At 48.6% G+C, this 242,279-nt stretch overlaps 3 protein-coding genes and 4 long non-coding RNA genes across 23 annotated transcripts; 4 read left to right on the forward strand and 3 right to left on the reverse strand.

Annotated features, from left to right (window-relative positions):
- Nucleotides 1-5,209: 5,209 nt before the first annotated feature.
- On the forward strand, nucleotides 5,210-18,103 carry LOC109492706. Its single transcript, XR_006587330.1, has 4 exons — nucleotides 5,210-5,680; nucleotides 14,707-14,762; nucleotides 17,503-17,577; nucleotides 17,974-18,103. It is a non-coding gene; the product is annotated as an uncharacterized LOC109492706 (long non-coding RNA).
- Nucleotides 18,104-18,358: 255 nt separating this feature from the next.
- On the reverse strand, nucleotides 18,359-31,945 carry LOC123380918. Its single transcript, XR_006587331.1, has 4 exons — nucleotides 31,853-31,945; nucleotides 23,261-23,413; nucleotides 22,983-23,103; nucleotides 18,359-18,493 (listed from the first exon to the last, which is right to left on the reverse strand). It is a non-coding gene; the product is annotated as an uncharacterized LOC123380918 (long non-coding RNA).
- A 1,104-nt stretch (nucleotides 31,946-33,049) lies between these two features.
- Nucleotides 33,050-52,446, reverse strand: LOC109492707. Its single transcript, XR_002146666.3, has 3 exons — nucleotides 52,074-52,446; nucleotides 50,688-50,837; nucleotides 33,050-33,329 (listed from the first exon to the last, which is right to left on the reverse strand). It is a non-coding gene; the product is annotated as an uncharacterized LOC109492707 (long non-coding RNA).
- Nucleotides 52,447-68,274: 15,828 nt separating this feature from the next.
- LOC109492880 lies at nucleotides 68,275-76,352 on the forward strand. 3 transcript variants are annotated; one of them, XR_006587333.1, is made up of 6 exons: nucleotides 68,275-68,520; nucleotides 69,111-69,301; nucleotides 70,495-70,698; nucleotides 71,371-73,762; nucleotides 75,046-75,173; nucleotides 75,576-76,351. It is a non-coding gene; the product is annotated as an uncharacterized LOC109492880 (long non-coding RNA). The 3 variants fall into 3 exon arrangements; XR_002146841.3 differs by having other exon boundaries at nucleotides 71,371-71,655; nucleotides 73,447-75,173; nucleotides 75,576-76,350; XR_006587332.1 differs by having other exon boundaries at nucleotides 71,371-75,173; nucleotides 75,576-76,352.
- A 21,482-nt stretch (nucleotides 76,353-97,834) lies between these two features.
- HABP2 (hyaluronan binding protein 2) lies at nucleotides 97,835-131,855 on the forward strand. Of its 2 annotated transcripts, XM_006938184.5 has the most exons (13): nucleotides 97,836-97,992; nucleotides 110,300-110,336; nucleotides 117,466-117,576; nucleotides 119,006-119,113; nucleotides 120,321-120,437; nucleotides 121,647-121,766; nucleotides 122,244-122,415; nucleotides 123,598-123,695; nucleotides 124,809-125,058; nucleotides 126,093-126,235; nucleotides 126,994-127,128; nucleotides 128,751-128,896; nucleotides 130,500-131,855. In XM_006938184.5, the coding sequence occupies exons 1-13, from the start codon at nucleotides 97,924-97,926 to the stop codon at nucleotides 130,662-130,664; spliced, it is 1,671 nt and encodes a 556-aa protein (XP_006938246.3). In that variant the 5' UTR covers nucleotides 97,836-97,923; the 3' UTR covers nucleotides 130,665-131,855. The 2 variants fall into 2 exon arrangements, with proteins under 2 accessions (XP_044896630.1, XP_006938246.3); XM_045040695.1 differs by lacking the exon at nucleotides 119,006-119,113 and having other exon boundaries at nucleotides 97,835-97,992.
- NRAP (nebulin related anchoring protein) lies at nucleotides 130,961-201,943 on the reverse strand. 11 transcript variants are annotated; one of them, XM_011287564.3, is made up of 42 exons: nucleotides 201,501-201,820; nucleotides 201,085-201,179; nucleotides 200,419-200,506; nucleotides 195,339-195,455; nucleotides 193,067-193,171; nucleotides 191,862-191,969; nucleotides 191,042-191,146; nucleotides 190,174-190,281; nucleotides 189,748-189,852; nucleotides 186,279-186,386; nucleotides 185,202-185,318; nucleotides 182,621-182,725; nucleotides 180,820-180,927; nucleotides 179,744-179,848; nucleotides 174,584-174,682; nucleotides 173,198-173,302; nucleotides 171,933-172,040; nucleotides 171,585-171,686; nucleotides 169,590-169,787; nucleotides 168,918-169,022; nucleotides 166,518-166,616; nucleotides 165,284-165,388; nucleotides 164,028-164,135; nucleotides 162,358-162,669; nucleotides 161,162-161,266; nucleotides 158,246-158,344; nucleotides 156,531-156,635; nucleotides 155,689-155,796; nucleotides 155,032-155,145; nucleotides 152,900-153,097; nucleotides 151,101-151,205; nucleotides 149,731-149,829; nucleotides 147,665-147,769; nucleotides 147,201-147,308; nucleotides 146,021-146,332; nucleotides 140,220-140,324; nucleotides 139,286-139,384; nucleotides 137,865-137,969; nucleotides 134,440-134,547; nucleotides 132,205-132,516; nucleotides 131,923-132,054; nucleotides 130,961-131,340 (listed from the first exon to the last, which is right to left on the reverse strand). In XM_011287564.3, the coding sequence occupies exons 1-42, from the start codon at nucleotides 201,570-201,572 to the stop codon at nucleotides 131,236-131,238; spliced, it is 5,211 nt and encodes a 1,736-aa protein (XP_011285866.2). In that variant the 5' UTR covers nucleotides 201,573-201,820; the 3' UTR covers nucleotides 130,961-131,235. The 11 variants fall into 11 exon arrangements, with proteins under 11 accessions (XP_011285866.2, XP_006938247.2, XP_011285868.2 ...); XM_006938185.4 differs by having other exon boundaries at nucleotides 195,351-195,455; nucleotides 201,501-201,819; XM_011287566.3 differs by having other exon boundaries at nucleotides 191,862-191,966; nucleotides 201,501-201,818.
- Nucleotides 201,944-208,029: 6,086 nt separating this feature from the next.
- On the forward strand, nucleotides 208,030-238,971 carry CASP7 (caspase 7). 4 transcript variants are annotated; one of them, XM_045040697.1, is made up of 7 exons: nucleotides 208,030-208,372; nucleotides 213,562-213,671; nucleotides 231,241-231,377; nucleotides 232,062-232,190; nucleotides 233,185-233,360; nucleotides 233,717-233,846; nucleotides 237,338-238,971. In XM_045040697.1, the coding sequence occupies exons 2-7, from the start codon at nucleotides 213,562-213,564 to the stop codon at nucleotides 237,559-237,561; spliced, it is 906 nt and encodes a 301-aa protein (XP_044896632.1). In that variant the 5' UTR covers nucleotides 208,030-208,372; the 3' UTR covers nucleotides 237,562-238,971. The 4 variants fall into 4 exon arrangements, with proteins under 4 accessions (XP_044896632.1, XP_006938255.1, XP_044896633.1 ...); XM_006938193.5 differs by lacking the exon at nucleotides 208,030-208,372 and adding an exon at nucleotides 208,944-209,063; XM_045040698.1 differs by lacking the exon at nucleotides 208,030-208,372 and adding an exon at nucleotides 209,081-209,099.
- The last annotated feature ends 3,308 nt before the right edge of the window (nucleotides 238,972-242,279 follow it).

Here is a 242,279-nt window from a genome sequence, read left to right on the forward strand (position 1 = left end):
CCAGGGCCTCGTGTTACCGTTGAGCTGCCCACAACTGGCTTTCCTCACTCTAAGTACCTTGGCAACAGTGTCTTTTCCAGCTGTACGTCTCTTACTTAATGGGGAGCCCGTCCAGAGCTCTGGAGCAAAGGCCATGAGATTCAAATCCCATTCCAAGCAAGTGAGTGACAAGCAACTAATTTCCAAAGCTGTGCAGCGGATATTTTTTCTTCCTTCAACCCTCTGGGAGAGAGAATGATGCAAATGAAATACCCCAAGGGGGAGTAGCTTGTTGTAACTTATGATTAATCTTGAAAAACCACATGAGTTAAGCATTCCAGTCCTGGAGCTAACCCGAAAACCAGGAACATGATACCAGTCCCTCCTCGCACGCCGGCTCGTTCCCTCACTCCCCCGGTCCCAGAAATCTTAGGTGCATTCCTACAATGCAGCCTTCTTGCCACTCAAGCCAGCGGAGGGGTCCTTTGTCGCGACCAGCTCGGAGAAAGCAACTGTGGGTCTGTCCTGGGGACAGCTCCTTTAATCAGAATAACAGCCCGGTGCATTTTTAAAGCATTTTTCTCTTTCAAATACTTGATTTTGTTGTTCTTCATGAAAGCCCAATGTTAGGAGGCATTTCCTCCTCTCCTCAGTCCAATAAAGATGCTTCTGGAAGCATGCTGGGCCATGTCTGACCATAGAAAAAAATGGTGATGGTAAATAGAGTCTGGGACAAAACTTGGGCATCCCACCTCCTCAAATTCGGGCATCCAGGCGCCCCCAAAGGGCTCCCTGCCAGAAGCCCGCCTCTGACTGTGAGCAAATCATTTTACCCCTCAGGCTTCATGTCAAAAATCAGACTAACATGCCCTACCTCTGAGATTGCTTGGGGAAACAAAGTCACTATGTTATCCGTTTGTGCCTTGGCTTCCTCTCTTGGGCTTTTTAAGAAAACTAAATGAGCTCATGCATGTAACATGCTTAAGATCATGCCTGGCACAGAGTATGGAGTAAATGTTGGCCATCGTTTTCACTGGCTTTGAATAAAGTCACACTAAAGATGGCGGAAAGGAGAAAGTGTGTCACCAGCAAAAGCATGAATTACTTCCCTATGAGCACAGCTGTCACGCTGTTTCCCTGAGCGATCCATCGGGCAGGAGGTTCTCTATCCCAGCTTCAACTGGCTGCTGCCCCGACTCTTCTCATTTGCCCCAACAGCAAAGCAGGACCTTTGGACAAGGCCGTTGTGAGTCAAGGGACATTTCAATATGGCCCTTTTGATGCTGAGCCATCATAATGCAAAGAAGACTCAGAAAAATTAAGAAGTAGTGAGGACAAGTGGCCTTGAGTCTTGAACCTCCCTCCTTCCCTGAGTCCAATTTTGTCCTTGAAACGAACCCTACTGGAATCGAAGAGGAAGTGTTGCTATTTCCACAATTCTTGTTAATGTGTTTTGTTTTTTTTCTTTCTGTTTCTTTAATGGAAAGATGAAGCATTTGTTTTCCACGCCGCATCCCAATTATCCTGGGTCCAAGTGCTGATGTCAGATGTCTGTCTTCTCCCACAGACCACCCAGTCTTCTCAGACAATGCTCCTCTCCTGGCGCTTGCTGTGGGTCGCTGGCTTAGGAGGCTCTGTGGTCGGGAAGTAACTCATAGGCAGAGTTGGGCCAGTTTTATCCTAGGGAGGAAGAGGCAGCGTCATTGGCCACCAGCTTGGGAAAGCCTGGCTTGGGGGTACTGGGGTGTCCAGGCTGGCAAGGCATTTCATTAACTGGCCACCATTTATGCCTTCGTTCCCAGCTTATTTTAATGAGCTGCTTCCGGATTTAATCTCCCCAATGTTCTGCCTCCGTCCTTGTTTAATCCTGCGGTCTGATGGGCCCTTATTTATGCACATCAATACTGTTTACAAACATGAAAGCCGCCCAGCGGTGTTTGAACTTTAGGCTCTGCCATTGGTTATCGATAAGGAAAGACAGGCCCGTAGGTGGTGCGTCAATACCGCCAGGTCAATATTGCATGCACAGGCAAGATCCGGGCCTTTCTGCATGGTCTGGGGGAGGCAGAAACCCATCCCACTGGTCTTAGCCCTCGAGTGTCACCATCTTCTTTCCCATTCCGAGTCACCGATCGCCTCTGGGGCTGGGTGGGTTGTTGAAGAAGCTCGCTGTTGCAGCAAGAGAAGAAACCCACCATTTGGGGAGAATATCTTTTTTTTTCCCCAATGGACCCAGAGGGTCATGGTTCTCCTGGGGGTGCCGGAATCGGAGTCAGTTTTCCGCCAGGCTCCCACGCTTTGGGACAAGTCAGAAGCTCTGTTGGCTTCCCTTTTTAAGCCTAGAAAATACGTCTCAATGGTTGAATGTGGTAACACGCACAAAAGTGTTTTTTGTAACACGATGCCGGATCACGTGGGTTGTGCAATGGTTTACGGAGCCAGGGAGACATGGGTTCAAACTTCCGTTCTGCAACTCACTGTCTGGGTGTCCTCCAGTGCTTTCCACAATGTCTCTAATTCTCAATTTAGCCATATGTTAAATGGGCTTAAGAGTGGTACCACTCTGAAAGACTGTTTTAGGACAAGATGAGGTTAAATATAAAGAGTGTATGTAGCCTAGTACCTAAGACCTAAGAAATGCTGTTGCTCTATTATGATGGCTATTTGATTAAATTATTATCATTATTATCATTATTGCTATTATTATTTCAATTCCCAGGTCAGCCGCTCCTTAGCTGAGTGAACTCAGAAAACTTACTTTTTGCCCGAGCCCTGGTTTCTTCAGTTATCGAATAGGAATCATGACGCCAACCTCTCAAGATTCTCTGCGACTTAAGTGAGAATATTGTGTAACCCACGGTGTATTTGACTGGTGCATTTGAGTTCTCTCAATGCGTCATCCCCTAATTGTTATCTTCCCTCTTTCCTTCTGTGAGGAGATGTCAACCTCCTTTCTCTTTGCAGCAATCTTTGCAAATCTGAGGGAAGCGTGCTTAGCCATTTTGTTTCGAGCCAGGGCGAGGAAGGGCAAGGTTTCTAGGTGCTGGCATCGGGACATGACAACAATGTTGGCTTCCCTCAGGTGGTGACTCGGGTACGGAATGCCCACACGGCCTCTGGATTTTATGGTTTTTGTCTTTTGTCACTTAACCACTTCCTCCTCCTCTCTGCATAATGCAATCTGTGGGTGGTTAATTCAGGACTTCGTTTTGACAAGTTCCTACATGGGACTCCAACTTCCAAGGGGATGAGCCCCCACGGCCCATGTGCTGTGTGACTGAGAAATCACGTGTTTCTATGACTTTTGTCATCAGAGCTGCCCAAGCCACATAGACATATTTAGCATCAGATGACGCTCTGAGAGGCCCCGATTTTTACTGAGTTTATTAACTGACTGGGGTCTTTGGGATTGGCACCTCCCCCAACTGCAATGACTCTCCAAACAAACTATTTAAATAGCGGCCTTCCAGGAGGATGGCCAACTCATCCTAATTTGCCTGGATTTTCCTCCCCTGAGTACTGAAAGATCCATGTCCCAAGAAGCCACTCCACCCTGGGCACCCTACCACATTTGTCACCCTACCTCTCCAGGTGGTCAAATTATCTGCCCTCTAAGCTAACGATGAAACCAAAAATCTTGGGACCAATTGTGGGGTATCTCCAGCAGAAAGGAATGGGGACACCCAAAGAAACCTGGGCTCCGAGGACTGAGACTTCAGTGTCTCCTCTTCCCGCAGAGAGCATACGAGGCAGGTCTTTCCTAGAAGAGGTTCTGTGGAAAGGACTAGATGGTATGGATGATGGGACACACCATTTACTTCCTATGAAACATGACCATCCGTTTTCTCTACTCTCTACCTCTCCTCTGAGCCTTATGTAAGACCCCTGGGGGTAAAGCAATGCCCAAACTAAATCTGAAGAAAATATTGGTATTTCTCCGGGTTGAAAGGTCATAAAAACTCTATTCTCTTCAAGAAAGAGCAGCAGAAGCCACACTACCAGACAGGTCAAAGAAACTTGAGAATTCATTTAAGCATAAGCAAAACAAACCAGGCTAACGATACTGTTACATTCCTGGTATAGCCGATGTTCCTGTGGACTTCAGATTTTAAAGAAAGGAAGTTAAGAGAGGAAAGCAAATATAGGAACGAATGTTTCCTGGGAATGTGCTACATGCCAAGCACTGTGCTGTTTACATGCCTTGTCTCATCTATTTCCAGAAGCCAGCCTAGAAGACAGATGCTATTATTATTTGCATTTTGGAGTTGAAAGCATGAGTTTCAAAGATGTTGAAGTAACTGGTCTAAGTTTGCACAGCTAGGAAGGGTCAAGGCCAGGATTTGGACTTTGGTCTTCAGGGCACAGAGCGATGATCTTGACTAGTGAGCTCCACTGGCTACCACTGTTTTGTCTTCCCCATATATTCAACCTCGCCATTGTCCCCGTAGATTTTTAACGTTTCCTGACAACTCTTCAGAGATGCTCTGCTCAAGATGAACCCAAGTAGTCCATGCTATTTTAATGCTGGCGGGCTCATGCAGGCACTCACACACACATGCACACCTGCCGGTAAAAATACAGAGACGCAAATGGAATCGTTGAAAAACACGCAGCTTTCCTTTTAACGTTGAGCTTTCCATGCGTGTGTCTCAGGGACTGTCAGCCAGGCATCAGGTGTAACAATCTAAATTCTCAGGGATAAGAAGGGGGTGGGGGCGGGAGAGGAAAATGCCGGAGCAGTGGAGGGAGAGCTACTGGAACGTAGAAGGCTCTTTGTAGCCCATGACCCTGCCCTCTCAAGTCTTCAAAAAAGTTAAAACTTTTATGATTGGGAGCCTTGGAAGCAGCAAGGGACCAAAATCTAGCTTGTGGCCAACCTGAGGCATCACCCCCAGGAACACGTGCACAGGAATTCATGGAGGGCGAGGGAGGCTGGGACCTGGAAGAAACGGGGAGGAGGCCTTAGTGGCTGAGCTGGGAGGCAGACTGGAATCGGGAATGTGAGCCAAGTTCACCTGATCTGCCCGGGCAAGATGGCTCCAAGCGGTATCTGGGCCACACACATTCTTCAAGTCCCCAAACTTCTGGCCACATGTTTTCAAAATCCCAGACTCTTGCTAGCCCAAGACTCTGCGAGTAAGGAAGTGCTGTCCTGGGCAGCTTACCCCTATCCAATTATGTCTGCCAGAACTTTAGGGGCTGGAAAAATCTGATTCTGCCACAAAGTTCCTTTGAGTGCCTCTTCTTTCTCTCCTCTCTACCTCGGGTTCCTTCCCCACCAACCAAAGAATGTCACCCGTGTTATCAGTTACTTTGGGTCTGCCAGCTCCCGGAAGCAGGGTGAACGGGAGGTATGAATCTGGAGTGTCCAGCTGCCTTCATTGTTGTCCCTTACTTGGAAGCAAAAACCAAAGACAACACTGGGAACACGCGGTTGACAGTTGGGAGATACTTCCCCGGAGACACCTTTAGCGCTAAATTCCTAGAGCCCTCCGTGCCCTGGAAGTTATTTAACTTACCTTTGAGAAAGGTTATTCCTCAACGGACGCTGTCGAGGGTCTGTGCCTGGGACCTGTCCTAGGAAACTCTGGAAAAGTTTTGTTTAACATCAACAAGTCACTACTGGGTCTCCTAGACTGTTAATGCGTCTTTACCCAAACGAGAGACAATGTGTAGCATTTGAAAACACCATCTTCACAAGGTAAGGCATTAAGCAGTAAATCTGGACTTTTTTCTCCCCCTTCCCGGTCTACCTTTTTTTCTTGCTAATTGGCAGAAAATTAATGAACGAGGCACTGATTGAACAGATGCTCCTCATGGAAAAAGGCAGAATTGGAGTTTTTCTTGCCCTCTTTTTTTGAACACATCAAGGAGGTAGTAACATGTGGCAGGTCAAAAATTAAGAGAAGGTAACAGTACAGATTGTAAAGAACACAAAGGGGTTGGAGTATGTATGTGTGTGTGTGTGCGTATGTGTGCGCGTGTGTGTATTTTCTCTTTTGTTTTAACTTCCTTGCATCTTTTTTTTCTTTTCTTTTCTTTCTTTTTTTTTTTTTTTTTAAAGCTCCTATTCGGCTGTAGCTCGTAATTAGCAGCTAGGCCTCTGGGACCCAATTAACCAATTCAATTAACAAAAAAAGCACACAAGTCACCCTGACATTTGTCAGCCATTAGGAAGGATGTCAGACTGGCAGTTTCAGCCGAAACATTAATGGTGATTAGCTCATTTGCGACTCACTTTACTCCACTATCCTCCTGGAGAGGCAGCCTCTAAGCCACACTGTCCAGAGCTATGGGCCAGTAGCTTGACTTTCAAAGGTCAAGGGAAGACTCCCTCCTAGCTCTTTCACTGGGTCAAGGGGCCCCATCCCAACCTCGGCTAAGGCATGCCTACACTTTTCCCAAGTTCCCACTAAGTCCTTTTGGATAAACCTAAATACCCTTGGCTATTTCTCCAGGGCATGAGAATTCAGCAAAGGTTTCTTTATTAAGGATGAAGTTTAAAAAATCTCATTGCTGTTACTTTTGGCCTCTTGCTTCCCATGTTTACTTCCTGCCCTCAGCAGGCTTGCCGTGGCCAGCTCCAGGAGGCGGTTTGTTCATTTGGGCACTGCCTCTGTTCTTGGAGTTGATTAACTCCAGCATCTTATATGATGCAGACAGGTGTTTATGTAGTAGCCACGGCTATCTTTGCCTCTGATCTCCCTTAATTTCACTCTACTTCCCTGGAAGCCTCGATTTAATAACAAGCAAGGAAGCCTCTGTAAATAAAAAGCTCAGGTGCATGGGTTGACAGACAAAGGGGAGGTCCTGAAATATCAGAGCCTAGGTGGTTTTTCTCCCAGTGTATTCCTCTTCCTTACTTTAGCCAGTCTTGGGGGAAGTTCCCAAGGCTCTTTGCAGCAGCCTGAAGAAATAATACTCAGAAGGTATCAGAGATCGCGCTTGGACACATATAAGAGAAAGCTCAAGTAACCATGACTTAAATGCATGGGGATTTATAGTTCTTGCCTGTCAAGAGGCCTGAGGGAGGCACTCAGGGACTGGTACGGCCACTCCACAGCTCCATGAACCTTCCCCCATCCTCTACCCTTTTGTCCCACTCTCTCAGCTTATGTCCTCATGGTTGCAAGATGGCGGCTCCCATGCTTCCGGGCATCGGAACTGCGTTCCAGGAAGGAAGAGAGGAGGGCCGGGAAAAAGGCTAAAGCCTTGCAAAGTCTGTTGTTACCGTTATTGTTTTTTAAATCAAGAAAACCACCGTTTTCCAGGCAGCTCTATCCAGCAGACGTTCCCTTTTGATTGACCAGAACTATGTCATAGGGACACCTCAACTATAAGGGACCCTGAGATATCAGGATTTTCGTGGCTGGATACATTGCTGCCCTGAACAAAACTGAGATTCTGTTGGTAAGGAAGGAAGGAAGGATAGATATTGGTAAACTCGCAGCATTTGCTACAACCATGTATCGGATCCCTATTGGGGGGGCATGTTTTCTGTGCAAGATCCCCGTTTGTTGGTGATGCTCTCCCTGTTTGACGGATCAAAGGACGCTCAGAGAGGTTAGGTAGTTTGCCTCAGATCACACCGCTGGTAAATGACAGTGCAACAACCGAGATTTAGATGTGTTGGGTCCAAAGCCCGCCATTAACCGCCAGGCACCAGCCACGGGTTCTCAAAGACTCAATCACAGCCGCACGGCAAAAACCCCTGCTGATGAAGATTTTGCCCAGTTGGAAAACTGGGACTGGAAAACTCAGAAGGTGCTCTCGGCCTTGCAGCTTGCCTCTGTTGTTTGCCTGGTTCCGAGCCACATGCTAATAACCGCACATATGGGTTTCATTTCCCCCAGAGCTGGCCCAAGTAAGCCCCCAAAGCCACCTTGCTTGTCACCCTCTGCCCCTTCCCGCCAGCCCTCAACCCCGGCTCACACACAAAGTTGACCCATTCAAACTGGAGACACCCCAGGCTGTGCAATTAGGCCGGAGAAGAAAACAGACCCTGTTTCAAAAGGTGACTCCCTACCATTTTGAAATAAGGCTTCATTAATTGCAGGCCCCTATTGATTCATTACCATGAAACAGCCTGGACTGCTTGCCTGTAGCATAACCTTTCTCAACAGAGGGAGCTGGACATTCTTTGCAGGTAATCTACAGGGCCCAACAGCAAATATCTAGAATCAGAACTATTCATGCATGAACAATATAGCGGCTCCTTATTGTTACGCCCATTGTTCCCACACAAAGAGCAGCGGGCAGGTTAAATCTATTTTAGCTGGGAAGGCTCTACAGAAACCCTTGCTGCCAAGCATTTGATACTGATCACAGAGTCACATCAGGGAACAGCGGCTGAAAGGAGGAAGTCATTTTTATTGCTGAACGTGAGAGGTGACAACCTCTCCTCTGCTCTGGCTCCCCAGGACTTGGGCCTCTAAGTGGGAGCGAAGGTTTTGTTTTGTTTTGTTTTTAATGCCACTCAATGAGAGGGGGTTTTGAAAGGGGGAGACGGTACGGATAGTCAGGGGGAGAAAAGGTATTACACAATGTCGCATTCAGGCAACATATGTGAACTCTGGATTCATTCAATTTTAAAAACACGTTCCCAGGGGAATCAAGTGTACGCGTGTGAATTAGAACAAAGGGTGTGGCAGCTCAAGAGTTGGCGTTGCCTAAGTGGCACCATTTGGAACCACGAACCCGGTGTAGGAAAAGACGGACTTGATTGCACCCTGGATTTGCCTCTCTTTGGCCAGGCAGGGCAAATGCCCCTGGTTCAATGAACCCTCCTTCTGTAAAGGTTGAGCCCATCGGGGGTGGTCCTTTGGAGATTTTTATCATGACCAACGCATGTGAGGGCCGGAAGCCAATGGGGAGAAGATTCAGCTGGATAAGATACAGAAGGGACTTAAAATACTATTGAGCCCTGTCCTCATATTACAGCAGCAGAGATAGGACCATGAAGGGAATGTGGCTTTCTCTGCTTGCTAGTTCTGGGATTAGAAGCCAACCTACAACTTTTTATCCTCCACGGTAGTTTCGAGGAAGGAAGGCGGTGCTGAATGGGGGCAAGGGCGTAGAGCCAACCGAATGGACACCAGCCATAAACAAGCACTCATGCCTTCCCAGTGCGTCTTAGAGCTGACCGTCAGGCCTGCTCTAGACCCCAGGAAACTGTCATGGCGCACGCCAGGGGTGGAGTCAGTGGAGGGACCTCCGGCTGCACGGCTGCGAGGAGAGAGCAGCGGACAGGCATCTCTTGGCCAGCTGGGGCTGCAGGAGACAGAATTAGGGAAGAGGGTGATGCCGTTGGTTGCTCGGAATCACCTATCCCACAAATATCTAGAAAGGTGTGTGGAAATAAAATGAAAAAGGCAAAGGCTACGTAATCAGAGCTTTTGCCATAGCAAGGAAGTCAGCCCCCATCACTTGTGTTTTGAGAGAGACTCAAAGGCAGGCAGGAGAGGGGAAGCTTTAGAGTGAAAAAGGGAAGCTTCAGGTGTGGCCTGACTGGAGGCTGTTGGCCCGGGGAAGCTACGTAGAAGTGGAGCGGCCTGAGTGGTTGGTTAGGGGTCCAGGGGACATACGTGGCTCTCTCTGGTTGGTCCTAAGTGAGAAGCAGGGACGACAACCAGGGAGCCCGTCAGTTATTAATCGAGTCCTGGCTGTTTGGGGCTGACTGTCACAGACGTGACGGTTCAGCCTCCTGGATTGTCACTAGAGACAGCGGCCTGGCCTCCTGGGCTGGGCATTGCAGATGAGGCGCTCCGGCCTCTGGGTCCAAGTCCTGGTTTTACAAGTGGCCAGGCCACAGTGCCTCTGCATTTTCAGTCCCTCAAGCGGATGAGGCCCAAAGTTGAGGCTAGACTTCGTAGGCCTTCAGGTTGCTTCCAGCTTGGTTCAGTCGTTTCTTTCCCACCACGCTTCTCCTTGGGAAAAATAGAAGGAATTGCACCGATGTGCTTAGAGGTGCCTCCCTTACAACCACAACCCGCTCCTCACAGATTGCGGGTGGAGTGCTCCCCCACCAGAAATGCTGCTACAACCGAAAGGTGAAACTGGCTGCTTCCTGGGGAAACACCATGCTGCTTTGTGAGCTCCGTCCCTAAGTAAGAGCCACCTCTGGGAGTCTCACGCCCACCTTCTTCCGCCCCAGCTCCCACACAATCAAGCAGATTCACAGTCAAGTCCAGGGAAGATGCCATTCTGTTTTTGGATGTGTGTTGTGCTTCTCACGGTCTTGGGTCTAATGCCGCGTGCTAATATCGCCCGCCATGGGGCACCATGCGTGTGCACACATACATACGCACATGTGTATATTTCACCATCATGATTTATAGAACTTATATTGACATATGAGACGTCCTGTGAACCCTAAGCGTAAGAACAAAGTGTGTGTGATGAAAAAGTGCCCAGGGGTGCCTGGGCGGCTTAACTGGCTAAGCATCCCGCTCTTGGTCTCGGGTCGGGTCACGATCTCGCAGTTCGCGGGTTGGAGCCCAGCGTCTGGCTCCGTGCTGGCAGTGCAGAGCCTGCTCGGGATTCTCTCTCTCCTTTTCGCTCTGCCCCCCCCCTCTCAAAATAAATAAATAACCCCCCCAAAAAAAAGTGCCCCAGAGACTTTCACAAGAGCAAACATAGCAGTGTCTTTAGAAGATGACATAAAAGGTAGCAGAAGTTGTTTGGTTTGTGATAGTAAATGTTTAAATTAAACAGCTAATACAGAGACATTTCCTGTATCCTTTACCCCTGCCCAGCTTTATGGAGGAATAACTGACAAATAGAACTGTATCCATTTGAAGTGTACAACATGAGGATTTGATATGCATATACGTTGTGGAATGATTACGGAGATCAAGATAATTAACACATTTATCACCTCACAGAGTTTAACTCTTTTTTCTTTTTGGCGGTGAGAACACTTGAGATCTCCTCAGCAAATTTCAAGTATTCAATATCATATTATTAACTATCTCGTTACTGTGCTGCACATCAGATCCTCAGAACTTCCTCATCTTATAACTGAAAGTTGGTCCACTTTGACCTACATCTCCCCATTTCCCCCTCTGCCCGGCCCCTGGCAATCACCGTTCTAGTCCCTGTGTCTATGAAATTGATCTCCCCCCCCCCCCCCCCCGCCAGGTTCCACATGTAAGTGATAAATACAGTCTTCTTCTCTGTCTGGCTAATTTCACGTAGCATAATGCCCTCCAGGTTCATTCATGTTGTTGTAAATGTCAGAATTTCCTTCTTCTACATTCCGTTGCATAGGTATATATAGATATATGTAGAGAGATATGTAGATATACATTATCTCACGTTGTCTTTATCCACTCATCTGTCAAAGAATATTTAGGTTCTTTCTAGATCCTGGCTATTGTGAATAATGCTACAATGAACACGGGGGTGCAGGTATCTCCTTGTGATACTGCTTTTGTTTCCTTTGGATACGTGCCCAGGAGTGGGGTTGCTGAATCACCTGACGGTTCTATTTTTGACTTTTTGAGGAACAACAACTTACGTTCTCGCCGACAGTGTATAAGTGTCCCCTTTTTTCCATGTCCTTGCCAACTTTTGTCATCTCTTGCCTTTTTGATGATAGGGATGAGGTGACAGCTCATTGTGATTTTGATTTGCATTTGGTCACACCTGGTTAGTGACGTTAAGCATCTTTTCATGTACCCATGGGTCACTTGTCTTCTTTAGCAAAATGTCTGTTCGGGTTCTTTGTTCAGTTCTAAGTTTTGGGTCTTTTTGTCTTTTAGTTTTGGGGGGTTTTTTTGTTTTGTTTTTTTACTATTTGAGTTTTTACTATTGAGGTGTGTAGGCTCCTTATATATTTTGGAAATTATGCATTTTGGATATATTATTAGATAAGTGGTTTGCAAATATTTTGTTTCCCATTCTGTAGCTTGCTTTTTCAATTCACTGATTGTTTCCTTTGCTGTGTAGTTTTTTGTTTTTTGTGGGTTTTTTTTGGTTTGAAATAGTTCCACTTGCTTCTTTTAACTTTTGTTGCCTATCCTTTCAACGTCTTATCCAAAAAGTCATTGCCAAGACCAACATCAAGGAGATTTTTCCCACTGTTTTCTTCCAGGAGTTGTTTTTTTTTTTTTTTTAATTTTAATTTTAATTTGTCTTCTAGGAATTGTATAATTTCAGGTCTTACATTTGAGTCTTTAGTCATTTTGAATTAACTTTTTTAATGTTTATTTATTTTTGAGAGAGAGAGACAGAGAGAGGGAGACAGAGCACAAGCAGGAGAGGGACAGAGAGAGACAGAGACACAGGATCTGAAGCAGGCTCCAGGTTCTGAGCTGTTAGCACAAAGCCTGATGTGGGGCTTGAACTCACAGACCACGAGAGCATGACCTGAGCCGAAGTTGAACGCTTAACCGACTGAACCACCCAGGCACCCCTGAATTAACTTTTGTGAGTAGTATATGATAGAGGTCCAGTTCACTTTTTTGCAAGTGGATACCTAATTTTCCAGCACCATTTACTAAGGAGACAATTCTTTCCCTGCTGTGTGCTCCTGGCTCCCTTATCAAAGATTACTGGATTATGCAGGCCTGGGTTTATTTCTGGGCTTTCTGTGTTCTGTTCCATTGGTCTTCATGCTTGTTTTTATGCCCAGTACCATACTGTTTTGATGACTACAGCTTAGTAATATAGTTTGAAATCGGGAAGTGTAATGCCTCCAGCTTTGTTCTTCCTCAAGATCTGACTATTTCAGGTGCTTTTTGATTCCATGTGAATTTTAGGATAGTTTTTCTACTTCTGTAAAAAATGCCACTGGAATTTTGATGTGGATTGCACTGAATCTGTAGATCACTTGGGATTGTGTGGACATTTTAATAACATTAATTCTCCGGGACCAAGAATATAAGATATGTCTTTCCAAAGAGGCTTGAGAGTCAAGTAAGGGCCAAGTCCTGTAGCAGGCCTTGTCTACCATGCTTGGAGATCGCCCTTAACTGAGTAGACACTTGGGAGTTCTGACTCTCAAGAGTCAAATGATGTGGTCCGATTTGAGGTCGAGGCAGATTGTTCTGGTAGTTGGGTGGAGGATGGATTCGTAGGGGACAGACATGCTGCCAGTTAGGAGTCTGCTTTGGTGTTCTGGGAGGAGACGATGAGGTCTGACGAATAAGCAGTACACGAGTGGGGGTAAGAGCAGAGAAACTGCCACTCAGTATGTTCCAAACTCAACCAAAATCTTGAGAAAATACTCCCAAACTGGCTTGAAAGCCCGTCAACGGAGAGCTTCGTGTCACTGAAAGCAACAAAGACCCACGAGAAGTAGCAGCAGGGCAATGACGTCACGACAGAGGGGGAAGGGACAGAGAAGCCGGGACCTCATGTCCTTCTTCTTTGCTTCTCATTACATTGCAGGTTTTTGACACAAATCAGGGACTCGATGAGCGTTCTTTGAATAAATGAACAGTTTCGCTTTTCAAGGTTGTCTACCACCTTGAACGAGTTTATCACTAACCAAGATGCCCTTGGTTAGTTGAACTTTTACCCCAAGGTCTTATTAAGTCCCAAGCGAAGATTATCTGTTCATTTGTTAAAGACAGCGCGAGTTAGGGGGTCTGAGCCTTTGGGGTTGTGCACACTGTGCAGCAAATGGCCTCGGTGTTAAGGAGCAGAGGGGAAGTTTCAAGTCAGATCCCAGACTCTCCAGCCCTCTCTCCCGCAGCCCATATTATCCCAGAGCATTTGTCCTTAATGGTCAATCTTGAGTGTATTTCAGGGGAAATTTAATCCATGTGGTTTTGATTCATTTACACTTAACTCATCAAAACACTTACTTTTTCCTGGGAGAGTTTGTTGCCATTCGGGAAGCATTTTCAGATGTGATAAAAGCCTTTAAAATGATCAGGGAAGAGGCTGGAAGTCGGCCATTGATTTGACATGTGAGAAGGCTGAGGTCCAGTCTTGGGCTTTCTTTGCTGTGGGTCAGAGACGGCCAATTTCGGCCACATTTTTCTTCCTTGATCTTAGAAACAGACGAGGGTAGAGAAATGTGGAAAACTGGAGAGAAGCCCCAAACTGCAAGCCGTGTAGAGCACGGGGGATGCAGCCCTGGACCCACGGCTTCAGACTGACTGGCAGGGAGATGGGGTCTCTAATCCAGCCACCTTGCCCCAAACTCCTTGCCAAGTCCAGTTCATGTGGCCTCAGTCTCCTTGGTTGTTGAATGGCTCCAAACCCCGGACCAGTAGATGGTTACAATGGGTGCCGAACAATCTCGATCCTCTTGATGTACAGACGAGAAACCAAAGATCAGAGAAGCAAGTGACTTGCCTAAGGTCACACGTCACGTTCGTGACAGAGGAAAGTCAAAACCAGGCCTCCTAAATCCCACCCCCGCATCCCCCTATTATCGCATACATGGCCCTGCCCTGAAATGTAACGAGTTGGTTAACACACCCCTTGCTCTGTGTTCTCCTGAACGTCTGTTGGTACCAGACCCCACGGTAAGCACTTTGTGTACAATATTATGAGGTGCAAACTTGGGCGAGTTTTTCAACCTCTTTCGGGTTCAAGAGATGGTAAACATGGTGCTCAGGAGTGGAAGCCCTGAGCCACGTTACCCAGGTTCAAATCCCAGCTCTGCCAGCGACGAGTTAGCTGACCTTGAACAAGTTACTTAGCCTTTCTTTCCTTAAGTTCCTATCTCATAGTACTATTCCGTTATAAGGCTGGATGTTCTTATTATTTCAGACAATCCTTTCTGATGTCCCAGTGATGTAGCTACTCTAGTTACCACCGAACTGCAGGTGAGTAAACTGAGGCCCATTACAGTTGTGACAGTCGTCCAAGGTAACTGGGAGGGCTAGAGTTCAAACTCAGATCTTTCTGACTCCCGAGAAGCAGGTCTCTGGGATTTACTGGATAATAGGATGAAGTATATTTGTTTATTTTTGTTTATGTTTTCCATGATACGGGCATCGCACAATTTCTCTTACAACTTTAATATCTACAACGCAAAAACAATTAGGATTGATGCTGAGTACCAAATAACATTTCAAAGGAAATTTCCGTTGTATTTTCAGCCCCCAGTTTACTGATGTATTTTGAGAACGTTTCTATATTAGGATGCTCTCAGGACTAAGAGTAACTGTACTCAAATTTGCACACACATCGAACGAAATATATTAACTCGCGTGACTAGGAAAATTCACAGTTGAACCCAGCCACTCAAAAGATGCCACCAGAAATCTCAGCATCTCCTTTCTCCTCTTTTCTGTGGTCTGTCCTCAGTCTCACGTAGGGGCAAACACAGCCACTGGCAACTCCAGGCCAATGGGCTTCCAGCTTAGCGACCCCTTCAGAAAGAGGGTGGTGGTGTCCCCAGATCCCAGCAATACCTCAGGACTGACTCTCTTTCGGTTTGGCTGAGGATTCATACCCACCTCTGAAATAATCCTGCCTCCAGAGCGCGAAGATTGGCCAGAGCCGGTCAGGTGCCCATCCCCAGAGCAAGTAAAGAAGGTCAGCCCCATTCAAACCAGAAGACCAGGAGTGGGGAAGGGGAGCCCTCGCACAGGAACCCCCAGGATGCTGGTATAAGAAGAAAGGGAATTGATGCCAGCCAGTGGAAACCTCCTCAGATGTCCACTCCCACTTGCCAAACACGCATTGAGAAAAAACCCCCAAAACGCTAATCCTCCAACTTTCTGGTAACAACATTTTTTTCTTTATCTGAGAAACGCTTTAATCTGCCCAGATTAAAGACACGTTTGTCCACACGTGGAGCCAATAGATAGCCTGGTTAGGACAGAATTGGTCCAATGGACCAATCCAACAAGCATTTACGTGCCTCTTTAGGCCTGCGGACAAGCCACGTGTAACATTCTAGTCAATTCCATCACACCTCTCAAGACAGCCTTCAGGGTTTGGAGTCTGACCGACCCGCGTTCACACCTAGCTTCAGCAAGTGTTTTCTGAGTGACCTTTGGCCTCCACTTCCGAATCTGTAAGGACGCTCACGCAGGGCCTATGGCACAGGGCTGCCCTCAGGGTGACATGGGATAACAAATACGTGGTCCGGTAGCTGCCACTGTGGGAGTCACTCCGCAAAGGGAGAGGCCTTCCCTTTTCCCTTCCTCAGCCGACTCTTTGCCGACCCGATTGACCAGATGTTAGATCTTCTTCGGGTCCCCTAAAGATGGGCACTGACCTGATCTTGAAAGCTCAGACACGCCCCCTTCAGGTGGTAGGAAGAGGAAGCAGTTGGTAGCTGAAAATAGGCCATTAATTAGCCAAACACACACCTTAATGGTCACCTGGGGCTTTACCTACGGCTCCAAAATGCAGATTTAAGCCTTTATATTGAGCTTTGATATCATGGCTTCGAGTTCTAATAATAACAGACAGCAGGCATGGAGCTGGAGCCTAACACTCTTTCCATATCTCATTTGATGCTCACAACAGTCCCATGATATCACTATTATTACTCTGTTTACAGATAAGGAAACTGAGTCTCGGAACAGTGCAAAGCTGCCACGATCAGTTGCACGTGTGGTCTGTGTGCATATCGCCCCTCCCGGGGTTGTGAGGTGCCTAACAGTATTAGAGGTTGCAAGCAGCATTTGTTTGCATTTACCATACATCAGACACGGTTACACCTGTTTAATTCGTTAGTCCTCACGGCCGTCCCGTGCAAAATCGAAGAAACCATACGCAGTGCCCCTAGCTAAGTAACTTGCCCAAGATATCAGCTAATAAATGGCAGAGGCTTCCAGAATCCCTGTCACAACATCCTGCACTTTTCCTGCATAGTAGGAATATAATTTTATAATTACAATTAAACAAAAATTTTTATGTTTATTTATTTTTGAGAGAGAGAGAGAGAGAGAGAGCATGAGCGGAGGAGGGGCAGAAAGAGTGGGGGAGACACAGAATCCGAAGCAGGCTCCAGGCTCTGAGCTGTCAGCACAGAACTCGATGCAGGGCTCGAACCCAAGAACCTTGAGATCATGACCTGAGCTGAAGTCGGATGCTTAATTGAGCCACCCAGGCGCCCCTTACGATTATAAATAATTCAGTCTCCCCTCCATCCCCCAGCTAGATGCAACTTCCAGGATGGCAGAACGGTCATTCTTGTATCCCCGGGACACCACGGGACTCCTGGCTCAGAGTAGGTGCATCGAAGAACGAATCAATGAGTGAACAGAGCATATAAAACGGCAGGAAGAGTTTTAATAGCAACAACTGTCCACTATTTCACACCGGATGACCAGTGTGGGCATCCAGGGTGGTGGTAGGGGGGGCTGGGAACCCGAATGCAGGTGCTGGTGCCAGGCTCTGCCAGGGGTGCAAAGTCCCCCAGCGCATCCAAACCGAGGTTAGCTGGCGGGGACGTACTCTCTAAAGCACCACAAAGTTCCTTGGCCCCCACACATCTGGCCAAACAAGCCTTCTGTTTCTCAGACGAACTAAGACAACCCAGCCCAACGTCCAAAGTGGCCACTAGCCAACAGGCACTTGGGTTCAACGCTGATTTTGTTTAAACAGCTGAACGTGCACCGGAGAGATCCAGCCTTTCGGCCCTGGCCCTCTTCTCTCTGGCTGAGGACAAGAGCATCTCAGGTCGGGACTCTTAATCCTTCTAAACATGAAGGAGGATGTGCTCCTGACTGGACGCCAAGGCGCCCCAGCGCCCAGAGAGGCAGCCTTTTGGGGGCGGGGGGGGGGGGGGGGGGGGGGGCTAGAACTTTCAGAAATGCTGCCATCTTGTGGTGCTTTCGGGCCAGAGCAAGGTACTCGAGCCAACGTCTCCAACAAACCAGCGCCTGGAGGGCTCCTCCCCAATTCACATTTCCCTTTTCCTCATCTTTTTCCACCTTGCCAATACCCTCCCCCCTCCCCCCCCCACCCCGCCCTGCTCCAGAGTGGCAACAAATTCCTGTTTGGATATCGTTGGGGAATTTGGAATTTTTCTTTCTGAAAAGAGCACCACTTTCGAATGCACTTTTAAATTCTTAGGAGCTGTTTGGAATTCTTTCTTCGGAGAGAGCACTTCTTCGGGAGTCCATGAGGAGAGCCCCCAGAGGGTGCGGCATCCTCCCTGCTTAGCGCACAGGCCATGAAGGCTAGACATGTTGGCTCCACCTGCGTGGACCAGAGCGTCTCCTGCTGGCCGCAGAAACCCTGTGGTCGACGTGAGTTTTACCCTCAGCTTCCGAAAGCTCCTTTGCAAACTCTATGGTGTTCCACTGAAAGATTCGGCCTGAGTTAAAGAATCTGTTGATCAGGGACACCAGCAAAAGACCCCCCCCCCACACACACACACACAAGAGCTCCTGGGAGAAAAGCTATTTGCCGATTGCAAGGCGAGGGCACCAGCAAAAGACCCCCCCCCGCCAACACACACACACAAGGGCGCCTGGGAGAAAAGCCACTTGCCGATTCCAGGGCGAGGGCACCGAGTCAGCAGAAATGTTCGCAGTCTCTCGTCCCTCCCAGAATCCTGCCGCGTCCTGGGCTCCTCATCTGAGGATCTCCTCTGAAATGAAGAAGCAGAGCCTGGACCAGGTGCTTAGAGGCTGATTGCTAGAAGACAGCGCTCCAAGTAGGCCACGCAGACGGTGCACGTTTGCATCACAAAGCCCCGAACCGCCAGCACCAGCAACCTGCTTCTGCCCAGGGTGGATTATCTGCCCCGGGGCCAGCCTTCGGCAAAACTGTCAAGGGGAAAATAATGATCTTTTGCACCTCCCAGCTCTCCTGGAACTTATCAGATCCACAGAGGGCAAGCCCCTGAGGGAAGGGGATAGGATGCAGGACCGGCACGTTTTGATAGAAAAGGGAGCTGGATCTAGGAGGCTCCCCAGAAGGAGTGGGGGGCCCTAACGGAGCCTGCTGAGCCCTGGGCTGAGTGGTTAATGGGGGAAATAATAGTTATGGCCACAAAGCGTTTTTGACGGATTAAATAATTTTAAGTCACTCAAATAGTGCTGCTGATTTATAACTGGTAAACAAAAATGAAATAAAACGTCACGGGTCTTTGGAAGCAGCATCAATTTTTCCCATGCCGAGGCCCTGCGCTGGGTGTCAGAGGTGCAGGGACGAAGCACCCGTCCTGGCGTGTACGAAACGCCGAAGGACCAGAGTTGAAGGCACCCCGAAGTTTTGGTCACATAGAACTTTCGGGAATACGCTTTATGGGACGAGGAAAGGTTTGGTAGAGGAGGCAGCATGGAGGGGACCGGGGTGGAAAAACATGGGCGTGATGGGCAAGTAGTGCTGTTGGCCAAGCGTTTCCAGCTCCTGCCCCGCGGGGAAACCTGATGGGTTTGCCTTTCCTTTCACTCGTGGCCCCATGTAGTGGGTGGAGCCACGTGACTAGTTCCTACCAACGAGTGTGAACAGAAGCGCCGCGTGTCACTTCAGGCCAGAGTGCTAGACCTTCCAGAGCTCTCTCTCGTTCCTTCTGGCACAGTGACACATGGGATTTGAAACGACGGGGGCGCCTGGGTGGCGCAGTCGGTTAAGCGTCCGACTTCAGCCAGGTCACGATCTCACAGTCTGTGAGTTCGAGCCCCGCGTCGGGCTCTGGGCTGACGGCTCAGAGCCTGGAGCCTGTTTCCGATTCTGTGTCTCCCTCTCTCTCTGCCCCTCCCCCGTTCATGCTCTGTCTCTCTCTGTCCCAAAAATAAATAAACGTTGAAAAAAAAAATTTTTTTAAAAGAAACGACGGCCGCTCCATCAGCCTAGGTCCCTCCACGATTCCAACAGTCAGAACCCCTGCCGCCCCATGATGGACTTGTAGAATGAAGGGCAGATAAAGCTTGTTATTTGCGGGGTTGTTTGCCACGGTAGCACACCCAGCCTCTCCTCACTGGTTGAGTGGGCTTGACTTAGATCGATGACTCGTTATCAGGGAAGAAGGTGTGACTTTGAACCAGTCACTTGCCTTTTCTGAGCTTCAGTTTCCCCTTTTACATCTTTGCTCCTTCAGGCAGAAGGGGAGGGAGAGAGAAATCCCAAGCAGGCTCCACAGTGTGTCCGTATGGAGCCCCACGTGGGGCTCGATCTCACAAACCCTGAGATCATGCCCTGAGCTGCAATCAGGAGTCAGACGCTTAACCGACTGAGCCACGCAGGCGCCCCAGAGGCTTCATGTTTCTCTCAACGCGACGACATCGTCTCAGAAGTCTGGCTGCTAAGGTCCATGCTCCAGAAGGGAGAATCTTTTAGTCGCGAGTAGCACTAAGCCGTTTAGAGAATGGTCCAAACAGACCATCCTGTCGCTTCTCCCACTAACCTAAGGAGGTAGGCAGAGCAGGTACTTTGTGTCCGTGTTGAAGATGGGGGAGGTTGGGTTGTCTGCCTTTCTGGTTTCCCCCACACCTCCGCTCCCCCTCCCCCTCCCCCCCCCCCCCCCCATGCTTGCACAGTGACCTCCATGTATTCAGGCCCTGGTTTCCGTCTCTGGTGTCATCAGAATGTCTGGCGGAGCCGCTTTTATTTTAACTTCTCTAAGAATTACAACAATTTATTTGTATGTTTTGAAACAAGTTCTGGACTATGCCACGGCCTGGGTTTCGGTCCACCCCAGGGGCTCCAATCTACAATGACGCTCCTGTGCAGAGAAAATGGATGCTTGCCACAACAGCCCCGAGATGGGATACAATCCTAAGGTGTCTTCAGGAGATGAAAGGAAGATACCGTTGTGCGTGAGAGACCCTCAGTTGTGGAAGGAGGCTTAGGGATCGCGAGTCCAGCATTGTCAGGTGATACAATGAGAAAAATGAGATCCAGGAAGATCAAACGACTGGCCCCGGATGATAGAGGAACGATAGAATTATTGGAAGAAGACAGACCCAATCCTCAGTCTCCCAAGTTTCCTCGTGTTCTTTTGCAAAGTGACAATTTGCACGGCCTCACGGGGATTCTGGGCAGTCCGTCGGGGGTGGGGCGTGGGATCCTGTGGTTTTAAAGGGCCCTGGGGCGGGGGTTGGGGGGGGGTGGTCCAAGAGGCAGCCGGGGTTGGGCCCCATGGAAGCAGGCCTGCGTAGGGACTGTGAAATTGACAGCGGGATCCTTTCGGTGGGGCCACAGCGGGGCCTGGCAAGGAAGCTCCGGGAAGCTTGCTGGAGCTCAGGGAGGCTTGTCCTCTAGGGGGCTGCCTGGAGGAGGCTCTCCAGGTGCCCACACACTCAGCACGTATGGGGCCGAGCCTCACAGTTTTATGTTATTGTCGAACTGACTTCAGACTGGGACTGGCCAGGCCTGGAGTGTTTGGGATTCTAAGAAGTGACTATGGCTCTGCCTTACTGATCAAGACACAGAGGCTCGCAGAGAGCTCTTGGCATGGCTGAAGCATGAGGAAAAGGAGGATCTGGGGCCAGGCTGCATTCGTTTGCTGTAAGAAATGACACTAATGTAGTGGCTTAAAACAACACACCCTTGGGGCGCCTGGGTGGCTCAGTCAGTTAAGCATCCGACTTCGGCTCAGGCCCTGATCTCGAGGTTCACGAGTTCCAGCTCTGTGCTGACAGCTCGGAGCCTGGGGCCTGCTTCCTATTCTGTCTCCCTCTCTCTCTGCCCCTCCCCCGCTCACACTCTGTCTCTCTCTCTCTTTCTCAAAAATAATCAACATAAAAAAAATTAAAAGACAAAAAAACACACCCTTAGTATCTTAAGGAGTCAGACACAGGTCTCACTGGCTAAAAATCCTTCTGGAGGCTCCAGGGGAGAATTCATTTCCTTGCCCTTTCCAGCTTCCAGAAGCCCTGGCATTCCTTGGCTGGTGGCTCCTTCCTCCATCCTCAAAGTCCCTACCAGGGCATCTCCCCGCCCCTTCGGCCAACACCCCTCCCCCTATATAGGGTTAGGGAAGTTTCTCTGCTTTTGAGGACTCACGGGATTACTTTGTACCCACATGGATCATGTCCCGGTGTCCACTGAGCTTTAATCACATCTGCAAAAGTCCCTTCTGACATCGTCGGGTAACATATTCACAGGTTCCAGGAGATTAGAGTGTGGGCATCTTTGGGGACCATTACTCTGCCCACCACGCGGCCTACACTCTTTTGCCTCCTCATGCGGAGCGCCAGGCCTACACCCGAAGGTGCGTCCGCCCTTTTCCCTCCCACCCCTTCCGGCCTCCCCTCCACACCGGGAGTGACAACACCTCGGGCTACATCTGCTTGCAAACCGCTCGCGTGGTTCTTACCCAAAGCCACCATTTGGTTCAGAAATTACATGCAGGACTAATTGTTGCTTGAGGCTACTTGTGAAGTGGGGATAGTTTGCAACCAAAAAATCCCAGCACAAGGATTCAAGGTAGGAAATGAATTGCTCTGGGAGTGGGGACAGGAAGTGCACACACACACACACACACACACACACACCATTTGAGCCCAATGCTGCACCTCCTTCTCAGAACCCACAGAGGCTTCTACAGGTCAGGGGATGGTGACGACACATTTTTCAAAAAGTGTTGTTCAACCCACACTGCAATGGACGCAGAAAGGCACAGCGAAGCTAGCTGTGGACTCCGTCTGAAACGGTACTGGTTCTGTGTTCATTAGAGAGACCTCGAGGGGCGCCTGGCGGGCTCGGTCCGTTAAGCCTCTGACTTCAGCTCAGGTCATGATCCCGTGGTTTGGGGGTTTGAGCCCCGGGTTGGGCTCTGTGCTGACAGCTCAGAGCCCGGAGCCTGCTTCGGATTCTGTGTCTCCCTCGCTCCCTGCCCCTCCTCCACTTGCACTCTGTCTCTGTCTCAAAAATAAACATACATTTTTAAAAATTAACAAAAAAACCAAGAAAGACCTTGAGCAAGTTATCCCCTCCCTCTGGACGTCAGCTTCCACGGCTAGCAGACGAGAAGGGGAGGAGCTTACCCTTGGGCTCCTCCCACCCCTACTCCCAGGGCTCCCGGAGAGCTCAGAGCAGGAGTGAGTGAAAAGTCCTAGGCACCTGGTCTGGCACTAGGACGCACGCATCAGCCAACACGGCTCCCGTCGTGATGTGATGTTGTAACTCACCTTATCCTCCTTTATCTCTGGCGGTGTGATGTGATGTCGTCATCTTATTTCGTTCTCACAACAAACCCAGGAGGGGGGAGCGCTAGGCTTATTCGGATTTTCCAAATGAGGAAGTTGACGCCTAGAGGTTGGACAACAGGTGTAGTAGGGTCAGACGGCGTTAAATATCTTTGGTAGGGTCACCTAGCTTTGCCGAGGCCGAACGGGGACAGGAAGCTGGGGACACAGGGCCCAGAGTCTCCACGTGTACCCGCAACATGCTCCTCCGGGGCGCTAACCTCCTTGTCTTGTGGCTCTTGGTCCCCTTCCAGCATCACAGACCCTCAAGGTTCCCTCAAGGAGCAGTCATTGTCAGCCGAAAGCAGATGCAAAGAGAACATCAGGGAATATTCTTTCACTTGTCAAGTGGGTTTGAAGGGAAAATTGTCGAGCTAAAAGAAAAGAGGAGGGGTTGAACCAAACTGGTTAGAGATGGCCTTTGACAAAGAGGAATTTAAAAATTAGAAATGTTTGGGGCGCCTGGGTGGCACAGTCGGTTAAGCGTCCGACTTCAGCCAGGTCACGATCTCGCGGTCCGTGAGTTCGAGCCCCGCTTCGGGCCCTGGGCTGATGGCTCAGAGCCTGGAGCCTGTTTCCGATTCTGTGTCTCCCTTTCTTTCTGCCCCTCCCCCGTTCATGCTCTGTCTCTCTCTGTCCCAAAAATAAATAAACGTTGAAAAAAAAATTTTTTTAAAAATTAGAAATGTTTGAGCAAAATTCGTCGTATGTGGACTTTAAGATACAAAACAGGTGAACATAAGGGAAGGGAAGCAAAGATAATATAAAAACAGGGAGGGAGACAAAACAGAAGAGACTCTTAAATATGGAGAACAAACAGAGGGTCGCTGGAGGGGTTGTGGGAGGGGGGATGGGCTAAACGGGTCAGGGGCATTAAGGAATCTACTCCTGAAATCATTGATGCACTATATGCTAATTTGGATGTAAATTAAAAAAACAAAACTAATAATAATAATAATAAATGCTTGAGGTGCCTGGGTGGATCAACAAGGTGAGCGTCGGACTTCAGCTCAGGTCATGATCTCGTGGTTCATGGGTTCGAGCCCCACGTCGGGCTCGCTGCTGTCAGCACAGAGCCTGCTTCAGATGCTCTGTCCCCCTCTCTCTCTGCCCTTTCCCGCTTGCACCCTCTCCCTTCCCACCCCTCTCTCTCTCTCTCTTTCCCAAAAATAAATCTTTAAAATGAGAAATGTTTGATGTTGATTTTCCAAGTAAACACATTCAGTGATAACCCCCAATTGAAGGGGGCCTGGTGCCTCTCAGTTTACCTTAGCTGCCAGGAAAAGTTGGGGCTGAAATCCAACAGTGTTTTCCTGAAAGAATTCTCCTACCTCCCCATGCATGTGCATGTGACTTGGAGTCTCTCAAACTTTATTTGCATGTGTTTTTGTTTCTAACTTTACATGTTCCTTCTTTATTATGAGCCACCTCGAAGAGTTTCGGTCAGCTTAGGATACACATAGCACAGTGGAGGTAGGGGCAGGATCGTAGCTCAAGTCTGAACTGCCATCCGCCAAAGAGGCAGGCACGTGGGGTCCGGTCTGAAGGACCAGGGGCCCACCCAGCAAGAGTCTACCTACCTGAGAGATGGGGGAGCCTCTTGGGATAGGACTCATCCTAGGGGAAGGGAGAATGGATAGTGCTGGAAAAGATGGGGGGGGGGGGTTGGTCCTCCAGGTGTAGGCAGTCAGTCAGGTTAACCTCCCATCCACCCACCAGAGCTGGGCCCGAGTCTTCGGAGAAGGGTCCACAACATTAGATGGTGAGTAGAAATTGAAAGGGTAGGATGAGGGGTACGTGGGTGGCTCAGTCGGTTGAGCTCCCAACTCTTTTTTCCAGCTTATTTATTTTAAGAGAGAGAGTGGGGGAAGGGCAGAGAGAGAGAGAGAGAGAGAGAGAGAATCCCAAGCAGGCTCCCTATGGTCAGCACAGAGCCCCACCTGGGGCTCGATCTCATGAACCATGAAATCATGACCTCAGCGGAAATCAAGAGGTGGATGCTTAACTGACTGAGCCACCCTGGGCATCCCTGAACATCCAAGCCAGTTTCTGCTCAGGTCATGATTCTAGGATCGCAGGATCGAGCCCTGGGTCGGGCTCTGTGCTCAGTGCAGAGCCTGCTTAAGATTCTCTCTGTCTCTCTCTCTCTCTGTCTCCTTCTGCCCCTTTCCCCAACTCGTTCTCTCTAAAAACTAATAAACAAACAAACAAATAAATAAATAAGAAAGGGTAGGATGAGATGGCAAGCTGGCAGAGGTCGCTGCTCCCTTCCCTGACCCCAGCCCTGCAGATGCCCTAGAGGCCAGGGCAAGGTGGATGGAACACACAAAGTGAGGGTGCACGTGGTGTGGAACTCCGAAGGAGGCGGAAGATGACGGCGTCTTCCGGTTGGGGAGTGGGAGCACCCCTGGTGCAAGAGGGTCGGTTCCCAGGGCATGGGAGCGTTTTTAACGTTTGCTCTTTTCTCTTTCTCACGTTGCCAGGGCAGATCGCTGATCACTTTATCTCCCGTGGGACGCACAGCAGTGCCTGGCCAGTGGCTCCTGGGGGCGGCAGAGAAGCATCAGGGCGAGCCCCAGCCTCCGGGTGGAAGCATCATGTAACTCAGTCCCCCCCCCGCCCCCCCCCTCCCGCCCTGTTCTGCATCCCGGATCCTCCCTCTCCTGAGGCCCCTCCTCTAATACATCACTTGGACAAGACTTCCTGTCTTAGGCTCTACTTCTAGAGAACTTGACCTAGGCCAGTAAGGTAAATGGAAATACATGAATAAGGTGACAGAAATGAGTCCGAAATATATTAGTAATTGTAAATAAGAAAAATTCAGGATTCAAAAATAAACAGATTTCAGATTGGATCAAAAGTAAAAACCAAACACATGAATAAAAACGAAGCTATCGAAATATACATAGTAAACTCAAATTCTGTGTTTACAGAACAACGCGTTTAACACAGACAATACATCATGTTTTGAGCACACACAGAACCTAAACAAAAACTGGTCTAGACTTAGGCACAAAAGAAGCCCCAATAAATTCAAAAGAAAGAAGCCAGACAATGTTTTCTCATTGTGTTTGGAAAATAGGAAAGCAATATCTAATTATTAGTTAAAAAAAAAAAACAACTACATCTGTTAGGTAACTAAAAAGTGGGCTGTTTAATTACTCTTGAGTCAGAGAGAAAATCATAAAGGAAGTTCTAAAATACTTAAAGCTGAAAGCAAATGAAAACACTATATGTAAAATTTGTGCAACAGATAAAAGAGGGGACATATGGCATTAAATCCATTTGTCAAAAAAGAAAAAAAAGACCCTGAAAATAAATCTAAGCTTTGATATTTAAGCTTTTACACTTTTTAAGTAGCAAAAAAGAAATCTCAGGAAGGCATGATGGGAAGAAAAAATAAATACAAGAGCGAAATTAATGAAACAGAGGACAGAAAAAAAAAAAAAACCAGATAAGACTAACAAGACTGAAAGGTAGCATTAAAAAAAATTTTTTTTTAAATGTTGATTTACTTTTGAGAGACAGAGAGATAGAGAAGCAGGGGAGGGTCCGAGAGAAGGAGACACAGACTCTGAAGCAGGCTCCAGGTTCTGAGCTGTCAGCACAGAGCCCGACCTGGGACTCGAACTCACGAACCGGTGATCATGACCTGAGCTGAAGTTGGACGCTTAACCAACTGAGCCACCCAGGTGCCCCCCAAAGCTAGCATTTTGCAAAGGTTAACAAGGAGAGACAAACATCTGGCAAAATTGATTTTTTTTCACTGAAATTTTGGTTGAGAGAATTGTGGATTTACACGCAATCAGAAGAAATGACGTAGAAAGAGTCTCACGTCTGCTTTCCTCAGTTTCTCCCAAAGGTAACATTTTGCAAAACCATAGCGCAAAGCACAACCAGGATCTTGACACGAATACAGTATACTGATTTTATTTAGAATTTCTCAGTTTTACATCTACACATTTGTGTGTGTGCATGTGTGTGTACTTAGTTCCGTGTAATTTTGTCACACTTAGACTCATGTGTCCACTACCCTGGTCAAGACACTGACCAGTTCCTTCACCATAAAGACCTCTCATGAAAAATCTAGTTTTAAAAAAGGGAGCGAAGATATAAATACCTGATACATGAGGAAAGCAGATAAATACTTATAGATGCAGGAGAGAGTCATAAAAGAGTATTATGAACAACTCTGTACCAAAAACTCAGAAAACTTAAGCAAAATAGAAAAATCACCAGAAAAATATGAAAGCCAAAACACTGGGGTAAGAAAAAATAGAAGTCATGAATAGAAATAACTAATAAAGTAATGTTAAACCCCCGTATCAAAAAATTTTGGAAGTTCTATTAAATTGTCAAATTAAGAGATAATCCCTACTTTATACAAATTGTTTCAGAAATCAGAAGGAGAGAAAGTTGTCACACATTATTTTGTGGAGGGCTGAGGCCTCTTCTGAACACTTAGATAAGACAGTAAAAAGATAATAGCTCGGGAAAGATTAGCCAACCAAATTCAACACTGTAGCTAAAATAAATAGGAAAGTGAGCTGTATTTCAGCGTGGAAAGATAGTTTCACTTCAGAGAATCTAGTAATGTTGTTCACCGTATTAATGTACTAAAAAGAAAAATCACATGGTTATCTCAATATATCCAGGAGATGATTTCAAGGACGTCCAACATCTAATTGTGATTTTTTAACTCAGAAAAAAAGGTAAGGTTACTTTTTAAAAACATATAATATACATAATAAATTTATGTACTATATATACATATACGCTAAAGTTAGAAGATAGTCCATTCAATGCAACAACAGAAGGAAAAGAAACGAAACATGGAAATTGTAACAATTAAAGAAAAACTGTCTTTCTTTACAAATGCCAATGATCGGGGGCACCTGGGTAGCCCAGACGGTTAAGCATCCAACTTCGGCTCAGGTCACGATCTCATGGTTCGTGGGTTTGAGCCCCGCATTGGGCTCTGTGCTGACAGCTCAGAGCCTGGAGCCTGCTTCGGATTCTGTGTCTCCCTCTCTCCCTGCCTCTCCCCTGCTCACACTCGGTGTCTCTCTCTCAAAACTAAACGTTAAAAAGAATTTTTTTTTAAATGGTAATGATCAATGGAAAAACTTAATGCTCAGAAGTGTTCACAAGATGGCCAGACGCAGGAGTAATTTATGTCAATGAAAAAGTCATCTCTGACTTCTACCTAGTGGTCCTGTTGAAGTTACTGGACTAGGACTTCCCATCCTACCATAAACAACTAGAAAACAGAATAAAATACAGGAAGCAGCTGTTTTTAGGCATCGAACAACTGGCAGCAGGCAGCACAGGACTGTGGTCTCTGAGAACAGGCAAACAAATGAGGTAAACCCTACGATCCCTGCCCTTCTTCCTGGAGGAACATTCTAGAATACAATCCACACGCAGGAGAGTCTCAAGCAGTTCATAGCTGCCCCACTGAATTGAGGAGAAAGAGAACAGAGGCTTTGGAGAGGCTGAGGAGACTGGATCCTGTGGGCAGAGAACCAGAGGGGAAGAAGGTCATTTGAGCACATGTCAAGTGAAAATCCATGAGACCAGGACAAGAATTTTCCTGTAAGTTTCTACTGTGAGGCAAACAATTTTCAGAGTTCACCCAAGGCTGGGAGACACTTGAACTGACCAACTAAAGGATAGTCCTTGAACATTTGGGATTTTCAGCAGAGTCACTGAAAAAGTCACACCGTAGTGGGGCACCTGGCTGGCTCAGTCGGTTGAGCGGCCGACACGGCTCAGGTCATGATCTCGAAGTTCACGGGTACGAGCCCTGCGTCTGTGCAGGCAGCTCAGAGCCCAGAGCCTGCTTCGGATTCTGTGTCTCCCTCTCTCTCTGCCCCTCCCCTGCTCACAGTATGTCTCTCTCTGTCTCTCAAAAAGTGAATAAAAACATTAAAAAAAAAAAAAGTCACACCATAGTAGTAAGACTAAAGCAACCCAGAGTAAAACTTTAACACTTAAAAAAAAGCATAAAAACAAGACATTCTACTATGGCATGTTAATAAAAATAGTGGGGTATTAGTGCAGAAATAGACAAATAGACAAATGGAATGAAGAAAAAAAGCTTAAAAAGAGACCCATGATACATGATTTTTAACAGGGGGCCCTGGGATTCAGTGGAGGGGGAAAAAGTGAATTATTTAGTATATTTTATTGGGGTAACTGGCTCACTGGATGAATAAAATCGTGGCTCTAATTCAAACCACATTCAAAAATGAACTCAAAAAGGCCAAAATTTGAAGCAAAAATGCTACGTCTTCAATAGAAGACTATGTAAAAGAATGTCTTTTTGACATTAGAGTGGTAAGGATTTCTTCAATTAGACACCAAGACATAAACCACCTGGCAAAGATTGGTGACCTCGACTGTATCGAAATTAAAAAGAGCTGTTCAAACATGGCCACTGGAACCACGGCTAACTGATAGGAGGCCGATGGGGAGGAGATAAGGAACATTGCCGAAAACCACAAGATGCATCGGAGCGCCTGGGTGGCTCAGTCGGTTAAGCATCCGACTTCAGCTCAGGTCACGATCTCACGGTCCGTGAGTTCAAGCCTCGTGTCAGGCTCGGTGCCGACAGCTCAGAGCCTGGACCGGCTTTGGATGCTGTGTCTCCCTCTGTCTCTGCCCCTCGCCTGCTCATGCTCTGTCTCTCTCTGTCTCAAAAATAAAAATTAAAAAAAAAAAAATTAAAAATAAATAAATAAAACCAAAAGAGGAATAGACCCTAGAATGCAAGGTACTGCAAGTGAACGAGAGGAAACCAGGAAATCCGATGGAAAGACGAGCACCATTCCTAGAAGAGGAAGCTAACTGGCCAGTACATTTATGGAGAACTGTTTAACCTCATCGGTAATGAGAAATATGTAATTTAAGATAGCAGTGAGAGACCCCTGAGTGGCTCTGTGGGTTGAGTGTCCGACTCTGGCACAGGTCATGATCTTACGGCTCCTGGGTTCGAGCCCCGCGTCGGGCTCTGTGCGGACAGCTCAGAGCCTGGAGCCTGCTTCAGATGCTGTGTCTCCCTCTCTCTCTGTCCCTCCCCTGCTTGCCATCTGTCTGTCTCTCTCAAAAATAAACATTAAAAAATCAAAAATAAAACAAAATAAAATAGCAACGAGACACTCACTGGCAAGAGTTTGAAAAGTCAGAAAGAAAAGACAAAATGAGGAAATGACCATCCACTCAGCTTTGGTGCCGGCAGTCGGCACAGAGCATCGTTCTCCAGAAATACAGGCACCCAGTGTCCACAGTGAGCTCTGGGCTGCTAGCTGGGTGCTTGGGCAGGAATGGCCTAGAGCCATTTCAGGTGTCGCAAGGTGGGGCTGTTAATGAGCTCCCAGGGCTGCCCGAATGCGGGCCAACGGGAGAGAACATGTCCAGACACTTGTCCAGATCGGATCGGAAAATTCAGGAAGTGGGGTGGGAGGGCTACAGAATGCAATTTCTTTCCACTCAGGAAAGCCCAAAGACAAGGTGGGAGAAATAGAGGCCCGTCACGGGGCATTGGAACACTAACACCGGCCCCTCGTCTCTCATTCTTCCCAGGAGGGAAAGAAGGTGTTGGACGTGGGTGAGGTCCTCAGGCTTGGCTCCCCTGGTCCTTCTGGCATGCTCTGAGACCCTGCACAGGGGCCCTCTGTGCCTCAGAACCCTCATCCACGCTGAGGGAAGGGGTCCTGGCCCCAGCCTACCTCTCGGGCCAGGTTACGTAAATATGAAGGCCTATAATTCCCAAAACGCAAGTGGTGGGCTGGACCATTAAGGAGTGTTTGCTTGGCCGCTTTGAGGTCTGACCTATTTATTTTTCTCCAGGAGTTTTTTTGGAAATTCTCTTTATTAAGGTTTTTCCTTCCTTCCTCCTTTCTTCCCTCTGACTTTGACGTCAGCACAAAAGCCGGCGTGGGCAGAATTTGGGTGTTTAAGGACACTGCAGAACAGTCCATTCCTGGCCCTTCCTCCCTCCCAGGCCCTGGGCTCCGCAAGAGTTCCACTGAACCCCAAGGACAAGGCTTCTCATCCCCTGTCCCCCAGAGGTCCACCTGCTGGTCCCTCTGTTGAGCAGCCCAGGAGGGGTCCCAAGGAGAAGCCTCCGGACCCAAGGTTAATCCCGGGCCTCCTAGGCCCAAGGCTTTGTCACACGTCCCACATCTATCACTCCAAAAAGGAACTTTGGGTCTGCAAACTGTATCCCTCAGAGAACAGTCAGGAAGCAGGACAGACTTGATTATGGGATGCGACTCTGGCCACCAGCTTCACATCCCCTAAAAATTTCCCTACCTGGCTGACAAACGTCTCAGAATTTGCCATTGGAACTAAAACTGAACAAGGAGAACTTGAGCCCAGCCAGAAGTATCCCACTGAGGCTTATTAGTCATTTCTGCCTCGGTGTGAATGAGATACTCCGAGCCTTTCCTGAGGGTCGAGTGTGAGAAAATTCTAGAAGCTTCCAGAAGACTGCCCGTCATAGGAGAACTTCTAAGGGGGGGGGGGGCACAGGCAAGATAGGAGAGGGTGCCAAAGACAAACCCCACCCACTCCTGACTGACCCTGGTTGGGACTGGCCTGCCCAAAGACTTCCCCACCCCCATCCCCTGGGGCCTGTCACCCAGGCTGGACCCCCTGCCCCTGCCTCCCACACCCTCCCTGCCTTACTGTCTCTCTCTAAGGCTCTCCTCCCATCCCTTTTCCTCTTCTCTTTTCACTTGCCATGTTACTATCATTTTTTCCTTTTCCTTTCTTATATGATTCGGCTTTCACGTTCTCTCACATCTTACCTCACTTGATTCCTTTTACCTTCTCTTTCGGGGTCTCTTTCGCTTTTTCTCCTTCTCTTGCACTTCACTTGCACTTTCTCCCCTTGACCTTCCTCTGCAGCGCTCAGCCTCCCTTCCCCTCAGCCAGCCCTCCCTCCCCGAGTCCTTCTGGACACCCTTTAGTCGAGGTATCTGTTACTGTAAATGCTACGCGTCCAGGAGTATATACTCTTTTTTTTTCCCTCTTTTCCCATTTCCTTTTCTTCCCCCCTCTCCGGTCTATGCCTCCTCTCCCCTTTTCTGCTCCTTCTCTCCCCCATCCCCTTCCCTCCCGCTGCGTGAACATCTCAATTGTACCCTGTCGGCAGATCCTTGCTGGCCTGACATTTGCTCCTAGGTGCGTCTGCTTTAACTATCCCCACTGAAAAATTAAACCCATCTGCCCCAAACTGAAAACAGCCTCTCCCCCACCGGGGACAATAAATATTGATCACTTGAGGCATGATTGGCTTTATGATGTTTGATGACAACCGGTATCAGTTACAGAACTTACATCATTTAATAAAAAAAAATAAAAAAATAAAACTAAATGAAAAGCCCTAGCAGGGATGTTACCTGTCAACAGACATTATTAAATGTCAAAAGAAATACGTTTTCTTCAAGAGCCTGAAATCCAAACAACGTGAGGGTGCTGGGGAGGGGTTGGGCGGGGGCGGGGGGGAGTTTGGACAGCTCTTACTTGAAGTTAGGAATATTGTTTCTTTTTGCGATCGCCCTGATTTGCTCCGGTTGTGTTTTCCTAGAGGGCTACTGTAGCCACCAACACAGAGCCTCTCTCCCCAAATCCTCTTCCCTTTCATTATCTGAAAAGCTGAGCCCATTTGACATCTCCCTCCTTTCCCCACGGGAGACCTCTCAGATGCTCCGGTGGGAGAAAACTGGATATACTGAAGGGCTCCCTAGCTGAAAGCCGCAGCGGAGGCGAGAACGCTTACTTGTGTCTCTCTTTTCACTGTCACTAGGAACTCAGGACTGTCTGGCTCTGAAGTTGAAAGCAAATAACCCAAGACCTGCTCTGTGAACCTACCCGTGCTTCCATTTATATGCTGATAAGTTCAATATAAATAGTGGTATGAAAGGGGTGACCGCCAACATTTCTATTTGGAGCGCACTCATTAAAAAAAAAAAAAAAAAAAATAGAAGGGTGGAAACAGTTACTGCTATTTAAAATGTATTTATGTGTTTTACAGAGCTGGGTTCTGACTACCTGAGATACTTCCGGAGGCTCATTGGGTATATTTAGAAGGATCATAAATGCTTGTGGTCTTCAGCCTGGTTTCGTGAATCAAGTCCCTGCAGGCATTTTGTAATTGAAAAGGTTAACATGGCTTCTTCAAATTCCTCACTTGACCTTCCTCCCCCTCCCGGGAGCTTAGGCTCTGGGAGAATCAGGCTCCTTTTTAATCACTGCAGTTGTTGTGGTCTTTCAAAGAAGGTTCTGGAACAAAAAAAAAAAAAAAAGGAGAGAGAGCAGACCTACAGTAGGAATACAGGGATTTATGCTACTCGGTCGGTCGTGCGTTTGTCAAACAGGGTCATTATTAATCTCCGCCCGACGGGGGTCCCTGCGGAGGTCCCAGAAATGTTATCTGAGGGAGTGGTTTGAAAATGGAGAAGGACTGAAAGGTGTCTCTTCTGGAGGAAGGGGGTGCCACTGGGAGGTCTCCGAACTTTGGACACTTGGCAGCTGGGGGCTTTGGGCAAGTCATGTACCCTCTCTGGGCCTCGGATTTATCGCCTGTGAAATGAAAATGCTAATACCTACCTCTTAGGCCTGTAGTGGAAATTCGATGCCAAGTGTCTGAAGCTATTTGGTAAACAAGGGAGGGCGGCCTCTTTCACTCAGAAATACTTTGGACCACTGACCGGGAGCCAGGGCAGCTGCTGGGAGCTGAGGAGGGAGACAGAAGGTGCCAGGGGAGCAGTTCTGGGCCTGATGGTGCCACCCTGAAACTCTGGCCTGGGAACCTGGAGGCACTTGGAGCCTGGGGCGGGGGGAATTTCAGGGAAGGTAAGGGATGTGGGAGGACGTTAAAAAGGCCCGGTGAAAGGGCAGCTGGGTCTCACCCGTCCAGGAGATGGAGGGTGGGCAGTGGGGGCACTGGGGGTGGGGGGAGTTGTCCAAGGCCGACAGAACCACAGGGTGGGGCTCAAAGAAAAGAACGATGCTGAATTTGGACAAAGGAGGCACATGGAGGCTGGAGCATTGCGTTGCATGTCCCTGGATGCACAGGACGGCGAGCAGAATGCAAGGTTCGTTAGGAATTTGGGGGCTATTGCCATCATGTTCACGCTCCCAGGATATGCCCCGTTTTCTCTTCGTGTGGTTAAGGCTGGAACGAAACTGGAATGCTTGGAAGGTCCCATGTCCAGGTTCAGACAGGTCCTGTCAGACTCAGCCCGTTACCTGACAATCTTAGTCACCTGAGTGCGGGGGGGGGGGGGGGGGGCGGTGGCGGGGAATTGGCAGGATTCTCTCAGAAATGACTTTCTTGTGATTTGTCCGGCAATTTCTTCCTTCAGCCAAACCAGAAAAACCACTGAATCTGAGGTATTTGGCGTGGGTGGATGGTGTTCTGGATCCTTTAAGGGCAAATGGCCGTAAAATGAAAATGGCTCCCTTAAAAGCACACGCTTGAAGTGTGCGTCTGTGTGTGTATGTAGGGGAGGAGGTCCCTCATTTTTTCCAAATGAACTTTTTCCAAATGAACTTCCCCGACTTAATTAAGAGCAAGTGCTAACAGATGGGGAGGGTGTATTTCATAATAGAAATGGCTTCTACACCACTGACCACCATGGAAAAAAAAAAAAAAAGCACTGCCCCCCCCACCCACCCCCCCCACCCCCCCCACTTTTGGAAGTTGCCCCTTTAAGTGAGGTAGGAAAGTTGGAACTGTTTTCCTCCAAGGAATTTAAGGGAATCAACATGTTTCCCTTTCCTGGTTGCATCTGTGGTTGGATTCCTTAAAATATTTCACTTCTTAAAGTAACCTCAGTTTGTTACGCCAGATTTTTTTGTGTCTTGTTTTGTTTCTTTCCCCCCCTTGTTTGTGTTTTGTTTTGTTTTGAGGTAGCGAAGACCAGCTCCAGGGGAAAAAAAAAAAAAAAAACAACCAAAAAAAAAAAAAAACCCAACAACCCAGAAACTTCTAGTTGTCAGAATCGGAATGCATATCAGTTATGCTGGAGACAATGAAAACATCAAAAAGCACATACAAGCCATAAAAAATTCAGGTCCTCTGAAGCAACGTGGGACATGCTTGGTTGCGTTCCTTATTTGCATGTCAGTACCCACAATGCTCTGCAAGTTCCCAGATCTTTCCACGCAGCCCCAGTGTCTGAGCTCTAGGGAACAAAGTGAAAGGTTCGCATGTGTGCTTGTGGGGGAGAGAGGTACTTTGGTATCCGCAGGAGAAGCAAGGCGGGTGTGGGGCGAGAACTGCTCCCACCAGGGTGATTATCAGCCAGCCCCTTAGGGCTTAATCTCAGGCTTGGGAGCTCTACCTTGCCTTTTGTCTTTTGTTTTTTTGGATTTTTTTGTTTGTTTGTTTTTGCCTTCCTCTTCTTCCCTTTGCCCAGATCTGCCGAGATGGTGAAGCCACGCTGTGCGAGGGAGAGGAGAGCGCCAACCTTTAGAAGCCCTGACGGATGGGGGGTGGCTACAGCACTTGCCTGGAATTTGAGATTTTTGTGCCGCGTGTGTTTTTCGATGCCGGACCTCACTCCGAGGCATGCTGTCCCCTGGTGCATTGGGGCTCCCACTCACAGCCCTTGCTTGGTCAGTGTGAAAACTCAGAGGTGCCACCGTGATCTGCTGCTGGGGACCAACACGGTGTCCTCTGACTTCAAGCTTCCCTCCCACGCATGCACGCACGCACGCAGGATGCTTTTCTCTGCAAACCTTGCTGCCCAGGGAGCCCCACGGAGCCATTGTCTGGATGCTCCAAATTCCAGGGGGCAGATTGGGATTACAGGCCCCAGACTAAAAGCTGGTGGGGGGGGGAGGGTGGACATAAATTTGACCTCGGACTGGGCATCCTCAGCCTCCTGGGTGGTCTTGGGTGTGTCACTGGTCCCCCCTCCGTTTCTCCTTTTCTGCCCAAGCCTGTGCTGTCCTGGGAGCATCTACTGAGCATCAGTGACTATTATTACACCTGTGAGTTTAACATGACCAACCATTCTGGGACATGACAGAATACCCAAAAAAAATAAAAGTAAAGCTCAATCTTTGAGGCTTCTACCTGGAAGGTTTTTGTCTGGGTTTGTACTTTGATTTTTGAGCTTCCCTTTTCTCAAAGCTGCAAAGGAGTTCTTGGGCTAGATTAATTTAGCGTCAGGAAGATTCGGGCAGAGGCGTGAACGTGGATGCACGCAGGCTCTGAACCCACCCCTGACACCCCCGAGCGTCCGAGGTAAGATCGAAGTCAGCCCCCACCTGGAATTTCAGAAGCTGCCCGGGAACGCTGGAGCCAGCAGAATGGTTAGTTTGCTTCAGCCTCTACACAGTGATGTACAGTCTGCTCCAGCAGTTGCCAACATTTGAAAATCAGGAGCTTTTACAGCAATTTTTAAAACCTCTGAAGATGGGGCCATAGCAGGCCTCCGTTGCTAACTAGGAGCCGGGAGACCGCGCCCCCTTAGGGGTGTCGGAGGCTCTCGGGTCCTGCCGCAGACCGCCCTCTCTGGCCCACACAGGTCCCCCAAACCCACCCACTCTACGTATGGATGCTCCTGTCTGGCTTTTGCAGCCTCAGCCTTGGCCAGTCTCCTGCTCTGAAACCCAGAGTTTTCCTACTTTGTTACCAGTCACATCAGCGTGAGGATAACCCCACCCCCGCTGAGCTCTGACCCCTTTTCCTGGTGGCCGTCCAGGAGAAGCAGGACCGAGGGCCTTGACTTACAAACACCCCCACCTTTTCATCCCCATCCCCAAACATGCTCTGCTTTGGCAAATGTGTTTGTCACCTGCTACAGCCCCAAGGAGTCTGCTCGGGCCTCCCGCCTCCTCTTGGCTTGCACGTTTCCCTTCGCTGCCGAGGCCGAAAGGAGTCTGGGGTGAGGGGTGGGTTGCAAGGTTTGGATTCTTAAAAATTCTCTCCCAGATTTGTTGTGTCTAATTTGGGCTGCAAATGGCTTTTGTTGTCAACGGCTAACCACTGTTTGGTCTGCACAGTCATCTCTGTTGAATTTAGATGGTGGTGAAAGCCCAGTTTGCCCAAATACAGCCTAAATACATTTACACATTTATTCCCACATGTGTCTTTATGTTTCTGACTGTCTCACCACACCTCAGACGTGGCCGTGGGTGGGAGCGTCCTGCGAAGAGTCCTGGGAAGAACACGGGCAGGTAACTTGACCCTCTGCTGTAAACTTCACCAAAAAAAAAAAAAAAAAAAACCAAAAAACCCTGCAAGTTGACCCAATCAGACGGTGAGCGATAAAGATGCTTCAGTGCAAAGGTGTTAGAAGGAGGGCTTTGAGCAGAATTTGGTGGTTTCTTTACAACTGAAAAGACAAGTAATATCACCAGAAAGAAGGAGGGGAAATAAAGTAGAGAGATGAGAAAAATAAGTAAAGTCACTTTTCATCCGTAAATAAATAAGCATTTTCAAAAAGGTGGAACACCTTTTAAACACCTTTAAAAAAGGTGGCTCAGGGGGTTAAGCATCCGACGATTGATTTTGGCTCAGGTCATGATCTCACGGTCGGTGAGAGAGAGCCCTGGGTTGGGCTCTGTGCTGATAGCACAGAGGCTGCTCGGGGTTCTCTCTCTCTCCCTCTCTCTCTCTCTCTCTGCCCCTCCTCCACTTGTGCACGCTCTCTCTCTCTTGCAAAATAAATAAATAAAAATGTGTTTAAAAAGAAAAAAGAGGGGCGCCTGGGTGGCGCAGTCGGTTAAGCGTTCGACTTCAGCCAGGTCACGATCTCGCGGTCAGTGAGTTTGAGCCCCATGTCGGGCTCTGGGCTGATGGCTCAGAGCCTGGAGCCTGTTTCTGATTCTGTGTCTCTCTCTCTGCCCCTCCCCTGTTCATGCTCTGTCTCTCTCTGTCCCAGAAATAAATAAAAAACGTTGAGAAAAAAAATTAAAAAAAAAAAAAGAAAAAAGAAAGACCACCTCCCACCCCACATTTAACTGGGCTTCTTTATCAACATCAGAGCCTTAAACGTGCTTCATTGTCCACCAAGTGACAAAAGAGTTAAAACGACAGGTGAGGCCAGGTGTTAATAATACTGACAGTGACAGTTAACATTCACTGAGGGCTCACGATGGTCTAAAAACAGGGCTGAGGGTTAGTACACACTTATTCCTTTAATCCTTATAATAACTCAGTAAGGTCCATATGTTATCCCCATTTTGCAGGCAAGAAAACTGTGGTTAAGTAATTTGCCCAGAGGCCCAGAGGTGCAGAGGGACAGAGCTGGTGCTCGAACCGTGCTGCTCTCCAGCATAACGTGGGCCTGGACAGCAAGACTGATGCCCCCCTCACCAGCTGGCCAGAGTAAAGGATCTGCCAGGTGGCCGGCCTCAGTCATGAGTGGCTTGGGAGCTGGCACCTGGGTGAGGCCAAGAAGGCTGGAGAGAGACAAATGGTGTATTTGGCCCACAATTCCTTTGCTAAAAATGACCCCCAGGGATGTACCACGGGAGGCCCCTCTCTGGTGAAAACCTTGATCTTCAGAGATTATCCCACTCTGGAAAAATTGACAGAATGGGCCACTTCCTGGCAGATTCCATGGTTTCCTCACCCGGCATATGTTCTGGAGGATGCAAAGTGTGTTCGTTGTCTCGGGGTAACCGGTTGTCCCGATGAGGCGATGCCTGAAGCAAGGACAGAAGGGAGAGGCAGAGTCGAAACTGGGAGAAAGTTCCATCTTCCTCTGCGTCGTATCTGAAGACAGTGTTGAGGATGGGATGGGAGCCTGAGCTTCGAAGCACGTGGCTAGAAAAGCGACCAAGGATCATCAGTGAACCCAGAGTCCAAAGTGGGTAACTCTTCATGTGATGATTTTCAGATCTGGGCAGATGCTTCAACAGGCTGGTCTGGGCTGAGAACTCAGCTTTCACGTGCCCCTGCCCAGAGACCTTGAGCACCTGAGGCAGAGGCATTGGGACTGTGGGTGATATTAAGAAGAACAAGGGAGATTCTCTGCCTTCTAGCAGCTTAAATAATTCCTCTGTTGCAAGGCAGCTCTAGCAGAGATTCAAAGCTCAGTGGAACAGAGGAACTCATTCCAACGGGGAAATGGGAAAGTGTGGGACGGGGCAGAGAGCCCGCCTACTCACCCTTCCATTGCCCAGTGTGGACCCAAAAGTTGGGCATTAAGCAAATGTCTGTTGATGAGTGACTGCTTCAATCAACGATTGAATTTTTCTAGGGCTCTCGGAAATATTTGTGGAAAAGGTAGAAAGTGACTGTGAGGTGTATCTGTCAAAATTAGACTCGCTGATACTTGAATTAACAGTTGTGGTGAAAATTCGAGGTTTAGTTTTCTTTCATGTGACGTGACGTGTAGAGGTTGATAGTCCCATGGCAGTATGGCAGCTTCACAGCCACCAGGGACTCAGCATCCTTCAATCGTTCTGTTCTTCCATCATAAGTTCATGAATTCCACCCGGAAGATGGCCTCGTGGTACCAACATGGCTGCCGGAACTCCATTTATCACGGCCATGTTTCAGGCTGAAGAAGGAGGAAGGAGAGAAGGGCAGCCTTCTCAGAAGCCTCAGTTGACACTGACATTTCGTTGGCCACTTACAATGGCAAAGGAGGCCAGGAAATATGTTCTTTTTTTATCTGGGCACGTTGTCAATCTGAGTAAAATATTGCTTCTGTTGGTAAAGAAGAAGGGAAGAGTGGATAGCGGGTAGATGATGACTGTGGACTCGGCCTTGAGAGAGTCAGCCTTCTTTATGGAGAGCAAGCAAGAAAGGAATTCACCAAGGTAACTCCGGTCTCCCTCCTGTCCTGTGAGATGCACAGCTTCGAGACATTCTTTACGGCTGCCTGACGATGTGGCAAATACAATATGTGGGTGCCTGGGGCACATAATTAGTTCCTTCACGATTCAAATCCTACTGTTAAGGGCTTAGTTAATTGCATTGACTTCTCCTTCATTATTTTCAGCTGTGTAAAGTGCCTCTCAGACTGCTCAGGCTCTATTTCCTAACGAAGGTTCTGGTGAAAAATGGAATCTGACAGGTATGTGGACAGAAATGCCCTGCAGTGGCTGACAGAGCTGGGCATGTTAGCCAGGGAGGTAGATGGACAGATAGGCAGATAAAGTCTTTAGTAAATACCAACTATTACTTAATAGCAAGCTTACTGCCTCTCACTGACTTGTACAGGCTCTTACAGGATATTTAATGACTTCTGCTAAACAGAATACTAGAGTTTCTCACTTTTTTTAAGGCTACAAAAATTAAAGCTACTGTATAAGACGAGTGCCAACTTTCCACTCGTGTGTTTGTTCAGCTTTCTTAGCTTTCCCCCCAAATGAAAGCCAAATAGAAGCTCTTGGTTTTCCCAAGATGGCAACCCAACGGCCAACCATGTGTTCTCAGGTAAGGGCTCCCTTGATACAGAGAGCATAATGGGACTGGATGTTTTCCAGGTTTTTTTTAGCCCAGGGCTTGGGAAACTGGATTAGGGTTTTTGAAGAGGGAGGCAAGAATGTGGAATGGAAGCTTTTGGAGTTCTGCCCATTGTTAGCCTTGGAGGATCGCTGAAGGGATGGACCACCTCGTGGTGAAACCGTCCGCGTCTTGGAGTCATGGTAGAAATTGCCAGTCCTTGAAGGAGCTTGAGATTATCCAAAATCCCACATCTCACCCATATGCCAATATTTGAAAAAGGGCTCATCGAAAAGAGGAAATAAATTCTTCATATCGTTCATACTGGTAATTACTTACAAACATCTTCCTTTCTAGTCTCACTGCCAACTCCATAAAACAGGGAATAAGTCTTTCTTGTTCTCTATTCGCTTTTTTCCCCAGGACATAAATAGTGCTCAATAAATTGAGACTTGGCTTCTCCAATCCCCTTGGTTGCCAGGCTTTTGACACGTTTTCTCCTGGACGTTTTCTTTGTATGTTTTAAGTTTTTTTTTTTTTAATTCTTTAAAAAATGTTTATTTATGTTTGAGAGAGAGAGAAAGCGAGAGACAGAGTATGAGCAGGGGAGGTGCAGAGAGAGAGAGGGAGACACAGAATCAGAAGCAGCCTCTGGGTTCTGAGCTGTCAGCACAGAGCGCAATGCAGGGCTCGAACCCACAAACCGTGAGATCATGACCTGAGCCAAAGTCAGACACTTAACCGACTGAGCCACCCAGGCGTCCCTGTATGTTTTCAGTGATTGAGATTAGGTTGCACATATACATAACTGTGCATAATGTAATATACGATGTGATGTAATCGAACGGGAAATGTAATTGTGTACAATGCTTTCTCAAGTAACATGAGCGCATAAACATGTTCCTACATGTGTTCATATAGGTTGAGCTGCTGTAATAAAGAGACCCCAAAATACAGAGGCTAAAATAAAATAGAATTTATTTATCTCTCATGTAATGGTCTAAAGATAAGCTGGGGCAGGTGGACAGCTCTGATCCAACAGGCAATCCGGGGAACAGGCTGGGGGAACACTCTCTCTAATACGTGTTCTCCTTATCTTGACCCCAAGTGGCTCTTCGGGTTTTCATCACTTCTAAGCCAGAGAGCAGAGGGAAAGGGAGAGGGAAGGACAGACAGCTTCCTCATAGAAACCTAATCCAGGAGGTTCAGGCTTCATGTGAGCTTACATCTTATTGGCCAAAACCTAGAACATGGCTGCAGCTAGCTGCAAGGGAGGCTGGAAATTGTAGTCTCCAGCTGGACAATCATGGCACGTTAGTGCTTCCCAATGGATATTAATCTTCGGTGTTTATAAATGAGAAGTCGGAATTCCTGGGAATTCTTGGAACTTCCTAAATTAGTCTTAAAAGAATTCCCACACTTTTCATACTCTTTTCTCATTCTATGGATATCTAACAATATTGGTTCAATAAATAAGACGTACTAAGTTTAGTGAATTTACTACAATGACAGCTTGTAGTAAATAATCAAATATTAGAAAATACCAGTGAACAGTATCAGGTAATATTCAGATAATGTAACATTTAGATCTAGCAAAGTTAAAGCGCTATACAGAATTACATGTCAAAATCGCCAATTTAAGGACTTACTTTGCTCCCCAAACTTGTTATTTCTGAGACGATCATTTACAGGGTATATACAAAGTACACATGCATATAAATGTAATGATATTTGTTTTATTTGCAAAAATGACTTTCCATTCAAAGCAGTCAGGGTCATGAACACATAGTTGGTTTTTGTTTGTCTAATTTTTTTAAATGTTTATTTATTTTTGAAAGAGAGAGAGAGCAAGTGCAGGAGGGGAAGAAAGAGAGGGAGACACAGAAACCGAAGCAAGCTCCAGGCTCTGAACTGTCGGCACAGAGCCCGATGGCGGGGCTTGAACTCATAGACTGTGAGATCATGACCTGAGCTGAAGTCGGACGCACAACCAACTGAGCCACCCAGACACCCCTAAGAACACATACTTGCAACAAGCTAAGAGCTGCAAACAAGACCGACTGAGTAGGGGTACCTGGGTAGTTCAGTCAGTTAAGTGTCTGACTTTAGCTCAGGTCATGATCTCACAGTTTGTGGGTTCAAGCCCCATGTCGGGCTCTGTGCTGACAGTTCAGTGCCTGGAGCCTGCTTTGGATTCTGTGTCTCTATCTCTCTTCCCTTCCCCTGCTCATACTCTATCTCTTTCTCTCAAAAATAAATAAACATTAAAAAAATTAAAAAAAAAAAAAAAAAGACTGGCTGAGTAGATCATGACCACTCCACTTCCCATGTGCTCCCATCCTGGTTCCTGAAAATGTCAGTCTTAACCTGCCCATGTTTCCCGCTCTTGCTCTTCAGTTGACATTGATGGATTCAAACCAGTAATGTCTCTGTATTAATTATTAAGCTTTGATTCTTTAAAAAAAATTTTTTTTTACATTTATTCGTTTTTTGAGAGAAAGAGAGAGACAGAGCACAAGCGGGGGAGGGGCAGAGAGAGAGGGAGACACAGAATCCGAAGCAGGCTCCAGGCTCTGAGCTGTCAGCACAGAGCCCAACGTGGGGCTCGAACTCACAAACCGCGAGATCATGAGCTGAGCCCAAGTCGGACGCTTAACCGACTGAGCCAGCCGGGTGCCCCTATTAAGCTTTGATTCTTGCAGGAAAATTACATTACTCTTTTTCCCGGTCCCAGTTTCTTCACGAATTTTTCTTTCAGGATTTGGAAAAACATAAAAACTTCCCAAGAAGTACTAGAAAGGAATCCTCACATGGAAACCTTAGTCAGGGTGAGAGTATGGGAGAGTTGGAGGTGGGGGGTAATTCTATTACTAAAAGACAGGAGAGAATGAATTCTGGAAGGTATCTTTGCTCAGGACCAGCTACATAATTTCTGGACTCAGTGCAAAATGAAGGTGTTGAGTCCCCTTGTTCAAAAATTATTAAGAATTTCTGGATAGTAGCTATAGAGATTATCAAAAATTATTAAGAATTTCTGGATAGTAGCTATAGAGATTAAACCCCGTGTGGGCACCAAAGACAGGACCCTGTTTAATTGTGCAGGTACCACACCCATGAAGCTGGCCCTGTTTCTGCTCTATCACATTATTTACATTTTTTTAAACATTTATTCATTTTTGAAAGGCAGAGAGAGAGAGAGACAGCGTGAATGGGGGAGGGGCAGAGAGAGAGCGAGACACAGAAACAGAAGCAGGCTCTAGGCTCCGAGCTGTCAGCACGGAGCCCGACGCGGGGCTCGAACCCACGGACCTCGAGATCATGACCCGAGCCGAAGTCGGCCGGCCACTTAACCGACTGAGCCACCCAGGCGCCCCTCTATCACATTATTTAAAAATCTTTGTTAATCTCATTTTAAGTGGCTGCGTAGTGCTCCACTGCGTGGACTCATCAAAATTTATATAATTATTCCTGTATTCTTGGAAATTTCGGTGGTTTTTACTCAGCAGTCCCTTCCATCAGTTTTACTGATCTTGGGGTTGGTTTGGTCTTAGGATATGCATGGAAACTTAGGATGTACTGCCCAAGATGTGGAGCCTGAGTTTAGACACTCCTTAGGGCTGCAGACCCCAGTTGTGGCCCGTTACCCACAGGGTTTAAGTCTGAGCCAAAGCCAACCAGACAGAAGTAAGTGGTAAGCAGTATCGACAGGCAGATCAAGCTAAGGCTGGATGGAAAGCCATCGGTAAGGGCAGAACAGCAGGCCAGGCAAAGGGGCCTGTCCTCAGAGATAGGACTAGAGATAAGCCCCATGGGGGGTGTGGTTCAGCCAAGAGCAGCTGCCCTTGAGCTTGGAGCTATCTGGCCCTTCTCTGGTTCTTTCCTAGTCTGTGTATCCCTACAGTAAAGGGTAGGAGAAACGCAGGACTAGTTATCTCTGGGAGCCAAAGGCATCTCTGACCCTGTCGTTCAAAACCGAAATGATCTCAAGTAACACACAGCCATTCTGTGCCTCTGTTTCCCCATCTGTAAAGTGGGACCCATGGGGGTCCTACAGTTCTAGGGATCAACACACTCTTTCTGTCAAGGGTCACATAGTTTAGACTTGGCAGAGCAGAGGGTTTTGTTTGGTTTTGTTATTATGAGTTTTTGGTTTTAATAACATTTCCAACCTCCTCTCGTTGAAACTTTAAAGTATTTAACACAGTGTCGTTAACTATAGTCGCCGCGCTTTCCCTAATAGTCACAGAATATATTCATCTTATAACTGGAAGTCTGTACCCTTTAACTAGCAGTTCCCCACTTACCCCAATCCTTGGCCCCTGGCAAATACCATTCTACCCTCTGCTTCTGAGTTCAGCCTCTTCAGAGTCCACACCTTGGTGAAATCATACAGTCTTCGTCTTTCTCGGTGAGCTTGCTTCGTTTAGCCTAATGCCCTCAAGGTCTATCCATGTTGTCACAACTGGTAGGATTTCCTTCTTATTTATGGCCTAATTTCTTTTCTTTTTTGAATTGCGTTACGTTTGTCAGATAACATTGTGTGAGCTTCAAGTGTAGAGTATGTTGATCGTGCGGAGGTGATGCGTTTATATATTATAATAGGCTTTCATCACAGTCCATCACTTCACATAATTATCCTTTCATGTTTGTGGCAGGAATAATTAAGATCTGGTCTCTCAGCAAACCTGGTTATTACAATAGGACATTGTTGTCTATATTCCCTATGCTGTGCGTCAGATCTCCAGGGTTATTTGTCCACCGGCTGCAAGTTCGTACCCTTAAGCGTTTCCCCTAGTCCCCCCCCCCCCCACCAAGCCTCTGGGAATCACCTCTTCATTGTTCATTTTCATGGCTTTGGCTCTCGTAGATTTCACACAAAAGTAATATCATACAGTATTTGTCTTTTTTTTTTTTTGTCTGATTTGTCTCACTGAGCATAATGTCCTCAAGGTCCATACGTGCTGCTCTGAACGTCAAGTTTTCCTTCTCTATCTCATGCCTAAATACTATTCCATTGTGTGTGTATATCTACCCCATTTTCCTTATCCATGTATCTGATGACGGGCACTTGGGTTGTTTCCGTATCTTGGCTATTGTGACTAACGCTGCAGGGAACGTGGGTGTGCAGATCTCTGCGATACAGGGCGTAGGGTTTTCGTCACAACCGCCCCACTCTGCTGTTGTGGAGTAGAAGCAGTCACAGATGATGCGGATGTGGACGGCAGTGGCTCTGTTCTAATAATACCGTCTTTGCAAAAATACAAATACAGTCCCATTTCATAGGACCGTTACGAGAATGAAGTGAGCCTAGTGCGTGCAAAGGACTTGTCACAGGCCCCTCCGTGATGACGGCCACTCCCCTGTGCAGCAGGGAGGGCCGGCGAGAGCAGCTGGGAGACGGCTTCACAGCTTCTCAGCTTTGAGATCTGGCCCCTCATTCCTTAGCAAGACACTGAAAGGATTGTCTTCATCAACTTTTTCTTCCTGAGAGCCGAAGTGCTGAAAGGAGGCATCTTGACATTCTTCTAAACAGACATCATGGCATACTTCTCCCCTGCATTAGTCACTCTTTGTGATCATTTTTGAAGATGAATGCTCTCTAAGATGTCCTTAGAGACACGCAGCTGTCGCCGTGAGAAGAGTCTTTGAGACCTTTCCAGCTCTTCCTTTCCATATTGCACGTTCTTAAAAGCACATCCCTCCTCGTCAGTGTCGTCAGCTTGGTCCTCCAAGGAGAGCACTTGGAGAGGAGTTCTCTGGAGCCTGAGACCCCTGGGTGGGCTGCAAAAGGGTGGACGTAGCTCGGAAAGATGGCATCTCCAGGACCGAAACAGAACCGATTCCTGCACTTTCTTCCATCACGGAAATCTCCAAAAGAGGATGATGCGAGGGAGGTTCCGAGTCTCCTCGAGGGTGGGACCGAGGAATCTGTCATTGACGCATCCCGTTAATGAGGATCATGATAATACTTTCAATAAAAGGTCCCCCGGTGAGTCTGCTGCTCAGCTGAGTATCTTAGCTCTTGGTCATTCTCCCGGCTGTGGTTAATTCCCCCTCGATGTTCCAAAACCCCACTCTCCCAAACCCCGAGCCCTACAGCTGCCTGATTTCCTCTTTTCTCTGTGCTCTCGCTAAGTTAGCCAAAAGGCAGAGGGCTCCGCGGGCACGTTAATACCTGCAGCCGTGGCTCCGCGCTCCAGGAAGGAAACGATTTCACACTGGACTGGCCAGGAGGGAGGGCTGGAGCCTGTGCGCTCGGCCCGTGGACTCAGGAGAGCTGGGGGCCGGGCGGACTTGAGCGTTTCCAAGTCAACGCCGAAGGCTCATAAACGCTGGTGGGTGGCAACGTCATTGATTTTTCTTGCGATAATAGCTCAAGTGTATTTGCTCAGTGTCTTTCAGAACCAAAGGCTTGTCTGATTTTATTTTTTGTTTTGTTTTGTTTTGTTTTTGTTGGCTTGTTCTGAGAAGAAAAAGCTTGAGCAACTGAAGGGAAATCTTGGTGCATTGTTCACTGGTTCCTGGGCCGAGTGGGTCGCATTCCTCTATCAAATGCATTGACGCATCAACAGATATGTAATGAGCATCCGCTGCGGGGCGCGGTGGGCACTGAGAGGCTTTGGGAGCAGCCTGCGGCCCGGAGGTTTCTGAGATGGTTGTCCCGCTCCTGGTGTCCACAGTTCTCACCCTGAGGGGCTTCTCGGTCCCAATCCCAGCTCTGCCAAGAAACTGATCCCAGACGAAAGTATTTTAAGGGAACGTGGACCCGCGGCTCAGGAAATCAGACTTATTGTGTGGTCTTGATGGCCCGCCTCCCGTATCCGATCCTTGTCTTATTCCCAGTAAGCAGGTTCTCTTCCTCCTATGTTATGACTGCCTGCCGTGTAGTGGTGCAAAGTGTTTGACACCTGCTGTCTGGTTTGCACTTCCCAAAACTCCGGCAGGCAAAGACCATGATGCTCATCTGACAGATGAGGAAGCTGAGGCTCAAGAGAGATTATTTTGCCCGGGCTTTGACGGCAGCTTGTCTGACACCAAAGCCACCGCTCCTCAGCCCTGTCCCCGATGAGCTCCTGCCTCACACGGCAGCTTCTGTGACTGCATTCAGGTGCGTTTCCAGAGAGATCTCATCTGCACCTTTAGACATCCAACCCTGGTCTTTCAAACCCAGTATCTCTTCACTATCATGCGTTTCGTGGGGGAAGTGGGACCTTCATATCTCAAAGGACTAGCTATACTAGAAAACCCCTCCTGTTCCTCCAGGTTGTGGTGGATTCCCGGGAATCGCTCAATCAATATCTCTAAACCAGTAGCTCGCAAAATACGGTCCCTGCACGAGTAGCCACGGCATCACCTAGGAACCCAGAAATGCATGGTCTCGGGCCCCACCTTGGCCTCCCGAATCAGAACCTCTCAGGACAGGCTCAGGAGTCACGTTTTAACAGGTTCTCCGGGCAACTCTGACGCCGTTTTCTTAAACGGCCATTCCTGAATTAATTTTTTTTTAACATATTTTAATTTTTTTATTTATTTTTTTTATTTATTTTTTTTAACGTTTATTTATTTTTGAGACAGAGAGAGACAGAGCATGAACAGGGGAGGGGCAGAGAGAGAGGGAGACACAGAATCTGAAACAGGCTCCAGGCTCTGAGCGGTCAGCACAGAGCCCGACGTGGGGCTCGAACTCACGGACCGTGAGATCATGACCTGAGCCGAAGTCGGACGCCCAACCGACCGAGCCACCCAGGTGCCCCAACATATTTTTATTTTTAAGTCATCTCTACACCCAGCGGGGGCTTGAACTCACAACCCTGAGATCACGAATCACACGCTCCACCGACTGAGCCAGCCAGGCGCCCCTTTTCTTAAATTCATTTTAATTTAAAGCATGGAGCTTGTCTTTTGCAAAATACCTGTTGATATCCTGAGGAACTAGTCATGAATAATACACTTTGGGAAGAGTTGATTCTCATGATCCCAAACTGTATATAGGACGCCCACTTTGAGCATGTTTATCAGAATGAAGCATCCCAAAGCCCTATCAGAAATTCAGGAACATCAAGAAGAATTGTTTTGAAAACCAACTTTGGGTCCACATACAGACACTATGTTGCAAAACTCCAGGGGACAGCTAGGCGAGCGAGGGGGGGTGGGTCCCCTGGCCTTGTGCAAGGTGCAGCCTGGACCCTAGCCAAATAGTGAATTAACAAAAGTCTTAGAGGACTACAATGTTTCCATCTACCAGAAATCACTTAGAACTGAGGTGTTTGGAGGAGTCTAGGAAAAGGATTTTAAAGATATTTAACTCTCAAACTGCATGAAAACATTTCAGGATGAACTTTGCCCAGTATAAGTCTCCTGGCAGATGAAATGGCATTGAATACGGTCCTATTTCTGCTCCTTTAAGCCTAGGTTGCCGTACATTTTCAAAGCATTTGACAAGAATACTTTGTATTTACGTAACGTCTTTCATCCCCAAGCTTCAAGAATCTACTAGAGACAGAACTGGCAAGAAAATTCCCAACGTGGAGGTCCCCTCCCCCTGGTGGGATGGTAACTTGCCAACAGAAGTAGGAAATTTGCAGACAGGAGGTCCCTGGCTAACTACCAGCATGCTGTCTGATATTAAGACAGTATCAGAGCTTATCAGCCCACAGAGAAACCAGGCTGGGCAACATGACCGTGGGCTTCACATTTCTGTGAATTAACGTGAGAAAAATAAACAGCATAGAAATTTCTTGTCCTCTTTGTGGTGCCCTAAGAACTTCACATTTAATCAGGACATGCTTGCCCCCTCCAAGCCCCAGCGATGCCTGAGAAGTGCCCCAAATTACTTCGCATTAGATGCTGGCTGAAGATTCAGCAGGGAACCAGAAATGTGAGACGCAGATAAAAGTTCAGCACGGGGAGATGGTGAGAAGGGCCAGTTTTGAGTGCCCCTCTGCTTGGCAGGTGACGCCGTTGTCTCTTATTTTCAAGTAAAGCTTACCATTTTCTCCCTTATACATTCTTATCATAGACAATTTGGTGAAAATAGAAACGTAAGAAGCAAAGAAACTCCCGTTTTCCCGAGAATCACTATTAGCAATTTGGCATACTTCCCTCCCGTCCTTTTTCTATGCATTTTTGAAAACGGAATTAAGATGATGAAATATACACAGTCCTGATTCTGGGGTATTATAGTACAATCTAGGCATATGCCTATGTGGTGTGTGTGTGTGTGTGTGTGTGTGTGTGTGTGTGTTTAATCCTGCAAAAGCAAATGAGACCATACACTCTTGGAGGGCAAGGACTGGGTCTGTCTTTTCTATCGTAGTCATTCTGGGAGCTAGCACAGAGCCCGGCAACAGTAACGGTATTGAAAAAAATTACAATGGGCAATATTTCATTGAGTAGCTACACCAGAACACGTGTAAGCCTCCCTCTAATGTGGACATTAAAATTGCTTCCAATTTTTCACTGTTACAGGTAGTGCTGACATTCTGTTAGGCTTTTTTTTTTTTTAATTATCTACAGCAGATACTGTCAACATCCATCCACCCCTAGGCCTTTCCCAGGGGTGCCTGAAGACTGTCTCTGGATGGTCTCTTGGTTCCCTATGCCACCTGCCTGGACGTGTTCCCTGGCCATGGAAACGGCCTCGGACTACAGGCATGGGCCAGCACTACTGTCTCTGAGCGAACCTCAACCAATTGAGGATGGGAACTCCAGCTTCCCTGCTCTGCAGGATGACAAATGACACAACTGACAGGGTGCGTTCTCCACACTGTCAGACGCCAGACGGTCCTCACCAGATTGAGCTCCAGCTACCTACCTTGTCTGACTCATTGGTGTTATCTATCGTATTGGCTCTTCTCTCATTCCTGTTCCCCACATTCACCCGCTCCCTCATCACGCTTCCTGGAGTCACCTCCCAAAGAAACTGCTCACCTGCACCAAATCCTGGTCTCAGGCTCTGCTTCTGGGAGACTCCAAACTAAGTCATTAACTTTGGGTGGAGTTTTGGAAGCAAAACTATTGAGCCAAATCAAAGGACTTCTTTAAAGATTCAGGATAGTATAGGTGCTGCCGAAGCGAGCCCTAAAGATTCGGGATACATACTGGTAGGCAAGTCATTTCCATAGAGGGGTTTTAGGGCTCTTCTGTCAACCCTTGATTTCATTCTAAGAATTTGGACCAAGAGCTGGACGTTTAAGGAGAAGAGGAAAAGAAGTCAACACACTCACCTGCTGGGGCTGTAGCATAAGACTGTTAAGCCATTTAATGCATCTGAGTTTGCTCTTTTGCTGTTCACATTTCTCTGTTGTTTGTCTTGCTTCATTTTCTTCCAGGTTCCTGGGTGGAGGCCAATGGTTACAGAGTTTTCTCTTTTGTCTCTACAAATGGAAAGAGAGGGAGAATAGAAGGAAGGCAGCAGAGAAAAGAACCCGGGAGAAAGGACAAGTGAGGCACTGCTTTGCAGTATTTCAGCCTTGGTCCTCTGTTACAACCAGGGTTTGGTATTTTCAGGGGAAATGAAAAGAAACAGACGTTGCTAGAAGCAGGTCCATGAGGAGCGTGTTCTGTTGTGCTCCAAAATAAAGCTACATATTTGGGGATTGTCATAGTGAGCCGGAAAGCATGGTTTCCCCAGGGAAACAGGAGTGGGGTTTCCCACCAGCTTTACTGAGGCCATGAGTGCAGAGGAAGAGAAAACTGGGGCCGTTAATCCTGAAAATGGCGGACAAATCACTCTCAAGACTGACTGGATATTCCAAGAAGGCAAAGTCAACCTTGGGTGGATGGACATTGGGGATAGAAATGCGAGGAGATGTAACGTTCATCTTGTTGTGTGTTGGTGAGGAATCCCTTTCCGTCTGGGGTTTGCACATCGCCTGTGCCGTTTTGCGTTTTATGGAATAAAGAGACGGGTGCTTTGGTCAATGTCACTTCAAGGGCAGTCATTAAACTGGACGTGTCTTCCCTCCAGCCAGAAAATGTCAAATGCCTCCCAATTGTCTAGGTCCATACAGCCTTTTCAAAAGTACCCCCCAAAGAGCTCTTTTCCCCTCTGGAGGATTCTAGGTTGCTCCTAAATCCATTGTGTGGGGGGATAGGGAGTCACAAGGCACCTGCAGACTTGATGTCCGGTCGCCTGTAGGGGCAACACTAGCAAAGTCCCACGTTTGGCTGACACGGGAGGACCAGTGGTTGTTGCGGACGGCCCCGCATGGGAGACACTGCTTTATGCTACTGAACCACACTTCCTTTTCCTTTGGGACACACAGCTAGACAAGGCATCCCAGCCTCCCTGGTGGTCAGGTGGCAGGGTGATATTTACACACGTCCTCGCCTGGCTCCTGGCTTTCGTGCCCTTCTCCACACCCCATCATTCTGCCATTCTCTCAACTGAATGTGCAGGCCTCCCAGGCCCCAGAGGCTGGTGGGGAATGACAGGACTGTGGAAGCCAGGTCCCCGAAATTCCGGGCTTGGAGGGGTGACCTGCCCAGGAGAAATGCTGAGCAGGGGCAACACAACGGGACATCCCGCGAGTGAGAAACCCTCTTTCGCTACGTTAAGGCACCGACGTGTGGTAGCTGCGTGTTAAGGCCTTGGCACGACCTAGGAGTACCTGCTGTTTCCTGGCACGTGGGTGCCTGAATGGCAGGGCCACCCGTGCTGCTCGTCCTGCCAAACGCCACCAAGGTTCGTCACGGGGAGGAACGCTCCGTCACAAAGCAGTTGCAGGTGAACGACGCCCTTTCCGCACGCCGGGACCACCCAAGTGGGACGCGTCCAGGTCAGCCGAGGGGGGCGTGTGGCGAGAAAAGAGTAGAGACTCGCCGTCCTCGGGACACCAAGCAGCCCCGGCCCGGCTCTGCCCGGCAGCGCACGGAGGCGGGCGTCAGTCCGCCTCCGAAGGCAACTCAGGAGCTGTTCATACCCACACGGCCTCCCCTTAAGAAACCGCCTCCGGGCGCCTGGGTGGCTCAGTCGGTTAAGCGTCTGACTTCAGCTCAGGTCACGATCTCGCGGTCCGTGAGTTCGAGCCCCGCGTGGGGCTCTGGGCTGATGGCTCAGAGCCTGGAGCCTGTTTCCGATTCTGTGTCTCCCTCTCTCTCGGCCCCTCCCCCGTTCATGCTCTGTGTCTCTCTGTCTCAAAAATAAATAAAACGTTAAAAAAAATTAAAAAAAAAAAAAAAAGAAACCGCCTCGTAATCCAAAGCCACACTTGCTGACATTCTTCTTTCCCCCGTGTCTCTGTGATATGGCCCGCGCGTGCACAGTCGCTGCTCCCCCCGTCTCTCTCCACCCCAAACTCATCCCCCAAGCCCTCCTTCTAACCCATCCCGCCTCACCCTCCCTTTCCAGAGCGACTCTCTTCTCTGGCTTTGTAAACCGAGCCAGAATTTCTGCCGTCCCTGCCTCCACGTTTCCTGTTACGGCTCATTGGCCCAAGGGATGCCTTGGTCATCAACCCAGAAAGTCCTCCTGAACGAAAACAGTGTTCTCAGGGGTGGCCTTGGGGCAGTGCCTGGGAATATACATGAATTATTATTATTATTATTATTACAAACAAATTGATTTTCAGCTCCACTCCTTAAGAGTCAAGTGACCTTGAGTAAATTCTTTTTTTTTTTAAGTTTATTTTATTTTTTTTTTTTTTGAGACAGAGAGAAAGAGAGAAAGCGTTGAGTCGGGGAGGGCCGAGAGAGAGGGAGAGAGAGAGATTCCCAGGCAGGCTCCACCCGGTCAGCGCGGAGCCCGAGGCGGGACTCGAACCCACGAACCGTGAGCTCATGACTCTAGCGGAAGTCGCACGCTTAACCGATTGAGCCGCGCAGGAGCCCCCTTGAGCAAATTCTTTACAGCCTTTAGCCTCAATTTCCCCCCCTGTAAGATGGGGTCGATGGAACCTCACTGGCTTCCCATCGGAAGGGGATGAGGTGGGGTGTGTGTGAGAGCAGTTAGCGCACAGCGGGCAGAGAGCGAGGTTGTTCTCGCCCTTTCTGAACTTGACTCTTTTGCTCTACGGGAGGAGAATCAGGGTGGGGATCCAGCCGCAACAGCACAAAGGAGGGTAAACTGAGGCCCCAGCAATCAGCAGCACCCCGCCTTGCTGCCAGCTGCTCCAGAGCTCACTCCTGAGTTTCCTGGTCAACTTTCAAGTGACCTTGAAGGAAGAGCCGCTTTTCCGCATGCCTCCAGCTGGGCGTTTCCACCACGGGGGAAACATGCCCACCCTTTGTCCCCCAGGGTGGGTTGTGAAGGTTAATGAATTGCTATTTGTGAAGTGCTTTGAGATCCGTGGATGAAAGGCCCTATGAAGTCAAAAGCATTCGGATGATGATTAAATTGCCTTGCCTGAGGTCAGACAGCGCAGGACTAGGGGAGCCGGAAAGGGAAGACACATTCCCTTTCTTCCGTTCCCTTGCTAGAACAGCTAAGACCGTCACCTGTTCTTGTGACGATGGGCCTGTCCCTCTGCGGGTGGATGTCCTCGGGCCTTCTCATCCTGGCTCCTTTATTCCCAGCACCCTGGTTAGGGCCAGATTCAGACTCCTCACCCACCGCGCTCATCGGAATGCTGAACAGCTCCCAGCTCTTGGGGAGAGCGGGCTTGCAGGGTTTTTAAAAGCCTGGGGAAGCTGTTGTGTGAGGGAAGAAGATTCACACTTGACCCCGAGACCCTTCTCGAGAAAGCAAGGACGGTCTTGCCTCTGCCGACTGGGCACCCAAACTAAGGAAGTCCGATGCCCTGGCTGAATTTGGGGGGGGGCGGGTGTTGGACACCCCCAGAATCTCCTGCACCCCGCTTTCTTGTCTCTTTCTTTTCCTTTTCCATTCAACCAACCTCGCCGTGGCAGAATTTGTTTTACAAACATGCCTCCACACCTTTGTCTTTTCCTGCCCCCACGTAGGCGGTTGTAGAGACACCTCATTGCAATTCAGACACCTGTCACTTTCGGATGTCAACGTGTCTGTTGCCACACTGATTAGTTAAGATGAAGAAAAAAAAAATACGGTGCCGTATAAATAAAAAATTAGAGACTGTCACGTTGTGTAAAAAGGGCCCACCTTCCAAGCCCAGATCTCGGCCAGGCAACATTCCTTCCGATTCCCGGGTATCCCAGCGAAGGGGAATGCTTATAATGTCTTGTTTTTAGTGATTAAGTGGTTAATGATTTAATGAACTAAAAAAAAAATCTCATTTGTTGCTTCCCTTGGACTTGGAAAAAACCTCAAAGAGCTGATTTTCTGTGTACCTCAGTCCAATATTGCTACCTGCTGGGATACGAACACAGTCTCTAAATAAATTGCTAGTGGCCTTAGGCGGGTGGAAGGGTTTCCCTTTGATCCTGCTAGAGCAGATGAAGTCAAATGTTCAATCAATCAATCACATTCATAACTTGCAGCTACAATCGGGCTGACAAGAGCCTATTATTTATTTTTAAAATCATATATTTCATTATTGCAAAACACACAGGCTCTCACGAGGGGGAAGAGACTAAATTATTGATAAGCCATATAGATGACGGAGTTTGTTGTTTCTGACATGCTTGTCGCTAACTATTGTCAGGAAGAATTTACTAAGATGCAGAGCCAGGAAAGTTGGCCAGAAATGTATGTCGTGCCAAAGCAGAGATGGGAAGAGGAAACTCTAATGGCCTCTCTCTCTTATTGAATTCTTGTAGGTAAAAGGCAGCTGAAGGCAGAACAGGTTTCTATTGTAAAGCAAGACTTGAAAAGCCCCCAGTTTGATTGCTACAGAGCAGGAGATTTGGTTCTCAAAATAGCCATGCGTCTGGGAAATGAATTTTTGCTGGTGTCTGTGCATTCCTGGAAATAACAATCGTAACTCTCCAGAATTCCCACATGGACCAGGGCCAGGCATATTTATTCAGTATTGTGTGTCAGGGGCTGGGGGGGGGGGGAGGCGATGCGTGAACGCAGCCTGAAGTGGAAGGCAGTGAGGAGGCTCGCTCTGGACCCTAACAGTGGGAGAAAAGGGGGCGCTCTCCCCGTACCTCGCCCCTCCTACCCCCTGAGCTGCCAGGGTGCCCTCACTGGAGGCAGCCTCCTTACGGATGTGCAAGTGAAATTCTCCAATGGACTTAGGAGGCAGAAGACCAGTCAGGAAAATGCTGACCTCTCATTTCTGCGTGTGCCTTTCTTTTCTGTTTCCTGGGGCACTAGCCGAGAAGGCCACGGCTAACCGTGAGCCCTGATGATGCTTACAGTCACCGTTGACCGCCTTGTCTGAACGCTGAGGGGTCGGACAGGAAGATCGCTCAGCATCGTCACCTGGCTGTCACCTCCACGTTAAAGAGGACGCTCCTGGGTTTGCTGGGAAAAAGAGCACCCTGGACTGAGGGAAGGGAAGATGTTTTATTAAGGGAACGTAAATGTTCACTCATACGGATCAAATTCTATTAGAACAAATACTATTATATTTGAACAAAAACAGCTGTGGAACTAAAGACCTTCTCATACCCACTTCCCACCCCCGCCCCCTTTTGATTCTCCCTGGATCCCAAGTACAATGTAAGTAAAATGCAAACTCCTTTGGAGGTCCAGTTGAGATTTGACTCGTACTCCTGAATTATTTGCTAATTCCAAGATGGTCCCCCAGGGGTTGGGATGGGGGAGAGAGTGCTATGGATGTGCCCTAGAATCAAAGTTTTCTCAAGGCAGAAGGGCCCTTCCAGATCAATCTGCCCACTGCCTCCATACCTCCTCTCTTTATTTCACAGACGAGAAAACAGGGTCAGAAGCTGGAATCAGACAGCCGGTTGGTGGCAGATGGGGAACCAGATCCTGGCCTCCAACCCCTCTTCCCTAAGGTAACCCAAGGAACTATTAACAGAACTGAAGTCAGAAAAGAGGTGTCTCAGCTGCCGGTCGAGTGTTTGACCTACTTATTACATGATGCTGCTTTCTGGTGTAACATTCCAATCTGTGTTTGCTTGGTTTTCAGACCGGAAATTCCATTTAGAACCCAAACCACCAGAAAGCTCACCTAATCGCACATGGTTTCACAACGCTGACCCCAGACAATAAACCGACAAGGTTATATAGGAATAGGATTTGGAAGTCACTTTTGGACCCATTGGAAGATGCTGCATCAACCTTCCAGGAGCCAGGAGCCCTTCCTGCTTGGATGGCCACTTCCTTCGTGTGTCACTCTTGGCTGACATGTCCCCTCTCTGGGGCACAGGTTTTTTTTTTTTTTAATTTTTTTTCAACGTTTATTTATTTTTGGGACAGAGAGAGACAGAGCATGAACGGGGAAGGGGCAGAGAGAGAGGGAGACACAGAATCGGAAACAGGCTCCAGTCTCTGAGCCATCAGCCCAGAGCCCGACGCGGGGCTCGAACTCCCGGACCGCGAGATCGTGACCTGGCTGAAGTCGGACGCTCAACCGACTGCGCCACCCAGGCGCCCCTGGGGCACAGGTTTCTGTCCATGATGTAAGGAGTGGTCTCTGTGTGCTGCAAGTCAATGTCTGGCTCCAAAATTCCACATCAAATCCTCTCCAGTGACATTTTCCTTTTATTGTTTGAACATTTTGCAGGCTAAGTTAGCACACGTGGAAACTGAGCCAACCAAGGAAATTAACGCACCAGAAGGAGCCATACCTTCTCGTCTTCGCGGCACAGGGAAGACAACTCTTCACTGGGAAAATGAGGAAACCTGCTGGCGAGTCCTGGCTTTGCTGCACGTAGGCGAGTCGTGGAACCCAGCGCGTCCCAGTCTTCTCATCTGTAAAATGGGAATCTTTTATTCCTTTCCTGTCCACTCAGCTGGGACAGATTGCTGTGCAGATCTGAATCCATCACATAAGTGAGAAGAGGGGAAAAAAAAGAAGCTTCCAGTGTACCGGAGCAGTGAAGCAGTAGCATCTCTTGGTGGTGGGAATTGACTACAGACGAGAGAGCTGGCTGCAACTAGGAGATTACATTTTTAATTACCTTCAGATGCTGACCTATATATATAAATAAGCATGTTTCACTTCTTCGGGAGGGAACAGGAGAAAGGGATAGGGCGGGACTCATTAACTTCCTGGCCATGCTTTTTTGCCGCAGTTTTCAAGGAAAATCTTCCGGAGGAGGAGAGCCGGCTGCCTTTCTACAGTGGGAAAGAGATGGCCGAAGAGACTGTCCCTTCTCCCGCTGCCATTCTTTTCTCTTTTCTGGGCTGCGAGGTGCATTTGTGCGCTAACGGCACACTGGCAGCTCCCCTCTGACAACGTTCTTGAACATTCCAGTCATTTCCTCTGTGTGGCTTTTTTCCCTTTTAAAGTCCGTGTGCCGCACTCTTTGGTGAGAGTTGCTACCTCAAGAAGGCCTGGAGTACCCAAATGGGGTTGGGTTGCAGGATGCCAGACAGATGGCTTTTTTCCCTGGCAAGATAAGACTATATTAAGTATGGTTTTGTGACTAGTCTGTCTCCCAGCGCTGGTCCCCTTGGGAGCCTCCGGCCTGATTGGTCAGTTGTATGATTACAATGGGCACTAATTATACCCAGAAGCGAAGGAATAGTAGGCGTAACTTACAAAGCCCTTGGTGATAAGGGTCTGGATAAACACAATGAGATAAAAAACGACTTCATCCTTCCAAAAGGACAAAGGAATTACTTCTTGAAAAAATGGGCGAGGCAGGAAAACATTTAAACAGAGAATACAAAACAGAAATGCATCCAGCTTTTTATTTTCGTTTATTTAGGGGAGCACAGGCAAATTGGGGTTAACCCTGTGTGGACCACGGGAGAGTCAGCAAAGCACAGCCATCGACTCATCCCGCCTGGATCCCGGGAACGCTGGGATTTCACCGTGAGTCCTCCGTGAAGGGGATCCTCAAGGGTGAAAGCCAAATGTGTACATTTAAGATCCCAAAGATGTGCACGTAAGCCAAGGAACAGCCCCAAACCACACCCCGATACAGACGCCCTTTAGCCTACCTCTTTTTCTTCCAAATGACTCCGCAGCAGCCGTGCCCCAGACTATGACCTCGATTTCTGCCTGTGACTCTTCCTCTAAGATTGGTCATCCAAGAGGGTTCAACGGAGTCAGGATGGCTGTATAATCACATGCACGAGAAGCAGCTTGTGCACACAGCGGCCACGAAGGCCACACAAACCCTGGAAGGAACTTCCTGGAAAGAGGCTGGTGGAGAACTGGAGGAAGGCACACAGAGAAGAATCACTATTTCCTCAGGCTGGCTGGCCCTGGGAGCTGGTGCACACGACTAGACTTTTCACTTATTTCCTCCCTAAGGACTGGCTTGCTTCCCCATGATTTCAGAGTGACTGGGGAACCAGGTGGAGCAGTGATAGCCAACCTGCTGCACTGTTCTTTCCCTTTAGAGCCTCTAGCCACACGGGTCAGGACACATCCAGCCCTAGTCTAGAATAATAGACCCTTATCACACCCAGATCCTGGGTGGATTTCACGCCCTGGGGGCAGATGGTTTTGTGGCAGACAAACTTACTTGGTTTGATCGAGCCAGGGAGTCTGGAGCCCACGTTCCACGTTCTTAGACTTGTCCACAAGGCCCCGTGTGGTCTGACCCCTGCTGCTTCCGCTGGCCTCATCTCCTACCATTCTCCCGCTTGTTCACGCTGATCCAACCACGTGGCCTTCTTGCTGTTCTTGAAACAGGCCTCACCCTTGCCCTAAGACCTCCCCACTTGGCCTTGCCTCTGCTGCGGCAGTCTCCCCCTAGATATCTTCATGGCTCCCGCTCACTTCCGTCAGGTCGGTGCTCAAAGACACCTTCCTGGTCAGGCCATTCCCGAACCGTCTGCATAAAATAACAACAACCTCCCCGCCCCGGGCCTCACTCCATTCCCCTGGGAGAGTTTTCTATGAAGCGTTTACCACCGCGTGATGCCCGTTGTATTCACCTATTTGTTTATTGCCTCTCTTCCTCACTAAATGAAGCTTCCTGAGCAACGGGACTTGGCTTCATTCATGCTGCAATCCCAGAACTTAGCACAGCTCGATAGGGCTATGGAATAGCTGGTAGAACATTATTTCCGTGTGTGTCTGTGAGGGTGTTGCTGGAAGAGATAGGCATTTGGATCAGTAGACTAAGAAGATGGCCCTCCCCAGTGTAGGTGGACACCACCCAATGCGGCCAAAAAGGCAAAGGAAGCATGAATTTGCTGTCTCTGCTTGAGCTGCGGCATCCGTCCTCTCCTGCCCTCTGACATTGGCATTCCTGGTTCTCCAGCTTTGGGACTCAGACGGTACCCACGCCATCAGCCCCCAATTCTCAGGCCTTCAGACTTGCACTGAATGATACCGCTAGCTGTTTGTTTTTCAAGCCTGCAGACGGCAGACCGTGGGACCTCGTGGTCTCCATGATCACATGAGTCAGTTCCCGTCATAAAGCTCCCCGTATACACCATATATCTCTTATTGGCTCTGTTGTCCCACAGAGCCCTGACTGATACAATAAGTGTGTCACGTGTGGAACCTCACTCAAGCCTTGTATTACTCATGAGAGAACAGATGCGGTGATATTAAACTACCCAAGACCACACAGATGGTGAGTGGGGAGCTAGACTCAGACCCAGGCGGTTTGCCTCTGAGTTGGCACTCTGAACCACTGGGCTCCAAAAGGTGCCCTCTGAGTTCTTGATCAAGAGCACAATTTCCAGCTTCCAGCTCCTCACCAGCTACCAAAGCCCAGCCGAGCACGTGAAGGATGCATGGTCCCTTTATTCTTCCACATCCCCCATGCTCTGGGTCTGGATAAAGGACACATCTCGATCATTAGAGAAACATGGGTCTTGACCCTTCGTGATTAGTTTACTGAACTGCACATGGAGGGTGTTACACGATATGGCTGTACAATGGCCCTCCTTATCCACAGTTTTCACTCTCCGTAGTTTCAGTTACCCACAGTCAACCGAGGTCTGGAAGCGGGTGATTGCCTTGTGACGTATGGTCAGAAGGTCAGTAGTAGCTTAACGCTACGTCACATGCCTACGTCATTCGCCCCACTTTATCTCATCACGTAGGCCTTTTACCATCTCATGTCATGGTAAGAGGAAAGGTGACTCCCGTCCCATAAGGCATTTTGAGAAAGAGAGAAATCATATTCCCATGACTTTGATGAGAGTATATTGTAACTGTCCTATTTTGTTCTTGGTTATGTGGTTAATCACTCACTGTAACTAATTTATAAATTGAACTTTATTTCAGGTATGCACCTATAGGAAAAAACACAGTATGTACAGGGTTCACTATCACATGCAGTTTCAGGCGCTCACGGAGGGCCTTGGGAGGCATCTCCGGCAGATAAGGGAGAATTACTGTGTTGCTTTGTCATTTGTTACAGTAAAAATGTCACGAGGGGCATTGATCTTGGTATAAGTGACCTGTGAGCGCTCCATGGGGATTCACGGGGGAAGGTTCTCAGGTCTAGTATCTAAGCAACAAATAGGCGTGCGTCGAGTAACCGGTGGTCTTTCCCACTCCACGTCGCCTCCTAGGAACTTAGAGACAAATATCTGGTCCCACCTCTAGCAAATGGAGAGATTTTCCCGGCCCCCAATTTGTGAGTTAGCCTCCCTCGCTGGGCACAAGATGACTCTTCTAGTCTTGGTTTCCTTTCCCTTTTCTTCAGCTGTTTTTAACTGGTCTTGCCCTAGTCTATGTCAGCGAGTGTGTGTGTGTGGGGGGGGTGTGTACACATTTGTGTAGTTTGTGTGTTTCTTCAGCTTAGGAAACAAATACGGTCACAGTGCCTGCAATTTTCCAGTTCATTGCATAAGCACCATCTGCCCTCTGTTAGCAGAATGTCTGTCGTGAAGGCTCCCCCAGCCTCCCACCCATGTTGGTCTTTAACTGAAGTCTTTAAATGAAGAAGTGAAAGTTTCAGTCCTGACTCCAATTTCCGGATTCACAGAGAGAAATAACTGAGCCGTGTGCTGGGTGGTTGATGTAGCCACGTGGTGTCTTGGTCCTTTGCAATCCACCCCTGTGTTCGAGATCCTTGCCGTGGTCCTGGGCACTCCACCATGGACCTCTCGTTTGCCCTTTCAATTCACCGTCATGGAAGCCATTTATTCTTGAAACACATCAGCCACGGTGCCAGGCGTACCTCCCAAGCTGGGCCACCTGCCGACCCCCCAACAAAACTCCTGGGCTCTTGGGATGTACTTCTTGCCATTAGTCCAGGCAAAACCTCCCTTTTATGCTCTCCATGGTTCTTCTAGGGAATCCTAGAAGATTCTTACTAGAGGGCTTCAGCCAGAGTCATCCTATCAGATTTCTCTAACTTTTAATCCAAGAAGCAGTGTTTAGGGTCCTAATCCCAGTAGGTCCTGAGCTTTCATTTTTTTATTATTTAAAAAAAATTTTTAATGTTTATTTATTTTTGAGAGAAAGAGAGAGACAGAATGTGAGAAGGGGAGGGGCAGAGAGAGAGGGAGACACAGAATCCAAAGCAGGTTCCAGGCTCCGAGCTGTCAGCATAGAGCCCGACGCGGGGCTCGAACTCACAAACGGTGAGATCATGACCTGAGCCGAAGTCACATGCCCAACCGAGCCACCCAGGTGCCCTGGGTCCTGAGCTTTTAATGCAAATGAGTCCACACCCTCCCCAGGGCTGGGCATCCCCCAGGGCCCTTGCTGCCCTCCCAGGTCAGTGTCCAGCTTACCTACTCTCTATTTTGTTTATCTCTGCTCTGCTCTAAGCTTTATTATTTCCTCTCTTCTGCTTGCTCTGGATTTAGTTTTCCCTTTTTCTGGTTTCTTAAGGTGAAAGGTTATATCATTGATTTGAAATCTTTCTTCTTTTTATACCCACGTATTTAGAACTGTAAATTTCTCTCTGAGTACTGTTCTCGCTGCCTTTCATGAATTTCAGTATGTCATACGTTTATTTTCATTCATCTCCAAGTATTTTCCAATTTCCAAATCCTACCAGTTTTTATTTCTTCTTTGACCCATTGGTTATTTAAACGTGTATTGTTTAATTTCCACATATTTGTGGATTTTTCAGATTTTCCTCTGGTATCAGTTTCTAATTTTATTCACTGTGGCCAAGGAACGCATGATTTCAAACTTTTTAAACTTAAGGACATTTGTTCTGTGGTTTAACATAGAGCCTACCTTGGAGAACATTCCGTGTGCACTTGAGAAGCATGAGTATTTCCAGTTGCAGGGGGAATGTTCTACTGATGCCTGTTTAGTCTAGTTGGTTCACAAAGTTCTATTTCCTTGCTGTTCTTCTGTCTAGTTTCTCTATTATTCAATTCAAGTTATTAAAGTGTCCAACTATTATCGTTCAACTATTTTCACCTTCCATTGTGCCAATTTGGGCTTCATACATCTCGGGAGATTGGCCGTTGTGTGTATATATGTTTCTAATTGTCACATGCATGATTTTCATGGTTTCCTTTGGTTTTTTGTACACGGTTCCTTTGATCTCTTTGAGCATGTTTAAAATCGTGGATAGGGAGTCTTGGTCTAGTATGTCTAACATCTCGGAATTCTCAGGAATAGTTTCTACGAATCACTTCTTTTCCTGTGCGTGAACCACACTCTTTTGTCTCTGTGCATTCTCCACAGTTTTGTTGTTGTTGTTGTTGTTGTTGAAAACCGGACATTTTGAATATTATAACGTACCAATTCTAGAAATTAGATTTGATCCTTCCTGGGGTGTATCGATGCAAAATGTTATAGTTGTGGTTTCTTTAATGATTTTTCTGAGCTAACTTTGTAAAGCCTGTATTCTTTGTCATTTGTGATCACTTAAGACTCTCTTCCATTTGTCTGGGGATCAGGTAGAGATTGGATTCAGGCTTCTTTAGATGTCTGCAACAATGACAATAACAAAGAACTCCATGCCAGCAGGTGGGTTTTCTGTGTACATGGGGGGCACATCCTCCAGACTCAGCCAAGCAGCTGATGAGTCCGCTTGAGCCTTTACTTGTCTCTTGGGCAGCACTTGAATGTCAGCCAGCAGTGGGAGCGTAGGGCCTCCTCAGCTCTCCCCTGAGCGTGCAGACAGCCCTGGGCGTGAATTGCCCTTCAAGATCCCCAAGAACATGTCAGATCATTTCAGAGCCCTTATTTCCCAAAGCATCTCATTCCCCAGCCTTTCCTCCCCAAGTTTTTGGCTGGTCTACTGTTGTTTGTGCCGACTGTTATCCACTGCCCAGGCCGCAGGGACTGATACATTGGTCTTTAAATGTTCTTGACAAACGCCCGGTGGACAGCCGTGTCTGCACTGGGAGAGTTCTGAGTTAAGCAAGGTGAAGGCGGGCCCTTTGAAAGGTTCCAGGGGCCACCGGACGGGTCAAAACAACCAACCACAATTCTTTGAGAAAAAGATCTATTTTTCTCCCTCAAGGTGCTGGTGCCTATACTGGTGATAGGGACCATTGCCATCAAGGACACTGCTGAGTTGGGGAGTAGGGGCTGGGGCCAGGGTCAGTTAGACACGCCACACAGCTCTCTTACTGAGGTTTCGTTGTTTTTGTTGGCATTTTTGTTTGCTTTTGGTTTTTTTTTTTTGAGAGGGGGTTCCAAATTTTTATTAAGTGTCTCCCCTGTTGCTATTTGCTTTGGGTTAGTTTCCAGAATTCCAAAAGAGTTGATTCTGAGTTTTTTGGCCAGGTACTTATTGCTTTTGTGGAGGGATAAGCTTTTGGAGTTCTCTGCTCTGCCATTTTCACCGATGTCCGTCTGGTAAGTATTTTGTAAGCGCCGACACTGGGCTAGGCAGTGGGGATGCCGAAATACTTAAAACTGGCTTCTGACCTCTGGGAGTTCGCAGTGCAGCAGGGGAGCAAGATTCTAGTACATGAAGTAATGAAGGTTGGTCCAAAATAACAGCTGCTCAAGGACAATATTCCTACCCCCAGGGAAGGTCACGGAGGACAGAATTCTCTAGGGAGACAATGGTGTTTGTCCCAAGTTGTTGTTACTAGTAGTTTCCCAGGCATCTCCTTGCCACCTCCCTTAGGCTTCTAAAAGCTACGCTCAGAAGTGGAAGCTGCTGCTCTATCCCTTTTGGTACTTGTTTAGAACAAGGGCAGTCCTCTCCTACCCAACTCAGAACTGACCTTTTCGAAGCTCCTCTCTTTACATTAGCTATTAATGGCAACCTGAGAACCTGGGACTTGGAGAGCATTGATTAGGCCTAGGCTGACTTGACCTCGTTTGGAAATAGATGGCCATCAGATGAATAAACACGCTGTTAGAAGCTCTGGTTAATTTGGAATGGCGATAGGCCACGACAGCATCCAAAGAACTGTCTCTCAGTGGCCAGTTGAGCTGTGCTGTCTTCCAGGCAATACTTTGTCAGCCCCAAATGCATCTATTTCATCAAAAATATTTTGTGTTATATACTAGAGAGTTTGGTAGAGACAAAATGCAGAATAAGTCAAGGTCCTTGGTCCTAAGGAAATTACAATGCTTAGAATGAACAGAAACTCTCTTTTCTGGGACTACACAATACCAAAATGCACCATGGAGAGCGCTAGTCAACTATTTGGACACATCCTTCCCTCCCTTGGCTCCTTCCTTTTCACTTTTATTCCTCCTGCTTTCCCCTCCCTTCTTCCCTTCCTCTCTCCCTTCCTTCCTTCCTTCCTTCCTTCCTTCCTTCTTCCCTCCCTCCCACAGATATAAGGTGTGCTCACCACTGCCTACCAGTTAAGAATAAACCACTAATAAAAATAGACTTGGTTTCTGCCTTCATGGAATTCACAGTCTGGTAATTGAGTCAGAGTAAAAAGTCAACCTCAAACAACTAATTACCACTGATTCCAGGAACAATAGAGGCTTGTGACCTAATCTCAGGGGTCATGAATTGTATCCCCAAAGAAAGGATATCTAATGGGAGATAAAGGGGAGAAAATAAGAATGATCCAGGAGACGTAAGAGAATTATTCAGGAGGAATGACTAGGAGATGTGCAAAGGCCCTGAGACAGGAGGAAATCTGAGAATGGGGAATGGAAAACAGGCCAATGTGCTGGGCATGAAAGGGGAGAAGAGGCAATGGTACCAGATGCAAAAGGAGTAGAGCAGAAGCCAGGTCATCCGGGGTCTTGAGAGACTGAATTGGACCTTATCCTAAAAGCAATGGAAGCTGTCATCATTATAAAACCACTGTGTGTGTGTGTGTGTGTGTGTGTGTTTTGGGAGGCGGGGGGTGTCTACACTTGTACTCTAAGCCTCAGGTGTCTCCTCAGCTGGGATAATTTAAGTGTATATGTTTCCCCTGTAACTGATGGCAGTCTGATCCTGCACCCTCACCACAGAGAAATAACCTCAAACTTGACATGGCTATCTCAGTTGTTTGCCATTTAAACTAATCTAAGATGAACTCTTTGGAATAAATATTTGGTCTTTTCAGAATGTGATCTCAATTCATTCTGGAGTTTCCTCTTCAGCCCTCCTCCCTGGGACTAAGTGTTCACTGATGTAATTGTCTGTGTGTGGTGGGGGGCTTCTTCCCCGTCCTGGCATTGTGGGAGACGCAGACCTATGGGCATCTCCCCCTCTGCCACCCCTGGGTCCTCACCAAGCTCTCCAGAGACGTGTCCCATCCCATGGTCCCTGGTGGCTGGTACCTGTAAGTGAGGCTGGGCTTCCCATTCCTATACAGCCCACAACAGCCCCCTACCAAAGTGGGGAGTACTCAGTAGCTAGTACTCAGTCACCTCCTTCTCCTCCCTTTCCTTGGTTGTGTGACCATGTGGTAAGTGAACCTCTTCAGAATTCATGGCAACTGTCAGACAATTGTCCGTGCATTCTAATCCAGTAGCTGGAACACGTTATTCTCAGACACCCCATTCTCTCACCCCTGCTGGGGTCCCCATTTGGTCCCAGTTTGCCAAGGACTTTCCCAGTTTCCAAACTGAAAGTGCTATGCCTGGGAAACCCTTTAGTCTCAGGCAGGTGGAGTCGACTGGTCATCCTACACCTGGTCCTCCTCATGGCCGGTGGCCGGAGGTCAGGCAATCAAGGTCAAGAGCACAGAGATGAACCCACCTCGACTAGATAAGGAAGCACAGTTGCCCAACCCCAAGAGAGCCACGGGCTTTAATGTGGGGGTTCGTTCCACCTCGTGGAAATACAAAACAACCTCCTTGCTTGTATGTTTGCCAAGGAAGAAGTTATTCACTGCAGAAATGGATTTGATAAAAATAAATAAATAGAACACACGCTTTAAAGTGTAAGGATTAAGTAGCTAAGTCTTATGCTGAAGTCAGAAGGGAAACAAGAATCTTAGGTCATGTATCTAAGTTTACACAAACACCACCTAACTCTTATTTATTTGGTTAACACTTTGGAGCAGGGGAAAAAAAGTCAAATGTTATAGTTTCAGCATCAAAAACATATGTAAAGCAGCTCTTACTCTCTTGCGCAGTTGATGGAAACCGCCCCTTTGGAAGGGGCGCGGAAGAATGCCTTTGTGTTGCTGAGTTTTTATGTTCTTGACTTACCAGATCAAGGACAGATGTGAATGTATTTTTCGACTTCATAACCAACAGGGAGTATTGCAACTTAAAGCAGCTGGGGGAGAAAGCTGTGTATAATACAACGGTTCTTTCTGGAAACGGACTTATCTCAATGGAAAAACTGGGAGGCATCGGGGTGGACACTTTGACTCACTGGGAGAAATATGGGGGTGCATGGGGAGATCCTGGCGCTTCTCTGGTGTGATGGGAAGTCCCTTTTGTTACCTCAGGGGAAAGAGCCCTCTTCCAAAGAATGCCCAGCTGTCTTTTCTGTCTGAGGCCCCAACCTGGCCACAGTGCCACTTGGGGGCGGGGCCTGGGTGGGGCTTTACTTACCAGGTGCCGAATCCTGTGTTAAGTGCTTTCCGTGTGTTATCTCATTGGATTTTCAGAATCATCTTTTGTATGGTGGGTCCTCAGGCTCTTATCCCAAAATGCATGGGGCCTGATGTGTTTAACAATTAAGACTTTCTCCCCAGATTTTAGTAAAGAAAAAAATACGGGCATAGACCGTGTAATACATAACACCCCTCTGTAGGTCTGCGTGGGCACCCCTTGATCAAACACATTTGTGTTTTCACATTTGGTGGGATAAATCAAAGTTTTAAATTGCTTCACACGAATTCTGGTCAGACGTCGCCACTAAATGAGTTTTAGTGCTAAACATTTGGGGAAAAGGGAAAAGCTTTGTGTTTTCGGAGCTTTTTGGATTTCAGAAGGACAGAGAGGAGATTTGGATCTGTCCTACAATGCCCACGTAACAGATAAGGAAGCTGAGGTCAAACATGTTCGTTGTCTGTACCTCATTCTCTTCTAATTTTATTTTATTTTTATTTTTTTAAAGTTTATTTATTTATTCTGAGAGAGACAGAGAGAGTGCAAGTGGGGAAGGGGAAGCGAGTGAGGGGGACAGAGGATCCAAAGCAGGCTCTGTGCTGACAGCAGAGAGCCTGATGTGGCACTTGAACCCATGAACCATGGGATCATGACCCAAGCCGAAGTCAGACGCTTCACCGACCCAGCCACCGAGACGCCTCATTATCTTCTGATTTTAAACATTTGTCAATTAACTCCGTGTCTTTTGGGTCAGTGCTCAGTCTTTTTAGCATTTGAGTTTAGCTGGTTCTGGCTGGGCCTCCTTCCTGAGCTCAAGGCTGACTGAGGGGACTGAGTTTCTAGTGTCCCATTGGGTTCCTCAACTGCAGGGTGACTTGGCACCCCCCCTTATTTAAATGATTTTTACAAAAATAAGATAGCCAAGGACTCCCCTACCATGGCTTGGGAGTTCTAGAACATTCCATGTGGCTCTAGAACATTCCATGTCTCTTGAGCAGTCAGTGTTTCCAGGGCCGCAGGGAAGGGTCTCTGTCCATCCACACACAGGGACGTTGGCTCAATATGTAATAACCATGAGCCAGAGTTGGTTCTAGGGAGAAAGAAATCAAAGGTGCTGGCAGAGCGGGCAGGCATTTTCCTGAGGGTGAGGTGCACACAGGTACACACAACAATGAAGTGTTCGTGGGCGAGGCCCAGGCCAACTCTACCAGCAAAGAGCCGATGGCCAGACTATGAGCCGGATCCTCTCAACTGTGTGAGTGAGTGAGGGTGGGTGTCTCTCTGAGCAGGGTCCAAGCCAGTCCCCTTCTCAAAGGCAGAAGCATCCTTGATGATTTCTGCCCTCTTCCCCCTCCCTACTTCTGGCCAAGGGAAAGCAAGGGGTCCAAGCTGGAGAGGCCAAAGCCGTGACGAAGTATGTGATGGGCTGGGGGAGTGGCCACCCCCGTCCCTGCCGGTGACACTGTTCCACCGGCTGATGGACAGCTAACGAGTTCTGCATAAATCACAATTAGGAGGGTTTGGAGACAGCAAACTGACCTCTGCCTCTCCAGGCAGATTGTGAATGTCTTTCAAGAGGGTGAAAGGGCCTGGCTCTTTATTCGGAGAGCCAGCCATCAAGAGTTGGGGATGGAACAGAACAGTGGGTCCCACTGTGGCAGATAGAAAAGTTCTGGCTGAGTGTAGAATTCTGCTGTGTGCTTGGCTCCCCTGCTGACCCAGCTAATGTTCTTACTTTCAAAGAACAGGTGGGAGTCTGACACGCTCTCTGAAAAGAGAGAGAGAAAGAAAGAAATCTTCCCTGAGGACTTTAAGAGTGACTTTTCTTCTTCTCTATTTCCGAAGGGACTTGGCCCACGTTCTTGCCCTGGGAGAAATTGCTCCCAAGAGCTGAGGGAGTGGAAAGAGAAGGACTCCTTAGACCCGCGGCCTCAGTTATCTTCATCTGTGAAATGTGAATAATGGCGACACCTACTGGAAATACTGCCGTGAGGCGTTCTTGTAAGGGCAAATGCCTGGAGTGTGGCAGGCACTCGGTAAATTAGTCACTATTTTATTAGTAGTAGTATTGCTATGGTGATGCCGGTGATGGTGATGATGGTGGTGATGGTGATGTTGATGATGGGGATTTGGGTCAGAGTCCCCTCTTCTGGCCTTGGGTGCAGCCCCGACACTGCAGGTGATGCGACCCTTTGTCCCACCTAGTCCTGCCTACTCTGGGGCTCCCCTTGAAAATGAGCAACTCTGGGATGAACTGGGCTTACATAGGCAATGACCTCCCCTCCCCAGCATCCCCTGGGGGCAGCTCCTCCTTCATCCACTTCAGGCCCGCTTGGCTCCCGGCTTCCTTGGTTAAGGGACAGTGCCAGAGGAGACAACAGTGGCAGTCTCCCCCAACAGTTCCTGGGTGCTGTTTTCTCACTGAGGTTTCTCGTGCTAGGGAAAGGAGGACACCCAACTACTCAAGTGGGCTCCCTGGGCAGGTTTGGCTGTGGCCCTTGCCCAGGTGCTCCTGACATCCGGACATGCCCAGTCACTACTCCCCAATACCCAGTCATGCTGGACCCGGTCGTGCTTGCCTCTGATACCTCTCCCCAGAAGCCTGGGAAGAAGGGCCTCCGATGCCCATTCCACAGATGAAGAAATAGAAGCCCAGAGAGGTTGAGTATCAAGCCCGAGCTCGCGTAGCCAAGATGTGGACATGGCCTGGATTCAAGCTCAGGGCTGCCCTCCACGACCTGGTGTTCTCCTGGCCCTGCCTTATGCCCAGAGGCTCGGATCAACTGCTAGGGAAGCCGTGGTTTGCCACAGAATCCAGACAAGGCCTAAAACAGGAGCAAAGGGATACGGGCCATTTTGAAAAAAGAGCCCAAGGGAAAGGGACTGGAAATCCAACTGCTAGGGGACTGACTGCAGCCTGTTTTCCAGAGATGAGATCTGAGCCCTCAGCCCACCTCCGGCCTGATGCAGGAGGGGTGGGGTAGAAGCACCATCCAAGTTCCCATCCAGCCTTGCATGGCCCTTTGGGCTGGCTCCGGGGGAAGATCTTGCTGGGAACTTTGCTGGGAGACTCCCACGAATATGCTCAGGAAGGATATAATCGCAGGAACTTTCCAGAAAACACGGGTTCCCGCCATTACCCTCGAACCACAGCCTGTAGCCCCACTCTTGTGGGGGACTATAAACCTGACCAAAAAGACAGGAGAATTTCGGGAATCTTTACCTGCAGGTAGTCATCAAATCCAGCCCCTGGCAACAGTAGAAAACTGTGCTCCCACTCCAATGACTTCTGCAGCTGCCATTCTCCTGTTTCCTTTGCCTGGGATGTCCTCTAGCCAGCCTCCTCTATCTGGTGAACTCCCAGACCTTCTCCAAGACCCAGCTCCAATGGCCCCCCCTCTGAGAGGCCAGCCTGGACCCTTCCAGGAACATGGTGAGTGCTTCCTCTGAGAACACAGACTGGAGTTGTCAGTTTACCCATCCATCATCCTCAGTAGCAGCATAGTGCTTGGGATACAGTAGGTGCTCAATAAATGCAGGCGGAGCCAATACATTCATGAATAACAGCCCGTTTAACATAGAACTTACGGAGAAAGGCCAGCCTGTTGTGGCACATCTCATCTGCAGGTTGATGGTAGTGGCCTTAAAAAAAAGAAACAACCACAGCCAAGGCTTGCTTCTGAGACCTGGGTGGAGGCTGGGAGATTCGGCCCTGGTAGCCTTGTCTTTACTTCCCTCTTGTGGCCAAAAGTTACTGCTGCATCTGGAAAAGCCAGGGTTTTTTTTTTTGAGGCTGGGGAGAGGGAGGTATTTTTGCCTCCTGGAGTTTTTTTAGGGTCCCCGAGTCACTCTGATCCAGTCCCAAATTTCCTGGATGTACCTGTGACCCTCCCTCCAGCGCCTTGAAAATGTGTTACAGTCATGACAGAGGGATAGCCAGCAGGGTCTGACCGGCCTCCAAATGAGCATCTAAGAGACTCCAAGGGTCCATCAGCTCTGGCTTAAGACTGTTGGGTGCGTGGGTGTGCAAGGGAAGGATATGACAAAGTATGTGGTAGATACCTGCCTTCAGACACCTAACAGTCTATTTGCGACACCTTTGCAGGAAGTGCAGGATGACACCATGTGACGCTGTATACTAATAGAGAATCATAAAATTGTCTGCCAGCCTAACAGCCACGCTGTGGAATCGGGCAGCCTCGCATGTGCATCCCGGTCCCACCACTTACTGCCTAGGTGACCTTGAACAAGTTACTTCATCACTCTGAATGTTTCCTCGTCTGCAAAACGGACCCACTAAGAGCTCCTCCTTCGCGGAGTCACGGTCACTAAGCGAGATGACGTGTGTCAAGACCTCAGCATGGGGCCCGGCGCGGAGTGATTCCCCAAGGTGTTAGCCGTTTTGGTTATAAGTAAGGTTTTTAATTGTCCAGTGCGGATAGAGAACAGGGTGGGGTGTAATAAAGAACGGGATAAACGCGTTCCTAATCATGACCTTCCTAAAGGCAGATCCCAGTTTTCTTCTTCTTAGAGCTCCCTGCAATATGATATTTATTAACATGATAGTGCATCGTGGGCAAGATGACCCACAGGGCTACCTCGTTTTCAGGCTACTTGCAAGGGGTAGGCTATCAGTTGGCTCTAGCCAGAGTCAACTTGTTTCAATTTCTCCCTCCTCCACCCGCGGCAGACATCACTAATCAATCACATCTCCCTCCCACACCCACGGGCAACATCACTAATCAATGACTTCTCCCTCCTAAACCCACGGAAGACATCCCTCCTATGACACGGCAGACATGACTAATCCATCATAGCCCTCTTTCACACAGAGCAAGTCTATAATCTCAGATTTCTCAGTATAGAGCTCCGGGCAGTTACAACAATTAAGCAGAGTGGGAAAATGGCATACAATCTAGTTAACCTTTTCGGGTCTTGACACATGGATGGTTAAAGATGTAGAGAGGAAGGGGGCGGACACCTTAGCCAGAGGGAGTGAGGTAAGCTGAAATGTGAGTGAGAAGGCGGCTCTTCCGGGAAAAGGAAGTAAGTCAGAGAGAGGCTGCTTTATGGGGCCCCTTGGCTCTGGGCTGGCTTGTAGCAGTGGGCAAAGGGAATCACTGAAGGTCGTTGGGCAGGTGTTATTTGGGGGGCAAGATCTGTCTGGCTGCTAGTGCCAGATGGTCCGTAAAGGGGCCTGAGCCCCGAGGAGGGGTGAGGAGGGCTGGAACTCAGGACAAGGTGCGGAGGGAGATAAAGGCCAGGCATGCTGGACGGGAAGCTGTGGTGAGCTTGGTGACTCCGGGCACATCAGGAATAGAAGGAAGTTGTGCCATCAAAGCTGCTTTCCTGGCCCTGAGCTCTACAGGCTGGGAGAATAATGGCACCTCCAGCAGGAAGGGGGGCTGGGGCCCAGAGAAGAGGATGTGCTTTGTTTCAGGCATTGGAGGTGCCTTTGGGACATCCAGCGGCGATTTCCTGTGGGCGGCTGGAAAGGGGAGGTTGGAACCAGGGCTGGAGCTGCAGATATTAGAGAGGAAGAGAGGAAAAGGTTAATGCTTTACAGGACCAGCCTCTCTTTTACTCAAAGCAGTTTGGGTAGGAAAAGAGAGTGTGCATTCAGGAAAAAGATGAACTGGGTGAAGGTCATGGCTTAATTAAGAGGCATTCGCTGCAATCCGGTTTTCCAAAAGATACTGCGTATCTGGGTCAAGTGTCCTTTTCACAATATCACCTAAATTAGTAGGGAAAAAATGTTTTTTGGTAATAGGGAACAGTAAGTCTCATGCTCAGGACCCCTAATGTCCCTACTGCTAAGAAAGAAAGTGTATATTTAACTGAAATACCCAAGCAATCAGAAGAGAGGTCAGAGAGACAATTCCTTTATTAGGAAACTCCATTTCCTAATGCGTGATAAAGTCACTTGATCTCAAAGGTCACACAGACCTGGATTTGGACCTCAGCTCCACACTTCCTAGCTGTGTGACCTTGGACAAGATACTTAACCTCTCTGAACCTTGGTTCCCTCCTTCATAAAATGGAGCTAATAGAGTACCTAGTTCACAAAGCTGTGGTAGTAATCAAATGAAATGATGTATATAAAGGTTTAGTCCAGGACTCGACAAGTAATAAGCATTGAATGTTTGAGAGCTGTCCTTTTATCTTACCGTCTTTTTTTTAGGAACAGATTTTAAACAACCAGTGCATCTTTTCATGCCTGATAGGAATCCTGGGAAGTCCTCTGAGGGAGACAGAGAAACCCTACACTGATAATGCACCGGCCAAGCACATTTCTTTTGTGTAGGTCCGTCACATCACCCAGTAAGAGACAAAGTGGAAGAGGCTTCCGGAATTCTCCAGGAGATGAACAGCCTACTGGCCACCTTTCGTGGGCTTGTGGGCTTGAGGCCCAGGTTGGGGCTAGAGGCCTCCGCTGTCTGCAATCCTGTGTCCTTCCCCCTTTCCACCAGTGTTTCCATGACACAGGAGTCCCAAAGGTAATCACATGGACGTGTGGTAAAGCCCCCTTGACTCATCAGTGAGGATGCCCTACCAACCCAAAGGAGATGACCTTGAGCCAAGGCCAGTGAGCAGAAACGGGGCCCCTACTTGACCCCCGGCCTGTCCTTGAGGGAGACTTTGGAGAGTTCCTACCACCGATGGCCAGCAACGAATTAACAATCTAGAAGGTTCTGGAAGGTTCAGGTTCATAGGTGGAAGTTTGGGCCAGAAAGACAATTTGTTGTAGGAGGATTAAACTCGGACCATAATAGCAGTACCTAACATTTGCTGAGTAATTACTGAGGGCCAGGAGCTGTTTTAAGTGTGCACCAACTCATTCCCTCTTCACCATGACCCGTGAGGGAATTTTACACAGATCACTGAGGCCCGGGTATGTTAGCAAACGAACAGCCACACTAAGTGGCAGACGAAAGGTTTGAACCCGGGAAGTCTGACTTACAGAGCCCGTACTGTGACCACTGTGCTACCGCTGTGTCCCAGGGCTGGGGTCCACACCTGAGGGACGGGAAGGGGCCACAGCATGAAGCCTGGCCTGAGGAAAGACTTTGCGGCAAAGGCTGTTTACCCAGGCCCGAGCCCACCTCGGTGGAATGTTCTGCCTGGTGCCAGGCGCCCAGATAAAGAGCCTTTTTGTCAGATGTTCCCGGGGATGAGTCACCCTCAGGAAGCTGCTGGATTCTTCTAAGGGCCCCTGTTCTTTTATCTCCTTGTTCCTTTCCTGGGGATAAATAGGACACTGCGAGAATTTCTTTAATTCCTATATTTACTCATAGGTTCTTCTCATCCCCAAACAGTGTTTAATAAGAGAGGTAAAAAGTTCCCTGCTGTGCCATCCTCCCCCTCCGGGCACCGGAGGTGCTGGAGACACGGCCCCGGGACCTAACTGAGCGGTTGTCCCGGTCGGAAGCGTCACCCAGGGGCCCGACCGCTGTCCCCACCTCGGCGTCCGCTCTAGCGACGCTGCTGAAAAGGGCGGGAGCGGAGCGACAGAAAGCAGGAGATGCTCCCATGATCCCAGCTTCAGGGGAAGGAGCTAAGGGGTTCACTCCCGGCTGGGGGACGCCCGGCGAAACGTACTCTTAGGACATCCTCCCGCGGCCACGGACACGAAGGCTTGGTGGGGGATGCTAGGGCCTTAGGGCAAACCTCGGGCAGAAATGGTAGAGGACAGACGTGTGCAAATGTACCTCCGATCACAGGGCCCTCGGAGAGTAAGTCCACAGCGGCTTCATGCCGTCTTATCCCTGGGTCCACACAGAGTCCCACTCAGACACAGGAAGGCCGTGGCACGGACGACTGCAGCCCGCTCAGTTCACGATCCACTCATTCGTTCGACACGGGTTCACCTCACGGAGCACTTCCTCCGTCCAGGAGTCTCGCTGAGAGGTAGGGACGCAGAGACAAACCGACAGAGTCGCCCAGAAGCCTGCTGTCTGGGGGGGGGGGGGGAGCAGACCTCAGGGTACAGCCCCGAATATCCAGAAGTCCAGACATCTGAGAGGTCCTTCCCTGTTGGCACGATGGGGAAGACAGAGAGTGGTGAGGGGACCCCCACGTGGGCTTTGGGGGGAGGGAAGTGACAGCAGAGGTCCCTCGGCCTCCCCATGAAGCAAGCTGCCCGCCGGTTCTGAGCTCCGAGCCCGGCCAGGCCACCCCCCACCCCCCCCCCCGCCCCCGCCCCTCCGCTCATCCTCAGGAGGTTCTGTTGCAGATGCGCCTGGTGGGACTTGCCCAGGTCGAAGGTGCAAAGCCATCCCTTCCCCCCTCCCCCGTTCCCACCACCCCCAGCCCAACTGAACAGCCCTGGCCACAGGACGAGAGCGGACAGGGGGCACCTGGGCGCCTCCGCCTGGAGGGGCAGCAGAATGTCCCATGTGACAAAGCCGGCAGGGCCCTCCGCGTAGCACCTGGCGCACCACAGCCCACAACCAATGGTAGCTATTTGTGTAATAGCGTTAGGCGCGTTTTTTACCACCCTCCGATTCTCAGACATTTGGAGTGACGTTAGCGTCCGAAGATCTGGATTAGAGTCACGGCTGTCACCTCCTCACCATTCCTTATGTTCATCAGCGTCTCTCTCCTCGTGGTGCGGGAAGGAACATCTGCTCTACTGTGTTGTGGGGATCAAATGAGACAACAGTGGGAAAGAGTTTTGTGAGTCAAGTCCAGTGTGGGTTGAGACGACCACGAACCGAGGGCACTCCGGGCTTCTGTCCCGTGTCTGTGGTGAACCCTCCGTGCCACCCAGAACCTCCTCCCCTCCTCTGAGGCCTTCCAGCCCCTCTTGGGAATGAAGGGTTTCCACCTGATTCCCCCATGTCCAGTGAGACTGTAAGTCTCTTGAGGACCAGACCCGTGTTCATATACAACTAAGAGCAGCCATTCACCACATTTAGGACATGCCAAGCATTTTGCAGACCTCATATCATGTTCTTCTCTCCAGATCCCTGCAAGGAAGGGACTGCTGTTATCCCCGTTGCCTAGATGAGGAAACTGAGGCTTGAAGAGTTAAACACTTTGCCCCGGATCCAACAGCCAATGTCTGACTTTTTTTTTTTTTTTTTTTTTTTTTTTTTTTTTTTTTTACCAGAACTCACGGCACAGGTCCGAACCTAGATCGGTCTGACCCCAAGCCAAGCGCTGAGCCCCATACAATGTCAGGCCCAGGTGGGCACCCGGTACACTTATTTAGCTTGGTTACTTTTGATTTCTATTTTATCCCCACCCCACACCTATAAGAAAGGACACCAGGCGAGAATTCACTAATCGTCGCTCACAGCCCTCTTTAACCTTATGTGGGCCCTGAGTAATTCACACCGATAACCAGTACGGGCACCGCCTCTGTCCCAATGTAAGCAGCAGGTTTCTGAGCACCGGTGATGGCCAGGTCCTTCTGGAGAAGCTGGGGACTATGGTAAGTGACCTAGAAGCCAACGTTCCTGTCCTCAAGGGGCGTGTGTTCTGGGGAGGACGATGGGCAACAGATACAGAATGGCCAACAGTGAATAGAGCCATAGGATAAGAAGAAGGATAAGTATAAATAAGGAATAAGAGAGCATGACGGAAGTTGGGTACCCTTCAAGCTGAATAGTTGGGGGGAAGGTGTCTCCACGTGACATTTGAACGGAGACCTGAAAAAATGAGGAGAGGAGCCACGCGGAGACTCGGGCGGGAGCGGTTCGAAGGGCACCCCAGGCAGAGTGACCAGCAGGCACCCCGACCCCAACAAGGGGCATGCTGGCAGCACGTAGAGAAGAGCAAGCTTCTCGAGAGGCTGGCGTGGGGCCGGCAAGGGGAAGCAAGGTCAGGTGAGGCCGAGCCAGTGGACCGTGAAGGAGCCTGGGGTGCTTGGTAGACTGCGAATGAGACCCGAAGCCACTGGGGCCCGTGGTAGGCTAACAGAGAAACGAAATCATTCTTGGTCTTCCCTGGTAGAGACCGGTGGTTCTCAACCGAGGACGATTTTGCCCCACCCTGGGGACATCTGGCAAAGTCCAGGGACATGTGCGGTCATCACCAATGGTGTGTGTGCTGCTGGCATCTAGTGGGTAGAGACCGGTGATAACGTTAACCATCCCCAGGTGCACAGGACAGCCTCCCTCCCCACCGGCAAAGAAGTCTCTGACCTAAAATGTCAACGGTGCCAAGGCTGAGGAAGGTAGGTGCAGACCCCAGCACGGGCAGTGTGCTCTTAGGAGGATGACAGGGGCTCACAGACGCCATATCCAAGTCCCTGGAGCCCCGGACGCCCCCATAGCAAACATCTCAGCACTACTGTTGGTATTTCCTTCTCCGCTCCAAGAACCACCTAATTGGGACGCATTCCAGGACACTTCCTGCTCCTTGGCGCCTGCTGTGTGTCTAACCTCGGGATGATGAATCTTCTGTGCTCGGGGCCATCCGTATGTGTACGCAGCCCTGACGTTTTGTGTGCATCCTACATCCTGAAGTGTAATTTATTAGGCCTAATCCCTGTCTGGGGTAATGGTAAGTCCTCCCTGTAGAAATGCCGGGGAAGAGGATATTCCCCATTATTATTTCATTAGGACACCACTGGGTATTCCAGGAGTCCCCGAGTAGATATCGTGTGCTCCTCGGATGATTTGGACAAGACAGCCGGGGGCCTCGCTCCTTCCAGAACTCAGCACAAATATGCACAGATTTCCAGTCGTGCATCTCAGGCTCCCTTCTTAGTACTACGTTCCTTCTTTTCACGTCATGCCTGTTTTGTTCTTCTGCACCGGGAGGAAACACAAACATTTTAAAGAAAGCGTCGGGCGTTTACTGCTTTCTCCACAATGTGAGTAGTAGATCCGAAAGTTGAATGTCAGCAGCCAAGATTTCTAACCTCCAAACTTGAGCCTCTAGTTTCCCTCTGCAATCAGCACTGATGGGGGCTGCTAAGGCAAGTTAGCGTTTCATAAGTTGTCTTTCCTCCTCTGGCCCAGCCTGTCTAAACATACAGAGTGAGGGGAGAGACTCCTAGCCTCTACTTCCCTCAAGGATACTCAGCATTCTCTCAGTCATCTGGCTTTGCCCTTAACTCCCACCCTGCTTCTCATGTTCAGGGTCAGCTCTAACATACCCTGGGTGGTAGGTTTTAAGGTCGCTGGATTCTCATTCCCTAAGTCACGAAGGTAAATTGTTCTTTGCGGGTTCATTTCCACTCAGAGATACCTTCTTCGGGGTCCTTCTCTTTCCCGTCCTCTTGCGTGGAGTCTCCAATCGATTTGAGTTGGGATGGAGTCATGGGGTCCCTTTTCCTAACACTGCAAAAGGGCTCCTGCCTTCCACAAGGTCACTCAGCTTGTGGCTTCGCTGAGCACTTCAGGCAGCAGCTGGACGGGGAGTGGGCCAAGGGAGGGCTGCGACTCAAAACCTTGGGCTCCACCCTAACTGCACACCTCAGGAACTGAGATCTTCGGGTAGGTCGTTTCCCGGCTCTGAGCCTCGGTCTCTTCATCTGGCAAGGGGGGATCACGGCACTGATTTCTTTGTGTTGTGGTCAGCAGAAAGTGAAACAATGCATATCAAAGCAGTTTGCAAACAGCAAGGGGGCAACTTGAATGTTATGATTCTATTCTGATACAGCAGCCCCCTTGTTCACAGGGGACAGGGTCCAAGGCCCCCAGTGGATGCCTGAGCCACAGATAATACATACATATATACATACATACATACATACCTATGATGAAATTTATCATAAACTAGGCACCGTAAGTGATGAATGCCATTGGTAATAAAATAGAATTATAACAGTATGCTGTAATAGACGTTATGTGAGCGTGGTCTCCTCTCTTTCTCTCTCGAAATACCGTGTCGCCTGCACTCACCCTTCTTCTCACGATGATGTGAGATGATAAAGTGCCTACCGGATGAGACGCCGCGAAGCAAACGGCCCAGGCACCGCGACGTAGCGGGAGGCTGCTCTCGACCTTCTAATGATCCGTCCGGAGGAGGATCCTTCCCTGCTGGACCGGCGTTGACCACAGGTGACAAACCGCAGAAAAGTGAACCGCCAGACAAGGGGAGACTATTCATGCCATTTTGCTGTAACTGACGGAATGAGAAGCGTTGGGTGATGTGAAAGGAACAGCTTCTCCTCTGGGGGTATGGTCAGAGTACCCAGGGTTTGGTCTGTGCCGGGGTGAGTCTGTCATGCCCGTCGTTACCATTGTAGCTGAGTGGGTAAAAGGGAGAAAGAAGGGGGCTGCATCGGGCAGGTTCAAGTTTCCACATTTGAACATCCTGATGGCCAGCCTTCCTGCGGGAGGAAAACAGATGATAATACAGGACAACAAGAGGACCCTCTTCTTCCCCCTTTCACTTGACGTCCAGCAATGCGGTCACGGAGGCAAGTTCACACAGTAAGTTTTGAAGTCATTTCTGTCTGGCTCGTCAATAGTTGCCTTGTAAGAACTATTCCGTGCCTAAGAAGCATTGTAAGCCTTTTTAAGCTCCAAAGATTAGGGCGAAGCAGGGAGGGTGTTGGGAGGAAGACAGATAAACAACAGACTGGAGAGCATTCTCCATGCAGAGAAGTGGATTCTGTACTTTGGTTGGCTTAATCCCCAAATTGAAAGCAGCCCTGAGCATCGTTCTGAGAAAGGAGAGCCCAGATAAGAGAAAGCCCCTCCGCAAAGCCCCCGCATTGAGCTGTTTGTGGAAACGAGGATTGTGTCCTTCCCTGCAGCCAAAGGACAGAAAGACAAGCCCACAGAGGGCAAATAGAGGGTGAGAGTTTCCTTGGGACAGCCCAGGGAAGCAGGAGACGGAGGGGCACAGGAGCAGTGGCCGCATGGATGATGCTCACGTGATCTGTCAAACCACCAACCCATCTTTCCTTCTCAGCCTGGGGATCACCAACTGCCTGTTTTCACACCACCGACAGCACGAGTGTTGGGTTCTTCAAAGACTGCGCGGCAGGACAGGCCAGCTTTGCTCCCAGTCCGCTTGCAAAGGACCTTAATACGCACACGAGAAAGCCAACCCCTTTCTGGTGACAAACCTGGTTTCCAAGTCCAAGACCGCAGCCTTGTTCGGCAGAGGTAGGCGTTGGTTCCAAAGGAGGCCAAGTCTAGGCTTGAAGGCTGAAGATTGCCATCAGAGAGGCTAATGGGACATGGGATCTGAAGGTGCGTCCCAACACAATCAGTATGGCCTACCTGGAGTTGGTGGGTCATCCAAGAGAGCTGAGAGCCTCCAAGAGGACTGGGCTCCTTTGGAGGTGCTGGGGACTTAAAATAAGTCACATGAGCTTGTAGTCATACCTATGAAGACTGAACTACAGCATCTGCAGGTAGGACCCCGCAAGCCCCAGCTGTCAGGGGCGGGGATGTGACAAACCCAGCACAAAGCAAGACCCTGCAGAGTGGAGCTGGCAGGGAGAGGGCCTTCAAGGGCCATGGGAGTGGCTGGCCCAGTTGTGTTAAAAATCAAGAAAGAAGAGGAAGAGAGTAATAGAAGGGCGTGAGATGGCTCCTGGCTGAAAGAAAAATGGCAGTTTTCCTGTGTGCTTCTGTCGAAGGCTGTGAAGAATGCCAGGAGATTTCAGACCAACCCAGGAGCCCAGCAGGGACACCAGGAAAGGGGGGTGAGGTCTGCAGGTCTTGGTGGGTCCGCAGGAAAGTGACAACTGGGTGCACCACTTCAAAGGCCCCAGGGGGAAGCTGACCCCCAAGAAGCTGCCAGCTCCCTGTCCTCATTCCTCCAGGCTCTGTGAACACAAGGAGGGACACCCCCCCCCCCCCGGAAAAGGACGTGGGAACCTCAGGGGCATGTCAGTTTTCAAGTGCTTACTGACTCAGTTCAGGGTCACTTGGGCTTCTAACTATCTTTCTCCACCCACAGTCCCATGGTGAGGAAGGGTGTTGGGTCTGCACGCCTTTCCAGGACCTGAGATGTTCCCGGGAGCACAGCATATGGGCAGGATGGGGAGAACCTGGTAGAAGATGCATCGGTCCATGCAGCTTGCCTGGGGAATCTGGAGAGAGGTGCAATGATGGAGAGTTACAGTCTTACCTTGTTTCCCAGGTCCTATGTGGCACCCCTCATATTCCTTTTCCCTGCTGCAATTTTAACTGTCTTCACCTTTGTGGGGGGGGAATAAAATGAAGGAATATTTTAGGAAATATAAAATATTTTATTTTTAAAATTATTTTAAATGTTTTATTTATTTTTGAGACAGGGAGAGACAGAGCGTGAGCAGGGGAGGGGCAGAGAGAGAGCGAGACACAGAATCCGAAGCAGGCTCCAGGCTCTGAGCTGTCGGCACAGAGCCCGACGCGGGGCTTGAACTCACAAACCGCGAGATCATGACCTGAGCTGAAGTCGGACGCTCAACCGACTGAGCCACCCAGGCGCCCCGGAAATATAAAATATTTTAAAGCATTTATCAACACCGCTGAAATGCACACTAAAATTTTTTTAAATTATATCAAAGTCATATGCACTCATGATTTTTGAAAATAATAGCATTCAGTGGTGTTTAACGAAAAACAACCCTCTTCTGTCAAGCCCAGAGGCACCTTCTTAATTTTTAAACTGCCTCAAATGACATATCGGACAAAGGGCTAGTATCCAAAATCTATAAAGAGCTCACCAAACTCCACACCCGAAAAACAAATAACCCAGTGAAAAAATGGGCAGAAAACATGAATAGACGCTTCTCTAAAGAAGACATCCGGATGGCCAACAGGCACATGAAAAGATGCTCAACGTCGCTCCTCATCAGGGAAATACAAATCAAAACCACACTCAGATATCACCTCACGCCAGTCAGAGTGGCCAAAATGAACAAATCAGGAGACTATAGATGCTGGAGAGGATGTGGAGAAACGGGAACCCTCTTGCACTGTTGGTGGGAATGCAAACTGGTGCAGCCGCTCTGGAAAGCAGTGTGGAGGTTCCTCAGAAAATTAAAAATAGACCTACCCTATGACCCAGCAATAGCACTGCTAAGAATTTACCCAAGGGATACAGGAGTACTGATGCATAGGGGCACTTGTACCCCAGTGTTCATAGCAGCACTCTCAACAATAGCCAAATTATGGAAAGAGCCTAAATGTCCATCAACTGATGAATGGATAAAGAAATTGTGGTTTATATACACAATGGAATACTACGTGGCAATGAGAAAGAATGAAATATGGCCTTTTGTAGCAACGTAGATGGAACTGGAGAGTGTGATGCCAAGTGAAATAAGCCATACAGAGAAAGACAGATACCATATGCTTTCACTCTTATGTGGATCCTAAGAAACTTAACAGAAACCCATGGGGGAGGGGGAAAAAAAAAGAGGTTAGAGTGGGAGAGAGCCAAAGCATTGGAGACTGTTAAAAACTGAGAACAAACTGAGGGTTGATGGGGGGTGGGAGGGAGGGGAGGGTGGGTGATGGGTATTGAGGAGGGCACCTTTTGGGATGAGCACTGGGTGTTGTATGGAAACCAATTTGACAATAAATTTCATATATTGAAAAAAAATTTTTAAACTGCCTCTATTTTTATTTCTTCTGGTGATTTCCTCCACGTCTCCAAATATTCTGCTTCTACTACACTTCTTGCTTCGTCGGTGGCGCCCTTTGTCTCTCAACCATCTACTTGGGTAGATGAGGATTTAGGTCCCTCAAGCTCACCCCACCTCTCATTCTCCCTTCTTCCTAATAGAACTAACGCGCGGACTGACTTCCTCTGTTGGTCACCTCTGTCTGCATAATGTATGCATCTGTGTGACTTTAAGATATATGCAATTTACATCCACACACGTTTACGGATGTGTGGACTGTCGTGTCTGTCTTTCCTGCGTTACGTCATTTCTGTTACCGTAGAGTCATCTACACAATCTCAAAATAGTTGAAAAACCTTGGATGGGTAGAATTAAGCACACACAGTTTCGTTGCTGTCCCATAGATAAGCAAAAAGGAGAGAATGAAATAGATGAAGAGCTGGCGTCCCCAGCCCTGGCCCAGACAAAGTGAAGGGATCAAGGTTCACCGTGATTTTGCCCACGTGCACATCTGCCAGGGGGCAGTCAAAGGCCCAGAGAAAGACTGGAAGCAGAAAACCCTAGAAGCAAATCAGCACAGGCTGTTGCTTCTTGCCTGCAGGGCCCCCTACCCCCCACAATCTTCCCTCTCCACCGGTCAGCTCCTGGTTTTTTCTTACCCACTCCAGGAGCAGTCACCCCCAGGAATAGTCACACTCGGAAAGATTTACCCCCAGGAATAGTCACTCCCAGGAACAGTCACCCTCAGAAACATTTACCTCCAGAAACAGTTACCCCAAGGAACAGTAACTCCCAGGAACAGTCACCCCCAGGAACAGTCACTCCCAGGAACAGTCACCCCCAGGAACAGTCACTCCCAGGAACAGTCACCCCCAGGAACAGTCACCCCCAGGAATAGTCACCCTCAGAAACATTTACCTCCAGGAACAGTTACCCCAAGGAACAGTCACTCCCAGGAACAGTCACCCCCAGGAACAGTCACCCTCAGAAACATTTACCCCCAGGAACAATGACCACTCCTCTTGCAGTGGTTCCCACCTCTGTTCCTGCTTCCTGTCCTTCTTCAGATATTCATCAGATATTCACTGAACAACAAGCCTGTGCTGAGACGCTGAGAACACAGGCATGTACAGGACAGAAAAGGTCCCTGAACTCTGAGAAAGGGCTTGAGTGGCCTTTGAAAGGGACAGCCAACAAATAAACGAACTACATATTGTGGAAATTCCCTAAAGGATGTCAAGATAGAAAATAATAGACCTTCCCTTCTCGGAAAAGAAATGCCACTAGGCATTTAAACTGAGACCACAGAAGACAAAGGAGCCAGGCATGCAAAGAGAGGCCCGAAGGAAGGCTCAAAAAAAGGAAAGTGAATGTGCAAAGGCCCTGTGGCAGTGATGGGGAACAGGGTGTCTTTAAGGCACTGAGAGGAGGCTCTTCAGCTGCAGCTTGGCGGGCAAGGAGGAGAATGGTCCAAAGTGAGGTTGCCAGAAGGCAAGGGCCAGACTTCTCAGGCCTGGTTGACCAAGTAAGGAATTTGGATATTAGTCTAAGTACAGTAGAAGGGCATTCAAAGATTTTAGCAGGAAAGAGACATGATTCCATTTTTGTGCTTTAACATGTCCTTTCTGGAGAATGGGCTGAAAACATGGGGGTTCCTCTGTCCTAGGTAGAGTCATGGACACCCCATCTTTCTTGGGGAAAGGGGTCCATCTTCTTTCCGGATGGTATCATCTGTGGCCACCAAGCGGTTCAGGGATCTGGGAGAAAGGGACGTGTTTAACAGAAAAGCCGTTGAAACCAAAGTGCCTGCTTGGCCACGCTTGACATCACAAATGACAAAAGGTGCAGAGGCCGAGAGTGTCGTCACCCTGGGGAGTGGAGTCCGGCTGGGGACAGAAACAGCAGAGTGATGGCATTCTTCTCGGGATTTCAGACCGGAAACCTAAAGACTGGAGTTACAGCCACATGCATTTCAGTCCTCTATTAACATTTTTTTTTTTTTTTATCACCTGAACTCTTTCCCGGTCTCCCTGGCTCCACAGCAGGGGTCCCCATGTGATTTCTGCAGAGATCCACCCCCACTTTCAGGGACTGGGTTTGAGGCCCAGCCCTTCCACTTTCAAAGCCTTTCCCCTGGTCATCAGAGAGTGTCTGGTTGGGGCTGGGCTCTGTGAAATCCTGACTCTCTCTTCTCACCCCGCCCCCTCTCTCTTCCTCTCCCTTCCCTCCACCCCTCTACTTTTTCCTGTCCTTTATGCTGAGTTATCTGTTCAGAGCAAAGCCATCTCCCGGAACTGCGTGGATGGGATCTTGCCTCCCATCAAAGCCAAAGAACCTTTCTCCGGCTAGTGGTGTCCATGAAAACTTGAACTGCTACAGCATTTTGAGGCCACGCTTCCCTCCTTGGAGCTTGTAGGGGGAAGAGTCCCTTGCGAGGGCCCAGCGTGGGCTGGATCAGCCCGAGGGGCCTGGTGGGTCAGGGGCAGCCGATTACAGCGAGGCTGGAAGGCACTTGTCTTGGTGAGCAAGGGCTCTAGGGCCTGACCGCCTTGGTCCACATTCTGGTTACATTTCTGATTAGTAGTTGGATGGATGGCAGGCTGATTAACCCCTCCCAGTCATTTCTCAGCTGCTAAAGGCCACCCACATTCTCGGCACATGGCCCTCTTCCCTCATGCTCAAAGTCTGGTCTCTCTCACACTTGGAATCACTCCTTCTTTTTCTTCTGTCTCCTCCTTTGACCCAGCCAGAGGAAGTTCTCTGCTTTTAAGGACTCATTTCTATAAGAAATTGGGCCCACCCAGATAACCCGAGATGATCTTTCAATTTCAAGGTCCATTCCCTTACTCACATCTGCAAAGTCCCTTTTGCCATATTAATGGGTTCCAGGTTCCAGGGAATTTGGGCTTGGGTATCTTTGGGGGCCTATTCTATTCTATTCTATTCTATTCACATTCCCTTAGAAACCCAGTTCAAGTTTTACATCTTCTAAAAAGTCCTGTTTGAGGGGCGCCTGGGTGGCTCAGTCGGTTAGACGTCTGACTTTGGCTCAGGTCATGATCTCGCAATCCGAGGGTTCAAGCCCTGCATCAGGCTTTCTGCTGTCAGGCGCAAAGCCCGCTCGGGATCCTCTCTCTCTCTGGCCCTCCCCCATCGCGTGCCCTCACTCTCTTTCTCCCCCTCAAAAATAAATAACCATGGAGAAATAAATAAATTAGTTAAAAGTCCTGTTCAATCACTTCTAAGCTACCGAGTTGTGCAACATTGAGCAAGTCACTTGATCTCTCTGTCTCTCTTCTCCATCGGGTACAGTTGTGTGTGTAGGTGAGCACTTAACAGCTGGATCTCTGGGGTGGGGAGCCCCACGCTGCAGCATTTGCCAATTTCTGTAATATAAATATTGCCACGTGGTGAATTTCAAGTTATACCAATGTGATGCTAGCAAACGTAGACTAGGAGAAGAGATATTGCCATCACGAACAGTACGGGCCAGCTCCAGCACTGTGAGAGCGAAAGCAAGGAATGGTACCTCCATGTAAACCAAGGAATTGACTAGTCGCTCCAAATACCACTGGTGAATCCATGATTCTTTAAAATCTTGGAAACTTCTGACGGCTCTCTGTGTTTGTCCCTCTGGGGCGGGTGCCATCTCCGGTGTAGATGTTGGAAAGATACCTCCGGGAAGAACATCTCAAAAAACCGATTTCATGAGAAAGGCTGGAAGAAAGTCTATCTAGAAAGGGATCTGAAGACCTCTGCGGTCTGCTGGCCTCAATGCGATCACAAAGTCCCAAATCCAATCACAAAATGTGCTTGGCTTTAAGAAAATACAGATTTTTTTTTCTAGAAATGCATTCAGATGTATAACGGTTTTATTGTGATTTCCTTGGGTACACATAAGCAAGGGGAGGAGTCAAATGAAGAGTGCCAGCCTCATAAAAGAGCCATTAAGATGTTATAGGGGTACCTGGATGCCTCAGTCGGTTGGGCATCTGACTTCAGCTCAGGTCATGATCTCGCGGTTCGTGAGTTCGAGCCCCGCGTCGGGCTCTGTGCTGACAGCTCCGAGCCTGGAGCCTGCTTCAGATTCTGTGTCTCCCTCTCTCTCTGCCCCTCCCCCCACTCATGCTCTGTCTCTCTCTCTCTCTCTCTCTCTCTCAAAAATAAATAAACATTAAAAAAATTTTTTTGGAAGACTGTTCTCATATCTCTCATTAGAGTTCTTTTTTTTTTTTAATATGAAATTTATTGTCAGACTGGTTTCCATACAACACCCAGTGCTCATCCCAAAAGGTGCCCTCCTCAATACCCATCACCCACCCTCCCCTCCCTCCCACCCCCCCATCAACCCTCAGTTTGTTCTCAGTTTTTAAGAGTCTCTTATGTTTTGGCTCCCCCCCTCTCTAACCTCTTTTTTTTTTTTTTTTAACCACCTCACGCCAGTCAGAGTGGCTAAAATGAACAAATCAGGCGACTATAGATGCTGGCGAGGATGTGGAGAAACAGGAACCCTCTTGCACTGTTGGTGGGAATGCAAACTGGTGCAGCCGCTCTGGAAAACAGTGTGGAGGTTCCTCAAAAAATTAAAAATAGACCAACCCTATGACCCAGCAGTAGCACTGCTAGGAATTTACCCAAGGGATACAGGAGTGCTGATGTATAGGGGTACATGTACCCCAATGTTTATAGCGGCACTCTCAACAATAGCCAAATGATGGAAGGAGCCCAAATGTCCATCAACTGATGAATGGATAAAGAAGCTGTAGTTCATACACGCAATGGAATACTACGTGGCAATGAGAAAGAATGAAATACGGCCTTTTGTAGCAACGTAGATGGAACTGGAGAATGTCATGCTAAGTGAAATAAGCCATACAGAGAGAGACAGAGACCATATGTTTTCACTCTCAGGTGGATCCTGAGAAACTTAGCAGAAGACCATGGGGGAGGGGAAGGAAAAAAATTTTTTTAATAAAAAAAATGTAAAAAGAACCATTAGAATGTTCTATAAAGTACATTAATAATCTTGCCTTTACAATGTGTGCATTTCTCTGATCCAAACCCTGAACGCCCTAACTCCACCATTCCTACGTGTGGACACCCATGCACAAGATAGGCTCACAGCAAAGGTCTTCATGGGAGCCCGTGGGAGGGGTCAGCTGAAGCCAGAAGTGGCAGGAACACGAGTCTTGACAGGGAAGGGCGCCTGTTTCTGAAAGAAGCAATTCCCGTGAGCCCCCTGACAAACGCTCCCTTATGTATTTGCTGCTAGGGCCGCTTCTATCTCCTTGGCTGCAAGGATAGAGGTCAAGGATAACATCTGAGTAGGCTCAGACTAGATTTGGGGGCCTATCGTCTCCAGAGGGCGCCACTGCTTGTGTCTAGGCCTGCCCTCATCCCTCTTCTCCTTCCTTCCCCCCTTCTGCGATGCCTGTGATCTCCCACACTCCCAAGGTGACACATAGACATCCATTTCATTCGGCAATTAGTGAGCACGTACTGTGCGCCATGTGCTGAATGCCCAGAGATAAGAGAATCACAGTCTCAGCCCCAAAGTGTCCCCACCAGCTGTGACACAGCAAGGTATTAAGGTTGTAAATGCACACAATGCCACAGGAGTCTTCAGGGTAGATAGAAGACTCCAACTTCTGGAGGGAGAAAAATGTCACCAAGAATTCGAGCTGAGTCTTGAAAGAGAAAAGGATGGAGTTCTCCAAAAGCCAGAGGTTGGAGAAGATGTTTCCAGAAGTGGAGGTAAATGAAGGCATCAGGCAGACATGTGACTGGAGCTTTGGGTGAGTGTTGAGGATGGAGGTCAGGAGAGGTGGGAACAAAGCCGGGGAGGGGCACGTAAAGGGTCCAGGGGCCAGAGCTTCTATGTCAAGCTAATCAATCTGGACTTTGTCCTGTAGGCAATGAGGCACCTCTGATGAGTTTTAAGCAGATCAGTGACACAACCAGATTGACATTTTAGGAGACGGCTTGTCTGGCACGGGCGAGGCGGGGTTTCAGGGCAGGGCTTAGAAGCCGGAGGTTACCGCGAAGGTCCAGGTGGCGATGCTGGGGACACGGGCCACGCTGTGGTGGCGCTGCGGCCACAGCGGCTGAGAGGGCAGACCAGAAAGACATCTGGAAGGCAAACACTCAGACGGACACCTCACCTGCCTCCTTTGCACCTCCCCCCTGCCTGGGGCTGGGGGAGGGGCTGCGGGGAGCTTGGACGCGGGAGAAGCACACGCCCCAGACCCCGGCAGGTCAGAGGAGAGAAAGTGGACTCTGGCGAAAGGAGGTTCTTCGAGACAAAAATCACCTGTCTCCAGGCCAGCTGATAAGCTCGGACGGCACAGTTGCAAAAGTGGCTGTGGGGTGCAAGGCACAGTGACAGCACCCAGATCAATACTCTACAGTTCCGGGAAGAGGGGAGATGAGTGGGGGCGAGGGAAGAACCGGGTCTCATATCTGGGAGGTCATTGTGATTATGAAGCATTCCAGCCCTCCGTCACCACGTTGGCAAAATTGGCAGAATGAACTGCATTCTACGGTGGAAAAAAACTGAAGCTCCGGAAAAGTTGCTGATTTGCCCGGAGGGACCACGTTGACGCCAGAGGGCGCTAGAGCTGGACCCCATTTAGCTTCTGGCCACAGGGTCCAGGCTTCCTCTTCTCAAATTCCACCGCTCCTGTCGTCTGTTCCACGCGATCTAACACTTGGCCAGTTTCTGTGTCACAGGGCAGTAGTGATGGCTTAACATCTGAGGTCTGTGCTACGCGGCAGGAGCTGTTCTAAACACTTTCTGTGCTGGGAACTGATCTAAGCCAAGCTGTCCATCCCACAGCTGTCAGGCTTTGGGGGAAACAAAAGGAATTTCTGCTAATTAGAGGGGGATGGGAGCTACATGGCTTCCCCTCCCAACCGGCTACCTGGTGGCGTTATCATAAAAGCGGTTCTGCCACATGTAACAAAGAGGCATAAAATCACCCACGTGTGGGTCCTTATGAGTCGCAACTCCGCTTTTGCAGGGACTCTGACACCACTTTGCAGGGAAGAGTCACTTTGCAATTGTGGGCCAGCTGGCCTTTGGGTTGGACCAGGAATCAGAGGCAAGACCAAACGGATATCTAGACCTGGAAGTTTTCTGTGTAGGGTTGGGCAGCCGGCTTCACCAGATTCTTTTATTTTGTGTATGCCAGGTCACGAAGCCTGCTCGGTCATTCGGTCTACCTGCTATCTTAAATGTCGCTCATTTCACCCACAAAATTTATTTTTTTTAAACCTCCGTTATACTAATTAATAGGGCCCTTGGTGCAGCTTTGGATAGTAATATTTGAAGCCCCTACCATAGACAGTCCCGGAGGGCGGGTCATTTAACAAATGCTTGTAGAGCATTCACTACATCCTGAAACAATACCAAGCATTTTGAACTTTAGCCAGCACAACCCCCTTAATGGTAATAGCAACCCCATGAGGTACCTGTTACTACTGCCCTTATGTCCCAAATGAGGAAACTGAGTCATAGAGAAATTAAGGGATGCTTCCCCAGGTGGGGAGTGAGGGCCTTGAAAGTAGAGACTGTGGGTGTGATCCGTCCTCCAATCTCTACCCTCGGAAAGACACAAGAAATTTGTGTTGGTGGCAGATAATAATTACCAATGTGGCAACTGGTTTTACTGAATGGTGTGAAGTTGGAGTGTGTGGGTAGGTGGAGCGGTAGCTGAGTTATCCTGCAATGACCAATGGGACCCATGTGGCACCTGTCATTCTTCTAATATGCCTTCCTCCGATGTCTATGCATCCGGTACGGCTCAGAGTTGGCCTCAGCAAGCACCTGGTTTTATAGCTACCGATTTGCCTAGTTGGCTTTCCTTTGGCAGAGATAGACGTCCCTGTGCATGTACGAATGCCATAGTACCGGCACTTAATGGGTTCTTCCAAAACGAATGAAAGAATACACGATCAGGGGAGATAAATCACACGCTTCTGTGTGTGTATGCATGTGTGTTGTTTCCACGTCTAACGCCTTCCCATATATCATCACAGTTAATTTACCCCCAAATTATTTAAGATAGGCTCGGGGAGATGAAGAAATTTGCTTCATTGGGGCATCTGGGTGGCTCAGTCAGTTAATCATTTGACTTCGGCTCAGGTCATGATCTCGTGGTCCGTGAGTTCGAGCCCCGCATCGGGCTCTGTGCTGACAGCTCGGAGCCTGGAGCCTGCTTTGGATTCTGCGTCTCCCTCTCTCTCTGTCCCTCCCCTGCTCTCTCTCTCTCTCTCTCTCTCTCTCACACACACAAAAAAACCAATGAAACATTAAAAAAATTTTTTTTTAATTTGCTCAAGATCACACGGCAAGCAAACAGCTTGGCCACTAGCTCTGATGCCAACCCAGGCTCTTGCCAGCACAACACAGGGCTAGCAAGCAAATGCACTTAGGAAAGATGTCAATGTCAGGCCCTGTCTAGAAGAAGTACATTTCAGAGGGGTGGGCGCTCAGAGGTCTGCCTCCCACAAGAGGGAAAAGGCTTTTGGAAATAGCACGCTGTACTCAGAAAGGCGACGAGTCTAGACAGAAAGGGACACCCAAATCTCCAGACCCCACCTCTCTTTCAGGTTTTCTATACGCTGGAGTGGGGGTGGAGGGCTTCCCAACATGCAAAACGTATGCAAGAATTTCATTCAAAAATGTTTAATAAATCAAAGCCGCACTTAGAACAAGAAGCATCGCATCGCCCAGGTGATAGCTCTTTGTGAGGCTGAAGATCCAAGGGACAGACTTGTGTTTCTGCAGAACTGATTGATGGGATGGGAGAGATCGGGGAGGGAAAAAAAAAAAAAAAAACCACCCCACTCTCTGCCATAGACAACCACCGAACAGAGGAAATTTAAAATATGAGAGGGAAGATTGAAGCCCCACGGAAAGATTAAAGAAAGGAAAGAACTACAAATGGGCAGATCAATTATTGTGTGAAGATCCGGAGGTGTTTAATTCATATCGGGCTGCACGTTGCACTTGGAAGTCACACAGCTGTGCGGCACGGATGGTTCTTGTCTCTTTACAAACTTCGCGGATCACAGGAGCCACAGCCACCAACGGCCAAAGAGCAGGGCTCATTTTGTCAGGAGACGGCCAGCGAGCGTGTCGGTGGAATTCTCCATCCTGTTTACCCACTGCAGCCTGTGCTCGTCGGATCGCAAGGTTTTTTGGGTTTTGTTTTTCAAATCGAAATTGACCGGAATTGACCCCCCGGGGGGGGTGGGGGAAACCCTTTATTTTTCCTAGAAAACTGACTTAAGTGTCACGAAAATCATGCCAAATGATCAGGGTTTTCCTTTATCTTTGGCCAGCGGGGAACTCAGCTATAAATAAGCTCGGTTGATTAACAGCGCAGAATTTATGATTTCCATAATAGGAGTCTGGTGTGCTGCTTGATATTGATTGCTCCAATTAAACATCCGTAATTGCCCCCACGGACCTGATTCAGCCTGGCCACGAATGTGGCTCCAGCCATCTTGAATTAGACCAAGGATGGACTGGGGATGCTTATCCAAAACTTGACTGAACCATTCAGGTTTCCTGAGTCGGATTTTCCAGCTAAGCAAATTCCAGCTAATAGTCGGGGTGGGTGCTGTGGTGCACCACCAGATCCCTCTCCACAGATGGGGCCCTCTTTCCCTCAGCTGCTGAAGGCTCTCCGCTGAGTTCCTCTAATAGAATTTCCCTTCACCAGAGGTGCCTTGACCACACTCACACTCCTTCCATGGGGATAGCCCACATCCAGTGACGGGATGATCCCAGTACAAAGGCCTACCCCATGGCTCATGGCAGGACAACACTGAGGGCCAGCCCAGCTCTAGAACTTTCCGTGAGATGGACCTCTGTTGTGACTGCGTTGCAACCCAGCTTCTTCCTCTACCTGTCCCGCTCCCCTCACTCCCCTAGGAGTAGTGAGCCTAAAAGCACTCCCCAATAAACTTCCTGCCCACAGATCCCAACATCTCCGTATGGGTTTCCCAGGAAACCCAGCCTCAAACAATAGTGGCTGATGCTGGAGGGCAGGGTTTCCTTACTACCCACTGGGCACATTGCTACCCCCAATAATATGTAATAGTCAGTATGAAGACAACGTGGAAATTGACCTGGCCAAACTGCATCCCGAGACCCGGGCATCCACGCAGTAGAGTGGGAGGGGCTTCAAACCTGGCTGTCTCAAGCTGGGTGACCTTGGGCGATGTATTGAACCTCTCTGAGCGTGGTTTTCTTTGACGATAAAATGGGTCAAATCAACTCATGGGGCAGTAATAAAGACTATATGAGCTTAGGAATGTAAAAGCACCTGGAACAGAGAAGCTGCCCCGTAAATGTGGTTTGCTTTCATAAACACAGCGGGGTTTATGAGATACCCTAGTATCTCCTAGGTAGGAAAAAGGGGGTGGGCAGTACCCACGAGTTTACGGTGGACGTGAACATACCGGGGAGACTTGGTGCAGCACGGGGAAAGGTACCCCGGCCCCCTGCCAAGTTAACAAGGCAGCTCCCCAGCTCCTGTTCCCCCAGAGGAGGGTCCCCCCCACCTCCGGAAGTTAATGGATCAGGCAGGGGCCTCGGGGAATGACGGGAAGGAACAGGAGCACTTCCCTGCAAGATGTCTTCTCTTCTCTGGTTAGGGAAGGGTTTACGAATTAAAAAAAATGTTTTTTAAGTTTATTGATTTATTTTTAAGTTTATTGAGAGAGACAGAGACAATGCAAGTGGGGGAAGGGCAGAGAGAGAGAGGGAGAGAGAGAGAGAGAGAGAGAGAGAATCCCAAGCAGGCTCCACACGGCCAGCACAGAGCCAGACGTGGGGCTCGAACTCACTAAACCGGGAGATCGTGACCTGAGCTGAAACCAAGTCAGACGCTCAACTGACTGAGCCACCCAGGCGCCCTGGGAAGCCTTTCTGAATTTAATGGAAGCCCAGCCACGTGAATCTGAGTGAGGCTCATCATGAGAATGTAACTTCATGAGGCTGGCACCTGACCCATCTTCTTTGTCCCATACAGCCCAGGCATGCTGTAGGCGCCCAATAAATACCTGCGGAATGAATGAATGAGCAATCGTCCTTAGTCCCCATGCCCCACAGAGTTCTGATGATTCTGGAGCAGGGGGCACACTTTCTGAGGGCAGTGGTGTCACATCAGCCCAGGCCCCTCCGCTGGCTTCCGGCGTGTCTCCATAGGGGCCCCTTCAAGTTGTGCAATGCTCTGGCTGTATCCCGTCACTTTCTCCGGGATCGGTGTTGTAAATACTGTTTTATTGGAACACAGCCCCGCTCACTGGCATAAACATTCTCTGTGGCTGCTTCGGTGACACGGCGGCAGGACCCAGCAGTCACGACAGAAATGCACGGCCAGAAAAAAACGAACACATCCGTTATCTGGTCCTTTCGGGAAAAGGTTGCTGACCCCTGTCCGAGAAGGAACACGTGAGATAAGGGTCCCCTCCGTGAAGGGATTCATTCCTTCCCTGGGCTGGAGACTAGACTCACTGAACACGGGGCCCTTTCATCTCAGAGGGTCTGGGGGGCTCAGCAAGTTTCATCCCACAAAAAGACGTTAGTGATATCAAAGCCAGCGTGCTCTGCAAATCTACTCTGTGGGGGCCACTGAGTTAAGTAAGCACCTTCCCTCTGTGTTCTCATGTGCACCTCTCAGGAATGCCATGAAGTGGCAACTATATTTTCCCCACTTTACAGATGAGGAAACTGAGGCCCGGAGAGCGTAAATGACTGGCTCAACGCCCCACAGCGGGGATATGTGGGCAGAGTGGGGGCTCTCCCAGGTCTGTTTTGAGTCCCAGCTGCTGTTCACAGGTACTCCTCTAGGCTGCCCCCCACACCCCAGGCTACACCCCCCCCCCCATGCTGAAGGCCCAGCGGGAAGAAGAAGACTGTTGTTACGTAAATACAAATAAACACAGAACAGGTTTGTTCAGACCCGTTGGTTGCTGTATAAAAACAATCCCTAACCAGTACGTCAAAGAGTGGGTCTCTGGCAAGGTCACCGTGAGGAAGTCTTTCCTTAGGGTGGCAGAATCAGCCCACAGAGAACCAGAGTCCCAAGGCACCCCCCCCCAAGGCAGGATAGGGGCTCTCTCCAGTGGGATGGAACCCAACTCTTGAGAAAATGTCACCCAGAACTCGAACAGAATAGATTGACCCGATAGCATCAGACACCCACACGGGAATGAGGACTAAAGGCTCTGTGTTTGAATTTAAAAAAAAAAAAAAAAAAAAAAACCAGAGATCCCAGGGAGGTCCGTTCCAACTCCCCAGATAAAGACATACTACACGATAAGCTAACCCTTTTGTCTTCCTCAATTCAAAGGACTACACATTTTTTTAGAGAATTCTCTCCTTTAGGGCCATGTGCCGAAATTTATTTAGTTCCACACTGTTGTGATAACAGAGCCTTGGGGAAATAGACAATATGTGGGAGGCCTGCAGTGATTACACGGAGAGCAAAATTGCTCAATTTTTGCTTGAGATAAAGGGGAGACTGCACGTCAGGGAAATTAATCCGTATTAAAAAGATGAACTACAAGCGTGCTGAGGTCACTTCCTGTTGACCCAGGAAAAGAAGCTTCTGGTTTTCTGAGACCCCACAAGATCAGAGGGTCACGAGTTCACACAAGGCTGTGGAGGGGAAAAGAGACGCCTGCATCACTTCAGTGATTCGGTGATTTGACTTGCCTAAAAATGTCTATTTCTACTTATAACTAACTGTGCAGGTGCCGTGAGGTCTGCACTTTAAACGTGGAAAACAGCAGACCCCCCGTGCTCTGCCTCTTTGGCCCTTGCTCTGTGGTCAGAGAACCATCAGCAGTGGCCTCAGAGCCACACGGGTGAGCCACCCAGCAAACATCCCCCACCCACAAGGATTTCTGGTCCGTCACCTTGTTTCATTCTTTTTCACACTTATCACTAACCAAAAATTAACTTACGCAACGTGTGCCCCTTGAGAGCGAAGTTCTCACTGCCTGCCCCGTCCCTGCTTTGCCAATGCCTGGCTCACGGCAGATCACTGGTGCATATTCGATGGATATTAACTTCGTGAACAAGTTGAAGCGTGTTTGAAATTTCGCAAATACTTTAGTTTCTCACATCGAGCTGGTTATGCTATTGGAGGTGTCCTGATTATAAAGTATCCAACTGTCACTTTAGGGGGCCCTGGGTGGCTCAGTCGGACAAGCGACTGACTTCAGCTCGGGTCATGATCTCGCGGTTCGTGGGTTCGTGGGTTCGTGCCCCGTGTCGGGATCCAGCTGTGCTGACAGCTCGGAGCCTGGAGCCTGCTTCAGATTCTGTGTCTCCCTCTCTCTCTCTCTCTCTCTCTCTCTCTCTCTCTGCCCCTCCCCTGCTCATGCTCTGTCTGTCTCTCTGTCTTTCAAAAATAAATAAACATTAAAAAAATATAAATAAGTGAGTAAATAAATAAATAAGGATCCAACTGTCACTTTAATAAAGCGGTTATTCATCTAAGATATACGAACACCTACCATGGGCCAGGCAAGTGCCAGGTATCTATGCCAGGGATCCAATGGCCAGCAAAACAGAACGCCTGCCTTAGGAGCTTTCGGTCTGGTGGGAACAGTGGGCAACGAAGATTCATGAAATAGTAATACAGGCCCGCAGTCATGACCTTGGTTAGCGCTATGAAGGAAAAACACACGAGGCCTTCTGAAGAAGTCATGTCTGTGCTGAGACCAGAAAGATGCATTGACTGGGTGAGTTAACCAAGTAAACTTGCTCAAGAGCGATGGGGGTTGGAGTTAAGAACTGAGTTAGGGTGGGAGTGAAGATTAGGGGAACACTGGGATGGGTTCAGAGAACTTTCCAGAAAAAGGGACTGGTGTGTACCTGTGTCATAGAGGTCAGGTGGATATTGACCAGGAGCGAGTTGATGGCTGCCTGAAATGGAGAGAAAATAAGTGGAGAAAAGAAGACAAATTTGGAGTTATTTAGGAGGTAAAAAGGATAGGACTCGGTTTATCCTTCAAGGACATCTGGTGGCTGAGGCATTGACTTTGGCCTTCTCCGGGGCTGGTACCCATGGGGCCCTTCGCGGCTGGCAACCTGTCTCCCAAAGGTGGAAGCAGCCACTGAGCGGTCCTGCGTGTGCCAAATAGGTTACGGCATATGGGTGAGCAGGAGCCCCGAGCGAGCGCCCGCCTCAGCTGGCGGCAAGGTTTCAGAACCCGGATGCCGGCCCCGGGCAGGAGGATTCCCGGAGCCCTCACATAGATTACTGTGGGCAGTCAGGTGATTACAAGAGCTCAAGATGATGCTTATTAAAGAAATCAATAAGCGTGTTCCTGAGAACCCACGCTTGAGAGGTAACGTTGCTTTATGGAACCTTACCTGGAACCAGGGTAGCTAAATACAGAACACAGGGAGGACCGGCCCCGGATATGAGCATCACGGTTTCTTCACCCTCTTGATCAAAGAAAGACTCCAAGGAAAGGAGAAAAAAAAAAAATAATTAAAAAGCAGAAAACCTGATGTAATGAGATTTAAAAGAAAACTTTTGAAGCCAACAAGCAACCATGGGCAATGCTTCAAAGGGCCCAGGATCAATGTTTGTCAATAGCAGTTTTGCGTCCTTTATCTTTCATGAATAGAGAGTGTGATGTTGTTAGGAGCCCGTCCATGCCTTAATTCTGTTTAGAGATTTGATGAATCAGAACTCCGTTAACATTCTGTCTGAATCAGCGACGGCAAAGGCCTGTAGCGGAAGCCTTACCCGACCGGGGCTTTCATCCCGTGCGTGGGACGGTAGTTAACTATCGGCCCTTCCGCATCAAACACTCGGCAGCCCCCGGGGTGCACCCAGGGGCTGGGGCTCTTTAACCCTGCCACTTCCTTTGGATACTTTCTCCCCAGAAAAGAAACCACCCCGTGACTCAGCCCAGCTCCAAAGTGGCCATTTGTTTAATCAAGATAGTTGGTTTGCAAAACATTAAACAGTATTCGATGCCTAGTTAATAATTGGCATCCTTTGTTCTTGAGTCCTTGGGGACATGTTTCCCCCGTAAAGGCATAGACAGCAAAAGAAATTGTGTGTCGAGCAAAACAAGAGGCCTTCAACTGCACATATGCTCGCCAGAATGTGTCATCTCCATATTGTGCTGGTAACAGCTCTGATGGGAAAGGCAGCCATCGGGGTAAGTGTCCTTTTCAAATGTCCGTGGTTGAGAGGCTGAGGTTATGAGGCGGACCCGGGTTCGACCCAGGTTCAAGCCCCTGGGCCGGGAGTGACTAGAAACTTGGGTTGTAAAAGGCACGTGTTGTCAATCTGAATACATCCTGATTGTAAGAGTCAATGCAGGCCTGTAATGTTAGTTGCTGTCGAGAAGCCAAGTCCATGAACCCACGCAACTGACTCGAGCCCTCGGAGCAGAGTCTCCGTGAGCACCTTGCCACTAAGGGGACCGGGGCGAACAAATCTGCCAAGACGAGGGGCTCAGAGAACCCTTTGGCATGGATCTCCGAGAACCCTTCGAGAAGCCATTAAAAGCTATAGACTCTCTTTGCACGTGTTGACGGAGGTACAGTTTTCTGGCCATCTGAGGCAACAGTAGGGGAGGAACCCCTGTGATTCGGCTCGAGGGGAGAATCCTGTTCATTGCGTATGAGTCTGGTTTTACTTAGGTGGATGAGTTTTGGAGAGAAGCTTCGTGGGTAGCTTTTTCTCCCTTGTCCTTAGCAGATGGGACAAGGAGGGTCAGCAGGGGCCCAAGAGAGGTGGTGGCGAGCAGGGAGAGGAAATGCCATCCGCGGGTCTTACGTGGGGGACCGTAGGCATTTGGAAGCAGATGGGCGGTGCAGATGTCGGCCCCTGCTGTGTGCCTTTGTGGTTCCAGAGTGTCAGCTGGATCTCTGTGGGCACAGGAGAGGGGCCATCAACAGAAACAGAACCTCCTGGGGTTCCCTACCAGATGTGGTTTGAGGCATGAGCGTGGGCTTTGGAGCCAGCGCTTTGAATCACAGCTTTGCCACATTCTAGCTGTGGAATATTGGGCAAAACATAATCACGCTGAGCCTCAGTTTCCCCTACTGCAAACCAAGTGACAGATAATCTGTCACAGATTTGGGGAGGGCCATGGCTGATTGGATGAAGCAATGCATTGGCTTTCAATAAATATTAGCGCTTTCCCCTTTAAATTTCCAGAATGAATATGACATCTCTATAAGGGGAGGCTGGGTGGCTCAGTCGGTTAAGTGTCTGACTTCAGCTCAGGTCGTGATCTCACAGCCCGTGAGTTCGAGCCCCGCATTGGGCCCTGTGCTGACAACTCAGAGCCTGGAGCCTGCTTTGGATTCTGTGTCTCTCTCTTTCTGCCCCACCCCCATTTGCTTGTGTTCTGTCTGTCTGTCTGTCTCTCTCTCTCTCTCTCTCTCTCTCCAAAATAAATAAACATTAAAAAAAATTAAATCAGAGAATGTACCCCTTTGGGGGGGCAGGTAGAGAAGAATCAAGGGATGACAACAGAAAGAGCAGTCATAACCCCTTTATCTTATTAAATACCTTTGCATTTTATTTCCCATTCTATTCCATAGAGCTTTCCCTGTAGGCAGCAGATTAAATTTCAGATTTTCTCATTAGATGCTTCAAAACCAAGAGCTTCTCCTCCCCTTTCGGTAAACTTTCCTCAGACACCTTCCTTCGGCCCATATTAAGCTGTCAAGTGACTCACCTCTGAGAGAATTTTCTTGCACCAGTGATGACTGGTATATGTGTGCTGTGGCTGCAGTTACAAATTTTCAAGCCCCTACATCATTTGATTGCTTGGTGGATGTCTGGGGACAAGACCCAGCAGAAATACCATAGGTCTAGAGGAAGAGGTGGAAATTATCAGAGGCCCACAAGGGGCCCAGAGAAAGTACCAGTCGGAAAGAATTAGAGCCTAAAGTTTGCAGGCAAGGAGAGAGTTGATGCAGTCTGTTTGAAGTTCACACAACGGTAATGGTCCCAAAAACTCCCTTTGGTGCAAGCCCCAGTGAATTTTTAGGGTTAGCAATGAAATTATAAGTCAATAATGGATAAAAGAGAAAATATGAGAGATAGCCTTCGGGCAATGAGCTTAGTCAGTTCCAAAGAGAGGATTCAGGGCTTTGGAATGTTTTCTTACCCCAGATGTGTGCCAGACAGGTGGTCGGGAAGGCGGCTTGCGTTCCACGGGCCAGTCCACAGACATCCAGGGGAAAGTGGCCAACTCGCTCAGATGCTTTGGAGAGTGCAGGGGCATCATCGAGGGGAGGGAGCCACACAGCCAGATGGGCTGGGCAGTCTCTTCCACCCCCCGTAGCTAAAGATAATCACCAACTGTTATCATTTAATGAGAAATCCTGTGGGCCAGGTTCTTTCTTTACAGTGGATCGGTTCATCTCTGGGAGGACCCTAAGAAGTAGGTAGTGTTATTGTTCCCATTTTACAGGTGGGAAGATGGACAGCTTGGCCTCTAGTCAAGCTGAGCTCTACCCTACAGGCTGCTGTCCACTGTCTGGATGAGGTCTTTCGCCTGGACTCTGGCTGAAGATGAGATTTCTCCCATCCACAGAGCTTCAGGGACATGGTCCTCTGTGTAGGGGCAGGAAGCTCTTAGTCCAGGGGTTTGTTTGCTGCTTGGGGTGCAGCGATCTCCACGTGCCCCTGGAACTTTAAAGAAAAGTGGTCACAGGATCTACAATCACTATCCATTGGAAGGATGTGTGGACACTCTCCCATGAATTTAGGTCATGCAGCAAACCCTATAATGAGTTCTCCATGGGCTCATGTCTAACTTAGATTTTTATTCAGATCTCCGTGATCCAAAGAGGTATGGGACAAATGTTATTGTCATGGACACCAGAAATTCATTCGAAGTGCCTTCCTGGCCTGAGCTAGAGTTGGTTTTCCTGAATGAACACCTGTCTCCAGCACAGCCTTGTACTGTTGCCCCTGTGCTATGGATGAGAAACGCACCCAGAGATGTTCAACTAACTTCCCAGCCAGGACCGAGGCTCAGATCTGTCCCACTCCTTGCCCATTACAGGAGACCCACTCAACTATATCAAGGATGTGCACCGTGCCCAGGGCTCAAAAATCTCTTCTTGCTGTGGTTCTTGGCCACTGGGCTCGGCCAGAATGGAATTTGACCTTCTCCAGGGTCAGAAGCCAGAGGACGAGGCTTGGCAGGCCATCCCTAGAGAGGACAGAAGACAATGGCTTTTCTCTCCCCAGCAATGCACCTTATAATTAAAACACATGTTTGCTCCCATGTCTAGACTCCTTAAACCCTCGAGTTTAAACTCAACAACTCTAGAACTCTAGTATCCTCCCAGGTAGAGCACCACAGAAAGTTTTGAAGGGACCCGAATCTGCAAACTGGCAACTTGGGGTCCATTCTGCTCACAGACTGAGTTTTCTTTAGGGGGTAGAAGGTCAGCCGAAGAGTATTTTAATTTTCTTTCAATTGTTTGGCAACATTTGCAAATCAGAACACTTCACATAGAAGCACAAATCCCCAGCTTTTCTTGAAAACCAGACTTTTTTAAATTTTTTTTATTATTATTTTTTACGTTTTTATTATTTTTATTTTTCTGAGATGAGAGAGAGACAGAGTGTGAGCCGGAGGGGCAGAGAGAGAGGGAGACACAGAATCTGAAGCAGGCTCCAGGCTCCGAGTTGTCAGCACAGAGCCCGACGCGGGCCTCGGACCCACAAACTGTGAGATCATGACCTGAGCCGAAGTCGGACGCTCAACCGACTGAGCCACCCAGGCACTCCCAAACCAGACATCTTAGTAACATGGGGCTCACGTACCTGCTTGGCACCAACCAGATGTGGGACTACCATTCCCAGTTTCAGAAGAAACTTGAGCGCCCCCCCCCCCCCGCCCCCCACCGAGTCCATAGGCCCTACCACTCTTTACCACTGATACTCTTTTGCTGGATGGATTTACATTATCGGCCAGGTTCTAAGTTGGAGAGAGAGACAGAGACAGCCCGGCTTGTCTGTTATTATGCAGAAACACTATGGATGTTGAAGGATTGGAGCCTGTTTTGGATGGTCAAGTAACTGGGTTCAGCGTCTGATTAATTTCAGCGTTCACATCTGCACAGCCCCCAGGACCGAACTAGGCCTTCGATGGGAAAGTAAGAGCCTCCCCTTTCTAAGCCTCAAGGTTCCAGAATATCCAAGTCTCCTTCAGGCCCAGGAAGGACGTCACTCCCTCTTGCTGGAACCACAGAGTCTTAAGGAAAAGAGAGGGACTGAAGTTCACTGTGACTTCTTACAGATTTTTTTTAGACAAAACTGATCCAAAGCACAATTCCAACTCATTAGCTTTGGCGGTATATGCTGGTATTTAGGGAAATCAGGTCGCGGGAAATCGCGTGTGTATATAGGCACAGATATATTTATATTTTAAATTCATTAAGGTTCCCTAAATGCAAAAGGAATTCTGCTGTCACAGAGAAACAGCATGGCAGAATATTCGGCAGCCGGGATTTTAAATAAAACATGCTTTTTCTTCATAATTAATATAACAAGGTTTTCTGGCTTAGGACTTGGCAAAGATCCCAGGAAAAATAAGGGGGTGGACTGGTGTGACGTGCCTGTGACCCGACAAACAAGTTCCATGAAGAGTTTATGCTTAGCGAGCTCTCCTTACTCATGCCCATGATTTGCAGGGGGGGGAGGGGGGAGGAAGAAAAGAAAAGCAAAGAAAAACTCTCTGACAACAGTAGCTAATAATCATAATCATAGCACAACCATTTATTAAGTCTCTATCATATGTCAGATACTGTGTGCCTAATGTTTATTACTTCATTCCCAAGTGCCCAATGGCTTGGGCACCCATATCATCCTTATTTGACAGATAAGAAACTAAGCTACAAAAAAGCTAAGGAATCTGTCCAAGATGGCCACCCCCGGAGGCTACAGAATGGGGATTCAAACCCAGGTTTGCCCTAAAGCCCAAACCGGTTTCTTAATGTGTTTGTTAAACAGAGTTACCTTTTCTCTAGCTCAACAGATTTGTTTTTAAAGGAAATTGTCACTACTATATTGGAAAAAAAAAAAAAATCAAAGAAAATGACGTCACTGAATTCTAACTGGCTACACTTGCCACCCAAATGCTCAGAGCCTGAAGCCTGCTTTCTCCTTGTTGGAAGGGGAGGCTAGCAAGAGGTAGACTTACCAGCAGCACCCGGTCCTCCTTTGTGATGGGTTTGGAAGGCTTTATGGTGAAATTGGGAAGGGAGTGACCGTCTTATGCTGTGCCTGATGTCAGGTCATGCCCTGGGGAGCACCAGCTGAATCAGCTTGGGGACCACCGGTTCCATACCAAAGGAAGCACGGAAGTCAAGGCAGCTTCAGGATCATGCCCATGTGGCAGAGGCCTCAGACCCATCTCGCTCTTTTGTCTTGTTTGTTCGTTTGCCTTTCCAAAGGCCTTCCACCTGCACTATCACACCCAGAAAGGCGTGTGTTTATCCCTCGTCCTCAATCCTCCCCAATTCTTTGCAAAAGCTGCACTCCCCACGAGCAGCCATATGCCCTGGAATAAAACATGAGGGTAAGGACATTTTTACTTTTACAATCGGGGAAGCTGAGGCACAGAGCGACTCAACAACTTGTGCAAAGAGGAGAGATCAGCCCACAGTCTCCCTTGGCCAGGAGCTTCATGCCTAAGGCAGGTATAATCAAAGCGAGCCTGAGGGCAAAGTCACCTGGGTACTGGTTCAAAATTCATGTTCTGGGCCCACTCCAGGCCCATGGATGCACGATATCTGTGTATAGGGCCCAGGAACCTGAATTTTTTCATTTATTATTTATTTATTTATTTATTTATTTATTTATTTATTTATTATTAGAGAGAGAGCGCTCCAGGGAGGGTCGGAGAGAGAGGGAGACAGCAATTCCAAGCAGGTTCCGCACTGCCAGCATAGAGCCCTACGTGGGGCTCAATCCATGAACCGTGAGATTGTGACCTGGGCAAGTGACCAAGACTCGGACACTTAACTGACTGAGCCACCCAGGCGCCTCAGGAAACTGAATTTTTACCAAGTTGTCCAGAAATGAATGGCAAATGCCATGGAAGTCTCCTACTCTGCCCCATCCCATCTCTGCTTGTCATGTGAAGCTACATTCCAGCCCTCAGTCACCCGGGCAGAGGCCTGAATGGGCTCTAAAGCTCTGAGCGTTCAAGTAGAAAGGCTACGCAGGTGATTGACAGAGCAAGGAGATCTCGCCTCCAGTTCCTCCCCTGCCCCAGTCAGTTCATGTCCTTACAGGAACACTCCATCCCCCTGGGCCTTACCCCTCTGTACATGAAGAGTCCAGACCCACTCCTCTCCACAATGCACCCTTGCTCATCACTATGGTCCTGCTTCACCCACGCTCCCGAGAAGGAAGCCACCCACACAGACCGCGGGCCAATGCTTTCTTCTTTGGCTGCCATATTTCCCCCGCTAAAGCCTTCCCTCCTTGCCCTGAGGTTCAGATTAAAGCAAAGCCACAGCGAACCGTGCCCATCCTGAGACAGCCCTGTGTGGTGTATGTACAAAAGCAAGAAAGGCAAGATTCCTTGCGACTAGAAAAGGACTGAATGGCACCACTCTATACCTATCAGGATGGCCAGAATTTTCTTAAATGGAAAGTAACCAGTGTTGATGAGGATGTGAAAGAATTGGAACGCTCTCGCACTGTTGGTGGGAATATAAAATGGTGCGGCCACTACGGAGCACAGGATGGTGCTTCCTCAGAAAGTTGAACATAGAACTACCCTAAGACCCAGAAAATTCCACTCCTAGGTATAACCCAGAAAAATGGAAAGCAGGGACTGGAACAGATATTTATACACCCATGTGCATGGCAACTTATTCACAATAGCCTAAAGATGTAAACAACCCAAGCGTCCCTCAACAGATGAATGGATAAACAAAATGGATAGACAATGGAAATCTACTCAGACTGAAAAAGAATGAAAGTTTGGTATATGCTACAACATGGATGAACCTTGAGAACGTTATGCCTAGTGAAATAAATCCAGTCACAGAAGGATAAATATTGTGATTCCACACATATGAAGTACCTAGAATAGGCAAATCCAGAGTCAGAAAATAGAATACAGGTTACTCGGGTACTGATCAGGGGAGGGCGGGGAGTGAGGAGATAGTTATTATCTAATGGCTACACACTTTCTGTTGGGGATGATCAAGACGTTTCGGGTAAAGATTTTGTGGGATGGTTACACAACAATGTTCGTGTAACTAATGCCAGTGAATGGTACACTTGCAAATGGTTAAAATTAGAAATGTTGTGTTGCGTGGATTTTATCACAGTTTTGGGGGGGAAAGGACTAAGTGGCTTTGCACAACTGTGAATTTCATCATAGTTTGTCTGCAGCCAGAGCCGCAGTGGGGGGATGGTATGGGGCAATACTTGGGTTGGTGACGGGAACACGGACAACCTCTGTCCTCTCTCGCCACCACATCTCACCCTGACCTTGAGCTCTTTGTCCAACAGTGAGGACTGGCCTGCTGAACGCTGCACTCTTGTCTTTGGCCCACCCTTTTAGGCCGGTGACTTCAGCTTCACTTGGTCACGGGCAAGAGTTATCTCCCACCCAACTGCCCTTGGGAATAACGCGGCTTCACCGGGTTGATCCACAACCGGCTCATGGTAGAACATCCAAGGAGGAAGGGATGGAGGGATTAGAGTCCCAATCTTTCTTTAAGCTTATTTATTTTGAGAGAGATGGAGTGCACATGTGAGCTCCACATTATCAGCGCAGAGCTCAACACAGGGTGGGGCTCCATCCCACAAATCTTGAGATCATGACCTGAGCCGACATCAAGAGTTGGACACTTCATCGGCTGAGCCACCCAGGTGGCCCTAGAGTCGCAATTTTCTATTGTTGGTTGGTTCAGGCTAAGCCAAGCTTCTGGCCCCAGAGGACAGGTCTTGCACACATCTCCCCTCTTCTGCATCCCAATCCTCTGAGAACATCTTCCACCAGCTAACTCCTGGGATTCGCCAACTCAGACCGTTGGCCTCTGCCTTCCTGTTTTCCAGAAGATTTAGAATTCTGAAAGGCAGAGGAAGAACCTGAGCTGCGATAATCTAGATTAAAGATGAAATCTCAAAAAAGCTTAAACTCGATTAGAGAGAGGACAAAATGGATTAGACTCCCATGCTCTTCACCCCCGGGGGAGATTACGCTGTAAATCAGTAAGACTCAGAGACAATATCCTTCTCTCTGCCCTCCCTGTCTTTCCCCCTAACAAACCTTAGCCTAGAAGACACTAGAAGATACTAGAAGCTGCTATTTTATCCCTGTTGAGACAAGGAACAGAAGCGGTAAAAGAAGCAGGCAGCGGCTTGCACACCCCCCTGATGTGAGTGGAGATGTTTGTTGAGATGCGTTGGCCACCGTGGCCTGGCCGAGGCTCGAGCTGACTTTTGTACCTTCCACAGCTGTCGCTGGTGCCCAGCAGTCCTCTCTCTGTCCTACCAGGCCTGGGCCAGCCCGGACAGGCCTTCCATAAAGCTTTCCAAGGACAGAGGTCTGATTTCACAACCTGCCTCTTGTAGAATTCGGTAGCGCTGTTTCTTTCTCCTCCATTCTTCCGTTAAAGCGTATGACTGCCACGCTCTCCTCAGCCCTCATAGCGACGGAGGTTAAGGGCAAGGGCTCCGGTGGAAGACTGGCTCCATTCTATCCTGGCTCCAGCAATTTACTAGCTGAGTTACTGTGGGCAACTTCACCTCTGGGAACCGGTTTGCTCACCTCTGAAATAGACACAGTGATAGTACCTCCATGATCAAGCATCGTGTGCTGCCGCAAACGAGACGGAATGCATGTAGAATACCAAGCACAGTCTTTGGCACACTGTCAGCTCTTGATGTATGCCAACTGAGATCACGGTTGTCTCCTCCTCCCCCGCCCCCTTCTTATTCTTTTGCTTTCGTGGTCTTCCTCCTTGCGTTTGCAAGTCCCAGGAGTAGGGGTTGTATCGTTTTAAGTGTCACCATGGAAACACTGAACGCCAGAATGGGATGAAACATTGCGCCTCCCCATTCCCCCACCCCCATCACCCAGGTTAGTTTCAGGATCCAGACCTATGGCATAAATAACTGGCTACTGGCCTGGCCTCTCCCATATGGTCCCCCAGCTACCCAGCCTGTGTTTGGGCTGCGGGTCTCCACATGTCGCTGCAGCCTATCTCTGCAGGCGGACCCAGTGGCTCACAAAACGAGTGGGCCTGCTCTGGATCCCTGACTCGCAGCCCAGGCTGCATCGCTGGGCGGCAGCTGCCTCAGATTCTCCGAGAGCCAGCGGGATCTGCAGGGCCCCCAGGCCCCAGAAAGGTCCAGCGTTGTTTTTGTTTGGTTTCTCCCGAGAGCGAGGGCTCAGCTCCTGGGAAGGGCACGTCTGCCACCTGCTGGCTGTGGGCAGCGCAGCACTTGGCTGGCCCTCCCGCTCCGGCTCAGAGCTCAGATTTGGGGTTCTGGCCCAGGTCCAGGCGTCAGAGGGCCTTGCCCACGCTGGGCCCTGAGGAACCATGTTCCTTGAAGTCCTCTCTCCTGTCCTGCCCACTTCTCGAAGGCTGAGCGTGGCCAGGCACGGTCCACACTGTTCAGTGCAAATGGGAGAATTCAGGGGCTATCTCCTCTGGGCTGGGGGAGCATGGGGAGAGGGGCAGGCCCTGCCCTCCGGACAAGCTCTGTGGAGGGAAGGTGATGCAGGGCGAAGGACCGGATCGACGCAGAGTTGGCAGGAGGGGTCACATTTGCACTCGGGGCCGTCTCACGGCCCTCCCTTGGTTACCGCCCTGGTGCTCAAGCCTGGAGGACTCACCTTCGGATTCTACCCCGTTCGAGTCCCGAGGCCCAGGAACACCCTTAGGACCTGAACCCGCCCTTTCTCCGTCAGGCTCCCCACTATCAACCCCCTTCCCAAACAAGATACCCCGCCCCCGCCCCGTGTCATTCTTTGCAGAAACCAGGCCGGATGACCCCGAGGCAATTAAGCAGGCGTGGGCCCCGTCCAGACAGCAAATGGCCACTCTTCCTCTCTGCATGCCTTCCCCTCCCCAGCGGTGTATGTCACAATTTGCCAAACCTACAGAAGAGTGGGCAGAGTAAGGCGCACAATAAGATTCTCTAACATCAGTCTACACTCCAGTTTCCCGATTGCCCCAACAATGTCCTTTACGGCTTCTTTTTTCTTTTTTTTAAATCCAGGACCTCTCATGGCCTTGGGTTGTCACGTCTCTTTACTCTCGCTTAGTAAAGAACAGCCTTCCCACCTTCTTTGTCTTTCACGGCACTGCCATTTGTGCAGGGCCTCGGCTAGTTGTTCCGTTGAACGGCCACAACCTGCGTCTGCTGTGCTTCTCGTGAGTAGACTCGGGAGAAGCATTTTTGTCAAGAAGTCCACTGTGGATACTGCGGCCTCGGTACCTCAAGTCACGATGCATTCTTTTTTTTAACCTGCCTCTTCTTTTTTTTTTTTTTTAAAGTTTCTTTATTTATTTTGAGAGAGAGCGCACGCGCACACGTGCGTGAGTGGGGGAGGGGCAGAGAGAGAGAGAGAGAGAGAGAGAGAGAGAGAGAATCTTCATCAGGCTCCACGCTCAGCGCAAAGCCCGATGCGGGGCTCTATCTCACGAACCGTGAGACCGTGATCTCGGCCAAAATCAAGAGTCGGACGCTTCGCCGGCTGAGCCACCCAGGTGCGCCTTACCTGTCCTTTCCAATGTATCATCTGCCTAGTTCCCCAAACGGTGAAGGAGGCCTACAGTCAAACAGAAAACTAAAACCTCTGCTGAGGGGAGAGGAGGAAAATATACCCCACTCCCCAGGTTGATGCGAGTGCTGGGAAGACGATCGCATTGACCAGTGCCTTCTGGTGGCCAAGACCCAAAAGGGAGAACTGTGCGGGTGACAGAGCCCTCCTCTTCTAAATCAGAGGTCAGCAAGCTTCGCCTGGAAAGGGCCAGATAGGAAATATCTGGAGCTGTATGGTCTCTATCACGACGACTTTGCCGTTGTGACACAAAAGCAGTCGAAGACAACACTCAAAAACAGGCATGGCCGTGTTCCAACGAGACTCCATTTGCCTTTGAGCGTCCCACTCTTGGTTTCGGCTCAGGTCATTATCTCTCGGTTTCATGAGACCGAGCCCCGTGCCCGGAGCCTGCTTGGGATGCTCTCTCTCTCTCCCTCTCTCTCTGCCCCTCCCCCACTCACACTGTCTCCATCTCTCTCAAACAAACAAACTTAAAAAAATTTGTGTTTATAAAACCACACCTCTGGGTTTGGCCCCAAGGGCCTTAGTTTGCTTACCCTCGACTTAAGTAAAAGAATATATTTCCAGCTCTTAAATGAATAAAACTTTCTTCTTCCGACAAGTACTGTGCTCTAAAAGGAATTGTTCATAAGACTGTTTATTTATTCAACAAAAACTTTTTCGGGGCTGTCATGTGCCTACTCTCAGTAGGGGGTAACACATCAGTGATGAAACAGACGAGATCTTTGCCTTTCTGGAGGGCAGAGTCAATGTAAGAAATAGATAACATGCAAATAGACAAGAGCGGCATGGCACAAGAACTATGGAGGAAATGAATGGGTATAATGACAAAACAGTGTGTGGGGGGCGTGTCACACCCACGGTGAGCTGGGGAAGGCCTCCTGGAGAAAATGACATTTAAGCTAAGACCTAGCAATGGTCACGGGAGAGAGCCTTCCACATAGAAGTAAGAGCAGGTGCAAAGGCCCTGAGGTGGGAGGACTTTGGCCAGCGCCAGTTTGAACCCGGGTGTGGCTGGGGATTAGTACTGGGCGGTGGACGGGAAGGGTATGGCCGGAGGATTATAGGTTGTGGCAGGTGCTTGTGTTTTCTTCCAAGAACTATGAGAAGGCACTGGAGAGGTTTAAGCATCTGTCCATCCCCCGCCCAAGGAGCTGACACCCAAGGCTCCCCCAGACTGGAGTGTGAATCCGAATCTGATCACAGCTGTGTGACCTGTAAGCCTCAATATTCTCGTCTGTAAATGGGCTAATAGAAGCCTCCTCATAGGGCCGTTATAGGAATGAAATGCAGCAACGCACGATCAGGCGGAGAGGAGAGGCTCCTTACGTGTTCATCACGGTCAGGGACATGGTTGTCAATACCTGGGCAGCCATGCCACAGCCTGAGCCCGGGTAGGCACAAGCACCGAGTCCCTACCAAGGAGAATCCTCAACGGGCACGGGAAGAAGGGGAGGAGGGGGCGTCTTCAAAGAGGCCCCGCCCCCTCCCTCTAACCCATCCCAGCTACAGCCATCCGAAAGCACCCAGCGCTCCTGATCCTGACATGTGACCCTGGGAGAAGCTCCTCTCCGCTGACAGGAGCTCGGGGAGGCATCCAGCCAGCCAGCAGACTCAACCTTGCTCAGCCCTGTGTTGGTTTTCTGTTTTCGTTTTTGCTTTTTTGCAGTTCTCCTTGATGTCTTTACTCGTAGACCCGGACCCAGGTGAGTGTGTGGATCATCCAGGGGCTCCCCACAAGCTACAGGCTGCTCTGGGATGGAGGAGAGGGGACCCACGCGTGTAAGTGTTGGCACAACCTCGGCATTCAAAGGGTTCCGAAGTGCCACGGACCCCTTCGAGAATCTTCCCGGAAAGATGCTCTCTTGGGTGTTTGTCCCTCCACGCACCCGCACAACGCTTTGCTGAATTCCGAGCTGCCCGCGGATGCCCCCGACGCCCTGTCTCAGGACCCCAAGGGAAAAACTGCTGATACAGTTAAGTCCCTTCATTTTACAGAAGAGGAAACTGAGGCGCAGGGAGGGACGCCAGAGGTTACACAGCCCGTTAGTGGCTAAGATGAGATGAAAAGGCCAACGCAAAGTGAGGGTGGCATGGGGCAATTACTGGCTCCAGGCAGGCCAGCCTGGACCCTCCCTCACTTCCCCCCGTGGGTGGGGAGCCAGGCCCCCTGTGCTGGGCCACGCAGGCAGCCCTCAGGCTGAGCCGCCCCTGTGGCGGCCTCCCACGAGCAACCCCCCCACTGCCCCTCTGCCTGGTTTGTTTCCCCAGACCCTTTCACGACGGCTCTGTCTCTCACAGACTCTCTCTGTCACCTTGTCTCTGTCCTGTCCCCTCTGCCTGGTACCCTCAGCTGTGCCCCAGCTGAGCAGAGCTGTTCTTTCCTGCCATCATCCAACCTCGGTCTCTTGACTCTGGGCCCAAGTCTCCCTTCCAAGAACCAAGGCACAACTCCATCAGGGCCGAGGCCGGCACTGGCAGTGGCTTGTGTTGGTCACCCACAGGGGAACGAGAGCCAGGCAGACAGCACGTGGAGATGGCAAAGTTTAGTCACATCTAAACTTTGGGTCAGGGGCGTATTTGGAGGCAAGATGGGGACAACTGGGGCAAATTCCGCAGGATGGTCAATACTCTCCAGCGGCAAAGCACTGGGTGGGCAGACAGACTTGTGCTGGCTCAGGGCAAGGGATGTCTGACCTTTGTTTACCCCGCATGCTCAGGGAAGGTTTGTGAAATTGAGCACGGTGTGTGGGTTTTGAGAGGGTCCATGTCTTTCCTCAAAGCAAAGGAGAGTGTTCTGTTCAACAGTGTAGAATTCTGTTCCTTGGAGGAATCATGCGTCAGAGGGCTCCCCCAGCTGGTCACACCAGTATCTGCATGTGGAGTCCAAGGTGGGGGGGGTGGGTCCAAAGCTAAGAGGTGGGAAGAGCTGTCCCCTCCCCCGGGCTTCAGCACACAACTCTCAGGCCCCATTGGAGGGCTCCTTTGGTCTAGATGTTGGAGCTCCATAACGGTGGGGTCACGCAGTGGACGAAGAGCTTGGAAAACTCAAGAGACCTCGCTCTCTTCAAGTAAATGAAAAGCAGACCCCCCGCTAGTCCGTGAGGTCAACTTTCTGAGAATTAAGAGACGTGTGTACCTCAAGACGCTGGGCTGCCATCTTCCAGAAAACTACAAAACGACACCTACAATCACCATGAGTTTGTGGCGCCATGAACAACCTGAACAGCTGTAGCCAGTGGCCCCGCTAAACACAGATGACCGAACAGGGAAGAGGTCCGTGCTCCGTGTTCTTAAGGCTTCTAGCTTTCAGGAGATAGATCAGAAGCTGGAGGATCAGATTTGGTCTGCAAACAGGAAGAACTTCCTGTCCATCCGAGTTGCCCAAAAACCTGCATGTGCTGTTGGGCCCTTGGGAGGTGGCCAGTTCTCCATCACTGGTGGCATTTCAACACGAGCTGAAAAGCCACTTTAGTAGCGAGTGGAGAGTGTTGGATTTAACCTTCTGAAATTCCTCGCCCTATGAGAACTGTGCCAGTAGCTTCCGCCAGTCTGGTGAGCCGATGACAGGACCCCGGAGCCTGCCATCCCTGGGCTCCTAAGTCCGTCTCGAGGTGTCGGGTCAACCTCTGGCCGTGCAGCTGGGTGAGACGCGGTAGCTGGGCCTTTCTGCAAAGAGCAGGTTAGGTTTTAATCAAGCCCCTGTTAGCATCTGATGTAATTTCACATGGGGGTTGTGCTTTGATGGAGCTTGTCAGCTCCCAGCTGGCTTTGGAAAGCAACGTGGCCAAGGAAACACCACGCGCACGTCCACAGGGCAAGCCCGCTTCTGTAGTTGGTTTTGCTGGAGACGGGGCGCGGTGAGGGTTTTGCTGGAGCAGAAGGTGCCCAGGCCACAGTCCCCAATGGGTGGCCGAGGAGGTGGTCATCAAACAGCACAGACTCCGCTCATCTCCCCAGAGCAGGTGCCGTGACAGCCAGCGGGCCTGCGGAAATGCCTCTTCCAAGCTGGCTTGTTTCTGCCCAGCACCACGAGCTGAGCCCATCCATCAGCTGTCCTGCCGCCTGCCAGGGAGGGTCTCTGCTGGGCTCGCCCTGTCAGCTGGATCGGAAGCGTCGAATGCAGGCCAGCAGGGCTGGGGTTTGGGGGGAGGCCCTCGGAGGAGCTGTCTGTGCCGCGGTGATGGATGACGCCAACAGGGACGGCGTTCCAGAGATTTTTATTCCGTTCCGCACATCTGGCAAGCTCCTTAACTGGAGCAGCTGCAGAGCCCATCTCACAAACTCGGAGCTCTTTCCGAGAGACCCCGGCTACAGACCACAGTAATCCCGGACCGGGGACTTGGAGCATGGGCTAAAAGAGATTTCTCAATGTGTGTTACTTCCTGGAAGCGAAAACCCGTGGAGTTTCACGAAACACAAACCCACAAGGGGCCCCTGGGCAGGTGGAAACGCAAACCAGACTTGGAGTTGGGTTGACCTGGGCCCTGATAATACCACTTTCTTTTTTTTTTTTTCCTTTTCTGTGTAATAGGAATAGTAATAACTATGCCATGGGGTTTCTCTCGGTTTAAATAAGATTATGTGCAACCACACTTATTTAGTAGAGTGTCCAGAACATAGAAAATAGGCAGTAACCAATCACTGGGATGATTTGAGTTAGCTCAGGATACTTTCATCATCCTTCCTGATAAATTCTAGAAGCAGACTCTGATAAATAGAGAAATGCACGAGGATTTCTTTTTACACCTAATACAAAATGCTTCTCCCAGCTGCTCCCACCTTCGCCAAAGCCTTCTCCTTTTCTATAGCCTAGAGAAAGCCTCCAATAATCTGTATCTGAACCTGGAGTGTTTTCCAATAATCCAGCAATGGAACCCAATTTCATGTCAGGCTGTAATCCCTCTGTATGCAGGAAAGCACTTGGACAAGTTTCTAGACTCCTACAGAGCGCATCGGGCATTTTCTTCACCAAATACGTCGGACCCAAATCTCAGGTAGTTTCTCTCCCATGCTTCCCGTTTACTCGGTTCCAAACAGATACCAACTTTGCTAGCCGAGCTGTGTGCCTGCCGTGTGCAGGCCAGTCAGAATGAAGGGAGGCCCAAACACAGAGGGAAGAACTCACTTGTCAAATACATACATTAACTGCATAGAGGGCTCTGTGCCGGGCACTGAGGGGTAGAAAGAGGAACAGACACGGTCCTTGCTTTTAAGACACCAACACTCTAGTTAGGGGACACAATCAGATAGACAAATAAGGACCATAAGAGAGAGGTGCCATCCGAGATGCAGCCAGGAAACCTGAGACCCTACAGCCTTCTAGGCCACTGAGGAATGCTAAAGTAGTACCTAAATTTCTTATCCCACTAGCAACCCAGTTTATCAATCAAGGCCCATGTGTTTATTTGTTATCACTGCATACTATGCTACCCTAAACTGAGTGGCTTCAACCATTAATCACATATTAATTCTTCTTCTTAATAGAATAATGTCTTAATTCTTTGGGTTGGCAATTTAGACTGGGTTCAGCTGGACTGTTCTTCCGGTCTGGACCAGGCTCAGCTGATGTTGGCTGGGCCTCCTTACCTGTCTGCAGTCGGCTGGCAGATTGGCTGGGCTCTCATATGTCTGAGGCCTTTGAGGCCTTGACCGGAACTTCTGGGCCTCCTGTTGCCCCACAGGTTCTCTTATCCTCCATAGAATAGGCCCGACCCATTCACATGGCAGTCACAAGTGTGTGAGAGACAGAGAGAGAGAGAGAGAGAGGGACAGAGAGAGAGAGAGAAAGTGCAAAAGACTTCTTGAGACCCAGCTTGGAGCTAGCACAGTGTCCTTCTACCACATGCTATTGGTCAAAGCAAGTCCCAAGGCGAGTCCAGACCCAAGGGGCAGGGAAATCAGTCCATCTTTTGGTAGGAGGAGCTGCAAAGTCACACTGCAAAAGATGTGGCTACCGGGAAGGGTGGAGACTTGGGGCCATTTTTCCCCATCCAATTGGCTCATACAATGCTGAAAGCCTAATGTGGACCTTGAAGACTTGACCTAGGCCTGGCCACATCCAGCTCCCCTGACTTTCCACTACCCTTTCATTTCCTTTCTTGGCTGGATTTCTTCCCCCACCCACCCTATTCTGGAAGTTCCTGTGAGTGGAGGCCACTCTTCATTATTCCCAAAGCCTCCTCGAACCCGGCATAATAGTAGGCCCATCGTAGGGGCACAACACACTTTTCTTTAACGTTTTTTTGGTTTTGTTTTGTTTTTTCTGAGAGACAGAGACAGAGCGCTAGTTGGGGAGGGGCAGAGAGAGAGGGAGACACAGAATCGGAAGCAGGCTCCAGACTCTGAGCTGTCAGCACAGAGCCCGACGTGGGGCTCGAACCCACGAACTGTGAGATCGTGACCTGAGCCGAAGTCAGACGCCCAACTGACTGAGCCACCCAGGCGCCCCAACACACTTTTCTTATGTAGACAGTGGGATTAAGTGCCAACAGAATAGAAAAGACAATGTCAACTTTAAGTTTGGAGGTGGAGAAACCCTGCCGGGTGATGCTTCTATAAAACATTCTTGAAAGCGTGTTGCAGCCGCCCCAAATGTAAAGGATCTCCGTGCCTTTCCTTGCACAGTACTTCTATTGGATGGCTTCTGGTGACCTGGGGCCACGGGACCTCTACTGCTTCTATCCACCTCAACCAAGGGCCCCAGGCCCTGGGGAGTAGCAGGGACTTTTTGCCTCGTTTAGCAGAAGTATGACTCCAAGCCTACGTGTTTTATCCCCTCTTTAACTTCACCGAGGGATGAGCACAGCTTGTTAACAAAGCCAGATTCCAGTAAAAATTCTCGAGCAGACATTACAGCCATCCCCCACCACCTAGAAGAGTCACACGGTTCCATTTGCGTAAAAAGCTTCCCCCTTGCCAAATACCTGCAAAGGGAATGAGTCTTAATGGCGTAGCTGAGATTAGCCCGTCCGACCTTCAACCTGTCGGAGGGCTGGGAGAAATCACAGGAGCGCTCCGAAGGCACTTATCGATAAACGCCTGTTTGGAAAAACAAAAACAAACTCTCTAAGGAAAAAAGAAAGAAAGAAATGATGTCATCATCTCGTGACCCACCCATTGTCTCTCCCAAATGTCAGCTTGAAATCTTTCATGTCAAACTCAGAAAAACGGTTTTCTCCCCCTCACTTTCTCACTCTCTTTCTCTGCTTTATCATGCTAGATGGAAAGAAACGTTATTTGCTCTGGGAAGACAATGGCCTTATCTTCAACCTAGATCCTCATCCCTGGAAAGGTGGCCTCCTCTGGGAGCATTTTCAGAGCGGGGAAAGCCGCTCGAGAGAAATAATGAGCAAGCAAGGGGAGGCTTGACTTGACACTGTGATAAATGAGGTGAAACTTTGGCAAGGAACCAGAGTTGGCGTATTCAAAAAGGAAATAAAAAGATAGTTCCATTTTAATGGGAAATATAAAGCAGCCATTGTGCGAAAGTCGATTTTTCAAAAGCCAAAGAGATAAAGACTATAAGGGGACGACGGAGAGAGACTGAGATAATGTGGTTGATAATCAGCCTTAGGTAAAGTGCCATGCTCCAGCCATCAGCTGGCTCTGCGGGAGTGCCTTTTCAAGTCGCCCATCTGCATTTGCTCCCGCCTCATTATCATACGCATCTCTGGACAGCTTCCTTAGAGCTTCAACCTGCCGCCTTGCCATATTCCTGTCAGCTGGAGAGAGCAGAGTCAACCCAACTTTCTTCAAATCCCAAGCTTCTCTCCACGAGCCACAGGAGCTACCAGCATCTTCCAAGGCCCCAGACAGCAAGGAGCCTGAGTCCAGCCTTATACACGCTTGCTCTTCCCAACGGACTGGCCCGGTGTGAGGTTTACACCCGTGGACAATGTCACATACAACCCTGTCTTTCACTGGGCAAAATCCATGAATCTTCTCAAAGTTGTCCTTGGGCGAATCCTAATTAGCAGGCTGGGTATGCAATGGGGATGGTTGGATCCCTTTCCCCAGGGGAAGGGGCAATTAGCTGAGGCCGTGTAAGAGGTCAATTGAAGCAGCTAAGCCAGCGCAGTTTAGAGGTTCTATGGGGATAAACCGCCTTGGTTCACATCCTGCCATTGATCTAACTATGTGACTCGGGGCCAGTAACCACCTCTTCCAGCCTCAGGTTTCTCAACTGAAAGTAGAGGGATAGTAATATGCCTCCCAGGTTATTATGAGGATGAAGTGAAATGGTTCACATAAAATGCTTACTACAGGGCCTAATGCTACTAGAGGCTCAACAAATACTAGCTGTTAGGATGATTCTATAGGTACAAGTTGGGAGTAGTTTGACGCCGTGACCGAGAGCAAAGTGACGAGTTTCTTTGACTTCATAGGCGAAGGTGACCGACTAATAAAGGCCCAGGAAGAAAGCTTATTCACAGAAGTGCACAGCAAGGCACTCAGGTGCCACTGGCTGTGACCCTGGGCACGTCTTTTACAGGACCTTGGAGACCTTCAAGATCCTAACCATCTTCCTGCTGTTTACAGATAAGCAAACGGAGGCACCAAGAATATAAGTAGCTTGTCCCAGGTCACAGTGAAAAGCAAGAACTTGACTTCTCCCCATTCCAATCAGGGCCTCTGGACCCTGCCAGATGCCAACACTGCCTTGCGGGGTCCTAACACACCCCAGATGAAAACTCACAATGCCTAATCCCTCTGTCCACCCCATCAGTAGAGGAGCTGGAAAGGCCCATGAATCCTCCTTCAGGACTCAGAAATCTGTAGGTCTAATGATTAAGGTTTTTGTTTTTTTCTTCTGTCCTCTTCCCACTTCTGTAGACTGGACCCCTGACTACTATGAGAGTAGCTACGAGTATTACAACCATGAAGAGAACAGCAGTGATACTCTTGCCTACCAGGAGAATCCCAACTGGTACTACACGGAGGAAGGTAGGTGCCAAAGCTGTTCGGGGGACCCTCCTGGGAGAAGGGCAGCGCACTTAAAAGAGGGTCTGTGTGTGACTGTACATGCAAGCATCTCTCTCCTCCTCTCCGACCGGCATCATAAAATGGGTACCAGATAAATGACTCAGGCTGGCGTTTTTTTCCAGCTAGAGTCATGCACTAGGAGGACTGGGGAGGTTCCTAGAGACTATCTGTCCCACTCTCAAATGACAGATGAAGCAAGCGAGGCCAGGAGTGGAGTTACCTTAGCCAAGGTCATACAGCGAGTTAGCTCATCTTCCCCGGGTCTCCCAAGACTGGGAGTCAAAGTCATGCTCAAAATCGCTTCCCGGCTTTGATTACAGGTAGGTCCTAATTATGCCGGAGAGGCTGGCATCAGCATTAGGCACCAGATTGCAGCATTCGCAGAGTTAACGTTGAGATTTCTGTTCCACTCGTGCCGTGTTTTTTGTCTCTCTTTATACCCTTCAGAAGCTTTGTATGGCTGTTGGTGTGTGCGTGCCTGTGTGTGTGTGGACTCACGCACGTGCCTCCACGTTTGTTTTTGTGTTTATGGCTTCTTAACCCAAGCAATGGGACAGAAGGGAAAACGAGAAGTGGGGCCCAAGAAAAAACCATGTGACTAAGCCAGGAGAAGAAATGGAAAGCACTCAGCCGCTGGAATAAAAACTGTGTAACTGTGCGAAGTGGCCTGGAAGGCAGGGCCAAGATACAGGGCATCAGGGGAACATCAGAAGGGACCATCAAAACAAGAGCTGGGCCCAGGGATCCTAGTTCCTGAACCAAAGAACAATGTGTGTGAACAGAAGGATAAAGAATTCCCCAAGGGAAGATCCATTCAGACAACCATGAAAAGCCAAAGGCACAGATGAAATATGACAAAATCTAACTGAACAAGTAGTTGAAGAAAGATGAAGGCCACTGGGTCATTTCCTCCTCGCCGCCAATTCTTCTGTCACCCTCTTGCCTTTGGTCTTCTTTCCTGATGTTCAGAAAGCTTGTGTTTCATTAGGGGTGGGTTTTCTTTCCCCACTCCTGACCTCCACCCCTGGGCACTGGGAGTAGGGGAGGTCTTCAGGCTTGTGAAATGCCTTCAGCATCAGAGGCAGACCCCGTGGCACTCCCAGCGAGACTGGGAGGAGAAAAACACTGATGGTGGAAAAGGGGAGTTTCTCAATGAGAAACTCAATGAGATTCCTTCTCGCCGGTCCGCTTACTAACCCGAATCCCTCTCTCTGGTCGTGTGACTGCAGTCTTCCTTGCTCTTTAAGGGCAGCCCATGTTTCCCCCTGTCCCCGGTCCCTGGCTGTGAATGTGCTCTCTCAGGCGGGGCAGGAGGCTGCAATCTGATGAGAAAGTCGGGGGCTTCTCACCTGCCGTTCGCTGCACGTTGACTTCTGCTCACGTATCCTAGATCCGTGCCTGGACAACCCCTGCAAACGCAATGGGGACTGCCTTGTCAGTGGGGACACCTTCACGTGCAGCTGTCCAGCCCCTTTCTCTGGACACAGGTGTCAGAATGGTAAGTGCAGGTTTACTGGATTCACTCTTCCTTCTGAGTGGAACAAGAGGCTGCTCCTCCTCCACGTCTAGGGGGTAGAGAAGGGCTGAATGATTTCATGGAAAGGATCATAGCTGTACATATCGGATCATCCATAATGGACTCCTCAGCATGGTAATAAGCAGCGTCGCACTGAATCCTCACCCGTGCATGTTGGCTAGGACTGGGGTAACCACCGTACAGATGGGAACACTGAGGCTAAGAGGAGATAAGAGCTGGACCCTGACTGAGATGTATTCTAAACTCAGGACTCGTTGTTGCTTAGACTGTTTGTATTAACTACCACAGAGCAATTCTGCTCTCAAATGAGACAGCAGGAAGAATCTGAAGGCATGGAAGGCTCAACCCATCTAGAGGAAGGGAGCCCAGAGATACAAGGGATTTGCTCATGGTCACACAGCTAGTTAGGAGAAAAGAAGAAATCGGAGCCCTGGTGCCTGGCTCCCATCCCCATGTTCTTTCTTCCTACCATCCTCACTTACGGAGACTCTGGAAAAACTCTTTCTGCCTTTAGTGACCTCTTATGGGCATAGCCTGAAGCTATGTGGTAAGATATTGAGAATAGAACTCTTAAGGGCTAACTGCGCCCCTAGAGAGAACCTGAATTCTATTCCATCTGGCAACCATCTAACTGGGGTGAGGGGGACCGTGAGGATCTTTATCTAGAGACATGGTTGTCCTCTTTCCTCTGTGCCCTCTTCATTCCTTCCTTCCGTTTTCAATACTACAGGTTTCTTGATAAATGTTTCAGGATGGCTGGGGTATCAGGCATAAACATAGTATCTGGCTTCGTCCCTCAACTGCCCAAAAGAATGACAAAATTGTAAATGGAACACAAAATCAACTCGAAAGTAGAGAAATTAAAATTGCAGCTCTATTTGTTTGTTGAAGGTGTAAAAATTATCAAGGTGGTTTTTTTTTTAAATAAAGATAGAATAATAAAGAACATGAGCCTTGGGAGGAACTGGGGTGCAATCATCCATGATCTAAGGATTTATTTAAAAACAAACAAACAAACGTTTTGTCCAGGATGTTTCAGGACCACAGACAAGGGCATGCTATCAGTCACCCCTCACCAGCACCCCCAAATGTTGTACTGTACAGGTACCCCAGTAAGTAAGATGTGCCCCCAAATCATGTCCCCTGCTTCTCTATGGATCTCCTACAGTGCAAAACACGTGCAAAAACAAACCGTGTGGCCGGGGCGAATGTCTCATTACCCAGAGTCCTCCCTACTACCGCTGCGTCTGCAAACACCCTTACAGTGGCTCAGACTGCTCCACAGGTAAGTGCTGGAGGCCCCCTTCTAGGCGAGGTTTTCTCTATCTGGCTTGTGCCTGTGATGTCTGCAACCCATTGCATGGAAGTCCCAATACCTCGGATGTTTCGGTAGCATCCAAGATGATGCTTTTAACTAGGACATTTTTTAAAATGCACCACCCCGGACACCTGGGTGGCTCAGTCAGTTAAGCACCTGACTCTGGATTTTGGCTCAGGTCATGATCTCACAGTTCGGTTCATGAGATCAAGCCCAGCATCGGAATCCTGTGCGGACAGTGCAGAGACTGCTTGGGATTCTCTCTCTCCCTCTCCCTCTGCCCCTCCCTTGCGCTGCCCTTCTAAACAAACAAACAAACAAACAAACTTTAAAATGCACCATCCCTGGACCACTTGCATGGCTCAGTGGGTTAAGCATCCAACTTTGGCTCAGGTCATGATCTCATGGGCTGTGAGTTTGAGCCCTGAGTTGGGCTCTGTGCTGACAGCTCAGAGCCTGGAATGGAGCCTACCTGGGATTCTCTTTCTTCCTCTCTCTCGGCCCCTGCCCCGCTCATGCTCTGTCTGTCTCTCTCTCTCTTAAAATAAATAACCATTGAAAATTGAAATTTAAAGTGCACCCTCCCTAAAGAGTCTGATGGGAATTAACTAACCCATCCAAAAAGAATCATCTTGAAACTCACTTCCTCCAGGAAGGTGGTCTATTCCTGGAATGGGCCACATAGGGATTAAATCTGTATTTAGTCACTGCTATGAGTCAGGCATTGTCCCAAGAGATTTACATTTTTTCTTAGATTCTTCCCAAAATACCACAAGTCAGAGCTTTATAGATGAAGGGGCTGAAGTTCAGAGAAGTTAACTAACTCTCTCATAGTCACACAGCTATTAAGGGCAGAGCCAAGTTTCAACCTAGCTCAGAGGGGGCCCAGATTCCTGCTCAGTCCATGCCTCCTATTCTTAACTGAGTGACCCGTCTACTTACATACTCTTTTTGGCATGGCCTCCATCGTATTGCCTCATCCATGTTTGTTTTGTGTCCTTAAGGTTCGTGTCTGCCTTTACTAGAGTGTCAGTGGGTCTGTCTTTCTCCTTTGGTAACCCATATTTTGTGAGAGGATGGGCACCAGAAGAGTGCCACCGGTATCTCCTCGTCATCTCAGATGTAGCTGCAGCTCCTTCTGAAGAGCCTTCCTGGCCCCACTTCCTGTATTCACAGCGGTTCCTGCGTGCCGGCCGAATCCCTGCCAAAATGGTGGCATCTGCTCCCGGCATAAGCGGAGAACCAAGTTCGTCTGCACCTGCCCCGAACAGTTCAAGGGGAAATTCTGTGAAATAGGTATGGGTCTCTACCACCACTTCGTCAGAAACTCAGGGCCACAGTGAGGGCCCTGGAATTCTCTTCCGTTTGGGTGTTGTTCCAGAATGGGAGTCATGTCAAGATGTCCAAACTCTACTACTGCCCCAGCCTTCCAACCTCAGGGCATAGAGTGTGCCTGGCTTTTAAACAAAGTCATAAACGGGGATAGAGTGCGGGTGAATTAAGCGCACCTGGGCATCCTTGAGCCTCAACCTACAGGTTGCCACCAGTACCTGTGTGAGAACTACGCTCCAACTCCCCACAACCACTATATTTCATGTTTTAAGCTGGGCTGAATGTGGAATATGCAAGCCACTTTCTTTCTGGAATTCATGGTGGACTCTCAAGGTGATCAGTATTCGGGCCCAATCCTTTCCCCACTTGATACACCTGCCAAGTCCTGGAGCACCATGTCTGTTGCTGTCCGTTCTCACGCCCCTGCCTGCTCTCTCCAAGGTCCTGACGACTGCTATGTTGGTGACGGCTACTCTTACCGAGGGAAAGTGAGTAAGACAGTCAACCAGCACTCCTGCCTTTACTGGAACTCCCACCTCCTCTTGCACGAGAATTACAACATGTTTATGGAAGATGCTGATACCCATGGGATCGGGGAGCACAACTTCTGCAGGTAAAATTCACCTTCTTCCCCATGATCAGTCTTGGGCGCTTATCAGGATAATGGTTTGTCCCTTTCTCCTTCTCTTAGTGTTCCTGGGCTAGCTTAGAAATTTGGGGATGGAACACTGAAACTCATCAGGTTTCCTTCTAGGAAGATTTCCTACTCAGGATAGGCTAGGTTGTGCTGTCGTAACAAACACCTCCCCAATCCCAGTGGCTTGAATACCTCAGAGTTTATTCTTCACTGCTGCTGCCTTTGTCATGTGGGCGGGGGAATAAGGGTGAGATTATTAGCTCCACAAAGTTACTCAGATGTCTAGGAAAGGCAAGGAGAGGCTCAAAAATGGAGCATGAGGTTTTTACTACTTCAACCTAGAAGTGACACATCATCTCCGCGACACTTAATTCGTTGGCCAGAAATAGTCACGTAATCCTACATAACTTCATGGGGGAAATGTAGAGAATAAAAGGGAATGTCCAATGGGCATTACAGTCTCTGCCACAAGGATATTCAGGTTTTTCCAAGTAAGGATAATGCCATTTCTATCCCTGGTGATGATTGGTTACCTTCTTCCCCTTCTGCTGCCTCCAGACTGCTCTGTTGGCTTCCTCCACTGCTCTAACCAAGGCCAAGGACACATATAATCTGCGTATAAGGAGCAGGAATTTTTTTTTTGTATGGCTTTAAATTGGTTCCATTAAGCCAGAGGATTTCCCTTGTACAAAACACAAGTTACCTCCCGCCATCACTCACTTTGAGCTGTTCCCCTCGTGGAGGCGTCTTCAGACAGATGTCCATGGCAGCCTTCAGACAATTCCCACATATGCAATTTGGAGGTTTGGGCAGTGGAGCCCTACACTCACCACGTTTCTGTGGCTCTCTCACTTTCCTGACAAAGGACAATCTTCAACAGGGATCTCATTTCTTTTCGTACAAACAATTTGATATGTCCCATGGATCTGGCACAGAGCTTGTTAACTATTTCTTGGTCATTGGGATTCTCCTCTGGAAGTTAAGGTTTTGCCCCAAAACACTTATATGCCAGCATCTGTTAACCTGTTGGATGAATGGAATGAAATGTGGTCCCAGAGGGAGCAAGGAACCTGGTACTGGCTTACCCAAAGGACTTTTAATGAGGGTCAGTGGGTTTGCCAAGCCTTGACAGTGGGCTATTTTCTGTTCTCATTTTAGAAACCCAGATGGAGATGAAAAGCCCTGGTGTTTCATTAAAGTAAACAATGCAAAGGTGAAATGGGAGTACTGTGACATCCCAGCTTGCTCAGCCCTAGGTAAGACCGTGGCTGTCCAGAAGCCCCAGTCATGGTGAGATTGCCGATCCCTAGAGGGATTTTCCTGGCACCCCATCTCTTCCATCCCCATCCTTCCACCACACCTGCTTTTCCCATTGCCATCCCAGTGGAAACCCAGATGCCCAATCCTTTGCTCCCCTTCCAGGATGCCTAGCAAGCCCAGATACCTCTGTAAACTGAGACCAGTGATCCAACCATAAACTCCTGTGCTAACTCCCAGTCAGTGCACTCAGCAGATTTGTGGATCACTTGCTATGTGTCAGGCACTATGTCAGGCCTTCAGTTTACAGTGGTGAGCAAACATTGGCTGAGACTCCATAAATAACTGTTCAGGACGCAACATGGACAGAGTTCCAGCCTCACAATCCTCCTGCCAGGCTTCTCTGGACTACCGCTCTACACACGTCTGGAATGTTTCACTCTCCCACCCTGATCAATGGGATTACCTCTCTGGATAGTTTCAATTCTGTGCCTTGTCTTTCATGGTCAGCTCTGTCTAGAATACCCCATCCTCCCTCTGATCTTGTCCATATCCAACATTCTTTAGAAATCAACTCAACTAACCCTGCCTCTGGGAAATCCTCCATGACCCTACCAAGTGAAGTGTTATCTCTGCCTCCTCTCAAACCCCATGGAATGGAAAGGGCACCACCCATACAACACTTACTGCACTCTCCTTTGTATGACAGTTATTTGTGCAATTGTCTTATGTCCCTCACTCTATTTCATCTGGATATCTCCCCTTACACATCAAGAAAGCCTCCAAAATACATGCGTACATTATGAATAGCTAAGTACATACCCAGGGATGGATTTATATATTTACACACACGTTTTTGTCTCCATATCAAAATAAGAAGCAACATCTTCATTGTTAATTCTATCGACTTGCTTTATATCCATCAATGTATTCAACACATATTAATTGCGCACCTACTGTGTGCCCACTTTGTATGCGTCAGAATGGTCTTTTAGCTCTGGAACTTGCTAAGCTGCTGGACTTGGAGTCATACCTCTGACAAGTTCCTTCTGAGGCCTTGGAGAGAAAGGGAGTAGCGTGATTTGTCTTTCTTGCATTGCATTGTCTTTCAGACATTGCTGACCCAGAGGGAAGCCCCACAGAGCCTCTGTCCAAGCTTCCAGGGTTTGATTCATGCGGGAAGACTGAGATGGGGAAGGTCAAGAGGATCTACGGAGGCTTCAAGAGCACAGCGGGCAAGCACCCATGGCAGGCATCCCTGCAGACCTCATTGCCATTGACTGCCTCCATGCCCCAGGGCCACTTCTGTGGGGGCTCACTGATCCACCCCTGCTGGGTGCTTACTGCTGCCCACTGCACTGAGTAGGTGCCTGCTGAAAGCAGAGGCCAGGGTGACTCGAATCTCTGGGGGTGTTCTCTTCTTCCCATCTGAGCAGCATCTTGGTGACTCTGGCAGGATCAGAGAGTCTAATCTAGCTCTAAGGGCAAAAGAGTGGCTCCATAAAACCGGATGGAAAAGAACTACCACAGGCATTGCACGTGTTATGACAGTTAATCCTCAAAACTATCTACTGAGGGAAGATAGGGGTTTTTACTCTGATTAATTGTGGTATACCCAATGCCGAGCACAGGTCTTCATACAGAGCAAGTGCTTAGTAAATATCTGTGCAGTGAAAAAGTTGATTATTATTTCCATTTCATAAACAAAACCCTGGGTCTTGAGAAAGTTTGGCACCTTGCCTGAAGTCATGTGGGAAGTGAATAGGTAAGTGGGATATGAACCCGGATTTACCCGTTTCCTTAACCTTTCCAGCCTGGCCTTGAATAGAAAAATATAGCATGCTCCCATCTGATGCCATTCCCATGAACCTCCTGGTGTCTTCAGCCACGACTCCTGGGTGGCTTAGAGAAACCAGTACCTACTGAGGAGCCTGAATTTTCACCGCTTCCCCTGAGTTCCCCAAGTTCATGGTCAGGCCTGGTCCCACATAGCCCAGGTTTTGGTGGTGACCTTGAAGGTCTTCCAATCCACCCTGGCATTAAACAGTTTCTTCTGGGATTCCAGGAGATGTTCCTCAAACATGCAAACATTAGCCTGTACAAGGAATAGTTGTTCAAGAAGTCAATTGGCTGCTCTTTAGCAAATCCTAGGGGCAATGGAAGGTCTCCCAGGAAATATGAGATATATGTTTCCGCTTACATTTGTAGACCGGTCCATTAATAAAGCAGCTTCCTCACATTTTCTTATCTGGGCCCACAGCAGAGTTCCGTGAGCAAGATGACAGTCACAGATGATGCCAAGGCTGCAGAAGGTCAGGCCATCCATCCAGGGTCACACAGCTCACTAGGAGCAGAGTCTTGGCTTCAGTCTCTTACCATCTCACCTTCCTTTGCAGCATAAAAACCAAACATCTGAAAGTGGTGTTAGGGGACCAGGACCTGAAGAAGACAGAATTCCATGAGCAGAGATTCGGGGTGGAGAAGATTTTCAAGTACAGCCACTATAATGAAAGAGACGAGATTCCCCACAATGATATTGGCAAGTGTCTTCTATGGTGGATCTCCCATGGGTCTTGTCCTGGGCAGATTTCACTACTGATGGAAAGCTGAGGTTTGGTTCTAGAAGATGTTCTTATCTTTTTGGTCCCTCACAGACTCCATAAGGAAGAGAATTTATTCCAGAGCCTTTTAGTCCTAAAGGTCTGTGTTAGTGTTATGATAAATGAGGGGAAGAGAAACTAGCAACACTGTGTTGTGGAAAGAGCTCAGCCTTGAATCCCAACTCTCTCATTTACTAGCTGACTTCACCTCCCCAAGCCTCAGCTCCCCTTCTGTAAAATGGGTACACTTGTGTACAACGCTCAGCTTCCTATGTGTTAAATGACATGATGTGCATGTGTCCCCGTGTACATCAGGCACCTGGGAGGTACTCAGGTGTGGAGGCGATAATGTTAAGCTACTGGCTGTTCAGTAGGTACGTTCTCCATTCCTGGGACCTGACACTCTCTCTCCTTCCTCACTATCTTTTTCTTTCCCCCTCTTGAAGCCCATTCTTTTAAAAAATGGATTAGAAATGATTTCAAACTCAACTGTTATTTTTTGATATTACTCTCATCCTGAAGTCCTACTCCTCCCCTGGTGGAAGTTAAAAGAACTCAATGACTGAGGAGGAAGTCATTAGTTTCTCGGGCATTGGGAGTGGGGCTTTGCCACGTCTCCCTTCCGATCGAGTTGAAGCTAGTGTTCCTTTGGCAGAGAGGACCCCATCGCTCATTTCCTCTTTTTCTCCTTACCTAGCTTTGCTCAAGCTAAAGCCGGTGGATGGTCACTGTGCTCTGGAATCCAAATATGTGAAGACTGTATGTTTGCCCGATGGTGCCTTCCCCTCTGGGACTGAGTGCCACATCTCTGGCTGGGGTGTGACAGAAACAGGTGAGTCTGGCCACGCATTCTCCTGAGACTCAGGTAAGTTGCATCAACCAGAGAAGCAAGGGTCAAACTCAACTGCCCTTCTGAACTTGACATCATGTTCCATTGAAAATGTATTACCAAAAAAAAAAAAAAAAAAGTATTACCAAAAATAAGAGATTGCCTCATCACTAAAGCTCTAGTTAAATCTCATCAGTCTTTTTATCAATGCTAGCTTCTGATGGGATCCTTGATGTCCATCAAGCATTGATACTGTATCCATGGAGATCTTTCTCCTTCCTTCCCTAGGCAGATTGGAAAGAGGATAGATCGTAAAGAAGATGGGTTTGGCATCAGACAGACTTGTGTTAGGTTCTTGGCTTTGTCACTTGGACAGCTGGGTTTTAGTTTCTCCATAACCATGCTTACCTCCTAGGTTTGGAATCATGATAATAGGAGCTGATAGAATTCTATGGAGTTATTCACTAAGTCAGGCCCTGGAGGGCAGGGTCCACTCTTGTTCATCGGTCTCTCCCATAGTGCCTTGCTCAGGGCTCACCACATCGTAGGCATTCTATAAATTTTTTTAACTCAAGCTATTGATTGGCCTCTAAGATGTGGTCTTTTTTATTTTTTATTTATTTTTTTTAAATTTTTTTTAACTTTTATTTATTTTTGAGACAGAGAGAGACAGAGCATGAACTGGGGAGGAGCAGAGAGAGAGGGAGACACAGAATCTGAAACAGGCTCCAGGCTCTGAGCTGTCAGCACAGAGCCTGACACGGGGCTCGAACTCATGGACCGTGAGATCATGACCTGAGCCGAAGTTGGACGCCCAACCAACCAAGCCACCCAGACGCCCCGATGTGGTCTTTTTTAAAAAAGTAACCACAGGATTAATTTCCTCATGTACCGACAAGATTATATTCCCTAACATATGAAATTCCGAAGTGTATTTCAAGTCTTTCTCAAATACTCAAAATAGATTTCTCTTCCCTCCAAATCTTGTCCTTAATGACGGAAAGCAAGAAACACTTTAAATAGACCTGTATTCGTGAAGAAAAGGTAGCGTAATACACAAATTTGTCAGAAGGCTTCTGGGAATGAAGGCTTCTGGTTAATCAGATCTGGGGGTAGCCAGAGACTGATCTTTGTAGGGATCTTCATTGTCCTGCACCTAAACCTTTCGATATCACTGTGCTGACCAGAGCAGACCGAGCAGAACAGAGGATCCTCGGGAAAAGAAATGTCTACTCTGGGAAGTGGGTCATCTAGAGGAGCAACCGGGCACTTGGTCCATCATTACGAATCTACTGTGTACCAGCCCTCTGCTAGGAAGTTTTAAAAAATGGCTTAAGCCACTATCCCTGCCCTTCTGATCTGATGGTCTAGCCGGGCAGACAGAAGAGGGAATAAATGATTCTGCTGCATTGTGATAAGCAAAGCAATGAGGGTCTATAAAACCACAGTGAAGGCTGGGGGCAAAGGTCCCCATCCTTAAAACATGAAGCTCTTCTGCCCATCTCCCGGAAAAACCTTCCTTTCTGAGTTCAGAGCTGTGGCCCTCTTTTTATCAGTGCTAGCTTCTGGTGGGGCAGGTGTCACCCGGGTCCCCACAGTGGCAATCTCTTTTCTCTGTCCCACAGGGGAAGGGTCCCGCCAGCTCCTGGATGCCAAGGTCAAGCTGATTGCCAGTACTTTGTGCAACTCCCACCGACTCTATGACCACATGATCGACAACAGCATGATTTGTGCAGGAAACCTTCAGAAGCCTGGAAAAGACTCCTGCCAGGTCAGAGACTCCAAATGGCACTTGGGGAGGGAGACGTGGGCCAGGAACATACACCGGGCACAGAGGCCAGACCCAGAGCCCAGGGCTGGGAGGCAGTTTCAGAGGTCCACCTGCCATAAGGCTAAGGCACAGGCAGGCATACCTGTCCTCTGGCAAGTCGGAATCCACATCCATCCAGGATGATTGAGCATAGTAACCGGCAGGCGTGACACTGGTGAAGGAGCTGTCATCGTCTTCATTTTGCAGAGGCGCAGAGAAACGATCTGGGCCTACAGCACCTGGGTGGTGAGCGGGCCGAGCAGGAATTTGCTTCGCTGTGTTTCAATGTGAAAATGGTGCTTCTGGCCTCAGAACGGGGCAGCATGTCTGAAAATCCCAGTACAGAACTGTCCAAAAGACCAGTGGCTAGAAGGAGAAAGATGGCAGGCCCAGAGAACTCATGATAATATTAACTAATTATTAGGCTTTGTGTGCGTGTGAGAGAGAGAGAGAAAAAGAGAGAGAGAGAGAGAGACATAAAGAAGGGGAGGAGGATTTAGGCCTAGCAAACTAAGTGGCTGAGCGGCTCCTCTGTAGCAACAGCCAACCTAGGGCCTGCCCGACACTCCCCAGGGGTCACATCTCACAGGAGACGTCCTTCCTAGACTCCGAGGCACAGCCAAATTTAGAATGTTCTGCCTATCTCCTCCCAAAGGCCCCGCCCCCTAAGACCATCACATTGGGGAATTAGGCTTCAACATATGAATTTGGGCGGGGGCGGGGGGGGGGACACAAACATTCAGTTCATTACACCGAAATAATTCCCCGGTCTCGGGTGCCTAGTCTATAATATGGAAATCACGTCTACGTAAAATCCGAAGATGTGGCTAAGATCCGAAGAGCTTTAGCCACCGAAGATCCTATCGGTTGCCGTGTGTTAAGTGGAGATATGCGTTGAGAGCTATGTTTTCTCTCCATGCTCCTCCTGCTAATTTAACTGGGGGCTCAGTGTGAGCCAGGCACCGTTCCAGGTGCTTTACAAACATTAACCCGTGCAAGAGCCAGGGCGGGTGGGGGATGGTCGGTTGCTCTCCCCAAGTTTGCAATGTGAGAAACTGAGGCCCAGCTGGCTGTCCAAAGCCTGGTCTGGAACCCGGAAGATCTAACCCCACAGACCATGTCGAACATGTGGGCCATGCTATTTCTAAGCCCTGTCCTCCCCACCCTGTGCGTGGCCCCTTCGGGTCCCTTCAAGGGCTCTGGCCAAACAGGGCACTGCTCCCTACCGAGGCCCCTGCAGGAATGAGAAGTTGAGGGCCCCTGAGAATTCACTGTGTGACAATGGGTCATGAGTAAGAGCATGGACGTGGGGGTGTGACCAAGGCACGTGGCCCAGCCCCGTGGCTCATCTGCCAACCCCTCATGAACTCAGGGACATGTGTTGGCGTTCACATCTCTCCCTTCAGAACTCTAGGTCATATAAGGCATAGGAGGGTCCCTGCCAGCACTCTCCAGGGAAACCCACCGGGGTGACCGCACCCCCTGGCATCTCCTCATGGAAGGTGGGGGTGTCTCTGAAAGTGCTCTGATTCACAAAGCTGAACTCCCGTGTCTTTTCCCTTAGGGTGACTCGGGAGGCCCTCTGACCTGTGAGAAGAATGGCACCTACTATGTCTATGGGATAGTGAGCTGGGGCCTGGAATGTGGGAAGAAGCCAGGAGTCTACACCCTAGTGACCAAATTCCTAAATTGGATCAAAGCCACCATCCAAAGGGAGACTAGCTTCTAAGGTGTCTTCTTAACCTGAGAGCCCATTCTCCTTAGCACCCAGACAAGGCACACCCTCATGGGCAGCACGGACACCCTGGGCGTCCCTGGGAGGCCATACAGCCAAGAGTCTGCGCCCTACACAGAGACAACGGCCGCCCAGCCTGGCGCATCCTGGCCCAAGATATGCCAGAAGCAACGCAACCTGTATTTTGTTTGCTTCCCTTCAAACGATGGTACCTTCTAGAAAACCACAGACTGCTTTTACCTCGGACATTTGCAAATGTGGGATTAAAGAATGACCAGAGCCACTGGAAGTCACCTTTACGTCTTTATTCCTCATGTCAGACACCCAAAGTACACAGCAGAACGGGTCACCCCCTTCCAGGATGACCCGGAGGACCGAAAATACGACATTCTCCGTAGCTTTCTAAGAGTCGTTAAGTAAAGCGGCTCAGGGAATGGGCTGGTGTGTCATGTTTTTTTGTTTTTTGTTTTTTGTTTTTTTGGCTTGCTGGAACAGAAGCGTATCTCTGGTGGGCACAATTCCTCCCCAGCCGCTCTCCCAAGAATCCTGGGTGGATGCCGCGTGCTCACAAGGGCAGACCCCTCCTCCTTTTGACGTGCAGAATCTCCATGGCGTCTGGGTTCACGTCCCCCCTCTGATTATCCGCGGGCTCCACAGCCTCTGGTCCCCCCTGCAGGAATCAAACATACCTCCCTGAGTCCGAACGACGCTTCCGCCCCGCTCCCACACGCGAGCTGCCTAAGATGCCCCCGGAGCATTTAAAACGTTCTCCCTCCCCTGCCCTTCCCCTCCTCCACCCTCCCCAAGAAAAACGATCCTCGAGGCAAGAAGGAGAGCGAAGCAAAGCCAATCTCTCATTTAGACGTGGTGTCTTTCTTCTGAACAAAGCAGGGTTCAAAACCCGGACTGTTGCAGCCAGCGAGTCCCTGACCCTTTCTGCAAATGTAACGAGCAAGCAGTCAGCACAGCCTGGGCTTCCGTGGCCCGGGATTGATGTAGCCCCGGTAGGTTTGTCTCCGCAGAACTAATGGCTGTGACTTCAGAGAAAACCCTGCAGGAAGTTTAACCCGGGTGTCATCCGCCTGGTCATCTCAGACCCATGAAATTAGGCGCCTTGCTCGAGCTGCATTTCACACTTCTTTAGAGCCGGCTGACCTTTGGCCAAAAATAAAGTTTGAAAAGAAACAACGAGTTTGCCTTTCCCGGGAACATGGCCGTGCCAGCCGGGGTGGGTCTGGAGCTTGCTACTCACGTCAGCCCCCCGGAGACCCAGGCCCCTCGCCTTGGCCAGTTCTGCCGCCCGCCGGGCCATCTCCACTTTGTAGGAGCCGGGAGGGGTCCAGCCGATACCTCTGGTCAGGTTCAAGTCTGATTTGTACTTGACCTTTCGGGGGAAGGAGGGAAGCAAGAGGAATAGGTCAGCAGGGTTTGGGGGTGATCTGGCCACAGAGTGGAGAATTCCACATGTGGAATGAGAGGCCGAGGCACAGGAGGAAGGGTCTCGGCCGGGCGGGGGGGGGGGGGTGCAGCTCACATCGCTTTGCAGCTGGTGGGCCTTCTGCGCGTGCTTCAGGCCGAGCTGCTCGGGGTCGCAGGTGGGCTGCGGCAGGGGCTGCCTGTAGCACACGTCGCTGGCCAGCTGCTGGCTCCTCCTGGCCTGGAGGAGGCCGGGCTGGTCTGGGCGGCTGTGGAACTGAGACCGACTCTTGGCGAAGTCCTTCTTGTACTCATTGTCACTCTGGAGTCTGCCGACGTTGAGGAAATGCCTCATCCTTGGGTCGTCCTGGACGCTGCGGTACCCAATCTGCTGGCCCCGGTCTCTCAGGAAGGCCTCTTTATACCGGAACTGCAGGTCAGAGGAGCAGAGGGGGGTCGTGGGTGCCTGCCTCCCCTCCCCCGCCAGCCCCCCCCCCCCCCCCCCGGGGTCTCAGCAGGAAGTTCAAGGATGGGGGAAGGGCGCAGCTTCGGATTCAGGTACACCTGGGATCTATCTCCCCCGCTGCTACCTTCTAGCTCTGTGGCCTCGGGCCAGTGACGGAGTCCCTCTGAGCCTCAGTTTCCCCACCTGATAAAATGGGAGAATGAACCTCCGCCCCACGGGACACTGACGGGATTCAACGAGCTGGGGGCTAAGCTTCGCGTCTGGCACAGGTTCACGCCCACCGAGTGGCGGCTCTGGGTGTTATTGCCGCCGTAATGAACCCAACAGGAAGAGGAACGCGCCCACTCTGTCAGCAGCCACTCTTCCCTTGATTTTTTCCAGTTTGCAGGGACCCGGGCCCCTCAAACCATCTATAGTGAAGGGCCAGATTCATTTCGTCTTGCTTTTTATTTATTTATTTATTTATTTTTAAATTTTTTTTTTAACGTTTATTTATTTTTGAGATAGAGAGAGACAGAGCATGAACAGGGGAGGGTCAGAGAGAGAGGGAGACACAGAATCCGAAACAGGCTCCAGGCTCTGAGCCATCAGCACAGAGCCCGACGCGGGGCTCGAACTCACGGACCGTGAGATCATGACCTGAGCCGAAGTTGGACGCTTAACCGACTGAGCCACCCAGGCACCCCTCGTCTTGCTTTTTAAATTGCCAATCCGTCAAGGTCCCAGATGTGGTTCTACCGCACCTGCAGTGGGGTGCCTTGTGCGTGTGACGACACCCAATGCGGCCCCTGCCCTGCTCAAGATAAGTCCACCGGGCACATGCTTGGCTGTCACCATAGCTAGTTGCTGCAAATGTTTCTAAATGCTTGCCCTTGGTTTCTGTACTTATTGTGGGCAGAGACAAGCTGTTCGTGATCAATGATCCAGTCAATGATGCCTTGCTCTTCCATAACAATGGCTGCCATGTTTTGAACACCTGTTATTTGCGTGACACTCTGAACTATTTTGTTTTCACTCCTACAACAGTCCTAGGAGATCAAAATTATACCCGTTGCTCATAGATGTAGAAATCTGCCTCCACAGAATGTGAGCAACTTGCCCAACACCACGCAGCTGAGTCCTAAATGACTGAGCCCGGACTTTAACTCAGACGAGTCGAGGTGGAAAGCTCAGTCTCTTTCTACCCTGTCACGCTGCACTTCAGCTAAAAGTGCTTTTGTGTGGATCAACACATCAATCACATGTTGATTGACCTCTCGGTACACACACATCAAGTTTAAGAGTGTCTCTCCTGAGAGTGTCTGGGTGGCTCAGTCTGCTAAGCGTCCGACTTTAGCTCAGGTCATGATCTTGTGGTTTGTGGGTTCGAGCCCTGCGTCGGGCTCTGTGCTGACAGCTGGAGCCTGCTTCAGATTCTATGTCTCCCCCTCTCCCTGCGCCTCCCTCTTTTGCACGCTGTCTCTCTCTCTCTCTCTCTCTCTCAAAAATAAACATTAAAAAAATAGTGTCTCTCTTGGGGCGCCTGGGTGCTCAGTCAGTTAAGCGACTGACTCTTGACATCCGCACCGTGACAGTGCACAGCCTGCCTGGGATTCTCTCTCTCCCTTTCTCTCTGCCCCTCCCATGTGCCTCTCTCTCTCTCAAAATAAATAAATAAACTTAAAAAGTTAAAAAATAATAAGAGCGTCACTCTTAAGAGAGAGAAAGTGGGAAAACGACCCTCCCCAACTTAAAACTTCTAGCTAAGATTCTGGGAGATAAGACCTATTTTTAATTTCATTGGAAATATTTGTTCAGTTTAGGTTCCTGGTGGTTTTCGTTTTAACAGAGCTGGGAAAACCAGTCAAAACTCTCAGTGACAGAGGGAGACAGAGCCTGAGGTCTTACGTCACTGGCGATCTCTCTGGACGCCCGGGCAGTCTGGAATGGAATGGCGTCCAGCCTGAAGTCATAGCCGACAGCCCGCGTCTGTTCCCAAGAGTTTCTGTAGGCTTTCTAGATGGCGAAAACAAAGAAGCGAACGAGCAGGGAGTGAGAACTCCGTATCTGGCATGTTGTCAGTTCTGAGCAGGAACAGATCCTAAACACACACCCTCGCCCTTGCAGGGGCCCAAGGACAGAGCCACAGCCCTGCATCCACCCCAAGGACCTCCCCAGCTCTGAGCCTGGCGGGACTGGCCACGAAGGGCCGCAGCTCTAAGCCCCTGGCTTGCTCATCAGGCCCTGCCCTGGCGGGTCTGGGCTCAGCGAGTCCGGCTCATTCGCTACATCCTGTTGGTACGAGGGGCCCCTGCCCCACTCCTTCCTGTGTTTGCATTCGCTTTCAGTGCCTCAGGTTTGCAGCTTCCAAACAACAGAACTCAAAGTTCGAGGACTCTGTTTCTTCAGATATGCGGAAAGTACTATTCCTTAGGTCCCGGCACCCATGGGTTTGTTAGCTCCAAAGACTTCCCAGGGGCCCCTCGGCAGCTCCCAAAGCCACGTGACCCCATCGCGATGAAGCGGGCTGTGTCCCATATGCACCCCATGAGGATGCACCGAGGGAAGAGCCTTCACCTGCATTAAATTGATTGCCAAGAACCTGACCGAGTTCCTGACCCATGTTATTTCACATCTTCCTCTTTCATTTTTCCCCTTTTGAAGCTGTTCTCACACACCCTCCAGGAGTCTGTAATCACACCCTCTTAGTCCTCAGGTAGACCCACATAACCGATAGAGCATCAAAATCTCCCATGCCTTCATGTAGCTAATAATTTTTTTTTTTTCAAGATAAGGGAATGGCTCAATGAAAGGAACCATCTGGAGATCCCAGTGGAGGGCTGTCCTTTATTCAGCCACAGAGAAGGGAGACAGCAGGCGAGGCACATCAGCAGCAGACGACAAAGTGACAGCCCCAGACCGTGTCTGTGGCTCACTCTTTCCAAGAGCCCCAGCGGGTCAGAAGGCCCTTTAAGAACCTTACTTTTGTCACTTGGAAATAGAGGTCAAGCCTGAGGCTCTGTTCTACAGGGGATTGAGGAGATTAAGCAAAGCGGGATGGCAGATAAAAAGCAAAGTGCCTCACACGGCCGCACACCTGGGCCTGGAACCAGAGGGGCCCATGGAGGCTGAGCCAGGCACGGCCGAGCTCCGCGCTTTTAGGTACCGCCATCCATCACCTTCACCTTCATCACAGCCTCCACCTCCAACACCCAACGCTGCCAACCATGAGCCAAATACCTACTGCGTTCAAGGGCCTAGAAATACAGACCCCGTAACCATTGGGACAATCACCTAATCGATGGGTCACAGACAGGGCCCAAAGGATTCCATTTCCCGGGTCGCCACTGAGTTAAGCAGGCGTGACCAAGGGATACGTACAAGGGGAGGAGCGTTCAGATAAAGACAGACCCACCGTCGCCTTTAGCATTATGCTCCCTAATATGGCGGCCCAGCACACAGAGTCCCAACTCTTAGCGTCCCCTGGGAAGGTGATGGTTGGCGCCTTCCTAAAAGAGGGCCTCCGCACCAGATCTGGGCTGGGTAGGGACACCAAGCTTCACTCCGCCTCAAACTCCCACGTCACCCCACGGTGGTGTCAAACGCACCCCCACTTCCGGGTCTCTGCAGCCGAGGGCCAACGAGCCAGTGTGGCCCAAATTGGGGTTCTCCCCAAGGCGCCTGCTCCCTTTCTCCTGCCCCCCTTCTCCCTGTATACTATTTGCTTGATTGTCATCACTTCCTCCCTGAGTTTTTTTATTCTGTTGAGGTTTCTGCCTTGCCACTGGGAGCCTTTACATTCCGTAGGCGCTTTGATTTGGAACCCTGGGCGTTTCTCTTCTTTATCACAGTGGGCACAGTTTTGTCCTCATCCTCACACATTAGAGTCATTTGATTTTTAGTTATTTCGGCTGCCTTACACATCTCAATGGCTTTCTTTGCCCAGGAAGGTCACTTTCCCTCCACATCTTCCTCACAGAGCACTTGATCCAATTGTGTGCATTCTACACGCCCCCGAAGAAGTGCTCTTTCAAAAGAGGTTCATGAGTTCTCCATATCCGCATGCCCCGGCGGCTAATTTCAGCTCTGGGACTCTACAGACTGGCGTCCCTTGTGAGCCGGAAGATGCGCCGTCACCGGCCCGGGGCGGCCGTCCTCCTTAAGCTGGCCCCCAAACGGACTGGCAGTCTTATCCCAGTTTTTCGGGGCAATGGGCCTCCAATAGTTCGTCAAATGGAGGCCTGGCCTTCTCCCATCCTTGAAGCATTAATGTGATGGCTGTTTTGTCCGAGCTCTGCTGAGGGGGAGGTCCCGCTTCCCCAGATGGAGGTCAGCCCACCAGAGCTGCCGTTCTAAAATTATCGCTCGCACATCCCTCAAAAGCATCAAATGGTCATAATAACTCATATTTACAAAGCCCCGTCGCATTCACCGCGTGGGATCCCACAGGGCTTTACAAACGCAACAAACTAATACACACGCTAACTAGAAGGCGCCTCTCGCCAACCCCTGCGAGGCGGCCACCTCTGGGGTGCACGGTAGCAGCTGTTGATCTGCGCGGAGCCCCAGGACACAATGGCCGGGCCAGGGAGGGAAGAATGGCCGGACTCTGGGAGGCCCCGCGCTGCCCCAGGCCGACACACTCAGCCTGTGTTATTCTGATCTGACGGCGTCTTTTGATTCTGCCGCCTGGCTACCTGTTATCCCAGGATCACAGCTCTGCTGGCCGAGCGGCTGCCTATTCTATTACAACCGGGGGCCTCCGACCCCTGCTAACAACAAGCCTGGGTTTAGGAAACAGCATCTTGGTTATGCACGCAAAGGGCACACATCTAAGGGACACGGAAGTGTTGAAGGCCACCGCCTCACGCACAAAGGAGACTGTGTTTGTGCCCGATGGGCGGCAACCGCAGCGTCTTTCCAAACTGTGCGGTGAGAAAGTGCCACGGCGTCTCCAAAGTCACCCTGCTCCGAAGGGCCGAGGACACGTGTCCGGGAAAGAGACAGAGCAAGCGTCTGCCCCTGCCAGGGCCAGGAGAGCGCACGACTGAGGTCTTTGCAGTCGTGCCCGGAACCAGAATTTCCGAGCTGGGAGGAACCACAGGCATCGGTTCTCCCGGCTCCAACCCATTTTCCAGTTGAGGAAACTGAGGCCCGGTGAGGAAGGTGGCTCCGAGTCGCACACGTGGTCTGTCTCACTCTCGGTCCCGTGTTCTTCCCGTCCCAGGTCCTCCCTCCTGGGACTTTTTCTTCCCCAACGAGTAACATCCAGCTCGGGTACGGATACATTTACAAATACGCTTACACACCACATGAACGGCTGCTTCACTTACGTCACTCAGGCACTGCGCGTTGAGGCGGGCTCTGGTGAAATCAGGGTGGTCGGGGATCGGGGTGTATCTGTGCAGGGACTCTGCGTCGCCCGCCCTGTACAGGCGCTGTGGGTAAGACAGGCTCACGGTAAGTGCGGAACTGCACCGGCCGAAGTGACAGGCGGAGAACAGGCGGACCCCCTGCCTGCCCCTCCCACCGAGTGCCCACCATCGCGGGGGCAGAACCCAGCCCAGCACGTGGAGGGCCTCCCGCCAGAACTCAGAACCCACCGGCTGACCATAGGGGCCCGTGTGCCCAGAGTCAGGTGGGACCGGCTGGTTTTAAATAGACCCTGTTTAAAACATCCATCAAGATCTGCTCCAAATGGGCCCCAAACCAGTATCCTGGTTGGCTACGCCCGCGTGTTTTACAACAGTATAAGGTGTGTGGGTATTTTGAGAATCTTTGCAACTGAGCATTGTTCAAGGTTTGTAACCTTGAACTTGTAACGAGATGCCTTAATGCCCTTGCTGTTTGACGTGAATAATAATAAAAAGACACAAAGGCTAACAAGTCTTTTTTTTTTTTTTTTAACCATGAAATGCCTTAAGATGTTTCCAGAAAACTAAAGTTTTCATAGTCTACCTGGGTCCCAGGAAGACACAATTTTAAAACTCGAGCTCTCTCTCCGTTCCTATTTTTAGAGCACTGATCTAAGAGTTGCAAACAATTTTAGGAAGGGATTGAGCCTCATCTACTTTTAGAGAGGAAAATACAGTATTCTGATCCTTTTCCAAATTCATCTTGGACTTCGCCAACACAAATGTTTCGGCACAACATTTAGACTCTGTGTGATGAGGGGTCAGCTTTCTCTGTGCAAAATCAAATCCCTTGACAATTTCAGAGAAAAAATATTTAACTTCCTATACTCCGAAATAAATGCAGGAGAGAAGAAATGAGGTTAAATCATACAGAGTAAAAGCAGAAAGAAGCTTTTAACGTGGCTGTTCTTTTTTTCTAACTGGGTTACGTTCAGCCTTTAATTCCATTACCATCTATCGATAATTGAGACGAATCTCTCTAACGTTGACGAAAAGATCACCAATAATACTTAGTATTGTTATGATCGCGAACACGCCATAATAGGGGACACTTATTGAGGACTCACTATGTTCCAGACACTTGCTAAAAGTGTCACATACATTTATTTATTTAGCCCTCAGTTTGTTCACTTCATCTTATGAAAAGGTGCTCTCAGTGCCGTCCTTTCCAATAAGGGAGCGGAGGTTAGAAGAGAGAAGTAACTGGTCTTCGACCACCCAGGCAGTAGACAGAAGGTCTGCGCTCACAGCTGTCCCAAGCCCATCCTCTGAAGCACTGAGTACTGGGCGGCACACTACCCACTAGGGGGCACCTAGGACGAGTGATGGAAGATGCCCACCTCATTGCAATGCAGGTAGCTGTTCTTGGCGTGAACCAGGTCTGGGGAGTCAACCACCGTGGTGAACTTGATACTGTCTGGTTTCTTACGGTATTTAGTCTGTAAGAAAAAGGCACAGGTTCCCATAAAACCGGTGAGCACCATGCATTTTTCAGCATGCAGCTTCACCGCACCACCTGCTCAGTACCAAATGGGCCAATGACACTACTGGAAAACAAGTCTCTCTTCTTGGCGGGTAGCTCACAGGGGTATACAAGAGGTCCAAGCGGCCCCTGTGATAAGGAACATTTTACCAGTATTTACTCTCCAGAGAGAGAGAGAGAGAGAGAGAGAGAGAGAGAGAGAGAGAGAAAGCTGCACAATAGCCTGGCTCATCACAATAAAGGAATTCAGTAGAGGGGAGAATTCAGCATCAGCAGGGTCCCAGTAAGGTCTGTTACTAAGAAATGGAAGAAGGCAGTGCCACCCTCAAGGGGACCCCAGGGCAAGAATCTCCAGGTCACCAGTACGGTGGGGAGTTGGGTTAAGGTAACCATTCCCCGTGCAATGCGTAACACCTTCTGAAATCAGATAAGCCCCAGACACTGGGCACTCTGAGTAAACTCAGGAGGTGGATGGCAAGTTCTGTGCCCCCATGAAAAACAACGGGCCAGCTTAGCTCGTGACTACCGAATGTGCCTACTGAGAATCTTCTAGCACATCATCTGTCTCTCACTGCCCAGTTGGGAACATGCCTTTAACTCCCCAGCAAGTGAATTCATGTGGAGGGAGATCTTGTTCAGTCCTGCCACTGGGTTGCAAAAGGCCAAGAAAAACACTGGGCGTCCAGTGGCCACGGGGCCCTCTTGGGATCTCCACCCTGTAAGCAGGTTCCCTCTGCAGCAGAAAGTGAACGCTATAGGTTGCACGTATGATAGGGTCGGGTTAGTGGTACCTCGCTGATGAGTTCTCCAGCCTTCTTTGCACACTCTAGCTGTGGGGAACTCAGCGTCAACCATCCCGTCCCCTTCATGCCCATCAGGTCTGACTTGTAGCGAAACTGCGGGAAGAAAATCATTGGCTTTTACCAAGAGAGTGTCTGAGACTGTCGGGGCATTCCTAGATCCTTGATTTGTAATAATGCTTCGTCATGACGTGTCAACATCTTCATTCGGAGTGTGTCTGCACAGCGTTAAGTCCAACCACGTGAGTTCGTGCACTCTGCCAGGAATTAAATAATGGATCGTGCCTAAGATACAAGAAGACCCCACCTGTGAACTGGCAGGGTTAGAAGCCAAGGTAATGGATGCAAATGATTGCTTGAAGGAAGAGTGGAGATCTACACCCAAGCCCAGGCATCTGCCTGGATTATTTTGTTTCCTTCTGGCAGTGAGGTGACTGCCTGCCTGCCTGCCTACATAGAACAGTTTTGCCCACCTCCAGGCGATGAAAGGGCTTTGAGCTCTGGGTCAAACCTGCCATGACTCGGAGCAAATCACTTTACCAATGTGACTCAGTTTCTCTCTGTGACAGCTGGAGGTGGTAACGACCCTTCTGTGCTCATGAGAACGCCCGAGGGTCCTCAGGAGCAAAAGCTGCTCTATGTGTTGGATCTGTTTTTGTCTCGTGGTGGTTTGGGGGGCCGGGGGGGGGGCAGGAGGGCACGGGGACAATTACAGCAGGACCCTAAGAAGGGCACAAGCTTAGATACAACCGGCCTACAGTATGGGAGCCAATTTAATCTTTTTGTGCCTACGTTTCCCTCCCCCTGCCACCGTTCCCCAGGATTTGCTCATAATGTCAAAACGGGCTGGGCTTTATCACCCTTTTTTTTTTCATTTTAAGGACTCAGAAGATTAGAACTACAGCAGCATCCCTGGGACAAAATAGTTTAAGTGGTGCTGTAGGACAATGAGTCTGATCAGGAGTCTCCTAAAACATTAGGTCTTAGTACCATCCCTCCACCTGCCCACCATTATCTAGGATGAGACAGTCACATGAACGCTTTTCTTCTTCTCTTTATGGAAATTAGGCATTTTTTAAAGGTGGAAAAAGACCCTCTAAGGAAATCTAAAATTTGGATCTAAACGAAGTTGATAGCGTTCCTCTAATTTAGATACAAGCTCTGCTGTAACGCAAAATATCACTCCAGAAACCAGCCTCTCGGCCTTTTTAGTTCCTTTTCATTTCAGGATTCACAGCGTCCCTCACAGCTGGTCTCAAAGAGGGTCCGTTTCTGATCTACTGTCTGCTGGTTAATGCCCCCGTGCAAATTCCACTCTGCTTTCTAACTGGTGAAGGGAGGCATCACTCAGGTTCAGGAGCAGGCTTCAAAACCCCATGTCAGTAAGATTGCTTTTTATACCACGATCTTTCGGTCTACACCGGCAAAGCTTTTGCCTTCCACTCTGATAAAGAACAGAGAAAATTGGATAAATTTCTAAGTTAGAGAGAATAATCCGACAGGACCTCTTCACAGCCGGGTCTCGCTCCTTTCATACGCAAGATGAAGTGGGGAACACTCTTTCAACTTGCCTTTTGTTGAGCTGAACAGTACAATCGCAGGTAAGTCAGAAAGCAAGATGCAGGTTCCCCAAAGATCTGACTGCGCCTCAGACTCTCTTATAAATGGATCGTCTATTGATATTTCAGCTCCCAGCCCAGGTTGGACTATTCACGCAGACCCTAAAAACAACACGCCTGCCCCAGACTTCACGATGAAAGAGGGGGAGAGAGAGGGGAGTTGAGAAGAATCAGCTACCCAAAGATGGTTTTAAAGAAGGATTCTAAGATAATAAGAGAGCCTCGCACGCTGCCCAACTGCATCTGGCTTCCCCAAATGGCAGTCTTGCTGTTTTCCCTTGCCTGGAAGCCACCTTCGGATTCGTACGTGGGGTTTCCCGGCACCCCCATTTTGCAGCACCGGCTGCAACTGGGTCCCCAATTTCCAACGATGTAAACAACTGCACCCAGGAGGCGGCCAGTGGGAAGGTGTATTTGTCGTATTAATGGGACCCTTTATAACCACTCTCTTGCACAGGGTGTGGTTTGCTTTAGACTCATTATTTCATGCATTGTTCATGGCATCCTTCAAAGGAGGGGTTCTTATGCCCACACGCAGAACAATTTTGGTGTTCGACTGACTGCTCAGACTCTCAGAAGAGCCACCGGCGGCTGTCCACTTGGTGTACCACGCAGGCGGTCATTGAAGGAACCCTTAGGAGTCGGAGCACCTGGGGTCCTAATCCAGCCACGTGGGGGAGCCAAAGAGCACTGAACTAGGAGTCTGGACACAAGAGCCCTGCTCTGCTCCTTAACGTAGGGTCTGGAGCAAGCCATTCCCCTGCCAGCCTGTGACCCTGGGCAAGTTATTTAAGATTACAGGTGCCTTAGCTGCCACATCTGTAAAAACGAGAGGAACACCAGTATGCACCTAGATACTAAATGAGATAGTTGGTGCAAACCATTTAAACAAATGCCTGGTCCAGAATAAACGTTGCAAACGTTGTAGCTAATGTTATTGTTGTTTCTGATGGAGAAACTGAGGCTCACGGAGCTTACAGAGTCTACCTGAGGTCATGCAGCCGTAAAGGGTGGGGTCAGGGCTGTCCCCTTGACAGTCCCTGAAGGTGCTCTTCAGGACTCCCTGCAGCCCCCGCACAAGATCATGGCCATCCACTGTAGAGCACTGCCTGGGCACAGCATGTATCTCATACATGTCCCGAGGCAAGCATGGCTTGAGCAACTGTGGCCTGAGACCTTCGTCCTGGGGGAGAGCACCTCTTGGCTCCCTCTGGCCCGACCCACAGGTTTCTTTCTGGCCAGGGTAGGAGAGGGCAGGAGAAGTAGCCGGAGGCTGGGGGCTACTGTTCCTCCCCCAGACTGAGCCGAACTGAGTCAACACACACACAGCCTTTGTTTCTTTTTCTATACAACGTAACTACATGAAACTAGATTTTCAATAACGACCAGGAGAAAACTGAAGCCTCAGAACCAGCTCAACATTACGAGGTGTCCTCTGTCCTCTCGCAATCTACCTGCCCCCCCACCAAATGAACAGACTTGAAGTTTAAAAAGCGATGCATGAAACATCATACGGTGATTTAAAAAAATTAAGCCATAGCTTCTCAGCTTTCCAAATTTTAATACATATCCTATTTCATAAAGTGTGTAAGAATGCCAGCTACCATCTCTTGGAAAGTCCTTTGCTTTTTAGATTGTTTTTCCTACATTTTTTAGCATTAAAATATCCTTTCTTTTCAGAAAAAAAAAAACCTGTGATATAAATGGTAGCTTGAAATAATGTTTAGGTTTTTTTTCCTCACTTAGTAAAGTAAAAATCTGAGGGCAATCTGGGTGGCTTAGTCGGTTAAGCATCCAACTCTTGATTTCAGCTCAGGTCATGATCTCAGGGTTTGTGAGACAGAGTCCCAGATTGGGCTCTGTGCTGACAGCACGGAGACTGCTTGAAATCCACTCACTCTCTCTCTTTCTCTGCCCCTCCCCCTCTTAAAATAAGTAAATAAACGTGAAATAAAAATCTGACATTATACTGATGCCACCATCTTAAAAACATCTACCCGTGAACCCTGAGATCTGAGGTCACTGGTCAAACCTCTTTGCTTCTCTGTTGGAGGGACAGAGGCCTAGAAAGCAAAGTGAAAGTTCCAGGACACGGAGTCAGTGGGTGACAAAGTGGGGCTTCCCACGAGTGTCTTGGGGCTCCCGGCTCGGCTCCCCTCACCTCTCCCGGATGGTCTCTGTATCTGCCCTGGAGGTTCCTCTTCCCCCCAGGAATAGACCGTTGACAAGATGGTCATGCCATGCACCATTCTTGGAGATGGCAGGACAGCCATCTAGCAGGTGGAAGGCCTTCCTAATGGAACTTGGGCTGGCCCCTTAGTAACTACATCCCCTGTGTGGGGCCCGATGACCTCCCCCTGCCCCACACTCGACCTGACTGGGATAACTGCCATTCCAGAGAACTGCGATGAATAATGAGGTGACCAGTGAATCATGACATCACGGAGTCCGAATTAATCACCAATTATGTGTTTATAATATTCTGTCTGTGCCGTGTAACTAAACTCAAGAGCGGTCGTTGCCCTAAAGGTAACCAGACTCAAGACCTTGGTGTAGAGAACAATCAAAACAGCTAACACTTCCCGGCACGTTTCTATGCACCGGGCACCATGCGAGGTTTCATACAGGCCAGTCCTAAACTGAGAACTGGGTTCTCAACTGGGGGCAGTTTTGCCCCCCACGTACATTTGGCGATATTTCAAGACATTCTGACTGTCACACCGGGGGGAGGGCAGTGCCATGGCATCTAGTGGGTAGAGGCCACCATGCACCAGACGGGCCCCACCATGGAGAATCACCCAGCCCAGAACATCTGAGGTGCTGGAGTTGAGAAAGCCTGGTACGAGAGTTCCTTCCTCCTAGGGCTGAGAGAAACAACACGTACAAGTTCACGTGGTTCAGTGCCTGCCACTGACCACACCCACATTATCATCGTTACCTTGTCCCAGCGGGAGACGCTGAGGCCTGGAAGGAGGAGGGAACTGATGTCAGCACGTATGGGAGGGGTTGGTGCCCTGGCCTGGGTGAGGACCTCTCTTTTCTGGGTCTCAGTGTCCACACTTGGGTTGTAGGAAGCCTGACTCCCCTGCAAGGAGCTCCCTCCTCGAGAGCAAGATGGGTAAGATGATGGGTTCTGGGGTCAGTCCTGCCTGGACATCTCCCAGTGACCTCATCTGTGTAAGAGGAGTCATGACTGTCCCCACCTCGCAGCATGTGGCAAGAGGGACACTCAGGCAGGCAGGCAGGCAGACAGCGTCAGCTGTGGCTGGATCACTGTTTGCCAGGCATGAGCTTCCCCCCCCCCCCCCACTGCATACCGTCCAGCCCCTACTCTCTCTCGGACCCCCGCTCCAGACCACATCCTCCTCGCTCACCCACTTCCTTTGTGCTGGCCTCAAATAGGCTGGGGCTCTTGGGGCGCCTGGGTGGCGCAGTCGGTTAAGTGTCCGACTTCAGCCAGGTCATGATCTCACGGTCCGTGAGTTCGAGCCCCGCATCAGGCTCTGGGCTGATGGCTCGGAGCCTGGAGCCTGCTTCCGATTCTGTGTCTCCCTCTCTCTCTGCCCCTCCCCCATTCATGCTCTGTCTCTCTCTGTCCCAAAAATAAATAAAAAACGTTGAAAAAAAAATTTAAAAAAAAAATAAAAAAAAATAGGCTGGGGCTCCTCCCGCTCAGGGCCTTGGCCTTTGGATTTGCTATTCTGTCGGCTGGAGTGGTATCTCCTTCCCTCAACTTTGGTCTTTGCTCAAATGTTGCCTTTTCAGTGCCCTGACCCCGCCCTCCGTTTTCATTTGCACACACGCAGGTCCACCCACCTACCCCCGTTCCCTGCTCTGTGTGTCTCCACCACGTGTGTCCACCCGACGTACCACGTGTCCTACTTATCACAGTCCTTCTCCCTCCCAGATCATGGAAGCCCCGGGAAAGCAGCAGTTTTTGACTTTTCTGTTGACCGTGGTAATCCCCAGGGCCTGGAATGGTGCAGTAGGTACTCAAGAAACAGTTATCAAACAACCGAATGATTCCAACCTAGATGGCCCGACACAGACCCAGCAAGTTTTAGCTTTGGCAGGGGCGGGGACCGAAAGGCAAAGGAAGCAGCAGAGATTTACATCCAGCCTCGGCACGGGGAGGAAGGTCAGGGGCTGGCGTGCAGCCCGAAGGTCCCCTACCTCACTCTGCAGCACGTGAGCTCTCTTGGCCCAGGACATCTTCAGGTCCTCAGGCAGCGCCGTGAACTCGTGGCACCATGTCCTGTAGTCGTGATCGCTGGCTAGGGCCTGGGCCTTCCTGGCGTGGACCAGGTGCACCATGTCCATGGGCAGGTGACACTGGGCTCGGCCGCCCGCCGCCCCCCGCCTGTACTGAAGCTCGCTCTGCAGCTGGCCCACCCGCCAGCAGTGCCGGAGCCGGGGGTCCTCGCTCACGCTCCGGGTCCCGATCAGCCTACCTCGCTCCTTCACAAAGTCATGTCGGTAGAGAAACTGGAAGGGAAGACTGCAGTCAGGGGCCGGCCTTCGGCCTGCTTAAATCCCACCTGCGTGTTTTCACTGCCGACCCTAGAAAACTCACCCACTCTTCCGCTAGGAGGTGATGATTATAAGAAAAACCACAGTGAGGGTGGCATGAGATAATGCTTCCTCCCCAGGGGCTGAACAATTAAAACATCGCTCCATTCTTCCTACCTAATTAAAACCATATCCTCAGGACCAAAGGAAGGGCCCCACTCCCCTTATGTGTGTCCTATGGCCAAAAGGAATTTATCAAAAAAGGTAAAAGAGAAACTCGTGCTTTAACCGTTTGTACTTGGCAAAACATTAAACCCAAAAGACAGGATCCATTTATTTGAAGTCCACGTTTTCTGTGATTTGTTTGTGGGAAGGAGAAAGTCACCTTCATGTCCCAAAGCTATGGACGCTATCAACAGAGTGGCTGAAACACAGCTGGCCAATCCTAACGCCAACGTGTGAAACTACAGAGAGCCAAGAGGGAGATGCGTTACGGTCGTATTACAATTTCTCTTACGGGTTCTCTGTCGAATTCTAGGCGCAGTCAGAAAGCAGGCGGCTCACGCGTTACAGGGGGGACCGCTGGCGAGACCCCGCCATTAGAAACAAATCCTAATCGCTTTCCTGCTGGAGACCTTTGCCTGAGTTTAGCTTCGGATTCACAGAGCCTTTCTTTCCCTCCCTCCGTCAAAGAGTCTCATTCCTAACTAATATATTCTGCAGGTGACATCCTGTCTCACACGGTGATAGATTTGCTTTAATTCAGGAAAATCAGCCGTAGACATTGTTTTACAAGAAGTTAACAGAAATTAGGCAAAATGGAAGGTCATATCATTCGACTCACATCACTGGCTATATCTCCAGAGACGCGAGCAGCCTGGAAGGGAAGAGCGTCTATCGTCAGCTTGTAGCCTTGAGCACGGAGATTACGCCAAGACTCCTTGTATTTGGCCTACAGTAGGAACACATGGAGATCTTCTTTAAAAAAAAAAAAAGAAAGAAAATTACACGAACCAACGAACAAAGGCTACCCCTTTCATTTGTAGCAGGGCGTTCGAGAATCGATTTCTGACCAGCAAAAGCGCTCTCTTTTGCAAAGACAATCTCATTAGCACACACACTGGCATGCTCTCTGACGCCTATGTACGCGCCACACTTGAGGAAAAACGCATTTACCATGAGCATCTAAAAGACATTTTTTAAGTTTCTGGGAACACCAGAAGGGCCACCGTTAGAGCCCATCACGGCCACAGACAGACGTGGCTTTGGAGCGCGTCTGCACCTCAGCTTACGTCAAGAAAGGCTTACGTCACTCAGATTGGCCGCGTTTGCTTTGGCTCGGGCGAACTCAGGCAGACCCAGGGTCATTGTGTACCGGTGCCTCTCCTCGTCCCCGGCTGCTTTATAGAGGCGCTGGGTAGAAAAAGAACGAAGAACAAGCAAGGAGATAACGCTCAGTGCTTCTGCAACGCTGCAGGTCCCTCGCTGGCAAGCGGGAAATAGGTTTGCAGAAATAGGTTTGCGGAAGGCCACTCGCTGTGTCGCAGATACACCTTCAGCCCTGGGGAAGATCTCTCTTTCAATAAAGTCAGTTCTTTCATGAGTCAAACTGAGTGACATAAAAGGAGTATGTAAGACATTGCAAGTTGCTTCTGACGGGGTTCGGGACAGGTCGCCCCCAAATACGGCACCTTGGCGTACTGAATGCTTTAAGCTGAAGGAATCTGGGAAACAGCAGGTGCCAGAAGGGCTCTTTCTTCTCCCCTCTCCTGAAGCAGGTCAGAAGACCCTCCTGTGAGAGATGCCCTCCCCACACCCAGAGGCGATGAGCGTCCTTATCTCCGAAGACGGAGGGCTGCAGAGAGGAATCTGAGCGAACAGACCGAGCTGAGTGTGCCCCTGTTCTTAGCTCATCACGTTTTGCCGTGACTCTCTACTCCTCATCGAACCTCGTACTGAAACGCTCAGGTCTAACCCGTTTCTTCTGTCTTCACTTCCTTATGAAGGCTCCCCGTACCATGTAAAACTTGAGTTAAATAAACTAGTATGCTTTTCTTTTGTTAATCTGCCTTTTGTTACAGAAGCCGCACTGAGACCCTATGTTGGGTAAAAGAAAAGGTAATGTTTCCTCCTTATGCTTTGCCCAATAATAGGCTGAGGAAAGAAAACCACGTTTAGGAACACTATCAAAGCTCTTCTCATTGTAAACTTTTCCCTTGAGGATATAGTGTACAGACGATAAATACCAAGATCCGGGGGGATTTGGGAGAAGCCCCGGTTGGCGGAAGGGGGGTTCCCAAACTCTGTTCTGCATCCTTTCCTAAAGCCCCAGCTCCTTCCGTGAGCAAACTCCCACCAAGGCTGCCCTGCATGGCCTCCGCCAGTTACGAAAACACCTATTCTTGTGATCAGAAATGGCTCTGTGACTGGTGAGTTCTCTGAGGCCAGAGGTCATCACAAGAGGCAGTGTTACCCCACAGCATCCAGCTCACGCAGCAGGCAGGAAAGCCTGGGCAGGAATTTAAAATTGAGAACGGTTGCTACCCAAGCTCTTGGGGACATTCTTATCCTACGCTGCTGTCTCTTACTTTTTGACTTGGGGGAGAGTGGACCCTAATTGTCTAAATAGCCAAATCTCGACCGGCTTCTAAAAGAGTCAGGAAGAAAATCTGGAAAACTCAGGACGATGCCAAATTTAATTCTCTGCCGAGCTCGATTTCTGTTTCGAACTTGCAAGAGAGCCACCGAGAAGTAGAACCAAAGGGGCTGGACCACTGATTTTATGCAATAAGATCCCTTCCCCTGTGTGCCGCTCTGGTAGAGATATTTAAATAAAGTGAGCAAACAGCCCGTAAGGGAGGAGGCAGAAATTCCAGAGGTCCGACCAACAGCATCCTACGTAACCGGCCTTGCATCAGCACCCCTGAATAACCACACATCCTTCCGAGAATAATCATCAGAATGACCACGGACGTGCGGTTAGCCATTATGTTCCTAGACAGAACAGATGAACGACGGAGCAGTACTCTCAAACTTTAATGTGCCAAGGAAACACGTGAGGACCCCGTTAAAGGACCATGTGCATTCAGTGGGTCAGGGGTGGGGCCCGAGGTTCGGCACTTCTAACAAGCCCCCCAGGATATCCTGCTGGTCCGTGACGGCCCTTGAGGGGCAAGACTAGAGTCGGAACCAGATTTCCAACTAGGCCTTCCTTCCCTCTGGAAAATGTTTACAATCCATATGTGACGTTCTTTTCTTTCCAAACCCCCATGCAAACACGCGTGCTTTTTCCCGGCCCCGACCCCACAAATACACGTTATTTTTAACAAGCTAGCAGGTTTTAAAAAGGCCATTCCAAAGCCATCCGATTTTACCTCATTGGTAATCTGGTTGCTGAGTTTTGCATGAAGGAGGCTGGGGGTGTCTGTCACAGCTGTGTACTTGAATGACTGGGGATGCTGACGGTATTTACTCTGAGGGAAGAAGACGACTTGTTAGGCATCAAACCAGAAGGAGACGAAGCTCTCTAAGCGCTGGTTATAAAATCTCACTTTGCAAAGGCTGCTAGTCTGTTCCCCGGAATCCAGTCCGACACCTGCTCTCGTGACCTCAGAGCTCAGAGGGAGGAAGACGCAGAGGAGGACAGGACGGACTGAATCAGATGCTTACCCACAGGAAGAGGAGAGGACATCTAGCCCTTTGCCATGAATGGGAACGTGACTATTGAAATTTGCAGTTTGCTCCCGACCTTTGTTCACTGGGGACCCAGAGCCCCTCGGCTCTGGGAATGTCCCAAAAAGAACTGTGCAGCTTTAAAAAAAAAAAAAAAAGAATACCGATTGCCTGCACCCTGCCCTGGGAGACCAGGATTCATTAAACTGTCAGGGGGCCCAGGCATCTGTATTTTTTTTTCAAGCTCCAAAGACAATTCTGATGCCCCACCAGGTTCAGAAACCACTCTCTTTTGAGATTTCACTGGAAAAGTAAAGCGCAAAGTTCAATGTGAACTCCCACGGTGAGGCCAGCTCCGTTTTCTCAGAGTTCCTAATCAATGTGTGAGCCCACCTGATACTTCCAGTGCCCTCCGTTATGCCCTCCTGTCCTTGCATCTACAGTGAGTGGACGTCCCAGAGCCCTTGCAGGTGTAAGTAAGATTCCTCAGAAGCTCAAAGGGCTTAGAATTCTAGACTTCTGTATTTTTACCATGAAATTATCACCAAGCTTCTAACAACCATTTCCCAGCCACCGGAGAAGCATAGTTGCTGGGACTATTAGCGCTAATCCTCATAAAAACTAAACGAGAGGGGTAGGAGTACCCCCATTTAACTGATTACAAAGGTGAGACTCAGAGAGGGCAGGTGACAGGCTGGAGGTCACACAGCAAATGAGCACTGGCCTAGGATTTCAGTCTCCATCTGTTGGTCTCCAAAGCCGGCCTTTTTGTCATTGTACCACAGGGCCACTCTTCAAAGGGACCCTAGGGAAGCGGATCTTACGAGTCAGTGAATAATTCTTACGTGTTCATAAGGGACTGGCTTGATATGTGCAAAGCTGTCTTAAATGACATCCAGTCTAAATGGAGGATCTCGTAACAGAACAGAGGCCCCAGAAGAGGTTATGCGGTGAACGGCCACGGTTAACAGTTAACATCTAACTGGCTTCAGCAGGAAGAAGTAAGCTGAATGCTTATTTCTCCCGTGGAAATAAGACGGATACCCCTCAGCCCTCCAGGGTCCCCGGTCACCTCACTGATGAGTTCAGATGCCTTCTTTCTCCCTTCGATCTCTAACGTGCCTGGAATGACACAGGGAACGCCTCGCATGAAGTTCAGGTCTGACCGGTACAAATTCTAGAAGAGACAACACAAGGAGTCAGAAAAGCCAAACTCACAGAACAAGGAAGCCAAGAGAAGCCGGAGGACCCACGAGAGGATAACGTCGTAATTAGAACTCACGGCCAAGCCAGTGTCTCCAGACAGAGCATCCTCAGCAAACACACGGTGCCTCCCAGTAAGTGTTTGTGGGGGAAACAAAAATGTAGGTCAAAAGAAAAACGATTCTGCTGTCACCTGTCTCCGTAGCTTTGGAGGGAGGTGAGGCAGGTTTTTATCTTCATGGGGGCTATCAAGACATAAACGCTGGAGTGGATTGTGCTTGGAAAGTCAGTTGTCTGGGGGCAAATGTGGAAATGACGGTTTAATAGGCCTTCTAAAACAAAACCCAGCAGCAGAGGGTGGCATTAATTAATCATGGGTTAAGAAAGAACTAATAAATGAATCCAGAATCATCTGGCACAGGCCTGTCTGTGCGGGTAGGGGCGAGTGTGTGTACCTGAGTGATCCGGGCTGACAGTTTAAAGGGTCCCCAAATTCGCTCCCCTGCAGCCACCCAGGTGCCCCCCCTCGCCCGCCCCCGGCCGTTGCTGCCTTCCAAGTGCTGTCACAGCGAGAGGCAGGGCAGGCGAGGGCTCCGCTCAAGTGACACACAGGCCCTGAGCTGAGCGTGGCAGCTCCACGGTCCTCCAGCTGCTCTGGGGTTCCTGACAGTTTCTGGCAGCCGGCAAGCACCGTACACGGGCGGAAAACCCGAACAGACGACAGATACCCAGATCTGAGTGTCCCTTTGCTTCCAGGCACTGTCGAACCAGGATGCAGGTTTTGTGCGGTGTTTTGCTTTCCAACCCCAGCCCGTTACTTGCAAAGCCCATAGCACGGAAACCTAGAAAGGTAGGCAACAGGGGGAATGCCAAACAGGACGCTGCCGCCTGTGGAGGGGAGACATCCGGGATCTCTTTGGGAGTGAGGAAATCCTCGGTGCTCCCCAATACTCCCAGGCCACCTGCTTCCGGAAACAGGTCAAGCTCGTGTCAAGCTCGAGCTTGACACGCACGTGGGAGGCCCGTGAAGGTCTCCACCACTCGTCGCGGGGACCCAGGAAGGACTGCTGGGGCCCGGATGCCCTGCCGTCCCCCACACACTCGCCTCTGCCTGAAGTGGGTCCGCTCTGACCCCAGCCTCTCCTAACAGAGCATGGCCTCCCTCAGAAAACGGGCAGCCTGGGAATTTACGAAGCACGAAGAGCCCCCCCGGTCAGACCTGAGGCCAAAGGCAGTGCCGGTAGCAAATCTTCAACATGCAAAACATGTGAGCGGAGGGCATCCTGGTCAGATGCCATCTAAGTTCACGTGTCAGCCCCCCTTTCTCACTGACAGTTGTGGGGTCTCGGGCAAGCTCTCTCTTTAACTTCTTCGAGCCTCCCTGTCATTTCTAAAATGGGGTAAAGACTACTGATACGGGGTTATTTTGCGGTTCAAATGAGATCATGTGTGAAAACGCCATGTTTGGAACCAGTGGATGTTTCCCGTTGCCGTTAGATCTGTGTAACCGTGCTGGGCAGGAGCACGGGGCGGCGTTTCCCAAGAAGACCCCGGTTTGGGATTTCGCACCTCCGGAATCCCCCGCGGCACCAACGGGAGCTTGGAGTCACTGCCTCCTGGTCCAATCTGAGAGGACAGAGCCCTGAGAGAGAGGCCAGGTCCCCTTACCTCGCTCTGCAACTTGTGAGCTCTCTTGGCACAGCTGAGCCTCAGGTCTTCGGCCAAGGAAGTGTACTGGGGGAGCGGGTGTCTGTAGTCCTGGTCGCTGGCCAGGCTCTGAGCCTTCCTGGCATGCACCAGGGTCACCATGTCCAATGGCAGATGGAAGTGTGCCTTGGAGAGTTCAAAGCCTTTCTTGTAATTCACCTAGAGGGGCAGACAGATCAACAGCCGCTATTTCAAAGCCACCATTTGCACAGGGACCGTCAGGGACAGAGAGTGCAGTGAGAGTCTCCCAGGTGAGCCCCGGAGATGTTCTGGCGGGACCACTGCTCCTTTCTTGTAGGGACTGGCTTAATTAGCAGGATTCATGACACTCACCACCCTCAGCTCCTGGAGGTCACTGACTTAGATGATGAAGGCCCACGGCTCCCCCAGTTGGGGCAATATAGAAGTGCACGAGACCTACATCACATCACGTCAGTGATTCCCTTGCTGAGTCTTTAGATCTTCCCATTTGCCAGAGGCAAGAAGGTATGTGGCTAACCTGTGAGGGCACGGGGCCCGCCAGAGTTTCTCCCCCTCCCCCTGTCAGGTTCAGACTTTAGACACCGGGGACTCCCTTCTCGGGCTTAGCCGATGAAGAGCTTCTTCAAAGCATCAGACGACATCCTAAGAAGTCTGGGTCAGGGGCGCCTGGGTGCTGAGCGGGTTGAGCATCTTACTCTTGATTTCGGCTCGGGTCATGACCTCACTGATCGTGAGTTCGAGCCCCTTGCTGGGCTCTCCGCTGACTGTGCAGAGCCTGCTTGGAACTCTCTCTCTCTCTCTCTCTCTCTCTCTCTCTCCCCCTTTCTCTCTGTTCCTCCTCTTCTCGCTCTCTCAAAATAAATAAATAAACTTGAAAAATGTAATTAAAAAAAAAGAAATCTGGGGGCCAACAGCAGTGGGTAGACGCTTGGAAAGCCAGTTCTGAGGGATGGGTATTCTCAAGAGGCACGCCGAGGGAGGAGAGGACAGACCACAAGCTCCCCGGCAGTCCTCAGAGAAGCTGCCGGAAGGTCTGCGAAGCTCACTCTGGGCTTTCTCAGGAGTCAGATGCGTAACTTCCACCTCCACCATCTTTCCCGGAGCCCCGGCCACCCCTCCCTTACCTCCTGCTCCCATCTAACACCCTCCCCTGACCCCTAGCATAAAGGACAGGACAGTTCATGTGCAACCCCACATTCTTCGGTCAGCACTCCAGCCCAGAAAGGGGTGGGGGTTGGTGGGGGAAGAATGTTAGAAATGGGGAAACTGAGGCGGAGAACATGTGAAGCTGTGGACAGAGCCTGAGATGGAGGGTTGGCACCATATTCACTTTCTAGCTGATCTTAGACAAGGGACTGAGGCGCTCAGAGTCTAGGTCTTATCAGTAAACCGGGATGGATAAGACGATAATGTTCCTCAAGAGAGTTCGTCCAATGGTTAAGGGAGACCCGGTGTGTAAAGGTGCTTCGTCCTTCGTAACACAGTGGATATACGTTCAGCGTCTAGCCCCACCGTTTGCCAGCGTGCATATGTGCAAGGGGACACTGTGTACACACTCGTGTCAGCATCCAGAGGGTCGAAACCACGGGCTGCAAACTCAGATGTTTCCAGGCACCCAGACGATAGCACCAGTGAGTGAGGCGGGCAGTGAGGGAAAAGGAGGCGGCCGCCTGACCAGGAGAGCATAGGTCCCTTCTAAATGGAGCTCTCGGTAGTCAACGTCAACTGTGGCCTTGAGGAATCCAGGGCCAGCTTCTGGCTGGAAGTCTACGACCTTTATGCAAAATGTTCCACTTTTAAAGGTTTGCAACTACTTCACTCTGCAGACCAAACAAAACAGCTCTGTCGTCCAAACCTAGCCCACAGGCCCCCCTTCGTGGCCACTGATCACATCACAGAATGGCCCAAGGGAGCTCAGGGGTCGTCTGGCTCAAACTGTCACTTGACGCAGGAAGAAGCTCAAGCCCAGAGGAGCCAAGGGACCCAACAAAGGCGCACAGCTAGTTAGGACAGAGCCAACGGCCACAACCGGAAGGACAAACGACACACGCTGGCCGTGCACCATTAGGTGGGGGCCCCCCCAGTCCCGCTGCATTTTTTCGCCTACTTACTTCGCTCTGCAGCGAGTTCGCATACACTGAATGTGCAAGGCTGATATCGTCTTCCAAGCTCCGGGAGCCAAGCATCTGCCCTTTCATTTTCTCAAATGCCTCTTTGTATTTGTACTAAAGGGAAAGAGAGCGGGAGAGAGTAACAGCTCGGGGACAAGGGACACGGAATGGGAGAGGTGGGTATTGGGCGAAAATGTTTTGTTCTTTTGACAGTGACTGGGTGAGTTAAAAGAAAACGCGTGGGAGTCGTCAAAAGGCCTATTCTTTCATATGCAAGACTCCCAATGACTAAAGGGCTGGATATGAACTGGCAGGACATGTTAGCACTTGGGCGGCCCGCGCTGGAAGAAGGTGGGTGCATTGTTAACAGTCTCTGCACGCGGACTTGCTTTAGGAAAGCGCCTGGTGGAGGGTGCATTTCATCTGCCCGGGGTCCAGAGTTACAGTCCGGCATTTGGCTTTGTACCCCAGCTAGGGGATTTTTTTTTGTTGTATGGTATGTTCTCTCTCACTGGTCGTTACCAGATTGCCCTAACACAGTCAGTTGGGAAAGCAGAGGACAGTATCCACAGGCAAAAGAAGGCAGGGGTTGGGGGCAAAAGGAGTAAAAATCGGTTAGGATTAAACGTTGACACGGTAATGGAGGTGGATGCTCACGTCACTTATGATTTCGCCGGAAGCCTTTGCTGCCTGAAATGGAATGGCATCCAGTCTCAATTTATATCCGCCGTCTCGAAGTTTGCTCCAGGATTCCTTGTAACGTGTCTGTTGGGAACATGCGGACAAATAAAGACCTTCGTGTGATCTGGTGGTTCTGAGATGCTCATTACCAAGATGGGCATCGGCTTTGTTATGGGTTTTCTCCCCCGGCGCCCGGGTGGAGTTAGAAATCACTGCGTCTTAGCAAAAACCGAGAAAGAGTTGGAGCCTGCCTCACGCCCATCCACGGGAGGGAGATTCTTTTGGGGGCGACTCTTTAGAGTCAGACAGACCCAGATTTCTCTGAGCAGCAAGCCGAGTGGAAGAAGGAGGCATAAGGCTGAGCGTGCACAGCTCTTGACGTAAGATAAGGAGAACACAACTGTCTCTGTCGAAGAACAGGAAAGGGGGCGGGGGTTGCTGATCAAGGTCACGGGAGGGAAGGGTCTCTCCTCGCCATAGCCATTGGCTGCCCTCACCTATATTCTGACGCTCCGGCATTTCACCCCCTCAGTACCAACGCCTTTTGTAGTAAGGCGGTTTTCCTAGTCTCATTCTTGCAAATGAGCTTGACTCCTCTGTAGGATGGCCTACCTAGCCCGCAGAGCTCAGCAGCACAAATGAAAGCATGGGGCCCCTTGGTCACAAATATTACAAATTTCAAGATGGTGACGGCAGAGCATTCAAGTAAGCTCCAGGCCCTTCTGAGTACGGGATGCTTCTGAGCACAGGCTGCCGGGCACTGCCCAGGTCCCCGGATCCCCCGGAATGAAAGCCAGTGCCCCATCCACCAGCCTCACCTCACTGATATTCATGGCATTCAGCTTGGCCAGGAGGACTTCAGGGAGGTCGGCTGTCTGAGTGTAATGGTGCTTTATGTTTTCTCCTTGTTCCTTATATAACCTCTGTGGAGGAAGAGAGGTTTTGCATTAAACCCAGGAGGTTCTTCCACACAGCCATCAGCCAAGTTACACTCCGGGAGACAAGGGACAGCTGCCACCTCCCCATAGAGACAGGATCTTGGGTGCCCTGCCTCCACCTGGATCCCGCAGCCAGCACGGTGACACGGGCTTCGTGCCCTCCCGAGTCCTACGTCCCAGCTCAGAACACGACAGGCTGAAACCTGCCTCTGCGTTAACACTCTACTTGTAGCATAAACCTGACACGGTGTCAGATGGGAAAATGAGGTCTAGTTAACACGTAATAATTTTGTTATTAACCATAAAGCGTGGGAGGGCATTAAAATTCAGAAGCATGAAAGAGGGCTCTTCCACAGGGGACGTCTGGACCTACTTCAATCCCCACTCCCTTCCTCCGTCTCGAGGATTCTTGTGCTAATAAATGTCTACCGGGTGGGTCTGGGGTGTCTTTCATGCGGAACTCTGATTTGGGCTTATGACATCCTCATAGTGATGACACACGAAGTTGGCATCGGCCACCAGAGCAAGTTTCTAAGCCGGGCTTTTCCATCCCAAATCTTAGTAGCTGTGTCCAAAGTTTCTACGTATCACAGCACTGCCCCCTAGAGTTGGTTAGGGTAAGGAAGAAGCCCGGGTTGTTTTTCTTCATACAAAAGTTCTTGTTTGACTATCTGTGTTTCTCAGAATTTAATTTGTTTCTGATGGGCTGCTTGTCAAGAAATTATAAATTCCTAAACCCGTAAGTTTGTAAATCATCCCAAAACTTATTCTGATAGGCACTCAGGATATTTCCAAATGCCTGTTAAATAAGGCACAATCAGAATGAAATATTCAATTGAGAAGCATGAGAGATAATTTTGAAACTCCTCTTCACCAAGGGTTGTACATTTTCCTCACAGCAAGTCGAATGGTTTGAAGATATTTATAAGGCGTGTCTGCCCCACTTTACAAAGATCTGCGGGCCTCTCTCAGCAGAATCAGCCAAACGGGGTTAACCCATGTCCTAAAGTGAGTTTTTATGGGACCTCATCATTCGATTTGGTCTCCAACGAACGCCATGCCGTGAGGACAAAAGGCCAGGTCTCAGTTTCACGTTAAAAAGGGAAGACGGGAAGTGAGGTCACCGTTAGTCTCGTGCCCGCAAGACCCAAATCATTTCCAAAGTCTTTGGGGGAATTCAGAGAGCAAGAATTCCTGCCCTCGGGTCCCAAGGAGCCCTAGCGGGGGCTGAGTCTTCCAGTTGCCAAGAATTTTCACTCCCAAAGTTCCAGTTCTGGAAACAACACCTTAAAACAAAAAGGAGAGGGGAAAAGCCCCCCCCCCAACACAAATCTTGAAGATATGCAAATGGGAAGACAGGAGAGCATGAGGGCAGTGGGGTGGCAGAGCCCCACTTGGCATCAGAAGAGCGGTAACACCCCATTTGCATCCTAATGAGGAAGCACCCCCGCTAAGGTGCTCCTTGGCAAAGGACAAGGAGTTCCTTCATCCTTAGAACAACAGAAAGAGCAAGGCAAGGAACCCTCAGCTTCAATCACAGTGTTGAAAGAAGAGCCCACTCTTAGAGTTCATAATGTATATATATTATCACTTACATCCACGGCTTGGGTATAACTAATTCTGGCCTGGACCATCTCCGGAGTGTCTTTAATACTGGTAAACTTCAAAGCATCTGGAGGCTGACGGTACTTCTTCTGTTGAGCAGAAAAAGATCAAAGCTGTGAATTTTGTGCCGCTCTTTCATGCCATTTGAAAGGGAAAATCATAGGTTGCTTGAGATTAGAGTGAATTTGTGAACATAATTATTATTCGGCTTTCCTCCATCTTTATATCCTAGGTGCCTTCAGGTTAATATTTGTTTCAATTTAAGAATAACCTCATGTCAATTAACATTAAAGTATTTCTAGCTGGTGCAAAGAAAACATCGCGAAATTGGGTTATACCGCTAAAATACCGGGGGATGTACGCCTAGGAAAGGGTTCTTTTTGTGGGTTTCAAATGCTGCGTTGTTTACATCTCTTAGTTTGGGTCTCCCAAGCAAGAAGGTGGTTACATTCATCAATTGAAGCTTCCCGCTTTCCTTCCACGAAAGGACTTGGCAGAGATGATCACAGTCAAAACCCTCGCATTTAACAGTCAGGGATCACAACTATTCAATCACTTTAGAACCTGGTTCAGTTAACATGAGCAAGGATTCTTTAGAATGTTACAATAACAAGAAGAAGGGTTGCTATGGTTGAAAGGAAGAAGCTTACATTTTGAAAGACACTGGAAACAAACAAACACAGAATCACAAAGAATTCCAATGCTGGCAAAGACCTAAATACCCAATTCTGATTCTAAAAGTCATGCTTAAATTAATTCCGGGTTTGTTTGTTTGGTTGGTTGTTTGTTTTTGTAATCCACATACATTTCCAGGAGACTAGGACAGTCGCACTCTTAATGGACTTATGAAGTGTATCGTTCCTCAAATCAAAGACCTATTTTATGAACACTTCCTCATTTCTCAGGGTCAGTTTTTGCAGCCTGGGTTGATTAAGGAAGACAGGGTTTGGTATCCAGCCATCTCTGTTGGGTCACCTGCTTTTGTAAATAAAGTTTTATCAGAACACAGCCATGCTCGTTCACGTACACGGTTGTCTATGGTTGTGTTCACACAGAGGTGGCAGGGCTGAGGAGCCGCAACGGGAACTGTGTGGCCCACAAAGCTGAAGACACTCCCTATCTGGTCCCTTACAAGAAAAGGTGTGCCGACTCCTGCTTGAAGAGACAGGCGTGTATGCATCTGTGGTTTTCTCAGCAGTGTGTGTGGCATTCGGGCTGAAAATTAGGAGGTCAGCCAATTTGACACTGCACTGGAAGCGTGGGAAACAGAAGTGAGGTGATTAGGGAGAACGGCCGAAAGATTTTCTTGCCTTACTGAAGTTTGAGGACTGGCTTGCAGCATAGAAGATAAGCCAATTTGTTGAGTAAGTCTGCAAAATGAGGTGGAAAATTAAGCCCACTGTGGGATCAACAGTTCCAGAAAGCTCCCTTGGATGCCAGACTTCGATGCATGAAAGAATCATCTTGAAGTCTAAATTGTGTGTATGATTTATTTTTCACATCCTTTTATGAGCGGGCCCAATGAGAGCTTAGGAGCATGAGTCCTCCAACCTAGATGTTTGCTGCGGCAAGTTTCTCAAAATCATCCTTTGCAAAGGAAGGTCTTTCCTCAGTCAGAATGAACTACTTAGGGCCGTGAAGTGTCCACTGAGCCTTGAACGTTGACTAAGATTTCCTAAGAATTAGGCCAATCAGAGCGAACCCACTTCTGGAACCAGCTCTGTGACATGTCAGGCTAACCAGAATATTCTCCCATGGGAAAGACATCAACGCTGGGCAGGTGTGTTTGGAAAACCAACTTAGGTGTCTTTCTGTTCTACCTACACATTCAGTAAGAAAGTGTTCTCAAAACAAAGTCCCAGGAGGCTCATTACAAAGGCTACTATCCTCTGTGGCTGCAGCCGTGATGATCCCCTCCCCACCCAGGAAAATCCAGAAAGACCAGGTTACTCTGGAGGCAACTAGAAAAATCCTCACTTGCCTTCTGAGCAAGTTCCTCCCCAAACAGACATGAACAGAGGTGGGATTTGGGTTGTTCGAGGATGGGCAGCCTCCGTGTGAGCACGAGGCAATGACAACTCCCTGGTGTGTCTAATCCAGTGGCTCTCCGCCTTCCGGCAGCATCTGGAGACACTGTGGGTCGTCATACCTGGCCAGAGGGTGCTACTGGCATCTAGTGGGTGGAGGCCAGGGGTGCAGCCAGACACCCCACATGACCCAGGACAACCCCCACAACAGAGAGCTTTCGGAATGCCAACAGTTCTGAGATGGAGAAACCCTGATCAAATCTTTAAAAGACCTGTTTAATGAAACTCTCCCCAAAATGTGAGCAGACGGATCTTTTTAGCACGCTGTAACGCCTTAGGGTCCAGCTGGGGTGGCTGCAGGTGGACCGGCGTGAGATTTAAGTAGAAGTGAGACCCCTCAACAGGAGAGACCCGGGTCACGTGCTCCACACCACGTGAATATTCAAAAACTGTTTACACTGTGGCGGGAAGAGAGAGAGAGAGAGAGAGAGAGAGAGAGAGAGAGAGAGAGAGAAAACGGGCATCAAGTCCCGAAAGAGCTTTCTGGGTGCAATAAATGTTATCTTTTCATCATCTCTCCCTTGTTGCTTCATTAAAAAGGTAAGCTGGTGGGTAGCAATTGAGCTCTTTTTGATTGTCATTATTATTCATAATATCATTTGTCACCCACTTTGTTTTTGCCGGGGCTCTACGGGCCCCTACTGGTGTGTGTTTGGTATGTAGTTTCCCTCTAATTACCAGCCCTAGTCTGGGCTTCCGGGCCTTTCATGTAGCTTTGCCTTTTTCTTCGCCTTTTGAGTGGAAATTATTTTAATTTTATACAGCAATGCCACACGCCTAGTGCAGCCGGCCCTGTTGCACGCTGTCAGGAAATCTCACCTCGCTAATGAGTTCTCCTGCCTTCTTCGCCTGCTCCACATTTAATGACCCGGTGGCGACCCAGCCCGTGCCTTTCATCCACTTCACATCTGCCCTGTATTGGTTCTGATAAAGGAGAAAGAAGAAAAAGGCAGGCCATTGTTGGCGCGCAGACATTTAAAGGGCTGTTAACGGCTCCCAGATGTCGCCTTGGTGCTGGCTGAGTCAAATTAGATGCCACTTTTGTCTTATCCATTTCTGCACAGTCACAGGCAGGGCTCCAGAATGTCAATTAATTTCCCCTCTAATTGGAGCCTCCCGCTGCCGGTGGCGTCAGGCCCCACCCACGGGTGCCCGGGGGGTGCAGCGGGAGGGGTCGGATCAACCTTGTCCCTCATTAGGGACGCGTGTCTACCTCGGGAAGAGGAGTGTCCTCATTGTCTGCTTTCCCCGTTTCCTTGTTGGAAATGACAAGCAGGGGAGAAGAAAATGAGAACTCACAACAGAACCCGGGTGGGGAGCTATTTGAGGGAATTTCACAAGACAGCCCAGGCCTCCCACGGTGCCGATTCCTTCCTATGCGCCTCGGTGCGGGGCAGGGGGCACGTCTCATTTCTTTGCTCGCCGTGCGTGGAAGGAGTCGTTTTAATGGAAAGCCATTTAAATGGACGCTTCTCTAAAACTCGCGCATCACCTGTATCCCCGGAAACCGCTCTGCCAGGAAGGGTGGTCTGCACCGCCCTCCCCACCACCCGGCCCGCGTGCGGGCAGCTGACCTGCCTTCTCAGCGCACAAGAGTCACCCGAAGGAGGAGGGGAGCCAGGTGGGGCACCCAGGAGAAAGGGGAGGGAGCGCTCAGGTTAGCGTGTGCCATCTTCCCGCAAAGGGCACTGCCAGGGTTGGAAGGAGGGTGGGAGACCTCTCCCCGAACAGGCCTCGGTCTCCCCCCCACCCCCCGCAGAAAAACGAAAGAGGGAAAACAGACGTAGAGCAAATGCCCCGGAGGAAAAAAGTCGCTGGGTGGTGGTATAGTATCTGAAGCGGGCGGAGCTCAAATAAAGGCTAAACCACTAGGAAAGCTGAGCTGTGTCCGCCCTGGGATCCAGAAGCAGGTATGTCAGGGGATACACTACCATCTCGGGGGCGGTCGGTGGGGGGGTGCTGGGGAAAACCATCGTGGTAACGCTAGCACACGCACGCGTGCACACGGGGCTTACGTCGCTCTGTAACCCGTACGCCTTCTTGGCCCATTCCACCCTCATGTCTGTGGGCAAAGCGGTAAAGTGATGAGATGCTGTCTTGTAGCCTATGTCTGTGGCTAGATGCTGAGCCTTGCGGGCGTGCACGAGGTGGACCATGTCCAGGGAGACGTGGCACTGGGCCCTGGTGTCCTCGAACCCCTTCTTGTACTCCAGGTCGCTCTGCAGCTTGGACATTTGCAGCGAGTGACTCATTTGTGAATCCCCCTGGGCATCCTTCGCCCCAATCAGCTTCCCTCTGGACCTCTCATAATCTTCCTTGTACTTCACCTAAACAGGAAGGAGAGAGAGGGGCATGTTAGCATCTCCTAAAGGCATTGTTAACTTTCAAACTGAGGGTATGAAAGTCCAAACAAAGCCAAACAACAGAATCTTACTAGAATTAGAATCTTCCTATCATTGAACAGTGAAATAAAAGATTACTCATTATTTCCCTCTTCACCTCAGCTGCCAGGAAGCTCAGAGCTAAACTGAATGCTCAGCTATGCAACAGTCTATTCCCAAGTTCCTGGTGACATTCCATCTCTTGTCTGTATTCCTCAACCTCACTTTTTCTGGATTTATTTTTAAGTGGCCCGTTGTTTCCTTTCTGGGAATAGTGAAAACGTTATAAACAAAAAGTACTCGTGGAATGCAAATGACACAGAATAGCCCAGACACAGCTGCTGTTTGGGAAAGGGGCTCATATTCACTTGGAAAAAGACCGACAGTAATGAGGATCAAAAGGAAAAAAACAGATACAGAACTGCCTTAAAAACTGTAACAGGATAATATTATCAGGAGACCTGGGCTCTCCTCTCACCTGAGCCAACAACAGTATTAATACCTTCCACCATTTATTGAACACTCACTGTGAGCCAGGCCTGGTACAAACCCAAGCCCCTCAAAGTGCATCTGTAGACCAGTGCTGGTTCATGAACTCTCACCAGGAACAAGATAAGGACCTTATGCCAGAATGACATCACCAAGTCACTGTTTAGCTCAGCTGATATCTACGTATATTTATATAGGGGAGTATATTTATGTGCATGCATTTCTTCTGGAAGCAAGACTGTCTTGATGACATTAGCAGACTTTGTCTTCCGCTCTGGCCTCGGCTTCTGATCTCACATCAGACTCCCGACAGACAACAGTGGACTATGAACGCTCAATACACATCAGTTTGTTTCATGTTTGTTCCTCGTAAACATTTTGCAACTGCCGATTTACCAACGAGTTAACTGAGATTTTGGAAGGTCAAACCACCTTCCCAGAATCACAATGCTTACTAGGGGATGGAGCTAGGATCGTATCCAAGGTCCATCTGACACCAGGGCCTACGCTCTCGGTCACTGGCAGCCCACGACATCCTTAGATAGTCCTGGAATGTCTCTGAGCCTCAGTTTATCTGTCACGTAAGCCATTTAGCTTACTACTTGTGCTGCTGCCGCTGACAATGCCTCCACCTACTGAAAGCCAACGTGTGGCAAGCAGTGTGCTCTCGGCTTGTACAGGATTATCTCATTGTGAAGCAGTCGTATTTATCCCCACTTCGCCGATGGGACCCTGAGGCTCAGACCCTTTCTGACTCTCCTAGATGGAAAACGGCAGGATTCGTGGCGCCCTGTACAAACTGAGCACCTACTCACCTCGCTGGCCAGGTCCCTGTTGGCTTTGGCTGCCAGGAAGGCCAAGGAGTCAAGACGTAGCTCAAACCCTTTCGCCTTCTGGTTTTCCCAGCTGCTCTTATACAGTTTCTGAGGAGGTGGGGGAGAAAAGAGATCATCCTCCTGCGGGAAGCCTTCCCTAGACTCTGTAACGCTCTCTCCAGGAGGCAAACACGACTGCGTCCTTCCACAGAAACCTGGTAACCTGAACACCACCAGACCTCCTTGTTCCTGCCTCAAGGCCTCCTAACACACAGGGCTTCGGTCATAAGAAGCTGAATTTGAACTCCAGAGGCCTTGAAAACTACTAGGAGTCTTCACGGGGGTCTCAAAGACATGCCCGAGGTGGAATAACATTGCAAAACGCCCGGCAACATTTCTGGAAGGTTCCCCACCCCTGCGCACACAGCCCGCTCAGCCCAGCAGGTGCCACAGCTGCGTACCTTTGTCTCCCTGCCTCCAGCCTCTAGCCCACCTGGGGCTTGTCCTTGCTCCTCCCATGTCCCTTCCTGCCCCCACCTATGGGTTTCAAGGTCTCTCTTCTGAAGGCTCCCTCTCTGTGTGTATGAATCAATTTAGCCCCTGTTGTTCCTTCTAATTTTCCCCTCTACCTAGGACTCAGATCAGGACTCCAAAGACCTGGGAGCTGAGGGGCAGAGCTGAGGAAGGCCCCTGCTGAAAGATAGGGAGGAGAAGGTTGGGGCCACGCATGCTTTGTGTCTGAGAGCCATCTGGGTAGTGGCTACCTTCGGCACACTCCTCCTCCTCCCAGGGCTTTCCGTATATTAGCTCACTGAAGCCTCGTGACAACCCGATGAGACGGGAACTAGTATTACCCGTCCTTTGCCAATGGGACAACTGAGTGCAAAGAATTAGCCCAGGGTCTCACACCTAGTAAGTGATAGCCCCAAGGATCGAACAAACCCAAGCAGTTTGGAGCTAACGCCTTCAAGTGCTGCTTCCTTCCTTCTAGCAATGCTCTACTGCTGTTCGAGCCACGACCCTGGAAGAACCACTGCCTCCTACCCTGTTATATAGTCAGTGGGTCAAATCTCCCGCCAGCTCGTTCCTAGGGAAAGTGGTCCTTCCCTCCCCCTACAACTGGCCAGGAACGAGGTCTGCTGGATGAGCTGTTTACAACGACCGGATGTGTGGAACCCCAGGTGACAGAGCACAGTGGCCAGGCGCCTACGCGGGAAAGCAGAGTTTACAGCCGCCCCCGCCCCCTCTGGCCATACCTCACTGAGATTGGCAGCATTGGCCCGGGCCTGTAAGAAGAGAGGCTCATCTTTGCTGATGCTGTACTGATGGATGGACTGTTCATTTCCTGCCTTGTAGGCCACCTGTCAGGAGAGAGCACTGGGTCAGGAGCAGGTGGCAGGGTGGGGTGGGTGGCACGGCATCGCGGGTGCACCTTCAGATCTGCTTGGCGTTTCTGAGACCTGCACGGGGGGGTCCGTTACAAAACCCGCCAGACCAGACGCTGGCTAGCAGACGACAGCGAATGGGGCTTAAGGCCGGAGAGGTGAAGGCAGAAGGCGAGGCAGTGAGGAGCTGCGAGAAGAATGTGGTCAGGGGACCAACCCGACCACACTGCCAAGGTCCCTGTCTACACACGTCGCCCTTGAGAAGGCACTGAGCTTCCCAAGCTGTTCCCATCTATGCTGTCCACGGCCACAGAAAATAACCCGCTGCAGGGCTCAGGTGGGCCCAGGCTCCCCGAATGAGAAAAATAAGAAGCATTCTCTGCTCCCCTGCACGTCCCCCTGCCCCCATCGCCAGTCCCAATGCATTCACAGGCAGTGACACCTGCACAAGTGAACACCTGCTCCATGAAAAACGTACCCCTCTGTTCTTTCTCTCTCCCCTTCCCTCCCACCCCCCAACTTGAGCTTCCAAAAGGCGGCTTTCTGATGCCCCTGAGCTCTGTTGGTAGCGTCCTTTCCGGCACGTGTCCCTGGACCTTTATGAAGGACGACTAGGACGGTCCTGGCCACCCTGCGGCAGCTCCAACACATGCTTGGTGTACGTGCACAGGAAGTGCCCAACACTGACGTGCAAACAACATACATGGTGTTTCACTCCGATGCCGCCCGTCTTGGGGTGCATGTCCCCCCCCCCCCAAAGAGAATTCTCTCCCGGCTGCAGAAAGACAGAGCCTGTGATGAGAGGTAGGAGGAGGGGGAAGAAAGAAGAAGAAAGCGAGACGGGGCAATACCGAAAGCTGAAATGAGTAGCATCAGTCGGCATCTGTCCTCACAACCAGCAGAGAAGGGAAGTGGGGTAAGGCAGAGAGAGCTGGGGTCCGGTGCCCGGAGACAGCCTGCAGGCTCTGGGAGAGCCAGGCCCCGCCTGTCTAAAGGAGAGGCTCTCTGGTGCCCGGATCGTGTCCGGGCAGCACCTGCTGTGGTCTCAGAGACGCCTGGCCCGTGACACAGCAGCATGGCGGAGAAAGGGCAGCTCGGGACTCACTCCGCTCTGCAGCTCCTGGCTCTTCCTGGCGTGTGCCATCTGGGAGCTGTCGGTCACACTGGTGAACTTGAGCTCGTCCGCCCTCTGCCTGTAGTTTTTCTGTTTCCAAAGAAAAGGGACAGCGTAGCATTAGGGATTGGCTGTCCCCCCCACCAAACTCGTGCTTACATCCGCACGCACACTTTCAGTGACCCGTGCATCTTCTTGGGGGGAGGGGGACCGTCACGGCTGGTCCGGCAGCTTAATCGGGACCACACAGGCCTGAGGCAGCCCGCTCTGGGGAGCCTCTTTTAGTTCCCACCCTTGAGTGAGAACTTGAGCCTCTCCCTCAGGAAACCCTATGTTTCACCTTATGCCCCGGGATGCACCCATTTTATAAATCGAGATCTGACATAGGAAAAGTGACGTGGAGGGAACTTGGCTTTACGACCAGGAAGACGGAGGCCAGGTCTCGCCTCTGCCCCTCTCCAGCTTCGTGACCTTGGGCACCTCTCTTGGTCACCCGAGCTGCCCTTGCTACGGCGGCACAAAAAATAGAAGCTGTCTCACTCTGGGGTGGGGCAGAGGCTTCAATGCCATGCTTTCCGCGAGCGGAGTCCGTGGACCCAGCAACGGTCCACATCAGCTGTCACCGTTGGGCATGGTGCCATCACGGCTATCCAAGGATCCCCTATGCCATAGGGAACGGGGACGCCGGGAGCCACAGGCGGGAGGCTGGCGGTCGGGTGGGATCCAGCCTCCCAGTTCCTTCATGTCCCAGATCGCCGAGGTCTCGTCCTCACTGTGTCCCCGCCTCACACCCACAAAGTAACTGGCAAGATTTCACATGTGCTAATTCTGTCTCCCCACAGGGACTTCTTGTCCCTCCCGGAGGTTAGTTCCTCTGGCTTTTCCACCGGAGGTGCCAAAGTGGACGGGAAGGGCGGCCGCTGGGGGTGGCTTCACTGAAGCAAAAGCCTCGTGCGGCGGGGAGAGCAGAGGTGAGCACCACACCAGTTCTGTCAGCAAGAGGGTCACGGGCACCACCTGAACCCAGAGTCGGGTCTGGGATATTGGAGACTCCAAATTTCCTGCCTTTAGGGAAAAAAATTCTCCAAAGAGATTTGCAATTTTCCTCTCTAGTTCCACTGTGTTGAATGGGAAAACTCCTTCACCACATAATTGAAGGAAGTCGCATTTCCCTCCCATGGTTGGAAATTCCTGATTATTCCAGGCTCTGCATGGGTCAGATCATAAGAAATTGCTGAGGAGCCAAGAATCCACCCTGGACAGGGCACAACAGAAACATAAAACAGGCGAAGAGAATAGTGTTTTCCCGGCCCTCGAGGAGCTTAATAATTCGTAGGCCGAGGAAGTGAGACACAGATGGAAATTCCTAGGGCTGGAGGTCAGCTGGTTGGGTCTCCTCATAACCTTATTTCTTTATTTCTATATCCTAACCTTAAGCGTGTCTGTGTCTGAGAGAAGGACGAGCAGTGGAAACATAAGAGTCATTTACAAAACGTGCTTCGGGGCTGCACTACCACCTAATGGTCAGGAGCTGGGGCATCGGGCCGAACACACTGGGACAGAGCCCAGCTCTGCTCCTCCCTCGAAACTCTCAGTCCCTCTTCCCTCACTAAAATGATCTTCACCGGGGAGTAATAGTGTCTCCTCACACAGGGCCGCCGCGGGCAACGAACGAGCAGTATGCGAGCAACATCCTCAAAGTGGTCAATCAATGACAGCAACGGCTGCGGGACTGTGCAGCTGTTATCACTATTATTACCATTTGCAAAAGATATGCCGACTCAGCCTTCCTGGTCCTGACACGAGAATTCCCTTTGAGGATCCCAAACAGAGCTCCTGAAATAGTCACACTTCCAAATGAGATGCCCTTCAAAAGTCTTCCTCTGCCGGCTGCCAAAGCCCACTTTGCCTGGTGGAGAGAGAGCCGCAGGGACTCTCAAACACTCCCTGTTCTACACGACAGAAAGGGTCGGAAGGCTCGAGTGACTTGACCGGAGTCTGCAGTGAGTCGAAGGCACAGCACCGGGAAGAGTGCTGACCTCCAAACAGCAGACCCTCTGATTCAGGAGGCAGCACACACGCCTCACGTGACAAACACATTTTCCCACGTGCTAATCGACTGCGTATTACAACCCTTCTGGATTATTCTTTGGCTGCCACTGCTCCTCTACGTAAACCGCTAAGGCTTCTCACGAACGCCTCCCCGGATGGGGGAGGGCGTGCGGAACATTCGTCAGGGTGCCCTCGCAGGTGCGAAACGAAGAGGTCCTCCTCTGAGTCCCCCTCAAAACAAGCCGGGGGTCTGGGGAGGGGGCATCAGGGGAAAAGACGGCGTTCGGCGCGTCGCGGGCTGAGAACCACTAGGAGCCGGGGGGCCCGAGCTCAGGTTACCTCGCTGATCAGCTGTCCCGCTTTCTTGGCCTGCTCCAAATTGAGGCTCCCCTCCGTCAGCCACCCGACTCCTTTCATCCACGCCAGGTCGGCCTTGTACTGCAGCTGCAAGAGAAAACCCAAGCTGTAATCAGACGTGCGGGTGCAAAGAAGATGGGAGAGTTCGGAAAACCCTTGTTCTTGCATTTGTAGAACTGCCCTCGGCTCTTTCATAGTCGGGCTGGACTCTCCTTGCGGGTGAGGCCACTGACTCACTTTGTAACCAGCAGATCATCTCCCACCTTAGTGCTCAAACACCACAACCGCACCAAAAAGAGGGCTTTTCACACAGTTTTGACCGAACATCGCATCTCCCAACCTGCTAAATTTCCAAGATTTACTTGCCATTTTCAACGCTCGCCTCCTCCTTGCTCAGCGCCGTGATCAACACATCTGGCCTTCTGCACCAGCTCTGAGCCCCAGTCCTCCGCCCTCTTGCCTCTGCTGTCTCGACTGTATCTAGGGCTCAACCTCCCCACCCGCCTTCCCTGCAGCTGACGCATCTCAGAAGTTCTTCCTGGTCCTCGGGGTCACGGAACAGACTCGTGCACAGGTTCCAAATCGCTCTCAAGACGTGCCTGTGCCCAACCGCGAGGGGTGCGGGAGGAGAACCGGCATTGAGTGAGGGCTCACCTCGCTCTGGAGCCCGTAGGCTTTCTTGGCCCACTGAGTCTTCATGTCCTCAGGCAGCACAGTGTATTCATGCAGTTTTTTCCTGTAGTCCAGGTCACTGGCCAGAGCTTGGGCCTTCTTAGCATGCTTGATGTGTACCATGTCCATGGGTAGGTGGAAGCGGGTCTTACTCTCTTCAAAGCCTTTCTTGTATTCGACCTTGAATGTACCGACAAGACCCATTACTTGAGGTCGGCCTTTGCAGAAGCGGTTCAAAACACAGAAAAGCAGCCCGGGCTTTCATGAGGAAACGACAATGTCACTCATCTGTCAGAAAGGTGGGGCCCAATTTCTGGCTCGGGAAGGCGGTGCTGCTGAGGAGCTGAGGCCCCATGCTGCTCTGGCTCTGGCGGGAATGCCTCTCACCAATATGAAATCTTTCTCCCTGGCTTCTCCAGGAGGAGAATGCTCGATCTACGGTTTCTGCAGAACGTTTACGAGACAGAATAACAGAGCTTGGGCTGCAGAGCCAGACAAGTCTTAGGTCAGACCTGGTCCACCCTTTGCCAAGTGGATGACCTCTGGGGCTCATGTTCCTCAGGGGACTATTGCGATAAGCAAGCAAGGTAGCAGCTGAAACCTGCTAAGTGCAGGGACTGGCAGAGAGCAGCCACTTGGCAAACGTTCCCAATGAGGATGGCAATGACAGTGGTGATGTCGGTGATGACAGCAGTGACAGGGGTGATGGTGGTGTGGTGGTGAGGAAAGGTGGCATGCCACAGCGGAGTCAGTATGGTTCCAGAAGTTACACTTCTAGGATCCAATCTCTACCTTTACCACTGACTACTACACAAGTTTGGGCAAGACACCATCCTTTGGCCCCAACTCCTCCTGCTGAAAATAAGAAGTATAATTCTGTTCTCTGTCTAACCTGCAGCCAAATTCTCAGTGTCTCTGTATATTTCATGACAACGCACTCCACAGGACGTGTTCTGTAGGCACATCCAAGATGGCGACCCAGATGCCAACTCTCTCATTCTGTTTAAACCATGGCTCCTTAATGACTCACCAGGGAATTATATCTGGCTGTGCCATGCAGCCTGCACCAACTTGGAGCAGCCGCTGTAAAGCAGAAACTCAGCGCTCGTGTGTCCTTTTGGCCTCCTCGGCTTTGGCAGGGAAGGCCTGATCTGAAACCGAGTAGGTCCCTCGTAGCAGAACCCTCCCTCCCCAAAGGATTTCGGCAGGTGACGTTTACCAAGGTTCATCTCCAGCCACCACAGTCATTTACCAGCAGGGTCATTTCGACTGGTTGGAGTTTAGGCGACTCAGTTATCTGCTAAACATTCTGAGTATCAAGTGTGTCATAGCCACAGGATTCATCCAGGACATTGTCACAACAGACAGGGCGCTTGGTGTCTAACTCTCCCCGTAAGAATTAAGCTCCACTGGGGAGGAACCTGTTATGTGTTGTCCATTCTGATAGCCCAGGTGTCTTACACGGGATCTTGCCCATAGTAGCTGCTTGGTAAACATCTGTGGGTTGAATAACTGTGGCCGGACACCTTTGTACCTTGAGCAGTAGAAAGAGATCACTGTTGGGGGCCCCACCTCTCATCTATTTTATTTTAATTTTTTTAATGGAGAGAGAGACACACACAGAGCATGAGCAGGGGAAGGGGAAGGGGCAGGGAGAGAGAGGGAGACACAGAATCTGAACCAGGCTCCAGGCTCTGAGCTCTCAGCACAGAGCCCAACGCGGGGTTGGAACCCATGAGCCATGAGATCATGACCTGAGTCGAAGTCGGACGCTTAACTGACTGTGCCACGCAGGTGCCCCTATTTTAAAAGAATAGTATGCTTTGGCTAGATAAAGAAAGCAAACAAACTTCTCACACCAACAGGGAAAGAAATTGTAGATGGAAGTCAATAAAAAGGTAGCAGTGAAGTAGGTCCTGGAAGGACTCTTAAAGTAGCACAAGCCTGAGAAAGTGCGGAGGACGGAAAAGAGTTTACCTCACTGCTCATCTTGGCAACCTGCAGAGAGTGCAGAAGCCTGGAGTCCGTAGTGCCCATGACTTTGCCTTTTGATTTTTCGTACTCTTCCTTATATTTAATCTTGAGAGAAAGAAAAAGGTTTACTGTGAGGGGAAAGGAAACTCTGCCATCGAAGGGGCTCTGGTATTCACAGGGCAAGGGGAAGAGTTCTGAAAACAACCTCCCCATCTTTCGCGAACCCAGAAGAAGATTAAAGAGGCGTGATGTTTACAACGTTAGCGGTCATTATTTTTTTTCCGCAGGACCACTGACATTTTATCGGAACCATTTCTTATGCATTTCTGAGTTAATGAGAGAAAAACCTACATTGCTCGCAAGCTCTCCGGAGGCTTTGGCGGCCAGCAGAGACATAGCATCCAGTTTCAGCTCAAATCCTTTCCCCTTGGCCTTGTCCCAGCCTTCTCTGTACTTAACCTGACGAACAGAAACACAGGTGAATAGGAGTCCCGATCCATCTTCCTGCCAAAGGTTACAAAGACGTTTAAAACAACGACGACGACCACAAAGCTGGTTTCTCCATCTGTTTGCAGACCAGAATCTTGCCTATGATGGTCAAAACGTAACAGCAATTATTAACATGGTTTGTTGATTCCTGAGCTGTGGGGCCGTGCAGGGCAGCGGGGATGGGACGGGACAAAGAGAAGAGCCATGTGTCTATCCTGCTCTGTTGTTTCCTGATCATGAGACCTTGGGAAGGGCACATTAGCTCTTTCAGCCTTACTCTGCCATTTGAAAAAAAAAAAAAAAAACAAAAAAAAACTCCTATCATCTGTCTTAGGGCTGTTGTGGGGATAAACTGGATATAGAACATGAAAACAGATCCCAAGCTGGTAAAGATGGAAGGTATTGATATTACCATGGTAACAACACCTTCAGTTTATTGGTCCTTCCTAAGTGCCTTCTACTCATCAACTGTACATACTTTGCATTAGGCCTATGAGGCTCAGAGACATCTATGACCTCACACAGGTCACACAGCTTAAAAATCGCAGTGCCAGCATCTGACCTGGGGGATTCTCATACCAAAGCCCATGCCACTGTGTCCCTGCAATAAATGCGTCCTTGGGGGGTGATGATAATTGAATAATTCCATTTTTGGTTGCCTGTCTCAGTGTGCTGCCCAGAGCAGGCATTCAATAAATGTTAGTTCCTTTTTTTCTTCTCCTGCCCCCATCTAGAACGAGAAGCCTAATCACAGCCCCCTTGTGACTCCGGGAAAAATCTAGCGACTGAGATTGATCTCAAAACTCGAATTTTCGCCACACAGCAAAGCACCGGTCGGAAGTCATCAGGACGAGGATGACCATGATGGTGATGGCGTGTGTGTGTGTGTGTCTGAGAACATGCTGTGCACATGCTCAGATCATGAGAATTACATTTCTACAATCAGTTTATCCCCTGTGAACTGCCACAGTCCATGAGACAGCAAAATTCAAAACAATAATGTGATGGGCGTCCCTGATGAACGTCTCTCCCCAAACACAACAGCCCCTGCTTGTTGGGACTGGTGCCCTCACCTTCACATAGGTTACGCACCCCCTACCACATTCTCACCTCCACTGCTTGCTCACCTCACTGAATAGTTCAGCATTGGTTCTGGCCTTCACCAGCTGAGGTATGTCCTGTGGCAATGTGTAATTCAACTTGTTTTTCTCATAGTCAGCGCGGTAATTCACCTGTTGGATTTAAAATCAACCCACAGGGTAAATGCAAGGTTTTTATACAGACAGGAGGTGAATTTTGGAGGCAAGCCTCTCTTTTTCACTTTCCCCTTAGACCCAATAGCCGACAGGAGTTTTTGGAAAATTTGACAAGGAAGCCTGCAAGTTTATGAGTGTTTTAAATCAGCTGATTAAAGAGGTCAAGTGACAAGTAAAACAAGTCAAAGGCACACTCTGAGTTGTGAGTGTATAAAATATTTCCCTGTGGTTATTTCACCAACTCTCCTTTGAAGCACTATGGATACAGAACTTTTTTTTTCTTTTTTTTTTTTTTTTTAATGTGCTACACCGCTAAACATCTCACTATAGGCAGAGTAGATACTCAGGGAGTAACTATCAATGGCTGCTCATATTGAAAAAAAAAAAAGCCATCTTAAGTCACACACAAAAAAGGGCCGACCAGACATTAGGTGATTGCCAGTGGAAAAATAGAGCATCATCTGAAAAGCATCCTTGGCCCCAAATTGAACCTGAGCCTGATCCAACCTATAAATCTAGCTACTATTTTATGGGACATTTGGAGGCCAGAGGAACACATGAAGTCCACGTAGGGATCCAGTAAGCAAAGTACAGACTGTGGGAAACGTAACAGGATAAACAGTCCAGTTTCTTCAATAAACAACTTGCAAGAAAGAAAAGAGAAAACCAGGAAAACTTAAAGATGAAAAGAATCTTAAAGAGCTATCAGCCATTCACAAGCATGGACCTCATTTGGATCCTGTTCCAAACGAACCGTAGGACAAAATGATAACTTTATGAGATCATTGGAACATTGAATGCTAATAGGACACTGGTGGCATTAAGAATTACTATTAGTTTTTTGGAGTGATATACTAAAATTGTATAAATATGTCTAAAAATTTTTAATCATTTAGAGATTTACCCTAAAGTATTGGTAGGTTAAATTATCTAATCTTTGGTCTTTTTTCTTTAAAATAACACAAAATGGGGAAGTGGATGGGCATATAGATGAAGCATGACTGGCCATGAGTTGGTAGTGGTTGAAGCTGAGGGATGGATACACGGGGAGTCGTCACATTATCCTTTCTACACTTAAATATATTTGGAATTTTCCATAATAAACAGTTTACACTGAGGGGAGGTCATTTCATGGTTGTCACAAGACATAGGTCACCATGAGTGAAAGCCAACTCCTTTGGGTCACAAAGATATCCAGATATCCAGGGGTCACAAAGCAATTGTGAGTCCCCCACTAGGCAAGGACAGGTTACTTACATGACTCAGTTGCTGGGCATTGATTTTGGCTTGGACAATTTGAGGGGTGTTGGTCACAGAGCTGTATTTCAATTTGTCGATGCTTTGCCTATAGTGGACCTGGTTAAAACAAACAAACAAAAAACACTTTTCTCTAAGATTTGCTTATTAGTTCCCTGCCCCTAAGCTCAGCAGAGCTGTGATCCTCTGATTACTACAAAAAGGATCAAAGATTCCAATTGGAAACCAACAGACTCTCCAACCCCACAGACAAGAAAACCCCAAGACATGGTAGATTTGAGTGACTTTAACAGGAGCACAGTGAGCTAGTGAGCACAGGAAAAGGTGCTCATCTACGTTATTATTGTTATGAATCAGAGAAATGCATATGAAAACTGCAATTAGACACCCCTCCACTTTTGCCTGAAGAGTGAACATTTAAGCCACTGACTCTACCAAGGGCTGGCAAGGATGTGGAGCTGCAGAAACGCTCACAACACAGCTGGTGGAAGTGCGGGTTGGCAAAGCTACTTTGGGACCAATATGGCACTTTGGCATACACACCCATACCTTAGGTCTCAACAGTTCTATTCTTACATGCATTCCCAATGGAAACACACGCACAAGGTCACTTTGTAATAATTCAAGCCGCCTATCTATGCTTAATGTACTTTTCTATATATGCTTTATGCTTCAAAAGAAAAGAGGTCTTTTTAAAAAGGGAACGAAAAATGCAAGAGGGACAAAAAGTCCAACTGATGCCATAGGCACGTCGAGGTGGGAGGCGAGGGCGCATCAGTAGCTCTGGGCGAGGACGGTCTTCGCGTGGCTTCACCCTGTATGCCAGCCCCTGCCTGGCCCTCACTTCCGCCCCGTCGGTGTCCCTGAGAAAATGGCCGAAAGCTTCGCACGTTCGCGAAAGAAGAAGGGTGGGCCGGTTCAGAAGAGAAGGAGGTAAGATAAACCTCCAGCACAGCCGAGTGCACTGACTTCCAGGTTTCCCATCATTTCAAGGCACGGGGGGCTCGTGGGTTTTCTCTTTGGAAAGTACAATTTGCCCTTCAGAGACTCAAGGATTATTAGCCATTTGCCCATGAGAAGACATTCATTCAATTGTCTTCTTTTCCTCCAAACATCCACTAAGACATGGATGATCTTCCTCCTAAGATCCACTGTAGACAGAATGCGAATTGAGCAGAGAGGTGTAGGAACATGTCTGAGGCCTGGCGGCAGGTGACGAGGGAGGGGGTGGCGGTGAGCTGCGCGAGGGCCCAGAGCCCCGCACAGGCGGAAGGGGAGCCGGGATGCAGGCTAGCGAAGACGAAGAGGCTGAAGGTGGGGGATGGCCTGTTCCACAGTCTAACCAAGGCCGGCCCTCAATCCAGGGAAAGGAGGGAAAACTTAACGCACCCCTAACCTATTCCTGACCTTCTTCCCTGCGGCCTGCGTGGTCCCCTGACGCTCATTCATTTGCTCATTCATGCATTCCTTCAGCAAACAGCCACAGAAGGCTACTCTGCACGGAGCGAGCAGACTTGCACAGTCCGTGCAGATATCTCAGCGGGGCCCTTGCTCCCGGGGCCCCAAACTGACCCGGTGGCTTGTGACACCCGAGCCCCTCTGCCTATAGGCTCCTGGCTAGGCCCTCCCGTCAGCGACACCCCGGTTTTGCTCATAGCAACCAGATCACTGAACACCCCACGCCCAGTCTTCATGCCTCTGTCATATCGCCTGAAGCTCGGGACCCCGCCCGGTCTCCCACACAGTGCGGCCGCATCCTTCGGCCTAGGTCACGCCTAAGAACGTCACACCCCTTTGCTGTGTCCCCACTGTCTACTGGCACCTCTGCCCAGACCTCCACCTACCGCCTCTGGCCATACTCCTCTGGCCGCTGGCCCTGCCCTCCGCAAGGGGCACCACTGCCCTGTCCTCCCACCAGCGGTCTGTCTAGAGTCTGATGCCTCTCATTCTACCTGCCGGCTGCTACTTCCTGTTGCTGCCTTCATAGGTGACAGCTCACCTCAGGGAGACTTTGCAGCCCAGAGGTCACAAAATCTGTGACAGCCGGACAGACCACTAGCTGGGTACAGGTGAAGGGCTAGTAGGGGCTAAGGGTTTGGCCTCATTGTTGGGGAAGCATTCAGGAGTGGGGGGGACTGTGGCAAAGGCCCGAAGCTGCTGCTCAGCTCTGGGAACCAGTTACGGTGCAACAGTGCGGGGCCCAGAATGATCAGATCTTCCAGTTATTCCAAAGAAACCCAAAATCTATTTTATTGTGTCAAGTCTTGCCATTTTTAAATGCTGACGAATAGTTCAACGTTTTTAAAGCCCAGTGACTCAAGTGAAATAGACCTAAGGGCCATTGTCTCCCGTGTCTCCTCCTTGTACTCACTCCATTCTTGCCTGTCCCACCGCGGGCTAACGACAATCGTGGCTTAAGAATGGTACTTTCTGTGCCTAGCACCACTTCCGGTGCTTCACACACAAGAATGCATTTAATCCAACCACCCTGCGGGCAGACGCTCTTATTATCCCCACCTTACAAGGCAAAAACAGAGTCCCAGAGAACTAATTTGCCCAAGGTCACCCAGCTAATGTCAGCCAAAGTGGCTCCCACTGTAAACCTGGCTTGCAAAGCGAGGGTGCTTGGAGCGATTACCTTTTTTTTTCTTTACAGATGAATCAGGGATCCCCCATAGCCAGAGCTACCATTGTTTAGACAGGCAAATATGTTCTGGGTATGAACAAATGACTTACAAATTAACTCCTAGAACAGGATCTAGGAAAAATTGAGCTTTCCCGACACTGAGCCACGGGGTATTTTGTTGGATTTGGAGATAAAGCACGGCATCGCTTTGTGCTTTTTGGTTAGTGGTCCAGGGAGAAAAGTTTTTGCCCACTGTGAGTTGCGGATATGGGGTATATAGGAAAAGTAGGAAATATAAAGTCATTTCAATGTCAACCATTAATGAGATTAGAGTGCAGTTGCTTCCTGGTGCATTAACTCAGAGGGGAAATTATCATCTCATAATAAAGAGTCTATTAGAGTTCAGAATTATGCATGATAAAATGTCACGAAAACTGTATTTTTTTTAAAAGGCATATTCCTTCCCAATAATTCTGCATTAGTATGTTGCAGAGCACAATTACTCTCCTCTGCGGGACATAATTAACAGTCTCCAAGATTAATCACATCTCTGCAACATCACAGATGCTTGGCCATTGCTTCAATCTACTTTCTGAAGGAGCTCTTTGCTGAGGATGGAATCTCATTTTAATGCTATTAGTGTTGATAAAATCCATCTGAAGGGAATGCTCTCTAATTAAAGACGCACACTTGTTTATTTCATTTCATAGCTATTTGACCACCTTTAGAGCCACCAGACAGAGGGACCATAAATGCTCTTGTAATGGATTCCCCCCAACTTCCTTCCCCAAACTTCCTTCTCCCGATACTTCCTGTATGTAAATCTCTACGTTCTGGGGTGGTAAATTCAAATTCACATGGGAGCCAGGAAGGGAAGGTAAAGGAGAATAAGATAACCCAGAGCAGCTGCCCCTCAGTCCCAGCCAGTTGCTATCATGCAGGAGCTAGGGTGGCCATTCCCAGCATTTTTAGATTTTTCCAGAAGAGATGAAAATATGAATTTTTACATGAACTCCCCAAATCTCTATATGTTGGTCCAATTACTTTTTCAATTCTGTGTGGTCAAACTAAACGTCTCTGTAACCTGGATCTGGCTCTTGGGCTTCTAGTTCAGAATCTCCCTCTGCTTCTAATTAGCATTTCGAATCCAGTCTGGTTTGATTCTCCTATCAGACTCGTGCAGCTGACCAGGCTGTATTTCAGGTGCGTGGTTTGATTCCACAGCCTTCCACAGACAAATGTAATAGCAAGTCCTGTTATAATGGGAGTACAAAGTTGTAGGAATCTCTCTCCACTTGACTGTGCTCTTAGGCATGACTGATGGAGTTCTACGGGCTGAGCAGACACTCGCATTTTAATGAGGTGCTCTTGGTCCTCAAGTTTCCCAGGTAATGCATGCAGCCAAAATAGAAAGGAAGTAGCTTAGGTAGTCAAGTGTAACCTTGGGTTTCATGAAGGTGATGTGAGAAAGTCAACCCAACCAAACTTCCTGGGAAAAGAAGAAGCAAAGCTTAGGCCTTTTATATTCCTTGACTTCCCATTCTTTGCTTTACTACACATTTGAAAAGCTTATTTCATTCACCAAACTATCCTTTGCCGGTGACTGTCCTTTGCTGTCCCGTAAGCCGTGCGTTCAACACTGGAGATGCCCAGCTGAACCCGACAAGGCTCCCACTCCGAGCAAAAGGGAGAGCGACCCGAAGACCTATTTACCGAGAGCAACACCCAAGTCAACTACTGAGGTCATGCTGATCCCAAGGGAATGTAAAGGGAAGTAGCACTGGGCATTGAGTAAATGTATGTTGAATTATTTATTAAATTATTGACTAGTTGGAGATAACCATCACTGGCCAATAACTAGGATATGAACTCAGTTCTAAACCACCTTAACTACTTTTTAAGATAGCAGATGACTTTAATCTTTTTCTTTGTACTTTTCTGTATTTCCTAAATTGCCTGTAATAAGCATATACAGTAAAATTCTTACACTTAGAAAACAATAAATTTAATGAATTATACTTATTTCATTGGGACAAGTCAAACTGTACCTAAATAAAATCACCACTATAGTAATTAAGAAATACATATACTTTCCCAAGTGCTCCCGAGAGAAAATTGAGTCAACATTACCACTTCCTCTCAACTTTTAGCTATTTTATTTTACTTCCTGCAGTCCTTCAACATACCATACTCTAAAACTTTAAATTAAGAAAAAAAGAAGCTCCTCATTGCTAAAGAATGATTACTTTCAATGTGCCCAACAGCAGACATATTCCACCAAATTCTGTAAGGAGATACTGAAGAGCAGGTTATTTTCAAGATGGAACCAGAGTTGTCCCCACCTTACATGGAAAATCTAAGAGTTTCCAAACATGCATACGTGGGCTTCCTAGTGGGAAAGTTCCCCTTCTTAATCCCTTCCATCTGTTACGAACTGTTACATCTTATCTCTTTCCATCTCGCTACTTAAGAATCACTCCACAGGAGGAAGGGACAAGCAATAAAGCAGAAGGTGCTACCGGAAGAGAACTTACATCTTTCAAGGGAACCAGTCTCACTGTGGTTTGATAGGAAGGAGTAAGAGTGGCTGGGTAGTTGTAGTCCACAACATCGTGTTTATAATCAGCCTTGTAGGCAACCTGAAACACAAAGAAAAAGAAAGAAAGAAATTAGTCCCCACTTTCTTTTGACCTTGTTTGAATGACATAGGAAACTTCTAAAAAGTAACAAGAAATAAAATTAATTCAGTTTCACCACCTCCAAGGAAAATTAAATTATGTTCGCACTTTGCCTTTAATTCATTTGAATTCTTAATTAATCCAAAATTAGTGAACTTCCATCTGTAGCACATTTTTATTTTATCTTTCTTATTAATTATGGAACCCCTTACAAAGGGAAGCAGTGGCACATGGGTATATGATGAAAGAGCTTCTTGGCTAAACCCCCAGAAAATAAACGAAAAGTCAAGATTTAAAATTTTTTTTTTCTATAGGTCAAATTTGACATTCTCAAGCAGAGGAAATTTGACCTTTGTATGTTTTAATAATGAAATCAGTTTCTTTTAAGTGCCCTGTACCTCCAAGATTTACAACCTGACATTTGCAACCCTGTCAACCCAACTGACAAAGCCAAGGAGAGATTAACAGATTACACACAATGGGATCCGATCTATTTCGTTATCCTACCACCTTGACCGGCACTTGCCCGCAGGAGGTCTTCAATGAACACTACCATTGAATAAATGAATGAGCCAACCAACCCGCTAACCAACTCCAAACAAGCCACAAACACTATGGAAATTTGGGGGATTTCAAATAAGAATTATGCTCAGCCATTTTTCTCTCTCTCTCTCAGAAACGGAATGTTTTTCTCACACTAGATCCATGATAACACATTTAAGAACTCTTTAAGCCAGAGAAAGCTGAGACCAATAAATTGAAGCTTTTGCAAATGGTCAACCTAGCTTTGGTTGTATCGGTTAATGTTTACACAATAGAATACTGACTTTTACAAAGGGAAGTCGAAAAAGAATTGGCTGAAATCTTCACGTTTCACCTCCCTCCACCCCAACAGGTCCCCAGACCTACAGGCCCTTCAAACTAGGACTCACATTGCTTGCCAGGCTTCCAACCTTCATAGCATGGAGGGTCCGTCTGTCCATACCAACTCCTTCATAGTGGCCCCTCATGTGGTTCTGGTAGTTTTCTTTATATTTATTCTACATGGAAACACAAAACTTTCAAGAAAAGCATTCTCCTCCCAACCTGTTGAAGATAAACTACTACTCATCTTAATGCACTAAATTGTTAATATAAATGATTACATAGAACCTACCGAAGTAGTCAGTGCTTTGCTGAGTAAAAAAGACAAACCTTTTTTTAACAAAACAACTTACACTTCAAGCAAGCACAAGAGGCTGGAGTGAGGCCAGAACACGGGCACACAACCAAACATAGGATCTGGGCGAGCACAGGCAGTACACAACAGACCCAGCTTTCTTGGAACATTTCTAATTGTAAATATACCAGATTTTTCCCCCTGTGAAAACCTACCCTGAGCGTGTGGCGCTCCCCAACGGACAGGCGCTGATTATGCAGGCGCTCGGGGCTCATGTAAATCACTGCAGGCTATTACCTCCGTTTCTAATTATATGAAGAATATAACCTGAGCTTTGCCAAATTCTGTGATTTTTACACCATAAGTGGGTTACGACTAAAACCATGGGAAGTAATGACGTCATGTCCGTCCCAAATGCAGCTTACCGAATGAAGAGAAAACCAAAACGGGATACCAAGAAGTCATAAACAGGACCACTTTGGGTGGCTTGTAACGAAGCTACGTTAAAATAATCTACCCTGGGAGGCCATAGAGTTTCTAGGCAGTGATCCTTTTTTTTTTAATGTTTACTTATTTTTGAGAGACAGAGAGAGGCAGAGCGTGAGTGGGGGAGGAGCGGAGAGAGAGGGAGACACAGAATCTGAAGCAGGCTCCGGGCTCTGAGCTGTCAGCACACAGCCCGACGCGGGGCTCGAACCCACAAACTGTGAGATCATGACCTGACCCGAAGTTGGACTCTTAACTGACTGAGCCACCCAGGCGCCTTATAGGCAGTGAAATTCTTTAGACAAATCTATTACTATGTCTGAGACACGATCCTACGCGGCTCATCTTCACAAACACTCCATGACGAGGAGGGACTTAGTATCATCCCCATTTTATAGGTGGACAAAGTGGCTCGGAGAGCTTAAACAAGTGGCCCAAAGTCGAACACTTGGCTAATCATGGAGCGAGGACTGTCAGCTCCGAAGCTGGTGCTCTTAACCCCTACATTTAGGCAATAAATTCCTCCCTGAACCTTACAAATTCCCTCAGGATTTTAAATTCTACTATTATGTGCAGCTAAGCAGAAATAAAATCACATCTAGCATGGGTCCTTGATGTGCTAAACGAAACGTCCCCAGAACTTTGGGAATTTCCAGATTTGCGAATGCCACTCTAGCATGTCTCTGCTCATCTGTAAAATGAGGAAAGAACATCTGGGTCCCCAGGTTAAAGGGGATCGGGTACTAAGAAGCACAAGGTCACATTGAGAGGCGATGTTACATGCTCAGCCAGCCTCCCTCCCCAGCATTCACCACCAGGAGCCAGCTACTGCTACACAGGAAGAACACAAGAGGATGGGTGCTACCATGAGGACTCAAGGTCATGTGTGTGGCGGGAGGCGTGACAGAATTTAACACTACATGGACTACTGCCTGCAGGCAACCTTAATCAAAACTCTTAGGTATTCGTGCCTAAGAGGCCATGCTTCCGGGACAAACAGATATATTCACACAGACTGTCTCTTAAGAGACCTAGAAACTAGCTCATCAACAAAGCCCCAAACCAACGCTGAGGTGTTAAAAACTCACATCACTGGTGAATTTTGAGATCTTGCTCACGTTCCTGAATTGAGGCGTCTCACAGTAGTTGATACTGTGACCTTTACTACTTTCCAGGTCCTTCTTATATTCCACCTTGGAAACCAAAACACCAGATGCACAGTAAAACCAAGCCCGAAGTCACTCTTGAAAAATGTCACCAGGGCTTTACTAGGATATTTTTAGAAAACTTTCAACCCAGCATTTAAAAAGACCAGGCATAGGATACAGTAAGTTAGCAGTACATGTTTTCCTTTCAAATAATAAATAAGTAAATCAACAATTTGGTTCTGAAAATTAAAGATATATATATATATATATATATATATATATATATATATATAGTCCCTTTCAAGAGAAATGACAGTAAGATTTCATAGAGCCCAAGAAGGGGCAAAACAGGTTTGAGAAATCAGGACAGTGGTCACTCTCGGGGGAAAGTGTCTGTGGGATTGGGAGGGATATGTCTGAGTCATGTCCTGCTTCTTGATCTGGATCTAGGCACACAGATGTGTCCACTTGTGGAAATCCTTTCCCTTATGTACACATGACCTATACACCTCTCTGTATGTACACTTCAATAAAACGTAGGCCCAAAAGTTGCTTTACAAAGCAGTATAATAACTGAGACCACTAACAGATGCATCGAGTGCCTTCTAATTTTAAGTGGGTTGGCTAGTTGAGCTCCCCTGGGTAGCTGGATGCAAGATGTGAGGCTACAGTCATGAAATAGACTTCAAGTCATCCTAGGTAATTGGAGGAGGCAGCTGCAGACTGATTACCACGAATAGAGCACGACTGGTTTGTCTTACGGGATAAACATAACAGCGAAAAGAAACCGAAGGTTCTCTTGTGACACCTCACCAAGAAAATATATATAATTTGTTATCCTATCTTATAAAACATATGGTGGAAACATGCTTGTTAAAGTATGCAAGATGTGGGGCGCCTGGGTGGCTCAGTCGGTTAAGCGTCCGACTTCAGCTCAGGTCATGATCTCGCGGTCCGTGAGTTCGAGCCCCGCGTCGGGCTCTGTGCTGACCGCTCAGAGCCTGGAGCTGGATTCTGTGTCTCCCTCTCTCTCTGACCCTCCTCCATTCATGCTCTGTCTCTCTCTGTCTCTCTCTGTCTCAAAAATAAATAAACGTTAAAAACAAATTTAAAAAAATTTTTTTAATAAATAAAGTATGCAAGATGCATTATAATGCTCACAATCTGATATAAAGTGAAAAAAGTATACCAGACCGTAAATATAGTTGAATTCTAATCTATAAATGTCTTCATATTCATAAACTAGGTTATAGTATCTTCACCCAGACAAAGGCCAAAATGTTAACAGTGTTTTTCCTGGGTGGTAAAATGGTACTTTCAGAGATCTGGTTCCAATTCTGTTCCTGAAAGTTTCTCTAAACCAGAATAAGACACTCTACATTTCCAGACCTACGACAAAGTGAGGACCTAACAATTTCAAAGGTTCCATCTAGATCCAGTGTTCCGTGAATCAAGAGCAAGTTCCGGCAACTACCGGATTCTGTTCTTGTGGTGTGAAAGCAGTCATCGACAACGTGTAACCAAGCATGAGGTGGTGGTGTTCCAATAAAACTTTATCTACAAAACCGGGCTATGGGTCAGATTTGGCACTCGGGTTGTAGTTCGCTGACCTCTGGCCTGGAGCATCAAAACCATCGCGAACATTTGTTTAAAGAGCAGATTCCAAGACCTAGGCACCCATCTATGACTCCAAAATATGTGAGTGTCCTGCTAAGAAGAGGAAAATGTCACTCTCGGGGATTCTGAGCAGCCCAAGGTTAGAGGACCGCAGAGTAAGTAACAGTTCGGGGTTAAGGACAGACCTTTTGAGGTTAGAGAAGAAAAATATTTTAGGATATTTGAATATCTATTTCTCAGTTGAGGATAACTGATTAAGGGATTACTTTTAACAGCTCTCACTCTTCCCTGTCGCAAGAGACTGCTAACTCAAATGCCTTTAGGATCCAGAGGGGAAATGCCAGTGAGAGGCTGCTGGAAAGAAAGGACTGGAGGGCGTGATGAGGATTTGGGAGCTCCAGGGGTTATTTCCTTGCCAGAGTCCCAGCAATTCAAAAACTCTGAAATACCAGGCAGCCCAAACAACACACAGCACCTGGCAGCCAGTCCAGCCTCCAAGGTAACGGGAATTCATATGACACACACAGCTTCTGGGAAAGCTGGCTAGAATTATAAGAGGATAGGAGACGTGCAATGCTGCAAACACTTTCTCACGTTCGATGTCCACTCTTTGACAATGACATATCGTGATAAAGGTTGGCTAGGGCAGTATCCTGCACCTAAAAATCTACTGCCTGAAATGTCTGACAGTCTACAGCCCTACGGGAATTCGAGAAGAAACTTTTGAACCCTTGGAGACACTTAATTTTAAGTTCAGGTTGTTTGATTCTGGGCTCTCTCGTGAGTTGCTTTTTACGGCGCATTCGTTCCATGGGAACTGGTAACGACGTATAGCGCATAAGCCACAGTCCCTGGCATTTTTCACTCTGGGGTCGCCCCAGTGTCCACTGTCCCCCATACGCACCTCGCTCACAAGCTTGTTCACGCTCTGTGCCCGCTTGAGAACCAAGTTGTCTTGAGCTGGGAGGGAGTGATAATGTGCAGGCCCTTTCATCTTGTTGAAGTCCTGCCTGTATTTTATCTGAAAGAAACACGCAAGGAGGGACTTGTTTTCATGCTTCAGGAGAGAAGTGACTCCAAAATGACCTCACATTTAACGTCAACATTTACTTAATAGAACTTTCTGAAGGGAAAATTAAAAAATCACAGGGACTTTTTTCTCCATGAAATCCATAAACTACTCGGTTCCTTTTGTATTAAAATTTTTACTGGTCCCTTTCACACTTGGTGCCCTTTATGCTTAATTCTGCATGAAGAGACATCTTGAAACAATTGTCCCAAAAGGTATCGTTCCAAACCCAGCCTGCCCATGGTTTCAACATATTTTCTCACTTAACCTGCTAATGGGGGCAAAATGAGTAATGTGTTTTACTTATCCTCTTGAGGCAAGAGTGCACCTTCCTTGGCAAATGGGTATTTATCCTCTTGAGGCAAGAGTGCACCTTCCTTGGCAAATGGGTATAATAACGGAATAGGACAGAGTAAAGGAGTAGGGCAAGCGGGGTGTGAAAATCATGGCTGGCTTCTAACTATATATAGACCAAGCTCAAGTTGTTGTGTTAGATCTATGTGTGCACGTCCCTCTACCGAGTTTAATTATAGCCTATCTTTCAAGGACCGCCAGCTGGCCAACGTTCTGCAAATAAAAATCATTTTATCAACTGGGTTATACCCAGTTTGATAATCATATGGCTTATTTTAATCAGCTCTTCCCCTAAAGTGCTAGGTTTCTAGATGGGCCGTTCAGCGAAGACTCTTCTAGCCCCGCTCATCTGGCTAGCCCAGCATCTGCACCTGCTTCGGCTGACCTAAAGGGAGTTCCACTGTTTGTGTCAGTCTCCTTTGAAGCAGATATCTGTGACTGAAGAGTCTGAACAAAAGAAGCAGATGTCGGAAATTTGGAGAGAAACTGAGGGCTAACATTTTCCTCTGGCTCAGCTCTGAGAAATCGACCTGTGGGTCTTCCTGATGAGGTACTTACATCACTGGCGAGTTCGTTGGCTTTCTTGGCGTTCTGATAAGCTGGGGTGATCATGGCGGGGAAGCTGCCTTTTCCTCTGTGCTCCTCATATTCCTCCAAGTAACCCTGCTGGGCCAGTCGAAAACTTCCATCAGTGATGCTCCCCTCCCTGGATGGCGGTGGGGGGGACTAGCAGTGATACCTCCTAGAGCCTGTTGCCGTAGAGGTCCACCCACACTGGTCCCTCCAGGGCCCAGCAATACCATGTGGTGGCTAAGATGGTAGACTTGGTGGTCAGGTCTACTTACTGGTCCCTGGCACACAGCACGAAGCAAACGGTAACTATTATCATTACCACCTTCATCATTTCCACCAGATAAATGCGGACATTCTACAAATCTCCATGAGTACATGGAGTACTCATGTCATATCTGACACCTGGGAGGTCCCTCTGTCTTCCAGTAATCTCAGATGCTGCCTTTCTTGGGCCCGTTAACAGATCTCTGCAGAGAAACCCATTAACGTGCAAGATGCCATTTCCCCAGCAATGTATGTTAATTTGCCAAGAAGAGCATTATATAACTATTTGAATTTTTGTATTTGGGGTGAAAGGCTCTAAAGGGGACTAAATGTATATTCCAGACTATTATAATCTGGGCCTGTTTCTTCCTTCCTCTTCCCCACAGCATGCGCCGACTCCCACGAAAGCAAACCTCCCCCATGGAACCATCATGATGTTCACTGGCATAAACCTTTCCTGGCAGTGGGATATACTTCAAGACCCTGTCAGACGCCACCCTCTCTCTCGGGAGCTCCTCCCTCATTCCCAGTCCTGCCCCAGGCAGAATCAGCTGCTTCCTCATCTGTGTTCCCACAAATGCGAAACTACCTCATGTGCCCCCTGGGGCTCATGACTCCCTCCACCTCCTGCCTCCTCCAAGACAAAGGCCTGCCCTGCTTCTGTACCAGGGTCAGAGTCTGGCACGCACATTTTCTTAAAATTTTTTAATGTTTACTTTTGAGAGAGAGAGACAGAGACAGAGCACGAGTGGGGGAGGGGCAGAGAGAGAGGGGGACACAGAATCTGAAGCAGGCTCCAGGCTCCGAGCTGTCAGCACAGAGCCCGACGTGGGGCTCGAACCCATGAACTGTGAGATCATGATCTGAGCCCAAGTCGGACGCTCAACCGACAGAACTACCCAGGCGCCCCATGGCACACACATTTTCTTAAATAAAACGGCTGGGTCAAATTAGAAAATCCAGGCTTCCTTTTTATCCAATAGTGACAACTGTTCAGTCCGAGTGCTCTTTTATGTTTGGATGCCAGAATGTTTGGGGCCAAATGCAATAAGTAAAAAAAGTTAAGCTTAAAAAAAAAAGAAGAAGAAAGGCTCTCGAATTCTTTGGTAATCCCCTCTTTCCCATTCTGCTCTATGGTGTAGGTTTGGTTTGTAGCTTTAGTTTAACTTCTCTGCTTATGTGTATCTATGTCGGGTGTGTAAATCTTTTAGTGAGGCACTCAATCCACCTGGGGAATTGACTGGTTACAAACAATACATTGATGATATGATACAGTCCATTAACCTAAAAAAACAGTTACTCGTTGAAAAGAAGAATGAATTGTATGGCATTTTAGGCACTACAGATATTTATAGTTTATCTGACTGTCTGTCTGCTTCTCTCTCACTCCCTCCTACTCATGCCTGGCGGGTCCCGCTGTATCACACAGGAAATGCCACCCAAGACTGATCCTCTCAACAGTTGCTGGCGGTGCTATTAAACGACACCCACTTTGATTCTTAGATTTGTTATTACCGTGACCAGAAACTTCAGCCAAGAAAATAACTTTGACACTATGAGGTTACATCTCATCGATGTGTATAGATATGTCCAGACACGCTCGTGTCCTGGCAGATAGCTCTGTCCACATTTAGCGCAAAATATTTTTTGCCAAATATAGGAACCAAATATTTCTTTTTTATAAAAATTTTTTTTTCAACGTTTATTTATTTTTGGGACAGAGAGAGACAGAGCATGAATGGGGGAGGGGCAGAGAGAGAGGGAGACACAGAATCGGAAACAGGCTCCAGGCTCTGAGCCATCAGCCCAGAGCCCGACGTGGGGCTCGAACTCACGGACCGCGAGATCGTGACCTGGCTGAAGTCGGACGCTTAACCGACTGCGCCACCCAGGCGCCCCCCAAATATTTCTTAAAAGTGTTTTTTTAAAGTTGTCTTGAGCCTTCTATAAAATATACTTAAAACATGAAACCAAGAAAGACATAATTTCATTGGGTTTAAAGCACGGAGACCATTTAATTAACTTATGGTATTTAATAAAAGGGACTTTTTAACTCAAAACTAAACATTTGCAAAGGGGTCACAATCTATTTTCACACACATCCCAAGTCTTCCATGAGTGTCTCCCCAGTATGAAGAGATGTTTTATTTTTCTAAAGAGAAATAAGTTGTTTCCTTTCATAAATGATGTATGTCGAATAAATCATGTGTGTTGTAGAGTCTAGCCACTGACCCAAAATTCGAACAACATGCCAATTAATTTTTAAAAAATCAACTAAGCCCACTGAATGGCATCTTCCAGAACACACGTGGCCGTCCAATACCCTTTACTTACAATGGTGAAAAAATAATGTTCCCTTTCTCTCCTACACCCGTTTAGCACCAGAAAATACAGAGGGACATACAAATAAAAATTAGCTTCTAATTATCATCTCAACCTACCCCTATACCCCATCAATAAGTAGTTCATGTGAGAAGTGAAACTGGGGAAAAGATACACATTCTCTGGCATATTGCTTTATCCAGTAACCTCCATAAGACATGTACTTTCTAAGACATGAGTCCTGCTATTCAGTCTCAATAGTTTTTGAGACTTGCATTTGGATCCCTTTCACACTTCTACAGGGATGAGTTAAAATTAGCCAGTCTTAGGCCTTGGGACCATTCTTCAATTAATAGGTGAGAATGCTTTACTCTCGCCAAATCAACCATATTGGTATAGGTTCTTTATTTTATTTTTTTTTTCAACGTTTTTTATTTATTTTTGGGACAGAGAGAGACAGAGCATGAACGGGGGAGGGGCAGAGAGAGAGGGAGACACAGAATCGGAAACAGGCTCCAGGCTCCGAGCCATCAGCCCAGAGCCCGACGCGGGGCTCGAACTCACGGACCGCGAGATCGTGACCTGGCTGAAGTCGGACGCTTAACCGACTGCGCCACCCAGGCGCCCCAGGTTCTTTATTTTAAAAAAGAAAAGGAAAAGCATTGAGAAACTGTTTTTCCTTCGTGGATCAGGTTGAGCCCTGTGCCATTATTTGTGGTTGCTGTCTGGCTGGGAAAATCCACCTCTCATAAATAGGGCAACATAAACCACAGCCCAACCCCGGATTAAAGGGTCATCGGTGTGTCGCAGGCTAGTGGGCTGCTGACCTGAGAACTGACCGTCAGAAAGCAAGTGATGTATCACCTACCTGGCCATACTGGTCCATACATTCCCTTGACGATGCACCTGCAGCTCCAGCAGCTGGACTAGCCACCCCCTTCATTTCTCTTTGATATTGTTGATGGTACCTCACCTAAACGAAGGCAAAGGACAAACCTGGTGAATTTAACCTTCTGTGCACAGAAGCCAGGGGAGTAAAACCAAGTGTTTTGTGGAATGGTTTTTTTTTTTTTTTTTTTTTTTTTTTTTTTTTTTTTTCCTGCTTGGGTCCAGGGAGTATGTCTTAGACATAAAAGTGCCAATCATCGTCTTGGTAAAACGGCTTCAGAGTTCTGAAGGAGAGCTACTTCCTGGACCACGGTGCATGCAAAAGCAGACAGGAAGTCGTACTCGCCAGGTCCAGGTAACTTCCCGCTTCCTCCCCTAACATGAAAACACTGCCGCGGACACTCACATCACTCGCCAGCTCATTGGCTCTCTTGGCTATCTGATAAGCAGGGGTGATCATGGCAGGAAAACTGCCTTTCCCTCTCTGCTGTTCATAGTCTTCTGCGTATCTCACCTGGAAAATGAAAAAAAAAAAAAGAAAATGAAACTCATGCCACAGTCCCAGTATCTAGCATGCAATCTGATGAGGGGTTGCAGAACTCCCTCCATGTCCCCCTATGGCATCATTGGCTTACAGCTTGATGGACGTCACATGTCTTATTTACCTTCTTTTTTCCCCAAACCCAGCACAATGCCTGGTGCGCGGAGACACTCAATACAGAATTCAACACCTACTTATGAAGCACCTACTGTGGGCCAGGTGGTGGGGCTGGGCGGAGCAGTAAGGCTTCTGCCCTCAAGGAGCCACCAGTGGAGTTTGGGAGACAAAAGAGGCTTCTCCACCAAAGGCAAGTGGGAGCCACTCATTAAGCCGAACATGGATTTGTGCTTAAACTTCCCACTCAGAAGAAGACTAAGTTCCTGGTCTTGTTATGCTAAGGAGCAACTGGGCTGTGAAAAGGCAAACGGCAGAAATTCTTTAGAAGTTTACGTTCTGTAATTTGCAGGGACAAGGGCAGAATTTTTTCAGATTAATCACATACAGCTGATTTGTTACTGATACTATCTAAGTTTTCTCTCTGAGAAAGAGTTTTCACAAGGTCTGTGCTAGCTGACCTATCTGACTTGACCATCCTTGACCTCAGAAAGTTCTTCCTGGCTCCCACATAGGACTGAGAGGCCTCCTACATACTTCCTCCCTCCACCTCCAAGGAAGGAAGGAATAGAGACTCTTAAAGGAGAATCACAGGGTCTTGGCCTCCATCATTTCTTACATCGCTCTGAAGCTGTCCCCCTGCCTTGGCCCGTAGCAACTCAGGGGTATCCGCCACCGTGGAGAATGTGGAGATACGTTCATCATGCCCTCTCTTGTACTCCACCTGATGAAGAGACAGCAGAGAGTCAAGGTCATACCCATCAGCCTTTGTGAGGACCTTTCCTTGCAGCTGTCCTGAAGCTATTCCATCGGGCTACACTCAGCACAAGCCCATGGCAAGTTTTTAGGGCTTGCTTTATAAGCTCCTCTTTAAAAAGCACCAATGTTCATGTGTCAAGTCCAAGAGAGTGCCAGGAACTAAACATTAACAAATACTAACTCACTTCCTCTCCATAACAATCACATGAGGCAGGACTACTATTTTCCCCATTTTACAAATGAGCAGCCGAGGAACAGAGAGGCTTAGTAATTTTCTCATGGTCACACAGCTAGTAAGTGAGACAGCCAGGATTCAAATCCTAGCATTCTGGCTCCAAAATTCTGACCTCTTAGCCAACAAGCTTTGCTATTCTTCAGGTGGATCTGCCATCCACTTCATAAAAATCAGCATCTGAAACGCTAAAGCGACCTCGAGAAATTGTTCGGTCCAGTCTTTGGGTAGGCAACCTGGTCTATTCCCCATTTGGCCAATGTGGCCCAATCAAGGCACAGAAGACAACGGGCAAGGAAAAGATGAGGACACAGCTGTCTCCATAATACCGCACTAATGACACCTACTGTCCATAAGCACTCTCTTAGTGGTTTTTACCTGAATCCCAGAGACTCACTGGTGACAAAAATTAGCATAACCTATGGTGAACCAGCACTAGGGCACTCACTTGGCTGGCCAGCTGGTTGGCTTTCTTGGCTCTTTGATAGGCAGGCGTGATCATGGCTGGGAAACTCCCCTTGCCCCTCTGTTGCTCATAGTCTTCTGTATATTCCTGCTGGTCGGAACCAATGTCAGCACGAGATTCAGAATGATATGAGGTGAGAACCAGTAAAACTGCCATTGAAAGCACCATCAGAACCAATGCTGCTGGATTTATAAGGTAGTTGAAAAACACTTCGATCACCTGCAGTAAACCTGAAGGTGTCATTCTGTTGGCGATTTGAGTAACACTGTCAACACTGAAGAAATCATGTTTCCCAGGTCAAGGGGCTTCCCTTTCAATGCTTACATCAAATTCTATGGAACCTGATACAACCCAAGGGGACCCAAAGAGGACACAACCCCTTCGACCCAATGGCTGGTATGCTAATGCAGCGGTTAATGTGCGGGAGACTCTTCCATAACTTGTCTACGAGAATTAGTTCCATGGCATGGAGAACAAAACGTTAGTTTTCCCTTCTAACTTTTTGAGTACTTCCGATGATTAGCCTTCCGAATGACACCGGGCACCACAGCATTTGTGTTTCTGTTTTCTTTCTATCTGCTGAAGGCTGAGTCACCAAAGACTAACAATAGTTTCCAAAGTGGTTTCTTCAAAGGTAAGTGCCCTGGGTGTGTGGAGGGACTAGAAGTGTGCAAATCATTAAGGACTTGCATCATCTGGGCCAACGTTGCCTTTTCTACATGAAAATCTACTGAAATCTCTCTTACAGTGTTGGGGGGGAGCAGAAGTCCAAAACGGGTGATCAGGTCTACTCTGTCCTGAAGGCTTTAGAGGAGACTCCATTTCTTTACCTTTTCCAGCTTCTAGAGGCCACTTGCACCCTTCATGTGTGGCTCCACATGGCTTTGACCTCTGCTTCTGTTATCACCTCACCTTGTCTCTGATTCTGACCCTTTCGCCTCCCTCCTTATAGGGACCCTTGTGATTACACTGGGTCCACCCTAATAATCTAGGGTAATCTTCCTATCTCAAGATCTTTAGCTTAGTCACATCTGCAAAGTCCCCTTGGCCATATAAGGTAACAGATACACAGTTCCAGGGATTGGCACATGGTAACCTCTGGGGGAGGGGTCAGTAGTCTGTCTACCACAATCTTAAGATAAAGAAACGATCAAACTAATTGCTAGAGTAATGTCTAGGGCCCTTACCTCACCAAGAGACTTTCGGGCCTCAACCATCCTTACGATTTCAGGATCTGGCAGAGATCCTGGGCACCAACCACTCCCTTCCCCATATCCGGTCCAGGAGCCTCTCTATAAAGGAAACACACAAATGCATAAGCACACACCATACACATTGGTTGGTGAGACCTACCCCATCCTCCCAGCGTGCTCACATACACTGTTAACATAAGAGAAATTCTCTAAAGGCCATAAATTCCTATTGGCATATGGTGGGTCTCAGCTAACAAAAATGTTCACTTTTCTCACCTAGAAAATAACCTAATATCCTAAAAAAGTTGAACTTTCTCAGATTCACTTATATCATAGAAGGGTTCTAAATATAACTTAACATTTCTTTGCTCATCTTTGTACCCGGATTGAGCAGAGGGGAGTCGCTATGGAGGGGCAATGTGAGATTAACCAGCATTATTCAGACACGCTGCAAAAACCTACTACCTGTCATGTGCCTGATCTCGGGATAAGCAATTAACATTGGGAACAGAAAAGCAAAAAAAAAAAAAAGAAAAAAGGGAAGACAGTTCTTTATGTAAGACATCTGTGGCCTATCTAGGGAGATAAAACCAACATACAAAATAGGTTGTGATTAGAAAATGTTTGTGTGCTTAAATGTACCGTATTGGTGATAAACACAAGGTTTTAAGAAGCGATCTACATGAGATGGGCCCCACTCTTGGCAGGAAGATGGAATCTGAGCTGAACCTTCAAGGCTGAGGCCAGTTAACAGGGGCAAAGAGAGGAAGACGGACGACCGTTCTAGAAGGTTGGGATTTTCATCAGTTTTGTTCACTGATGAACAGCCCGGAACTGTTCTAACAGCCTAGAACAGTGCCTGGCACATAATTGACTCAGTAAGTATTTGTTGAATAAATTCCTAGGGTGGAGACTACCAGGAACAAAAGCATGAAGGCAACGACAGGCTTTGTATGAAAGACCATGAGGAGGTGAATCTGATTGGAATTGTGGGGAAGAAATGGGGAACCAAGTGGGCTGGACGTGGGGCAAACCGGAGATCTGGAAAGACAGAAGTTCAATTTATAAAGAAGAAAGCCAAAGAATGGTTAAATAATTCATTAGAGATCCCCCAATAAGTGGCAGTAGTCACATCCAAATGGAAGTACTAAGAAATGAATTACATGTTTGTAAATGAGTAAAGTCTGAAAGAATACCCACAAGACTGTGAACAACAGGTACGTCTACGGAGGGACTGACTGGCGATGGTGAACAAGGGGTTAACCTTGTACGTTGGATTTTTTTTTGCAACGAGGAAAATGCAAGTATCACATGTATAATTAAAAGTAAATGGCTGAGGGGCACCTGGGTGGCTGAGTCGTTTAAGCGTTCGACTTCAGCTCAGGTCATGATCTTGCAGTTCGTGAGTTCGAGCCCTGAGTCGGGTTCTGCGCTGACAGTTCAGAGCCTGGAGCCTGCTTCGGATTCTGTGTCTCCCTCTCTCTCTCTCTGCCCCTCCCATGCTCATGCTCATGCTCTGTCTCTGTCTCTCTCTCTCAAAAATAAATAAACATTAAAACTTGTTTTAAAAAGTAAATTGCTGAGGAATTTTGAAAGAAGACTCTCCATAGAGAGTGAGCATAAATTCTCAGGTGGTAGGAAGGGTAAGTTAGGGCTACCCAAGAAGTGATGTGTGACCAATGTCACTCGACAGGAGATGATGTGGATCAGAGCAGGAAGAGTGAAATGCAGGGAAAGGGTGGAGCTGAGTGGCGTATCAGAGGAAGAAAGGGCAGCCGTGGTTTCCAGCCTGGGTGGTTGTTCCCAGGGACAGAAACACCGTGGTTGGAAGCAACAAACTGACTAGTGAGTTTGGACTGGGAGCAGATATAGTAGAGATGACCCCATGGCCTGTTGATGGATGTCCTCTGTAGACAGCTGCAATCACAAACTGGGTGAACGAAAGCCTAATCAATTCCTCTAGAAGTAAAACTAAAGGTGCATCTCAGGGCACCTGGGTGGCCCAGTGAGTTAAGCGTCCGACTCTTGATTTCCACTCAGATCATGATCTCCCAGTTCGTGGGATCAGGCCCCACGTTGGGCTCCATGCTGACCATGCAGAGCCTGCCTGGGATTCTCTCTCTCCCTCTCTCTCTCTGCCCCTCCCCAGCGCATGCACACACGTACATGCTCTCTCTCAAAATTAAATAAACATTCAAAAATAATAATAATGCATCTCATTCGCAGAGCGTGCCGTTCTTTTCCCTTCTTCCAGACCCCTTCATACCTCTTCTCTCACCTCGTTCACCAGGGGTTGCCTGTTAGCTGCATCTGCCCCATCCCTGGATTTCATGTCCCAGTGAAAAACCGATTTAAACCGTTCGCTATCATCCTGGTCGTCCACCTGCACAATGAAGATGTTGTCAGTAACGCGGTAATGTTTTCATCAGAGAAGAGAAGGAAAATAAGAAATCTGTAGTTAAGTCGGAGGGATTTCTCTAAATCTCGCCCACAAAGCAGCGTAAGTGGATGGCAACATGCACTGTATCACTGTGGCTTCACCTGTGCCACCAGCCAGGTGGCTTGTGCAGAGCACCTGTCGTGTGCAAAGCCCTATTTAGCAGTGCAATTAAAAAGACTGAAAGTCCCTATGAACATCTCACACAACACCAAGTATGCAGGTTAGAGTAACGTCAGAAACACTAGACACGAGACTAGTGGCTCTTAACTTCAGTCTGTGCAACAGTCACCCGGGGAGCTTGTTAAAACGTTGGCTCCCCAGATTCGTGTACACGTTCTCCCACGCTTTATCGTTTTACCTTTGTTATCTTGATCTTGACCTATAATACACCTGAAGTTAATTTTTGTGTATGGGTGTGAAGTAGGTACCCAGGTTCATTTTTTTCCCACACAAATATCCAAATAATCCCATGGCCTTTTATTAAAAGATCGTCCTCGGGGCACCTGCGTGGCTCAGTCGGTTAGGCGTCAGGCTCTCGATCTCGGCTGCGGTCATGATCTCACAGTTCGTGAGATCAAGCCCCAAATTGGGCTCTGCAGCTGACAGTGCGGAGCCTGCTTGGGATCCTCTCTCTGCCCCTCCCCGGCTCTCGCGTGTGTGCCCTCCGTCTCTCGAAATAAACTTTAAAAAAGAAAAAAAGGTCGTCCTTGCTACACCGACTTCCAGTGGGATGTTCGTTATAAATTCAAGTGACCACATACGTGCAGCCCTATTTCTGGACCTTGGATTGTATTCCGCTAGTCTGTCTCTTCTTATGCCAATACTACACCAAGTTGATTACAACTACTTTTGTAGTAAGTCTTGAAATCTCGTGGCTGCAGTTCTTCGATTTTGTTCTTCAGGATTTCTCGGCTATTCTAGAACCTTTGTGCATTCAAGTCAATTTTAGAACCCTTTCGTCAAAAAAAAATCCTTTTTTTTTTTTTTACAAAAACCACCAGGACTTCGACTGGGATTGCACTGAACGTGTAGATCACCTTGGGCAGAACCGACATCTCAACAGTATCTTCACAGCCTCGGGAGGGGCAAAGATTTCTTACGGAGAACCTAAGCAGGACTAACCATAAAAGGAAAACTCGAAAGATCTTAGGTCCAAACCCAGATATCGTAATTTATGATGTCTAAAGGGGGCCCAGAAATCTGCAATTTTAACAAGCTGAAGTGTAAATCATTAATTTTGCAGATGAAGAAAGAAACGGAAAGGAAAGAAATGACCTTACTAAAATCATTCAATGGGTAATCAGAGCCAGGTTTAGAAGGTGGGAATTCTATTTCCATATTAAGAGCACTTTCTTTCATGGACTTTCTAGGCTTGCCACTGCCTAATGCAGCTCCAATACGTGTATCTGTAAATATATAAATTGAGAGCATTTTCCCTGTTTCTTCCCTGGATTTTGAGAAACTACCACAAACATCCCGTGAATATAAGGCAGGGGTTCCGCATAGCAGCGCTGATGGTATCTGGGGCCAGGTATCTCTTTTTTGTGGGGACTGCCTTGTGCATTGCAGGATGGTTAGAGGCATACCTGCTCCTTACCCATCGGATGCCAACAGTACCCTTCTCTGACAGTTGTGACACTCTAAACGGTCCACAGACATCACAAATGTCCCCCGAGGGGTAAAACTGCCCTCCTTGAGAGCCACTGACATAAAGAATCAGAATCGTGTGACCAAGATAGACAGAAAGCCTTATCTGCCGTCCTCCACCCACAGGACAAATCCATCACCGGGGAGTGCCTGCTTCTCTGGAGACTTTTCATGACATTCCAGATCATTCTAAGGAAGTAGGAAGAGGAAAAAGGCCATAGGTGTCACTAGTGAGGTAAGGAAGCATTAAGAGCTAAAGTCTACTCTCTGAATAAAAGAGAATCTAGATGTTTTACTCTCCTAAAAATCCCATTCACGCCTGCCAAACAGGAAATGGTGTCTCAAACGTTTATTTATTTATTTTTAAAAGGGAGGCACTTAGGAAGCGCAAAAATGTCAACCTGCTCCAAATGCCTACTCAACATCTTTACTTTCCTCCTTCATCACCATCACCCCAGCACCCCTTTTGTTCTTTTTTTTCTTTTAGCACATGTACAACTAATTTGGTTTTTATTCCGTGGGCAAAGTCTCTCAGAGATGCAAGAGGGTAAGAAAGTAATCCATCCCACTTCCCAAGGTGGCTATAAGATTCGGGGCCCAGAAGGGACACTGCTGCCGTCCCTCTGAAATTTTCGCTGGTGGGGAAGCAGGAGAAAGCGACCTCAGCAGGCAATTACTGGGCATAACACATATACACACACACATGCACACGCGCACGTGCACATATGCACGCACACACACACACACCACGCACACACAGATATACAGAGACGTACACATGCACACACACACACCGCTCACACATACACATAGGCACACACATACACGTACACGCACATATGTGTACACACGCATCACATACACGCGTGTGTATGCCTGTGCACGATTCACACATACAGACACACGTACATACACTCCCCACACGCACACGTACATCTTTATACACAGACACACATATTCGCACAGATGTAAACGAACGCGCACACACGGGCATCCTGGGAAGTTCACAGCCGTCCTGCCTGTGCCTGGAAACCGAACCGGCGATAATCTCCCTTCAGATCCGTCCTGTCACACACAGTTAAAACAAAATGAATCCACCTCCGCCTCAAAGAAAGGTAATACCGTGTGACCTGTGGTAGGATTGTAAGGCAGGGACGTGCCAGTTAAGAGCCAGCGCCGTGTGGAAAAATAAAGATATCACGGTTCTTTCTGTAGACAGTGCAATACGCACAAAGAGCCATCTGATGTGTAACCACTTCTCCTTGCATTTAGTCTGCCGCACTCTGGCTATGCAACTTCAGAAACGTCTGGACGTTTGTAAACATAAACAAGTCCCTTCTTCCTTCCGGACAGTTTGCTCCCCTCTAGGTACGCAACGCTAGGCCAATGGAGCTGTTTAAGATACGGGTTCTAAAGTCAGACAGACCCGGATTTGTACCCACTCAACTAGCTGGGTAAAACCGCCCAAGTTACTCAACCTCTCTGAGCCTCAGCCTCCCCGGCTGCAAGATGATAATATTACAGGGGATTCTTGTGAAAAAAACAAAACAAAACAAAAAAACAAGGTAAGACGGATAAAGAGCCTAGAAGAATGCGTGGCACTGTTTCAGTAGGAGCAACGCTCTGTATTTACTGTAGTTTTGTGGAGCTGCCCTTAGCCATGAGGAGATGAAAACAAGATCCTCCTAGAATTAACCCTCTCGGCCATCTAGGATTGCTTGCGAATTCTTCGAGATCAGGCATGTGTGAGCCACTCTGCACCTCAGGTTCCTCAGCAGAAGGGGATGATAATCGTACTTACTTTGTCAGATTGTGGCGTGTACTAAATGAATTAAATGACTGTGGAGTAAATGTTATCTAAGCCTGCTAAGAAATAAGCTCACAATCAGTGCAAAGCATTTAGTGAAATAAGCCACATGGCAGTGGGCATCGGGGAGGTTCCATGTAACACAGGTCTTCCTGCGGAGAAGGGGAGCCTGCCCAGGCAGGAGAGGCAGTATGAGGTGAGGGGACATGCGGAGGGCAGATCACAGACAGTCTTCCCCCTCATGTGCAAGTTTCTAATTTTAGAAAGTTGCCAGCTCCATCCCGCAGAGCAACTTCTGTGGGGCAGGGGGAAAGAAGTTAAATGAGTCATCGTTTCAATAAACGCGAGCGTCCGGTCAATAGCCGGCTCTCTGACAAAACCCCATTGTTGGTTTCTCAAAAGAGGTTGGCTTGGGGCGCCTGGCTGGCGCAGTCGGTTAAGCGTCCGACTTCAGCCAGGTCACGATCTCGCGGTCCGTGAGTTCGAGCCCCGCGTCGGGCTCTGGGCTGATGGCTCAGAGCCTGGAGCCTGTTTCTGATTCTGTGTCTCCCTCTCTCTCTGCCCCTCCCCCGTTCATGCTCTGTCGCTCTCTGTCCCAAAAATAAATAAAAAAACGTTGAAAAAAAAATTAAAAAAAAAAAAAAGAGGTTGGCTTATCAACACGGCTTGTCTATGCATGTCTGTGCAAACATGTCTTCCAAATCAAAGCCTCTTTGACCTGCCGCTATCCCAAGGGGAAAGAGAGGCTGTAGTAATTGTTAAGAACTACTGAATCTAGAAAGATTTAAGAGTGTGGGGTTAGAGGTTTACTGTTTTCTTTTTTTTTCTTTAAATTTTTTTCTTTTTATTAATTCATGTATCCATTTATTTTGAGAAAGAGAGAGCGAGAGAGCATGAGTGGAGGAAGGGCAGAGAGAGAGAGAGAGAGAGAGAGAGAGAGAGAGAGAGAGAGAGGATCCCAAGAAAGCTCCGCAATGTCAGTGCAGATCCCAACACTGGGCTCGATATGACGAATGGTGAGATCATGACCTGAGCCAAAATCAAGAGTCTGATGCTCAACTGAGTCACCCAGGTGCCCCTAATTTTCTATACCAAAATAATCAGGGGAAAAAATAAGGAAAGGCTCTTATAATATTTTCCAACTCTATAAACTTCATTTTACATATTAGGCACCTAGTGCATACAGGGCCTATCGGGTAAACCATCATCAGTGTGAACAGACTGGCAGACAGAGAAAGATTTCAAATACCTTGGATATTCAAGCTAGATTATCTTGGGTCTTGGCCCCTATAGTGTGTAAGGCAAATAGCAACACTTGTTACTTAAATGCGCTTTGCACATGTAAGTGAAGAAAATGAGCAGGTTCGATGTCGACACAGACACTTAAAAACCTGAGTTAATTAAAAAAGTTTCTTTAAAGGCTATTTTGAAATTCAAAATTAAGTAACTTACTCCATGGATGGCTTCTGGAGTCTTCCTCATATTTAGATTTAATGGAGTATGATAGACACTTGTGAAAGTGTTGTTCTTGGGGTTATGGCTAGAAAAAATATATATAAACCAGAATTAGAAATGTATTTTACCCAAGATGATTGAGTGACTATTCTTAAAGGTAGTCGTTTTTTACATTCATAAATATACAACTTAATAATTAAGTTCACGATTTTCCAAGCAAGGCCTTAAAGAAAGAAAAATTAAATCAAATAAATTCAATATATAGAACGTACAAAAATTTCAACTAGAAAATGACCACTTAAAAATTTTCTGAAAAAAAAAAACCCCAGAAATGGATTCTGGAATTTTTTAAAAGAAAGAAATTAAAGCTTTATAGGTATATCTGTGGTAATTACACTGTTCTGCACAGTATTTAATAATTCGATATGTGGTTACAGTGGATAGATTTACCATTTTACTGTAAGAAATTTGAAATTTTCAACTTTCTGTCCTTTGCATAAAATCCTGCCTTAGGGCTCGTCAGTGATTATATGTAAATGAAAACCTTGGGGAAGACAATTTTTGGATATAACTCTGGACTGTGTGATTTGAAGCTCTGGTTGGCTCCTCGTTAAAAAATAAACAAAACCCAAGAGGTGGTGGGGCAGGGCATCAAACACTTACGCGTGACAGTACGGCTTTTTCTGGTGACTCACAAAGTTATTAACCGATAGCATCATCTTGCAAACTTCACAGTGAAAACACGCTTTATGCCATATCTAGAAATTGTACAGAAAAGATTTAACAGAAATACCTTTTTTTTCCCAGACTCAGGATTCTTGTACATTTCCAGGTAAAAACTCATCTTTAGAGATAATATGGGGATAAGCACGCACGTACACATACACACAAATACAACGTTAAATAAATGAATAACCTTTTCAAGGCAACACAGAAGACAGATAGAAATGGGTAGAACTGAAGAAAGGTGAGAAATACATTTTTTGGATGGTTCAAAAACAACCACACATCCATACGTGAGAAGATAAATTTCCCGTATTGGTAAATTTATTTCCGCGGGCCAAAACATGTCTACTGACCTGATCTAGACAACTGATCTTCTCAGCAGGATAAACTCCATACCCACACCTAGAACAAGCTTGCACATTCATCGTGATGTCCGGAGAGAGCAGACAAAAAGAGGCAACAGGCAAGAAATCCAAGGAACAGTCCCAGGCTAGCTGTTCAAGTCTCCCAAAATCCTGACCACCGTCAAAACCTTGTGGACACCTTGCTCATTCAAAATCCAACTTCCACTTTCCTTTGCTGACCTTCTAGTCTGAAGTCAGCAGCTGGATGGTTTTTAAAGCTGCCACTTACTCAAGGGGCTATTTTGGCGACTGGCTTAGCACGCATGCGTCTGGGAAATGAGCTGGAGGTATTTCTAGCTGACGTGCTTCTCTAAATAGAAAAATGAACTCACAACAGCATCATGTTTATGTGGGTGATCAAATCCTCGTGTGTGATTAGGCAGCATGTAGTAGTTTAACGCTACCTGTGATCATAACCCAAGAAAAGAATACAAAGAGATAGGCCACACACTCATCCAATGATCAAATGAGAAAAGCTTGCTCTATGAGGCCTGTGACTAAAGCAGAGAGGCCAGCTCCCAAAAATACAAGAAACAAAACAGGATTGATTCACTCCATGGGAGGGGTAAACACCGTATCTGAATTTCAGCTTTATCTATTAAAAATGTTTATAATAGGGCGCCTGGCTGGCTCAGTCAGTGAGGTCCGACTTTGGCTCAGGTCATGATTTCACGATTCTTGGGTTCTAGCCCCGCGTTGGGCCCTCTGCTGACAGCTCAGAGCCTGAAGCCTACTTGGGATTCTGTGTCTCCTTCTCTCTGCCCCTCCCTCACTTGTGCGTGCTCTCTCAATCTCTCTCTCTCTCAAAAATAAACTTTTTTTTTTATATATGAAATTTATTGACAAATTGGTTTCCATATAACACCCAGTGCTCATCCCAAAAGGTGCCCTCTTCAATACCCATCACCCACCCTCTCCTTCCTCCCACCCCCCATCAACCCTCAGTTTGTTCTCAGTTTTTAACAGTCTCTTATGCTTTGGCTCTCTCCCACTCTAACCTCTAAAAATAAACTTTTTAAAAAAATCTAAAAAAATAAAAATAAAAAAGATGTTCACAACAGTGAGGCTGAAAACTGATTAGGATAAGAACACACTAGACCTCTCAGTGTTTTGGTCTCTGTACGTTATCCTAGATCATTCCAAGAAGGTCTGTTTATTCTCTTCCTTCCCAGGACTGAAGTGGGGCAGCTTAAAGATGAACCCTCTCTTCCTGGCTTCACGAAGCCCCTCCGTCACTTTCAGTGTCCACCTCCATGTCACCTGAAAACAGACCTTCTAGAAACAGCTTCCAAAAGATGGCACCTCACCTGTTTCCACCCCTCACCTGACCACTTTCTATGGCCCTTACCCTGCTTTATGTTCTTCATTGAAGTTAACCACCACTGGACATCTTGAATATCAGAATCTCTGCATTTTAAAATTTCCTGTCTCCGGGGCACCCGAGTGGCTCAGTGGGTTGAACATCCGACTTCGGCTCAGGTCACGATCTCACGGTTCCTGAGTTCTAGCCCCACATCGGGCTCGCAGCTGTCAGCACAGAGCCCGCTTCGGATCCTCTGCCTGCCCCCCTCCCCCGGCCCCTCCCCCGCTCACGCTCTCTCTTTCAAAAATAAAGAAAACGTTTTGAAAATAAATAAATAATAAAACAGAATAAAATAAAAGTATCTGTATCCTCCATCAAAATACAAGTACCTTCAAAACAGGATCCCTGGTTCTTGTCATTTCTTTCCCTAGTGCCTGGAACAAGGCCTGACACAGAAAAGATGTTCAGTTAAGTACTGAGCTGGGAAGGGGGAGTAGGTTGCAAAGCAAGTGGGGAAAAAGCAGAAAGCAGCATTCACACGACACGAAGGAGGGGCTGCAGTCCGGGGTTCCCACAGGTAGATAGCGGGACCCAAGGCTGCTCTCTCAGCAGGAAGGGGACCCCGAGCAGGGACCCCAGGCTCCGGAAGGCTCCCACGCTGAAAGCTGGTGCAGGACTTGAAGTGTTCCCAGAACATCCTGCTCTTTAACAGGCTTCTCAAGCTTTTCCTGGGCGGCTGGGTGCAAGCCCCAGTAATCACTGAGAAAGGACTCAGAGGGATGAGGAATTACAGTCAGATTCCATGTAAGTTAAAAGCCACTTACCACTCCTCTAAGGGGTGGCCTAGCCACTGCGGTTCGAGGTCGCCCTTGTGAAAACAATTACCAGAATGAAGACGTTGAATTGGATTTGTACCTTTACCTCTGCTTCTAAAAGGCATTTATTAGGGATCGGAAGTCACGAGGAGAACAAGCCCAGTGAACTAGAATCGGACACCTTAAGGAACTAGGGTGACCGCTCACTGCTGGAGCGAGATCCACAGGGCTCCCCTCTGCTTGACAGGCACTGTGGGCGGTCGCTCCTTTGTCCATCCCACCCTGCTCACTTCCGGTAGAGCCCTTCCCCCACCTTGCCACAGCGACTACCTAAGCCACCCATCCAAGCCGTAGCCAAGGAGCACACGACACTCGTGTGGCCTTCGGGATACGTTCAGACGTGTCTTAGCCTGGGTTCCCCGCAAAACAGAACAGGAGGCAAAGGCTTATGTCCAAGGACTTTATTTAGAAATGTAGTGCCAGGGAGAAGAAAAGAGGTGGGAAATGGTGGTGCAGTTGGGGAGGGGGTCAATATGAAGGTTCACTCTCAAAGGAGCCACTGCCTGATATGAGGTGCACTGGACAGCTCGATCGCCATCTTCCAAGAGTCCATAAACGACTTCTAATCAGGAACATCTGCTACAGGAAGGAAGGGGGAAGAATGCACCTCTTGGCCCTTGTCTCCCATTGGTGGGAGTCCCACTGGGTGTTAACTTCCCTAGGCGTCCATGCTGTGTATATGCCCGTGGCGTCCCCCAGCATCTTATGCTTCAACAGCGACAGGGGAAAAGAGCAAAGACAACAGAAGGCCAAAGACACTGTTGGTCGTGGCCCCATGAAGATGGCCAGAGCCCACACAGAGCTACTTGCCAGTGCTGAGGCTGGACCAACCCAAGCAGGCAGAGGTCCTGAGACAGGTGAGGCTGTGTGGATCTAAAGTGGCTCCTGGGGCGCCTGGGCGGCTCAGCTGGTTGAATGTCTGACTTCGGCTCAGGCCATGATTTCACCGTTCATGAGTTCGAGCCCTGAATCCGGCTCTCTGCTGTTGGTACCAACCAGCTTTGGATCCTCTGTCTCCCTCTCTCTCTCTGCCTTTCCCCTCCTCTCAAAAATAAACACTAAATAAATAAGTAAATAAATAAATAAATAAATAAATAAATAAATAAATAAGGTGGCTCCTGAGAGGTGTCCGATATGCCGTCCAATCAGCAGAGAGTCCGAGACTTGGGCTTGGTTGTGGTGAGCCAGGGCCAGGCCATGGAGAATCTTCTGGGTCCTTGATTTGGATGCTTTTGCCAACACTGCCCCACGTTTCTTTGTTGTTGTTTTTTTTTTTTTGGAAGTCCTGACTCGTAGGGACATTGGGATCAGTGAAAAACCCCGCATTTCGTTTCAAACGAATCGCTATCATGTTCAGTCTGTGGATAACTGACTTTCTTTATGAACTTAAACGGAGCACTTGTTTATCTCTTCAATTTCGTCCTGTTGATGGAAGCCCCGTTGCTTCAGCAGGTCAAGATCTTTTTGTACCTTGGTTCTGTCATCCAGAAGATGAGGTCATTCTTCCTAGCTCTGAGTCATTTCCGGTGCCCCCCAGGGCCATGGATGTGAAACGGTTTTGAAATTACAGGGAGATGACAAATGCAGAGGGAGGAGAAAGCTCCCGACCCTTCGTTCTGTCCCTGTCACTTTGCTTAGACTGGAATTGTCCCTCCCTCGCTGGGGGGTGCATGTCTACCTTAGTTTGTGTTCTCCCAAAACCAGATCTTGAGGTGAGGACTTGGTAGTTCATTTGGGGAGTGGTTCCACAAGGCAGGAGTGAGGGTGTGAGTGAACCACAGAAAGAAGAGCCAATAAAGTCAAATACGTGATTCTGAGCTAATTACCACAGCGCACGGCCTATAACACGTAAAGTAACGTGACGTAACATAACAGCGTAATAAGGCGCTACCCCTGCTCTGAACTGAGACAGACAGTCCTCCCCACCTTCTCCCCACCCCGGGGCTGAGATCCAAATCTTGTTGAAGAGAGTGTGGCTGTGACTCACTAGATGACAGAGAAGTCACTGTCATGCCGTGCTGGTAGAACTTGCTAGAAATCTGGCCCCTAGAACTTCCTGGAAATCGACTCTCTAGGTTCATAGGGAGGTATCTCAAGACCATGTGAGGGAGTGCCAGGGTTGTTGGATGCTGCCGGCTGGTAGGCAGAGCAGTAGCTGGGCACCAGGGAAGCTGGGTGTGCCACAGAAACCCGAGAAGCCTCTGTAAGAGCCTGACTTTCCAGGAGCACACCAGAGATACTGGTTTTCCTCCTGTAATCTCTGTCCAGCACCCCCTACAGGCAAAGCATAACATGGCAGGGGGAGGGAAGCAAGGAAAACTACACAAAGGGCCCAGGTTAATTTTTACGGAACAGACAAAAAGGGTGAATGCGGAGCTGAGAGACAATTAACTGATAATAGGTTCAACACGAATTCCCCCTTTCAGGGAATTGTGCCTAAGCCCAGAGTTTCCCACTCTTCCCCTCCACCACCCCCCGTTGAAGGAGGCTGCCGGTGCTTCAACCAGAGTTTGGGTTTGGGCTTGTGACTCTTAAGACATTTCTGGGCATTTCTGTTAAACAAGGGATAGCCTTCAATGGAGTCCTGTATAAAGTCATAGCCTGGTCTGAGCTGTGCTGTGAAGAATTGGAGAAACATCACTGGTGGCATCCTTTGGGGGTCCTGTGCTCAGCAGGATGAGGGGGGGATCCTCACCAGGGCAAGAGGAGAGGGCCAGAGGGAAGGGCCGAAGGGACCAGTCCAGGAGCACCCAGAAGTCTAGCCCTGGGGAAACCATTTGAATAATGGAGTTTGGGGACTTTTCTGGAAGGAGGAGGAAGACTTACATGCTAATCATGTGAGTATGGAAAGGAAGCAGAAGACAATGGCATGGGCCAAGGCTGGAGAGACACAAGAAATACAGTTAGAATGTCACTTGGATCTAAAGTCTCAGTAAAACTATTAAAGAGGGAAAAGTTCAAAATTATTTCTTCTCTTCCATATCTCCACGATTTTACTTGTTAATACTGGGAAAATCCAGCCTCAGAGCAATATCTTCGGGGTTCCCCATGCCAGCCCACACTAAAGAACTGAAAAAAGAAAGTTTTCCTTCAAACCATCTTTCTCAGCCAGCAATGAATTCCTACGTGCAATACAAATATACATTTGCATGATATAACTTACAGTAGAGACTTCTTGAGGATGGAAAATTCATTATTTTTCTAGGCAACCTGATCCCGGTTCTGCTGCTAGGAAGGGTGTGGAAAACTCCTCTGAGCCTCAGATTCTTTACCTATAAAATGAGCAGAGGGAGTAGTAGTTAAGGTCCCTTCCAAATCTAACATTGTGTTTCACTCTATCTCCTGAATAACCTGCAAAAAAAACTTAAATTTATAAATTAAATTAGAAAGCAACCAATTTTCCTTACTGGTAGTTTTCACTTCTCAAAGGATTCACAACCGAATTCCTTTAAAACAGCAAATTATCTTAGGGCCTACAAGGACTTAGTTTATCCCCAACATTTTAGAAACATGGATGTTATATAAACTGCCTTAGCCTGTTTGGGCTGCTGTAACAACATACTACAGACTGAATAGCTTATAAACAGCAGGAACTTATTTCACCCGGTCCTGGAGGCTAGAAGTCCAAGATCACGGTGCCGGCACGATGGGGTTCTCCCGAGACCCCCTCTTTGGGGATGCAGTCTGCAACTTCCGTCTGTGTCCTCACCGGGTAGAAGGGGCTAGAAAGCTCTGTCAGGCCTTTTTTATAAGGGCACTAATCCCACTCACAAGGGCTCCACCCTCAAGACTTAAGCACTTCCCAAAATCATACCCAACTCCTAAAACCATCACACTGAGCATCGAGTTCCAACATTCGACCATGGGGGCCGTGGGCACAAATTTCCAGCCTATATAACACAGCCATATTGGAAACAGTGTGACTGCTTAAAACATTCGGGAATTCGGGATTTTTGCAGCAGTTAGTAAATTACAGCCATGCCCTGACACTTACCTGGAGCCAGTCCTTCCTAGACCAAGAAAGCGTCCTTACCTGGTGAGATTCTAGACGGTTACTTTAGTCTCGGGCCCAGGGTAAAGCCAGCAAACAAAACGACAAGATGTGGTCCTTGCCTGATCTCACGCCACGACGGTTTCCTTTCACTCAAGGTGGTTGAAAGTTCTTCAAAAGCAGTTATTTCTGGCACAGGTAGAAGTGTAACTTCTCATACATTCACACCTCGGTGTGACCCGTTAATTAGTCGCTTCCCTGAGCGGGCTTGGAGACAGAGGCATAGGAGGCGCCGGCTGGAGGCCCAAGGGTGAAGACGCCATGTGTGTGTTGCGCGTGTGCATCCGCGCACGTGTGCGGGGCGCAGGGGCAGGAGAGAGGTGGGATCCGGAAGAGCGCACGGTCCCTTCCATGTTCGACTAAGTCACGGCCACATCCCCAGTGGCTGACACTTGGGGGCGCTCAGTAAATCGAGCAGGACAGATTCTGGCACTAACTTCAGACCAGTTCTCCGAGTTAGGAGACGGAGCTCGTCCACGACGACAGAGCGGAGTTCGGGTCCTACCGCCCCCCGCGCGAACCGAGACGCCCCAGCGAGTGGAAGCCCATCGGCGACCCCAGGGCTGGTCCCAGGAGTCCCGCCTCGGAGAAGGTAGCTCCAGCTGCTGCGGGCGCCCGGCACCCAATCCCCGGGGTGGGCACGCCACCAGCACGGACTGGGGTCGGGGGCCTGGCTGCGGAAGAGCCCTCTGGCTGTGGGAACCGGGTCCCCGAACCGGTGCGGAGACCCGAAGGGAGGTGCAGACGGGGGACAGCAGCGGCAGGAGGGGAGAACCCCTGGCGAGCGCCCGACCCTCGAGCGCCGCGAAGTCCGCGGGGCGCGCTCTTCAGGGTGTGCGGCTGCGGTTCCGTGCGCGCCCCGTTTGCCGAGCGCGCTCCCGGGTCCCTTGGAGAGCGCCGGGGGTGCAGAAGGTGCGCTCCCGGGGACTGTGAGCGCGGCGTCGGGATCGCAGAGCTGCCTGCAAACTTTATCCGGCAAGTTCTAGGGGTGCGCGGCCAACTTTGCACAGGCGCCTTTCCCCCGGGCGGTGAACGCGGACAGCGTGCGGACCCGGCCACCAGTTTTGCAGAGGGCGCCCTCCAGGGGCGGTGCGCGCCGGCCGCGCGAGCAGCAGGCGTCGCCCGCTGTCCGGCCTGCCCGGGGCTGCCCCGCGCGACTCCGCCCCCTGCCACGCCGGGGCTTTTACTTTCGCTTTCGTTTGGGCGGCCTCAGACCCTCAGCGCCGAGGGACCGCGACGGACGCCAGCGCTGGCCGCCCCGCCGCCCGCCGCGCCGGGGCCTGGTAACTTCCGCCCCCGCCCCCGCTTGCGCCCCTCCGGTCAGCGTGCGCTCCTTCCCTCCCTCCACAACCGCCCTCCCACCTGGCCCTGCTCCCCCTCTCATCCCCCCAGCCGGCCCGCAACGAAACTTTGGGGAAAGAAAGGGCCCTCGCGCCCCCCGCCCCCCTCCGGCATCGCTGGCTCGGCTCAGCGCGCCCTCCCTTCCCCGCTAACCAGCTGGGACTGCCGGGCAGTTCGGGCTGTTCGGGATTTGGAAAAAGGGGGCGTGGATTGAGACGCGAAGGAGGGGATCGATCTCTCGCAAGGCGGGCAGTGAGCGCTCGGGTGTCTGACGGCCCTGGGCGCCAGTCCCCGCGTCCCTGTTTGTCAGCTGTGGGCCTCGGTCCTCCCTGTGCCTGTCTGTTCAATGGGATCGGTGGTGACCGCGGGCTGACGGTTGCTGCCAGGCTGTAAGGAGGTGACAGGTGCACAGGCCCTCCGTCGGAGCTCAGTGCGTTGGAGCTACCGTCGTCCTGGCTGGGGCCCCTGGTACTGAGCTCTTGAAGGTCTCTTGAGGAAGTGAAAAAAAGGCAGGCTGCCGGTCACCTTGCTACCGTTCACCGTTGTACTCAAGTTTAGCGTTGAGTTTGTGGGTTATTCTGTGTGGGTCATTTCTAGGCCATTTCGCCTGAACTCTTGCTCTGGCAAGCTACGTGGCCCTGTCCTTGGTTTACTTACAGGTTATTTCCTCCTTCGGGGGCTACGGCCTGAGCCCTTACAAAGGGGATGAACACAAGAAAATAACAGTAGGCCTGCCCTCTCCAGGCGCAGCAGAGGTGAGATAGGCCAGGATTTTCTTGGGTAGGCTGTGGAAAGCCAAGCCTTGGCCTGACTGAAATGATGTGGCCAGGATTAGGCACCTCACTTGGTCAGCACCTTTATTCTGGGTGAACTTGAGTTCACCCAGAAATCAAGCCTAGCCTCACAGGAGTAAGACAGTCGTTGAATGTTTCCTGTCCCTCTGCGCAGCGTTCAGCATCAACCCAGCAAGATGCTGTAGGTTTCAGGCTGAAGACCCTTCTGGCCTAATGTTTGGACGGAAAACTCTGGGAGGCCTCCCACGGCTGATCCATAGACATAAGCCTGAATTTTATGTCTCTGTAGTCAAGTCCAAAGTCCCCTCCACGTGGCTGGGAAGGACAAGCAGTTTAAGCCGCACCCCTGCTTTGACGGAATAGGTCAAGGGTTTACTGAGTGTGCAGTTCCCATCTGCCTGCAGCACCCCCCGGCCTTGTACCCTCTGGGCTTCCCCTTCTCAGACCTCAGGCCAGATATCTCCTCCCCTGAGAACCTTCCCGAATTCCTCTGAGGCCCAGTCGGGTCCCCCGGGATGGCCACAGATTGTTGGTGCGCAAGGCACTCACTACAATCGCAGCTTGACATTTGTGCCCTCCTTTTATCAAAGTTTGCCCCCCATCAAGGCAGCACCAGGTCAGTTTGCTCACAGCAGTGTCCCCAGCTCCTAGCACACGGCCTGGTGCGTTAGGCTCCCAGTAAGTATTCGAGGAGGAGCTGCCCAGCTCTTCCCAGCACCCCCAACACCATCAGAGCAAAAGTCTGGCTTTCTTAGGAGCTGTTTTGCTTAGGTTTGTCCTTTTTTAAAAAAAAATTGGTCACGTTGTTTTATCATGATACATCCTAGATCCAGCCTTAAAGACTGGCATTAGCAAAAGGCTCAAGGCTTAATTACCACATGTTGAAGGTAGTGTCTTCTGATGGCTCTTGTATAACTTTAACTTGCTAACTTTAAAAAGTATTTCTGTGCTTTGCTAACAACAATCCACACTGAAAAGTAACTAAGTCTACGTAAAAGAGAGGAGATAAAATTATCGAGCGTTTCTGCATGCCTGGATTCCTGCTTATCTCCTTTGGGAATGGGGTCATCTCTGTTTTCAAGAAACATTTTGCACCCTAATCTGAACGCTCTAACCGCCCCCCCGCTGAACACACAATGCACGTTGCTGGTGATGGTGGAGGGTTGATGAGGTGTTGAGAAACAAGATGGCCACCTGACTTCCCACAGTCATGGTAGAGAGCTCGTGTGGACCCTCCCTCCGTCTCCATTCTCTCCTTACTGCCCAGCTCACCCCTCAGGTAAGCTGCAAGGGGACGTGATAATACTACTCAGAACTCCTCACAGCCACTGGGTCAACACTCTGCCATCTTGGATGCCTCCCTCCCCTCAAGCTGGGTTCCTTCTCCCCACCTCCAGAAGTCGTTACTTGTGCTCTGGGGCACAGTGTGTTGTGTCCAGTGGATGCCTTCTTGTTTTCTGACTGAGTGAAAACATCCCTGGGCGAGCCTAACAGAAATGCAGACCTGCATCTGCGCACCCACTCTGTGCAATTGCTCAGAGATTGAGACCAGCAGACATTAGACTCTGGAGAGGGTTTCCTTTGTTACTGAAAGCCGAGCCCTTCACGGGGAAGGAAACAGGACTGGGTATAGGAAAAACGGCTTTAGTACAGGCTCTACTAAAACTCTCTTCTAACCGGCCATATCACTTTTAGCAGATTCTCTTCCCTTGCGACATTTGTTTCTTCCAGCTTTCCTTTCAGTTAATATTTCTTTCGTAGGCACCTTTTGGGTGTTGGGCGCTTCTCCCGTGACGAGCTTAGAATTGTTGTGTTTGAGCTACAAATAAGCAGAGTGAAAATGGAAAAAAAAAAAGACAAAGAGAACAGGGGTGGGGGGAGCTGATGAGATAGGTGTAATCAAGGAGGACCTCCCTATGGAGGTGCCATTTAAGCGGAATTCTGAAGATTGATTATTAGCCCGCTGGACAAAGGTGTCATGTCCAGCAGATGTATGAGTGGTGACTTCCAGAAAGAGAGAACTGTGAGCCCCGACAGGACCTGAAATGAGCATAATATGTTTAAGGATGCTGGGAGGCTGCATGGTATAATGGTAACGGGGGGGTGTGCTCTGGGTGGGGTGCATGCTGCTGGCTTCAGATCCAAGTCCTGCTCTTTACTCGTAATATAACCTGGGACGAGCCATCTACCTTTTTCTAACCTCACCTTCCTCATCTGTCAAAAAGCAGTGATCACAGGAATGGTCCGACAGCATTGTTGAAAGTATTAAATAAGATGATGCTTACAAAGCAATTAGCACCAGCAAATAATAAGTCAGTTTCTATTCTTATTGTTGGTTTCACGTCTTAAAGTAGAGGGAGTAGCAGGTTAGTAAGAGATCCCACTTTTTTTTTTTTTTTTAATTTTTTTTTTTTTCCAACGTTTATTTATTTTTGGGACAGAGAGAGACAGAGCATGAGTGGGGGAGGGGCAGAGAGAGAGGGAGACACAGAATCAGAAACAGGCTCCAGACTCTGAGCCATCAGCCCAGAGCCCGACGCGGGGCTCGAACTCACGGACCGCGAGATCGTGACCTGGCTGAAGTCGGACGCTTAACCGACTGCGCCACCCAGGCGCCCCGATCCCACTTTTTTTAAATAAAGAGCCAGGTAGTAAATATTTTAGGCTTTCCAGGCCGTATGGTCTCTGTCGCAATTGCTCAACTCTGGTTGTGTCAGGAAAGCAGCCATAGGCAATATGTTAACAAAGGGGTATGCCTGTATTAACAATAAAACTTTATTTACAAAAACAAGCGGTAGGCCGGAGTTTGCCAACTCCAGTACTAGATCATAAAGGGTCTTAAGACCCAAGGAGGTGGGTTTAGATTTGAACTGTTGGATCATAGGGATCTCTTGAAGATTCTGGAAGAGGAAAATAATACGATGGAAATCTGTGTATTTTGGTAGAACCCGCCGAAAACCGTCTGACACAGAGAGCTTTTGCTTTTTGCAGGTTGCTAATGTTTTCGAACGGGGTTCAAGCGATGCCAGGCAAAGCTTGAGCACCTTGTCACCTGTCAGGAATGAAGGGGGAGTTTCCTGTTTCAGACCTTCCACAGCTTCTCTTACTGGGGGATCCTTTAACAAAATCAGGGACGCCAGATTAGAAGCTCCCTGAGGGCACAGCTTCTGTTCTCTTTGCTGCTGCCTCCTCCCTCTCTGGAACAATGCCTCAAATAGAGTTGGCGCTCGAGCATTTAAATGAATGGTTGGTGCAGGAGCCCTGGAGCCTAAACATGCAAGACTGCTCATCTCCAGGCTTAATCAAAAACCGCAACACCTAGGGGCGCCTGGGTGGCTCATTTGGTTAAGCCTCTGACTCTTGATCTTGGCACAGGTCACGATCCCACAGTTTTGTGAGCTCGAGTGTGAGTTCGAGCCCTGCCTTGGGCTCTGCGCCGATGGTGGAGAGCCTGCTTGGGATTTCCTCTCTCTCTCTCTGCCCCTCCCTGGCTCACACTGTCTCTGTCTTTCTCAAAATAAATAAATTAAATTAAAGAAAAATCTTAGAAAAAAAACCTGTATCATCTAATGAGTGCTACTTAAAAGGATCATGAGGCCAGTGATGCACTAGATACCAAGGTTCTGGGTTTTTTTCTTCCTTCCAGATGGCAGACGATCAGGGCTGTGGCGTGGAGCAGGCAGCTGGGGACTCAGCAAGCAGAGATGCAGTTGATGCTAAGCCAGACCGGTCTTCGTTTGTGCCATCACTCTTCAGGTACGTTTCCTGGGCTGAAGAGGGGCCCCGGGCCCCTCCAGCCTGCCATGCCTCAGCCATCTCCACACACGCGTGGGGAGAGGGACATTCAGGGCAGGAGGTCCGTGCTGCGCGTGGAAGATTTGCACAGAACCCTGACAGCTGTGTGTGACAACATTCGGGTTCCGGTGTGCACTTCCTGTCTCTGGGGGCAAGCCCAGAGGTGGGGGAAACCAAACTGACCGGCGGGGGGGGGGGGGGGGGGGAGGGGGGGGGCTTCCGGCTCCGCGGCTGTGCATCTGGGTGGCACCTGCCCAGGAGGGAGGGGCTGTCCGCATCAGAGGTGATTTGCAGGCAGCCTCCATCGGGGCAGAGCCTGGGTTGCTGCTGCCCTTTGGGACCAGGTTTGGCTGCCAGGCAGAATCCAGGGGCATGGGACAGGAGGTTTTAGGGTAGCCCTCCATTGAAGGAAGCATGCCGTCTGCTGATTCTCACCTCGTTGTTTCTGAGTCCACTTCTAAAATTCCAGATCTTGGCATTTAATAATAATAATACCAACAACTTAATTTATTGCGTTCTCGTGTGCTAGCTCAGTATGGCACGCCGTCCTCCTAATCCCCGGAGATAGTTCTATCGTTATCGCCATTTCATAGGCAGGGAAACTGAGGCACACAGACGTTTACCAGCTTGCCTCTTTGATGACAGTTAATAAATGTCGGAGGGGCGCCTGGGTGGCTCCGTTGGTCAAGCATCCGACTCTGGATTCCGGCTCAGGTTGTAATCTCACGGTTTGTGAGTTCAAGCCCCGCGTTGGGGCTCTGTGCTGACAGTGCAGAGCCCGCATGGGATTCTCTCTCTCTCTCTTTCTCTCTCGCTCTCTCTCAAAAATAAATAAATAAACATTTTTTTAAATTAAGAAAAAGTAAATGGTGGACCTGAGATGAGAACGTACGTGGTACCACCACCACCCAACAGCTCTCCTGTGCTCTCCATTTAAAAGTAGGAGCGCAGGGACCCGGAGGGGCCCCTCACCTCCCCTCACCCTTGGCCATGGGGCGGCAGGCAACAGGGCTTCCTCGCAAGAAGCCGGAGGGCACTGTGGGTCAGAAGCATCAGACTTTTCGGCGTCTCCTAAGCCGAGCCCCACCTGGGAGGGACGGTGACAGAGATCAAAGTTGAGGTTAGGGAGTGCTCCCAAGCAGTGCTCAGGAGGGGAAGAGCCGGTGATGAGGGGCAGCCTGGCTCCCTCCAAACAATCCCAGAGAAACCCTTGGGTCACACCATCCCGGACAGGACTCAGAAAAGTGAGAAGACCTCCACATCCTGGACCTGAGTTCCTTTGGCCTTGGTGGCCATTTAGGGTCAAGGATACCCCATGAAATGAGAAGAACATGCAGCTGCAACTCCTGAGAACTTTCGAAAGCCATAAGGTCAATTGATCCAGTACGAGCCCTTTAGAACAGTGGCCAGCAAATGTTTCGTTCACGGAGCTGCAAAATAACGTTCTAAAATGACACATGCACACACATACTTTTTGTTGTTGTTGTTGTTTGTTTTTTACATTTATTTATTTTTGAGAAACAGAGTGAGACAAAGAGTGAGCAGGGGAGGGGCAGAGAGAGAAGGAGACACAGAATCCGAAGCAGGCTCCAGGCTCCGAGCTGGCAGCACGGAGCCTGACGTGGGGCTCGAACCCGCGAACTGTGAGATCATGACCTGAGCTGAAGTCGAACGCTCAGCCGACTGAGCCACCCAGGCGCCCCTATCTGCACACACATATTTTAAGGTGACCTATAAATTTCTTGGCAAATAGGTGCAAAGGACGTGAGAATATTTCAGTTTTCCCAGGTCTCTGAGTCTTTGGGTTAAGCAGGTTGCCTCTCGGTGACAGAGAAACAGGAACTGTGTAACGTTCATTTCGGAAGTCTTAGTAAAGCCTTGTGGTACACTTCCCAGAAATTATGAAACCCAGCGGTATGTTGTAAATACTGACATTTGAAAATCACTTCTTTAAATGTATTCAGTGGACTCTGAATCCACAGTACTTTTGTAACCACGTTTCTCCCTTAAAAATGTACACGAGCAAGCTGTCTTTAACAGCTGGAATTTTTGTTGTTTCTTTTTTCCTGGAACTCTTGTTTTTTCGCTTTATTTCCCCCCACAGTATTTTATTCTGCTGTCATAGATTTAGTTGCTTGAATGATCTCCCCATCGTGCATCTCTGTAACCTAAAGGTGTGCATCAATGCATATGCATAAAGTTTTTCAAAATTTAAAAAAGGTTTTTTTTTTTGAGAGAGAGAGAGAGAGAGAGAGACAGAGTGCAAGTGGGGGAGGAGCAGAGCGAGAGGGGGACCCAGAATCCGCAGCAGACTCCAGGCTCTGAGCTGTCAGCACAGAGCCCGACCCGGGGCTCGAACTCACACACCGTGAGATCATGACCCAAGTCAAAGTTGGACACTTAACCGACCGAGCCACCCAGGCGCCCCTATGTATGCATAAATTTTAAGACATTTTTCCAGGTATCATGAGTATTACAAGAAATTTCTGCTGTGTTAAGTCACTGAAAATTTCTCCGAGACTAAGTTACTGTCTTGACTCTTATTAATTCACAGTTGATCCAAACAAATGTTGGTAAGTCATTAGCACTATTAAATCATTTTTCATCAAGATAATTATTAAATAGAAATTGCATTTAAATTGCAACTTATAATGGGAAAGCGGGCGTTTCAAAAGCTAGCTTATGCATACGTGGATAAATGAGAGCCATTGCCAGAATAAGGAAGCGTTCAGTATCACCTTTTTTGCCTGTTTGTCATTTTTAGAGGTAGAAGCGCTAAGAAACCATGAATAAGTACGTGAGATGGCAACAGTTTTGTGATAATAATGTCACTTAATTCTTTGAATTCCTTCTAAGTTCTGTGCCAAAGAATGACAAATCAATTAGGTCCTTCAATTGTATCGAAAATAATTACAAATTACTTGACTTACAAAAGGGTTTGTTATTCTGCCCTTAGAAACATTGGTTTTTTTCCGTTAATGGGGAGTATGCTCAAAAGGCTTTACCAAAACTTCTCAAAAAACTGTTAATTAAACCTGTTCCTCTTTAGTTAGAGGCAAATTGTTTAACCCAAAATATCCCCAACAGAGATAAGATAATTAAAGTAGCGATGATAAACATTTGTCAGTATCCTTTTTTTTTTTTTGATAAAAGCTTTTAAACTGTCTGCTTTCTAAAATATTTCATGGTTAAGACCTTAGAGCTGCGAATGTAGCTCATTCACTTACGTAAAATGTCTGCTGTATATTCTAGTTGACAAAGCCAGTCCTTCTTGTCAAACTAATCTGCCACACCAGATTTGCTTTCAACCAATAAAGGTCTGATACCATTTCCAGTTCAGCAAATGTGTTATAAGGCATCCCTGTGACAACCGTCTTGTTTCTAATTCTTAGAGGATGGATGCATGGATGGATGGATGGATGGATGGATGAATGGATGGATGAATGGAAGAAAGGAAGGTTGGATGGATGGATGTAGGGTGGGGAGGGAGGGAAGGAAAGAGGGAGGAAAGGGCACAAAGAAAGCCGGATGCTGTGTTCACTTCTCTCAGTGTTTATTTGCTTTGCTGTCACAGAACTCTAGCTCAAAAGCGATAGTGTCTTTGGAAATAATCAGGAAGTGAAAAAGGCAAAGTCATTATTTAAGAGCCACGACATTCCCTTTCCATTCTATATTTATTTTTATTCAGTATATTTTGTAAACACATCATTGAATTTTGAACAGCCCAGGGTGGCCCCAAACAGCCCCATTTCTAATGCCATCCTTCACCCTTATTAGACTCTTGTGTAAGTAGGAAGCCCATTACAGTGCCTGATTCAAGGAGACCCACAGATACTTATATTTGAATTGTCTCTTAGATGATGTGGAGGTTTTGACACCATCTAAGAATCAGGGTGGATGAGAATTCTGCTCTTCTTTTACTTGGTGGGAGATGGGAAACAGGGGAGGCAGGATCTCAGGCAGACCAGTTTTCGGAAAAATACACATGCAAGTTGAGGATCTGATCATGAATTCCCTTAAAATATCCTATGTCTGCACCCCTTGGAAGGTCTTTGAGTGCCCTGTTTGAACACCTCTGCCTTAAGATACATCATTTTACGGAAGAGACATGGTCTGTGGTATTGGGGTTTTTTACCCCCTTAAGTCCTTTGAAAAGGTCAGTAAGCTCAGGTAATTTTCTGTATTCTAGTTCGCTACCTTTTTATAGCATGGCTGATGTTGACATCAAGCTTCATTTATCAAAATAAACAATTATCCTTGCAAAATACTTGAATTCAATTCCATTTTCCAATCAAATATTTGAATTAAAGTAAATGGGCAGGGGCCGGACTTTAGAAGGGTTTGTCTGTCAGTCATATTAAGGATTTGGAATCCTAAAGAACAAGGAAGTCATGGAAAAGTTTAAGTAGAGTGACTTGATCAACCATACCTACCAAAAAAAAAAAAAAAAAAAAAATAGTGCCAGAGCAGCAGAGCTGCAGTGCGGGGCAGGGCCTGAAGGGGGTGCTGTTGCAAATTCTCTGGGCGAGAATGGGAGTCTTCGCCTTTGGCCCCAGATGTGCCAGACTTTGTGACCAAGAGGGTTGAAGGGCTGAAGAGGGGAGAGGCGAGGAGGAAAGTGGCACCTGGACCCCAGGGAATAGCTGAAGTCATATAGTGACCCCTGAACTGTCTGGCTAGGAAAGGGATGACGAAATCCATTATTTCTAACAGAAAAAACGGTGTTTGCCACCTTCCATTGCTTCCCTGAACATTTCTGCTGCCTTGGCCCTGCTGCCCAAGAGCGCAGGACGGATTTGGGTGGTGCCAGGGACTTGGCATGTGATGGGACCAGACCCTATGTGCAACTCCAGACAGTGGGATTTGCCGCAAAGAGCAGGTGTCCACTGTCACACCTGACTGGTCAACACCGTCTACTTTCACTTCTGTTACTTAAGATTCTAAACGGGAGTTGTTTATTCTGCTGAATTTAATTCATTGAGGTGACCTGAAAATAGCAGAGCAAACGGTCCACCTCCACGGAGTGAGGGACGCTATGCCACAGGTCCGACGTGTGAGCGCATCAACCACTGCGCTGGAGTGCTCCCCGCAGCTGATGGTGGCACCCTACCCAGACTGTCCTGTCCCCAGCTCCCTTCTCGGGGCGTCAGAATTGCTATCAGGGGGCACTTCTTGCCCCTCTCTAATTGAGGACACGTGCCCTCCCCTGGAGACCTCAAGGATTCTGGGAAACAAGTCTCCTTTTTCCCCCCAAAGCTTGGGAGGACTCCATGGCCCCAGGTAGTTCCAAGCTCTCAGACTTGTCTTGGCTTTTTCGCCTCACTGTCACTAGATGGCGCCACAGCCTCGTTTTATTTCCATTCCATTGGACCCTGAGTAAACCCAACTGCTCTTTAACTTAATTTTCTTTTTTTTTTTGAAAAACAAGAATGCATTAAAATGTTTTATTTCCCGATTATTGAAGAACAGTTGGAAAACACAGGAAACCGCGAAGGAAAGACATGCAAGATATTAACTTAAAATTAGTAAAAGTGTTTTAATTAGTTAAAATTAGTAGAAGTAAAAAGAAAAAAGGAGAAATCGGTATGTGCACAGCCTGCATTCATCTTGAGCCATTGTTTAAGGAACAAGGCCTAAAGTCATCTGCGAACTTATAGAGGGATTCTTCTTGAAGTAAAGGTAACCCAAGCACCTGGCACAGGTTACCAGCCATCCGTGTTAGCAGTGTGGTCCCTGCCCTGAATGTAAACTCAGGTTCTTCTAGAATGTCTAGGCATGGCTACAGAAAATGGCTGATGGCTGAGAATAGCTAATTGCTGAATTGTAGTATATTAGGAACTATGGGAGGAGGAGGGAGAGCCAGAGGAGTTGGAAGTTGAGTTATCAGGGCCCAGGAAGAGCCACAGCGACAGTGATGGTCAGGCCAAGCTACAAAGCACACAGATTCTTAGAAAGTGAGTGGAGGCCCACAGCCTGGTGGCACCACACCGGGAGCCATCGAGGGTACGAGACCAGGCCCCACCCAGCAGCCTCACACGTGTTCTCTCGCAGGCATACCTCAGCTCTGAAATCAGAGGCTTAATTCTGCTCAAGGTCAGCATTAAGGGAAATAAAAGACAAAGTAGCAAACAGATTTCATGCACTCAGATTTCCCCTGGGCCCTGGTGGAGCCTTTGTGTCCCTGCAAAGAGGTTTGCTTATCCTTCCATTTACCAGGTGAAGGGGGCAGGAGAAAAGCCTCATTTTTGAAACTTGATAAATCCCCCGTTTTTGAGACGCTGGTTCAGATCCCATGGACTTTGTCTTCCATATCATCTTCGTGCTCTGCCCTGTGTGCTCTTCGAGTGTATTTAATGGATGCCACAGGTTATAATTCTTTTTCCTGCATTGCAACTTGGGTTTCTCCACCAGTTAAGTGTTATATGTAAACAGATCCCTGTTTACATATGTGTGTTATTTGCATAATTATAAGAAAGATCCTGGTGGCCTGTCTTTTCGTTTGGAGGGGAGGGTGTTTCAGAAGAAGCAATGCTTTGGAATTAAAGAACAGAACAAAGATAGCAGACCTTAACTCATTCCAAAGAATATGTTAAGCAAAAGCCATTCGATCACACCCACTGATTAAGAGAGGCCAGGTCTGGGCCCCCTAAAAGAAAGAGAATGGTAAAATATACCCAGGGAGTTTACTTTTCAATACAGGAAGTCTTCGAATTCATACTACAGAATACTGGATGCCTGTCTCCGAAATTTGTACGTAGACCGTACTAACGATTTAATGCTGTAATAAATCTTGAAGCAGTGATGACTTTAGAATGGCAACAATGGAGGTGTGGAGGTGGACATCCCAGGTTCTGGTTCTGGCCTTGCCTCCCAATCACTAGTTGAGGTACCAGCAAGTCCTTTGACCTCTTTGAACCTCAGTTTCTGCCTCTGCATAATAGGTATATGAATACCTGTCCACTGGATTGCTGATGAGAATTGAATACAGTAACTGTCAGCTTACTGAACTGCCCGATGAGGAAGAAACTGTACATGATTCCTGACAGGGAAGAAATCATAGAACCGTAACGTTAAAACTGGAAGACGCCTTAAAAATGTGATTTATCCAGCTCCCTCCCATAACAGTCAAGGACGGTGAAGACCAGAGAGGTAAAATACTTTACCCATAGTCACCCAGCAAGACCAGCACCAAGACCTGGGTCTAACTTGGGGTCCAGCGATTCACCCCATACATCAAGTGCCAGTCACAACTGCATTGCGTTGAGCTGGTCAGCCACGTTAATCCACCAGCAGAGCAGGTTTTTTCTTCTACCCAAGTGGGTCAGCAAATTTAATTCTTCGTGGAAATTGCTCCCTTTCTGCCCTGCTTCAGCTGAGGGCTTGGCCAGAGTTCCAGCAGGGCTAGCGATGGGCGTTCTGATAGAGGGTCAAGTGCCCGTTTCAGGAGCAGAGAACCACACCTCTAAAGCATGGTGACGGGATCTAGAGACTTTGAAGCTTCCCCCACATGCAGAATAGCTCCAGTTATTATAGGTTATTGCTCTTCTAGAAGGGAAATCATGAGCTAGCTGTATGGTTAAAAGAAAAAAGTGAAGAAGGGAAGTAAATGATCAGGTTTTCATAGTAATAAAAATGTTAAAACACTATTTGTACAGAATTAAGCCTAGGTGCAGAAAAGTGCTATGAAACTTAAGACCTGTTGTTTCTCGGGGGAACACGCGGTCACAAGTAAGAGTTGTGCAGTGTGGCCTTGCCTGTTTAAACCCTGAGCTTGCTGGGGCTCAGGGTGTTCTGTCTGGCACGCATGTGTAACAGTGGGTTTGTCTGCTGTTCCACAGATGAGGAACAATGAGGGCCGGGGCACCTGGGTGGCTCAGCGGGTTAAGCATCCGACTCTTGATTTCTGCTTAGGTCATGATCTCACGGTTTGTGAGATCGAGCCCCACCTCGGGTTCTGCACTGACAGCACGGAACCTGCATGGGATTCTCTCTCTCCCTCTCTCTCTCTCTCTTTCTTTCTCAACATAAACAAGCATTAAGAAAAAAGAGAGAGAGGACTGAGTCCTGTTAGCTGTTCTAAATTCTAGAGCCCCCCGCCATCATACAGACAGCAGTTTGAGGCTGTTTCAAGAGAATTCTGTCCTTTATCTCCCTCCTGAATTTTTTTTTAAATTCTTTTATCAATTTTTATCGTCAGAGGTCTCTCTGCTTTGTTTTTCAGGGGAGGAGGCAAGTGATGTGGAGAAGTTTGGGGAAGGAATCTTTCCCTCCATAGCCTATTTTAAATGGACTTTGTTTCCCAAAGTAAGCGTATGTTTGCAAATCTGGGTTCCAGAACAGAATGTGTGGAGCCAGATTTCTCTCTGCTCACAGACCTGAGCGTGACCGAGGGAGGGTTCGGTTTGCCCAGGATATCAGGTGTTATAGCTCTGCTCTGTCAGTGACACATCTTTCACTGGCCGCGACCTTGAACCAGGAAATTGAGAAAAGCATCATTCTGAGCAGTTTGCTTAATAAGGGTGTTGTTTTTATGTGTTCACACTTTCCTCCTTGCATTTGGATGGGTGAGATGGGGAAGGGTGGTAACTCCTGGATCATTCACTTTGTTCAAGACGATTGAAAATGATTTATATGCCTCATTTGACAATTAAGGTCTTTGGCTTGCCTCTGTAGTCTTTTATTATTTGTACGAATGCCTTGTGTGCTTTTATAAGGCGAAAAATAACCTCAAGCATTTGGACTCTGATTCACCACAAACTCCCCTCCGATTTTTGTTCATTTACTTACATATAATTTTGCCACCTCCTGCAGCTTGGCACTTTGTTGGGTTGCCCACATCTGCACGCTCATCACTTTAAATAGCCGTGTGGTATTTTATTCAACTGAATCTCAGTCTCTTGCTTAGCCATTCCCGTTTCCATGTTTTCACTCTTAAAAATGGTGCCGCTGGCTGCATCTTTGTGGAAGTTTGGGGTATTGTTTCCCCCCCCACTTCAGATCCCATGCTCCTAGAAAGTCACTTTTTCTCTAGGGAGCTGTCCCGGGGTGGGGAGAATGCAGCCGTGTGGAGCCTGGGCATTTCTGCCGGTCAGCAGAGAAGGGGGAGGCCAGTGTGACTTTCCCAGCCCCAGCGTGAATGGTCCTATGGAAAACTCCAGTGTGCGGTTCACTGCTGATTCAGTCACGGGCCTTCAGGGCCAGGCGGGCTGTGCCAGTCTGCTGTCCCCTGCTGAGCCCCGAGCATGTTGAGTTTTTATTATTACAGAGAAGAAGGAAACCCGCTGCCCAGAGTTGCCGGGCGAAGCCTAGTTCTGATGCACAGGGGGGTCCTTTCGGATGGAGACACGAGGTACCGCCTTCAGTCTTTCCTTTCCTCTCTGCCTTGCTCTGTGCCTTGGTATGTCAGGACTGTCGGGGATACCCGCTGTTAAAATGTTGAAACCATGAATGAATCATCCCAAAAATATTTAGACAAAGCAGCTATGAAAACCAGAGCCCTAGTTCCGAATGGAACAGCCCTGGGGAAATGTGTGCCTGGTGGTGTGTTTACTTTCCTGCTGATGAATGTCTGCAAACAGATAGAGCTTCTGGGGATCCTATTCATGGAGACGCTTTAGAAAATAAACAGTAGCAGGTTTGCGTGCTTCTATTCCCTTCCAAATATAGAAAGGTATAATTCACATCTCGAGCAGCCTAGGGGATCTGGACGAGGATAAAACCTGTATTTATCCACTCCGGTGATGGGGAAAATTATACTCACGCCCAGAGTGGATTGTAAAAGTTCATTGTGCCCTTACTGAGGTTTTTTTACTTCTTCGCAAAGTAGGCAGAGTATTTTTGTCCTACAATGGTTTCTGGTACAGGTTGCTATAGGCTCTTCAAGGACGTCTTTCTTGTATAAATAACCATCAGGGCTTGCTTGTGATTTTGTGCCTCTTGACTTTGTTGAAATGACTGAGTTGCCCTCGCACTGCAGAATTTGAGGTTCCAAAAAACGGATCCCTAACCGAAGAAGTTAGGATAATCTAGTTTCTTCCTGATAATCAATGCTGGCATTGTCTGTGTTCTTAGCAGAGATTTGAGCCTCTCTGAATGTGTCTGGGAAGAGAAGATAATGGTACTTGCTCATACTGGTGAGGAAATGCAATACCAAGAAAAAATAAAAGACGGTTAGGAAGCATTGGTATTCGATTGACTGCCCATTGCATTTTAGTGCACACTTTTGAACAGTTGCTAAGTTCTGCCAGGTTATGGTAGTTATTGCAATCTTGTTTGGCCCTAAGAGCAGTGATTTCATGGCCAGATTTATTTATTTTTTTAATCTGTGGCCAATTGTGAAACCCAGGAGCTTTTAAGAGGATTTAGAACTTTTAATTCACTGTTCTGGTTTGTCATGAGCCTTGCACTTGTGAGCAAGAATCCTGTGTTTCTTCTCAGCATAGTAATCTTGGCCAGAGTCTTCAGAAAGTGAAAAAGGTCAGGATAAAAGCTAGGTTTATCAACAGAGAATTAGCGAAGGCAGAGGAGAAGGGGTGCGGTGGGGGGGGGGGGAGCGCAGGTAGTTTGGAAAGTGGTAGAATCTGACTTAAATACTGTGGCCAGTTTTTATTTACTGTGTCTTTTCCTGCCTCTCATCTATACTTTGCAGAATAAATGGGATAATGATGATGAACAGGCTTTGTAAAGCATAAAACACTATTCAGTGATATTAGTGATGCTTGTTCCTGGTGACTTAGGGAATGTCTGGAGTGGTTCCTCCTCCCCCGTTGGTGCGGTTTGTCAGATTCAGGACAAAGACTGGTTTTCCAATGATCTGGTCCTGGGGTCTCTGTGCCACAGCAATTCGGTGCTCTAGGCTCTTCTGCAGAAAAGTCCTATCAACCCAGGAAAACAAGAATATCCACTTTCAGAAGATCTTATCTCTGGGGGAGGATCACCAGCTGAAGATGTTTCCAATCTGATAAATGTGAAAGAAAGAAAGAAAGAAAGAAAGAAAGAAAGAAAGAAAGAAAGAAAGAAGAAAGAAAAAGAGAAAGAAAGAAAGAAAGAGAGAGAGAGAGAGAAAGAAAGAAAGAAAGAAAGAAAGAAAGAAAGAAAGAAAGAAAGAAAGAAAGAAAGAAAGAAAGAAAGAAAGGAAAGAAGAAAAAGAAAAAGAAAAGTTTCTAATCTGGGTCTTTGAAAGCTTCTTAGCAGCCTTCTCGTTCCCCACCCCCGGGAGAACCTGGCCCCGCTGAGCTGTGGACCGTTACCATCTCTCTGCGGTGGCTAATTAATTAGCACAGTCTCTTTGGAGCCCTTGAAGCGCCTGCTCCTGTCCGATAGCAGTTGTTTATCTGACGGTCTGCCTGGCTCTAGCAATTGATTTCCAAGCAGACAGTAACTCTTTAAGAGCTATTGGCACTGGGATGGCAAAGCTTCCCTCCCCTGACTCTGAGTTACTGCGCCACCAAGGCCACGCAGGGGACCCGCCGAACACCGTGCCAACGAGGAAGAGCAAGGGTGGCGTTGCACACACAGTGGCATTTCCTGGAAGCGTCTCAGTTGCGTTGTCCAAGTAACAGCAGTGTAACATTTCACTTGACTGTCACCCCTAGGAGACCTCGCAGTTTTCACGGAAAGCTGTAGATCACACACAGGTGACCCTAAATACGGTCTCGCTGCTGCCGATTGGCACCTTCCCCAGGCCGTGCTTCCCGAGCTGTATCTGGTCTGAGCTTCTGGCCAAGAACCGAGGGTCCCAAAGGCCGTGCCCACGTGGAGAGTGGTGTCTGAGAGCGGAGGGTGAGCTGGCCCTGGGGACCGCAGTGAGAGCTGAGGGTCCGGGGAGCCCAGGCAGCAGGCAGACAGGCTAGTGCTGAGGCCCTCACGTGTCAGAGGCGAGCGCCTCCATGAAGACACCCAGGTCCGGCTCTGATCCTCTAGGTCTAAGCTTGAGGCCCCGGGAATCTGGATGTTAATAGAGACAAGAAATGTGGGAATAGGAAACTTCGTGTTGGACCTGTGAGTGAATCTGGGCCCTACCCCTGTGTGGCTTTGTGTTCTCAGGCAAGCTAATGTCACGGGGCCAGCGCCTGACAGAGTGGTCGTCAAGAGCACATGAGGTAACGTATACAAGGCAGTGAGCGTTCCAGAATGGTCCTTCTTAGAACTGCGTTTATTACCAGCACGGTTATTGACACGGAGAGGAGGAAAAAGCTCAAAAGGCTAGGGAAGAAAATCACGTGTAAGATCACAGTGAGAAACAGAAACATGGTGTCTCTTTAACAAGTAGCACAAAAAAGTCTGAATCCAGTAATCTTCAACATAAGCCAAGTAACGGAATCTGTTTGCAGCAGGTGATTTTTAACTACTAAATCATTTTTTTTAATTTTTTTTTTTTACATTTATTTATTTTTGAGAGACAGAGAGAGACAGAGCACAAGTTGGGGGAGGGGCAGAGAGAGAAGGAGACACAGAATCCCAAGCAGGCTCCAGGCTCTGAGCCATCAGCCCAGAGCCCGACGCGGGGCTTGAACTCCCAAACCGTTGAGATCAGGACCTGAGCCGAAGCCGGACGCTTAACCGACTGAGCCACCCGGGCGCCCCGCTACTAAATCATTTTTATTGTAACCTTTTGAATAATTAATTCAGTCACATGTACTAAAAAAGATATACAGTCAAATCCTTCCTCCTTCATGCTGCCCTTGCCCCAGGGCCCCTATTCCACAGGTAACCACTCTTCGTGATCTACAACTACCATTAGTAATAATAACATTTAGGTACTATTTTCTGCAGGCCATAAGCTGTTCTGAGCGCTTTTTGAATATCAGCTTGTTTATAAGCTGGGAGGCAGATGTTGTAATTTTGTTCTTTTTACAAACGAGGAATCACAGAGGGGTGAAGCAACTTGCTGATCTCTCGGCTCTGTAGTAGAGCCGGGTTTCAGAGCCAGGCAGCCCAGCCCTGGAATTAATGAGTTTACCCATTATGTCACCCTTCAAGAGTCTTTATGCAGGTACAATCGAATGTAAGCGTAGATTTTCCCCTCGGCTTCCCCCAAAGGGTGGTGTACCACTGCTGTCGTTTTGTCCCTCTGTTTTCTTTCATACTTAACCTCCGCCTTGGAAATGATCCCACGTAGGGACACAGAGAGCTTCCTCATTCTTCCCTGCGGTACCATGTAATTTTGATTAAACACCCTGCCCTTCGCGGTTCGTCCAGGAAGTAGAGACCGAACTGGATCTTTGTACCTGTCTGCAGGTCATCATGGGAGGGGCCGACCGGACACATTTGTGTCTTCCAGCCAGGTCTTTTCACCAAGGGGGAAAGGGAGGAAAACCCGCCAGGCCACGAGTGTCCCCAAATAGCCTTAGGGGTCACGCACAAGAGAAGTGCTGCAGTGAAATAACTGTCCTGTGTGGGTAAACATGCGGCATCTAGGGGCTATCCTAAAAGAGTCGCCTCTCAGAAGTCATTTCTCTTCCCAAATGTGAGGCTGTACTTAATATCTCTGCAGCAGCCTTGCAGGCAGAACGGGAAAAATGGAAGTGAAGGCCTTGCTCTCACTGGAGTCTTTGAAGGGAGAATGGGACAGAAAGGGCGCTGATCCCCAGGAGAGGGTGCTGGGAAGCCTCGAGGCTAGTCAGTGAGGGACTCTGATCTCTTGGACTCTGATTCTAGCAGAATGTATCTATTATGCCGTGGGCTTCGGCCCATATATTTTTTTTTTTTTGTCCTGGTGCTCTCTCCATCTTGACAGCCCTTTCGTCCTTTTGTCTGTCCAGTTGCATGCTTTAACTCGGTCACAGGGGTTGCTTCCCCACAAGTTAAGCTGCCGATGGAATTTTCCCGAGGCCGGTGCCTCTTAAGAAGATGAAGTCAATGGAGTAGAATTGATTGCTCTCTAATACACATTTGGCATCTGGAAAGACCTGGGTTTAACAAAAAGCTATTTGGGGTTAGAAGGAAAAATAAACGACGGACTCAAATCCACAAAGAGGAAGCAGATACTCTTGAGAGTTCAAGTTAGGGGCCGGTGAGGTAAGGGAATCCCCTCCCTTTTGAAATATTTACCAGGGATAAGAATCACATTTCATATTCAATTTTAAGGTACGTTTCATAACCATGGAAATTTCTTTAAAGTGTATCTATCATTATTCCCCTTTTGTGTTCCTTTTTTTAAAAAATTTATTTTCCAAATCCTATTCTGATAAAAGCGGAGTCCTTTTTTTTTTTTTTTTCATGTAACTTACAACCAAGTCTGTTTTTCTTATACAAGATGCTCACTGGATCTTTTGTTTTGCTCATCATTGGGGATGGGCTAATGACAGCTTTTAAAAAAAAAAAAAACACAGCACATTTATTACTTGGATGTTCTTGTACAGTTTGTTTTAGGATGACTCATATAGCAGATATTGAAGTAGAGTCTTATCTCTTAGAGATCCTCCAGCCTGCTAGACTTTATGCTGGTCTTATTTCGGGTCTTTGAGTGGCCTTAAATTAGCTAAAGACCTCTCAGGAGGAAATGAGAAAATGCAGGGAGAATTTTAACAAGGTCCTGGCCCATAGTAAGCCCTGACAAATGTTAGTTGTTATCAGTACCTATGGAATGGCCATAATTAAGCCACCTCCCCCAACTTCAGAGGTATCAATTGAAGACCAAAGACTGTGTGTGCATATGAAGGACTATGTGCAGATAATCTGCCTCATGCACAGAGGACACTGTCAATGTGGGTCATTGACAGGGAATTCAGAAGTAAATCCTACGCTCCCATACATGGCATGCCCTTGAACACCACAGAAGCTCACTTTGCTGGTATTCATCTCCTCTGAGCTTTTATGGAGGCCCGGGAGGGGAAGAAGACTCCACAAGAGTGTTTGCTGCCCATCAAGTCGGCCATCTCATTCTGTGACGGTCACAGAAGGCTGTTGTCCAGGAAGGGGGCTCGGCTCTGTGAAGGGTTCCCTTGGGCAGATTCTGAGTCTCAGTCCAGTGCTGGTTTGGGCTGCCTCCCTGGGGAAAGAAATGTGGAGAAGAACTGACATCACCCCTCTAGACTAGACAGAAAAAGTAGGGAGGAAGAATCTAGAGTGGTAGAACAGATTGAGGATGTTTTTCTCTGAAAAATCAGACGATATCACAGAAGAAAGTTGGCCTTATTAAAAGTGGAGGATAAAGTGGTGTAGCGGTTGAAAAACAGCAATCAGCTGTCTGGAGATTCGACATAGAGAGCTACTCTGTAATCTGGACCCAGGTAAGAGGGGCGACGGCAAAGGCCATGTCCTTCCAGAGACTCTGAGAAACTACAACAGTGAGATTCAGTGAAGCCTGGGGGGGGGGGGGGAATACCCTTGGGCCTGCATTTGTCAGGTACCAAGCTGAGTTTTTATTTTCACTTTACTCCTAACAACTTTTGATGACAGTTTTGCGACAGTGGTGGATGAGTCTTCTAACAGATAGGCCAGGGCGTGGGACTCTGAAACACCAACGTGGGATGCTGACCATCTCCTGAGGCCGACGTGTTGGTCTCACTGTGCTCATCACTGCCTGGCTGACCTTGAACAACCCCTGCCTCTCTGTGGACCTGTTTCCTTATCTGTAAAATGAGGGGATAGGACTTGATTCATTCATTCACAGAAGACTTTTTTTCAACCTAATTGCCCTGACTAGAACCTCTCCCGCAGTATTTAACAGAAGTGGCCAGAATGGACATATCTGACCTGCTTTTGACCTTAGGGGGAAAGCGTTCAGTCTCTCATCATTAAGTATGGTATTAGCTGGGAGTTTTTCATAGATGTCCTTTTCCAGTTGGATTAGTGCTATTGTAATCCTAGTTTATGTAGCATTTTTGTCATCATAGGGTGCCATATTTTGTCACTTCCTTTTTCTGCATCAATGGAGTTGATTATATGGTTTTGTCCTTTATTGATATGATGGATTACATTCATCGATTTTTGGATATTAAACTAACCTTGAATTCCTGGGATCGATCACACTCGGGGATGGTCAATAATCCTACAGATTTGACTTGCTAATATTTTTTGAGAGTTTTTGCATCTATAATTATAAGGGATATTGGTGTGTAGTTTTTAAAAAAAATATATTTGTTTTTAATTTTTTTTTTAACATTTACTATTTTTGAGAGTGAGAGAGACAGAGCATGAGCAGGGGAGGGGCAGAGAGAGAAGGAGACACAGAATCAGAAGCAGGCTCCAGGCTCTGAGCTGTCAGCACAGAGACCGACGTGGGGCTCAAACCCACGAGCCGTGAGATCATGAACTGAGCCGAAGTCGGACGCTTAACCGACTGAGCCACCCAGGTGCCCCTCCAAAAAATATTTATTAACGAATAACTTATATGCCAGGCATTGTTCCCGGGACTGGGGACGCAGCAATTTTTCAGAACAGAGAAAAAAAAAAGATCTCTTCTGTTGCGGAGCCTATATTCCTGTGGATGACTGGCACGCCTGCTTTCCACCCACATTTGACCTTTTTTTCTGTGTTCTCTCAATGATGCTTCATGTTCAGCCTTAGTGCCCGTGTGCCAGACTTCTGGAGAGCTGGATGGTCAGTGTTTGGAGATTGGAAGGGGACTACTTTCTTTTTTTCTTTTTTCTTCTTTAAAGTTTATTTATTTTTGAGAGAGAGAGAGAGAGAGAGCATGAGCAGGAGAGGGGAAGCGAGAGAGAAAGAGAGAGAGAGAGAATCCCAATCAGGCTCTGTACTGTCAGTGCAGAGCCCAGCGTGGGGCTTGAACTCACAAACTGTGAGCCTGAGCCAAAATCAAGGGTCAACATTTAACCGACTGAGCCACCCACGGGCCCCAACTTGCTTTTTTAAGTTGCTGCTCCTTTTGTCCACCTTTTCACGTAACTGCTTCTACTATTAGGTATTAGCGTTTTCTGTATGTGGGTTCTTTCATCCAGTATTATATTTGCGAGATTTGTTTATGTGGCTTCTTGTTGTCACAGTTGCTTCATTCTCATTGTTCTGTAGGATTTCATTATATGCATATTCAGTTTATTCACTGCACTGTAATTGGACATATGGATAATTTCCTGCTTGGGGCTGTTGCTAGACAGTACCCCTGTGCGCATGTGTAGATCTTTCCTTTTTTGCAAACATATTTACTCTACTTTGGGCGATAGCCCCAGGAGTGGAATTGCTCTGTCATAGGATGTGTTTTAAGTTCAGTTTTGGTAGATTCTACGAGTTTTCCACCACGCAAGTCCAAAGTAGGTTCCCACAGCAATGTATGACAACGCCAGGTGCGAAACACGGTCACCAGCACGTGGTAAGCCATCCTGGTGAGAGTGTCCCAGTATCACACTGTGGTTTTAATTTGCATCTCTCTGGCATGTAGCGAAACAAGGCAGGAGATCCAGTTCGTTTTAAATATGACAATTAAACAAAACCATCTGACCCCCTTGGGCCTTTTCTTCACAGATACCGCAGCTTTCTTGGGCACCCCTTCCCTGCTAATAATAGAATCCAGAGGCCATTCCCATCCAAATGTCTTCCATAGCCTCTGACTGCCTTTATATTTCCCCAGTAAGAAGAAGAAAAATGGCTCGGGAAGATCAGTCACGACCACCCAGGACCGAGTGCCTGCATATCAGTATAACATGAATTTTGAGAAGGTGGGCAAATGCATCATAATAAACAACAAGAACTTCGACAAAAAGACAGGTAAGTGTTGTGGGCATAGGCTAACCTCTCCTGTTCCATTCCATTGTCTTCAACTTGTATCAGACTTTGATTGGAGAAAGGCAGTGCCCATCTGCTATGGCACACAGCCCCCCATCCAGTGCTATTTATGTGTCCGGGGGGAAGGGATGTGAGGACGCCAGAAACTTTGGAATCGAAGGTCCCACCATGTGCATTATCTGATGCAAGACTGGGACCAAAGGGCTAAGAGTCAGGGGGAGCCTTTTGGCCCCAACTGGAGTTGCCATGATGAGGCTCACCTTCTGTGGGTGAGCTGAGTAACCCTCTCCTTTAAGTTTGCTTCATATATCAATTCCACATTAAAAAAAAAATTAATGTTTGTTTCTGAAAGAGAGAAAGAGTGCAAGTGGGGGGAGGGACAGAGAGAGAGAGGGAGACATAGAATCTGAAACAGTCTCCAGGCTCCGAGCTGTCAGCACAGAGCCCGACGCAGGGGCTCAAACTTGTGAACTGCGAGTTCGCGACCTGAGCCAAAGTCGGACGCCCAACAGACTGAGCCACCCACGTGCCCCGAGTTGCTCCCTTAAATTGTGACCTTGGGAGCATTTACACAAGAGCCAGCAAAGCTGCACTTAGTCCTGACAGGGCGATGCTGGCAGGCAGTTCTCAGCCCGGGATTGCTCATCGTGGGCTTGATTCCCACAGGCATGGGCGTCCGAAACGGAACAGACAAAGATGCCGAGGCTCTTTTCAAGTGCTTCAGAAACCTGGGTTTTGACGTGGTCGTCTACAATGACTGCTCTTGTGCCAGAATGCAAGATCTGCTGAAACAAGGTGCGTGCCTACCCCCTCCCTCCTTCTCCTTCCTCTTCCCAGGAGGGGCAGCATGCCAGTGGGCTCGGAGATGGGGGGCCGCCTTTGCAGGACAGAGGGATTTCAGCCTGGGCAGCCTTTCCTTCGTCTGGACTACTCCATCCCTGTCTGCAGGCTAGGCGGGGGTCTTTCAGGAAACTTAGATCTCTCCCTAAAAAGATGAAATCTGCCCATAGGACAGCAAATGATAGGTTTGGGATCTACAGAACAGTTCTAATTTCAAAGAGTTAATTCGTACAGAAGGAACAAGTCTGTATCATTCTGTCCAGAATGGAGTTGAAATGTAAACTCTTCTCTAATTCCCATGTATTTCAGAAGTGTTATTTTTTTGAAGCTTCTGTGTTTCTTTTGAGAGAGAGAGAGAGAGTGAGCAAGCAAATGTGCATGTGAGCAGGGGAGGGGCAGAGAGAGAGAGAGAGAGGGAGAGAGAGAGAATCCCAAGCAGGCTCACCCTGTCAACCCAAAGCCCAAGGCTGGATCTCACAAACTGTGAGACCATGACCTAAGCCGAAATCAAAAGTCAGACGCTCAACCAACTGAGCCACCCAAGCACCCCAGGAAGTACCTTCTTTTTAAAACAGATTTTACAGATAAGGAAACCAAGGCACAAAATGGTTAAGTAACTTGCCTGGTGTCACAGACCTAACAAGCAGTAGGGCCATGCCCTTCAGCACCCCAGTGTGCTGCCTCCCGGCAGCTGCCTGAACCCCCCTCCCACACTTGGGGCGCACATCCTCAGGAGGCAGCGCCATCTTGGTTTCAGACTGAGTGAGAATTCTAGAGTTCTCCGTGCCTCTCGCTTCTCTCCACTGGTCTTCCTTCTCTCTGGAGGGGTGCTCCTGCCCCTGAATACCTGTCCCAGCAGCGGTCGCTGCCATGCTGGGAAGGAGGACCCTTTTGAGGTCCCGCAGGACTTACGTCTTAACCTTTCAATCTTCCAATGGCTTGCTTGCAGCCTCTGAAGAGGACCACAGAAATTCGGCTTGTTTCGCCTGCATCTTACTAAGCCACGGAGAAGAAAATTTAATTTATGGAACAGACGGCGTGACAGCAATAAAGGACTTGACAGCCCATTTTAGGGGGGACAGATGCAAAACTCTTCTAGAGAAACCCAAACTCTTCTTCATTCAGGTAACCCCCATACTGTCGAAAACGGGAAAGGATTACAGAGTGACTTGGGTCGGATCACTTTTACAAACGTACGTGCTGTTTCGGTCGGGGTTTGCAGACTGGGGTTTTGGTTTTCTCCCTCTAAATGCTTCGCATCTGTATTTGCACCAGACCACGGATTGTGAGGGCATCTTTAAGACACTGCAAGATTTTCATTGGCTCTGGCTTACTAATTCGACACAGGCTTTGTTCATTTATTTATTGATCAAATTCTTGCCGAACCCACCACGCGTAGCCCTCGGCACCGGATGCAGCAGTGAAAAGCACACGCGTGCCTGTTCCCGACTCCATGGGGTGATCTCTGCTTTGTTACTTAGGCTTGCCGGGGGACCGAGCTCGATGACGGGGTCCAGGCTGACTCGGGGCCTATCAATGACACAGATGCCAATCCCCGATACAAGATCCCCGTTGAAGCCGACTTTCTCTTCGCCTATTCTACAGTCCCAGGTATCAAGACCATGCCACTCCATCAACACGCAGGCCTGGGGCTGTATCCCTTTCCTCTTGCTGCAGTGCTAAATTCCCTAAAACGCAGTAGCTTCCGATATACAAGTGGATTGTCTTCCACTTCTGGAGGTCAGAATTCCGAAATGGGATGGCAGGGCCACATTCCTTCTGGAGGCTCCAGGGGGAACATCCGTGTCCTTGCTTTTTCCAGCATGTTTGGGTTCCCTGCCTTGTGCTCCTCTTCCTCCAGCTTCAAAGCCAGCGATCTCACATCTCTGTGACTCTTCTGTGAGCCTGTCTCTCTCTCTGACCACAGCTGGGACAGGTTCTCCTCTTCTCAGGACTCCTGGGATTAGGTCGGGCCCACCTGAGTAACCCAGGTTACGCTCCCCCCTTACTTCCGTAACTGTGATCACATCTGCAGAGTCCCTTCTGCCAAGTCAGGTACCTGTCCATGGGTTCCAGGGCTAGGGCGTGGACGTCTCCGGGGGCCATTGTTCTGCCTGCCATGGGGATGTGTTTGCGTTTCTCTCCAAGTAAGCTCAGCCCTTCCATTTAAGTATCACTACTATTATTGGTAATAGTAAGAGCAAACATTTCTGTAGCACTTACACTTTACAGAATGTCTTACAGAGTGTCTCTTACCTCTTATCATCCTCCTAATAATTGGGTAGGTGGTTAGGAAAGGTGTTCCTGTCTTAATTTTACAGACTAAAAAAAAATTGAGCTGGGGTGAGCTGAAATGATATGCTCAAGATCCCAGAGAGATTTTGGTATAAAACTATAGCAGTAGCTCAGACCGGGATTCTTGACATTGTGACCCAGAAACAGGCACCAGAAAATGCCAGGGGTGAGCAAGCCTGCCCATTTCCCAAGCTCCTTGTCTGCCTTAGTTCAGTAGAATTCCTTCCTGTGCTTTAGTAAAACCTATCACTTAGAAATGCCCTGTGGGGTAGTAGTTCGGTCAAGTGCTTGCTACAGAGGTATTGGTTGGTTACAGTAAATAGGTGTGTTTGGAAAAACAGCTCTGGCAGGATCTACAGATGAGGTTTCTTTAGAATGACAGCTTCACACGTTTTAAGGATCACATAAAAAAAAAAAAATAGTTTGGTCTTCCTGCTCTTGAGAGGGAGGCAGTGGCACGGGGTCATCGGTCTGGGTGAACAAACCCAAGGTAGAGCTGTTGGTGTTCTGAGCAAGGTCTGGCAGAAGTAGGGGAAGAAGGGTGAACTCCAGGGAGGCTGGTGAGAGAAGCGTTCATAAAACGCCACCGTAACCGAGTCATGAAAAATCAGACAGCAGGGGAAGGGAAAGGTGGCTTGCCAGACTGAGTGCCAAGGGGTCAGAGGCAAAACTCAAAAGGCTGCACCACAGCGTGTGTTAGCCTGTGGGCTGCTGCAACAAAATGCCACAGACTCAAGGCAGAAGTATATCTCTCGCCGTTCTTGAGGCTAGGAAATCCAAGACCCAGGTGCCCGCCATTTTGGTTTCTAGTGAGGGCCTGCTTCTTGGCTGGTAACCGCCTACTTCTAGCTCTGTCCCCACCCACATGGCAGAGAGATGGTGGAGGGAGAGGGTCTCTTCTGATCAGGACACTAATTCTTTGGGATTGGGGCTCCACCCTCATGGCCTCACTTAACATTAATTGCCTTCAGAAAGGCCCTATCTCCACATCTAGTCCCATTAGGGGCTGGGTTCAACATTTGAGTTTTGGGGGACACCGTCTATAGCACAGGATGTGACAAGGCACAGCACGGATTAAACCTGGATAGGTAAACAGGGGGGGCCCCACCGTGGGGAGTCCTGTGTGCTATCCTAAGCGGCCTGAACTTCACCCTGATAATGAAGTGCAATGGAACTATTTCAGGTAGGAGAGTCACAGGGTGAGACTGGCTCCCTGGAAGACCATGTAGGTCAGGGGTTAAAGGACCTGAGTGCAGGGGCAGTACTGAAATGGAGGTGACTGTCCATGACCAGCCTCACTAGTTCATCGTATTGAACGAGATGCGTTCCGTGAGCCCCTCTGAAAGTGAATTGTGTTCTGGTACTACTAACACCATTGGGCTTAAATCCTTGCACCGGTGGTTACCAGTGCGCCTCGGGAAGAATTCTAAGTGCCTCGATCATGTCACAGAAAAAGGTTATTTCTGCTTATTGTACATTTATTCAATAAGCGATTGCCATAAATTATAATGGTCTCATTCAACTGGTGAGACCGCTTAGGACTAGGGGCACAAATCACAGCTCATCATGGAAGCCAAGGGCGACTTTATTTTGTTGCATGCTGTCCTTTTAAACTGGAGGGAATGGGGGTAAGTGAGGGGAAGATTCCCTTGCCCCTGTATGGGGGCATCAGCAGGTCCACGGCTTTACAGCTCATGTTAAGATATTAGACAGTATTGCCACTTCTCAAGTCACAGGCAGTCACAGCACTGTAACCAGAATGTCCAGACCGAAATAACAATTAAAACCCTGAAACTAATTTGGCTTTCCATTTCTTCTGATCCCAGATCAGCCCCCCTATAGGTCTAAGGTGCTAAGGGGGCCTTGATCCTTCCCCTTACTCACCTCCTCCCCCATTTGCCAGATCCTTTTTAGGTTCTCCCAGAGCCAAAGATGGGAGGGGGGTGAGTTAAGGTAAACTCCGGGTCCCATAGTCACCTGGCTTCTTGCGCTCTGAACCGGTGAAATGCTAAAGGCTGGGTGCTTTCTCCTTGGGCACTTTCCTGAACTGCTGGGTTTCCTGGACCCTACACCTCCTTGGCTTTGGATTTGTGTCTCCATTCCTCGCTGTGCGTCGTGATTCCTTCCTCCTCTTCTGGGCATCCTCCAGGGCACTTGTCCAGCCTCTTCCTGCTGAGGTCTCCTTGTCCCTCCAAACAATCGTGTTGGACAGGACCCAGGGAAGACTGAGAGCCAGACTCTCTCAGCCACAGACCATATTTGGTCCATGAGAAGCACACCCCTTGCCCTTCTGATGGTGGCCTTCCCAGAGCTGCAGGCTCTCTGGGCTCTACCCATAAGGCAGTTGGTCATTCAGCCACCTCTTACTTTCAGATTTCTCCATGAGGAGCTTGGCTCCGGTTCTGGGTCCCTCCAACAGCAGGAACACATCTCAAAATTCTCTGAAATCTCCTGCAAATTCCTCTCTTGTGAGGCTTGGATTGGAAAGTAGCTCTGCCCCCAGAGGACAGCGAGGAGTTCCAGAGTTAACAAAGTGCTTCTCCGGCATTTCCTTTGAGCACTTGGGTGTTTGATATGCATCCACGCAGGAACACCGGGCCTTGCGTTGGGCATCTTTACACAGCCTTCTAAACCTACGATGTGCGCTCTCTGAGCACACGAGCGTAATCCTCACCGGGGACTTGCACGCAGAGAAGAGTAAGACAATTTCAGAAAAGCAGGTGTGGAGGCCCCGCACACCAAGAGCTCATTCTTGGTGGTGCGGCCAGGCCAGCCGATCTGATCATCTCCTTTCTGTCTTGTTGAAGGCTATTACTCATGGAGGAACCCGGGCAGCGGGTCCTGGTTTGTGCAGGCCCTGTGCTCCATCCTGGACGAGCATGGCAAGAGCCTGGAGATCCTGCATATCCTCACCAGGGTGAACAACAGGGTGGCCAGGCACTTTGAGTCCCAGTCCGATGACCCCTACTTCCACGAGAAGAAGCAGATCCCATGTGTGGTCTCTATGCTCACCAAGGAACTCTACTTCTGAAAATAACCATCCCAGGGATGCATTACTAGCCGAAAAGCTACGGATCATTTGTTCATGAGTCTTTTTTTTTTTTTTTTTTTTAATGCTCTTGAAATACCAAGAAATCCTAAAGGATTTTAATTTCAGGAACACTTGTGGATTCAACAGGAAAGAAACTTTTCTGGTGCTGTCTTACGTACCTATGTTTTGGGAGAGTTGTTTTTTGTTTTGGTTTTGTTTTTTTTTAACAATGTTATCCATTTGATGACTTCGTAATTTCTTCTTAAGACTAATTTTCTGTTCGTACTTTTCTCCTTGTTGTCTCATTTAGTACATACAACAAAAACGACCTCTGCAGATGACTCTCGGCTGTGCCCACCATGATCAGTGGTGACACGGCGGACAGAGTCCTGTTTGCACCTGGCAAAGAGCGTTCCAGTGCTTGAGAGAAAGCAGTGTGTGTTCACCTGTATTGCAGAAAGTGGGTATTGAGTGTGATTTGAGTGATTTTTCATTGGCTTAGGGCAGATTCTCACGCAAAAATTCCCAGAGAAGTTAAAGGAGAGGGGAAAAAAATCAATGGATCTAATACGTATCAGACAGAAAACAGAAGCCATACTAGGTGTTTCAATAGAAGGGTTTTAATAGAGGAGATTGACTTACAGAGATAATCAAAAAGAAGCCAAATAAAAGGAATCTGGTACCACCGAGGGCTATGAAAAGGTGTGGTTCCCTTAATCCAGAAGCTGGGGTAGCCCACAGGAACTGGCCACATGGGCATGGTGGGAGCTGCCTGGTGAGAGCTGGGATCACCCAGGGATAGTGGGGGTTGGAGCCATGGCACAGACAAAGCCCCTGCCTGAGATGGGGCAATACCAGCCGAGTCAGATGTGGAAAAATACCCCAGCTTCATCTCTCCTGCCCTGAGTCTCCCCCTGGCACCCTACCCTACCAGCGTTACCTGGAAGCCAGCTGGCAAGGGCCCTTGGAAATGTGATTTCATGCAGTACAGAGCACAGCAAAGCCTAGTGAGGCAGGGCAGGAACAAGAAGAAATGGATATCAGAATGGCCCATAATGTGAATAGAAGTCATTATATTCCCTGATGTTCAGCAATTCCTCCATTCAATCATCTATCTATTCATTGCGTTGTCAGATAATCTACGTATTGCCCACTCTGTGCAAAATAATCTTTTTTTTAGCTTTAACATATACCTGGAACTTGTTAGATTATTCCAAGCCTCATTCTGAGTAAATTTCTTGTTACCTCTAATTCTATTATGTGGGCAACGTTTATGGCAAAGATTCTCGCACTTTGTTTACAAGGTTACTTTTTGAATTCTTGATAAGTTACTATTTTATTCTGCCTAATAACTGGTTAACACACAGATGTTCATATTTATTGATTAAAATGTGGTTGCTTAATTCCTAACCTGCTCAGTTTGCTTTCCTTCTGAAGTTTTTTATGGCAGCGGAAAAATGGGAAAACGGGATACGAATTGACCTCACTGACTTGACCTCAACACATAATATAATTCATGTTTCTTTTGACGCTGGAACACCAATAGAACAGTAAGTAAATCATCACTTAGGAAGCTCAGAATCGTCATATAAAAGGTTAGTTAGCTTAGAAAGCTGGTTGCAGTGGGCTACCATTTATTAATTGGGCAACAAAATCAGATGGAGTAGAAGTATTTTCTATATCAATAAGAACATTAACTTTAGGGCCAGTTTATTAGATTTGTCTCTGGTTTCCTGCCATCTAAAGTATACCAAATGTACGAAATTTAAGTGTAGATCATGAATCAAGAATCAACAAGCATTCATCCTGTCTTTCTCAGAATTCACCAGCTGTGTGTTCTTTGGAAAATAGACCGTCCTATTTAAGGAGCCTCTCATGGAAATAAATGTGCCTAAGTGTATTGTGATTGGAAGTAAAAATTATAGCACTCTAGTTACTTACCTTGTAAGCTCGCTTAAAAATCCCAAATGTCAGGGTTTGGGGCTTTTTACAAAATTCTCTGAGCGATCATAGGTATTAAGGTCACAAATAATGAACATTCCTTTATGTCCTTTAGACGCGTGGTGTAAATGGCTGTTAAGAAAGAGCCTTCATCCTTGAATACTTCATTGGGCAGACACTATGCTTATCAAGATCCGAAATCCTGTTCCAAGTTGGTTATGTGCTCAGTCACACCTCCATTCTTAAACTTTTCTGATCCTTTTACAAACCAAAGTTCTGATAAGCACTCAAACCCGGTGATTACACATTCCTAGTTGTCATTGTTATTTAGAATGCAAGCTGCCCCTTGCAGGAGGAACAGGCAAAAAGCACCCTCTTGGCTCATAAGGAAGACAGTGCACGTGTGTGCTGTCCTTGCTGGGACAATGGGCTCAAATCAGGGTTTCTCTTTAGTTTTTCTCAAGGTGCCATCAGCCTGTTTTAAGTGTTAGCTATTAATAACACTCGCAGTCCGCTTTAGGCTCTGCCCTGAGCGTTTTCTCTGAGCAGATTTCCATAAACCATCTAAGCCTATTGTGTTTATGAATTGCCCAAAATAGGTCTCAGAGTGCTGGAGTTCAGTGTATTCTCATGGTTTAAAGCCTCGAGGAAAGAAAGGCTTTTCTGTGAGAAAGAAGATGATGTCTTCCGGAAGGGCACAGAGCCTAGGCAACAAATTATTTTGTCCAGTCTCGCAGCCTATGACCTGAAATCTTGTCACCAGCTACTCTGGTCACCGGAGATTGCCTTTGGACTCCGTAGGAGCACACTCCTGCTTCTAGGCCCTTTTCCAGCAAACATCTGGCCAAGTGAGAAGGAGGTGGTCACTGGGTTAAAGCAGCAATTCATCTGTGTCATGAGGCAGGGAGACAAATTAACAGCAGCCTGCATATCACTACTTTCTGAAGGCATGTGACCCTTAAGAGTTCTCCAAAGATCCGCAGATTGAAATACCAAAGCCCTACTAAGTGCTGGGTGTTGGATTAGGGGTGGGGCTAAAAAAGATGACCAGGAAATGATGGTTTCCCCAGAGGAGGTTAACAGATCACGCCAGTAAAACAGTGGCTGTAAAGGAGTTGTGCTCACATTACTCTGGAATGCAGATAAGGGGGTGTCCCACTGCTTGAGGATTCCGAGAGGGGTTCCTGGAGGAAATATCAAATCCTCTTTGATTTTAGCCACCCCAGAAAGGGTGAGAGGAGGCAGTACAGAAGGGGAATTTTTTTTTTAATGTGACTTTTTCACTTTAGAGGTTCTCAAGCTCTGGATGCCTGAGAATCCTAGGGGGATCTGTGTATGAAGCAGATTCCTGCACCCCCATCGACCCCCCATTGTAATTCTGTATTCCTGGAATGGAGACCAGGATCCTGCTCATTTAACAAACCTACCTGGATATTCTTATGTAGGGGTTTTATACTGATCTCAAAAGTCTCCCTTGCAGATCAGCAAGGCCTAAATGAAACAGCTGGAAAGAGATCACCAAAGGGCCAGCAACGTATTGGCTGTTCACAAGAGCCGGTGTCTTAGCTCAGGCTGCTGTAACATCACCGTGGAGTGGGCGGCTTAACCAACAAACATATGTTTCTCACAGTTCTGGAGGCTGGCTGGGAAGTCTAAGATCAAGGTGCTGGCAGATTCCATGCCTGGTGAGAGTCCACTTCCTGGATCATAGATTTCACCTTTCTGCTGTATCCTCACATGACAGGAGGGATAAGGAGCTTTCAGGGGTCTCTTATGAGGGCACCAATCCATTCATGAGGAGCCTACCCTCACAATCTAATCACCTCCCAAAGGACCCACCTTCCCATGTCACCATATTGGGGGCCAGGACTTCAACATATGAATTTTAGGGAGACGCAGACATTCAGTCCGTACCACCTGGCTAGCCATCTTACCCCAAGATTGAAGAGCAAAGGATCCAAGGCACGCGTGTGCTCGGGAGTACAGACCGCTTGCCCAGGAACTTCAGAGGCTGTACAGGAGCCTCAAGGCCATGGCAACTTTTAGAGGAAGCCCATGACATGTCAGGAAGGAGCAGATGGCAGACGGCTTGCAGTGGATGGATCCAGGTGCACTGCTTCTCCAGCTGCTTTCAGCAGGCACACTTCTTTCTTCTTCCTCTCCAATCACTTAGGCAATCATTTCTAAAGAAGATAGGCCACCCATGTTTTCCCTCCTCTGGTACTTCATGGGTACCACAATGCAAAACACTCCCTTTGACAACATTACTAACATGTTTAAAGGAACTTCCCTCTACAACACCTTTCATTATGATTACATTATTATAATACAGCATTCTAATAAATTAGTGTTAAGTAGGGAAGGGAAAAAAACCAATTTTCAAGTGAATGTTTTTTTCATACCAGGGTAAAGGGCTAACTCTTAAAAGCTTAGGAAAATCAGCTGTTGCAAATTATCTTTCCTGAAGCTTCCAGCTGTATTGGATGCTGACAGGTTTTTAAGCACTGAGATGAAAGAGACAAATTCTTTTTCTTTTGCATGGCTAATTGCAATTCTGCTGAGCACTATGAAGCCTGCTTTCCTCTTGAGACATTTGCCAGCATACGTTAATCGCACAAATATTTACAGACTGCTAAAGCACAGGGGCAGCTTATACCAAAAAAGATACAGAGCACTTGAAAAAAAAAAAAAAAGCCTTCTGACACATCACATTTGTGGCCAGCTACCCAGAATCAGTGTAAACTATTTGCCCCTTAGCCTCAGCCAATGTGTTTAAA

This window comes from Felis catus, chromosome D2, assembly GCF_018350175.1.
Source record: "Felis catus isolate Fca126 chromosome D2, F.catus_Fca126_mat1.0, whole genome shotgun sequence".
Classification (NCBI taxonomy): Eukaryota; Metazoa; Chordata; class Mammalia; order Carnivora; family Felidae; genus Felis; species Felis catus.

Coding starts and splice junctions, on each gene's coding strand:
- HABP2 (XM_006938184.5), top strand. CDS start 97,924: ATGCTCGCCAGAATGTGTCATCTCCATATTGTGCTGGTAACAGCTCTG. Junction 119,114..120,320: donor TGGACACAGGTGTCAGAATG/GTAAGTGCAGGT, acceptor GATCTCCTACAG/TGCAAAACACGTGCAAAAAC. Junction 125,059..126,092: donor ACTGCTGCCCACTGCACTGA/GTAGGTGCCTGC, acceptor CTTCCTTTGCAG/CATAAAAACCAAACATCTGA.
- NRAP (XM_011287564.3), bottom strand. CDS start 201,572: ATGAATGTGCAAGCTTGTTCTAGGTGTGGGTATGGAGTTTATCCTGCT. Junction 185,319..186,278: donor CCAACGAACTCGCCAGTGAT/GTAAGTACCTCA, acceptor TGTTTCTTTCAG/ATAAAATACAGGCAGGACTT. Junction 147,770..149,730: donor GCAACCAGATTACCAATGAG/GTAAAATCGGAT, acceptor TTTTCTACCCAG/CGCCTCTATAAAGCAGCCGG.
- CASP7 (XM_045040697.1), top strand. CDS start 213,562: ATGGCAGACGATCAGGGCTGTGGCGTGGAGCAGGCAGCTGGGGACTCA. Junction 232,191..233,184: donor GCAAGATCTGCTGAAACAAG/GTGCGTGCCTAC, acceptor GCTTGCTTGCAG/CCTCTGAAGAGGACCACAGA. Junction 233,361..233,716: donor CCAAACTCTTCTTCATTCAG/GTAACCCCCATA, acceptor TTTGTTACTTAG/GCTTGCCGGGGGACCGAGCT.